Source organism: Crotalus tigris, unplaced genomic scaffold (assembly GCF_016545835.1).
Source record: "Crotalus tigris isolate CLP2741 ecotype Arizona unplaced genomic scaffold, ASM1654583v1 scf7180000024462.759394, whole genome shotgun sequence".
NCBI classification, from domain to species: domain Eukaryota; kingdom Metazoa; phylum Chordata; class Lepidosauria; order Squamata; family Viperidae; genus Crotalus; species Crotalus tigris.
Window position 1 is genome coordinate 258,395 of NW_024100633.1, and position 266,655 is coordinate 525,049.

The 266,655-nt window shown below is 39.7% G+C and overlaps 3 protein-coding genes and 1 long non-coding RNA gene across 11 annotated transcripts; 2 read left to right on the forward strand and 2 right to left on the reverse strand.

Annotated features, from left to right (window-relative positions):
• Positions 1-11,178: 11,178 nt before the first annotated feature.
• OS9 (OS9 endoplasmic reticulum lectin) lies at positions 11,179-50,515 on the forward strand. Of its 4 annotated transcripts, XM_039332755.1 has the most exons (16): positions 11,292-11,434; positions 11,527-11,636; positions 21,192-21,368; positions 22,625-22,688; positions 23,459-23,535; positions 24,669-24,767; positions 25,505-25,706; positions 26,397-26,507; positions 28,172-28,287; positions 31,567-31,609; positions 37,154-37,242; positions 37,765-38,007; positions 39,201-39,441; positions 43,410-43,577; positions 48,627-48,739; positions 49,303-50,515. In XM_039332755.1, the coding sequence occupies exons 2-16, from the start codon at positions 11,628-11,630 to the stop codon at positions 49,438-49,440; spliced, it is 1,890 nt and encodes a 629-aa protein (XP_039188689.1). In that variant the 5' UTR covers positions 11,292-11,434; positions 11,527-11,627; the 3' UTR covers positions 49,441-50,515. The 4 variants fall into 4 exon arrangements, with proteins under 4 accessions (XP_039188690.1, XP_039188691.1, XP_039188688.1 ...); XM_039332757.1 differs by lacking the exon at positions 11,527-11,636 and having other exon boundaries at positions 11,181-11,434; positions 39,201-39,234; XM_039332754.1 differs by lacking the exon at positions 11,527-11,636 and having other exon boundaries at positions 11,186-11,434.
• LOC120303321 lies at positions 38,021-56,941 on the reverse strand. Its single transcript, XR_005555404.1, has 3 exons — positions 53,558-56,941; positions 52,929-53,009; positions 38,021-38,750 (listed from the first exon to the last, which is right to left on the reverse strand). It is a non-coding gene; the product is annotated as an uncharacterized LOC120303321 (long non-coding RNA).
• Positions 56,942-57,815: 874 nt separating this feature from the next.
• LOC120303320 (glycoprotein-N-acetylgalactosamine 3-beta-galactosyltransferase 1-A-like) lies at positions 57,816-82,791 on the forward strand. Of its 3 annotated transcripts, none has more exons than XM_039332761.1 (4): positions 57,816-58,251; positions 75,826-76,081; positions 77,325-77,989; positions 81,549-82,791. In XM_039332761.1, the coding sequence occupies exons 2-4, from the start codon at positions 75,877-75,879 to the stop codon at positions 81,765-81,767; spliced, it is 1,089 nt and encodes a 362-aa protein (XP_039188695.1). In that variant the 5' UTR covers positions 57,816-58,251; positions 75,826-75,876; the 3' UTR covers positions 81,768-82,791. The 3 variants fall into 3 exon arrangements, with proteins under 3 accessions (XP_039188695.1, XP_039188692.1, XP_039188693.1); XM_039332758.1 differs by lacking the exon at positions 57,816-58,251 and adding an exon at positions 64,288-64,495; XM_039332759.1 differs by lacking the exon at positions 57,816-58,251 and adding an exon at positions 65,774-66,096.
• Positions 82,792-84,903: 2,112 nt separating this feature from the next.
• Positions 84,904-173,389, reverse strand: COL2A1 (collagen type II alpha 1 chain). Of its 3 annotated transcripts, XM_039332764.1 has the most exons (54): positions 172,463-173,389; positions 168,000-168,206; positions 165,529-165,545; positions 164,814-164,846; positions 164,657-164,689; positions 164,513-164,566; positions 163,035-163,136; positions 156,420-156,503; positions 153,558-153,602; positions 153,372-153,425; positions 147,238-147,291; positions 145,070-145,123; positions 144,181-144,234; positions 144,002-144,055; positions 142,453-142,497; positions 141,650-141,703; positions 138,505-138,549; positions 135,914-135,967; positions 131,477-131,575; positions 129,856-129,900; positions 129,558-129,656; positions 128,288-128,341; positions 124,925-125,032; positions 123,575-123,628; positions 122,229-122,327; positions 120,415-120,468; positions 119,275-119,373; positions 118,074-118,127; positions 117,038-117,091; positions 116,016-116,069; positions 115,342-115,395; positions 113,473-113,517; positions 113,123-113,221; positions 112,581-112,688; positions 112,063-112,116; positions 110,710-110,763; positions 109,366-109,419; positions 108,369-108,422; positions 108,143-108,250; positions 107,791-107,844; positions 105,192-105,245; positions 102,299-102,460; positions 102,066-102,173; positions 100,460-100,567; positions 99,359-99,412; positions 98,067-98,174; positions 97,890-97,943; positions 94,890-94,997; positions 93,675-93,728; positions 92,497-92,604; positions 90,255-90,543; positions 88,687-88,874; positions 88,165-88,407; positions 84,904-85,540 (listed from the first exon to the last, which is right to left on the reverse strand). In XM_039332764.1, exons 1-54 carry the CDS (start codon positions 172,554-172,556, stop codon positions 85,394-85,396), a joined length of 4,479 nt encoding a protein of 1,492 aa, XP_039188698.1. In that variant the 5' UTR covers positions 172,557-173,389; the 3' UTR covers positions 84,904-85,393. The 3 variants fall into 3 exon arrangements, with proteins under 3 accessions (XP_039188698.1, XP_039188696.1, XP_039188697.1); XM_039332762.1 differs by lacking the exon at positions 168,000-168,206 and having other exon boundaries at positions 172,463-172,556; XM_039332763.1 differs by lacking the exon at positions 172,463-173,389 and having other exon boundaries at positions 85,394-85,540; positions 168,000-168,316.
• Between the last annotated feature and the right edge of the window lie 93,266 nt (positions 173,390-266,655).

Sequence of the window (266,655 nt, forward strand, 5' to 3'; positions counted from 1 at the left end):
ATTATCCAGTCGTGTGGCAGAGAGTCAAATGCCTTTTTGTAGTCAATCCATGCCACATTCAGGTTGGTCTTCCTTCTCTTGCAGTTTTCCAAGATCATTTTGTCTATTAGGAGTTGATCTTTTGTTCCTCTGCTATTGGGGCGGTTTCCTTTCTGCTCAGGTGGAAAGAGATTGTTTTCAGCTAGATGCTGTTGTACTGCATCAGCTACCACACCAGTTAGTAACTTGAAAGTTGTTGGTAAGCAGGTAATTGGCCTATAGTTGCCTGGTGTTGCCCCTTTTGCTGGATTTTTCATTATTATGCTGGATTTTTATTATTGTTGTTGTTATTATTATTATTATCTTTCTAGTACCTTCTCCTCTTGGTACCTTATGATTATATTATCTTGTTGTTTGTATGTACATATTGCTTGTATTTTATATATGCACTGATTATATTGCCTTGTTTGTATGATTGCTACGAGCTTATGCATTGGAGACAAATTCCTTGTGTGTCCAATCACACTTGGCCATAAGATATTCTATTCTGTTCTGTTCTGTTATTACACTTACATCTTATACATCCCTTATGCTGGATTTTTCATTATTAGGTAGGTTTTCCCAGTTGTTAGCCATTTTTCAATTTCTCCTCCTTGTAGTATATTGTTGAATTGCTTGGCAACGAGTGGGTGTATAACAGTTAGATGTTTCAACCAAAACCCATGCAGTTCATCTTCACCTGGTGCTGACCAATTTTTGATTTTCCTTGCTCTTTTTTCTACCATTTTTGTTGTTATTACTAGTTTTTTCATTTCAACTTCTGTTTTATTTGCATCTACCTCTTTTAACCAAGTTGCAGCCTTGTTGTATTTCTTTGGGTTATCCCATATCTGCTTCCAGAACTGCACTGTTTCTTCCTTGTCAGGTACTGACTGATTCCTTGTAGTTTCTCCATTGATGGATTGGTAGAAACAATTCTGATTGGATTGAAATTGGAGGTTCTGCCTATAGTTTGTAATTCGAGCTTCACATCTACTGATTTTCCTGGCTATAGCTGTTATTTGTTGCTTTATTATTTCCAGTGCTTCCTTGATCTTCCTTGTTTCTAAGTGGTATTTCTTGATTAGGTATTCTTTGGTCTTCTTGTTCTTCAGCTTCTTTTCTTTCATCTGTTCTAGCTTGCTTGCATGTGATCTTAACTTGCTGATCTTATTTTCTAGTCTAACCTTCCATTTTTGTGGTGCACTGTTTGTTTGTTTTTCTTCTTCGTTGATTTTGCATCCCAGGTATTCAGTTAAAACTGCAGCTGTGCTGTACATTAGTTGGTTTGTTTCTTGCAGTGAATTGGTGCTTATACTTGATATTGCAGTATTTGCATCTTTTAATGCTTGTGCTAGCTGTGTCTTTGGAACAAGCTTCAATGCAGGCAGCCTTATTCTGTTGTTTTTGTGCTGTTCTAGATGCTCAGTTATTCTTTGTTTCAATTCTTATATTTCTTTAGTTAGATGGTTTTGTTCTTCCTGAGGTAGAGGTGCCTGGTTTCCAAATGAGAACAGTTGTATATCTCTGCTGGATTCCTTCACTGCCAACTCCTCCTGGTTTGCCTCTACATTCTGAATTACTTCTGGTAAGGCTTTGATTTCTTTGCCCTGGGTAAACCTTTGCAGTTCGTCCAATTCTGTTTCTGTGAATACTTTATTTCGTGTTATAAATCGGCGTTGATCTGCTAGTCTCTGTTCTGTTATTTCTGATTCTGGATGTTGTTCTTTCCAGAACTGGTGCATTCGTTTTAGATATCCTCTTCTTGTTGGACTTGATCTGTAGTAACAGATCATTATTTCTTTGTTTTCCATCACTGTGTATCTGCGACGGGTAAACACCTTTTCTTCCAGTAGTTCTGCAGCTGCTGGCCCTGGTTGCTCAGCCAACAGTCCTGAGTCCTATAACCCATTTTTCACCAGATATCCAGGAACTCCAATATCTAGTGCAGACCTTGTTAACCCGGGCGACGTCCGAGCCGGTATGGCATTCTGAAATTTATGTCTCACCATATTTTTTATGGGAGAGACACTCTTTGTCTGACTCCTCTGATGAGACCTGTCCAGTATGGTTGAACCCCTGGCATAGCTCTCATCTTCCTCAGAGTACACAAGCCCCACAACCACGTCAAGGCAGTGCCTCACTGGGGGTTATTGTTGTTGTTGTTGTTGTTGTTATTATTATTATTATTATTATAAAGCCTAAGTAGACCTGATTAGTAATTGGGTGAGATACTGTCAGGAAATCCATTGCTATAGATTCAGCTAGGAAATTAATGCCAAGGAAACTACATAGATGTGTATACTTAGGGAGACTATATCTTTACCCTGAAAGCCTGTAATATCTAGAACCCCCAGCCCCCCCCCAGGTTATTTCCAAGAAAAAAACAAACGTGATGAGAAAATCTCATCTTCAAATTCCTAATTCACATACACCCACACCTAAAACCTGTTTCAATATTGTGCAGAAAAAATCCTGGAAAAGATTCTAAATATTTATTGAATATTATATTGTCCATATACAATAAATCAGAAATTAAATTGATAGGACTTTGGTATTGATAGAGAAAGTACCAAGCTGCAAGAGGAAATAGCTAGCTTGATTGCAGAAGTAAATAATTAGAATAACAGGAAAGTAGCAACAACTCCAAGAACTCATAGCATAACCACCAGAAGGGGCTTCAGAGTGAAGAATGGAAACATTTTAGCGCAAAAATAGCTGCCAGAGGAAATGGTTAGCTTAGCCACAAGAGAGGGGCACATAAATACTGAAAAATAGGTGGCTTTTCTAAGAAATGGGTCACAGTAGTAAGCAAAGTGCATGCTTAAAATATTGACATGCCTTGCATATATAATCTGCTAATTATAACGCACATGTGATATGTGATGTAGTAGGTTTAGGGAGGGCCTCAGGAAACATATAGGAGGCGGTCAGAAAACAGTGTAACCTCATAGTAGTTTAACCAATGGGGAACGAGGAGGGATATCGTGGCTGGCTTAGGTAATGTATAATGATGTTGATTTGAGATGATGAACTTTGGAGACAACCAAGATATGATAGCTTCTCCTTGCTTATTGCAATAAACGAAACAAAAAGGTCTTCACCTTGTCTTGGCTGGTTATTGGTCAGGCAAATTTGCCACTAGTTGTGAAGGAAAGCAGCGGATAGCATATAACAGTATCATTAGACATCATAATATTATAATGGTGTTGAGTTGTAGGAAACAACTTTCTTAAAGGTGGTGGGCAAATTTGAAGAACAGTCTCATAAAATGTCTGCATTGTGGCCTCTTCCACTTGCCCCTTGTACTAAACTCTGGATGTGGTTAGCTGCAACACATCAATTTAGCTAAAGACAAATTGGTGAAATTAATCCCCTGGAATCTCTTTAATGAAAGCCTCTTTGGTGTAGTGGTTAGTTCCACCGTAGGCACAAAGGAATGACATCCATCAAATGCTAAAGTTTTTTGAATACATTAAAGATCAGAATCAGCATAAATGCATATTAAAATCACCTAGACCTTTTGATTATTGTTAAAGGCCAATGTGAAATAATTTAATCCATCTGAATATTAATTTATAGCAGTTAAATATTTAGCAAGCAATAGAAGCAAGTAAGTACATTAGAATAGTTCCTATATAATAATAGTAATAATAATAATAATAATAATAATAATAATGATGATGATGATGATGTTGGAAAGGACCTTGGAGATCATCGAGTCCAACCCCCTGCTCAGGCAGGAACCCTACACCATTTCAGACAAATGGCTGTCCAGTCTCTTCTTAAAAACTTCCAGCGTTGGAGCATTCACCGCTTCTGGAGGCAGGTTGTTCCATTGGTTAATTGTTCTAACTGTCAGGAAATTTCTCCTTAGTTCTAAGTTGCTTCTGTCCTTGATCAGTTTCTATCCGTTGCTTCTCGTCCTGTCTTCAGACGCCTTGGAGAATAGCTTGACTCCCTCTTCTTTGTGGCAGCCCCTGAGATATTGGAACACTGCTATCATGTCCCCCCTCGTCCTTCTCTTCATTAAACTAGACTTATATTTGTGGTTAGATTTCAAGGGGAAGATGGCCAGAGAAGCAAGGGCCAGCTGAAGCCATGGTTTAACATTTAGCAGCTACGTTTGGAAGGTACAATAATGACTACTAGGGCCTTTTTTGAACTTTGTGTAATGTATTAAGTTAAATTTATGAAACAGGTTGCTGAGATCTGTGTAAGAACAGTTAGCAGACCACGTGGCCTGCCAGCCAGATTTTCTGTCTACAGGCTACTCAGTATGCATTTAAGCAGGAGAATGCAGTCTTCCTAAGTAGAATGTATAAATAGGAGTAAAGCAAATGATTGTTAGTTTCTGTTTTGACCTTCAATAAAGAAGTAGTTTTTCACATGCTGCCTCTTCGATGTTGCAACGAACAAAAAACATAACATTGGCGATGAAGGTGGGATCGTGCTACCGCAAACCGAAGAGCTGAGTCACTACAGGGGTTTGGCCTAGCAGACGCTTGGTCGGAACAGCATTCCACCCCCCCTCACTCTATCCTGCCAGTACAGAAATGCTGGAGGAGAGTGCTTCCCAGGATCCGCCCTGGAAGTCCCACAGAAGCCTGCACAGTACGAGGCATTGAAAAGGCCGTGCAAAACTCAACATGGCAAAGATTGGAAAACTCTCCGAGTTCGACGTCGCTCATCCAGAGAGGTGGAGCGCCTACATCGCAAGGGTTGAGAACTACCTGTGAGTTAACCAAATTTGAGATGACGGATTGAAGGCTGCAATGCTGCTGTGTGTGTGCAGTCAAACAACCTTTGACATCGCAGAGAACTTGGTTGCACCAGCGCCACTCGAGTCCATTGTGTACGTGGAACTGAAGAAGATGCTCAAAGAACATTTTGAGCCCAAGCTTTCAGTCATTAAATGGCAGCACGCCTTCAAGCGACCAACGCCCTGGCAAGTCCGCTGCCAACTTCATAGCCACTCTTTGTCAAGCGGCCCAGCTTTGTGAATTCAAGGACCTTGAGGAAAGACTGCGGGACCATTTAGTCTGTGGTTTAAGGAGCCGGGAGCTGCAACAGAAGATCTTTGTGATGCGTTGCGTGAAATCACAGCTGAAGAAGCAGCAGGCAGAGCTGTTAAGGCCTTGTGGCTTTCCAAGAACCCTCCTTGCATGGAGGCCGTCCACCAAGAGGACGCCAAGAGGGTTGAAGACTCCAATTCAGACCACAAAGTCAATTGATTACAGCAACCTCCAGAAAGAAGGCCTCAATGCCCACTTGACAAGGCAGTTCCCTTCTCTCGATGTGTCAGGTGTGGAGACCGACACAGACAGGCAGACTGCCGGTTCCACACAGCAACCTGCCGGGCATGTGGCAAGCAAGGCCACATCGCTGCTGTTTGTTTGGATCACAGGAAAGAACATTCGTTAGAAGAGTTGTCTCAGAAAGGTACCGGGTCCCCGGAAAAAACAGGGTGGGCTATTGTGCTAGTAGAAGGAGCGTGTTTAGAACAGGCGTTCATCGCCCACTAAAGGAAAAGCTGCATCTCAAAGTCAAGATGCAAGGGATTCCTTCTGACATGGAGTTGGACACGGGTTCAGCTCTATTGATAATCTCCCAAAGGACACTTCAGCAGATTTGTAGTCAAAGTGGCAAGCAAGTTAAGCTCAGGCTGTTGAATCTTGTTCTAACCGATTTCCAAAACTCCCGGGAACGTGTCAAGGGAGAGGCCACACTCGGGGTGCAATTCAGGAACTTCAAGGGTCCCTTGGAAGTCATAGTAGTTGAGGGCAACCACGCTAGCCTTATCGAACTCAATTGGTTTGATGCTTTGGGAATTCGAGTGACTGGGTTAAATAGCATGCAGACATTGGGCCTCTCGGCAGTTTGCAAAGAGTTTGCGGATGTCTTTAGCCCAGAGTTAGGGGAGTACAAAGGCCCCCCAATTGCCCTCCAGCTTGATCCTTCAGTAGCACTGATAAGGATAAAACCTCATTGGGTGCCTTTTGCCCTGAAACAGAGAATCAATGCAGAGCTGGACAAGGCATTTTGGAGCCGGTGGATAGCAGTCCATGGGAAACTCCCATTGTTATGCCACTTAAGGCCAACGGGGAAGTCTGCATATGTGCCAACTATAAATGCACGCTAAACAAAACTCTCCAGCAGCACTTATATCTGGTGCCTGTAGTCAGCCACATTTTGGCATCTCTATAGGGAGATCGCATTTTCGTCAAATTAGATTTGGCCCAGGCCTATCAGCAGCTGCCGGTGGACGATGCCATGGCTGAGGCCCAGACTATAGTAACCCACATGGGAGCTTTCAAGGTGCGAAGATTACAGTTCGGGGTTAATGTAGCCCCGGGCATTTTTCAGAGCGTAATGGAGCGCACACTCCGCAACATTCCGGGTGTGTGCCCGTATTTCGATAATGTCCTCATAGCCGGGGAATCAGTCGAAAGCTTCACTGATAGGGCTGTATTACAGCATTTCCACGAAGCGGGGCTGAAGCTCAAACATGTTGAAAGAAGCTCTTTTTTTGTTATTTTTGACTTTTGTCGCAAGCCTTAGTTCATTTTGAGCCTTAGCTTTCTTCAATTCGTCTCTGCAGGTTTGGGCTATTTACTGATATTCTGCCTTAGTTATGTGTCCCTCTTTTCACTTTTTATACTTGTCTTTTTTGTCTTTCAATTTATCAGAGAGTTGTTTATGCAGCCATGCTGGTTTCTTCTGAGAGCTGTTGAAAGGCCTGAGAAGGACCAGACCAAAATCTGGCTTTCTGCTGTAGGAAGGTAATTGTGATGACCCAGGGCCCCGAACAGAGGCAAAGCAATTAGCTGATCCGAATAATTGTCTTCGTAAGCACTGCCAACGTTCACCCAACAGCCCCCACATATGCTGGCACCAGTTCAATAAAACAGTCAACGGAGTTAAACTGTAGTGGAAAAACCACGATACTTACATCAGAAGACACGACCACGAAGGGTTGGAGAAAACAGGTTTATTTGCACAAAGGTTCAGAGTATTCATATGACAAATTCTGAACCCTGGGTTATTTCCAGGGTGTCATTCTTATACAGCTTGCCGCCCACGCTTAACCTAATGGATGACTTCTTATCTACCTTTAACACACTAAAAGAGAGAAGTTCATGTCCTGAGACCACACACATAGGAAAAAGGGAAGTTTATACAATGTGCAGAAAACCATACTCCCCTACATGTATAACATCTTACACTGTTTGTGACTTTTGGTTGGCACTTCTTGTGAAAATGTGTCTTCATAGAATTGCACACAGGTCCTCACACTCAGCCAGTTTATACTATTAGTTAATGCTTTCAAAACATCACCTCTGTTAATTAAAATGTTGTTTATAGTATTTTTCCATCTCCCTTAATGGCATTTTCTACCTGCCACAAAACAGTTCTTTAAAGTAAAACAGATAACAAACAAAGTATGATCTTTTTAACGCCCAGCTTGCCTGTAACCTGCAAACTGCAAAACTGAAGACAGCAAGGAAAACTCAGCAGGAAACAAACTTGATCCAAAATACAAAGAGTCCAGGTACAAGAGCTCACATCCCAAGAGTTCACGTTTGTTCCGGGCAAATGCCCCACCCCACAGCGTCTCCTTAAATACCTACTCCCCAGGTGTGCCTTGTGAAGTGGGGCGTGGTGCTCTCCTCCCAAGCAAGTGAGCCTGCCTCCGTTGTTCCCTCCTCCTCTCTGCTCTCCTTGCTCTGGGATCTGGTGGGGAGGGGCCTTGCTCCTTGCCTGAGCTCTGCCTTCCCTGTTCCAAACTTGAAGGGCCCTGGCCTGCTTCAGCCTGCTCCTCCCCACAGTCCTCCGATGTCGTCCTCAGAGTCAGGCTCTGACGGAGGCATGACAGTAATCAACCCCCGCCCCACCATTCAGTGTTCAGCCATTCAATCTTCTCCCGATCATCTTCATCCAATCTTTCAGCCAGTTAAAAGATTGGAAATTACATTTAAAGAGATTTAAGACCAAGGTTGAAATTACCAAGATTGCAAAGTGCACCAGCCTATTCAAATGAAGAAAATCTCTTTAGGATATCAGAGACTTCCTCTCTCTGAGATTTTCCCATTTCCTAAACAAAGGGGTTCTTTGTTTTTGAGGCCATCATCCTGGTTCACAATGCCAAACTTATAAACTCAGCAGGATCTCTGACTCTTTTGGCTGACTGGCTGGCTAATTGCACTTTCCAAAGATTCCTAGACCTAGAGGGCAGGTTCTGCATGCTTCCAAGGAACAAAGAAAGGGCTTTTTTTTAATCAAAGAAACTATCCTGGGAAATTGATATGTGGCCATTTCCAAACAGCTGGTCTTGTACTTTGCTTGTACTGGACAGTTGATTGAAGCAAAAAAGTTTATTTCTGAAGGCACAACATTCAGAATGGATCTAATTTTCTTTCTAACAGTGTCTAAGGCAGGACTAGAACTCAGGTTCTCCCATTTTCTAATCTGATGCTTTAGCCACTTCACCAAACAGGCTTTCTTTTCTTTTCTTTTTCTTTCTCTCTCTCTTTTTTTAATTTAGCAAGCACTAGAAACTAGTAGGTAGATAAGAATAGTTCCTATTCTTTTATATCTGTGCAATAGTTCCTATTATTTTATTTCTGTGCAATAGTACAATTGTTCCATGCAATTGAATAATCGTATCTATACAGTTACTCTGTTCAGCACACCCTCCAGTGAGTTGGTCCTCCTTTTTATCCATAGATTTTCTTCCTGATTAACCACTTGGGATGGCCTAAAGACAGAATGCTTTATTCTTGCCTACAGTTCAGTCTGTAGAAATATCCAGGAAGATTGTCAAATATTATTTGATTGTGATTGCTATAAGAAAAATCAAGGCTTAATACTGTGAATGTACTCAGGCTTATTTATTGCTTTCTGAATGATTTACAACTCCTTTAGTCAATTTCTATGTTTTTCTTTCCTACTATATATCAATGAAGATTCTCAGTCATCCAGGTAGAGTTGTCTCTAGAAGCTGAACCATGGCAACTGGATTTTTCTTTTTTTTGTTTGAAACATTTCAAAGAAGCTACTTGGATAAACAGCGAAATACTGGTAGTCCTTGACTTACGACACATAATTGAGCCCATAATTTCAGTTGTTAAATGAGACATTTGTTAAGTGAGTTTTACCGCATTTTATGACCTTTCTAGCCACAACTGTTAAGTAAATCATTGCAATGTTGAGTTAGTTAGTAACATGGATGTTAAGTGAATCTGGCTTCCTCATTGACGTTGCTTGTTAGAAGGTCACAAAAGCTGTTCACATGACCCCAAGACACTGCAACCGTCATAAATATGAACCAGTTCCCAAGCATCTGGATTTTGATCATGTGACTATGGGGATACGGCAACAGTCATAAATGTGAAAAATGTCATAGGTCACTTTTTCAGTGCTGTTGTAACTTTGAACAGTCCCTAAACGAACTGTTGTAAGTCAAAGACCATCTGTATTTCAGAGGAGAGGAGAGGAGAGGAGAGGAGAGGAGAGGAGAGTCCAGTTGCCATGATTCAACTTCCAGTCTTCTTTTGTTTTTCTTTGCATTTACCATTATTGTTCCTTACAATAATTAAATCACGTGTAAATAAAATGCGTTACTTAAAAAAATCTCTCATTAACAACAAAAAAATGGGAATTGAATCTAGTGCTGTTGGAAATGTATCTTCTGATTACGGTACCAGCAAATAAGTGAAAACTGATGTAATGAAGATTGTTATTTTATACAAATAAACCTAGTTTGGATTCTGAATTGATCCCCATATGCAAATTTGTTAAGTTTCTTAGCTTGTAGACTATAAAATTCTGTTTAAATTTGAAGAGAGAATTTGGCTTATTCAGCACTTATTATTTAAGAAGTCCTGAATTCTGAATGCTAAAGAATCTAATTTCAATTTTGCTTGCCTCAAAAGTCATCCTGACTAGATTTAATATTACAGATAATATTACTAACAGTGTATCTGTCTAGTTCTACACCAAAAATTAATGTCAGCTAAGGATAAAAGTGTATGCATGCTTATTTGTGAGTAAACTTCATTAAACTCATTGGGGCATTCTTCTGCAAAAAACGTTTTAAGGGTGTATATTGAAGCAATATAGTGGGACTCTGAGCTGAGCAGTTATGCCAGACAATGAGATCTGACAAGTAACAGACTCCAAGCAGCCTTCCTCAATGCGGTGCCCACCAGTGACAGAATTCAGTAACAGTTCATGTGGTTACCAGAAATTAAACTTGGTGAAAAGATATGCTACTTTTTAAATTGTACTTCTGTTTTTGACTACTACAGCTCCCATTCATAAAGCATTCTGTATCTCTTTCATCTTTCTGTCATGAATGCCTCACAAAAAGAGATGGAAAAAATAATGGAACTGTTACATATAGAACACATTAATGGGTAAGCTCTCCTGAAGCATTTTCAAAGCAGAGCAATTGCAAAATGTCTTCTGAAGCATATTTAATTCCATGGAAACCTATAGAACTATTTGCATAGCCATACTCATATTTCTGTAGCTGGCAGGCATGCCCAATTTAACTATGATTGTTATTTGGTAAGTAGGGATGAATACTTGAGCAATAATTTAGAACAGCTGTTAAATAAAACAATTACAAAACCAGAATGTCGCACAATATGTCCTTTCAGTAAAATTACAACTAACAGCCAGCATACTAGCACATTAGCTTTTGTTCAAATTTAAATGACGTGGATTAATTACTGGTTGGTATTCTTGCCCTACACTACGCTATGCGACGGAATTTTCCGAATAATTTCAACGCATAAACTTATTCGTGGACGTGATTCTACATTCTTACATAAGAAGTCGCAAGGCGCGCAAGTAATACATTTCGGATTTTCAAATAAAATAGCACCACGCATTTGCTATCTTCCGAGACGGCAAGCGCTCGTCATCTTGATTGGTTGCTACGATGACTTTTCCTTGGCCAATTGTTACTCATCAGACGCTTTCAACTGCAGCATGTGCTTGCGCTCGCCATCGGGATTGGTCGGGGGATCGACCCAATCCAGTTTCTCCAGGTTTTCAAGAACGCCTCGACTCTCTCCGTCGTAGTCACTTCCCTTACAACGGCCAATAGGAAGCCTCAATGTGATAACTGACATCTCCTAGAACCGTAGGAATTGATGGATGGAGTCCAAGGAAAGGGCGGAATGAGCCACCGAGGCCGCCGTCACTCAGGGCAATAATAGGACGGAGCGGTGAGACGAAGATGGCGGCAGAGGTGCCTCGGTTGTCTGCCTCCTGCGGCCTTTTTGTGCTCTTTGCAGTGTTTTCGATGCTGGGGCAGGGCGAGTCGTTTGGCACCTTGAACCTGCACGAGCTCAGCGAGCTGAAATATGGCATTGAGATCGGCGCGGAGCCTGTGATGGCCGGGCAGGTAAAGCGATTTGGGGCCGAATTGGGGTGGGTAGAAAGCGGAAGCCCGGCGGAGTGTCCAGGAATCTAAAGAGAGTGCGATTTGTTAAGCAGACCCGAAGGAGCGCCTTGTGACGTGCGTGTTGTGGCTTCAGCCCCTTGTGTGCGCCGGATCCTCTCTCGTTCGCAGAAACCCACCATTGGCTGAAGAGAACATGCAATTTGTAAGCAGCTGGCTCGAAAGGACTCGACCCTTCACCTTTATTCAGCAGGCAAATTTGTGACGGTAGTTTTCCAAGATTACCCTAGAATGCAGGAAATGTGTGTATTTAGGAATGCAGAGGAGGAGAACTGCTCAGAACATTGCAATCCGTGCAACGAGAAAAATTGTGAACTTTTAGTTGGTGTTGCCTTTTTTTTAGCGATCTAAAGTTTCTTCTCTGAAATATGCTCTTGCCACTGCCACCACCACCAACCTGTTACCTTTTTATAAGTCTCTCTTCAAACCTTTTATTTCTACATGGTATTTAATTATCATTTTAATTCTTGATTTCAGTAGCATATGTGATTCAGAATGTGCTTTACATGCAGAAAGTCTCAAATTCAGACTTGTTTGGATTGATTGATTTTGTGCCATCAAGTCATTTTTTACTTTCAGCGACCATAGAGATTAGAGATAAAGATGAGCTCTTGTATGTCTCCCAATGGTGCAATCATTGCCCTGTAACTGAGTCCATCTGCATTGCTGCTTGTTGTCCTCTTCTTTTTCACCTTTCCCACCCTTACAGTTTTTTTCATAATTTATCCAAAGTAGGATAGTTTGAGTATCATTTGCCCCTCAAGTAAGATCCATTAGTTTGTTTTCTTAGCTGTTCACAGTATCAGGAGTCTTCTCTAACACCAAAGTTCCAAAAAGGGCAATATTCTTTCTATCTTCTTTAAAATCCAACTTTTACATTCATAGTGTACTACAGTCACAGATAAGGTAACTGGGGCTGAGATGAAGTGGGTTATTTCCGATTTTAGAAACACACAACACCTTGTAAGAATTGTTTATTTAGGGTAGAATATTCTCATTATGGAAATATGGAGTAATGCAATACTTAGTTTTAGATACAGCATTATATAAATCACGGGTGTCAAACTTGCTGTGTCACATGACGTGTCGCGACATAGTGCAACTTTTTTTGCATTGCTAGAGCTGGGGTGGGCATGGCTTTCGAATGATGCAACCAGCCTGCAGGCTTGCAGTTTGACACCCCTGATAAATGTTACTGGTTAAGATTTTTGTTTTCAGAAGTAGAATATTAAAAGTTATATCTGAGATACTGCTGTGCAAAGTTCACCTTTCATGGAAAAAAATAATTTAGTGTTCTAATCATATAGAACTACCGTGATGTAATGCAAAGTACAGAGTTTCCTAAAATATAGACAATGTGATGTATTGGTAAATAAGTGCTCCTGAAAACTGTTAAATTCTATGTCGAGTCACATAATAAAACCTGTTCCATCTGTAATATATGGTTAGTTATTTATAGAGACAGTCTATCTCATAATATGTTCCAGAAATGATAATGAGATGGCTGGTGTTCCTGCAATATATTTTCTCACAATAAGTAAAATTCTCACTGGGCCATTTATAGGATAGGGGAGATAGAAGTAATTCCTTTATACCAGGGTCTTCAAACTTGGCCCTTTTATTATTTGTGGATTACAACTCCTAGAATTCCTCAGCCAGCATGCCTGGCTGAGGAATTCTGGGAGTTGAAGTCCAGAAGTCATAAAAGGCCAAGTTTGAAGACCTCTGATTTATACAATATTCTTAACAGCCTCCCCTATTGAAGCAGTGGGTGAGAAGATTGATGGATCAAAATTACCCCAAATGGATGTTTATTTTCAGGTATTTGGTTCATTCTTAGATTAGAAACAAGCATTACGTTAAAACTATTTAAGAATTGGTTAAAATGCTTTTAGCAAATACTGTTTGGGCCTTTAATGGTGCAGTATGTATACAAAGAACATAAAGACTGGATATTCAATATCCTTGGACTTACAGTAGAAGCAGAAGCAGAATATATATATATTTTTTAAAAAAATCAGTGTATGTCCAAAGCATATCCATGTAAGTAGAACTGTCTAACTCAGATCATGATCTGTATTTTAAAGAGAGTTAAAACAATGCAGCGTATTATACGTTTTAGTGCTTAAAGCAATATCTAATGTATATAGTGAATAAGCAATTGAAGGAGTATAGCAAAGTATTGATGAGAAGTGCCTAACCTAAAGACAGGGTCATCTTATTTGGTAACTAAGAGAACAATTATTATTTTTAGTAACATTTAAAAATAGTTTCATCTGTGCTTAATATTAATAGTGAACAGCAAGCTGCTTGAGTTGTTTTCGGAATGATCTATAATTAGCTCAAATAGAGAACATTAGTAAAGTAATGCAGAACTTTTCAGAATTTTTAATAGAGGAAGTTTTGAAATGCAGTCCTGTTTTGATACAATAGTGCCTTCGCCCTTGGTGTAGGTTCATTTTTTGTTCTAGTACGTGAAGAGACTGCCAAAATCTTGTTAATATTTTGGTGGGGTTTTTTTTGACATTTTAAGCCATTTTTATACTTGCTGAGCATTGTCAGGTGCTAACAGTGGCCATCTCAGGCCCTTGTCAACTCCTTTGGTGCTCTCTCTGCTTCTTATAGTATGTAACTTTGCCCTTATGGGACATAGTGATTTACTTAGCAATGTGTCACAATGGGTTTATGTTTACTACTCTGGCAAAAGTTGCATCATCATACCTGAGGATTGCACCATCTATGCTGTACGCGACCCATGAGAAATTGAAGATTTATTACTAGAGGTAGCTTCAGCACTATTGCCATTTATTTCCTTTGTAGTTAGAAGAGGCTTGTCTTAAACCTGTTGAAGCCAAGTGGTTTCTATACTATACTATACTTCTCACTTGATTTGCTGCTTACTCTGGAAGAAGTCACATAACTTGTAATGGTTATATGGTCATTTCTTATTTTACATCCAGATTGGGCCACCTGACACTCTGAGCTACCCATGCAGATTAGCCCAGTTTCAAATGCCCTCAGCAAATACAGAGTTCTGCTAAGCAATACTGTTCTGTCTGGCTTAGCCTACTGCTTGGGAGAGAGGAAAGAAAATGACAAGGGAAAGGAATCCTTGTCCCCTGCTTGCTTCAACCCTTCTACCATATATCCCTAATGAAGTCACTTTGACACACACACACAAAGATTGGCCATCCTACTTTACTGCTACGTATTGGTAATTTGGCTGCCCGCAACCTAGACTACAGGTCCCATCACTCATGACTATTGACCATGCATGATGGGGGTGTTGCAAGTTATTTTCAGACCCATTTGGGAATACCCTGATTGGGGTAAGCTAAACTAAAGAACTTCAGATGACTGGAATTAGAGGGCCAATCTGGTTTTGGGATTTTGGGGTATGAAGGATATTTATAAGAAATCAAATGTCCAGTAGACTTTGAATGGAATGTGTGGATCTTTCTGCTATGCTGGCCCAGATGTTTTCCTGAATTGACTGCAACTTAGCTGTTGGCATCTTCTGTGAAGTACTTTAATTAAGAATCATTGAAGTATGCAACTTTACAATCCAGTTTTGTCAGTTAAGTGTATTGGTAAATGTCAGTCTACTGCTGTTTGAAGGCTAATGTTTCTTGGGAAACCAGTATCCAGAAACAGCGTCATGGAATTGGAAACTCCCATCCTCCCAAACTTAATTTAATTTGCATGCTGAACACTTTAAATCTTTTATAATCTTTATTCCCTCTCCCACTATTATGCCCATCAGAATTTGTTGCAGTGCTTTTTACCTGCTATTGTGGTCATTCTGAATTTGCCAAACCCCACTCTACTGAGATTTAGATTACATTCTTATGTAAATAAGCAATGAGTGTGGATCTTTTGTTTACAGCACAGGTGTTTTTCAGATATTTTCGTAATCTGGGAAAGGAGATATATGTCGGCTAAAGTAGTCCCCCAACACCATCGAAGATAACTTTGGAAGAATTTGGTGCTCTTCTCTGATACCTGGGACTTATTTTAATAAGCATCTGATTATTATGTGAATTGGATTTCCTAATACTGTGGCGATCCTAATATTTTATTCCTAATGGTATTGTGGATAGAGATGCTTGTGGTAACAGGTGCCATTATTTAATAGGCTGTGAAGTTTATTGCAGTTACTGATTATTAAACTAGCTGCATAAAGAGACAACCTTTGAAGGATTTTAAATTTTTGTCATTGTGATCCTGAATCATTTGGTAAAATACCTAACTAATAGAATTTATTTTATATAGTTATTTTCCATGAATATTTGGGCTGTGTGGTACTTTACTTTTAAGGGGAAAATATAATTTGGATTAAATGGGACACTTGTATAGGCATCACCTATTGGCAGTAACTTAAAGTTGTGGCATTCCGCCCCCCCCCCAGAATTATGTTTTACTGTATGTTTGGTTTTAAGGATTTGACAGCATGTATTATGTGAAACACCTCTCCCCTCCCTCTCTCTCTCCCTCTCTCTCTCTCTCTCTCTCTCTCTCTCTCTCTCTTCCCCCCCATCTGAAGCATATTGTTTTTCTTTGACTCTGAAGTTCTAAATTCTAATGTGTAGCAATTCTCAGTACTGTTTCAGAGAACATTCTGAAAGGAAAATGTTAATTAACTAAATCACAGACACTGTTGACTTGCTGGTAGGGCCTTCTGGGATGACTGGAATTGCTGTGTGTTTTCTATTCTAAGTGATGACCCTTGGGATACTGCATAAGTTGTGTTCTGAAAAGCAATGGTATGCTGGCAGCCATTCTAATTAGTGAGTGGTGGAGAGGTTCCTTCAAGATGTTAGATTGTGCCAACTTAATGCAGGTGTATGAATAGCAATTTGCCTTGTGAGATTTTTCTCTGCATTTAGGTATGCATTGGTTGTCTACTTTAGATTTTTTTTCTGATCAATCAGGCAGAAATATTTATAAATCTTTTTGAGAAATCAGCATGGGCTGTGATATATGAACACCTTTGGTGGCTCTGCCTTTTTGTTGAAAGCAGGGAGTCAAAGTTTTATTTTATAGGCAGTCTGTTTGAAGCAGACCTCAAACAGCTGCTTAATTTTGGCTGATGTAAGGCCTTTGGCTTAACGAGCAGGAGTTGTTAGAAGGGTTATCACGGTTTTTGTTTTGTTTTTTTTAGAAAAATGCTGCCCCCAAAGCAATTTGTCTGCCCTCAGCAGTATTCTCTTGCCATGTGCTGCTGCAGAGGGAGCAAAGTGGGGTGATATATAAGCAATCCCCGCACAAAATTGTTTAACAACCATTTGAAGTTAACAATGGCACTGAAAACTGGTCCTTGCACTTATAACTGTCACAACATCCCCAAGGTCATGTGATTAGAATGTGAATGCTTGACAACTGGCATACATTTACGATGGTTGCAGCATCCCAGGATCATGTGATCACCATTTGTGACCTTCTCAGGATGCTTCTGGCAAGCAGTCAATGGGGAATCTGGATTCACTTAATGTCTGTATGATTTATTTCATGACCACAACAAAAAAAGATTGTAAAATCAGGCATGATTCACCTAACAAACATGTTACTTAGCGATCGAAGTTCAGGTCTCAGTTGTAGTAAATCAAGGACTATCTGTAATTGCATTTTTTTTTTCTGTGACAAGAACTGAACCTAACATAATTGCTGCCATTTATAGGGAACAGAATTTATTTTTCAGTTCTTTGGTCTTTGTTAAGGATCCTAAAGTGAATGAGGTATCCTTTGGAAATTAAATTGCATTGTGTACTCCAAAATAGAAATGTAAAAGCCGTTCTGACTTAGTTTTGCTTCTAATATTTCATATAAGTGAAATTTTCTGCACAGATTACAAATGTAATGAATATAATTACAGTTAATATGCAAGAAAAATATAACATCTGATATTCTACATTGGGAAATTACATGCTAATATACCATTGAAGAGATTGTTAGAACCTCCATTTAGCCATAGATGATGAATGCAGTACAATGGATATCTATATTAATCTACTGAGGTTCAGTTGCTATTATTTCTAAGTAAGTAGATATAGAATTGTAGGCTAAGAGGAATATCAACCAGCTAAAATATGCTGGTGTTATATTAAGAATAAAATATTAGTCTTTTATTAATTGCTGTTAATTAACAGCAATTTATTAAGAACTGCAGTTCATTAATTAAAAACAGCAGTTTCTTAATTAAGAGGGGACGCAATGGCTCAGTGATTAAAGACGCTGAGTTTGGCAGCTGGAAAACTGACAGCCTTAGTTTGAGACCTGAGTGCTGTGCAATGGGATGAGCTTCCATTACTACCCCCAGCTCCTGCCCACCTAGCAAGTTGAAAGCATGCAGATGGGTGTAGATAAATAGGTACCACTTCAGTGGGAAGGTAACAGCGTTCCGTGCACCTCAGCCTATAGTCATGCTGGCTACATGACCACGGAAAATGTCTTTGGGCAGTGCTGGCTCTCTTGGCTAAGAAATCGAGATGAGCACCGTGCCTTGAAGTTGGACATGACCTTTACCTTTTAATTACTGAAGCTTGCTGAAGATCATTAAAGATGACTTCATTTGAAGCTTTAGGGATCTGACAGTTTAGAGTACTCAGTTTATATCTAACCCTCTTCTCTGCTCCTATTAGATCTTGTGTGTAGTCTATCTTTGTTGAGGTACGAATAACACAGAGAATATGGTAATAAGCATGAAACTTCTTGAGAAGCATATTAGACTGGGGTTGTTGTTTTTTTTTAAAAAAAGTGTTAAACCCATTAGGACAGTGGTTCTCAACCTTTTTAATGCAGCGACCCCCAACCGGTCGTAAGTCGAGGACTACTCAACCGGTCGTAAGTCAAGGACTACTCAACTGGTGCAGCACCGTTTGCAGAATGGGACTTTTGGCGGGCTCAGCAGGGCAGAGACAGCCTGGACAATTCCTATTGGCTTTTGAAAGCCAATAGAATAGACTCTATTCAAGAGAGTCTACTCTATTGGCTTTCAAAAGCCAATAGAATAAAAGGGAGTAGCACAGCTAAGGAAAAGGGGGGAAAAAATGGCGGACTGCATTGATTGGCGACCCCCGTGAAATGGTCGTTCGACCCCAAATGGGGTCCCGACCCACAGGTTGAGAACCACTGCATTAGGAGGAGTGCTCAGAGTCCAATCCTCCTTTCTTCCCTTCATTCTCCCAGTATTTTGGATATGAAAGAGTCGATTCCTTGCTTCCTTCTTGATCCAGTTTTGAGGAAATTGTGGACAGAACATTTGTTGAGGTATTAATAAAGCCTTACCTGACAACATTTAGGCTCAATATCATTTTTTTTTTTATTTTGCTTCAAGTAGGCCGTAGCACTGCACAGAGATGCCACGTATTAAGCTTGGCTCTGTTGATGCATATTTGATTATATAACCTGAAGTGTTATGAAAACGGATTAGGCAAAACAGAGTCCGGAGATATTCTCTCGTTACAAAATTTACTCAATAGTTCCCTTGCTATCCAATATCCTTTCATTTGAATAATAAGGCTCTAATAAATAAGTACACCTTCCAAGCCTAATTCCTACACCACCCTAAATATTTAAAATAATGAACAGGTTATCTTTTTTCCCCTTAAGTAATTCTTTAACTGGGTTTCAATTTATACATTATTTTTTCTGCCATCAAGTTCTTCTGAAAGGAGAACACAGTACATATAGAGTATAGTTTTTGCCTACATCTGTTTTTTCTTACAACAGTTCATTCAATGAGTGTTCAAAGTTACAACAGCACTGAAACAAATGACTTATGACCATTTTTCATACTTAACAACCGTTGCAGCATCCTCATTGACACACGATCAAAATTTGGACAGTTGGCAACAGACTCTCATTAATGACGATTGTATAGTGTCCTAGGATCATGTGATCACCTTCTACAACTTTCTGACAAGCAAAGTCAATGGGTAAACCAGATTCACTTAACAACCACGTCAGGAAAAGTCATAAACTGGGACAAAATTCACTTAACAAATTTCTCATTTAGCAACATAAATTCTGGGCTCAATTGTGGTTGTAAGTTGAGGACTACCTGTAGTTTGATCCTATCACTTGCAATTTTCTTTCCTTCAGCAGTAATTTGAGCTAACTGTGTCTTAGTATATTGCACGGTACTGTCATTCAATTCAGTTTATAAAAGCTGAGAGGTTCCAGAGTTGCAGTTAGAATCCCATAACTGAAATATTGGGTTAATCATCAAGCTAATATAAATCCAGATTTGAAAATTATGGTGATAATTGACTCTTGTGGTACTTATTCAGAAAGTACCTGAGAGCCTTTTCCCCACCCAATTTGTTTGATAAATTGGAATGCTGGAAACTGATTTACAGCATTGTGTAAGAACCTATGCAAAGAAGATAGCATAACACTTTTTAAAAATGTATTGTAGCTAAGCTCATAGGCCAAACGCCGGAGGCCTCAAGTCATCTCTCCCAAAAACCCATTTGAGATTTTTCACATTCTGCCTTCATCTCCATTGTTTAGGAGGAATGGCTTCATAGTTATCGCAGCTACCATCTGTCTTGCAGGGAGTTTCTCACCTGGCATCCACTCTGTATCCATAGTGGGTGTGAGAAGCAGGACTCTCACAGTTTTCTTAACTTTAAATATTAAATATGGAAACGTTCGATATTGAAAAAGATACATTACAGACCTATCCAAATCACGATGATACTACCGGCAGTTTGATATAAAAGAAAAATCCAGTTCTCCAGCCAGTTCATAAGTGGATACTGATCTATTTCATAATGAGAGTTCCACATTACTATTATTAACTATAAGCCCTACCACGGAAAATATGTTTTTGAGCAGCCAGTTTGAAATATTAATAAACAGAATTCCCTAATATATATACGGGTTATAGAAAATTAGATTTAGCACAACATAGAAAACCTAATCAAACCTAGCCCAATATTTTAGCTTAGCAATACATAAATATATTTCTGCAGGACTTCCTGAAGCAAAATGATCCCATTTGGGAGTTCCTGGATTGTGTCAACTTCTGAAGTTCCATATTTTCCAGATTTCCTTAGAGGTTATTGGGAAGATGGAAGTTTCTGTTCTTTATCTTTGCTTTTAGTAATGTAATCTAAATTGTTTTATTTTAACAATGGATGGTGCTAACTCTGTCCATTACCTGCTTGTCTGGATGTGGATTGCATGTTTGAGTCCTTAGCCTGCAATCTAACGGGCAAACTGCATTCACAGTGTGTGCATTCTTTAATTTTGTAAAATGAAAGCTGACAGAAAGAAATAGCTTGGTGCAGCTATTTAAGCTTAGTGGCCCATCCTGTGGAAGTTTTCTGGAGCCTTTACCACAGAATTTAGAAAGGATGAGGTCATTTTTTTTCAGAATTCTCACAGTGGGCTTTCTTTTGGCAAAGAAATACTTTCAGAACTTCTTAGAGCAAGCAGATGCGTGGAATGATCAGCTTTTAAGATTCTAGAAAAGAAATAAATACACTGACTAGAAAAATACCCAAGAGGGAACAGATTCACATTTAGCTTTTCATTGGTTTGTGGTATAACTTTTAAAGGGCCCAAGAAAGCCCAAATTACAAATTCCCCTCACCGTCCCATTCTTTCTGTGCCTTTGACCCTTGCTATCCTCACCCTCTTATTATCTGTAGCCAATTCTCAACTCTATCCATCTCTCTTTTTTATTTCTCTTTAGAGTAAGGCCACTGATGTAGTAACCATCTCTTCCAAATACAAGCAGAAGTATGAGTGTCGACTACCAGCTGCTGCAATGAAGATCCATCAAGACAAAGAGGAGGATCCACAGGGTTACACTGGACTTGGGATCTCAGAACTGCTGAAACCAATGGAAGCGGCTCCATGCCTTATTAAAGTAACTTTAGGATGGGTTTGAAACTAAGGGGACATTGGGAGACGTAGGCACAAACAAAAAACTTGGAAAACATTTACTGAATGGGCTTTCTTAAAGGATCTGCTTTCTCATATCTCTCCTGGAGATTAGTGATAATTTTGATCCCTAATAACACAGAAAACAAGGTCATCTTAGTAAAAGCTGTCGTTATTCTTAATCACATTATAATAAGGTGAAATCCATTTACAGCTTATTTCCTTAATCTCCCCCAAATCTTTGGGAATAAATCTTTGGTGTCCTTTTTTTTAATTAATGGAAAAATTGACTGCTCAAATGAAAAATTATTTGCCAAAGGCCACCCAGTGAATCTGTACAGGGACCATACATTTGTTTTCCAATGACCAAATCCAACAATAACTGACTTCACACATCATGGAAATTTATGCAGCCTATTTGTTGTTGAAATGTGACCCTTGCATCTTATTTAGTAAACTGTAGCTTAGTATGAAACTAGCTGCTTATTTTTTTTATGCCATATTGATAATACTTTCCCCCTTCACACAATTGTTTCTAAGGAAGAGATTTGCTTGTTATTAGACAGAATTGATGTTTTTGATATTTCCTTATCAATAACCGTAATGCCCTGAAAATAAAGCACTTAGAGAACGTTTGCTACCAAAAATTATATTTAAACAAACTGACTCTGAACCTTATCTGAACCTTCCTGACAGTGAGAACAATTAATCAGTGGAACAGCTTGCCTCCAGAAGCAGTAAATGCTCCAACACTGGAAGTTTTTAAGAAGAGACTGGACAGCCATTTGTCCGAAATGGTGTAGGGTTTCCTGCCCGAGCAGGGGGTTGGACTAGATGACCTCCAAGGTCCCTTCTAACTTTACTATTATTATTATTATCTATTTTAAAAAACTACTGAGGATTGAATATCCCAGTTGACTCTTAATGCCACACTCACTGCCATAGCTTCATTTCTCCTATTCCAAATGGAGCTTGAGTTTTTAGGTATCTAAAATCTTTCGGCTAGATTCGATGCATTATATGCTCACCCTATTTTTATTTTTTTAATGTGGCCCAAATTTTCTGACTGCAGAATTTGGGGATATTGCTAGTTTAGGACAGTTTTGGGGAATTACGGAAGTTGGATTGAAACTACCAAGAAGGCACCAGGTTTCTGGCCTTTGTTTTTAGGTGACTTCTGATTTCAGAGAGTTATTGTTTCAATCAGTTACTCTGATCTTTACTTTCTCCCTTTTCTCTTAGACGAAAGACTGGTGGACATATGAATTCTGCTATGGGAAACACATCCAGCAATACCACATAGAAGGTACTGACCTTCTCCTTTATGGCATGTGTGGTTGAAGTGTAAGGGAGTGGTTGAAAAATCTAAAATCCATAACCATTAGGCTTCATTATTAAAATCGTGTGTGTGGTTTCAAGGACTCTTCACAGACAAGATGTTTCTTGGAATCTTAATTGCAGAGGTATTTGATCAAACCCATGATTCCCTCAGCTTGCTTGAATGAAAATATATGCAAACAATTGTGCCTCCACATACTTTCTAGAATCTTAAAATCTCACTGTATAGTACACAACAAACTTCCATTTTTAGTAAAAACTCATGCTTTTTGGAAAATGAAATCTGTTGCAAGATCTCTATGTTTTGCCTAAGTCTGAAAACATGAATTCTGTAATCATGGATTTTAGGCTTCTGGAAATGGGGGAGACCGACAATTGATCAGGATCTTTTGGGAAGATGCTGGGTGCAGCCTAATAACATCTGTACAACTGATAAGGCATAATTTGAATGTTTGCCAATTTGCAGTCTTGATGGTGGTGGTGGAATTGCGCACAATCTGGCTTTCCTTTTTGCCTCAGGTTGCAGAAATGAAACTTCTAATTTTGTGTTATGTTTCTTAATCAAGAATCTCAGACTTATGCATAAACAAATAGTTAGTGTTTAAGGTACCACAACACTGTTTGTTTTGTTGCTGAAGGTTAACATGCCTATCATTGGACATGGGGTAGGGGAGTCTCTCTTGAGATTGTAGCTTTCAGTTTGCTTACTGACTCTGTATTTCCCCTTATATTTTCCAGAATCTGAAGTCAAAGGTGACATTCTTTATCTTGGGTATTATCAGTCTGCATTCGATTGGGACAATGAAACAGCAAAGGTGGGTGTTTCCCACACCTTTAGCTCCTCCATGGTCTTGATAAGATATTCCTGAGATTAACACTTAGAGCTTAGACACAAATTAAGCCTCCTGTCTCCCAACTTAAGTGTTAGAATAAAGTTAGAAACATTTTACTTCACTTTTTCTTAGTTGTCCCTTTCTCTCCCTATCTGCCAATGCTAAGTGCCTTGGTACCAAAGACTGATTTACTATAGAGAAGCACAGCATGGCTAGGAGCCATTAAAGGCTCTGAATTTCTATTATGTATGTCTCTGAATGAAACAGAGAGTTAAATTCAAGTATTCTAAGTGACCATTTCCAGCTTAGTGGAAATTTACTGGTTCTGTCAATTTATGTACTTGGTTATGCTCTGTGTACTTAAACTGTACACAGTTTGTTTTACGGTATCTAAAATAGTATTTTTATTTTAAATAGCTTATTTGAAATTTAAAATTGGTGAAATGTAAGGCTCTTTTATATTTTGATACTAAATTGTATTGTTTCTATTTTGTAAAATGCCTTAACGGTAGAGATCTTGGAAGGAGACCAAGAGATATTTAATACAAAATAAAGGAATGAAGTCTCCTGTTGTAGGGAGTGAATTGTGGAGTCCAGATATGTTCTTTGTTTAATTTTTTTTTCTTCTGTGGGACTACTGGCTAGAAGGGTTGTTGCGTTTCTTATTGGCCACTGCCTCATGATAGAAGGTTTGGGGCCAAAGGTTTCCTTCACTGAACAATCTGCAACAAAACGGGCTGGGGTCTCTTCAGGTCTTGATGTGTTATTCCAAGGATTGCTTCAGAATGCCTTCTAGCTTGTTGTATCATGAGGAATCCCCAGTAATCCTGTTCTTCCCTCTCTACCCTCTTCATACAGTTTATTAATAATTAGCCTTGCATATATCCAGGGGACCACAAGAAAAATCTCTGTGTTTTGCTAGAGATAAATTGCAGGAACCCTTGGGGATGTATCTTCTTTTTTTTCCTAAATAAGTCTGGTTCTAAATAGATTCATATTTTACAGCTATGTAGGGGAAGGGGGATGCCATTAGTTTGAAGCAAATAACTTCTAAGTTATGAACCCAGAAATGTGGCCTGAGAGTTCTCTGGTTTTGCTTCTCACCCCAACTGCAGGCATCAAAGCAACACAAGTTGAAGCGGTATCACAGTCAGATCTATGTCAATGGATCCAAGTGTAACCTGAATGGGAAGCCCAGGGAGACTGAAGTCAGGGTAAGAAGAAAGGGAACTCGATGCACGGAATTTGGCAGAAAGCTATTGCAGAAGAAGGCTATCAGAGCAATATTATGTAGGTGTATATCAGTGTCTCTAGGGCAGACTTGAGAAACTTCAGATACCCAGATGGTAGCATAAGATCGTTGCCTCCACATTTCTTGTAACGGAAGCACTAGAAGAAGACCCCTACTTGGATAAGTAGATGTTTGATTGCTTGCTTGACTGAATTACTTATTTTTGTCCTGTGGTGGCCTTACCTTTCTTCTTAGAGCCCTTCTTTCACTTGTAGTTCTGTATTTCAGAAAAAAAAAAGAATTTAATAGGCCATTAAACTAGTGGTTGATGTAGGCTGAAATTCTGCCTAGCGTAGAATCTCAATTTTACTGTTATGGAGAGATTTCCGTTCCTTGCTTGCTGTTTTCAAAATGAAATAATCCAACTATGCTTCCCTTTGCTTCCTTTTCCCTAATTCATGAAAGCAATCTTCGGATAGTTTTCATGCCGTAGCTCCAAGAAGATGCAAACTTTAAAGGTAGAATGGGTCCAAAATGGATTCCAGGGCATTCTCAATTAAAAGGGTTTCCGGGAGAAGGATGTGAAATGTTGATGCTTGAACTCTCACAGAAATGCTGCCTGGGAGAATCATATTGAATAGAGGATAGGAGACTACAGTGTTCCAGTGGTTGGAACTCTCATAAGTCAGTGTCATTGGTTTTTCCTTACCTTGATTCCAGTTTTTGTGTGAGGAAGGTTCGGGAGACTACATTGCCCGTGTTGATGAGCCTCAGTCCTGTTCCTATGTGCTGACAGTCCATACCACCCGCATCTGCCACCACCCGTTTCTGCGGCCGCCATCCACAGCCACCCCTCAGTCCATCCGGTGTCATCCAGCCCTCAGCCCTGCTGAATATGTGGAATATGTCAAGGCCCAAGTATGTAAGTATACCCTGTTACTAAAGAGGGAGAAGGCCCGTCCCCATCTCCCTTAGTGAGGGTGAAAACGTAAGACTCATATATTGTTTTCCTGAAATTGTTCTCAAATTCAGTGTCAAAAACTGACTGTAGAAGCTATATGCACAATCATATGCTGGCCTAGATCATCTTTTTTCTTATTTTTGATAGTTATAGTGAGGGAAAAAATTATTCAATCCCCTGCTGATTTTGTACGTTTGCCCACTGACAAGGAAATTATCAGTCTATAATTTTAATGGTAGGTTTATTTTAACAGTGACAGAATATCAACAACAAAATCCAGAAAAAAAGCATTTCAAAAAAAATTGATTTGCATTTTAATGAGTGAAATAAATATTTGACCCCTTCGCAAAACATGACTTTGTACTTGGTGGCAAAATCTTTGTTGGTCTGAGAATCGTGGTGTGGTGTGGTATGTCAGAGGTTGTCCATTTGAAAGGTTCCTCAGCCACTGCTGCTATTTCTCAGATTTCCTTTAATTCTGATTAGATTGTAAAAAGAAAGCTATACCCAACACGATATTTGCAACAAAGAATCCTTTAGAAAATTCCTTGAGAGAAAATCTTGATATTATTATGATGATCTGTCCATTGAGCAGACATCTTCATGGGAGATAGAGTTTTATAGAGCATCTAATGTCTTAAATTGCTGCAGCTGATACCAAGCGCAAAGTGGAGGAAATTTCCGAAGAGTTGAAGACTCTAGACACACAGCTGTGGAACGAGCAAGCTGCCAGCACTGCTACTCAGGATTCCAATGGAAATGGTAAGCCATTGTTACCTTTCCCTAACTTGGGCCCCCCATATTTCCCATCAACCCAAGCACAGTCAGTGTGATAGTATTGAGATTATCTGGAGGGGACTAGATTAGGGAATGCAACATCGGAGTCATAAAAGTATCATTGAATTAGTTAACGTAGATGGTTTTCAGTGCCAAATTTTATCCAGAAGGGCAACAATTTGAACATGTAGGTAGAAATAGAAAAGAGAATGGGCAAAAATGTCAACCTCCTAAACAAATGCATCATGGAGTGTTTTATTTTTGTTCTTAAGGGTTTCCCAAAGATAGCCTTAAAGGACAGTGATTTCCTTGGTCCTTAAGACTCTCTGGATATAGACGACAAAAACAGTCAGTAAAACAGATCAGTGTAAGGCAATAAAGTACTAAACTGTAAAAATAAATCAACTGTTTTTATAATCACTAAATCTCAAAAGCTTGGGAGAAATAGCCTGGATTTATCTTAATATTGAAATAAAGCTCAGGTGTTGACCTGATTACTGGAAGAAGTGAGCCCATAACCAGAGTACCTCTCACAGAGTCTTACTCTTTAATGGTTTTGTTAAAAGTAAGAATCTTCCAGGTATAACTTAGGGAGCTTTTGGATGTAGAATAGGAGCAGCACATCTCGGATTCAAATGGATAAATTAAAATTTCCTAACTCAGCAATGATCAGGACAGGGCAAGATCTCTGTTTACCCATTTAAATGGATATTTCATCATTGCTTTGATGGATATCTTGATTCTGATTTATGGAAGGAGGGGCAATGCTTAAGCAATGGAAGCTGAGCTTAAGTAGTTCCTTGCATTAAGAAAAATCAACATTTTTGTATTATGGGCCTTCTGTTTAAGGTCAGAATCTTTGTGTGTGATATTGCAAGAAGAAAGGAAAGGAAGGAAGGAAGGAAGGAAGGAAGGAAGGAAGGAAGGAAGGAAGGAAGGAAGGAAGAAAGAAAGAAAGAAAGAAAAAGAAAGAAAGAAAGAAAACCCAACTAAATGACTGAACTAGATATAAAAATTCAGTGTCAAAAAGTGACTATAGAAACCACATGTATGGACCTGTGCTTGCTTAGATTACCTGTCTTTCTCATTTTTTGATAGTTGCATAGGATGGGCACAGAACTACATCCTCTTCAGTTTGTGGAACTTCTTGTATAGCATCTTGGGTGGGGAAAGAGCTCTGATTAGTAAGAGTTATTGCAAAGAAGCTTAAAGTAACCGCACAACCATACTCCATTTGCTTACAGAAAAGTTTCTCATTTGAAAATAGAGTATGGTTGTGTGGTTACTTTAAGCTTCTTTGCAATAACTCTTACTAATCAGAGCTCTTTTCCCACCCAAGGACCCTGCCATCTTCATTTGCTCACAGAAAAGTTTCTCATTTGAAAATGAAGATGGCAGGGTCCTGGTTCTTTTTTTATAATTCTTTTTACTGGATTTCTCATCAGCTCTCACACCATGCCTCCGATTTGGAAACGATTGAGCAGTTTCCTTCTTTGACTAGAAACCTCTAAATAGGACACAAGGTTCTCCACATGCTGTCTGGCATCTTGGTTCACAAATGTCTGGCCCAAGGGTGTTCTAGAGAAGCTTTTGCTTGGCTTGGATGTTTCCCTCTCATTTCATGCCCTTGCCTTTGCTTCTTTGATCAGTGAGCCCAGCCCCTTCTCCTCCTCTTGAGAGTGAACCTGGGGACGAGTCTGAGTTCTGGGAGAGAATGGTGCTGCACAGAGAAGGGAAAGCAACCCAGACGCCAGACCAGGCAAAGGTAAACTTCCTATCACCCTAACTGCAGCTCAATGATTCTGAAGCCGATGATGTGAAAGATGGATTCCTATCTCAAAACTGGTCATGCTACCTTTGGGACTGTGAGATTTTCTTTCTTCTTTCTTCTTTTTCCTTTTTGCTGCCGCAAGATGGTCCTGTCTTTATTTTGCACATTTTTCTCATGGCATCTGATTTGGTCTATGGTCGATGTATCTATTTTAATTTAATTTTGCATGCATTGGTATCCTGCCTTTTTAATATATATTTTCTGAGGTATGAATGTACTTATACTTTATACTAAAACACTGTAAATATAGCGGAAGGAAGCTAAAATCAGTGTAAAATCTTCGTAAAGCATGACATTTAAACAGCATTAAACAACATTTCCTGACAGTTAGAACAATTAATCAGTTGCCTCCAGAAGTTGTGGGTGCTCCAGTGCTGGAGGTTTTTTAAGAAGAGGCGACCATTTGTCTGAAATGGTATAGGGTTTCCTACTTGAGCAGGGGGTGGACTAAAAGACTTCCAAGGTTCTTTCCAACTCATATTCTGTTAAAGCTACTGAAAGCAGCAGAGACTAAAAATATCAGAGCTAAAATTACTTAAAATGCCAACAGCAATAGAAGTGCAGGAAATTAATAGGAGAACTGAAAGATTGTTCATGCTGAAAAAAATAACAGAGCATACATCAGGCAAATGTCTCTAGGGAAATAGGTGGGCACAAATTTAATTGTAAGAAGCCTTCCTGACTAAAAGTCCTATAAAGTGCAATTAAAAATTAAACATTTAAAAAGCAATAGCGCTTAGATTTATATACTGCTTCATAGTGCTTTGCAGGCCTCTCTAAGCAATTTACATAGTCAGCCTATTGCCCCCAACAATCTGGGTCCTCATTTTACCTACCTTGGAAGGGTGGAAGGATGAGTCAACCTTGAGCTGGTGAGGATCTAACCCCTGGCAGACAGCAGAATTAGCATGCAGTACTGCATTCTTAACAACTGCACAACAGTGGCTCCTATTCCCTTGTCACATTTCAACAGAAGAGGGAATTCCGTAATCTAGGTGGTATAAAAACATCTTTTGTGTTAATTGATGGTTTTTATTTTAAAAAAGAGAAGGCAAAGAATACAGCCTTTGAAGATTTTAAAGCTAGATGTTTTCTATGGTTAAATATCATTCTGTATGATAATCCTATTGAGGAACAGCAACCTCAGCTAAAGAAAGATGCAGAAAAAGTAGAGGTTCCTAGTCCCAAAGGTGGTTTTTCAACAACTACTGAAGGGCAATGCCATCGACAAGCCACAAAACTACTGTCTTTACCCTGGGAGAGCCACACAATGCATATATGGACTCCCCAAAATCTACAAAGAAGGAACTCCACTCAGACTAATTGTCAGCAGCATCAACTCTGTCACCTACAACATTGCAAAATATCTAACCACCTTATTTGGCAATGCCACCCATCATCAACAATTCACAGGACTTTGCCAGCAAAGTTTGGAAACTAAAACTGGACCCAGATGAGACCATGTTTTCCTATGATGCGACTTCACTCTTCACCTGCATTCCAACAACTTCCATTAGTGAAGAAACAACTGCTGCAAGACAGCACTTTAGGTGACAGAACCAACCTCAGACCAGACCACATATATGCCATGCTGGACCTCTGCCTGACCACTACCTATTTTAAATACAATGAAGGTTTCTACAGACAAAACATGTCTATACCATGGGTTCACCTGTGTCCCTCATTGTGGCCAATTTTTACATGGAGAGTTGGAAACCAAAGCCCTAAACTCCTTCACAGAAATTCCACCCACTCGCTGGTATAGGTATGTGGGCGATACTTGGGCCAAGATCAAACACAGAATTGGAAGCATTCACGAAACATATCAACTCTGTGGACAGATACATCAAATTCATGCAGGAAGATGTTAAGAAAAATAGCCTTCCTGGACTGTGCAGTACACATTAAGGAAGATAGAAGCCTTAGCATTGACGTTTACAGAACCCCTCCCCCCACAGATCAATATTTACATTTTGATTGTCACCACCCACTGGAACACAAATTGGGAGTTATCAGAGCCCTACATCACCGAGCTAAAGGCCTGCCTACCAACAAAGAGGGGAAAGTAAAAGAACTAAAAACATATCAAGGAAGCCCTCAGAACGTGTGGTTATCCCAAGTGGGCCTTCATCAAATTCCCCAAAAGACCCAGCAGGAACTCCGCCATAACAGACAAAAAAAGAACAATAAACAAAGCAATGTTGTCATTCCATATATTGCAGGAATATTTGAAAAGCTCAGGAGGATCTTCAGCCAACACAACAAACGTGCACATTTCAAACCCAAGAATACATAAGGCAGAAGCTTGTCCACCCTAAGGATAAAACACCGAGACACAAATTGAGCAACGTGATATATGCAGTACAATGCAGTGAGATGCGCAGATCTGTACATTGGGGAAACAAAACAACCACTTCATAAACACATGGCACAACATAAACAAACAAACTCTTCAGGACAAGATTCAGCAGTCCATTTGTATTTAAAAGACAAAAGCCACTCTTTCAAAGACAGCAAAGTGCACATTTTGGACAGAGAGGACCACTAATTTGAAAGAGGGGTCAAAGAGGCCATCTGTGTCAAAATTGAGCAGCCCTCTCTCAACAGAGGGAGAAGGATACGACATCACCTATCTCCAGTCTACAACACAGTCCTTTCAGCAGTTCCAAGAAGGCTCCCCACCCATTTGCACTACTCAGGTGATTCCTGAGGACACAGATAAACCTCCAAGTGGCCTCAACGACTCTAAAAGAATGCAAATGACCAGCTGTCTGCAAGGAATTTAAATCCTTCCATTCCCCACCATCCAGTCAGAGCAGAAGAAACTTCTTGGATGAGAAGCAAAATGTCTTCAAAGAAAAACGAAGTCCAGTTCCCTCTTGAAAAAAGCACCTTTGGGACAACCATGACCTGGATGACTGACAATCTCCATAGACATAGAGGTCCCTAGACTAATAATAGCACAATTAGGAATGAGACATAGTGGTAGACACACAGAACAGCTTCAGCGTGTATGGGGGAAAAAAAACAGTATGTTGAATTGAGTACATCAGCCAGGATGAAAGAATTAAAACCCAGATCAGAAATTCATCAGGCAGAACAAATGGCAAAGCTCAAAGATGTGTCACTCGGAAATCCTAACTTATTTATTTCTGAGTGTTTTTAATGTGCAGTGCTTAAAACAAAACCATTTCTCTATTCTCCTTTTTATAGGCGGAAGAACCAGGGATGAAGACAGCAGACAGTCGCCTGGCAGGTAAGTGTAAAGTGGTTTGTGGATGGATCTGGATCAGGGGTCTTCAAACTTGGCCCTTTTATGACTTGTGGACTGCAACTCCCAGAATTCCTCAGCCTGGCATGCCTGGCTGAGGAATTCTGGGAGTTGAAGTCCACAAGACATAAAAGGGCCAAGTTTGAAGACCCCTGATCTAGAAAATATTCTATGAACGGATGCCATGGGAGTGAGTCAGCCAGGAGCATATTTGGGACTTCAGTGTACCCTCTCTATTTCTCAGCAAGGACTGACCTTCAGGCAAATATGAACGCTTTCCACTTAGCTTTCAGCATTGACAATACTCATATAGCACATTTATATATTTAATCACCTCTGTGGAGACTAACTGCTCATTCAGCAGCAACACTGACTCTTAATCTTTTTCTTTTTCCAGCTATTTTAATTGTTAAAATAATAAAATATAAAGGAAAAAGAAATCTACATTAGATAGAGCAGTGTTTCTCAACCTTGACAATTTTAAGGCATGTGGACTTCAACTCCCAGAATTCCACAGCCAGCATTGCTGGCTGTGGAATTCTGGGAGTTGAAGTCCATATGCCTTAAAATTGTCAAGGTTGAGAAACACTGAGATAGACAATGAAACAAATTAAAGAGAAGCAACTATTAAGCATAATTAAAAACATGATGGGAAAACTTTCACTTTCTGCTTCCTTTCCATTTGTTTCTGCAATTGCTAACCACAGCTTTGACATTTATACTTTTAATTGAACATAGAAGAGTGTTCTAATATCTAAGTTTTTTCGTTTGTTATTTTTTACTGGGCTGATAATTTACTTTCTAAAAGCCATGTTCCAAATGTCTAAATTTACCTTGCCATGTAATGTGTTAGTACACAATGGAACCATTCTTGCTTAAATTGGATTAGCCCAATATAATAGATGTATCCTGCCACTTTTGCCATGACTGTGTATTCTGTGTATTTTTGTCTTCCAATCTGATATTGATGGTAAAGTTTCTCTTTTCCAGTGTAATGTCAAATTTGTTCTTGCAGTTGTCAGATATAACTTAGTAGAGTGTGACTGTTCATTTATGTTTTCTGAGATTATGCCCAATAAGCATATTTGTGATTTCAGTTAACATTTTATTTTTAGGACTTGGTGAATATTTTGATTATTTCTTCCCAATATTTTGGGGTTTGTTTTTTTTTACATAGCCACCACATATGATAAAATGGTCTTATTGTCATACAATTTCCAGTATTTATTGTTATACAATTTGTCTCTCTTAGAAATTATTGGCAGAGCAATATGCCATATGTAAAAATATTCTCTTAATCTTTGGTAAAAGTAAAACAACTTGCAGTGGTAAAACTGGGACAGGCTAGAGCTTGGCTTGGGTATACTGTAAAGCAGTGTTTCCCAAACTTGACAATTTTAAGGCATGTGGACTTCAACTCCCAGAATTCCACAGCCAGCTGTAAAGCTATAACGTTTTGTGCCCATGTTCCATTTTCCTAGCTCAAGGAACAGAAGGGAAATGTTTTCTTCGCTTTTTAATTGTCTGCATTTTGCTGCTATGCTCAGTTGGAAGCTGTGATTAGACTTGAAAAGGACTTGTCTATTATATATTTTCTTTGATCTACCATGATATGTGAGCTCCACCTCTTACAGTTTAATGGAGCAAACCATGGTTCAGAAATGCTAGTTTAATGTTATGGATAAATGTTATTGTCAAGGCAAGAACATTCGAGCAAAGCAAGAACAATGCCTCGAAGTTCTTTGAAGAATTTCATATGTCGGAACCATAACAGTTATCTTTCTGCATTTCTGTTTGGTGTTAATGCTTTTGTTATTAAACCTAAGTTACTCAAAATGAAATGAAAGCTTCCAATCACTTCCTCATGTTGGCTGGAAAAAAAATAAAGAGAAAGGCAATATATGAACTCATGTCTGAAAAACATAGTATAGAAGTTTGGTTTTTTTAAAAAATATATTTTATTGGTTTTTAACAATAACAATTTCCAGTGCCTGGTGTACAGTGTGTTGCCTTGGTTTATATATTTGAGAAAGAAAAAAAGGCAATAATAATTAATTAACAGTCAATAATGATTAAATTTGATAATTCCATAATTAGTATATTAATTCATAATATATTTCTTTGATCTTCCCTTCTCCCATTTGTATTCTTCTTCAACAAACAAATATAATTCTTAATATTTTCAATATATAAATGATTAAATATAGACATTTTTTCATATTTATACAGATAGTGATAACATCTATGTATAACATTTTTATTGGCTTATATTATTATTATAACCATCATTTCATTAGTTCACCATGCATCCTATTTTCGTGATTTTTGTTTCAGCTTAATTTCCCCTTTTATTCAATCCATTCTTATCAGTCATGATTTTCTCTATGTTAGACATCCAAATATCCAAATTTTTCCATTGAGGTACACCATCCCATTTTTTTCATATTTCATGTATTATAAAAATACTATGTTTGTTATCTATTTTATAACATCTGGGTATAACATCCTTTCTGATCAGCTTATATTTCACTTACATTTATAAAAATTATATCATCCCAATATTTTTACATTTCATATATTGTAAAACATACTATATTACTTAAATCTCTTATTTCCCCTTGTTATAGGGCCCCTTTATGTTCAAAGTTCTCTATTCTTTTAACCATATTCAAACAAGTGTTTACTCATGTAATACTCCATCTGGTAGGGCGTGTTGAATCTGTCTCTAGCCTTCTTTTGCCGAAAAGCTTTCCAAGTTGATATATTCTGCTTACCCGGCAGTTCCTGTGTTTTTGCAAGTATTGTTGGGAATACAGAAGACAGAATTAGGTAGGATATATACTTTCTGTCTCCCAAACTCTAATGATTCTCTTGGGAATTCTATAGTCCACTCCATTTTTATTGTTATATCAAAGTCTTGTAGACTTTTTCTTGTTTGTGTTGGATTGTAATTCTTTCCATTTGTAGCTTCGTCTATATGATCATGTTCTTCTGATCTGTATTCTGTTATCTGATTTGTTTGTTCATTCGCCGTCATTTTCTGAATGTTTTTTGATTGTAGATTTAGATTGGAGATGTCTTTATTTATGTTGTCAAAGTTGTTCTGAATTTCCTCGTGGTTGAAATCCATTGTCATTTGTATCTGTCATAACTGCGTACATTTCCTCTTGGAAAGTATTTGTCTTGCCTTGAAATATTGCTTCTGAGGGTCTTTGATGTTCCAGGCTAAATCCTTCAGGAGTGAATATTGAGTGTGGTGTCCTGTCATTTTTTGATAAGTGTACGATATCCATGTTGTCTCCCTCCTTCAAATAGTCTTTCATCAATATTTTAATTCAAGGGTTTATTATCAATCAATCAAAATTGAAATTCAGTATGTTAAGCCATCTTAAGTCCTTCCTATAGATTCTCCTCTAAAAGATTAGCCAAGAGCCAAAGTTTTTCTTTTTCTCTAAACAATTCTTAAATTTAGTCAAAAGTCCAGGTATTTTTCTTTCAGACATTTTTTAATCTTATGGCTGGGCCAGCTCTTCTTTGTTCCCAGCTGTCTACAAGGTTATTTAAAATGTAAGGGAACAGATTATTCTTCATTTCTGGGTATCTTGCCAGTTTCTGATTCACTATTGTTGATGTTCTGTGCTCTGATTCTCCACTAAATGTGAATAGTTGTTCATTTTTTAGTTTTTTGCAGACAAAAAATTATTATTATATATTTTTTATAATTTCATTAAAACCGTTTTAGATGTAGTCTTAGCAGTTTTTTTTAGTTTCTAGATTTGTCCAGACTGTAGTATTTTAAATTTAATTTCAGTCTATTTCTTTCCCCCTTAGAATTAATTTGCTGCTTCCATCTATGAGGGAATGGGGATATAATCCCCTCCCTTCATTTTTGGAGGTTTTCTTTCTTTGGGGGGCTTTCCCAAGATTCAGTTAATAGACAGAAGAGAGAAGATCGATATTCTCATCAGTTCCAAGCATGCTGTTCACCAATGTTCTTGTTCGTGCTCTTGGACTTCGGCTGCAAATAGCTTGGGCTAGACCAATGGCTCCCAACCTTTTCTATACCCCGCACTCGTAGAACACTTCTGATATATTCTTGTACCCGTTACAACGAATTATGCATATACACTATAATTTTAAAAACCCAAATTTTCGCACCCCCTGGAATATCGTCTCGCACCCTGGTTGGGAACCCTGGGCTGGATGCTGATATGCTAGCCTTTCTCCTGTCGAGTCGGAGGGCTTCCCCCGATCGAACAAAATGACTGCCGTTGTTTCGTGATCCACACAGCGCCCCTCCTTCACGGTTACCTCTTCGGGGCAACTTCAGACCTATTTAGGGTCCCCCTGGCAGGACGAAACTGGCCGCAGGGAGCAGAGCTTTGCTATCCCCCAGCCATGCACTATGGTGCAAAACCAGAAGTCAGTATTGAACTTTGTTTTATTATAGGGCAGTGGTGGCGAACCTATGGCACGGGTGCCAGAGGCAGCACTCAGAGCCCTCTCTGTGGGCACGCACGCCATTGCCCCAGTCCTAGGTCTTCAGCTGGGTTTTATAAAACCTTTTTGCTTTAGGCCTCTGCCGCCATGTGCAAAAAAAAAAAGGTTCAATCAGTCAGTTTCAACTTCTCGCGGAAAAAAAATAGATCTTGCAAAGTTGGGATTGATTGAACTTTTTAGTCCCACCCAGTCTGCCGTTACCACCGCAGCCACGCCCACCCAATTGGCCATGCCCACCCAATTGGCCACACCCAGCCAATGGGCCACACCCACCTGGCACTCGACGATGCATAAGTGGGTTTTGGGTAGCAGTTTGGGCACTCAGTCTCTAAAAGATTCGCCATAACTGTTATAGGGATAGGAAACTATGAGGTAACTAGAGCAGAATTCCCTAACATTTTCGGCTTTGCAGACCCGGGGGGGGGGAATGGTACCGTGCAAGTGGGCAACAAGTGTGTGCGCATAGCTCCATTTATGGGAATGGCAGGCCCACATGTGCACCCGCTGCTTATGCAAGTGGGGATGCGCTCGCCAGTCTCTTCTGTGGCCCAGTTCCAAATGGCTCACAGCCCAGTTATGGTCTGCAGCCTGGGGATTGAGGACCTGTCAACTAGAATATGTAGAGCATATCAAACTTTCGGCCTAAGGGCTGGATGCATCACCAGGAAACCGCATCCACCCCATTGCCGCAATGGAGAAAAAGCTCTGATACGTTGCGCGACATCACGTGACATCGCGAGTTTGATATGTCTGATGTAGAGTGACAATTGCACCACATTTCCTTGTGCAAAGAAAGCCAGTGTAGGCACCTGTTTAGCAGATATAAACTATGGTGCAGTGAAGGAAGCCTAATGAAAAGGTGGGGCTTCCATCTCTCTGCAGACACAGAATTATACAAATAGATACAATCAAATTTGCATATAGTTGATGCAGGTTGCAGAACTGAACATTGCTAGGTGCTGTGTACCTGTTTCCTGCAGGTATCTGATCTCCAAATAAATTACATTTATTTTGTCTGTATTTTTCCAGATTTTAAGAAAAAGATACATTTCAAAGTTATTCGAAACCCCGGGGAGTTGGTGCAGTTTATTCAGGAGATGAAGGCGAATGCCCAGAAGGTAAGGCTTTTTAGTTGGATTTCCTAAACAGACTCAGTTTACTATATGACAAAAATCTCTTTTGCCCATGTACTACACTGAGCAATCTTCCCCATCTTGGTGCTCTGCTGATGGTTTGGATTTTAATTTCTATAAGTCTCAGACAGTAGGATACTGGCCATTCATAGATTCACATTCACACCAATGCACATAGAAAGAGGGAGGGGGAGTTTACAATATTTTGTAAAATGTTACCCTGTGGTAAGATGGGCAGCCAATTAATTTAATAAACAAACAAATGAATAAATAAATAAATAAATATTTTGTAATTGGCCTTGTTTCCCCAGAACAGCTGATTTGTATACCCAAGATCCTTTCTGAATGTGCCCACCAACCCACAATGCCTGGAAGCCCTTTTTCCACCTTTTATATGATCGTGGCTCTAAAAGCATTTTAACTTGAGCTGACAGTTAGACTGAGTGGGTTGACCAGATGCTGCCTCTTCCCCCATTGCAGTTTCTGAACTCCCCCATGTCCCTTTAGGGCAAAGAGAAGGCTGGTGAATCTGAAGACACGATGCAAGAAAGCTCACCCAAAATTAAGGCAGACCCAGAAGCAGGACACCCTGAAGATGGAGCTCAGGAGAATGAAGAAGATGAAGAAGATCTACTAGGGAAATTTGAGAAGGAATTGGAAGACATTCTGCTACCTAAGTCTGAAATGGCCAAGCTGAAGGAAGAAGTGAAAACTGAAATGGAGAAGGAGTTTGACAACATCATTGATGAGGTCAGGATCTTTTGGACTAGCTCCATTTTTCAGTCCAACCTTCTGATCTCTCCCTCCCAAAAGAGTGATGGGACCATTACTAATTCTTGCATTCTCATTTCCTTCCCTACCACATAAAAAGAAATCCTAGGTTGGGCAGGAGAGAGGGTTTCAAGGAGAAGATTGCAGAGGAAAGGCAAAAAAAGATTCTATAAAATATTGAATGAATTCAAGATTGTCCAGTAAAATGCACCCTTCACATAGTAGCAAGCTTCCCAGAGCCCTACATATCCTCTACATTGCCTGAGGGAAAAGAGTAGGTCCCATTCTTTCTGTATCTTTCTGTTTGCTTGCTTGTTTCCCTCTAATTCGGGGGGGGGGGAGTTCAGAGCCTTCTCAGTTGAGATTGGCTTATGACATGGTTTTCAACCCTGACTGTGGGGGATTTTAAATATTATGATGAGAACTGCACGCATAAAGCCTCATTGCATCTGTTATCTCTTCAATAGATTAAGGGTCTTCATGAGCTTACAGCAGGAAGGGTAGCAAGCATTGTACTTCTTGTATACATTGCACTTCTTGTACCTTTCCCTCCTTACCTCTAAATAGATGCTGGGTAACGGTATAATCCCATTCCACATTTTTTTCCCCTTCTCCCACACTCTTGCGATGTATTTTAAAAGGGGATGTGTATCATCACAGTCTCTAAAAATGTCCTTTAAATTGCTTCATGAATCCGTGGTTTGCGTTGAATTGCCAAAAACCTGTTGAAGAAACAAACAAGTATAGGTAGTCCTTACAACAGTTCATTTAGTGAAGTTACAACATCATTGAAAAAAGTGATTTCTGACTTGTGATCATTTTCCACACTTAATAACTGTTACGGCAACCCCATGGTCATATGATCAAAATTCGGATGCTGGGCTATTGATTTATCTTTATGACAGTTGCAGTGTCCCGGGGCTGGGTGATCACCTTTTGCAACCTTCTGACAAGCAAAGTTAATGGGGAAGCCAGATCCACTTCCCAGCTGTGTTAATTTAACAAGTGCAGTGATTCACTTAACTGTGGCAAGAAGGGTCTTTGCTAATGGGGCAAAACTCACTTAGCAACTGTCTTGCTTAGCAACATAAATTTTGGGCTCCATTATGCATCAGATTCTGTTCTGATACTTCTGAAGAACTCTGATCTAGTAATCCGTTATTGCTTACCAGGTTGAGGACGAACTGGGAACAAAAAGCCTGAAAGGTGAGTTTGACCGAAAACAAGCCTCCAAGTCTTTGGCTTCTACCCTCAATAAACTCATTGACAAGCTGGATCCTGGCCAAGCCCCACAAGAAGAAGAAAAGGTTCAAAAGCAGCAGCAGCAGCAGCAGCAGGAGGCGGAGGAGGAACGGGAGGAGGCAGTCGTGGAAAGCAATAGTGCTAAAGAAAACCCACCAAAGCCAACTCCTGGTATGATCCAGAAGCAACAAAATCAATGTTATCTTGAGTGTTGATAATTTGGATAATGTTTTTGAATCAACCAGCAGGGGGCAATATCTGCCCTAAACGGCACCAAGGGATGGCTTCCTTGGAGCTGATCAAAGATCAAGGTAAGGTAGCTAAAAATCCTCCTAATAGTTTCATTTGATTGGCAAGGGTATCCTGCTCGACCACCTCTGCTGGATTGGAGCTGGGTGGCACTGCTTTGCAGTAGTTCTCCTTCCTGGCGGATAGTTCCAGCTGGCGGTGGGGAGAAAGATCTGCCCAGAGACCTCTATATTGTGAAGTGCTTCTGGGCTCTCTTCACTTCTTTGTAGCACCTAACGAAACTGCTGGAGGTAGCTATACATTTGCACAGGTCTAGAATCATCAGTATGTTGATATATATCAGCTATACATCTCGGCTTGGGCCAGGCGAATAATGCGTTAGTGTTTCCATCCCAGGCTTTGGAGGCCATCAGGGTAAGATGGAGAAGAAGAGGCATCTCTTCAAGACAAAGGCTTTTATTTATAGGTCAAAGATTCCAGGGAAATATCATCTTTGACTCTCAATGGAATAATATTCACATTTCTAAAACAACTTTTTATTAAAAAATTTTTAATGCAGAATAAAAACTAGCAAGAACTAATTATTAAGAATGAAAAAAGAGGAAAAATTAAAGAAGTAAAGCACAAAGCAAAGGTGCAGAAATCAAAATGATAAAGAAATGACTTCTGATTTTCTTGTACAGCAGTTACAAATATAAAATAACCTTTTACTCGGTGCTTGCAGCATTGTGTACATTCTCTCTGCAGTCTATTGCTTTTATTCTAATCCATATATTATACCATCATTTTTTCTGTTTCCTGCAAAAAGCCAATAAGGGGTTTTCAATCATCATTAAATTTAGACAGTGTCATATCTCTAATTGAAGCAGTCAATTTGGCCATCTCCGCAAGTTCCAACATCTTCACTATCCATTCCTCCACTGTGGATGAAGTCAAATCTTTCCATCTTTGTGCATATAATAATCTTGCTGCAGACATCATATATAAAAACAAAGCTCCATATTTTTTTTCCGGCTGCTTATCCACTAATTCCAAATGTAAACTCTCTGGTTTCAACTGTAAACAAGTCTTTAAAATCTTTTGTGCTATTGTTGCTACAAAATTTTCAGACTTGTTACACATCCACCAAGCTTGATAAAATGTACCTTTTTGTTGGTGACATTTCCAGCCTAAGTTTGAAGAGACTGTATACATTGTATACATTCTACCCTGCTTTTCCAGTGTTATGTATCAATGATATATCATTTTATAAAATTCATTTTAAAACTATAACATAGGATAAATTTCTGTCCTTTCAACTAGGTATTTTCCCACTGATACCTGTGTCTGTTATAACCAAAGTGTTTAGCTCATTTTACCATAATTATTTCACCTTCTGTTTCATATTCAATTAAAATTTATACATTTTAGCAATAATATGAGTATCATTTTATACCCTTCCGTTTCAAATTCAGCTTTACATTGTTCAAAACCAACAGTTCTTTTATCTACTTTTAATCTTCCTAATAATTGTACATACCAAAATCATCGGCATGAATAACTCTCTACCACTAGTTCTTCTCTTATTTTTATACTACATTTTCCTTGGCAATATTCTAATATATCAAGTAAGACAATTTATGTTTAATAATCATTTCTCTTCTATAAAATGTTTCCTGTTGTGTCAGCCACAAAGGTATTTTGGGACATAGCTTAAGTTTATATCTGTTCAATATTCTCAATATGGCATGTCTAACAAAATGTTTTTTAAAATCTACATTAACCTTAGCTTTACTATACCATAAATATCCATGCCACCCAAATGTTAAGTCATGCCCTACTAACTCTAAAGGCCTCCTGTTTGTTAGTACACCCATTCTTTCATCCTGACTAAACAGCAGGCTGCCAAATAATAATTTCAAATCAGCTAAGCCCAATCCTCCTCTTTCTTTTGTTTCTTGAAACACTAAATAACAATATTGATCTACAATTTCTTGTCAAAATCAAATCTTGTCCTTCTTGGGGTATTAATTATATATGCAGTGTGTGTGTGTGTGTGTGTGTGTGTGTGTGTGTGTATACATTATAAATATTTATATTATATATAAATAGTATGCCCTCATTCAGAGGTGGTTCTTAGCTGCAGCTAGGCGTGCTTCTATAGTTACAATATTTGTGCCAGTTGTGACCATTTGGAAGATTTGCTCAAAATCAATCATTCTGTAGTCATCTCCTGTGTGGATTATTGTAATGCATTTAAATGGGGCTGCCTTCAGAAACCACACCAGGTACAAAATGCAGTGGCTTGCACAATGGTGAGTGTATCCCGATACCCCAATGTTTCAGGAATTGTGTTGGTTATCACTTGGCTTCCGGAGACGATCCACTTACTATTTTTAAGTCCCTACGTGGCTCCAGACCCAATTCTCTGAGGGAATATTTTTCCACAAATTCATCTGCCTGTCCAGTCAGATTGAATACAGGTCCATTCCCTCCATGTCCTCTCTGTAGGAGATGGTCATTTGATGGGGCCTTGGAAGCAAGTATTTGCCACCCCCATAGATCCTTCCCATGGAAGATCTGCTCCTTTCTTCCTGAATTTCAGGAGAGCAATTAAGATCTAGTTGTTTAATCTAGCACAGGAGAAGATCTATGGCTATATCATTTGCCCATTTTGTTTGTATTAAGATGGGTTTATTATTTCTTAAACATTAGTCCAGATTTGAGTAAGGGAGAGCATGATAGTTGTGGGAACCAAGATTCATATGGATGAGAGCGTGCAATGAAGTATTGTATCAACTCCCTCAGAAATTGCTTTCTTTAAAACACTGTTAATGGCTTGCTTCTTTTCCGTTCCAAGAGGTATAATTTTTTGCTTTAAAATTATTTTGACCTTTGTTCATGGTAAATGTTCTCTATATTTGTCTTTTTCAAAAACTGCTCTTGAGCTTGATTTTGGCTTGGCTATGCATAAATGCTTCTATTTTGGCTTTCTTTCTCCAGCATTTTGTTCCTTCTAATCAGGGACAAGGCAGCTCAATGAAATTTGGGTCACCCAGGTCAATGTTCCTATTTTCTTTTTCTTTTCTTTTTAATATTCTATAATGTAGACATCTAAAAACCTTGAGAGCAAGAATATATTTTTGGTTCTTAAGCTGGGTTTTGCAATTCAGCAATGCTGTTGACTTGGCATTTGTCCAGAATCCCTGGCTTCTCAACTCTGTTATTATGATCTGTATGACTTCTGAACTATCAGCGCAATGCAGCCTATCTGGTAGAGTCTGCAGTCTTTCTAGTGTTTTAAGAGCCAAGGCAGATTTTCATATTCTTGGGCAGGGAGTAGAACTAAGAGGTTTATGAGCTCTGAATAATATATTACTAGGGAATTGCATTCAGTTTTAATGGTCAGAAGTGGTATTGTCTTGGTCAGCTGGCCAGCCTCCTGGGACTTCTTGCCTTCCTTTTCCTCTGCTGTCTAAAAACCTTCTGCTTTTGCAAAAGTGTTGAAATGCTTTGAAGGCCTCAGTCTTCTGCTCAAACGCATTATGTAAACAACAACAACAACAATAATAATAATAATAACAATCTGCCTATCCCAGGTCCTGGGTAAGGACTTGATAGGTAGACAAAATGCCAAATCCAGTCTGAACATCTGGCTGACTGTGCGATGATCCATAATAATAATAATTTATTAAGGTGTAACTAAATTGGCACGTGGGAGCTTTGTACCATTCATTGCATTTGTATTTTGTAAGCTGCCCAGAGTCTACTGGAGCTACTGGGTGGCTAGAATATCATTATTTTATGGACAGACTGTACACAGCCTTGCTTAGTGGGCACCTGGCAGTTTTGCACTTCCCTGTCAGAAATGCTGGCAGACTGACATGCCTCTGTCCCCCTTTTTACCTCAGATGGCGACCCAGATGGGCGCGTGAATGTCAGGGTCACTAAAGTAAAGCCAGGTGGTACTCAGCAGAAGGAGCTGCGAGTCCAAGAGATGAGCAGGGACAACCCACAGCTGCGCCACATAGAGAGTGTGGTTAAGGACCTCTTGGAGAAGGAAGGCCTGAAGGCAGAAGGTAATGCAGTCATGCTCCCTGGGGTGGGGTGGAGGGTCATAATAGAAGTCCGTGTTTAGGCTGGGGGTGGAGGTTATCTGATTTGTCAGGGGCTTTTCTAGGACAGAGTGGTCAAGGGCACGAGGTTGCCAGGGGTTTGGAATTGCAAGCTGCGCAATTTCATGGACATCTGAATGCGAAGCTGGTTACTTCATTATGTTGATTGATTGATTTTCTAGGAAGGTTTTTCAGGCCAAAAATGCCCATGTTTTTTTCTGTAATGAGGCTAATTGGGAGAGACTTTTATTGACTGGTAGAACAAGCATTTTTAGCTCCTCTTATTATGTTTCTTCCCATGTACAAACAATCCCAAGTTCTATCCTTGCCTTTCAGATCCCATGATTGTAAGTACCAGTGCTAGAAAAGGCCTCTGCTTGGAAATTGACTGTAGAACAGAACTGCCAGTGAGAGCATCTCACTAAAAATATTAAAAGGACACAGATGATATTATCTGTACACACTCAGTACTTATGAACAGAACTGCCAGTGAGAGCATCTCATTAAAAATATTAAAAGGACGTAGATAGTATTATCTGTACACAATCAGTACCTATGAACACCCAAGATATGCAATTTATCATTTATGTCAGTCCTCTAAAGAGAAAAAAAGAACATGTGATGTATATTGAGTCCTGCTAATTACCAGGCAGGAAACAATGAAATGAATAGTGTAAGATTTCACCCTTTAAATGAAACTTTAAAATGAATCCAAAAGACATAAATCCTGTAGGCAGAAAGAGCCACATCTACCTTAGTTTACTCTTTTTAGAATATGGTTAATGACCAGGTACTATTTTCCAAAGCTGTATCATTAATGGTGGAGAGTTTTGTTTGATTAGCTCTTTGAGGTGCAGATAAACCTCTGTAAGTCTTAATAGAAAGGAGAAGATAAAATAAACCACCATTCCCAAAGCTCCAAGAATTTGCCATCTGTGACCTTTTTGGTATTGTTTTTTTTTAAATAAATTTGCCCATTTAAGTATTTTGTCTTAAACAGATGTATACTGAAAATAATTTTCTAAAGTCAAAATTCATCTTTTTTCTAAAATATAAACTTATCGAAGAGTAATTTCAGTGAACTATTTATCAAACAATGTATATACATAAACACACAAACATGTATATGTGTGTGTGTAGTGTATGTACATATACAGTGGGGCAAAAAAGTATATAGTCAGCCACCAATTGTGCAAGTTCTCCCACTTAAAAAGATGAGAGAGGCCTGTAATTGTCATCATAGGTAGACCTCAACTATGAGAGACAAAATGAGAAAACAAATCCAGACAATCACATTGTCTGATTTGGAAAGAATTTATTTGCAAATTATGGTGGAAAATAAGTATTTGGTCACCTACAAACAAGCAAGATTTCTGGCTCTCACAGACCTGTAACTTCTTCTTTAAGAGGCTCCTCTGTCCTCCACTCATTACCTGTATTAATGGCACCTGTTTGAACTTGTTATCAGTATAAAAGACACCTGTCCACAACCTCAAACAGTCACACTCCAAACTCCACTATGGTGAAGACCAAAGAGCTGTCAAAGGACACCAGAAACAAAATTGTAGACTTGCACCAGGCTGGGAAGACTGAATCTGCAATAGGCAAGCAGCTTGGTGTGAAGAAATCAACTGTGGGAGCAATAATTAGAAAATGGAAGACATACACGACCACTGATAATCTCCCTCAATCTGGGGCTCCACGCAAGATCTCAAAAAATCCCAGAACCAAACGGGGGGACCTAGTGAATGACCTGCAGAGAGCTGGGACCAACGTATCAAAGGCAACCATCAGTAACACACTACGCCACCAGGGACTCAGATCCTGCAGTGCCAGAGTGTCCCCCTGCTTAAGCCAGTACATGTCTGGGCCCATCTGAAGTTTGCTAGAGAGCATTTGGATGATCCAGAAGAGGATTGGGAGAATATCCTATGGTCAGATGAAACCAAAGTAGAACTGTTTGGTAGAAACACAACTCGTCGTGTTTGGAGGAGAGAGAATGCTGAGTTGCATTCAAAGAACACCATACCTCCTGTGAAGAATGGGGGTGGCAACATCATGCTTTGGGGCTGTTTCTCTGCAAAAGGACCAGGACGACTGATCCATGTACAGGAAAGAATGAATGGGGCCATGTATCGTGAGATTTTGAGTGCAAACCTCCTTCCATCAGCAAGGGCATTGAAGATGAAACATGGCTGGGTCTTTCAGCATGCCAATGATCCCAAACACACCGCCCGGGCAACGAAGGAGTGGCTTCGTAAGAAGCATTTCAAGGTCCTGGAGTGGCCTAGCCAGTCTCCAGATCTCAACCCCATAGAAAACCTTTGGAGGGAGTTGAAAGTCCGTGTTGCCCAGTGACAGCTCCAAAACATCACTGCTCTAGAGGAGATCTGCATGGAGGAATGGGCCAATATACCAGCAACAGTGTGTGCCAACCTTGTGAAGACTTACAGAAAACATTTGACCTCTGTCATTGCCAACAAAGGATACATAAAAAAGTATTGAGATGAACTTTTGATATTGATCAAATACTTATTTTCCACCATAATTTGCAAATAAATTCTTTCCAAATCAGACAATGTGATTGTCTGGATTTGTTTTCTCATTTTGTCTCTCATAGTTGAGGTCTACCTATGATGACAATTACAGGCCTCTCTCATCTTTTTAAGTGGGAGAACTTGCACAATTGGTGGCTGACTATATACTTTTTTGCCCCACTGTATATATATATATATATATATATATATATATATATATATATTTCTGACACATCACATACACACAAACGCAAGCTTAATTTCGTAAAGGAAATAAAAAGATCTTTGAAGAATAATGATGATGCCTTCTTCCAGTGGCAGGATTTCATAAGGCAGGTTTTGTCAAAAATAATTGAAAACAGGGAGGGAGTAGGGAGTGGAGAGCTTACATATATCCCCAGTCTTATATATTTATACTTTAGTAAACTAAATCATATAATATTGACTATATATTTTGCATGATGTATACCAAAGATTCCTAAACATTTTGCCATCACACCTCCCTTTATTATAATTTTAATGTACATACCTCCCCTAAAAATCCAAACAACCAAATGAACATAAATGAACAAAAAGAGTTGGGAAAGGTGGATTTATTGGAACAATATACAACTAAAAGGTTATTTACATCTGCTCTGGATTCTGTCTGCACCTCTCCAAGAGATGGGACACCTCACAAATTTGGGAAGCCCTGATATAGACTGAGATGGGTAACCTTTTGGTGCTGGAAATTTACTTACAGGGTGAGAGGGAGGGCTGCAGCAGAAGGACAAGAATGTAAAATGGGGACGAGCCTATGCCATGCATATGGGTAATTCAGGGTTAAAATAGTGAGAAATTAAGCACTGAGATTTAGCAGAGTTAGCTGGTTTTCAGAAACCACAAAGAAGGAACTCAGGAGCCTCAGGTTGCCAATAAAGTAGTTTTCTGGATCATGAAGTAATTGCTTTTCGTCCCCTGAAAATATTTGTCACAGTCTAGTGTTACAACAACTGTTTGCTTTGTGGAGTCTACTCATTAATAAATCAAATTATTTCTCTGTGGAGAAATAACAGGTTTTTCACAGTTTTCCAAGAGTCCGTTTGCCTAGGATGCATGCTTTTTTTTTTGTTACTTTAAATGCTTTGTTTTATTATTCTAAGCATTGACGCTTCCTACCAGTTTATTACCTGAGTCTGTAGCTTTAAAAAGTTTGGTTGCTTTATTGACCTAACAAAGAATATAGATTGAGCAAACGGCAGGATTTTATTTTTTGAATAACACGCTGAATGATTTTTGGATTAGCCTTCCTGTGACCCTGCCAATCCCTCCCTTCCTTCCAAACTCTTTATTATATGGCTCTTGAAGACCTGGCTAACCCAACCTCACTTTCCCTGAACTGTGTTTTTTTTCCCCCATAGGTGCTTGGTGCTCTAAGGTCAGAGTAAGCATAGGCATCCAGGATGTGCCCACTCATTTCTTCTTTCTAGCAAATAAGATTTCAGTGTGCTCAGTATTTGCTTGCCTCCAATCAGCTTGTTGGCAGTAGTACCATGTGACATTTCCTCTGCTGACAGATTATAGTGAGAGAAGCAGGGAAGAGTTACAGGTCAATGACAGTCACAAATTTAAGATGACATTGGGTTTGGGTCTGAGGCTGGAGCCAGGTTAGTCTTCTAGTACAGGGCTTTTCAACCTTTTCACCCATTGTACCACTTTTAGGATATGGCAGTATCCAAGTACCACCAGTCACCTAGCAAGGTGTCAAAAACTTGATGATCCAAAAAAAAAAGGAAAAAAGTGATGAAGTACAGGTAGTCCTCGACTTACAACAGTTCGCTTAGTGACTGTTGGAAGTTACAATGGCACTGTAACTTCCAACAGTCACTAAGTGCCTCCGAAGCCACAGCTGAGCAAGACACCTGCCTGCCCGGCTGGTTTGACAGCAGGGGTGGGGTGGGGGGTGTTTGGTTTTTATTCCCCCCCGTCTGCTGGGTGGTTGCAGCAGGTTTTGGTCACTTCACATGACCCTGGGACACTGTGACCGTCATAACTATGAATCGGTTGCCAAGCATCTGAATGTAAATCACAAGACCCTGATTGGCGCTTCTTCTGGGGTCAGCAGAAGCGCCAGGATCAGCGCTGAGTTCCAGCTGGAGCCTGGCACTGATCCTGGCGCTTGCGCTGAGCCCTGCAGCTACAGCCATCTCTCACTCAGGCTTGTGCGGTGCTGCCACCGGTTCAGCTCATTCCCCTCCCCCGCTACCACTTTTCTAAGATGGTCGCATACCACCTGCCAGGTGCCAATGTACCACAGGTGGTACCCGTACCACTGGTTGAAAAGCCCTGTTCTAGTAGCTTTATCTTTTGCATGATATTGCTTTTCTTATTTAGGAGCTGCCCTGTTTTTCCTAATAGTAAGAGGGCAATAAATTAAAGGCGATTATTGCAAGGCTCTTGGGGCTGTCATTAATGTTTGATTCCCTATGATTGACAGGTAAAATTGAAATCAAGATTGTGACAACTGGTGGTTTTGGAGATGACGATGACACCCATTGGCTCTCAGAAGAAGACACCAAGAACCTCAAAGACATTTTCTTCAATATTTTGGTAAGGGCTGACATCAGCGCTGATATAATGGGGGGAAATGTTACTTAGAGCATAAAAAGCTAGGAGGCTGGCTCTAGTGATTTCATTGGAAGAGCAGCATTTTGTGTGCGTTGTGGCAGTGAAGCACAACTCTGACCAGGAGTTTCTCAAGAAAGTCCTCCAAGTTTGAGGGGCAAGGGTAGGACAGCAAGCAAGAAAGGGAGAGATCTCATCATTTGAGAAGGATTCTTTTTGTGTAATGTTGCATTCCACTTCTTGCTTGTTGGCAGAGAGAGCCAGTTGGTGAATTCTGGAACACTCTCGAAGGTGGCAACGGTGAAAAACCAGATCAGATTTTAAAATGGAATTGGAGTGTTCCCGTGCATTTCAGTATGTTACTATAAATTAATCCCAGTGAAATACTGGCAGCATTTCTAAGCCCCTTTGAGGAAGAAAGGGAAAGAGCCCCATGCCTTTAGATTTTTCCTCTTAGAGCAGCAGAGAGCTTTGCCCAAAAGTTTGCCTTATACGGTGGGTCTGTCTGTCTGTCTGTCTGTTTGATTGCTTTGGTATTTGCTTCTTAGATCCAGGGCACAGAGGAAGCACATAAAGAGCAACGACGGCAACGCCAACTGGAAGACAACTACCGTTTTGTGTGGGGGCGCAACCAGGAAGAGCTCCCTAGTACTGGTGGGACTGAATCAGACGATTTAGACTTCTGATCTTTTGCCAATCTTCAGAACTCTGGCATTCGTGGAAGTTCCTTTGCAGGATTTGGCAGGCACCGTTTCCCTCATGTGCATCAGGAGGACCAATGTGTTTTGTTGCTAGAATCTCAGTTGAATGTGCACAAGACACTGGCAAGTCCAAGGTGAGCACCATTCAGAGCTGTGAATTGTCTCCTTTAGAGCTATTGCTTTTAGGGCAACCACTGCGACATTTCCTCCCGCACTTTAATGGCTTCTGTAGACTGCCTCAAATGGAGACAGTGGCATTTCTTCAGGTTCCAGGCTTCCTCCTTTTTCAAACTATTGGCCTCAGCATCGGTGCCCAAATCTTGGCTTCAAAATGATTAAAGACACGCACAAAAGAGAATGAAAGAGAGGAGCCCCATACAAAAAATTCCCACCGATTCACCTCAAGTATGAATCAAGTTGGAGAGCTAAAACTGGTGCCCTTCTGTTTCTAAAGCCTTCATAAATTGAAAGAATCTCATGTTTCTATGTCTCACCTGTGTGCCTTGAAACATTAGAGGAGAGGACACTCTTTCCTTGTGCTGTGTTGACCTCCTCCCAACAGTTTATTTTTCTTTAGGTCTGAATGTTTTGAGTTGTGAGCAAATCTGCTTCAGTGTACAGGTTGTCCCTTGACTTATCTTCATTCTGGAGCAGAAAGTTAGGACACATCCTGTGTGTACTGAATCAGCAAAGAAATGTGGTGGAGGGTTGGGAGAAAAGCTATTGTAGGCTGATCTTCCTATCCACATTGTTTCACATACTAAAGGGCCTTAGACATAGGAGTATGTGAACTGCACTAAAAATGCTTCCTTTGTAACAAAGATCCATTGAGATACGGGACTGGCTGTTCCTTCTGTGAAGTCTCAAGAAGTGAAGCCAGCTGAAATTTGTGATTTATTTCCAATGTGATTGAATAGTCTGGGCTGCTGCATGGATGACTGGAGGTGAGAAATTGTAGCCCAAGGGAAGCAGCAAGGCTGAAGAAATAGTGTCGCCTTCCTTGACACAACCAGGACAAATCACAGTTCATTTTTCTATCAATAAATCCAGATGAACCCAACTAGAGTTTGGTGTTTTGCTTATGTGACTCTGAATGGATAGTATTGGCTATAGAAGTGCTCTGAGCAGAGCATCAAGTCATCTTTCTATTAAAATAAATAGGGTGGCTTCTCTTTACTTCTTATAAAACAAAGCATCACATCGATACAAGCGTATGCTGTAGGGATTGGTGATCATTCTAATTTTTTTTGGGGGGGGGAGCTGGTACAATAAATGCTGCGTTATGGAATTTCAGTGAAGGTTATTTTTGTAGAAGATCTTGATAGGAAAGGAACTGATTCTTTTGCTATTCAGTAAGCAAAAAGAACCACTAATTGTGACACCAATGATTAAGGCAAAGGAATGGTCTTGTCTTAAGTTTAGCAGAATAGGCAATCTATTCCTTTATATGGTCTCCAAAAGCATCCAGGAACTTCCAAGGTATTTTTACTCAATGCCACCCAAGTTCTTTATGCCACCTGACTTGGGTTTTTTGCAAAGTTATTTTTAAGATAATTAAAAAAGTGGAAAACTAGCTTTCCACTGATTTTCAAGAAAGTCATCAAACCTTACCAACCCCCTAGACATTTGTAGAAATAAAAATGGCTACTTGACTGTAGCCTCATGCTCTGTTCTGCAAGCGTGTCTGTCTGCCCAGGGATCAAAACAAGTGGAAAGTGATAAACCAAGAAAGTGGGTTAGTGAGAGGAAAGACAGGGGGCAGCCACACTTGGTTTTTAAATTTTCATAACTCCAGAAATTGTAAGTAGCTGTACTTATGAGTGTTGGTGTTCCCATGGGGGCAGCAGCATTCCAATAGGGAACAATGACCTGAGATAAGTCAGTGAGGAGCCCGGGCAACAGAAAAGAGGTCAAGCAAAAAAATAGATATATAATTGGTTTAAACCCTGTGTCTATCCAGACATAAATCTGCCTGCACATATGTCTCTGCCAAATAAAATAATTCCAGAAGATTTATGCACATATATTTGTTAGCAGATGAGATTACCGGTTGGACTGTCTGAATAATTGCTAGATCTGGAGATTAGCCTACTGTACTAGGGGATGGGCATTGCAAAGTAGAACTGGAATTGTGTCAACAGCTCGCTCCAATGGTTCAGGGATAACGGAAGGAAGTGGGATTGTTTGAAGATGTAAAATATGTGATTACATAACTCAAGATAGCCAGGCATCAATGAATAGGCAAAAGTAGAAATAGCATTGAGAATGCTGTGGTTTTGCTCTAGAGCAGTGGTGGCGAACCTATGGCATGCGTGCCAGAGGCGGCACTCAGAGCCCTCTCTGTGGGCACGCGCACCATGTCCCGGAGATGGCAACCGTCCCTCTTCAACCAGCTGCCCACTAACTCGCCGAGATCCCACATGGCCAAATGCATCCCAGCATGGCTGGTTTCCCTCCCCCCTGTCCCATCCCTCCTGGCCTTGCATGCTCTCCTTTTCCTGGGCGCGACCCACTGCATCTATGCTTCTCTGAACTGCTGACAGCGGGCTGCGGAGGCCCAGAGTGCGTCAATCGGGGGGCCAGCAGGCTGTGGCTGCTGCCGGACACCGTTGGCTCCCATGCGTTCGCTGGCCTCTGTGCAGGGGCCGACGGTGTCAGGCAGCAGCCGCCCTGGTTCCTTCCCCGCCTTGCCCTGCGGCAATGGCAACCCTGCCCTGCCTCGCCTTGCCTTGCCTCACCCCGCAGGACAAGCCTCCTGCCCACCGTCCCACCTGCCAGAGACCCATTGGATCTCCCCCAACCCTGCCTGGCCCCCACAGGTGTAATGACCCAGGGCCCCAAGCGCAGGCAAAGCAATCAGCTGGCAAGAGCAATAGTCTTTTTAATCAGTGCCAATGTTCACCCAAAAGCCCCCACATATGCTGGCATGAGTTCAAACAAACAGCCAGGGAAGTTTACACTGTTCAAGGCAAGACAGATAACAAGAAAACGTAAAAAGTCCTTTTAACTCTCAGCTTGCCTGCAAACTGCAGACTGCAAGGAGAGATCAAGAATATCGTCTGTGGTCGTGCAGCAGGAAACAAACTGGTCCAGAATACAAAGTGTCCAGGTTACAAGAGCACAAATCACACTATCTCAAGATTCCATGTTTGTTCCCGGCAAATGCCCCACCCCACAGCGTCTCCTTAAATCCTAATCCCCAGGTGTGCCTTGTGGAGTGGGACAGGATGCTCTCCTCCCGAGCAAGTGAGCCTACCTCCATTGTTCTCTCCTCCTCTCTGCTCTCCTTGCTCTAGGATCAGGTGGGGGGGGGCCTTGCTCCTTGTCTGAACTCTGCCTTCCCTGTTCCAAACCTGAAGGGCCCTGGCCTGCCTCACCCTGCTCCTCCCTACAGTCCTCCGAAGCCACAGACACCCCACCCATATCTTCCTCGGAGTCTATATATTTCCTCTGAGAGGGGAGCTTCTACCTACCTGGTGATGTGTTCCCTCTTCAAGATCATTCTATGAACTGAATAGTCCTGGAGAATTCTCCTCCAGCCTTCAACTATATCCCTAGTAATAAAGATTGTTGAGAGGTTTGTCAAATTACAGCTTCAGAGGGCATCTGGAGACTTCATTTGGGTATTGTTCAAGACACTTAAAAAGTAGCACTAAGACACATTAATCACATTTCTGTTTGACCCTTGGTGGAGCTAGGATGGAAGTTACTTGCAATTTTCAGTGCTATCAGTTATCTTATGCTTCGGGGTGGGGGAGGATTGGGAGTAGAGGACATAGTGTTGAAGTAGATCTCATTTCTCTGTGGTCGGTTTTAACAAAAGGGGAGAACTGAGCCCAAAGCCCCAGATTTACAGGATGCCACAGACGTCAATACTTTCATCCCTACTGCTTAACATCTACATCAGGGATCCCCCAACCCCTGGTCCATGGCCCGGCACCGGGCCACAGTATGTCAGAAACTGGTCCACACAAACAAGCAAAGCCCCATCCACGGGATGCAGGCAGCACATGAAACCATGCCCCCTCCGGTCTGCGGAAAAATCTCTCTCCACGGAACCGGTCCCTGGTGCCCAAACGCTAGGAACCTATGAGCTACATACATCATTGGGTGAGATAATCTGTTGGTGTGGAATCAAATATCAACTTCTTCAAATGATGATGGTAGTCGTATATTTTGGCTCTGGTCAACAAGTGATGCTATCAAGTTCTTGTCCTAATGGTTGGAGACAGTTCAGGTCAAGGGTGGAGGAGAAAACAGATTTAAGTTAGCAAAACCAATTAGCTATGGACCTTCTGGCCCAGACACTTTCCCATTTTTAATGTATATGCACTTCTCCAATTTGGGAGTGTTTTTTGACTCTCAGCTTCTGCTCAAAGAGCAGGTGGCAGGTCAAGGAAGGCCTTCACATAGACTTTTCTTGTCTATGAAAATTGCCCTCATTCCTGGACCAGACGTCCCTTCTCATGGTCATACATGGCTTGATCATTTCACATCTGGACTACTATTATGCTGTACATGGCACTATCTCTGAAGATCACTAAGTAGCTTCAGCTAGTCCAGAACATGATGGCATGTCATGGCACACCCAAACAACGTGGCTCCTACACAAATTGTTATGGGTTACTGTGGGAGTCAGAGTGCACATCTAAATAGTCCTTGTAGTGAGATCAAGAACAAAACTTGGGAACTGGTGCTCCTGATGTAGCACCTTTATTCTTCTGTTTCACAAGGAGGTGTTTCACAAACATCCTTTGAAAGAACTAAGGCATCTCAGGTATAGCTCTTCCAGGGTGACTAATGGACAAGGATATTTGAGAATAAAGGTTACAATATGAGAGACTGAAACGGTGTTTCATACAATACAAATCACAAAGATCAAATCACAAATATCTTACAAAAAATACACTGAAAGTAGGGGAAAAAGAGGACAGTCCTATAAGCAGATGGCGTAATTGGCTTATCAGACACAGTTACCTTAAGCAATTTATAATCTCATGGTGATTTCACAAGTAGTTCTGCAAGAGGTATTCAAGGAGATTACAAAACCTTATGGTAATCTCATTTTCCTGCCCTGGAAAGATCCCCACTTCTAAACTGAACGGAAATTTCCATATATTCTCTCCCTAACTTCAGAACAGGGTGGTTCAAGGTGATATGTTGTATGGATGGTTTGGAAAAGGCTAGAGCCAATGCTACTTATTTTTCAGTAATGTCCCCACTCCTCAGAAAGGTATCATTCGTAGCTGGTCTAAATTATTTCATAAAAGGAAGGAAATACAGTAGATAATTTTGAGACCCAATGGTACTGGATGTGAATCATTCAAGACCTTGTTTGATCAGGGAACTCACTTTGGACCAGAATGACATCGCTTATCATCAAGTTGTTGTTTTATATATGTAGGGAGAGAATTTACTTTTGTAGTTAGTAAACTTTACACTGTAATCCAGAACAGAATGAAGAATAACACTGGTTCCTCTCCTCTTCTTGCCTTGAATCTAGCAGAATCTTGGACATATTGGAAGCCTAGTTAGTATTTTTGTAAAGGTTCTTGGTACATGCTTGCAGTATGTGGAGCTCTGTATTTCTCCACTGCAGCCTATGAATTCATAGCAACAAGACACATTGATTAATATGTGCCATCAAGCTGGTGTCAGCTCTTTAGTGGCCACATAAATTTTCTCCTTGGTGATTTATCCCTAATTTGGTCTTTCAGATCTACAGTGCAATCATCACTACTGTAACTGAGTCCACCCATTTAGCTATTGGTTGTTCTTTTTCCTTCAACCTTTGCCACATAAATCAGCTCAGCATAGCTTACGGCATTTTGGTTGCCAGACATATGAGGCTAGTAATTCTCCCATCATTAAATTGGCTGGAGTTTTCCGGCTTGGCCATTGAGGCTTGTTTTGACAGCTGCAATGGGACCACACCTTTCATTGCTATTTTAGAATTATGAGACGAGGATGTTAATCCGTACTGTATTCATACTTAACAGTATGCTTGATCCCATCCTGTCTTTGGCCAATGATAGGGCTAGACCAGGGGTAGGCAACCTCGGCTCTTTTATGACTCATGGACTTCAACTCCCAGAATTCCTGAGTCAGCATAGTTGAAGTCCATGAGTCATAAAAGAGCCAAGGTTGTGTACCCCTGGGCTAGACCAAATTTCATACAAATTGCTATCAAATTAAATGGCTAGAAACCTAGACTTTCCTATTTCAAAATGAGTTGCAGAGCAGACATTATTATTATTAATTAAATAGCACTTTTCTGCTTCTACTTTAAGATAACTTTTACTTTATTTTTTTTCCTTTTTTTTAACGAGTTAAAATAAGCCAGGGAGAATCTTGTTGGGCAAGGTAGAAGGAACAGGATGACATTTGACAAATGAGTGGTTTAAACATTTACAAATATATAAAAACGTTCAGGGAGCAGCCAGAATCGTTCAAGTAATTCGAGTTTACCCTCTTTGAAACAAAGGGTAGGATTTTCAAGGTTATCTGCCAAACGTATTATTTCATAGCCAAAGTGTAAAGTTGTATGAATGATGGCGGTTGAACTCAAGATGAATCAGTACAGAGTCAAGTTTTGTTTGCTTATAATACTCTGTATTGTATATGTTTCTTTAATGCCCTTTGCTATACCTCTCATTTAATATGCGTTAAAAATGCTATTTTTATTATTATGTAAATCAGTCCCTAGTAAGGGCTACCTGATCAGAGAATATCTGCCTTGTAAGGAGACAGGTCTCAAGAATATAAGCTCCTATATGTCCTTTTTTTCTTCTATGGGGTGGGGGGTCAATCTGTCAGAAATTAACTCACATATCAAAAGTATTAATCTCTTTCCTTTTCAGGAATGTGCCTTTAATTATTTTACATTATGAAGAGTTTTGTGCCTGAGCTCCTTTCTGGTTCTCTTATTTCTAAATCAATTATAAAGCAATTCCATTTGTACTTGAGGTTTTGTGCTAGTTCATATTTAAACAGTTTTTGATCAACTACATATAAGACCTATATAATTTTCTGGCCCTTCCTCTTGGTGCCTCTGCAAGAGACCAGGGATTCACTGTAACCTGCTGGCTTTATAAACTATTATTCAATTGTTGATGCTTTGGCAGTGAGTTTTCCACCAGAGTGACCGAAATGGATACTTTTGTCCTCATGAAAAAGGCTTAAATCAGCAGAGTTTGCTGACAAAAAGAGATAAGGAAATAGAGAAGTTGGTGAGAAACACACATGTGTTCACGTTGGAGACACACACACATACATGCATTGGCCTACTTACAAGTATTTATTTGCTTACAAGTGGGAATTAGGGTCCAATAGATACTGATGTAACATCCTTCTCCAGCTTACTACCCTCCAGATTTATGGGATCATAATATCCACGTTATTTGGACAGAGAAAGTAAGAAGAATAGTGTTTCCACACTTTGAGACCTACCTTCCTTCCTTCCTTCCTTCCTTCCTTCCTTCCTTCCTTCCTTCCTTCCTTCCTTCCTTCCTTCCTTCCTTTCCCCCCCCCCAAGAGGAAATGGGACACAGAATTAGATGAACTGTTTTTATCTTAGCTCTTATGATTTTAGTATATAGCAAAAAAAAACCTACATTATTGTGAAATAATGATTCCATGCCCAATGAATAAAGGAGGCTAACCAATAAAGAGAAAAGGTATATATCAGGTAAAATATTATAGGACCTGCCTGCCCTGCAGGACAGATAATAGGATTAAAAGGGTTACAGAATTTATAGTTCAAAGGCAGGCATAACACCATTCATTCATTTCCTTAGCTACATGTATATTACTATCTTACTGTATAAGGCAAAGATTGAATATATACATTATCCAAACAGTCATAAGGAAGCTGGCATGTTATTTTAAATATGCTGAATGGCCGTTTCCCCATTTTGAAGCTAAAATTTGGTATAGCTGTGACCTTGTATGTGACTTGCTAATCCAGAGATAATGTGGTGGCCTTCATTTGTTACAACTGGAAACATCATACCTACCTCACAAAGCAGAAAGTGGGAGGGGCCTGACCTGCTGATCAGGAGCATGATATTTAAAACAAACTCATATATGAATAGTGTGGTAGCACCATTTCATCAAACACTGTCCCTCCTAAGGAAGGGTGAAAGGCAAGGCTGACTTTGGGTGAGGGAATCTGCTTCCTGGCCTTTACCCCTCTCCTCCAGCAGAATGCCATTCTGGAAGTTATTCCCCAGGAAGAGAAGGGAACATTTCCATTTTAATTCCAATGGCCACGATACTGACGTGGTGGTCAGGGAAGAACTGGCTATTGACCCTTGGACTGGTAGGAAATGTTTTACATTGGTTATTATATGGTTTTCTTGCTGATACTAGTTTATATCGTAAAGCTGTTTTTATTTGCTAACACTGCACTTGATTATAAGCACCTATCAAATGAAAGGACTAGAACTATAATTGACACACCTTGTACAGGTATCTCAGATCTCCTTCAGTTAGCCTACCAGCTGGATCTCTCAAAGCTGTAATATGTGCCATGTTGTCTCTTTTGGAACTAAGCAAGTTTGTTAGCTAGAGCTGACAAAGTGGAGCAGATCTGGGCCGTCCACTCCTTACTATGCAAAACGGAGAAGAAAACTTTGCAGGAGAAGTCACTTACTTTAGCCACTAATGTGCTCCCGGGGAATACCCAGAAGCTCCTTGGAAAGCTGGTGCTGGATTTAGTATCTGGGGCTGCAGATTACAAGTGGGGTATCTTTGCCACTTTGTTTAGTAGTCTTGAGTCGAAATCCCAATTTAGAGGTAAGTAGATCATCTTCTTCCACCCTCTTCTCTTTCGGATTCAGCTGTGGCTGCCTGACCAAGGGACCATCTGAGATTCCTCTTTGGACCTGTGAAGGAGCATGAGCTTTCCTCCTTCCTTGGGGAAGTGCAAGAGAGGCAACGTTTTGATTCATCAATCCATTCTGCAGGGCCTGAGTGGACTTTGCTGCTCTTTCAAACTTCCTCATGGAGGAAAGTTCTTTCTCTTCTTCCTGCCCTTCTCACGTTGTGAAGAGGAAGAAGATACAGGGCAGGATGTGCAAGAGGATGTGCTTGTGCTGCCCTATTGCTGGGCAGGAATTGGCCAGGGTACAGTAGCCTTCCTTGTGGATGGCTTCAGCTTGAAGATGGAGTGAGGGTGGAAAGGAACGTTCCATTGCTGGGTAATGAGTAATGGGGGAAGGGAGTGGACTGTGATGCTTCTTTCCTTGGAAATAAAGGAGATGGAGTATGGATAGTTGCATTAAATGTTAAACTGGGATTGAGGAGACCAAGACAAAGGACTCTTGGCAAGGGATGGGCTGCACCTCACGAAAACAGGGAAAAATGTACTTGGAAAAAGACTGGCCCAACTCATCAGGAGGGCTTTAAACTAAAATCAAGGGGGAAAGGGGACTAATCTCTAGAATCTCTAGAACCCAAAACCAATCACAAATCCCAAGAAAACAAATCAAACGAAGTAGGCAGTGATGAGAAAAGAGAAAAACCTCAAACAACAATCAAGAGATGCAGGAAACATACCCACAGACAGGCATAAAAGTCTTAAATGCTAATATAGAAATGCTCAAAGCATGGGAAACAAACAGGGTGAACTAGAAGGAATAGTACATGAGGGAGGGTATGACATAGTTGGCATTATAGAAAACTGGTGGGATGAAATCCATGAATGGAATGGACTAATGGATGGATACAAATTGTTCAAAAGAAACAGGTCTACAAAAAGAGGAGAGGGAGTTGCACTATATGTAAGAGAACACTACATATCTACAGAAATGCACATGATCAAAGATAAAATCTCTCTAGAATGTATATGGGTTAATGTAAAAGAGAAAAAAAGTGACATTGCCATAGGTGTATATTACAGGCCACCCAACCAATCAAAAGAAACAAAGGAACTCTTTGCCAACCAGTTAACAAATGTATGTAGGAAGCATACCACAGTAGTAATGGGAAACTTCAACTATCCAGATATCAACTGGGAGACAAAACTTTGCAGTGAGCAGGAGATCAAACAGATTCCTAACCAACCTAGCCAACAATTTTGTCACCCAAAAGGTGAGGTGGGAATTAGACATTTAGATTTATAATGGGAGTTAAAATTAACTGTTAGACTATAACTTTAATGGAAATAGATTTGTGATAATGAAAGATATTTTGTTATTAAAGGAGGAGTTATTAGAAAGAGAATTAGAATATATTTGTCTATGAAGAAGGTAAATTTTGGAATAATATGTGTATTTTAGTTATGTTAATTATATTATAATGAAATGAGGGAAATCAAGGTTATCAGAAGTTTATACATTGGTTATAAAAGGCTAAATTTGAATATATAAATTGGAATTAAATAAAACCTCTAAACAGGACTTGGATATATATAAGTAAAATACTATTGATAAATGTACTGATTGATTGAGCCTAGTTAGAAACTTATTAACATGACTATAATATAATATTTGTGGGAAACAGTGAGGGAATGTTACTGATGTAACCTGAGATATATATGAATGATTTTGTTATTGAATGATTCCCCTAGCACAGGGGTAGGCAACCCAAAACACTCAAAGAGCCACTTGGACCCGTTTCCCACCAAAAACAAAACACTGGGAGCCGCAAAACCCTTTTGATATCTAAAATGAAGATAACACTGCATATATCCTTTTTTACCTTTATTATAGGTGTGTGTGTGTGTGTATGTGTGTGTGTGTGTGTGTATGTGTGTGTGTGTGTGTGTATATATATATATATATATATATAGAAAACCCGAACAACCAAAGACCCGAACAACCAAAGACCTACATATATATGTGTGTGTGTGTGTGTGTGTGTGTGTGTGTGTGTGTGTACACACACACACACACACACAGACACATACACATATACACATTAAAAATAAAAGTAAAAATATGACTCTTGGGAATATCCATACTATTAAAATAATGATCACCAAGCGAATGCTTTAAGAGAATAAAATTACATACACACACAGGTTAAAAAAGGATATATGCAGTGTTATCTTCATTTTAGATGTCAAAAGGGTCTCTCTCTCCCTCCCTCTCTATCTTCCCTTGGTCTGCCACTCCTCTTCCCCCCCCCTCTCTCTCTCCCTCTCTCTCTCTTTCTCTCTCTTTCTCCCCCTCCCCTCCTATCTGCTGCTCACCTGGCAAGCTTCAGGCTGTTGTCCAACAAGATCAGGGGTATGCAACCTCGTCTCTTTTATGACTCATGGACTTCAACTCCCAGAATTCCTGAGTCAGCCTAGCTGGGCTAGCTAGCTCTCTCCTGCCCTTCCTGCTTCCTGCTTCCTTCAGAGACGCAGCAAAGGGAGGAGCTCCGCCCAGAAAGCTTTTCAGCTCCTCGGGGAACACTGTGAGTGCACTCTCTTTTACACACACACAAAACACACACACACACACACAGAGAGAGAGAGAGAGGGGGAGAGAAGCAGGGAAGTGCAATTGCCTCCCTCTGTCTCTGTCTCTCTCTGCAAAGGCAGAGGAGGCTGGGAGCCACAGGGGAAGGCTCAAAGAGCCGCATGCGGCTCCGGAGCCGCAGGTTGCCGACCTGTGCCCTAGCACCATGTTACTTCCTAAGTATCTGGATGTTAAAATTTGAAAAATTAATAAAACCTGTTTTAAAAAAAAAGAAAGGGAAAAAAACAGACCCAGGAAACTACAGACCAATCAGTTTAACATCAATACCTGGGAAGATCCTAGAAAAGATAATCAAAAAACAGATCTGCAAACAACTAGAAGCAATCAAATTTATAACTAGTAGCCAGCATGGGTTTGTTAAAAACAGATCATGCCAAACCAATCTTATTTCATTCTTCGATAAAGTGACTAAACTAGTAGACCAGTGAAATGCTGTGGATGTAGTATACTTAGATTTCAGTAAGGCATTCGATAAAGTAGACCAAACCTACTCCTAGGTAAGCTAGAAAAAGGTGGAATAGACAACATCACCATCAGATGGATCTGTAGCTGGCTGGCAAACTGTACTCAACAAGCAGTCCTCAATGGCACCACATCCACAAGCAACGGGGTACCAAAGGTTCCGTCTTAGGCCCAGTACTCTTCAATATCTTCATAAATGACTTAGTTGAGGGAATTGAAGGGGAACTCATCAAATTTGCAGATGACACCAAACTGACAGGAATAGCCAACACCCCAGAAGACAAACTCAAGATCCAAAAAGGTCTTGATAAACTTGAACAATGGGCCCTATCCAACAAAATGAGTTTCAGTGTGGAGAAGAGCAGGAAAAACCAAAGGTACAAGTACAGATTGGGCAAAAACAGTAACTGTGAGAGGGACTTGGAGTCCTAGTGGACGATCACTTGGCTATGAGCCAGCAGTGTGCAGTAGTAACCAAAAAAGCTAATACAATCCTTGGTTGTATAAACAGAGGCATAGAATCAAGATCACACAAAGTATTAGTATCGCTTTATAAAATCCTAATAAGACCCCACTTGGAATACTGCAGCCAATTTTGGTCACCATGTCACAAAAAAGTTGTTGAGAGTCTGGAAAAAATTCAGAGAAGAGCAACTAAGATGATCAAATGCCAGGAGACTAAAACATAATGAAGAACGACTGTGGGACATGGGTTTGGCTAGTCTAAAGAAAAGAATAGGGGAGACATGATAGCAATATTCCAGTATTTGAGGGGCTGCCACAAAGAAGAGAGGGTCATGTTATTCACCAAAGCACCAGAGGGAAGGACGAGAAACAATGGTTGGAAACTGACCAAAGAGAGAAGCAACCTGGAATTAAGGAGAAACCTCTTGACAGTGAGGACAATTACCAGTGGAACAGCTTTCCTCCGGAAATTGTGAGTGCTTCATCACTGGAGGTTTTTAAGAAGAGACTGGACAGTCACTTGTCTGAGATGGTATAGTTCTCCTGCTTGAGCAGGAGGCTGGGCTAGAAGACCTCCAAGGTCCCTTCCAGCTCTATTCTATTTAATATATTTAGTTAAAGCACACCTTTAGCCATTGAAAGTCACTGGTGATTTTGAATCAGACATTCTCTCAGCCACTAATCTCACAGAGATGAAAAGAGATCTTTAGTTTGATCTTCATTGTAGGGCAGATGAATGATTTAGACTCACCTGGTCCTGAGATGAATCTATATTTTGAGCCTCCCAGGAGGAAAGGCAAATGTGGTAGTTGCTGCAATATAATCTGGATTTTGTAACCCAGAACAAGCATGTTGCTACAGAAAACAGCTGCAACTGACACCTAAATTTGCTACAGTGCTGCAGTCGGAGCCTAATTTAATTTCTGGACACCATAACAAAGACAATTATTGAATAGGTTTGGACCTATTCTCACTTGCTCCACAGGGTAAGGGTAGAACTAATGGGATGAAACTACAAAGATGTGTAGATGCAGATGAGACATTAGGAAGAAGCTTCCTTGAAAATAAGAGCTGTCAATTAGTGGAATAGATTAGTGTACGGGGTGATTTCTTCCCCTTCTTTGGAAGTTTTTAAACAGTCTAGATATTCCTCTATTGGGGATGGCCTAGTAAATTCTATAGTGTGCAGGGGGTTGGATTTGAAAACTTTATAGTTCCCTTCCAACTTTCTGATTCTATTGTCTCCCAGAAGGCATTACTGAAGGACCGGCTTAGTTCCTGGAAGGAGGATGGAAATATATTTTCTGGTTCCCACCCTCCTTACATTATGTAAATAAGTACAACTATAAAACCTTCCTTAATGCTTATTTACAGAGTAGGGTGGTGGATTTTTTGGTCAGGAATTGTTTTATATGCACTGTTTATTTTTCTTTCTGTTGACTTTCCTTTCTTCAAGTTCCGGTACTGTTCTGTTCCATGTCTCTTACAAGGAAGTGCTCATTTAATTTTTTATTTGGTTTACAGAATGAGTAATCTACCATTTCATCAGATATGATGCAAAGCACTTATGAAAATATTTTAAAAAAAATCAATATGAAGCTTAGATGGCAAGATTGCTAAAATTTAACCCCTTAACCAAATTTTGGAGAAAATGCTCAGAAGACAATGTCTTATATATGGGCCATTTAAGTCACTGTCTTTCCTGAATTGGTTGAGAATGTCGCAATTAAATCCATTTCCCCATAATCAACCAAAAGGACTATCATTAAGCTCTGAAATATCTGACTTGGTAACCTGGAACCCTAATATAATGAACTAATATGTGGGATTATATTTTAACCAATTCTTTCCCATGCATGAAGAGCATCATGTGATGCATTTGACTGATAGGGAGCTACTCTCAGCAAGTCTCTCTCAATTTTGGCTTGAAAGAAAGCCAGTTTATGGAACATTTTTCCATAAACACACTGCGTGTGCATATGTGAGCACACGCATGTACACACAGACACAGACACACAGATCCTTAATGTAAGTGAGCCTGCCAGGATAGCAATAAGCTATCCTGATCCTGGTTGTCATGTCTGGCTAACAGATTAGTCACAGGGCAGATATTCTGATGGCACCAAATAGTTGGTGAATAGCCCAGTGACAGGTATTTCTCAATTATTGACCTAAACTACAAGAATCTCCGAGAGGAATTTACCAGCCTGGATCAAGATTGGTCCAGACTGGTCTAGAGAAAGACAAAAAGAACAAAAAACTAAAACCAGATCCTACTGCAGGTAAAGCTTGGAGGATATTCCCTGAACGTGAAGAGCTGCCAAGGTCTTTTTAGGGGTTGAGGTAAAGAGCAAAGTACTATGAAATGCGGGTCAGGGATCCCTTTAGCTCCCTCGGTCCTTCCCGCCTCCCACGTCCAAGTACTGAAGTGGGCAGAAAAACATCCCGTCTCCCGCTCCAGAATCCTCTCCTCCACGTGCCTTCTCCACCCTAAGCCCCGCCGCCGCCTTTGTCACGGAACCAATCGTGGCAGGCCTCGCGGGATTGCAGCCAATTGGGGCAAGCGGGGGCCGGCCGTCGGCGTTGGAGCGGCTTGAATTTGGCGTCCAGGCTTGGCGGCTGGCTAAGCGGGGCCGGCTGCGCAGGTGAGTGCGTCGGGGCGACCGGAGGGACGACGGGCGGGGGGGGGGTCAGAGAAAAATCTCCCCTTCATAGGCCAGCGGGAAGTCGCGGTCGCCCCCCCCCTTTTTTTTTTCTTGAGGGTTTCGCAATGAGCGGCGGTGTCCTGAAGCAGCGCGGACCTTTTCTTGTGTCTGCTAATGTGCTTCACCCTCTATTTTTTGGCTCTGGTGCTTTGAAAAATAGGTTGACCCCCTCTTCTTTGTGGCCCCCCTCAAATATTGGAACACTACCATTATCTCACCCCTAGTCCTTTTTTAGTCTAGACTAGTCATACCCTATTCCTGCAACCTTCCTCCTATTCCTTCTTCATATATTTTGATCTCCAAGCCTTTAATCATCTTCATTGCTCTTCTCTGCACTTTTTCCAAAGTCTCAATATCTTTTTCATAATGTGGTGACCAAAACTGGATGCAGTATTCTAGGTGTGGTCTTATAAAATAGTACTAATACTTCACATGATCTTGACTCTATCCCTCTGTTTATGCAACCAAGGATTGCATTAGCTTTTTTGGCTGCTGCCGCACATTGCTGACTCCTATTTAAATGATTGTCCACTAGATAGAACATCAAGATCCCTTTCTCAGTTACTGCTTTTAAACATACATTTGGTTTTTCCTGCCTAAGGAAAAACCTTACTTTTCTCTACAATAAGTTTCATTTTGTTAGATAGGGCCAGTGTTCAAGTCTGTCAAGATCCATTTGTATCCTGAGCCTATCATCTGGGATAGTGGCTATCCCTGCCAGTTTAGTGTCATCTGCAAATTCCAGGCATGTCAAACTGCCAGCACACGAGTTGGATGTGTCACACCAAAACTGTGCCCATCCCGATACATTGCGCGATGTCACTTGACATCGCAAGTTTGACATGCCTGTTCTATTCCATTATCTACTGTGAATTGTTTATCAAGATATTGAAGAGTATCAGACCTAAGATGGCTGAGTACTCTTCAATATCTTAATAATAATCAGTATTAAGAATATTGATTAGAATATTTTATTTTAAATTTTTAAATAATTTTAATATGAATTTAATATTAAGAATATTAAATTCTTAATATTAATCAATATTAAGACTTTAATACTGGCTATCAGTTTATGGAGGTACAAATGAACTTGTGTACATTCCGAAGGGGTGCTAATTTGCTTGTCCTGCATAGGGGAAATCATGATAAGAGAGATAGCAAAATACTTAGAGCAAGTTTCTGAACAGACTCTATATGGAGCTTAGTTTATATGGCACTAAAAAAAGGGAGGAGAAAACATGCATGAATAAATTCAAATTTTGCCAAGTAAAACACATAGTAAACATATGTGTCTCTATTTAACCTACCTTTGTGGAGGTTTTTTTCTCCTACTACTGGAAAGACAGACAGTTTTAAAGTATATGTGGGGGATGAAGGATATATACCCCTGCTTCACATCCTCAGATGCATATCTAAAGAGTTCTCTTCCTTTCCCAATATCAGAACCCAGAATCAAGTTAAATACATTGAGATTCATGACTGCTCAAGTGAAGAGCTTCTTTATACATTGGAAAAGTATCATGGCTTCGAAAAAAGTCTAGGTAGGTTCATAAATAATAGGGCTATTCGTGACTACTAATCTTGATGGGAATCAACTCCATGAGAGATAACTTAGCTTAAATGCTAGTTGTGGTGAAACAATAATGGAAGATAGCCATCTCTCATATTTTGCTTGACAATGTCCATGATGCATCTGGTCGTTTACAGTGAAAGCTGGACAAAATTGGCTAATCCAGCAGGGTTATTCTGATGAGAACAGAATATTCATATCGGTATATCTTCATCTTAAAATAACCACGCATCCTTTTTAAAATTTCATTTCACTGTTTTGTGCATGAAGTAATTATAATTATTTTCCCCACAAGAAATAATTCATCACCCTACAGAGATTTAAGAATAAGGTTCTCTACAGAGATTTAAGAATAAGGTTCTCGGCTTCCGGTGGGAGGCGACGGCGATGGCGGCTAGCTTTTAGCCGTCCAGCTGGGGAAGTGTTAGAGCCGCGGAGCGCAGCGCGCATCAGCTGGCCCGCGGCTTGGAAATCCCTTCCCGGGCAAAGGGAAGGGATAGAGAACGCAAGAGTAGAGGTAGAACCCCTGAACCCCCTCTGGATTTATTTCTAGAGGGGGTGAAAGGAGTGTTCCCTCGGAGCTCTTGCTGATCTCCGCCTCCCAGCTGTTTTTGCTTCCTTGGAAGCAAAAGAAACCGCCGCTTCTATCTCCGTGTTTACAGCATTTTGGTGAGTAATTTTTAAACGGACGGAGCAGTTTAAAGGACTTTTTCTTATATTTTAGGTGTTTATTTTTTTATCTTTTGATTTTTACTATTTTTCCTCCTTTTCTTTGTTATACTAGTGAAAGGACTTAAGATGGTGTTTTGAAAGTGTCGGAGTTTTTTTTTCCTTTCTCTTTTGTTTTACTTTCCCTTTTTAAGGATTGTTTTTTGCTTTTGCTTTTGCTTTTGGCTTAGAAAATTTTTTTTTTGAATTGTTTGCTCTTTTATTACTTATTCTTGGGATTTATTCTGGATTTTTAATGATTATAGTTTGTCTCTTTTTAAAAATTCTTTTTTTTCTTTTTTTCCTCCTCCCTTTTTGGCTGGAGGGGAAAGGGAAGTGACAATTGTGCTTTTTAAAATGGCTTCAAAGAGGCAGCAGCCTTCCTCAGTACCCAAGGTTATTTCTTCTCCTATAACTTCCACTGCACAGCTACAACAACAATCTAAACATGCACCACCGGCTCAGCCACCACCCTCCCCTCCTCTACCTGGACTTTCAGTGCAAGAGGTTAGAGGCATAATGGGAGAGATTGTAGTTCAAATGAGAGAGGAAATGACTCAATTTGTTTCACAGATTAAATCAGAAATTAAATCTGATCTCAAAGAAGAGATAACGGGGATAAAGTCTAAATTGCAAGAAAATAATAATGAATTACGACAAGATATACTGGCAGCTGTTTCAGGTTTGGCTACTGTGGTGGTTAAGCTCGATGCAAGGCTTGAGGAAGTGGAAGACAAAGTTGACTCTTTAGATGACAAAATTCAAGACGTGGAAAGGAAGGTGGACTCCTCACAAGAAGATATTTTGATGTTTCAATACAGACAAATGGAGTATGCTCTGAGGATTAGAGGCCTCAAGGAAGATATGAATCAAGATTTGATGGAGGTGGTTCTTAGTGATCTGGCGCTGGCTTTGGATATGGATAAAGGAGAATTACAGAGAGAAGTAGAAAAAATTTATAGACTCAACTCCTGGATTGCTAAGCAGAAGAATTTGCCCAGAGATGTGGTGATTTACTTTACAAAGAAGTCCCTGCGGAATGAGATTATACAAGCTTTTTACAACAAAAGATTTCAGATTGCCGCCCAAGATGTCATCATTCTAAAGGAAATCCCATCTAAAATTTTAAGAAGTAGGAAAGACTTTGCTTTTTTAACCAATGAGCTTAAAGCTAGATCGATGCCATTCAGATGGGAAATTCCGATGGGTATCGTTTTGAGCCATGCTGGGACACGTTACAGATTGAACACAGTTGACAAAGCTAGAGATTTCTATACTTCGGTCCTGAGTGCAGGCTCAACTTCATCTGGTCGGAAATCTTTGAGTGCTAAGGAACCTGAGCAGCAATCTGAGGCATTAGATTTGGTTTCCGCAGGGATGATAGAAGTGGCAAAGCAACGCCAAACGGAGGCTAAAGAGCAGAGGATGACTCGTGCAGCTTATAAGCGTAAAGAGAAAGAGCAACGTAAAAAAGAGCCCAAAGAGAATTCTCCTGGAAGTGCATCACCGCCGGTGGGAGGAGCAAGACCCAAGAGTTATGCAACACACGCAGCTCTGTCAGAGTTTGATGGTGTCTTCTCCAGGCTGCGTGCCAAGGGAGATGGCAAAGTTTTTGACCTGGAATGTTAATGGATTGAATTCTCCTCAGAAACGGAAAAAAATCTTTTATTATTTGAAACAACATACCAATGATGTTATTTGTTTACAGGAAACTCATATTCTACTTAAAGATCAGAAATATTTAGTTAATGCTCGTTTGGGATCTCATTTTATATCTCCTGCACCTGGGAAGAAAGGGGGAGTTGTTATATATGTCAAACAAAACCTGCCAGCTTGTCTGGTAGAATCAGATCCCCAGGGGAGATATGTGATGATTGAACTTGGTATTTATGGTAAGAAAGTACTTATAGTTGGACTTTATGCTCCAAATCAACAACAGGAACAATTTTATAAACAGTTACACCAAAAAATAACTTTGCTTGATTATAGATCGGTGGTATTAATGGGTGATTGGAATGGTGTCTTAGATACACAAAGGGATAAGAAAGGTTCCTCTCCTTTTCTTAAACAAGCAAGGCTACCTAAAGCCTTTTTTGATATGAAAGAAGACTGGGAATTAAGGGACTATTGGCGGGAACGTAATCAAGAGGAGAGAGACTTTACTTTTTTTTCTGACAGACACCAATCTTTTTCAAGAATTGACTTTTTCTTGATTACCACGGATTTGTATAATAAAGTAAAGAATGTAAAGATTTTTCCTAGATCACTGACGGATCATAGTCCAGTTTGGATGGAGTTGATTCAAGAGAAAGAGGAAAGAAGATCCTGGAGAGTTAATGAAAATTTGTTTAGACAAGAGAAGAATGTTCAAAAACTAAAGGAGTGTTTAAAGGACTATTTTGCTTTGAATATGTATAAGGGGACTTCAATGTCAATGGTATGGGATGCAGGTAAAGCATTTATGCGCGGTGTTTTGATAAAAATGAATAATTTTTATAAGCGAAATCAGACTCAGAAACGTAGAGAACTTGAAGATGAAATTAAACTAAAAGAAAGGGCTTTGATTCTAAATCCTTCTGATGAAAGTACTAAAGAATCTGTAAAGTTATTAAGGTCACAATTTAATATGTTGATAGCAGATCAAGCTGCAACCAATTTATTATTTATGAAACAAAATACATTTTGTAATGCTAATAAGCCGGGGAGATGGTTGGCTTATCAATTAAGAAAGAAACAGAGACTGAGAATAATAGAGAAAATAAATTATAAGGGTAAACTAGTTTCTCAGAAGGAATTAATTAAAAAATCTTTTTTGGATTATTATCAAAACCTATACAAATCTACTAATGTACAACTGTTAGATATAAATAAATATTTAGCTGAGGCAAGTTTTCCTAAACTGACTGAGGATCAGAAATATGAAATTAATGGTTTAATTACTAAGGAGGAAATTGCCTCAGCAATTCAACAATTGAAATTAGGGAAAGCACCGGGTACGGATGGGTTAACAGCTGTTTATTATAAAGCTTTAATGGAGGAGATGATTCAACCATTAAATGATCTTTTTAATGGTATCTTACAGGGTTTAGAGATTCCTCCTTCATGGCGTAGTGCTTTTATATCATTGATTCCAAAGGAGGATCAAGATCTTACTTTACCAAAAAACTATAGGCCTATATCTCTTTTAAACGTGGATTATAAGATATTTGTAAAAATTTTGGTAAATAGGCTTATGAGGGTGGTGCATCATCTTGTGCATAAAGATCAATCAGGGTTTATAACAGGAAGGTATATGAAAAACAATGTTAGACAAATTATTAACTTATTAGAATACTTAGATAAGAACAACCAAGTTCCTGCAGGGCTCATATTTTTAGATGCTGAAAAAGCATTTGACCAACTGAATTGGCATTTTATGCTAAGAGTAATGGAAGAAATGAATTTTGGTGAAAACATATTACAAGCCCTTAAGGTAATATATCAAAAACAAACAGCACAACTTATTGTTAATGGAGGTTTGTCGGAGGTTTTCACAATAGAGAAAGGTACTAGACAGGGGTGTCCTTTATCGCCATTGTTGTTTGTTTTAACATTGGAAATATTATTGATTAAAATTCGAGAGTCTCAGGAAATTAAAGGAATATATGTTAATAAAAAAGAATATAAGTTGAGAGCTTTTGCGGATGACTTGGTTGTTACTTTGTCGCAACCTGATTATTCTGTAGTAAACTTATTACAGTTGATTCACCATTATGGTTTGGTCTCGGGTTTTAAGATTAATGTAAATAAGACTAAAATTTTACCTAAAAATTTGTCGAGTCAGGAGAAGCAGATTTTGGTTAACTCGACGGGTTTTGAGATTGTTAATAAGGTAAAATATTTGGGGGTGATGCTGTCTGTTTCTAATGCAAAACTATTTAAAAATAATTATGAAAGGTTGTGGGTCGGGGTACAGAAAGACTTGAAGAATTGGGAAAAGCTGCAATTATCCCTCATGGGAAGAATTGCAGTGATAAAAATGAATATTCTACCCAAGTTTCTTTTTTTGTTTCAAATGTTACCAATTTTGAAAAATGAGATTAATTTAAATGAGTGGCAGAAGGGTCTCAATAAATTTATTTGGGCAGGGAAAAAACCAAGGGTTAAGTTCAAAATTATGCAAGACTTCCGTGAGAGGGGCGGACTCAAGGTACCAAATTTGAAATTATATTATGATGCGGTGGTTTTAACATTAATTAGTGACTGGGTAAATTTGACAAATTCTGAGATACTTTATCTAGAGGGATGGGATTTACTTTATGGGTGGCATGCCTATTTAATATTTAATAAAAAAATAGATTGGGCTTTTAAATCTCATATTTTAAGAATTTCTTTACTTAGGATTTGGAGAAAATATTATAAAAGTGATTTTAAAGTACCATTATGGGCTATACCTTGGCATGCGATAGAAGGAATAAAAAGAGGGGTTAAAATGGATATGGTGTCTTACAGACAGTTACTTAAATGGGATGGACAAAACTGGCAATTAAAATCACGGGAAGAATTAGCACAAGAAAATTTTACTTATTCTTGGTTTCAATATAGGCAACTACTAGATAGATGGAAGATGGATTGTAAGGTGGGTTTCCTTAGAGAAGATGAAAATCTTATTAAGCAACTGAAGGATCAAAGACAAACCCACATTAAGAGAATTTATGGGGTTTTAGTTGAATTGGACTCAGAAACGGAACTAATTAAAGATTGTATGATTAGATGGGCGCAGAACTTTGGTGAGCCAGTTTCATTGGACACCTGGGAAATTATTTGGGTGAGAAATGTCAAATTTACTCAAGCACAGAATTTAAGGGAGAATTTTTATAAAATGTTTTATAGATGGCACCTTGATCCACAAAAAATGTCTTACATGTACCCTGACGTGCAACCTAAATGCTGGAGATGTGGTTATAAGGAGGCTTCCTATTATCATATTTGGTGGTCATGTAGAGAGATAAAAGCATTTTGGATCAAAATATGGTGGAATATCCAGAGAATTTTTAGAAGGAGGGTAAAATTTACTCCGCAATTATTTTTGTTAGGTATTGTTACAGATTGTGATACAAAGGAGGTTGTATTGATGTTAAATTTGATCACAGCCGCGAGGCTGTTAGTTGGACAATATTGGAAGAAGGAATCTTTGCCTACATTGCAGGAATGGTTTTTTAAAGTAGCTTATCTGGCGGAAATGGCAAAGATTTCGGCTTTCTTAAAGCAACAAACGCAAGAGAAGTTTTTTGCTATCTGGGACAAATGGATAAAATTTATACAATTTAGATTGGGTATACAAAAATATCATATAGCTTTTTCATAAGTTTTATTTTTATATATATTATAGATATCTTTTTTGTATATATAAATATAAAGTTTTTAATTTAATTTTTATTTTTTTTTATTGCTTAAGCCTATATTCTGCTCTGGGAAGCTCAGGGGGGGGGAAGGGAGGGTTTTTGGGAGGGGTGTGGGGTGGGGGTTTTTTTTTTATATGTATTGTTTAATTTTCTTTTTCTTCTGTATATGTTGTTTTTTGTTCTGTATTGTTCTTGTTTTTCTTGTAAAATTTATAAAACTTTTAATAAAAAAAAAAAAAAAAAAAAAGAATAAGGTTCTCTACAGAGATTTAAGAAAAAGGTACTTATATACCCAGAAGGATGTTTCTTGGGAACAAGTTATATTTACTAGGCAGACAAGAAGCAACAATGGTAGATATTAAAAAAAATTAAGAAAACCAAGATTATCAGCCAACTGTCCTGTCCTTCAGTGTCTGTTAGTGATCTTCCCCTATTGGCCCTTCTTTCCGAAGCTGCTTTTGGGGAGTTGTGTTTTAGCAGGATTAGTAGTGGAAAAATCTCCCAGCATTCAGGAAAAACAGACCAAAGTCATCATGCTGCCTGATTGTAAATGGTATGTGCTCCTTCCCCCCAGACAGAAATTGGCTGCACTGCTGGCAAAATCTAATTTCAGCGCTGATTTCACAGAGTATTCAGTACTACCTCTGAAACAACACAGTTGGGTGGGGTGATTGGGTTGTTGGTTTTTGTGTCTTCAAGTCAGTGTTCCTGGAGACTGGCTGACAAGTCCCTGGCCTCATTTTCAGAAGTTGCCCTTGCCTGCTTCCTAGGACTAAAAGAAAGCAAGTGGCCCAAAGTCACCCTTCTGGCTTCCATGCCTAACTAAGCAAGCTAGAACTCACAATCTCCCGGTTTTTAGCCTGGTGCCTTTAACCACTGTGCCAAAGTAGTTTAGGGGCCCCAAAACTGTATAAGCACATACAAGGAATATTGCTGGAGTGCTTCTGGGGAAAAGCAGAGTGGTGGCGGTGGTGGTAACCATAGCTACTTCCCAGCGTCTTCTATTTGGGACAGTCACATCTCATGGCTTGGACATCCTAGTTTTGACCCCAGACCTCCATGACTGGAATGGATTTCATTGGTGCTTGCTTTATTACTCTCTCTGTTCTGCTTTTTCCAGTTACCTAGTCAGTTGTTGGTCCACTTTTATTCTGTCTTCTCTTTCCAAAGGAGGCTATGATGCTATTTATTTATTGAATACTTTGCCTGTCAGGGAGAAATGTATATAGTGTATATAGTGCTCCCTATTTTTCCCCACACTAACAATCTTGTGAAATCACTGAGAAAGAATACAGCTGGCCCAAAGTCTCGCACTGGGATTTCCTAGTCCAGTTTTTTAACAATTAGATCACACAGTTAATCCACTGCCTGTTCCCAATTATGATCTAATCCTGATCTTCTAGCCTAGCCTAGATAATGCCCATTGTTCTTTATTTATGTATTCTTTCTTTCTTTTTTTTCTTTTTTTCTTTTTCACATGCCAATCTCATATATATGACTATGGCTGGCTTGCAAATAATTAAAAACAATATAAAAAACCCACAAAAACAATATAAAAGTAACAATTGAAAGAACAAGAAAAATCATAAAAGGAAAAAAATATAGAAAACATGTAAACATAATATTAAAGCCATCATAAAAATTAATGATTCACAGTTGAGGTAATCACATTTAACAGTAACACTCTGTGATGACTCTGTCACATTCCCTGGTTTCCTTGCCCATTGGCCAAGCCGTGTTTTCAGAATCTCTTGAAAGGCCAGAGGTTGGGGGGGGGGGTGTTCTTCATAGGACTCACTGAAGACTGGCCTCTTGTTCTATTGAACACAAAGGACTATTGTCTTGGAGAATCTCCCTCCATCCTTCACCCACTTCAAATAAAGGTTCCAATGGGATAGGGCTTGTGAAAGATTCCCTAACACCACAATAAGTAGAAGGATTAGCACCCCTTTTTAAAGAAGGTTTTGGTGAAACAGACCCACCTAATGAGGGCACAGCTCTCCAGGGTTCCAGGATCACCAGCTTTCTGGCAGTGAAAGCCAGCTCATTCTCTGCTGGAGATAGAGCATCAACAAGGGTTGAGAGAGACCTCAGTCATGGGGATGAGCAGGCAGGTTTTTTGGGGAAGGCAATCAACTGTTTGTTCATCCCCTGGACAATATTTGGGGAAATGGCCTTTGATCCCACTTCCTGCCCATATAGCTGGCTTCCTTTGATATTTGAGGTGCAGTACATGGGGGCTCCAGAGTGTCCCAAATCTCAGATCTAGCTTGTCAGAGCAAACAATGGGCTGGGCATTTCTGATCGTCTTCGAACAGAGATCAGCTCAAGGCTGCCACTTTCCAAAGCAGAGGAAGCAGCAGTTCCCTTCTTGCAAAACCAGGAAGGAGGTTGAGATAAAAGGAAGTGAAGCCCTCACCTCCTTTGGTATTTGGCCTTTGTCGTCTTCCTAGGGTTGAGGATGACTGGTTCAAAGTAACTACCTGGCCTAGTATCTAAAATGGGACTAGGCTCATGATCTCCCAGTTTCTAGCCAGTTTCTAGTATGATGGCTAGCACTAGCTAGGACTTGCCTTTAATTTGTCCCCACAGCCCTATTTGTGTCGATGCATTAAGAATTAGGCAGTTAATCCTGTAGATCTTCAGCACCAGAGGGATTAAAGAGCAAATGTTTTAATCTGATTAGAAAGAAATGGAATTGGATTCTAATTACTAGATCTGCCTTCCGCCCTGCTACCTGCAAAATAGCTTGATGCCATGAGATCTCTCACCCAACTTATTCTCTTGATTGCATGCTTGGCTGGTAAAGCAGCAAACAGCAATGTGTGTATTACATTTAGTGATAGATGTTGATACAGAAATAGATGATATAAGTATAAGAGAATTGGAAATGGAAATAGCAGTCACCGTCCCTTCACTGTGAGGTATTTCTATCTATCCAGATTTTTTTTAAAAAAACTTTCCTGTTTGCTAAGACAATTTAAAGGAAGTGATCCTGTTGGAAGCAAAAGATTGCAGGCAGCAGTGTGGTAGTGATTGCTGTGGACTTTCTATCCAGCAGATCAAAGCAGGAAAAATACCTCTTTTTCTTTGAAGGAGAAGACACAGTGATTCGTGTCTTCTGAGATGAGGACATTGCATTCTCAGATATAATATATGATTTTTGGTTGGCTAGCTGGAACTGCAATCTCAATACATCTGAAGAGCACCAGGTTGAGGAGAGTTGGGGTATTAGACAGCAGTCTTCTCTAGTCCGTAGAACTATATAGTCTGTGGCCCAGAATAGATAACTTTTGTTGTCATTTGTTTCTTTCTAAGAGTTTGCTACTAGGAAGAACCTGGGGATATCCCACAGCCTGTGGAGGTGTTAAAATTGAGCAGATGTGGTGGCCTAATCATAACTTTATGTTATGGAGTTTGGAACACCATATAACAGTCCATACGTCTCCAAATTAGATGTATGTGCACTTTCCACCCAGTTTGTGTAATGTCAGTAGTGATTGGAATAAAATGAATATAGGATTCCATAGCTGGCCCTGGGATGTAACAATAATGTTGGCAGTCAACAGAGGCTTCTTCCTCTTAATTCTGCTTTCTTCCCACTACAGGTTATGTGACGCATCCTCACTTGCGGTGTTCATCCCTGACAGCCGGATGGCATGGGTGTACTGGGCTCCAAGAATTCCTTTTTAGCTTTCCTCCTAGGCCTCATTTCTGGTTTTTTTAGCATCTTCTACCTTGTGCAAAACCTGACATGGGAAGGATCCCTGCGTCTTGGCATCCAGATGCAGCATGCCTCCAAGGATCTAGAAAGCATGATTGCTAAATCAGCTCTTGTCAGTTCTGCACACTTACACCAAACAGGTAAGAACAGAAGAGCATAGGTACAACAGAATCCTCCCCCCCCCCTCAATCCTGGTGTCCTCAGGACAGCTATAGCAGTCATAAGGGCTAGGAAATAAAGGCTGCATTCCAAATAGGAGGAGGAGATCCGGTTGGAAAAGGAAAGTGCATTAGGAAGGTATAGGTATAGATATGTACCTCCCCCCCCCAGATTGCTGTTAAGCTTTTGCCTAAATAAATAGTTAAAATACTTGTAAAACACCCAATGTGTTTTTGTAGGCTTGACTTATTGCAGTGTGCTGTCTTGTGCATTCATTGCAGAACAGTTTCGCTTCAGATTAGATAGTTGGGAAGCTTTTTTGCCCTGTCACACTTATCAAACTAAATATGGAGTATGAGTCCCCAGTTTAATCTTTTGTCCAACTTTAAGTGCTCCATACGGTCCAGTCAAAAGTGGTTGCAGTCAAGCAGATTGTGCTGGCTGATGATCTGGATTATGCTAATAATTCACGTCAGGGAACATCATGGAATGAGTTATATTCTGCTACTGAGATGTAGAGTGTGTTTCTCGGTCAGCTCGTCTTGGCTGCAAGGAACAATTTCACCTTGCAGCCCACGAATGAGATATCTGCAGTAAATGATATAATTGTGCATTACAGCATTGTCATTATGACATTTGGTCACAGAACCTGAGAATTCTGAAGTAGGATTTGTGGCCTGGGCTTTAGGAGCATCTGCTGATGTAACCATTGAACACCAGTGGTATAAGAACAAGTTACAGGCAGTCCATGGACTTACGACCACAACTGAGCCCAACATTTTTGTTGCTAAGTGAGACATTTGTTAAGTGAGTTTTACCCCCCTTTACCACCTTTCTTGCCACAGATGTTAAATGAATCATTAGAGTCTTTTAGCTAGGGATACGGTTGGTAAGTGAATCTGGCTTCTCCATTGACTTTGCTTGTCCGAAGGTCACAAAAGGTGATCACAGGACCCCCGGACACTGCAAGAGTCACAAATATGAGCCAGTCGCCAAGCGTCTAAACTTTGATCACGTGACCATGGGGGGGGGATGCTGCAGCGGACCCAAGTGTTAAAAAAAACGGGTCATAAGTCACTTTTTCCAGTGCTGGTGTACCTTTGAACGGTCACTAAATGAACTTTGTAAGTCGAGGGCTACCTGTATCTAGTATATATAAATCTTAGCTTCCTAAGATGACCTATTGTTGAAAAAATAGTAACTCTTAGGTTCCCTCTTCCTCAGGTGGGGATAGCAGTGTGGCAGATGAACTGTATGACAAGGTCCGGATTCTGTGCTGGGTGATGACAGGACCCCAAAACCTGGAGAAGAAAGCCCGCCATGTCAACGCCACTTGGGCCCGTCATTGCAACGTGGTCATTTTCATGAGTTCAGTGGAAGACAAAGACTTTCCCGCTGTAGGACTGGGTACCAAGGAAGGCAGGGACCAGCTCTACTGGAAAACCATCAAGGCTTTCCATTACGTGCACCAACATCACTTTGAGCAGGCCGACTGGTTCCTCAAAGCAGATGACGATACCTTTGTGGTGCTCGAAAACCTCCGATGGCTGCTCTCCAACTACTCCTCCGACAGGCCCATCTATTTTGGGAAGCGCTTCCGGCCCTTTGCCAAGCAAGGCTATATGAGTGGGGGCGGGGGCTACATCCTGAGCAAGGAGGCCCTGCGTCGCTTCATTGCTGGCTTTGCCACCAAAGTCTGCAGCCACACGTCTTCAGTGGAGGACGTGGCTCTGGGCCAGTGCATGGAGAAGATGGGCGTGGAGGCCGGCGACTCCCGGGATACGAGGCAGAGGGAGACTTTCCACCCTTTTGTGCCTGAGCAGCACTTGACGGGGAAGGTCTCAAAAAGCTCCTGGTACTGGGCTTATTGCTATTATCCTATTGTGGAGGTATGTGGCACACTAAGCTTTCTCCTGCAAGGGTGAAGCAGTTTCCTTTAGGGCAGTGGTTCTCAACCTTTTTAATGCCGCGACCCCCAACCTATCGTAAGTCGAGGACTACTCAACTGGTGCAGCACCGTTTGCAGAATGGGACTTTTGGCAGGCTCAGCAGGGCAGAGACAACCTGGACAATTCCTATTGGCTTTTGAAAGCCAATAGAATTAGACTCTATTCAAGAGAGTCTATTCTATTGGCTTTCAAAAGCCAATAGAATAAAAGGGAGTAGCACAGCTAAGGAAAAGGGGAAAAAAATGGCGGACTGCGTTGTTTGGCGACCCCCGTGAAATGGTCGTTCGACCCCAAATGGGGTCCCGACCCACAGGTTGAGAACCACTGCTTTAGGGTTTTCTGTCAAGAACTTTCTTCAGTGCTGCTCAGAATCGGAATGGGACAATTCGCCATGGCCAACTCGCCACGGGACAATTCAGCATGGACAACTCACCATGGGACAACTCGCCACAGGACAAAAGTTACACTAATATTGAAGAAATAATGGAGTAGAATCATTAAAGAAAGGATGCCAAAGGAGGGATAAAATGAAATGTGAACAACAAAAATTAAAATATTTTTGAGCTATTTTAAATAATTAAATTGAGTTGTGGAATTGTCCTGCAGCGAGTTGTTCTGTGGCGAGTTGGCCATGGTGAGTTGGCTGTGACAAGTTGTCGTAGACCTGCTCAGAGGTGCCTGAATCTGGTATCTCTTGGATGTGGATGGCTATTGCAGACCTTTTTGCCTTCCCTGGACCTGTAAGCTGCTGAGTGTAGCTGTACAATACAGAATAGGAACCATGGACATGGAACTGCTACAATTCCCATTTTTCTAACCATAGACTATGCTGCTGAGACCAATGGGGTTAAATATACAGCCACAATTTGAAGACCACAGGTTCTTCAGCAGCTTCACTGCTTACCTTTAAGTCAACCATTTAGATGTTTCTGGCATATTCATAAGGTTTTCTTGGCAACGATAAAAATGCCTCTCCAGCTGTTGACAAGTCTATTGTGGATGGGACATGTTTCTCTCTGTGTAGGGTGGCCAGATAAAAGAGAAGATTTGGCTTATTTACTTTTGTATTTGCCTAGAAAACAGATTTTCAGCAGGTAGCCTTACCCTACAAACCTGTTTCCCCACAAAGGTATAAGAGAAGGAGTAATGCTCTCTCTCGTTCTCTTTCTCTCTTTTTGCATTGAGCTGTTGTTTTTCAAGCCTAAAGTTTCACAATTATGTTGCCTCGGGCTTTGCAGGATTAATCACTTGATGCTATCCTGAGCCATGGGATGGGGATGGGGGAAACACTGGATGAGCAAAAGGATCCATTGGACCCATGTAAGTGGACAAATGTGAAACATGGACGGATAACCCCGTCTGACCAAAGAATAAACTGAAGTGAGGAATTTGAGGGCAAAGATGTCAGAAATATGTTTAACCTTAATAGGGGAATTGGGATTCAGTGACCCTAGAACAGTGCTTCTCAAATAGTGGGGCGCGCCCCCCAGGGGGGGCGCGAGGCTCCATAACGGGGGGCTCGTTTGACCTCAGCAAATACTGTCATATTGGATTTCTAGATCGGATCATCTGACTCACTCGCAAGCGGCAGCCCGACGCGGAGGACAACATGACCGCCAACGCACGTGACACATGCAAAGGACCCGATTGGATAGACATGATGCTCTATCCTGATTGGCCAAACCCACCCGTGTGACTTTTAGACCCGGAAATCGGTCCTCTGTACAGAAAATTTTTTTTTACAGTCGCGCGGGGGGCACGAAATGTTTTCTTCTTCCTAGGGGGGCATGATAGAAAATAATTGAGAAGCACTGCCCTAGAAGATGATTAAGTGATTAATTGTAGATTAGCTAATGCTTGCTGTTAGTTGAAATGGAAAGAAGCCAACTGTAATTGCTCTTTCAGAAAACTTTCAAATGCAGATTACTTTTGACTTCATGTATGCATGTATATTTGTGTGGATGAATGAGGGTCTTTTTAAATGCTTTTATAATATCAGAGCAAGGAACTTGTGGCTCTTCAATATCTCAAGGGCCACTGTGCCCAAATCAGCAAGTCTTTTCATGAAGGCTGCTCCCTGTGGTTTAGCAATATCTAGTAAAGTCATAAATTCCTTGTTCTTATCTGTGTTCTTCTTAACAGAATAGTTTCTTGTGACTTTTTTTTAACAAGCAGAATCAAGAGCCTGCCAAACCTCCCAACAAGAGCCCATCTTACTTGAGATTGCAGAAATCTCATCAGATCAAAGCTAGTTCTCCTGAGATCTTTCAAGAACTCGTGGGACATTGCTAAAATTATTCATGCAGGAATGTCAAAATAGTCCTGAAATGGATTGGCTATAGTTTCTCAGTGCCATTGTTTCTGGAACCATGTTTTGTTTTTCCATTTATTCCTGATCATTTGAGAAGCAACCCTATTCATATAAACAGGTCATCTAATGTACAGATTCTGGGAATAGAGATTTGGGGTGCTAGAGTGACTTCTACAATCCAATGCTTTGGGTCCCAAAGGTGCTTTTTCAAAAGGCAACTGGACTTTGTTTTTCCCTAAAGACATTTCGCTTCTCATCCAAGAAGATTCTTTAATTCAGAATTGAAGAAGCTTCTTTGGATGAGAAGCAAAACATCCTCGGGGAAAAACAAAGTCAGTTGCCTTTTGAAAAAAGCACTTTGGGGACAACCATGACCTGGATGATTGAGAATCTCCCTAGACCAATGCATTGGAGTTCTTAATTTCCAAAATTCCCAGTGAACAAGATCAATAGTGAAAGCTGGCCCAGGACTCAATCTTATACAAAGGAACTAAGGAATCTGGCATGTTGCAGCCAAGCATTCAGCTTTCCGTGCTACATGAAAGTATTGTCAGCAACTATGTACTCCTGTTTTTACTCTAGAATAGATTGTAGATATTATTATTGTTTTGTACCATTACTGGGACATCTGGGTGGTCACTGTCTATAAGAAAACACAAATCATAAATTACAGTCACAGTAATTCTTACACATTTATTAGACTTCATTGGTGGTGGACGCTTTCATACTGTAGGTTATGATGGTCCCATGGAAAAGTGGCTCTCCAAAAGTGGAGATGCAGCACTCACTTTGCTCTACCTAAATATTTAGGACTATGAATATTCCATAGATCTATCTAATGATTAGTTAGCTCAGAATCAAGTATGCTCAGAAATTAATCTCTCCGCATCCCCAGATTTTGAATTTTACAAAGAGGACACTTTGGAAGAGAAGATCATAAAAAAATAACTGTTTGGATTACTCCATCTGCTTTCTGTTAAATAAACCACAAATATTTAGAAGTTGTCAATTTAAATATCACCCAAAAGACAATTGTCAGCGCACCTGATCATAGGTAGGCTTGCAAGGGCTGCTACAAGTAGCAATTCAGTTACATCTGAAGGTTCCCATATTCCTCAGCTTACATGACAATATGTAGATCTGCAATCTACCCTCAGCAATTAACCTCAGTTTTCCTATATTCCTCAGGGACCTCAGTGCTGCTCTGACTTGGCTGTGTCTTTCCACTATGTGAACTCAGAGTTGATGTACACCCTGGAATACCTCACCTACCATCTGCATGCCTATGGTTACCGCTACCGTTACCAGCCACCTTTGCCTGAGAATGCTGCTCACCTTCAGCCCCATCCACCCTTGGGAGAAGACCCTAAGAGGAGCAGCAACACCACTGAGCAGGGCAAGATGTAAGGACTGAGTGCAAGTTCAGAGCAAACTCATCCAGCTGTAGATAGTGAGGCTTGTCAGTACCTCAATCCTGCAGGCCTGATTGGTTTTTAGTGTCTTTTAAAGTAAGTGCCTTTTTCCTGGAAAGAACTGAAATGAATACGCCCTGAGCTCAGATAACTTGCTCATCCCCAACCTCTGTAAATGCCCACTAGCCAAGTGAAAGGATGTTATTAGAGAAATTTTTGTTGTTGTTCCTGAAAGGGCGTGAGAAGAAGGCAGAATTTGGCCAAGTAGGATGCTGATTTTCTCCATTCCTTCTTTAAGTCTACCGAGTCACAAGAATGCAACATCAGAAGTTTCAGTCCACTGAAGGATCCAGCCTATAATTAAGACACTCTGCAGATGGGCTTCTTCATGGTCCAGGGTGTATTGCAATGACAAGGATTATTGTTTAAAGGAAGATAATTGAGATAAAATGAAGAAGGAATTGGCAAGTTACTTCTGAAAAATGCTGCCAAAAAGACTGCAGGAAGCATTTGCCTGGAGTCAAAATTGACTTGAAGGGACATTTTTTTCCTACATCACTGTTGACTGCCCAATAACTGACTGGCATGCAGGCAGCAGCCACCCCCACAGTTAGTATGTCTTCAGCCCCCTTATTTTCCTGCACTTGACAATTATTCCCATGCCTGCGTTGAAAATTAACTCCATCCTAACTCTATATGAATCCCTGTCCATGTGAAGATTCTGCAATATAGTCAGTCTCACACTATGAGAATCTGTTTATGCCAAAACAGATAGTTCGGGAGACAGGAGGGCTAACAGATGCCAGGCCTTGTGAGAGTATTATTCATCCCTGATATTGTGATCAGTCTGTAAAAATAATCAAATTCTTTTCAGTTTTCTAACTGGGAAACATTTAATCATCATCATCATCATCCTTGGTAAGGACTCGATAGGTAGACAATAATGCCAAATCCAGCCTGAAAATCTCGCTGACTGTGTAATGATTATTATTATTATTATTAATAATAATAATAAGAGTTGGAAGGGACTTTGGAGGCCGTCTAGCCCAACCCCCCACTCAGGCAGGAAACCCTATACCATTTCAGACAAATGGCTATCCAGTCTCTTCTTAAAAACTTACAGTGTTGGAGCATTCACAGCTTCTGGCGGCAAGTTGTTCCACCTATCAGTTGTTCTAACTTTTCTAGGTTGCTTCTCTCCTTGATTAGTTTCCATTCATTGCTTCTTGTCCTGCCTTCAGGTGCTTTGGAGAATAGCTTGACTCCCTCTTCTTTATGGCAGTCCCTGAGATATTGGAACACTGCTATCATGTCCCCCCTTGCCCTTCTCTTCATTAAACTAGACATACCCAATTCCAGCAGCCATTCCTTATATGTTTTAGCCTCCAGCCCCCTAATCATCTTTGTTGCTCTTCTCTGCACTCTTTCTAGAATCTCAGCATCTTTTTTTACATCGAGGTGTTCATCTGATGCTTCCAAGCATCCCTAATGGCAACTTCTGACCCATTATAGTTGCAGTTCTATTTTGATAAATTGATCTGTGTTGTGAAAAATGTATACATATTTTCAGAAGTTCAAAAAGAATGGAAAGTACATACACTTCCAACTATATCCAAAACAAGGATGTAACGAAAAAGAATCTTCTGCAAAAATGTAACAACTATTGCTGCTAATCGTACTTCCTTCTTGAAGGCAGAGATGACTAAAGCATTGATCAGTCCTTCCTGTAATATGCTGAAAAGACCCATATGGAGATATGGAGACTCAGAGATGGCCAGCATCTTAGTCTCTTCAAAAGGTAGGTTGAAGTCTGAAGTTAGACCAGGCAGCTGATAAAACCCCCACCCCCACAACCATACATTGCCAAAGCTGTGAGTTTTGAATTCATTGTGATAAATTGAGATGGTGGACCAGAGTGTTAATCTTCAATAACTGTGAAAGTTTCTCAGGGCTTAAGAGATGTTGATAGATTGTTCTTCTAATCCTTTTTAACCCTTTCTGGTGTTACGGGTAATGATATATTATTTTATTGTTTCGAATAAGACTGTGGGGTAGTTGTACAGAATCTGTTATTAATTACAGTTTGGAATTAAATATCTTTGGATATTGAAATAAATGGAGACGCTGATCAGTTGTAACTAAAATCCTGTTTGTTTCAGTGGTCAACACTAGATTTGAATCTAATTTTTTGAATGTATCTCCAGACTTTGTTGTCCAAGCTGGAGAATGCTATGTTGACTTTTAGGGGGAAGGTAAACATTCTCGGAGTCCTTTGCTATGCATTTCAATGCTAGAAAGTACTACCATCGCCTATTTTTTTTTTTTTTAGTCATATAACAGTGCTTTGTCTGCCATCACAGTCAGTGCTATATTTTATTCATTCAGAAATGGTGAGCATATGATTCATCTTTCTGAAGCTGAAACTCAAATCTTTTGGCCACCAAATGAGAAGAGAGGATTCATTGGAAAAGATCTTGATGTTGGGAAAGATTGAAGGCAAAAGGAGAAGGGGATGGCAGAGGCTGAGAGGGTTAAATAGTGTCATTAATGCAACGGGCATGAGTGTGGGCAGACTCAGGGAGACAGTGGAGGACAGGGGATCCGGGTGTGCTGTGGTCAATGGGGTCATGAAGAATTGGACATGACTTAGCAACTGAACAACAATGATTCATCATATTTTGATTTCCTCAACAGAGAATTAGGGTCCTTAATTTTACATTTTTTTTGGGTTAGGCCAATTGAGGACTATATAATTCAAGAGAGCTTAGTTTATGCTTACAGTCAGCCAGAGCTGTAGCATCGCTTTATAAATCAACATTAGCAATGCTTATAAGAAAATGCTGGTGGCCAGCTAAGACTTACCAAACAAGGGAGTTGAAGATAGGACAAAAAAATAGCACTGTCCCTTATCTGTGTGAGTGGAAAGGCAGTATTCTTTCTTCCAAAACACACATCACTTGGGGGGGGGGGTTGCCTTTGTTTTCTAGTGTGCAAGTTAGCATGAATACTGGAGAGGTTTAAACACTGACTCTGCAGTTGATTTGATTTTATAAAAGGAAAATAAAAAGTTGGGGCACCAATCAATAGAATTCATAACCATAGCCAAAATCAAAAATAATCAGACCAACTTGTTACTTTCCAACGAAGGTTTTTATATGAATTGATGTTAAAAAATACAGACTTGTTTTACAATAATAGCACCATCTTTAGTATCGTACACAGTAATCTTGCTTTGATACACACTCGGAATGGAGTGGGGAGAAGATTTGGCTACAACCAGGATTGGGGACATCAACAACCTGGAGGGGAGGACCCTTCATATATGCTTGTGAGCTTCCTATCACCACCTGACCCAAGAAAGGCCCTCTAGGAAGACAATAAATAAATAATACCATTATTAGTTGTTCCTTCCTTCCTTCCTTCCTTCCTTTCTTTTGCTGGCTTCGTGATCTACTCAAGCAAGTGGCCATAGAAACTGGTAAGAGAGTCCAAAATGTAAGCAAAAAGGTTTTTTGGGGGAAGAGAGGAGTTTGGTTCAGCCATTCAGTGCAGAAGTCCTAAAAGTGATTGGGAAGTACTTGGGTTGGTAAAAAAATATTGATTTCAGGGTTTGTTCTCCTTTTACAAAAAGCACACGGGGCCAATATCAACACCAAATTCCTGATCGGCACCACCAATGTCCATAGGTGCAATGTCAATGATGGGCAGGCGCGAAGTCTTCTGAGATCGATACTCAATGACGGTCTTCCCCCACTTTCCGGTATGTTTCTGGAATGGTGAAAACAGACACGCATGCAAGGATGCATTACTTCAAGAAATTTATACTCCGGTTTAAATGAGGTGCTTGGATAATCATACATCTGGAAGGCATGGCATGCTTAGGCTGGCTGTGTCTACTTTCAAATCAGTGGAATTTTATGGTAGCATCAATATTTCAAAAATCTGAGTGGGGAATTATGATGTCCTGTTTTGCTTGCAATGTAGTTCTGAAGGGTAACATCACACCACCTGCTCATGGATCTGGTATGGGATTCTAGCAGATTATGGGATTCTAGAAGATCAGGGCCTAATGTTCTCTTGAATAGTTATATTTTCAGACAGGGTGGGTTGATGGAACTATATCCTGCCTGCTCTGATGAATAAAATAATGTGGATTTCAAATACTAGAACAAATCTCTCTGGCTTTATATAGTTTTGACTTCTTTTTGATAGCGTGGGAAAGACAGAGTATATAATATGGTCAACAGAAGACTTCTCTACAGAACTGGATTCAGAACTGTCTCTCTTCTTCCTTTCAATCTGATATAGTCTACTATAATTTACCCAATACAGGTAGTCCTCAGCTTATGATCTTAATGGAGCCTGAAATTTCCATCGTAAGTAATGACAGTCATAAGTCAAGGCACTCTCATAACTGACCCAATTTTGCAATCTTTTTGTTGCAGTTGTTAAGTGAATAAACACTGCAGTCATTAAAGCAAGTCAAGGTATTCCTATGGGTGTTTTTTGCCAGAAACCTGCTGAAAAGGTCAGCTTCTGGCAAAAATCATTCATAAATTGTGTCACATGACCACAGAATGTTGCAACTGGCTGCAAAGGCAAGCCAGTTGCCAAGCAACAAACTGAACATGTGACTGTAGGGTGTGTGCAGCAATTGGAACCCTGGAACCAAGTTGTAAGTACTTTTTAGAGTGGTTTCTGTCAAAACACTAAGTGGCTGATCATTAAGGAAGGGCTACATGTACTACTTCAATTATTAACCCAGCAGTATAGCCCATAAGAGCAGTTTCATCCATTTGAGATGTTGGAAGTGTGAACTTACTGGCACTAATATCTCAGCCCCACCTGACCGCAAGCAGGAAATAGAGCATAGACCAGTGGTTCTCAACCTTTTTAATGCCGCAACCCCCAACTGGTCGTAAGTCGAGGACTACTCAAACGGTCGTAAGTCGAGGACTACTCAACTGGTGCAGCACTGTTTGCAGAATGGGACTTTTGGTGAGCTCAGCAGGGCAGAGACAGCCTGGACAATTCCTATTGGCTTTTGAAAGCCAATAGAATTAGACTCTATTCAAGAGAGTCTATTCTATTGGCTTTCAAAAGCCAATAGAATAAAAGGGAGTAGCACAGCTAAGGAAAAGGGGAAAAAAATGGCGGACTGCGTTGTTTGGCGACCCCCATGAAATAGTCGTTTGACCCCAAATGGGGTCCCAACCCACAGGTTGAGAACCACTGGCGTAGACCAAGAGTTAAGATTCACTCTCTGTCATTTCCATCTGTGTCACTCTTTAGCTAAGAAACTTCTAATCTGAGATCACACCTGACTTTTTCCCCTTTACACATATACAGAGCACACATGTTCTTTCAACTCCTCCTGGTGGGCTTGCTAGATGCGAGGCCTTTCCTAGCCCTGGGGTGAATTTCCTGTAATTAAAACCATCATCCTGTTTTAGCTATAAAGCTTGCATCGCTAAAAAAAAAAATCCTACTCAGGAATGCTTTCATTACTTACGAAGAATGATCCAGCTACAGAAAAATCTAACTGATTACTTGGCTGAAATGGAAATCTGCTAATTTCTTTGATCAGCAAGCTAAGCTTGGTACTATTACTATGATCTCTTGCCCTTGAACTGAACAATTGTGTAGTATTTGTACTTACTTTCTTGGTAGTAATTAGCCCACTTTTAAGTAAATAAAACAACTCATCATCAAGACCAGAGCTCAAAAATTATTTTGGAATCAGGTGTGAAATTATGATTAGAAATTTGCTCTATGCAGACAATACTGCTGCAATTTTTTCTCACTGTATGTTGTCCAGACCGAGGGGATTATGCCACTCAATTAGACAGAATCCTAATCTTTATAATAATAATAATAATAGTAGTAAAGTTGGAAGGGACCTTGGAGGTCATCTAGTCCAACCCCCTGCTCGGGCAGGAAACCCTACACCATTTCGGACAAGTGGCTGTCCAGTCTCTTCTTAAAAACTTCCAGTGTTGGAGCATTTACTGCTTCTGGAGGCAAGCTGTTCCACTGATTAATTGTTCTCACTGTCAGGAAGTTTCTCCTTAGTTCTAGGTTGCTTCTCTCCTTGATTAGTTTCCACCCGTTGCTTCTTGTCCTGCCTTCAGGTACTTTGGAAAATAGCTTAATTCCCTCTTCTTTATGGCAGCCCCTGAGATATTGGAATACTGCTATCATGTCCCCCCTTGTCCTTTATCTTCAATAAATCATTCAGAACAGCAGAGTTAGAAGGGATCTTGGTGGTCTTCTAGTCCAATCCTCTCCTCAGGCAGGAAGCCCTATACATTTCAGACATGGCTGCTTTCTTTCTACTTACAGTACATCTAGCAATATCCCTAAAAAATCATGATTGCTTTTTTTCTACTTACCGTACATCCATCCTGCAAGGCCGTGTAGGTAAACCTGCTACTGCCCTCAGCTCTCATCTCCACATCGTTGGATCCCTGTATCAGGAGAGCTTTCTTAAGGTTGCCAGATGCTGCATCCATGTAGGCAATACTGTTCTTGCAGTGGTAGGTAAGGTTTTGGGAGCCTTCAGAAGACAAGAGTCGCAGGAAAGTCATCTGGATGTTGGCCGTGTTAGGAGCCAGGTTGTCATCTCCGTAGCTAAGCTGGAAAAGGACAAGGCCAAAGCCATTAGGACATGGACATCTTAAAAGAGCCAAGGAAGAAGGAACAGGAAGCACACATAGTTGCCAAACCAACAAAGCATGGAAACAAGGCTGTGGGATTCAGCACTCTTCCTTCACACAGTGTTATAGAAAAAAATGCGGTTACTAAACCAAGTTAACACAGAAAAGCTGAGAAAGGAAACTGGGATGCTCATGGAAAATTGGCACTCTCTCCAAATGGGCCTAATGCAAGGGCAGTTATTGATTATTTCTACTTACATGAAAGCCTCCATTGATGCTTTCTCCAAACCAGATGTGCTTTTTCTCCTTGTTCTTGCTTGTCCACCAATTCTTTCTGGGAATGCTCCTTGGCTTCGGATAGACACAGGACTCCCCAGTCTCCATGTTGCAGAAAACCTTTATGGCATCCAAAGTGCAGCCCTGGTTGGGGTCAATCCAATAATCGCCTGTCAAAGGGAAACAAAGTTAGTTACAAGGATGTGTTTTGTCTCTCTCTCTCTCTGTTTTCATATGCATGCATATATATTCCATTTTTTCGTCACACTTGATCATTAAAAAAACTTCCTTCACTGGCCATTTTCCTATCCAAGGGTAGCCTCGGATGTCTAACTAATGCACCAGATGCCTCACTAATCACATGAGACTGGAGTTAGAATTTCCACAGTAGAATGAAATTGATTAGTAATCAGGACATGAATGTAAAAAGTGAAACAACAAAGGCTGAAATATCTACTCTGGATATAACAAAGAAGGGTAAATCTTAAAGATTCTTGAAAGGTTTAGCTTCATCCAATGATACTGATTTATTAACATATATCTAATGTTTACTGAGTACATATGGGGGAGCATCACCATTACAGTATTCAATGATTAACGATTCCATAGTACATGTCTTTGGAGATTCTCGGTCATCCAGGTCATAGTTGTCCTGAACACAGTTAACTACAAAGCCAAGGTGAACAGTCTTCAGACGGACAGTCCCACGTATGAGACTCTGATGAGAGATCCCACCAGCAGTTGCCAAAAAAAGGTCATTGATTTCTTGCAAGGCAACTTCCATAGTACATGTTAATAGTTTGGACTGTAATCTATCGTTTTTAGGTTGTGTTGTTTGATTCCCTCTAATAACAGATTGTGCATCTGAGCTTGGGGAAGGAGAGCTACTTTCTTAATCATTCTCTCTAGTACAGTGTGGCTTCCAGTGACATTTGGGTAAAGGAATATGCCCACATTTACACGCCACAGTATGTCTCATGTCTTCAGGGATTTGGCTCAACATGACTTACAGCATTTTATATAACGCTCCATAGTGCTTTACAGCCCTCTTTAAGCTGTTTATACTGTCAGCATATTGGCCCCAACAATCTGGGTCCCCATCAGAAGGATGGAACCTTGAGCCAGTCAGGATTGAACTCCAGGCTCTAATTAGCCTTCAATACTGCATCCTAACCACTGCGTCTTATCCCAGATTTCTGGGTGGCAGGAATTAAACATTGCTGAAGAAGCCATGTGGGTGGCAGGAATCAAAAATATCTAAGCCACTCTTGCTGTGAGGGATATCTATATATGCTTTGAATGCAAATCGTTTGGTTATTTCTGGGTGTAAGTTTTATATAATGAGCTGACAGCACTCCGGTCCACCCCAAATCAGGCAAGGGCACTTCGCCTAGAGCAGGGGTCTTCAAACTTGGCCCTTTTATGACTTGTGGACTTCAACTCCCAGAATTCCTCAGCCAGGCACGCGTGCCTGGCTGAGGAATTCTGGGAGTTGAAGTCCACAAGTCATAAAAGGGCCAAGTTTGAAGACCCCTGGCCTAGAGACTCACCGCTCTTCCAGTCAGGGTGGCATAGTTTCAGGTCACGACAGGTTCGAGCTGGGTTCTTCTTGCTGCCCTCAGGGTTTCGGATGCTTTCAATCTGGTTGTTGAGACTCTTCAGGGTGGAGTCGACCTCAACATCATGCTGCCGCAAGTTGCTGAAAGCCTGATCGGATCGCATGTAGCGCATTGGATCAGGGCCTTTCTCAGTCTGGCCAAGGCCAGCAAAGGCTGACATGTCAATCCCAGCTCCAGGTGGGCCGGGAGGACCAGGGGGTCCGGGGTTGCCAGGAGGACCCTGTCAGAGAAGAGGAAAGGAGACAGTTCTAACAGACGTGCCTTAGAACAGAAATATCTCAATCAATCAATCAATCGACCTTGGAGGTTTTCTATTCCAACCCCCTGCTCAAGCAGGAGACCCTATGCCACTGCAGACAGGTGGCTATCCAGTCTTCTCTTAAAAACCTCCATGAAGCACCCACAACTTCTGAAGGCAAGCTGTTCCACTGGTTAATTGTCCTCACTGTTAGGAAGTTTCTCCTAAATTCCAGGTTGCTTCTCTCCTTGATTAGTGTCCATCCATTGTTTCTTGTCCTGCCCTCAGGTCCTTTGGAAAATAGGTTGACCCCCTCTTCTTTGTGGCAGTTCCTTAAATACTGGAATACCTGCTGTCATATCAGCCCTAGACCTTGTCCTTACCCCTATCTAGTCCTTGCCCCATCTCCTACACTGGTAGAGCTTTTTACAGCTTCCTTAGGTTGGGGTTAGACTTCGGCATGACTGCATGTCAGAGAACGTATGTGTCTGTTATTCAGAGACAGTTGCATAACTGTTGCATTTACACTGTATTTGTATCTCCCCATTTTGTCAGCAAATCTCTCCTCTAGTTGCTGCATTTTTGTCATTTGAATGTGCCTTGCCTTCTGCCCACCTCCCAACAGGCGGTCAGATCAACCAATCAGCCTGCAGGATGCACAACTCCACACAACATATAGTTGAGATTAGGGAGATGTTTGTGTTGGCCCATCTGCAACCACCTGCAACCTACACTTACCCACCAACCCCTTCACAGAGTAGGTATGCATCAACATGTACCTGCAGTTGCAGATCAAGCTTGGGCCATTGCTGGGAGTAAAACTGACCTAGGATAGTCTAGCACAGTTTTTAGTGGCCTTGAGTCAGAAGAAGGAGTCAGTCTGCTTTTTGAAATATCACAGGAAACATCATATAGTATTTGCCTTGTTTTTTAGCTTGTTTTGCTAAATGCAACCAGTAAATAAACCACATGTTTTCAGGTAGTCAACTCACAATTTAAAGCTAAAGGAAGAGGGATTGTTAACTATTGGCTATAACTCTTGCTTAGCACGATGTGCAAGTGAGTACAATACATATGAATTTTTTTGTTATTTTCTGCTGATCTCGTTTGAATCTGTGCATCACTTAAGTCTTGCCCCAAGTTAGAGAAGTAAAAGATAAACACAGCTTAAAAAGGACAAGCAGGTATAAGCCAGAAATTGACAAGCCATGGTTATTTTTTTAAGACTTTTTTCTAGTTTTTTCAACAAATCACGATTAAAACAAAGCTCAGGGTGTATGTGCAAATGGCATATATATAGTTGCTAGTCTCTAATTAGAAATGCCTTTTGGAATCAGATAGCTTATAAATAAAATAGGTAACAAGCAAATAGATAGTAAACATTTCATCATATTGTGGAGTTCCATGTATTGTTTATTCATGGAATAATAAAATTCATTCAAAACACTTTGTGTTTCAATTCATTCTCCCAGGGAAAAAAAATGCCAACATCCTTTATGTAATATCGTGTACTTTTTTATTTCCATTGAAGGTAGTCCTTGACTTACAAACATTCATTTAGTGACAGTTTCAAATCACAATGGCACTGAAATAAGTGACTCGTGACCATTTTTCACACAACCATCCCCATGATCAAAAATTGTGATCAAAATTCAGACCCTTGGCAACTGACTCATATTTGTGACGGTTGCAGTGTCCCGGGGTCATGTGATCCCCTTTTGCGACCTTCTGACGATCAAAGTCATTGGGGAAGCCAGATTCACTGTTACTAACCTAACAACTGCAGTATTTCACTGAACAATTGTGGCAAGAAAGGTTGCGAAATGGGGAAAAATTCGCTTAACAACTGTCCCGCTAAGCGAGAGAAATTTTGGGGTCAATCATGGCCATAAGTTGAGGACTACCTGTATTTATAGCTTTTTTTGAGTTACTTACAGCTGCACCAGTTTCTCCACTACGACCACGAGGGCCAGGAGGGCCGATAGGCCCAGGCATCCCATTAGAGCCATCTTTGCCAGAGGGACCAACAGGACCTGGGGGACCCTAGGAGAAAGTCAGAAAAAAGTCAAATCAGCTCCCCACAAATGCTACCTGTCATAGTTCTGACAGATGAAACTCTTCAAAGAAGGCGGCATTGTTTACCTTAAAGAATCTTTATTTGAGAAGCATAGCATCGGCACTAACACAGTGGAAGCCAAAAACTGGATTCCCCTCCCCTGAGCACATAGTATCAAAGCACAATTCCCTCCTCTAATTTACGGTCATAAATCACATTCTCCAATTAGTTTGAAATGCAGACTTTCCCTCCAGATCTCCAACCCGCCATTTCTTATCTCTTATTTCATTAACCGTGGTTCACACACTAAGTCCAATATTATTATATCTATCTAAACTCTCATGCACATTCCTCCTCCCCCAGCATCATCTAACTCTAAAAGTAAAACATAAGAAGAAAACGGTTGCATCTCTAACTGTTGTCAAAGCAAAAACATCCGATATTAGCAGCATTGACACTACCTATATAAGAAAAGTATAAGGGAAAGAACTTTGGGGCTGCAACATAAATTTGTCCAATCAATCAATGAAGCACACGGATACTTCCAAGTTTCTGCTCCAACAAAATTGCAGTATGAGAGTTTCCCCAATCTGACATGCTCTACATATGGTGGGAACTTCCCAGCCCTTATGACATGAGCCAGAAGGGGGTTGGGAAACAAGATATATTCTTCCACTTTGTCTCAGTAGGGAACTGCTTCTCTCCTCTCCCTAAACCAGGGGTAGGCAACCTTGGCTCTTTTATGGCTCATAGACTTCAACTCCCAGAATTCCTGAGCCAGCCATGCTGGCTCAGGAATTCTGGGAGTTGAAGTCCACGAGTCATAAAAGAGCCAAGGTTGCCTAACCCTGCCCTAAACTAATCAACATCCAAAAATTCAGAGCCTATAATTCCATGTTTAGATCAAATTTTGTCACTTGGGAAAATAATGAAATTCTGCAAATCATAGCATCGTGCCCGATGAATCAAGCATTCATCATGCAGCAGACTGAATACCCATCAAATGATCAGTGGCACGAAATGAGCCTTTTTGAAGTGCCCTGTTGATTGTACTTACCCTGGGACCAGAAGGACCACCAGGACCAGGTGTACCTTGATCTCCAGAAGGACCCTAAGGAAGAAAGGAAAACAGCTGTATAGTTAAATCTGAAATTTGTGCATTATAGTTTCTCCGTAGAAGAGCCCAAATGGTCTCTACAACATGGAGCCTTCCTCTTTATGATCTTTGATTCATTGGCCTCTGTGCATGAACTAACATGCCACTGATCCTCTGCGCACTTGCATGTTGAAGAACAGTCTGAAATTTATTAGAAGGTACAAACTCATCCTATAGTATAGATATCTTGCAACTGTATCTTTTGGAGAAGGTCATTAGAAGGGGGAAAAATTGTCAAGTAATAACTATCTCCTGGACTGAAGATCCTTTGATCAGTTTTCAAAGATTCCTAGAGTTGTCTGGTTGGTAATTTAAATTCCCAAGCCTTTTAAAGCAGTGGTTCTCAACCTTTCTAATGCCGTGACCCCATAATACAGTTCCCCATGTTGTGGTGACCCCCAAGTGGGTGTGGCCACCAATAAGAGAGAGTAGGACAGCTAGGGAAAAGGGAAAAAATGGCGGACAGAGTGGTTTGGCGACCCCCGTGAAATGGTCGTTTGACCCCAAATGGGGTCCCGACCCACAGATTGAGAACCACTGTTTTAAAGGGTTATTTACTTTACAGAATTTCAGTTCACGAGTCTTGCTAAGAGTTATTATTTATGGAACCTTTGTCGAGAGAAGTGTATATAGTATTGTTTCAGACGAACTGATTCTTATCCTCGCTACAACAAAGGAACAGATCATCAATAGAATACAGCTGGAAGGGACCTTGGAGGCCTTTTAGTCCAACCCCCTGCTCAAGCAGGAAACCCTATACCATTTCAGACAGATGTCTGTCCAGTCTCTTCTTAAAAACCTCCAGTGATGAAGTACCAGAACGTTGGAAGGCAAGCTGTTCCACTGGTTAATTGTCCTCACTGTCAGGAAGTTTCTCCTTAATTCCAGGTTGCTTGTCTCCTTGATTAGTTTCCATCCATTCTTTCTTGTCTTGCCTTTTGGTGCTTTGCCTTCTGGTGCTCTCTTCCTCAAATACTGCAGTACTGCTATCATGTCACCCCTAGTCCTTCTTTTCTCTAGACTGGCCAATTCATACCCAGAGGAACATTCACAATCTGTGGCAAGCCTGGAATGGGGGCTGAATCCTATCAAGGATGTGCTGAAATCAAAACTTACAGGAGGCCCAGGGAGACCCTGCAGGCCAGTGAATCCTCGGTGACCCTTCAGACCTCGTTCTCCTGCCTCTCCAGATTCACCTTTGTCACCACGAGGGCCTTGTGGACCCTAGAAGTGTAAAACACAAGCCACCTTCAGAAGCAGAGAATCACAGGAAAGCTTGCTTGCTACAGAAAGCTTGCTTGCTACAGAATCATAAGGTGGAGGTGTTACTCCACAATGCTCTATATATTCGCACAACAGAAATAGTGAACTAAATTTACTTTCATTTTGACAGTAGCTCTACTCCAAGCTTGGCAAGCGAGCTTCATTGTTTTGGTTGTTACGTTCTGATGTCACAAAGCTCCTGTGTTCCTGGCAAAGTGTGTTATGACAACAACCCCTCCCCTAAGATTTCAATCATCTACCTTGATAGATACAGTACTAACTATAGCGATTAAACTAGAAAAAATTTGGTTACTTTGAGCCTAGTTTAAGGGTACTAAAACATGTTTACACCACTGGATTTAGTATTAATTTCCATGAATGCACCATTCAGATCTGGATTCTTTGGCCAGAAACAGAAAGGTTAGCTTGATACGTACAAATTAAGTAGAACAGAGGTCTCCAACATTGGCAACTTTAAGACTTGTGGACTTCAACTCCCAGAATTCCTCAGCCAGCTTGGTTGGCTGAGGAATTCTGGGAGTTGAAGTCCACAAGTCTTAAAGTTGCCAAGGTTGGAGACCCCTGAAGTAGAAGACTGTAGTGGTTTGGTCTTTCTTTAGTGGTAAATGCTTATAGCAGCAGCAAGCAGTTAAATGCTCCTGTGTCTCAATATGCCTACAGAGAATTTTAACAAAATAAATTAAAAATGGAAAGTAGTTTGTCACACGTAAACAAAAAAGCCTCCAGCATCATTTTTATCTACAAAAAAAAAAATGCCTCCGGGGCCAAAAGAGGGCCTTGCGAGCATACTTAGGGGAAAAATGATGGCTGTAGGCTATTGCTTTGAAATGGTACCCACTTTCTTAGGAAGAAATTGACAAGGAAAAAAAGAAAACTGGGGTGGTGGTAGAGAACAAGTAGAAAGCAACTTAGGGGCTAAAAAAGATGGCAAGGAACTACTGTTTCATTTGGCCATACACGCCCTGGCAGAATGTTATGATTAGGGAAACTATGGCATGCTCTCAACTTTTTTAGTGGATTTTAACCACAGACTGATAGTGCTAGAATACTGTCTGGCACACACTCATGGTGACCTGAAGTGATAAATGAGGAAGATGGCCATTCGCTCCCTCTTCTGGATGAAATAATTAGCAGACTTTTGATGTGTTTCATGGCCATCTGGTAAAAAGTTATTTCAATTTTAGAAACAAACAACTCATTTGTTTGTAACACATATTATTTCAAGAACTCAATTGTCATGGTTCCGAAAGATGAAACTCTTCAAAAGAACTTTGAGTCTTTAATTGAGACTCAATTAAAGAGTCTTTAATTGAGCAGCATAGGTTTGGCACGTACATAGCTGCTCGGTTAAAGACTCTTTAAAGTAAACAATGCCTCAAAGTTCTTTGAAGAGTTTCATTTTTCAGAACCATGACATTAAACCAAAATCTGACTTCCCCTCCCTTCAGCACATAGATCAAAGCACAATTCCCTCCTACAACTAACTGTCATAAATCACATTCTCCAATTAGTTTGAAATGCTGGTTTTCTGCCCAGTTCGTTATCCTGGCCATGCTATTATTATTATTATTATTATTATTATTATTATTATTATTATTATTATTAATCATCGAGTCCATAATAATAATAATAATAAATAATTATTATTATTTTTAACCAACAAAACAAAACAAAGCAAAACATAACACACATACACACACAGTATATACTCCTCCCCCCTTTTTTAACAACGATTACGTAATGGTAATCTTCTATTATTTACATTTCCCCCCTTATTCTTCTTTAGAATATTTGTCCTTATTGTCCCGTTGTTTCTTATTTACATTTTTCTTCCTTCATGTTCTACTTCTTATTAAGAATAATTCATATTATTATTATTATACATTATTATACACATATTTTCACTTTTGACCTTTCCATATTTATTTTCCACTATTATTTCTAGTCTCCAACCAGTCATACCACTTGTTCCATATTATATAGTACTCTGTGCCTTCCTTTTCTTTTATCTCTTTTGTTAATTTGTCCATCTCAGCACAGTCCAAGATTTTTCTTATCACTTCTTCCTCTGATGGTATATTCTCATTTTTCCAGCACTGTGCATATGCTATTCTTGCCATATCCCGGCCATGCTTTATCAGCTCTTATTTCAATCTTGTATGTCTAACTAATTCCCATCACATTCCTCCCCCTCCCCCAATATCATCTAACTCTAAGAGTACAGTATAAGAAAGAAAAAGGCTGCATCTTCATCTGTTGCCACAGCAAGAACATCCAATGTGAGCAGCGTTGACATCAACATTTGAGATACAGCTATGGGTTTGGTTTTTTTTTTTGAGATCCCATGCTGCTTCTCAATTTTATCTGGGAGAAGAAGGAATCCACTTCAGGGCTCTGAGACATCTTTAAATGATTGTTAGGATGACTGTCCTTCCATTTAGAGAGCAGAGGCAAAGACAGACTACCCCGTCTCAGTGAAATGTGCTAAATGCTCCTGCACAAGGAACATATGGTTATTATACCCAAGAGACATCTATTCAAATATCACATAAACATACACAAGTATATTTCTCAGCTGCTCTTGGCCTCGGTTCTTGTACTATTTTTGTTCAGATAGCAGGGTTCACATTTTTAAGAGCCAAACCTATTTTACCAATTGATTTTGCAAAACAAGAAAGTGCTCCCTGTGGCATTTAGTCATTATGCTATTGAAAACAAATTCTCAATGGTATCGCTGCAATTTTACTGATTGCTTTTGGCTCTGGGGGAAGTCTATAATGTTTACAAGAAGTCAGGAAAAGGTGAAGCCAGACAAAGGGAAAAAGTACTCACAGGTAAGCCCCTTGCTCCTGCAAGGCCAGTAGGGCCAATGGGACCTTGAGGACCCTGGAAAAAAACAAAACAATGATATGTTGACCTAGTCTTCTGCCAATGAGAAGATCAAAGACTGTAGTTTTCAGAATGGATTTGAAGAGGGGTTTCTTTCTAACTTCTTCCTTGTTACTTAACTGTTTCTCCTCTGTCTCCTTGTTTGCCAGTTGGACCAACAGGACCTGGAGCCCCGGGTGAGCCGGGAGCACCATGACTTCCAACAGCACCAGTCTCACCACGTTCACCCTGTTTGGAGAGGGAGAGGAAAGACACAAAGTTCAAATATTTAATGCCGCATGCATGAAGGATGGAGTAAGAGACAACTACACATGCCTTTTTCTAATTCAGGTCCGTGCTATTAGGAGACGCAGTATGCCTTAGTCAATGCTAGAGGTGAACAAGCCATTGGGGAAACATTTTGGAAGTTATGGTTAGTCCTGGTATGACAAGGACATAGTGATGAGACTCCAGAAAATCTTTGCAGAAGTTCCTCCTTCATGTTATTTATTTACATTTATTATTTAATTATCTAAGGCCAATTACTCATAAATGATTCTGGATAGTTTACATGAATTACAGTAAAAGCAAAAATGTCACATTAAACCACCACCTATTCTATCTATGCTGCCTCCCTGTCAGGCACAAAGGATTAAGACCATATGTTAAGTTGCAGTTCAGAAGATTTATTGCTCAAACCTATATACAAGAATCTAATTAACTAAAGTTCAAGATTAAATTGGCACCAGCTAAAGGTCAACAAAATTTAAGAGAGGTCGGACCTGGACTGTTTGTGGGGATGTAATGCCTCTAAGCTGATGACATGCTTAATTCCACCCTCCAGTCCTTCTCTTCATTCTAACAGGGGAAAACAGTTTGGGTTTTCTATCAGGAAAACTGTGCTGTCCCAGGGGACAGAATGGGACTTTTAAGAGTCGGAAGATGAGGGCTGAGAATGTGAATGGAGAACGCAAGCCATATAATAATAATAATAATAATAATAGTAAAGTTGGAAGGGACCTTGGAGGTCATCTAGTCCAACCCCCTGCTCGGGCAGGAAACCCTACACCATTTCGGACAAATGGCTGTCCAGTCTCTTCTTAAAAACTTCCAGTAGCATTTACTGCTTCTGGAGGCAGCTGTTCCACTGATTAATTGTTCTAACTGTCAGGAAGTTTCTCCTTAGTTCTAGGTTGCTTCTCTCCTTGATTAGTTTCCACCCATTGCTTCTTGTCCTGCCTTCAGGTGCTTTGGAGAATAGCTGCTTTCAGGTGCTTTGGAGAATATAGAGGGTGGCATCCTGTCTGAGATTGTATGGGCAGATTATTATCTCTTACAACTTCCTAGTCAAGTTAGTGATGAGACACTAACCAAATAAAAGGAATGAGTGAAAATAAATGCCTGGAACTAATCAACTCCTCCAATACATTTACCTTTGGTCCCGGGGAACCATCTCTGCCTGGAGGACCATCTGAACCAGGATTACCCTGAAAACAAGAAGGGGATAGTTATTTTTGAGAAAGGCAGGAATGTGCTTGTGCAGCATGGGCCTGGCAACTAATTAAGAGTTGTAGCAGCAGCTTCTACTAATACAAAACTGCATATGTTCTGTGATGAGCTGATCCTTGAATTGTCCCATACCACCTACTCATCTTAAACAGAAGGTGTCCTCTATCCCTTGGAAGTCAGACTTGAGCAAACTCTGGTTTGGTAAATGCTTGTCTGAAATATACTTGTTATACTATTAAAAAGGGCTTCATGCTGCAATTGCCAAGTTTTAGCCTAATCAGCAATAGCAAACAGGGCACAGAACCAGAATTACTTCCCATCTGCTACTGAACCAAACCCTCACAATCTTCTAGCTTTTTGCAACCCATTTCCAAAATTCATCCTTTTTTAATTTTTTGTATAAGCTCTATTTGTAGCTTCTATTGCCTTTGCCATCTTATTTATCTACTGATGGTGATGGGCGAAGGAATAAGTTGAAAAGCCCTGTCTATTAGTCTGAGTATCTGCTTCTTCAATGCTGTCATCCAAGCCCTCCCCTTTGCCAGTTGCCAGATCATGCCAACCTCAACATGAACTTCCTTGTCATGAACTTCCTTGTCCTCTATGGTTTGTAATATGGGGAAAAGGCATCTGCTCTTTTTCAGAGGGGAAATGTAGGCTTTTAATTAATGTTTGATTCTGCTTTAACCCTATTCACCAGGGAGAACTTTCAAAAAAGGTCAAGACTCAAGGAATAAATATGTTTGGAAACAGGACATAAACTCATCCAGAACTTGGGGACGACTACATCAGCTACTCCTTGAAACACAATTCTGAAATATTGGATGTGGTGTCATGCTGTGGTCACATTATGGGCCATCATCACGCCTGGTAATTAAATAACTCAGCATAATGGGGAAGGATAGATATTTATTTAAATATACATTCTCTTGAGAAGAAGTGTTCATCACAAATTCAGTATGAGAAACCAGACATGCAACTTTTGTATTCCTGATGAGAAACATGCCTAGGTTAATTAGACTCACCTCACGGCCAGGTTCACCAGAAGGACCAGTCAAACCGGGTGGACCAACTGGGCCAGGTGGGCCTCTATCTCCTGGACCTCCACTAGATCCTTGTTTACCAGGCTCACCCTGGGGAAGAAAGCCAATTTAAGAAGGCAGAAGACTATTTTGACAGCAATTTGGGCAAAGCAAAGTGAAAAACCTCAGCCGATTTTTCCTCCAGATCAAATATTTGAGCCAAAAATTGTTTGCACAGATTTACTCCATAATCACGATGATGAGAAACCTATTTAGTGCAAGGTCAGTTTGTGAGTTTTAAACGTGTATGAACTGAAAATACCCAGAAAAATCTGGCAGAATTGTGTGAGCAACTAATAATGCTTATTGTTTGAACTATCTCCAATATCCAGATAAAATTTCCCCACCATTTATTTCATGGAAAAATCATTCCCTTACAATGACAGTATTTTCTTTTCTTTTTTACACAGTGTTTGGGTTAGAATCGTTCACTCTAAGACAGCGGTTCTCAACCTATGGGTCGCGACCCCATTTGGGGTCGATCGACCATTTTACGGGGGTCGCGAAACAACGCGATCCGCCATTTCCCCCCCAGAGGGCGCCGCCGCGCATGGGGGCGCGTCCGTGTGATGGGGTCGCCGTCACACGAAGATTGAGAATCGCTGCTCTAAGAGAAGAGATTGAATAAGCAGAGACTTGTGTGGTTAAGCAAACCTAAAAAAGAAAAAAGAAAAGAAAACCTCCTCCTGATTCTGTTGAGAGGAACAAACCTACTAATGGAAAAAAAATCTGATTCCAATTTGCTTTAGGATAGTAATTTTCAGATACAGGATGAATTAGACTTTGCACTCTGCTATCTTGGATGCCCAGACGTGACAAAACATGGGCTTTGTTTTCATATTTGTTAATTAAGGGAGAAGATAAATTAAATTTGTTCAAGACAATTTTTCATTCATAGTAGAATTTCTCTTTGCTTATTCAACATTTTAAATTGCTTCAATCAAGAGGTTGAATATAGACAATACAATCGGTATAGTTCTCATGTTGTGGTGCCATGTTGAAAGAATACAAGCCAGCCATGGAAAATCAATAGAACACCTGACAAGTAAGAGCTTAACGCTATCATTACATTTGTGTTGGAAGCATCTACCAAAGTGCTTCTGGATTAACAGGATTAGCCAGTGACATCACCGTTGCCTTGAAGACAGCTGAGAGGGCTCCTTTCATGTCCCCAGTATCTTCCCACTGAAGTGGTACCTATTTATCTATTTGCATTTGCATGCTTTTGAACTGCTGGATGGCCAGGAGCTAGGGCAAATTGACGGGAACTCATTCCATCACGCGGCTTTCTCTCGGGTTTCAAACTGCTGAACTGCCAACCGCTCAATGGTCTTTTGACTCAGCGTCCAATGGCATAAACCACCTTTTAGCTTAACACTCAAAACACTAAAAAAACTAACATATCAGTTTTGTAAAAAAAAAAAAAAAGGCAAAACTTTAGACATCTTACAAATCCAGAAGTTGTAAAATGGGTTGTCCTTGAACTGAACGTACATTGTACCCTTTTCAACATATATTTTTCAAACTGGTTAACTCCCAAGATACTTACAGAAGGCCCAGGCAGACCAGGAAAGCCTCTTTCACCTCGCTGACCAGGAAGACCAACTATACCTCTCTGTCCCGCCAAACCCTGAGGTCCAGGTGGGCCATCTGCACCCTAGAAGAAGGAAAAGAAAGACAAAGGGGAATTAATTTGCATCAGAAGTAGCAACAGCTACTTCTGTTATACAAACTTATATAACTTTTGTATAACTTATACAAAAAGACAAGCTGAATACATACAGGAGGACCGTCTTCTCCAGATTCTCCCTTCTCTCCCGGAGCACCAGCAGGGCCTTGCAAACCTGGATCACCAGTGCGTCCAACTGGCCCTGCGTCACCACGGGCACCCTTGGGACCATCTTTTCCAGAAGCACCAGGTGGGCCTGGAGAACCAGGGTTACCCTAGAAAGAAAACATAAAGTCTTGATTTAAAAGAAATGAGCATGAGTTGGATTGGTTTGAGGAATCAAGGACACAAGTCAGGGAAAACACAAGTCTATCTCCTGTAGAAAAGAATGAGCAGAGGTTCGTTTATGGGACATTATAGTTTGAGGTGGCTTATAATGAGAGTTAGTATTTTCCAAAAGGAAGGAAGGAACAAATCTGTTAAAATTGTTTAGCATTTTTCTCCATTTGTCTAAAATCCATCAGAACCTAGAAATAATTCCAGATGGATTCCTGGAAATGTCACTTTCTTGCCAGAAGCTCATAGCTATGGCCAGAATCACAACCTAAACTTCCCCTTCTATAACATGAGCTTGCATACTTCTTCCATCCCGCTAATTCAGCAAAAATGTTACTTCAGTCACTAAGAGGGATTGATTTTTCCTCTCTGTGATTGGCTCATCTAAAATTCAGTGACCATTGATCTGAATTATATCCTATAGCTTTCACTGTTGCCCTAAAAACAGAACTCAGATGACTGGAAAGTCTGAGATCACAACTAGCAGACTGCACCTATTCTGTAACAGGGATCAGGAGAAACAATGACACTGGTGCTCTTTTTCAGTGCTGTAGCTCCCTCTACTGGCAAAAAGCCTACAGTGTTTCATTCTCTGAAGAAAAAAAGCCAACGAAGAAGAAACTCATCAGAGTCAATTGAAGCTTGACAACCAATAAATTTAAATATATGAAGATATAAATAAAAAGTAATGCCAGAGAGGGGTTTTTTGCACTTTGGAGAGCTAGGCAGTATGCAGCAGAGATTTAAAATATGTTTCTTCTTAAAATACATAAATGGGGAAATGACTCAAAGGTGGAGGGTATGGATGCCCTAAACCAGGGGTAGGCAACCTTGACTCTTTTATGATTTTTGGACTTCAGCTCCCAGACTTCCATGCTGGCTCAGGAATTCTGAGAGTTGAAGTCCACGAGTCATAAAAGAGTCAAGGTTGCCTACCCCTGCCCTAAACTTTGCCCCTTAAACCTTGCAATCTGCTCCAAATAACATAAAAGGTTCAAAACCTTCTACTCTCCCTATCTGGGGGGGCTTGTTAGCGAAGAGGGTAAGAATCTTGTTTTACTCTGAGCTGGCATGACAATAGAACTGAAGAGGTGTTGCTAAGTCAACTGATCACACTGGGTAGAAGTAGTCCTTGGCTTATGACCACAATTGATCACAACTGAGCCCGGAACTTTAGTCATAAGTCATAGTAATTAAGTGGCTCATCCTGTGACCTGACTTGATTTTACGACCATTTTTAGGATGGTTGCAAAGTGAGTCACCATGGTCATTAAGTGAACCAGGTGGCTGTTAAGCAATTCCAGCATTTCCAATGGGCATTTTTTTCTGTTTTCTCCTGGAAAATGGCAAATATGACCGCAGAATGCTGCAACCAGTTGTAAATGTAAGCCAGTTGTCAAGCATCCTAAATACACGTGGCTGCAGGGTGTGTGCGCTGCAGTCATAACTTTGAGGACGGGTCTTAAGTAGCTTTGAGGTCTGTTACAACTTTGAGTCGTTGTTAAGAGACTGGTCCTTAAGCAATAACTTCTGGTAGAAGAGACAATGTAATGCATACGGCAGAGTGTGGGCTTCTTCCAATTGAGGCTGAGCCTCTCCTATGCCATTTAGATGAGTTGCCTTGACTTGATTGGCATTAAATATTGATAATGGCAGGTTTTCATTGGCATAGTGGCTGATGACCCTTAGCCCTGAAAAAAATCGATGAGCATAGAGAAGTGCTTATTATTGCTCTTAGGAGTAGCAAAGTGCAGTGCTGAGTTTCAGAACTTTTGGCATTAGCTCTGCTGATGCCTCAAGTCGCTATGTTTGGAAATGTATATTATGTCCGCATGAAGACCCTACTAGAAACATTAATTTTCCAGGAGTAACAGCGAATAACCAGTCTTTTAGAAAAAGTAATTACTAGGGTTTTATTGTATCCACAACTAGCTGCTCCTTGATGCAATATTGGGCAAGGGCACAGTTGCTCCAGTTAAGGCCTTCTTGTGTTTTTTTTTTTTTTAAAAAAAAGGGTTGCTGCATCATCAGCACGAAGAACACAACAAGAGGTCTATTTATTAGGACTGAGATGGGCCTAAGCATGTGTGGGTGGAAGTTGGCCTTTCTCAAGGCTTGAATCAGTGAGAGAATATAAAAATGAAAAAGGAAGGGCTGTCAAACATACAAACCTAACTGTACCCTTTATGGACATGGAGGTTTTCCAGGTACAATCTTGCTGATTAATTTTATGCTGGTAAATATCCTGCCAGGTAACTTGAGAAGTTCCTTAATGACCAATTAGCAAACAGCCTGTTCCATAGGCAACCCTGTGGAATCAGTTCCTGATTACAGTTATCTCTTGTTTCTATGCGAGGGAACAGAAATTACAGAATTTCCCCTCTTTCAGTATTTTGTTTTGTGCTTTATTGTATTAATCTGAATCACCTTATGCAATCTGGCAAGCTTTTTTTTAAAAAAAAAATGGTATTCCAACTGTACCCTCCTAAGAAAGTCAAATTATGTTTTGTTTTGTTTCCTGTTGGAAACTTTGAATTACTATTTCAGTACCACAAAGTGGTTGAACCCGGGAAAGAGAGCTGGTGCTTTTATATCATTTTTATTCCTATACTGCTGATATTTCTAATTAAAAAGGGGGGGGGAACCAATGATAGACAATGAAGAACTCACATTGGGGCCCGGTGGTCCAACTCGTCCTGCTGCACCAGGGAATCCAGTGGCACCCTAGAAAAGAAGATCATAAGCAGAACACCTCAACAGTAGCATGTAACACACTGATGAGCAAGTGGTGATAAACCTTCTCTTTTGACTTTTTGCCCATGTCTTGAGAGCTAAAATAAGGTTTAAGTTCATTAATATGCCTCTGAAATGCAGCCGAAAGCATATCCTGTTGGACAGAGATGGGAAGATCTCCCCACAGCCATGGAGTTCATTGGGTGACTGAGCTAATCACATTATCTCAGTCTCTAACCCAGTGGTTCTCAACCTGTGGGTTGGGACCCCATTTGGGGTCGAACGACCATTTCACGGGGGTCGCCAAACAACGCAGTCCGCCATTTTTTCCCCCTTTTCCTTAGCTGTGCTACTCCCTTTTATTCTACTGGCTTTTGAAAGCCAGTAGAATAGACTCTCTTGAATAGAGTCTAATTCTATTGGCTTTCAAAAGCCAATAGGAATTGGCCAGGCTATCTCTGCCCTGCTGAGCCCGCCAAAAGTCCCATTCTGCAAACGGTGCTGCAACTGTTGAGTAGTCCTCGACTTATGACCGGATGAGTAGTCCTTGACTTGCGACCGGTTGGGGGTCGCGGCATTAAAAAGGTTGAGAACCACTGCTCTAACCTATTCCACATGGTTGTTGTTAATGAGGACAGAGTGAGGCGTCATGCCAAACAAGACTGTCTTAAGTCCTCGGAGGAATGGCAGGATGCAATACATTCATTTCTCTGTTTAAAAGAAAGAAAAAAACAACTCTGAAGATCAAATATAGGGTTGAGGTTCCAAGGAGGACCTGCATGGAATTGAGACTCTACTGTCATTTGCCATAAGGAAAAAGGGATGTGCTTCCTTCCAACTTTGGATGGAGGGGGCCAGCACTTTCAGGGGACATAAATGACAGATAGCTTGTTTGTATTAATTCCACTAACAGACTGCACTACCCAAGTCCATTTCCTAGTAGACTTAGGAATCCTAATCCCAAATCTTCAACCAATAATTTTATAATTCAGTAGTAGGTAGATTTTTTTTGTTCGCTGGAAAACACTTGGAAAGTCATAGGTAATCTCACACAAAGGTTGCTCTGCTAGGTGGGACTAGTCACGACATAAGTTTTAATGAGAAGGGAAACTATCAGAATCTACCTTCTGCTTTTCTCCTGAGGGATGTGGTATATATGGTCTTCTTTGTCCTGAAGGAATGGGAGGTGGGTGTATTCCAAAGAAGCACTAGGCTGTAGTTACCAGACATTTTTATTTACTAAAAATGCTAATGGGGATGCATATTTCCAAATACTCTTGGAAATAAATATTATGTTGACAGTTTGCTTTGCAGCATGACTGCTTCCCATCATTTTATTTTTAATTTTAAAAAAAGAACATTTGGAAGTCAGATGAAGCAGAGAAGCAATATACGTAGGCACTGTATTGTATGTAGGTATTAAATTGCCTATTTTTTGCTCTAATTTGCAGCCCATCAGAACATCCACATTCACTAAAAGCATCAAGCAAGACAATGAGTTCACAGAAGGGTACAGATTGAGTTGCAACCTTCTCTATTCTAAAAGATAAAGGTACAACTTGCTGATTCCCAAGAAAAAGTGATTAATAAAAGCACCTCCTATTGATTTGACTCAGTTGCATCTTCTAAGGTGAGCCTGGAGATCAGCAAGGACAGTAACTATGCAGTGACCTTATTCTCTTAAGAAAAATATAATGTGCTTTGAAGACATGTGCTATAAGACACGTGCTATGAAGTGCTGAGCATAATGTCACTAAAAGAAGCCTTTCTCAATACAACTGTCTCCAGGGGGAAAAAAAAATACTCCCATTCCAGCCATCAGGATTATGATGGAATTTATGATTCAACATGCCGGGAATGGCAGCATGGGGTGAGAGTGGGGTGGTTGATTTACCCTTACTTACAGTAACCTAAAATCCAAAGGCAGGATTAAAGCTCTCACTTGATGGCATATATTTTTTTAATCACAATACAAGTAGTTTGTGATTGTCTTCTTCTGGGATGGTTTTTAATAGGCCTTTAACCTCTTTTCAACTATTTAATCCAGTCCAACACTGCTTAGATTTTTTTTCAAATCAGTCCAGATTGACTAGTACCGCTGTCTAGCAGGCAACTGTAATATGACATTAGTAAAGTATCTTAATTTTTTTTTCTGTGCACAATAAGATAAAGTGTCTACAATAGGATGTGGAATCCTTTTTGTCTTGGAGGCGCATTTTCATTCATCTTCAGACATCTCTTTTGACATTTGTTAGAATAAAAGTGGAAAGGATGTCTCCTGACATTATTCTTCAGATACTAACAACAAAGCCAAGTGGAATAATCATTTCTGAATTCTCCAATACATACTGTTCGTCTACATAGCTGATAATTCCCCTTATCATTATCGTCATTATTTTAAAGAATGGCTTCACAGCACATCTCGTTCACGCTGGTAGTAGAGATGCATTAAAGGAAAGCTGTGAACGATGAACATTAACGCTACGCTTTGGCCTGCATGAAAAAAAAAAAAGCAATCGATTCACCAAATACTCACTGGGGGTCCTTGTGCACCACGACCTCCTTTTGGACCTGTTACACCAGTAGGACCCTGTTGAAAAGCAAAAATGAAAAACAGGAAATCAGGGTGGTTTTTTTTTCATGCACCTTTCATCGCTGGTCTATGTAGCACTGCTTCATTCAACAGACATTAGCCTTCCCCAGTTCTTCCACCCGCTCTGATAGACCTCCCAGCATTCAGAAGCTATGCCTGTGACACTGTGGGACATAGTATTAAATTCACTGACAATGTGCTAAACCTGTGGGTACTTTTGGGTTAGCAGCTGCTTCACAAACTATGTGTGTGTGTGTGTGTGCGCACTTCCAATTCGGGAAGTGGTTTCACTGACCTGTGGACCAGGAGCACCAGATGGCCCTTGTGGACCGGGGGATCCAGCGTCTCCTTTCTGGCCAGATTCACCTTGCTCACCTTTAGCACCAGGCTGGCCATCAGCCCCCTGCATTGGGGAGAAAAGTGGGGAGGGGAGGAAGAAAGCCACAATGATAGACATCAGGAGTGATTGGACGATTTAATAATAGAAGTGCGACAGCTTGGAACTGTCATGCTGTACTCACAGGGGGGCCAGCAAATCCTGCAGGGCCGGGAGGTCCAGTTTCTCCACGCTCGCCCTGAAACAGAAACAGCAGTCGGAAATGGAAAGGAGCCAAGGTCACACACTCAGACTGGGCCACACTGGCCAATTTCTGCAGCTGTAGGGGCAATTCTGTTTTCTAGATGTTACTCCAGGGACAGTGTTGAGTCTTCGGTTAATGGCAATGATGGCGCGAGACATTCTGTGGTTTCAGACATTCTGTGGTTATTGGTCTTCAGTAGCCCCCATTACAACTCTGAGCAGGACAAACCTCTCAGCCTCTCTTAAAGACGATCCCCGGGCCAAAAAGCAACATTTGGCGCGTTGCGCGCCTCGCGCATGCGCGCGAGTGCTGGCGCCAGCCAGTCTGGTCCTGGGCAGCTTGCAACTGCCCGGGACCATTGCAACGTCCCGAGCCTGCCTTTGCAGGCTCAGGACACAACAGACAGGATCTCTCCTGCTGTTCCATAGACAGTAAGATCTGTAATAAGGCTGGTATGTGACCCAACAGACATGCTTTCTAGTGCTCAGACATTATAAAGCAATTGTTTAGGAACAAGCTGTTTCCTAAGATATTCTTAGAGATCTTGCAAATTATCTTTTCAGAAGAGTCCACAGGGCAGTTCTGTAGCACTGTGTGTTCTTTTATAGATACTGCTGCTTTTCTGCATTAATACAATGGTGAGCAGCTTTCCACAATTTGCAGAAATTCATGAATTATCAGCTAGTCTCTAACGGGCTTTTCTAGATGCTAATCAAAACAGCAAGAGCCTTCCAAGTTGATTTCTACATAGTACAATGGGGAGAAAGGGGACCAATTTTCTCTTCACGCAGAAACATAAAAGTACACCTAACATTTGTTCCTACGCTGCTCGTAGGAGTTTCAATAGTTCCTATTAGGATTTGGGCCAGCCTGAATCTTGTCCCCCATTTATCCCAACAAACTTCATTGGAAGGTTTCAGAACGACTGCAAACTTACAGGAGCGCCACGAGTACCAGCAGCTCCAGCTGGACCAGGAAGACCAGATTCGCCCTGCAGGGACAGAAAGGAGATAAAACGTAAGACAATGGAGCGTTTGTTGCTGAAAGAGAATCTCTTCTGCTAGAGGTTGTAGCTCAGAACACAATATGGGATTAAAGTGCTAGTAAGGTGAATGGTCCTGGGTTTTATTAATATGACAAAAAGGCGCATACAGATAGTCCTCGACTTACAACAGTTTGTTTAGTGACCATTCGAAGTTACAACGGCACTGAAAAAAGTGACTTATGACCATTTTTCACAGTTATGACCGTTGCAGCATCCCACATAGTCATGTGATTTACATTTGGGTGCTTGACAGCTGGTTCATATTTATGACGGCTGCAGCGTCCTTGGGGCATGTGATCCCCTTTTGCCACCTTCTAACAAGCAAAGACAGTGGGGAAACCAGATTCACTTAACAACCATATTAGTAATTTAACCCTTCAGTGATTCACTTATCAAATGTGGCGAGAAAAGTTGTAAAATGGGGCAAAACTCACTTAACAAATTTCTGGCTTAACAACATAAATTTTGGGCTCACTTGTGATTCTAAGTTGAGGACCACCCGTATCGTATAATAACTCTTTCAACATTCTGATAATTGGTTTATTATTAGAGCAGCTAAACCATTGGGCATCATAAGGAAATAAGAACACAATCCTTGCTCATTTCATGACTGTATCGTAAACCGTGCAGGTGTAGTGGGGGAAACTGGCTGAGATTTGCGTACACTGTGGAGACTAGCCAGACTAACTACGTAATAAGGATAGAAGATAAATGGATTCCACTGAGCAGGACAACAAAAGAGCCAAAGTAAATAGATAATTATCAACATGTTCTTCCCACTGAACAGTTCTCATTGCTAGAATTCCTGATGCTCTGGTTCCTTCCTAAACCCCAGGAATCAATGAAATTCAGACACACAAGAATTCAATAAGCCCATCAATGTCAACATAACAGAGTTATCAGTACAGATCTAAACTTATGAAATCACATCAAATTGATACTTCATTCACCACGTTTTCCTCACCTCTCTGAATCTAGGTCGAAAAGCACAGCAAACATCGAGTTCCTGTTGTGCATACTGTTTTGCGTATACTTTTTGTCATAAAGAATAGCTTCCAGGTTTTCTCAAAGGCATAGAAATAGCTATTAAGGCACTCTAATGTGCAGTCCTGGCCCAAATTCTCAATGCCGTGTGAGAGAAAACATTACTGTCGAAGCACAACTATTCAGAGGACTTTCACAAGGCCTCTAGCTGCCTAGCTGCCACATGATCTAACAAGAGACAGGACCTCTTACCTTCTCTCCACTAGGGCCAGCAGGACCAGTAGGACCAATAGGGCCAGTCAATCCCTGACAATGGAGAAAATGAAGAGTTAGATGTGCTGATAGAGAGCCAGAGCCATCCATCTGGATCAACGGTATCCCAATCTTGAGTTTACATCCTCACCTATTAAACCAAAATAGGTCCAAACCGAACTAGTGACTCACTTCATCCAGTTGAGCCTCTTTTTCCTTGAATCTGGCCATTTTCAACTAAAAGCCATTCTACACATATAAATTGCACAAAACATACCGCTTGAATTAAGTTATATTGAATTTTCTATAGCACCGTCAGTCTTCTTCTGCCTGATCTAACGGCCCACTAGAAAAGGTAATCGTAAACGTTTTTCTTAGCTAATTATCCCCAGACTTTTTCTAATTTAATACCGTTAGCATATCCTCCCCAGTATTTGGGTTTGGATCTCGGTCTTAGTCCACCGTGTTCTGCCACCTAATATGCTTAAGGAATGAATGAAGGTGGTATAGCTGCAACTCCAAGCATGATAGTAAATACTGAACAAGATTTGGGAACTAAATCTTGTTCATAGCCAACTTCAGTTCTCCTTCAGGGCTTAGATGAGGAGGCGAGGATGTTGTCCCTGAAAACCCCCACCTCCTGATGCCATTCTTCCGTTAAAAAATCCAGAAGATGAGGTGCTACCATCGAAGCCTGTATCCTCCTGCACAGGGAAAGTATTGTCTCGGTTCAACACTGGGGTCCACTGCCTGTGTGCCTTCACTTGAACTGAACACACTGGATAATGGACCCCTTATGCCTTTGTTCCATAATACACTTGGGGGTTATAGTTTAGCAAGCTAAGCACTTATGACTTCATTCCAAAGCTTAACTGAGCCTTTATTTTTATTGATCCTTTACTGGGGATCTCTATTGGATAAAACAAGGTGCTATCATCACAGACTGTATTCTCTTAGACACAAAATAACTTCCAAACATAGGACAACTCCAGAGTAAATCATCTAAGGATGGCTAGATGATAAGGAGGGTTGCCTCTGCAAAGGGTGAGGAGACATGCTCAAAGTGTATCTCACACACAGAGAGACACAAATATACATGCACACGCACACATACATGCACACACACACACAAGTTTTAAAAGCATTAGAATATCTTGCAGTTTAATTTTTCTAAAGCTCTCTTTTAGATTAACAGGTATTGTCAAGGTTTCTGGAACTCGGCACTAATTAAAGTCTAGAATTATAGACCAATATGTTACATATTCCCCCTCCCCACTAGCCATCCATTTATTTCATCAAATAAAACTTTTGCTGCCTTAAGAGAAGTGAAATTGATTTCTACTATGGACATACTCGGCCGCCATCTTTGCCAGGAGCACCTTCTGGGCCTTTCTCACCAGCATCACCCTGTTGGTAAAATACCAAAGAAATAATGACAGTAAGTAGCCCAGATCAACTTGGAACTTTTGATCGCTTAGATTGCAATGTTCTGCTCTTGTCTATTATTTAATTTTATTAAACTTTTTAAAAAAATGACATTTATTTTTTTTTTAAAAAAATGTGTGGCACTATATATACAAATTAAACAGCAATATAACTATTTAATGCTATTGTAACTAAAAATCAATAATTAAAAAAGAAGCTTACACTTTTTTTCTAAACACAGAGAAATTTTAAAAACATTTTCCTAAACTATACAGAGAATAAAAAAAAAATAACTGAAGAGGGAAAACAAACATAGGAAACTGAGGGAAATTAAAACAAAACATTATAAACAACTAAACAAAATTCAACACTTTTTAAAAAGCCAGCCCATCCAACTCTTGAAAATATGGTGCTATGAAATTCTAGGGAAAATCGCTACTACTTACCCTGTCTCCCTTTGGTCCAGGAATACCTCCAGCTCCTCTCTCACCAGGCATTCCCTGCAGACCTGGGGGGCCTTGGGCACCAGAAGGCCCAGCAGGACCAGGTGCACCCTGGGCAAGAAAAACAAAATAGGGCACAGTATTAATTGCACTAGGTAATATTCAGAGGAGAGCCAGCTTGATGTAGGGTTAAAGCAACAAGCTAGAACCTGGGAGTTCTAGTCCCACCTTAGGCACAAAGCCAACTAGGTTATCTTGGGCCTGTCTCAGCTCTAGAAGGGAGGCAATGGCAAACTTGCCAAAAAAATTGCAGGGAACTGGGCTTCTCCAACCTGGTACTTGCCAGGTGTGCTGGATTTCAACTTCCAATCTATACTGGCCAAAGAATTGTGGGACTTGACTAAACACTTCTGGTGGGCAGCAAGCTGGGGAAAGCTCTTCTGGAAGAATCCAATGCAACTTTTTCTTCTTCTTGGCAGCCACTAGGTGGCAAAACGAATCAGCTTCATTACAGAGTAAGAAAATAAGGCAAAGAAGTGGCCTACCTTGGGTCCATCAGTACCAGGAGTACCAGGAAGCCCTCGACCACCAGCCAAGCCTTGCGCACCTGCAGGTCCACGTTCTCCTGGGAAGCCACGTTCACCCTAGAAAGGAGAGATTTTCCTTAGTGCCATTGAGATTCTATACCAGGGGTCTTCAAACTTGGTCCTTTTATGACTTGTGGACTTCAACTCTGCCTGGCTGAGGAATTCTGGGAATTGAAGTCCACAAGTCATAAAAGGACCAAGTTTGAAGACCCCTGTTCTATACAGATAAGTAGTGAGTCAAGTTGCTGTTTCAGTAGTTCCATTTATGAGCAAGTTCAGAGGCTCAAATTAAACTGTAGGTGACTTACTCTGGGACCAACAAGACCAGCAGCACCAGCCTCTCCAGGAATGCCCTGAAAGCAAAACAAGAGAGTTAGAAACAGAAGGCGAGGGAAAGAAGCTACTAAAAATTAACATGACACCCTATTAGTCATTAGCAAACATGGCAAACTAAAAAACAAAATCCATAGATCCAGGTGAAGAAAAACTCAACTCACGTGTTAAGTCTTAATTTGGATTGACATTTTTTTCAGCTTTTTCATTTTTAAATATCTAACACATATTGGCAAAAAAACCTCTACAACAGTGGTTCTCAACCTTTTTATACGGCGACCCCGGTCATAAGCAGGTGGTGCGCATGCGCGGCATCACCCCCTGCGTGGCATGCATGCACCGTGGCGCCCCCTGTGCGGCACGCATGTGCGGCAGCGCCCCCCTGCGCCGCCCCCTGCGCGGTGCGCATGCGCAGTGCCGCCCCCTGCGCGGCACGCATGCACGGTGCTGCCCCCACTGCCGCCCCCTGCACAGCGCGCATGCGCAGCATCGCCCCCTGCGCCGGCTGACAAAAAAAATGGCGGATCGCGTTGTTTGGCGACCCCCGTGAAATGGTCGTTCGACCCCAAATGGGGTCACGACCCACAGGTTGAGAACTGCTGCTCTACAAGGTAAAGTCATAATGAGAATTATATACAGGAGAAATGGGTTGTCTCTGATCATACATGGTTATGCTTGAAAAATTTGACCGGTATGATTATGCCTATTGTTATTAATAGTTAAGTGGTTCTATGAATACCAGAGAGACAAATATCAACATTTCAGAGTAACAGTGATATATATTGCTTCCTGCACTGTATGCCTACTAAATATCTCAACAGTGATTCATCTATTTAGCAATAGCAGGGTTTCTTGGCCACCTTGTTTGGCTGAAACACCTAATTTACTTTTGATACTGAAAACCTATTGGTGGAATGTAAGCAGTTTTTCAGGAGATGCTTTAGTCAACACTGTTGAATTCTTCTGCTGGCATATCGTTATGATGATGATCTTTATTATTCTACCTCCATCACCACACACAAGACTGGACACATTATATATCAAGTAATGGTACCCATAAATATTAATTTCTGATATAGCATCCATAAGCTTTCTTGGACTGCTGCCAAATAAAACCCACACTAGGTCTACATTCAAACTCAATGAACATCTCCAGAGGTCTTCAAACATAAGTTGAATGGTTATCTAGCAGAGATTTTCTAGTAGACCCTGCACTGAGCAGGTGATTGAACTAGATGATTTCTACAGTCCATTCCAACTTCAATGATATTATTCCTTAAGAAGTTTTAATCAAATATTGATTTCACCCCAAATATAACTATACTATACAGGCACTATATACAGTGCTTGTATAGTATAGTTATACAGCCTGGACCTATTCAGCATGCTAACACAGATGCCCATCGCAAACTAACCCAGCTTTCCTGAAGTATTTTTTTCCATGATGATTTCATTAGAAACTCAGCTTAGTGTCAGTGCAGAAGTCTGCAATTCTATAGTTTTGTTTAGCTATTACTGAATAATTTATAATCCACTGTGGTCAGGAGGGATCAGGTTAGCCCTCTCATTAGTTACTTTTTCAGAAAAATTCTTTTTCAGCAATGTGTTGCAACTATCTGTAACCGCTATCCTTTCGATGATTACAGACTATCTAAGAAGTGTGTTCTGAAAGATGTATACTATGTGTGTTATCCTGGAAATCTTTAAGCTCAGTGGCAATTCAAATTACTTCCACATCTAGAAGTTATTTTAAGTCTGTAGAAATGACACAGGAAAGACTGCATGTCGGACTGGTAAGTATTTATGTAGTATGTACTAAATAGTAATAAATATTTATTACTTACTTGGTCACCTGGTTTTCCACCTTCACCTGGAGGGCCTGGGGGGCCTGGAAGTCCCTGAAAACAATATATTATTTTAGTATTAGGAAGTCTCATTTCATTCTCTTCAAAAAGTAACAGCTAAGTGGGCCCAGTGCAAAAAAGAGAACTTTCAGATCCAAAGGAACAGTCTTTAACTTATCATCAAACATAAAGTAAGTCTAGTAATGGACCTGTGCAATAGGTCCTATCATCCTACCTGGATGATAGGACAACTACGGATACATTCTTGTTGTGGCTCTCAAACATCTGCAACAAAACTACATCTGCCTACCTGAGCAGATGCAACCCTGAAAACATGTTTACACCTTGAGGAACAGATAAAATTCAATACTATAGACCAGGGGTTCTCAACCTTGGCAACTTTAAGACTTGTGGACTTCAACACTCAGAATTCTTCAGCCAGCAAAGCTGGCTGAGGAATTCTGGGAGCTGAAGTCCACAAGTCTTAAAGTTGCCAAGGTTGAGAACCCCTGTGTATAGACAGATTTCATCTCCTTTCAGCAGGAACTGGGGAGTCTTTTCCTCCTGCCTGTGTCTATTTATACTCCCCTAAACAAACAGATTTACTTGCTAGGACTAGGCGGAAATGTCCTATAGCATGATAGTAAAGGGATGGAATAGAATTGCTGACTTACTTGGAATCCAGATGGTCCAGGAGCACCCTGTTCACCTCTCTCTCCAGCAGGCCCCTGAAAATAATATCACCATCATCATCATCAACAACAACATCAACAACAGCACTGTGAGCCTAACAAGATGTGGAGAAATAAAACTCATGTAAGCAAAAACCAGAGATTACTTAAAGATTACTTACAGTTATGTCTTATTAAATGGATTCATACTCTCTTGCGTTATTGGAAGTCCCTGAATTTCAATATAGTCACATTTTTTTATTACAATTAAAAAGGCCTACATAGTATTGTGTTGAGCCCTCAGCAGCACAATGCCAAGTTCTATTACTCGTCTTAATGGATTCTATGGTTCTGCTGTGATCATCACCATTTTCTCCCACAGCTTCATTTCCTGCTTTGCTGTAAAAATCACATTCTATCCATAATTTAGAGCTCTTCCCATACCTTTTAGCAATGTATGAAATGATAACATGAGACAAGATGGTGAAACCACAGAATTTGCAAACATGAGTAACAGAAATTGACATTCTACTGCTGAGGGCTCAACACTTAAAAGTGTTTGAACCATGGAGACTGGATTAAAATCCACTCTGCTTATTGGGAGAACATGAGCCAGTCTCAGCCTAATCTATCCCTCAAGATTTTTGCAAAGATAAAGTGGAGTATGAAAAAAAACAGATTTGTGACTCTTTGAGATGTTTACAGGAAAAAATAGCTATACATGTAATAAAGAAAGAAACATTAATATACAGAATACTCCACCTGCAAATCAAAGAGGATGAATGAGAAACTATTATTTAACTGCATCCAATGAAAGTCAGTGACCTTTGCTTAAATAATCTGTTGAGTTATCAGTTTCTGATCATAACAAGCCAAAAGAAAATCCTGCTAATCCTCATAAAGACTCAGTCTCTCTAAACTTAAGAAAAGATAGGATTTGGATTTTGCCTCCTTTCTGTAATGTTTATATCTAGGTAATCTGTAGATGACATATTCCAAAAAATAAAAAGAAAGCAAATACTCACAGCAGGTCCTGGTGGTCCACCTGCTCCTGTCTCGCCATCTTTGCCAGGAAGACCCTGAGAGAAACAGGTGCAAAAAAAAAAGCCTTCATTAACCATGTCAACTCTCCTTCCATTACCCTTAGCTAATAATCCTTGCTCTGGGAAGAGGAAGGGGGGGAAGGAGGAGGAGTTGGAGGGGGAGGAGGAGGAGGAAGAGGTAGAGGTGGTGGTGGAGGAGGAGGAGAACAGTTTTGGTGGGGTTTATACATATTTCTGGAATCTCTGTTTTCTTTCTTTTAATAATTCCCAAAGAGAAAAATGTTCAGCTAGACAAATATGTCAAGATTTGTCAAAATGGAATGAAAATTTGTAACTTTTGAAAAAAATCTAGGATCGCTGTTGCTTGCATCTCCTTGCTGAGGGTAGCAGGCACTCCAAAGTGTCCACTGGCAATTATAAAAGTGTAGCACAAATACACTTCATCACTGTACCTATTGGCATTAGCTGCTCTGTACATGAGTGAAATGCTCACGAAAGAAAGGAGACTTGGAGACATGCACCTGTATTTTGAGGCTTCTAAAGCATGTGCATAATTCTGGACAAACAAAATTGCTTTTCAAATAGTTCAAGGTTCTGCATCCCTTTCCAAATAACTCTACCAAACTAGTGTGTTTCATTGTTAGAAATTGGGTTGATGAGCTTCCTTGGGAATACATTTATAGGAAACTTACAGAACAAAGAACAGCAACACTGAGTTGTATAAGTAGTTTTAATGTGCTTCTGTACCAGCACTGATTTGTTTGCATAATTGGTCGTGAAAATCATTTCCCAAAGCCTCTTATCACTGCACCTCAACATTTAAGATCTCGGCTAACCTCTGCCTTCCACAAATGTGGTCTAAGAAGGCAAGAAGAGGATGGACTCTTCTCTGAGATATATGGAGAAACTTAGATATTTTTATTACAAAGTGGGGCTGTGTTATTTTACTTTTTAGAGAAAGTATGTAAACAAATGGAAAAAGACTTTTTAATTGTAGAGGGACAGAGAATAAACTCACTCGTAGTCCAGGAGCACCAGGTAGCCCCTTCTCACCAGCTTTACCAGCTTCACCCTAAATAGAAAGATAAACAAAATAATTTATAAGCACATTTTATTAAAGATAAAACATCCACCTGGAGAGTCTCTACTTCTCAAACTCTGTGTCCTCTGAGCTTACTCTTTCTCCACTGTTATAACAGGATATAGCATTTATAAGACCACAGAAACTATCTAAGAGAAGAGGAAAAGATATGAGATGAAAACAGGAGTCAAAATTTTATTTATAGGACTTAAGAATGGTTGGGAGAAAAAGGAAAAAAAATACAAAATCAGATAAACCATCTGATTGTGATTAAATAATGACTTCTTGTTTCTGGTGATGTTGAAGAGATATTTGGGCTGAATAGTATGTTTTTGGGAAATGTCTAAAATGATAACAGTTTTTGTTATCTAAATGAAGAGTGATTATTTTGGGCAATGTTTAATACTTCTTTATTTCTTTTTTGTAATGTTTAATTGTTAGGAGAGAAAGAAAACACAGAATAAATAGAAAAAAGGGCTATATTTTATGTTATTAGGTGTTTTTGTTAATTTATATTAGATCTTTGCTGATTAATAAGGAGAGCGAAAGATTTTGAGATGAGTTTATGGAGGTATAGAATGAAAAGTTATGTGGTTGTATTTTAACAGACAATGATGAGCTGTTAAACTACTTTTGGATTTTTTGCTAGAAACTAAGAAAAATGTAATTTTGATTTTGGGATTTGATGATTAAATTATACGAAACTATAGAAGTAATTAGGCTATTGTTAATTTTAGAGTAAGAGTTGGATGTACTTCTCATCTATTGCTGTACCAAAGAAAGTCAGAAGCCATTCTTTTTCTTTTTTCTTTCCCTTTCCCACACTTTTATCTTGCTTTTGGTCTGATTCTTTTCTTTCTACTTTCTATTTTTTTTCTTGTTTGTTTACTTATTTATTATTTTTATTTTATTTTCAAAATGTAATAAAATGGTATTTTTTTTAAAAAAAAAGACTACAGTAACTCCTCAAATTAGGGAAATAATATGGTAAATAAGGGTAAATGATGGCTAAATTGGAGAACAACAACAACAACTCCAGAGACCTTTCTGTTAGCCACCCAAATGTCATGCCTACTCCCTATTTCTCTTCAAAAGTGCCTGGGTCATGCTTCTAGGAGTCAAATATAGCTTCACTTACATTAGCACCTTTGGGGCCTGGGAAACCCATAACACCAGGCTGACCACGAGAACCTTGAGGACCAGGAGCGCCAGGCCGTCCATCTTCACCCGGAGCACCCTATAGAGAAGGAGAAACGTATAGGTATCCCCTGCAAAAACTGGTAAATGGCAAGCCACTATACACCTAGCTTGGTAGAAATGCTAACTTGGTCTGGAAAAGGGGCTGTTTGCTTTATAAACCTATTTTTAAAAGGTCAGTGCAAAACCAATATATATATATAATTATATTTATTCACCATTTGTACTGTCTGCTGTACAGTGATAGGATCAAGTCCCCAGTGAAAGTATTTAAAGAGTTATTGTGGTCTAGAGGTAAAAGTGTTGGATTAGAACTGGGAAGTCACAAGTTCTAGGCCACCATTAGCTATGGAATTACCCAGGACAACAGTACTTTTTTTCTTAGCCCAACCTATTCACAAATCTGCTATTGTGGGGATAAAACTAATAAGAGATTCCCTTAAAAATTGAGACCTGGAAGTAAGACAGAATACAAATCTCACTAATAAGAATATTAAAAATAATAACAATTGATTCATCAACAATATAAATACATATTTTCATATAAAGATATATTTCTGCTGCTACTTCTTTCTTCATCTAACACAATCATAAACAGGGTTCACATGCTATGCTAATACAGGTTGTTGGCTTAATATATTGTCTTAATCAGTGATGGAGTTCAAATATGTGAACAACTGGTTCTCTGTGTGAATGCTGTTTCCGGAAGTCCATTCTGGGCCTGGGCAAAAAATTAGCTACCGGTTCTGCCGAAGTGATGCGAACTGGCTGAATTCCACCACTGGTCTTAATCCCCTGCTGTGATTTATAAATCATGCTGTATAGCTTATTAAGTTGTGGAAATATGGCTGTATGTGGTTTACTCAATAAACTATGTGTAAGCAAATAGTGGCTTAGCACAGTATGTGAAGCAGGTCATAGTTTTAAATCCAACTTCAGTATTTTTTTTAATTCTCCACACAAACTAATGCAAAAGAAATGTTTGCAATTCTGCATTATTTTATTATCATAGTCTTCTATCTTAACCATGTTCTCAAACATTCTGTATGCCACAAGAGGAAAAGTACAGAATTTTACTTACAGATGGGCCAACTTTGCCTTGAGGACCAGCATCCCCAGGACGACCAGTGAGTCCCTAGTAACAAGAGGTTATAAAAAAGGGAAATTAAGATAGTTTTTTACTTCTTTAAATGTTGCCAATAAAATTAATTCTGTTAATTTATCCAGTACTTTCATTGTCTTAAGCCTTAAGGTACAGTAGCTGAAGCAATATGCCCAAGATACCTGGCTGAAAGATTGTTATTTTATTTATTTATTTTTATGCCACCCATCTCACTGTCCAAAACAAACTCTTGGCAGCTTTGTCTAGCAAAACTAGTGTAGCATTTTAAGAGACGGATCAAAATAAATTACAAATAGAAATGATCCAAAGAGATCCTTTTACTGCTGTAAATACAGATACAGCTGCAATTGCTACAGTCAAACTGCTGATAACTTTTTTCTGTCTGCAAAACAGCAAAACTCACTCATTCTAACTCACACCTGGCACTGAAAATGAGACAGATGCCAGTATTAAATCTACAAATTTAAACCTGGTCCTTCCTGCAGAACTTTTTTGAGTCAAGATTGTTCAAACAGGGACCTGTATAGACACAAAATTTAATCTGAAGCTCTGAGAATTATGAATGCCACAAAACTGGCTTAGCATATTTGATGGCAAAAATGGAAAATTAAGAGTTTTCTGTATCCACTTGATGCCATCTAGTGGTTACTTGTACCTACTACATTACTAGTAGGTATACGCTTCAAAATCTAAGGGACTGGTTTGGACAAAACTCAGCAGCACTTTTTCATGTGGCTGCTGATAAAAACAGGATCGCTAACATGATCGCCAACGCCCGATAACGGATATGGTAGTGATCATAATTGCAATGTCCATCAACTATAGCATGCAATTAAATAAAGCAAAGATGAGCTATACAGGTTGGCATAACATTAGTTCATTATGAAGTTCCCAACAGGCATTATACTCCAGTATATTTTTTAACCAGATACAAAATATAAAACAGCTCCACATTATTGCTTACAGATAATCCTCATTAAATGATTGCTATTGAGATTGGCAACTGAGTTGTTAAATGTCACTAAGTGAAACTAACTATGCTTATGTTCTTACTTCAGCTTTGCTTTACAGAACTGCAAAGGTCATAAATGTGAGGACTGGTTGCTCAGTGAGGCAGTTGCTAAACGAGGATTGTTTGAATAACCCCTTGCTTTTAGAAATAGAGATCCAAAGCAAAAAGGATCCAGTTCTTCAGATATACTTTAATCCATCCGTATAAACCCAACCTGAAGCCACAGCTGTGTGAATGCTTTTCATTTCTCTACACAAAAAAATGTCTTCTACTACCTGACACTACCTATGTATCGGGTATATTAATGCACATGCTTTATAAGCAGGCACGATTCACTTATATATAAATAGTAGCAATACTATGAAGACAGGTCTTCTCAGGTTAAGTGATATTCTTCCACAGTGATGTGGGATTTATTTATTTATTTATTTATTTATTTATTTATTTATTTATGAGACTTATATACCGCTTTAAGTGCAAGCACTCTCTAAGCGGTGTACACCAGTAAGCAATGTATATATATATTTACATTGCCCCCAACAATCTGGGTCCTCATTTTACCTACCCCGGAAGGATGGAAGGCTGAGTCAACCTTGAGCCGGTGAGATTTGAACCGCTGACCTGCTGAACACAGTCAGCTAAAGTGGCCTGCAGTACTGCACTCTAACTGCTGCGCCACCTCGGCTCCCTTGACTAGCTGTTTTTCACACTTCGGGGGCGTCTCCCTTACACGGCTCATTCAATTCCACATTGATCTTACCCGGGCACCAGGCAAGCCGGGTTCTCCAGGTCGTCCAGGATCTCCAGGGGCCCCTTTGGCTCCCCCAAGACCAATAGGGCCACGTTCTCCAGGAGCACCCTATTGAAGAAAGGTTTAAGCAAGAAATACATTCATCAAAGATTTTTCTGAAGAATACCAGGAAAATCTGTATTTGGACCAACGATCTACCATCAAATTATCTCTGGACACACCTGCACTATATATTTTGAAGAGGTTTAAAACTCATTTAATTATTCTGATATCCTAAAAAAAAAACACACACACAGAAGGGTTGAACAGAAAATAAGCTAAGTTTACCGCATAGCTACATCCTAATCTTAATTATTTACCTACATCTGTAGTAAAATAATTCCTTCCTCAAGCTAAGTTACAAAGAAGGACAGTAGTAATCACAAATGGATTTATTCAGTCATTCAATTTCTCTCCTACCTTTTTTTCCAGGAGTTCAACTTGGTGTACCCAGCACTATCTCCTCCAATTTTTCTTCCCCCAAAATAATAAAGAAGCGAGATAGGCTGAGCTAGCAGATAGCGACCAGCCCAAATTTACTCAACAAACTGCCATGAGGCTAAGCCTGGTCCAAGGTGTCTTCAATCCTACTTCAGTAGCTGAGCTGCCATACCACACTAGTTCTCCCCCATTGATTATGAAAGAACTTAGAACATTATGAAAGAACATAGGACTTTATGAAACAATATAGGACAGGGGTAGGCAACCTTCTGGGAGTTGAAGTGCACGAGTCACAAAAGAGCCAAGATTGCCTACCCCTGATATAGGACAATGAAAGAAGATACTTCTTTAGTTCAGTGTTTCCCAAACTTGACAATTTTAAGGCATGTGGACTTAAACTCCCAGAATTACACAGCCAGCAATGCTGGCTGTGGAATTCTGGGAGTTGAAGTCCACATGCCTTAAAATTGTCAAGTTTGGGAAACACTGCTTTAGTTTATACTAATTTGGGGAGTTTTTTCTTTCTAAATGCATACCTTCTGCACCCAAATCTAATTGGTAAATTGTGGATTTTAGAAGTAAAACTCCACAGGACTGCTCATCCCCTATCCTAAACACTATACATCTATGAAATGGATACGGTTGTGAACCTTTCCAAATAAAAATGTCAATTAATTGATTCTAAAGATATATTAGAGGATATCTACAACGGGCATACTATGTTTTCTGCGAAAGAATCCATGAGCTAGGACACTATTAAAGGAAACACAGAACACCATTTTCAATCAAAGAACAGAAAGAAAAAAATAGTACCGTCTTTCTAATTTTTTAAAAAAATGTTATTCCAATGCAAAGGCAGCAAGTTCAACACTCACTTTGGGACCAGCTAATCCATCCTGACCTGGAAAACCACGATTTCCAGGGGAACCCTGAAAGCAAAAAAAATAATAATTTCAAAGTCAAGGACGGCACCATCATTACCAAAGATTCAGCAGGAACTCTAGATCACTTATAGCTCTTAGAACAGGGACACAGCAGAAGCAAGAACCCTCACTAGGCTAGCACAGTTGATGAACGAATTAACAATATAATTACTATACACAAGAAATATCTGTGTGGATCTAAATAATATAACCTGTTCTAAGGGAAGAGCCTCAATGCTCTTAAGACCATTTTGCATAGTAGGGCACCTCGGTTTCTGCTATTCCCAGACGTACATGCCTGCAATGCCAGATTGGCATCTGCCTTTGGCATAAGAGCCAACTTATTTTCCAATGGAAAACTGAAAGTTTTAAATTGGAAAACTTAGTACTCTTCAGAATTTGAGTCAGGCCATTTCCCCATTGGAAGGACATTGGGCATTATGCTCTTTCCAATTTCTGAATTTTGGCTGTTTAAAGCAAAAGTTGAATTGACAACTATACTTCTCCCTCTCAATAGCCCAGGCAAAGCAAACAAGGATGGAAACAATGAAATTCTTCTCTCCCACCACCCTAGATGGTGTATGGGTTGGGAGGATTTGTACCTGAGTGGTAATATGGCCACTTAAGAGCAAGGTACATTAACTATATTCTATGAATGCAATAAATAACAGCAACAAAGAGTCCTATAGCTACTATGGCCATGAGCTCTGACCAAATACAATTTTCTCTTTATATCTTCTGTGCCACAACGGTCCAAACATTTTTGCACTTAAACACGAGTTCACTCTACAGGAGCTCTTGTGCTGCAATCTTTAAAAGATTAAGAGACTGCTGCTTTGGGGACTAGAACTCAATAGTTTCAAAAATTATGGGTCACTAACATGACTTTATCATGGATTATCTGGGTTGCCTTTAATTCCAACAGTTTTAGTCAAAATAGCCATTAACTGTAAGACACTACCTTAGGCAACTTCCAATCTAAGATTAATTAACCCTTTGCTTGGAATTTACACCACATGTTGGAGAGCCACTGCCTCAGATGGGAAGAGGAGTCAAGCAGGGAATTAGCTTAGACTCACTACATAGTCACAAGAGGGCCAGATCTAACTCCTCTGAATGCCTTTGAGCCTTATCTGGTCTTTTCCAGCACAAGCTACCAGTTTGGGGAGATTCCTGTGGAATAGGCATAGAACAATAAAGTAGCTAGTTTAAGCTCTACATATATGAGTCTGGTTGTTTGCGCCTGACATCACATGACTGAGCATCATTCCAGGACTACTCCCTGCAAATGGTATCACTTACCCTCTCTCCGGGTGGTCCAATTGGTCCTGCAGCTCCTGGCTCACCACGAGCTCCTCTCTTCCCTTCTTCGCCGGCTGGACCAGGTGCTCCTTGTGGTCCCCCAGGGCCCTGGGGATGAGAAAAAGTAAAGGCTTAGTTACATCTTTCATATTCCTTTATCTTTTATCCAATAATGTCAAAGTTCTATCAATGATCACTATAGTTTTTAGAAAAAAACATTTTGAAAATCACCCAGAATTTAGGTGGCCCAATCCCTTTAGCAGGACAATTATTCAGAGAGACAATCTCAGCTATTTTTCATTTTAATCTTCGCTGTTTCAAGGGTTATTTCTTTGTTGCCCAGTGGATTAATTTTTTTAAAAAAATATTGTTATGGATGGGCAGGACAAGACTTAGTCCTTGCTCTAACCCCTGGGCTAAAATCTTTGCTTGACTGAAAAACTTTAGTTGATATCCAGCACACCCAGATGGTAATGCTGCCTAAGATTACAGTAAATAAAGGATTGACAATAGTTGTAATTTTGTTTCAAAGCCCCAGTAATAGTTGATGGCCATCAGCAATCTTTTGATATTATGTTTGAAAGAGGAGTTATGAGATGGGTAGAAATTACTCGTCATTCTTATCCCCAAATATGAAAGCTAAGGGAGTAGCAGTGTGTGTGTGTGTGTGTGTGTGTGTGTGCATATAGTAGCATAAAGCCAGCCTACATTAGAATTAGAAATGGCAAGAGCTATTTTATTCTCACAAAACCCGTGGCTCTGAGTTTCTCTAGTTATCTGATGGGGACAAATATTTATAGGAGCATAAATGCTATGAACCCTCCAGCTTACACTCAGTCTATCTATTCATCTAAATCTGTGTTTCCCAAACTTGACAATTTTAAGGCATGAGGACTTCAACTCCCAGAATTCCACAGCCAGCAATGCTGGCTGTGGAATTCTGGGAGTTGAAGTCCACATGCCTTAAAATTGTCAAGTTTAGGAAACACTGATCTAAATAAAACGTGCATCATAGTTTTATGAAATTCCAGTGATTTCCAGGGTTTTCTATTCATTTATTTGTATCTTTTTAACAATCCACTTCCCTTTCCACAGCTTCTTCTTAGAAGGCCTCCGGGATTTTATTAAAATACAAAGGAGATGTGTTCATGACAGTGCACAGAAATACATGAGGCACTAGAGAAAAATGCTTGCAATTTTATTTTATCTTTGGGGAGGAATGAAAGGGATTCTTTTTTAGCAACTCATTAGGTGAAACCTTAAGAGGCAGGATAAGATCTGTGGGCCGGTTGAAAAGATAGGAAATAAGTAGTGGCAGACTATAATTTCTTTTAGCCCAGCTATTGGCTAAAGGACTCCCACTTTGCCGCTGTTTGTGTGGGAACTCTAGACTTGCAAAGATATACCTGTGATTGGGCCTAAAACAACTTAATTCTGAACATATTTTCAAATAATAATAATAAAGTTGGAAGGGACCTTGGAGATCATCGAGTCCAACCCCCTGCTCAGGCAGGAAACCCTACACCATTTCGGACAAATGGCTGTCCAGTCTCTTCTTAAAAACTTCCAGTGTTGGAGCATTCACAGTTTCTGGAGGCAGGTTGTTCCATTGGTTAATTGTTCTAACTGTCAGGAAGTTTCTCCTTAGTTCTAGGTTGCTTCTCTCCTTGATCAGTTTCCATCCATTGCTTCTTGTCCTACCTTCAGGCACCTTGGAGAATAGCTTGACATCCTGAATTAGTGGTGGGATTCAGCTAGTTTGCATCACTTCAGCAGAACCGGTAGTTAATTTTTTGTTGTCCAGGCCCAAAATGGACTTTTGGAAGCAGTATCCACAGAGAGAACTGATTGTTCACATATCTGAATCCCATCACTGTCCTGGATCCATCCCATGTTTAAACTGTACAGGTAATCTCTGTTTAGTGACCACAGCTAGGACTGGCAACCTGGCCATTAAGTGGAAAGGTTGCTAAGTGAAACTGCAACTCTGCTTATGATCTTATTTCAGCCTTTCTTTGCGTTGCACACCTACAAAGGTTATAAATGCAAGGACTGGTTGCAAAGTTACTTTTTCATCACTGTTGTAATTACAAAACAGGCAGTTGCTACATGAGGACTACCTGATTAAGATGATTGGGAATCAGAAAGACTATTCTCTGGAAAGATTCAGATACACAGAAAGGACACATGTCGAAACTGAGAAATGGGAAAAGGAGAAGGGGAAGCACACAAAACTTCCTTGTATGAGTCAGATGCATGGCTGATACTGCCTATCTTGCATGTTAGTGCTTTCCTAGAACAAGGTTCTTTTTCAGCTCTGCTACCAAAGAAACTTTTTATTATATGCCAGATTTTACAAGGCTTCCAAATGGTGACCTTTATAAGCAGCCTCAGACCCTTTTAATTGGAAATTAAACTGAGTATATAAAACAACTGAACCTGGGACGCGTATGTAGCACATCTCTCCTATCAAAGCTTTAGATTCCTGCTGGCATCCAGCTTGTGGTTTTAAAGGAACAAATTATTATTTTCATTCAGGTACTTATTCTATGACCCAGGCTGTGGAAATCTGGATGACCAGTAGATGAGAGCAAAGATCTCGCTACCTCTTTGCTCCCATGTAGTGGCCATTTAGATTTTTGTAACTCAGTTTGAGTATCCCAAAGTTATTTAGTAATGAAAAGGCATAAACTGATTCCAACCTACCTTTTAGGCGTAAGTTAGTGATGAGTGGAGAAAATGGGATTATAGTCACCTACTTGCTGCTGGCATCTGTCCCATTTTATGTTAAATGTAACATTTCTTTTGCCCAGAATGAAAAAATCTAACTATAAGTCTATAGATTAACAACTACAACTTTACAGATTTTGTAGAGGATTTCAGTTGTACATTTGATCCTAATTGAGCTTATTTGATTTTCTCTATACAGGGACTATGCAAACAAGCCATCCCTATATAAAAATCTAGCGAGCCCAGAGAAAATACAGATATTTATTTTGATGAGCATCAGGCTACTCATTCACCAAATCCCCATATAACACAGAAAAAAATGTGACGAAATTTATTGAACACTTTCTCAGCCTTTTTGATTTGAAAAAAAAAATGCAATTTCAGTTACAAGTGCATGATCATAAAAAAAAATAAACATTTTCCAAGTACTATTTGGAATCCGAATTTCCAATGATTTATTATATGCCTCCTCTGAACATATTAAAGGAGCCTTGTAAATGGTTGCCCTTCATATGGGCTGGGATTACAACTCCCTAGAGGGTTTCTGTAGAAACAGAACTTTGACAAAGAGTATATAAAAGAGCATAAATTCAAGTCTAGCGTAAAATGACATGCACATGATCAATTACTTACAGTTTCACCCTTGGGGCCTTGTTCACCTTTGAAGCCTGCAATTCCAGGCTCTCCCTACAGCGATAGAAAGAAAAATGTTAAAAGAATAAAACAACATCTGTATCACTTTAGGCTACCTACTGATCAAACCAGCAGAACTTTTAAAGCAATATCAGCTACAAGGGATGCTTTAACAGTAAAGAGGGTGCTCATTCCTTAGATGAAAAAGAATCATTTTGAAACCATGGTTTTGTAACAGCACCTGTTCAGTTCAGCCTGTTACTTATCCCACTATTAAATAGGCTTCATTTCCCTGTTTAGATATAATACATTCCAGTAATTATTTTTTATACTTTTTATGAATTTTCAAGGATATGCCTGCAATCTTTTACAGCTTCTTAAATCCATCATGATGTCGGTTATTGCATGGACATCATGATTCTTCAGTAAAGAGACTGATATAAGGTGCATGTCTAGAAGACCAATAATTTCACATTGGAGAATTCTTCAGGAACATGTGGGCTTCCATTCAGGTTTCCAAAGCTTATTGTTTTTTATTAGTTTATAAAAGCATATACCTGTATTTCTTATCCCTTCTAATTGACTAGTAATGCAATCTCAAGCAAGTTAACTCAGAAATAAGTCTTTGAGCTCAAGATGACTTTCTCCTTAGTATGTTTGTTTAGGATTGAATTTTCCAGCTGTCATCTTCCCAAAATGTAACTCACGTACAGTGAGAATTAATTACATTTTCTGTAGTCTCGTTGTGCTCTTTTAGCAATACTTCATATTGTCACACATGTTTTTAAGGGATCTCTCTCTCTCTCTCTCTCTTTTCTCCTTATTTTCTGAGATTTATAGAAAGTTAAGGAAAGCAAAAAAAAAAAAAATCAATCATTACTCCTTACCAGGTTTTAGAGAAACTTAAATATATTTCTCATCACTTTCAAATGCCTCCAAAACAATCAAGTAGGAAATAATTGCACCCCCTTCTCTTAAGTCCACATGTAGAACTTTATGGAAATAATGGACAAGTGGCAATCATTATAATAGTTACTGTAGGCAGGCAAGGTTTATGAAATAGTGATTATTGTTCTTTAACCATCCATGACAAATCCCAGTTAAGATCAGCATGACAAGAAGCCATCCAGAAACAGCCTCAGAATGAAGCACTAATGATATGAATCACCCAGAATGAAGGCACCCCAGATGCAAGAGGCAGGATCCTGAGCAATCAATCGGAGTACCAGGCATGTCACAGTTTCACACTATCCCTATATCAGTTTCTTACCGCCTGACCTTTGGGACCCAAAGGTCCTGTTGCACCTTGTGGCCCAGGTGGTCCACGTGGGCCAGGAAAACCAGGAGCACCAGCAATGCCAGGAGCACCCTGTTAATCGAACCAAGAAACCCAGAGTTAGGAATGAGAAATGCAGGTGGATTGAGACACAGCGGGCTATTCAGAAAGATCACAATTGATGTTCAGAATTTTGACAGGTAATTTAGACCAGAGATTATGTGAATGTTCCTCAAGTCTTCCACAGTCTCCAATTAGTTTTGCTTTTATATTCGTCTAATCTGCTACTTACTGCTGATCCTTTGGCACCAGGGATCCCATCATTTCCAGGGTTGCCCTAAAAGCAAGAAGAAATCTGTGAGCAAAATACCTTTTAAAAAATCATTGTCATTTCAGAGATTTTAAGAAAATAATTTGCTTAAATTGCAAGCAAAGCAATTGGTAAACTATTCCTTCTCTTTAGTCAAGTTATAAAAGGTTATTATAAAATATAAAATGTAGTAATTACACACATTAATTACTTCTAATATGTGACTTAATTGAAACCCACAAAATTATCTTATACATATCTTTTGATTAGAATATGTTACAGTAACAAACTATAAACAGGTGGCTTAAAGCACAACATCTATCACAACCATATTTTTTCCTTCCCAGGTTATTCACAGACAGGTGGCTAAATGAAGAACATTGTATCAAATGAGGGTTTTTTTCACCATAACTACTAGTCTGATAAAGTAACCCAAAACAGCAATGGATAGAAAAGTTCTGGTCTTGAAATATGTCAAAATAATTTGGAGTAAACAATATCAAATGGACAATTATTTAATCTGCAATTACAGCTTAATTTGTTATTATGGTTTTATAAAACAAATTAGAATTTGCTTCCTAAAACCTCAGTCCCTACAAAAATTCAAGGAGTTTCTAATATGAAAAAAGTGGATGTTAGTTCTTACCTTGAATTTTCCAAAACTCTTGCCAATGCTATAATTTGTATCTCATTAAGAGACAAACAAATGAGAGCTTCCCCTCCCATTTGTAGGCACATTTTATTTTCTTATAATTAAATCATCGTGGGCAAGTGAAGATGATAATGTGCAAACGTGTAGGTAACTGTGGTTTTTGTACAAACCTTTGTAGGTGACTGTTATAGAAATGGAATGGGTGAAATATATTGCATAGGCTCCACATATTACATTTGACTTTGATGGACCAGATAAAAAAAAACAAGGCACTATTCCAGCATTGAAATGTTGTGCACACTGTTAGTGGTTTATGAATTTAGAATTCAGTATTGTGAGCCAAATGGTAAGACATGTTTCTAGATACAATAAACCTGAGATTTAGCAGATTAATAGAAGCAAAATATTTATTAAAGTAGAACGTTTGTTAAATCCAAAAGAAATTTTAGATGTGTATATTGTATATATTTTATGTAAGCTTAAAATAGGAATAGGATTTTATGCATATGCGTTTTGCATATTTTACAAATTTTGCACAAATGTAAAATGGCAGATGAGACTTTACACATTCATAAAGCTACACAGTGCATGGACAGATTTTTTGTGTTGCATCCAAAGTTCACTAAACTAAAGTCCATCAAAACTAGGAGCATTTGCCAATTACAAACCAAGCTAATTTCACCTACAACTAAGTCTGAGTCTATATGTATGCTCATTCACATATTAATAGCAGCAAGAACAGCCATAGTTTCCAATCATCAAATGATGGCTGATCAAACAGAAAGCAGGAAAAAAAATTGTGTATTGTGGTCTCCTTCCTGCTTACACAGAAAATGGCCAAGGATTATAAGCAACCCATTGGTTGTAGATTGCCTATGAGTGAACTAAAACATCTTCATATCATCTAAAGATTCTGGATCCTGAATTTATTTTAAGATCCAGAATACTTACTGAAGGTCCTGCAGGTCCAGGAGAACCAGGGGATCCAGATTCACCTCGAGAGCCTTGGGCACCCTCAGGGCCACGAGCACCAGTAGGACCAGCTTCACCCTGAATAGATATAAAGAAAGGAACATGAATTACTAGAAAAAAGCCCCAGCAAAGATATCCATAAAGAAAAGGGTGGAAAAAGGGCAGACCATGGCATTCATATGACCCACCACCATTCCTATTTTGCCACTCAATGTGGCTGCAGAGACAAACATGTGAGATTCTTTTCACTGGGTGGCTGAGAGGAGTTTAAGGGGCAGAATGATTGCCTTAATGATTTATGGAGATTGTCAGTCTTGGTTGTCTCAATCCAAGATCATGGTTGTCTCAATCCAAGCTTCTTGGATGAGAAGCAAAATGTCTTCAAAGAAAAACAAAAGAAGTCCAGTTGCCTTTTGAAAAAGCACCTTTGGGGCTGCCTTAAGTCTTGCAAATGTTTAAGGCACTTCTTAAAGCTCCTAAAACAGTGGTTCTCAACCTGTGGGTCGGGACCCCATTTGGGGTCAAATGACCATTTCACGGGGGTCAGCAAACCATCCTGTCCGCCATTTTTTTCCCTTTTCCCTAGCTGTCCTACTCCCTCTTATTGGTGGCCACACCCACTTGGGGGTCACCACAACATGGGGAACTGTATTGTGGGGTCACGGCATTAGAAAGGTTGAGAATCACTGTCCTAAAAACTCTCTTCTATGGGCCATGGCTTCACCCACCACTGAAGTATAATCTTCCACGTGGCCTGCATAGTCCAATAGAGTTGATAGGCCCTAGAACTGATGGTAGTTGCACACTTCCTGCTGCTGGACAATCAAAGGCTTTCCTGGGTCATACTACTAATAAGCATTTAAATATCATCAGAAAAAAAACTACTAGATTCTTTGTGACCTGTAAGAATAGTCAAGCAGTATCTTATAAGAAGAGCTTGCAACTTGGGGCAAATAGTTTTCTTTTCCATTTCCCCCTATTTTCAGAAGTTACATAATTGTCCTATGTTGGTTACATTGTTCTTTCAAGGAGACCCCCCCCCTTAGATCTCACATTTTTTCTGTAAAGTGGTATAAAGCTAGGACACAAATTTGAATACGCTGATGACTTGGCCACAGCAGTACAAGAAAAACTCATGGAAGTGGCAGACAGCCTCCCGTCCAAAGATCTTAAAATCTTGGGAAAATTCTTCACTCACTGGAGGCTCACTCCTAGCACCAGCAAAACGGTAACTACATGCTTCCATCTTAACAAACTAGCATATGTAACCCCGAAGGTCTACTGAAACAACAACGTACTCCCCTATAATCCTCATCCTAGATACCTTGGAGTAACATTGGACCAGACTCTCTCTTATAAGATACATCTAGAGAATATGGTGGCAAAAAAATCATTACTGGAACAACACACTCCAGAAATTGTGTGGAACTAAATGAGGAGCTTCATCTGCTACCCTCAGGTCATCAGCACCAGGGTTGGTCTACTCCGCAGCAGAATACTGTGCCTCTGTGTGGTTTAACAGCTGCCATACTAGTAAGTTAGACAGCAGACTCAACGATACCATGAGGATTATAAGCGGATGTATTAAAACCATCCTGACTTGTTGGCTTCCTGTTCTGAGTCATATAGCACAGCCAGCTTTACGAAGGCAAGATGCACTAGTGAGAGAATACAGAAAAAGTATGAACAACTCACTCCGACCGGTGCAAGCCGACCTTCCACATTTATCAGCTGGAAGACTCAAATGCAGAAAGCCCCCACTGGCACTTACACAACATCTGCCCAACCACTTTAACATCGATTCCCAATGGAAAGCCAAATGGGTTGCTGAATGCCCAGACATAGGTAGCCCTATATATGACCCCACAAAAAAGGCGCCAGGCTTTGAATGATCACGTTAGCAATGGACATTCCTGAATAGGATTTGCACCTCACCCAGCATCTGCTAGGACCCTCTGTATAAACGGGGCACAATATTCTCCCCTCAGTGTGACTGTGGCAGTAAGCTGAGGGCATATGCCGGTCCAGTATCTGATTTTTTTAAAAAATATAAACAGTGCTGCACTTCAATGGTTAGATGGCCTAGATACAGATATTTGAGCCTAGATCTTTTTGACATTTATATTTTATTGTGCTTTACTAATCTAAGTGAAATGTTAATATATATTGCTAGTCCATGATATGCCATATGCTAAAAAATAAATTAGCTGTGATGTGAAATATTTCTTTATTTAAAATAAACCAAGCAATCATAACAGATTACTGTGGTTTCTGGATAAGGAGCTCTGATATTTTGACCAAGGAAAGGAATTCTAAAATATGCCTCAGATGATGGGGGGGGGGAAGGGGAAAAACTCTGATTTTTTTGTGAGTAATTTGAACAATTAAAATCCTACTCCTTATATTGCAAAACCTCAAATTAAAAGACTTGCCCAGGGTGTGTTTTTTGGGCTGGTCTATTTCTTTCCCACCCTCTTTTGGATCAGATCAATTAATAAAGAATTCTGGACAACCTAAAAGCTTGTATACTCTCTTGTTATTTCGTACCAAACCTTTAGGCTTTTCCATTCTTGCTCTTCCCCCAACTCCGGATGAAAACACCATTCCTAAAATGCAAAATGCTAATATTCCTCTCCCCTCCCTCACCCCATCTTATTATCTGTGACATTCCCTTCAGAAGGATTCTTTTCTTCATCTTTTATAACAAGGGCACTTTGTTCCTGAAGAAGACCCATTGTTAGTTCTTGTGGGATACTGCACAAGGGGCCTCATTTTCTACCATCTCTACCTCCCCTCACACATATACACATGGCCCCCTTCACTGTCTAGTAACCATAGAAACCAGTCCACTAGCAGATTAGCACACTAAAATCAGAAGCCATGTGGTTTTGGGAATTCCCAAGGGAAGGCCATTCTCTCTGGCTGTCTCTGTGTTTTCCCTCTCCCTAATGGGCCTTACAATAAGGAAATCTGTGAAGCTGAGCCAAGGCACATAATATTATGATACATCTGGAGGGTTGATCCTCTGATTGCCTTGTCCCTTTGGCAAAATTCTGAGCTCTGTTCAAGCCTAGGGCAAAAGGCAGTCTGAACCAAATACTCAGGAATTCTTGAAAAGAATATGAAATACACTGAGGAATGAAGATACTGTTGAAAAAAATGTGTATGCAAAACACATATAGAGCCAATAGTACACAGAAAACGGAGTGTTCTTCAGCTTTTACAAGAGTTGGTTCCATCTGAGCATAAAAGTGTCTAAGCATGCTAGCTAGTCCTAAATTCATAGCCAGCAATTTCTTCATCTGTTCTCAAACTGATGGTAAATGAATGTTTGAGTGGGATGACCTGTGGCAAGAGGAAAACCTAGCAGGAAATGGCTATGAGATTTTTTTTTCACTTGCATATTTTTCAGTCTTAATTATTATTCTACTTATTGACTTGATAATCATTGCAATATAAATATTTGAACAAGCCTTCCAGATAAGGAAGTGAATGGGAGAATTTCCTATGATTTAAAACAAATTATTTTGGCCTGGGCTCTTAAAACACATTATTAAACATATTCAATAATGGGCCTTAAGTCTGTTAAGGATATTCCCCCTACAAACAAAATCATCACTGCTAAAAAAAAAAAGAGTCTAAATTGGTTCATCTGTCATCAACTCAAAGGTCTTCACATTATCTTATACAGGATATTCAGAAGCTTTATATTAGCCACTATTTCAAGACATTTTCTAAAGGCCTTGAAAAATTCCCATACTTGTTTTCTCCTTGTACTGTTTTCATAGCTAGACTCATTGCTTTTCCATCTCACTGCACCAAATTATGCACCCACAGAAGCAGATAAAACAGAACAAGAGAGGGCAAGATAGAACCCTCAAATTCTTCAGTGTAATTCATATTCCTTTCAATTCTCAGGCCCCAAAAGAAGTAATCTCCAAAATCAAAGATGGGCCCTGAAAGATCCATTAATATAAATGCAGTATAGACTTCCCTCTTTTTTTAAAAAAAAATTCAGGGCTAAGTGAAATATTTGCTAAGTGAGTTTTATCCCGTTTTACAAACTTTCTTGCCACAGCTGTTAAGTGAATCACTGCAGTTGTTAAGTTAGTAACACAGTTAAGTGAATCTGGTTTTCCCATTAACTCTGCTTGTCAGAAGGTTATGAAAGGTGATCACATAACACCGAGACACTGCAACCGTCATAAACATGAGTCAGTTGCCAAGTGTTTGAATTCTGATCACACAACCATGAGGATGCTTCAGTGTGAAAAACAGTTATAAGTCACTTTTTTCAGTGCCATTGTAACTTTGAACGGTCAATAAATGAACTGTTATAAGTCGAGGATTACAAGTAGATGCAGTTTATGCTAGACAATTACAGAAACATTACTTTGGCTTTGAAGCATGACTTGCCTTTGCACCTGGAGCCCCTGGAAACCCTGGGCCACCAGAAGGGCCAACAGGTCCCTGAAAAAAAGAAACAAAAGAAGTGGCTTTAGTGAGCTTGAAAAAAAACAGAACTGAATTCTTTTAATCATTTAGAATTGTAGGCTCATTTAAATAGTTGTACATTTCAGTCCTAAAGTATAATAATTGAATTATTTAAATGTAGAGGTGGATAGTTGAGGCTGAACTGAGCTTCCCAATGTATCTGTGGCCTGAAACAAGTTTTTGGTCAAACTGAGTCAAGAAATAACGTTGCTGATGTTTTTTAGTTACTCTTAGACTTAATAAAAAGAGCACTCAACTTCACTTGCTCCAGTTCTCCACCTGTTCCAAATTAATTTTTTTGTATTTAGAAGTTTGGTCAGGAAAAAAAAGTGCTTATAATAATATAGAAAGGTTCACAAGGAAAACATGGATGTAATAGATGCTGTCTGGGGGGGGGGCACAATCCAGAGTTGGATAATATAGTTATCATAACCAAGTGAAATGACTTGGATATTATTGGAATTTGAATTTGGAATCTGTGTCAGATCCAGTCTAGTTTCAAAGTATAAAATCATTGTTACTCCTTGTTTCTAACAAGCTACTTTGAAGTCTTTCTTCTTTTCTTCTCCTGAATTATTCATTAGATAGTTGAATAAAAATTCAGGGAATATTTATAAAGTTGGTTCATTTGATTAGCAGTAAAAGAGGGAAAAAAGTCAAATCTGCTTCACTTCCCAGAAATTTTGCTGACAAGGAACATCTGATGAAGCTTATGGATTTATGTTTTTTACTTAAGAGATTAACTATGGGAGGAAGAAAGATTATGTTATATTTAGAGATGATGACAAGCTATTAAAATTGTTTTTTATTTGCTGGAATGAAAGGGAGGTTACTCTTTTTCAGTTCTTTCTTTTTCATACTATTTTCTTTTTGTACTTGTATGTGTGTATTAATTTTTATTTCTTTTATTTATAATTCTTAATAACATTATTTGGAAAAAGGGAAGAATGAAACCAACATGAATAACTGTTGCCAAATCTGAGTGACTTATGAACAGTCATAGAAGGCCACCAAGTAATTATAAAATAATATTCCTTCAGTACCAATTTACTGCAGTACAAACATTTCATAACTGTTCTTTATTGTATAATAATGCATCCTCCTTCCCAGTAAAAATAACTACTTTATAAAAGATGACTGTAAGTTAAACAGCTTTTATTACACAAGTCAAGCTGGAGTAAGAAATATAAATCTATTTAAATGCTCAAAATATTAAATAGTATTTAATCAAATATTTTGTTCCAAAAATCAGTTCCATCCCTGATTCTGAAGATGTGAATACAATGTTTTACATTTTGAAAAAAAGTCATTATTCATCCTTTCTTCTCTCTGTCCCTTCTACTATTAAGTCAAGCCGCTCTTCATTGTACAACGAATAGAGAATCATCTACCTCTGTTTTTACCCCTTCATTTACCACTCTGAAATGGTATCTTTCAAGGTATCTTTAATCTTTGTTAGAGCAATCTTGTTCTTTGCAGCTTGCCTTAATATTCTTTAATATTCCTTAGTCCTGTTGTGTCCGTTCAAAAGGAAAATGCCCAAATCGTTGTTACTTTGACCATAAGGCATCTTCCTCAGATATCTACAATAGTTCTCCATCTCCTCACATCCCAATTCTAGTTCTTATTAGCTGCAGTGTCCCCTGGTGTACGTGTGTGTGTGTGTGTGTGTGTGTGTGTGTGTGTGTGTATGTGTGTGTGTGACACAATAATAGGCACAATGTTGCATCATGCATATATAAAAGGGGCAGGCCTTGAATTGCAATGCCATATCTACTATTTTACAGATTTTGATATCCTTGTGGATACCTATTCTTGTTCAACCTTACCCTACTCTGACTCCCTACACCATTTTTGCAGGCTCTTCTCCTTCTCTAACTATATCATCAATCAGTGTGCAAGAGTCTCTTGTTCTGGGAGAGCAGCTTCTGTTTCCTTCTGCTTTCACAATTTGTGTGACAGATATATGCTTCAGAATTGGTTTCCCTGTTCCTTTAATAATCATTATGGTTTGTCACACAGTCAGCCAGATATTCAGATTGGATTTGGCATTTTTATCCACCTACTGAGTCCTTCCCAAGGACCTAGGATAGGCAGATGTTGATTTTGATGGTATTAAAGGTAATGTTGCAGGATGTAAGCTGTTCTGACTAAAGCTGCCTTTTGCAATTGACTGATGGTAATTTTGATGGTGTTCAAAGGGTGCTCTATGTGTTTTGGCATTATACCCAAGGCACCTATTATCATTATTGCTGTTATTATGAAAATGTTATTATTATTTTTGTCTTATAAATATCACCTTATTTTTTTCCTCTTTTTGCAAAGCTTTCATCTTGCAGTCTTTGATATAGAAGATAAGTTTTATTATATAATGTTGTTTACTATGTAATGACCAGTATAACTGAGGAGAGGAGTTTATTTTTTAAAAAAGTTATTTCATATTATAATAACAATATATCTAATCCCATGATCATTTTCCAGAAGGGGAAAAATGAAAATATTTAATTACTTACCGGTGGACCAGCTGGACCAGGGAGACCATCATTACCACGAGCACCCTGTGTGAACAAAATACTGACTCAGAAAAGTATACTTCATCGTATAGTAGTACTGTTATGTTTGGAGTTTTGCTGCCAAATGGATTTAAAATTCTGAGCAAACCTTTAGTTGTCTAATAAGAGTCCTCCTCCCTTGTTCTCCATCAGTACACTAACATCTACTCTGGACAGTCGGGGGCATGCAAGGAAGCCAAGGAGGATAAAAGGGAAGAGGAAAGCTATTACATGAGTAGAAATCTCCTCGCATACTGCTCTTACTCATGGGGCAAAATGGAGCATGTGAGAAGGTACATGCTCATGAGAATACAAGCAATGAAAAGACCTTGGAGGCTCACTCCTACAACTACCCAGTTTTTCGAGGCACGCAACAGCTGGAATAAAAAGGTCTAAATTAGTTTTCTTTAAACTTCAATTTAGATATGCTAACAGTTCTATATAACTCTCCTAACCCTTCTAGAAAAGACTCTGGTTTTTAATCATCTATGTCTTTGGTTCACAAGAGAAAAGGGAAGATCTACCAGCTTTGAAAAAAATCATGGGAAACAACAACATCCTTCAATTTAGGACAACTGAGTCATATCTATGGCTATTCTTTGAACAACAGGTTTTAGAAAAGATTGTACTTTACAGGTCTGTAGTTCTAATCTCACAGATCCTGAGCAGGGCCTCTTGTGAGGAGTCCTTCTCAGCAGCTAATGGGTTGACATTCCTGCCCTCCTGTAACTAAAAACTAATTGCTTGGCCTAGTTGCTCCTATCCCAGGCAATGGGCCAGGAAAACAAATGGAAAGTGAGGCCAAAGGGTCATGTGACTGTTGTCAGCAAAATCCAAACCCTTCAACGGGGTGCCATCAAAGGACTTAAAGCAAAACAAAAAACATGCCTCCTTCACATGCCTTCCTTTAATTATAGCTTAAAAAAAACTAAATTTGTGCAAACATAACTCCTTAAAGGATAAAGCATCAGGTAACTCAGAAGAGCTTTTGAGGGACCATTTTGTGGTTTCAATAAGCAAATCCAGAGGATCACTCAATTGCAAACAAAACATCTTATTGAATTATTTGCTTCAGCTAATTAAAACCTCTTTTAAACATCCCCAAGTTTATAATTTGAATACATAATTTGCTTTCTCTTTCAAAAGTTTATATTCACCTATGTTTGTTGTTGTTTGTTAAAAAAACTTGTTTTTTTTCCTGCGCTATAAATGCAAACTGTATTTGGTAAGCGATAAGAAATTTAACAAAACTACAGTGATGACAAAATAGTCACCAGGAAATTACCTTCCTGTTGCCAAGCTTCATGTAGCTGGCAAAACCAAGGAAACAAAAATGACATAGATTTCAGGAAAATATATTTAACACTATTTTGAGGTAAAAACAGGGTAGGTTTTCAAGAGTCACTTTCCACCCTCAAATATATTGTAGTCAGTCAGTAAAAACAAAATCTCTTCCCCCCCCCCCTCACATCTCTCAAATCTGGACTCACCTATTCTCAGATAAACCATGTATCTTGTCCCTCACTTTCCCACAATTTCTTACATCTCTTCAATATGATGGATTTAAATTTGGTAATAGGAAACAGTAAATCCTACTGTTTCCTACTACTGGAAATCTGGACTTACTACTGTTGAGTAACTTAATTACTTCAGCTCCTTAATTTCTTCAACATTTCAAATTCCTACAAATAAACAGTCTGGAATCTGGACCAGAAATAGCCCTTAGAGAAATTTTACCATGTGGCAACAAAAAGCCAAAACAGATTTCATGCAATGTTTAGTTAGTACAATGACATATGAAGAATCACATGTTTTGAGCTGTGACATGGACCAACGGGATAGATTATTTAACTTAGAGTTCTGTAAAAATATCTGTACCTGAAACTCAGCTTTGTTTTGCATTATACCTGCAGTACACTTCAAGAACAAAATAAGCAAATATATAGAATAGGTCTGTTCCAGTAGCTTTGCTACAGAGAAACCCTTCCTATTGTCCAATCAATGTGTTAATTCATGATTATATAACTGTTGTGTCCTGAGCCTGCAAAGGCAGTCAACAATAACTTTTGTGCCTTTGAGTCAGTGTTGACTCCTACTGACTGCCTGGACAAGTCCCAGCAGTTTTCTTGGAAAGGTCTTTTGCACTTGCCTCCTTCCTAGGCCTGAAAGAAAGTGGTTGGCCCATTCAGCTGGCTTCATGCCTAAGGCAGAACTAGAACTCATGGCCTCCCAGTTTGTAGCCTGATGCCTTAACCACTACACAAACTGGCTCTCTACTAATCCTATAAGCCTTGAGGTTAAACAATGCAGACACATTGTTTTATACCAAGTTAAAATGCTGTTGACTATATTCTCCTGCCTCCCCGGAAATTGCTTCTAGAAGCATTAACCTAGAACAGGGGTAGGCATGGCTGGCTCAGGAATTCTGGGAATTGAAGTCCACGAGTCATAAAAGAGCCAAGGTTGCCTACCCCTGACCTAAAAGCTATACTTCAAAAGGCAACCCTTGCTACCTGCTGCTTCCATAACCTTTCAGTGTATGATACTTAAGGAGAAGCAGGTGGGGGAAGAAAAAGGGAAGGAAGAGGTGGGAAGACCTATAATGCATTGGCTTTTCTTTTACTACAACATTCCTCAGTCTGATCAACTTCCGAAGTCTTTTCTAAACAGCACAATCATTTCTGAGAATTTGGTCCACACATATAGAAGGTGCCCAGGACAGGTTTAGCACAAAATTTAATTCTATATTTGAGGTCCAGACCACAAGATAATTAAAGCTGTTTTCTACAGAAATGTTTCCCTTTAATTAACACTGCTTTTGTACAGTTTCACTATTTGTGGCACAGTAAATGCTACCATTTACTGTATCCTAAAGGTACATTAAAAAGTATATGTGCTTTGCATGCACAGCCACGATAGTACTGCATTAATTTTGCTTCATTGTTTACACTGAATTGGCCACAGTGAATGAGATGGTGATTGCAAAGAGGGGAGGGATTTTCTGCTGAAGGCATGGATGCATGTATGCACTCTGTAGATGTAAAAAACACTCAAGAACATGTCAAGGTGGCAAGATTTGTAACATTTAAACTATGCTCATACTTACAGCAGCACCAGATGGGCCAGGACGTCCTCTTTCACCTGGCAGGCCACGGGGACCCTAAGAAATAAAATAGAGGCAAAAGTTTAAAAGGTATTACAATTCTACTGTCCTTCAAGAGAGCTATCTTCTGAAAACTAGTAGCCCATGTGTTTTATCTTATAGTTCACCAACCTGAACAGAATTCACACTGGCCATGGTAGATGTGCAGACACCCTCTAGTCTATACCATCACCAAATTGTGATAGTTTGCCAAAAAACAAACTATCCAACATATAGTGACAGAGTGCCAAAATAGAGCTTATAATGGAGATTTTGCTGATTTCCTGGCTGTGACAAATGAAGCAAAAAATTATATCTGTACTCTAGACATAAGTTTATAATATTTTAGATTTTGTATTTTGTATTTTGCATTATCTTTTGTTTTAATTGAAATGTGATGTGAATCTGCCATGGCGATAAAAAATAATAATCATTCACAGATGAAATGCCTGCTAGGATATACAAGCAAGGGATGTAGTGAGAGAGATCTGAATATTATTAAGACCCTATTATTTGTGTATATGCATTTACCATGATCGATACAGTGCATCCTATGTAAAAAGTAGGAGACCTCTTTACGTGAGAACTTTACACTGTGTCATCTAGATTCCATGGAACACAAAATGTAAATGCAGTCTATTTGCATTAAAGGAGGCAAAGAAGGGATATGTAGATGGACAAGGTATACTATAGATAATTATATATGGACAGTGACCAATGTTAGTGTTGTGATAATGATTAAAAATAACTGAGCAATACATCCTCACCATGGGACCAGGAGAACCATTCTCCCCAGAAGATCCAGATTCACCCTAGAGGGAAAAAAACCCAATGGTAACTAAACTATTATTAGAGATTTGTGTCATCAAATAGTCCAAGAATATGCAAAATAGATTGGGACATCTTGGTTAGCCTCAGATGCAAAATCATTATTGCCTTTCACATCAAGTGAACATCAGAGGGCAATTCACAAGCATGGAAAACACATCAATAGCTAAAGGAAGGCTGGGCATTTCAACACATCATCACTAGATGCCCTAGAGCTATTGGATTCTGTAAGAGGTTAGTCCAGCTCCTATCAAAAGCTTGGTATCAAGTTAGCCATGTTTTTATGATACTTAATCACTCTTCAAGCAGTACAGGTAGTTGTCTTTAGTGATCATAATTGGGGCCTACAACTCAGTCATTAAGCAAAGCAGTTGCTAAGTGAAACCACGATTGTGCTTATCTTATTTCAGCTTTCCTTTGCTTTACAGGCTTCTGAAGATTGTAAATGTGAATCTTGGCTTCAAGGTTACTTTTTCATCACAGTCAGAACTGTGAATGGAATCTAAACGAGGCAATTGCCAAACAAGGGCTACCTGAGGTCAATTCTCTCACTGCAAATGAACTCCAGTTTTCTAGACCTGGAAGTTACTGAGGTGGGAATGTGGTCTGGATTCCCTGAAGGGAGAGTTTACATTTCAGAAGAGCAAAGAGACAACACAGTTTGGTTGGTCAAGACAGCTCCTCCTTTTAAGTTCTCAGAGGATGTTTTTAATGAGGCAAATAATTTCCTTTATTTTGGCGAGATTTCTGTGGGTGAGGAACAATAAAGGAAACTGCTTAGAAGAAACTCAGCATGTTTTTCTTGGTTTTTGGAGCCTGAGAGTTATTTTGGATAAGTGGTGAAATGAGTATCAACTGTCAACTAGGAGGGCTAGAGATATCATAATGCAAGTGGCATCATAGAAGTTAGCAAAAGGAACAGCAATTGGTGGTCTTAAAATAATACACATGAGTATGCACTGTATTAATATGATCATAATTAATATAATCATGATTTAACTGTTTTCAAATAACAGTTTTTTGCTGTTTCTTTTGCATTTCTTTTAAAAATGTTTTTATACAAGTAGGGTTGATTAGCAGTCTTCAAAAGTACAATCCCATTGTTTAGTATCTGAATGTACTATCAGTAGAAATCAGCACCATTTTAACAGGGAGTGTTTCTCTCTTCTATCAACTACAATAACTGTTTCTGTTCCCTTCTGTAACTTCCTTGAAAAAAATATCTAGACTAGCAAAAAATATCTAGACTAGCAAAATTCATTTATATCAAATCAATTTCAATCTAGGAATGGTTAATTTTACTTCTCCAGCCTGCAACCATTGGATTTAATGTTATTGAAGCTTCCCTTTAAAAAGTAGGAATTGGTAATTATAATTTAATATTTCAGAGTGTGTGGGAGATGAATAAAATAAATGTAAATGTAACAATGTGCTAAAAATAGCAGGCTTTTCACCAATCACATCTTAAATAGGAGTTTCAGGTCGTACCTTAGCACCTAGAGCACCAGCTTCTCCTTTAGAGCCATCTAAACCAGGATATCCCTAGGAGGGAGGGAGGGAGGGAGGGAGGGAGAGAGAGAGAGAGAGAGAGAGAGAGAGAGAAGCATATGGATCAATTATGAATTAAATAAAAATTTAAAAATCTCATCTACAAAATACAAACTTACTCTGTGGCCTTTGACACCAGGAAGGCCTGGGGTCCCAGGGAAACCTCGAGCACCCTAAATTTAAATGAGAAATTAATTGGTTAAAAAAATAGACACGTTTTTTAAAACATAAATGCAACAATTCCTACAATACTGGTAACTTCATAACAGATAAAAACTACAATATCTGCAAAAGCTAAAGAAAAAACTAGGTTTTTGATAGTCATATTACATAGAATGTAGATCAGTTGGACCCACAGATGTTTGTTGTAATAGAAGAAAACAAAACAAAGCCTGTCAAGAAATAGCCTTTATAACCGTTCATTTCCTTCTCAATCTGATTATCTTCTTCATTAAAGGGAAGACAAGAATATTTTGCTTGCTCCCTGTTATTTACTTCCTCCTTTCAGTATCCTGATTTAATACCAGTCTTTTCCCTTTAGGATATACAGAATTACAATTCAGCAATAAAAGTACCCAAAAAGCAGGATATCCTTCCTGCCCACTTAGCATTATGAAGGTTGCATGTTTCAGCCTGTCACCAGGAAGAGAAAAGAAAGACACTTTGGCCCCAAACACTATAATTTTATACTGTGCCTCTTATAACCTGTAAGATAAAATTGGATGATTGTAGCAATCTGTACTGATATGGAGCAGTGGTGGCACAGTGGTTAGAATGCAGTACTGCAGGCTAATTCTGCTGATTGCCAGCTGCCAGCAGTTTGGCAGTTCAATCCTCTTTGGTTCAAGGTTGACTCAGCCTTCCATCCTTCCAAGGTCGGTAAAATGAGGACCCAGATTGTTTGGGGGCAATATGCTGATACTGCAAACCACTTAGAGAGGGCTATAAAGCACTATGAAGTGGTATACAAGTCTAAGTGCTATTGCTATATGGAGGGCATGGCCATACCTGAGATCCAGGTAATCCACGCTCTCCTGACTTGCCAGGTTTGCCTGCTTCACCCTGAAAAAACACAAAGTGGATGCAATTTTATTTAGGAAGGATCCCATTTACACAAAATATATCAACAAACAAGAGGATAAGACATCATCAAGACTGTGCTGGGTTGGGCCTGACCTATGATAAAGTCCAGCATTCTATCATCAAAACTCTGCAAACACAAAAGGACATCTTTATTTTTTAAAGTATGGGATGTGTTTTTTCTTGTACAAAGAGAAATACAGAAGAATCAGATCAGCTTTGGCTTTTCTGTCTCCTTCTCATGAGCCCCAAAATTAGATAAGGTACCATTTTTAAATGAAACAGATCTAAACTTAGACCATCATCAGTATAATGTTTTGGCTGGATATTTTCATTTTGTATACGCTTAACAGTTCATTCCTAAAAATGTATGTTCAGAAGCAGCTGAATGCCATGGAATTGTCTAGCTCAGGGTTAGGTGACTGGGATATTCTAAATGTCCATTCCATAGTATGAGTGTTCCTGTGTATGTACTGGGACACTACGCATCCTCTTCATGACCTGTTTCCTTGTTACCTTCTGGGAGGAGGCTTTGTGGTATCCGAAGCAGACAGATTCAGTTGTAGTTTCGTTCCATACAGTGTTAACCTTGTGAACTCTAAAGCTTCCTCTTTCCGTAATGTATTCAAGATGGTCAGTGATTAATATTTATATGTTATTTATATGTAAGGGTGAAGGTTTATACATACGTTGAATATAGCATATTTAAATGTGTGTTATGTATGTGTATACCTTTGAGAGCAAGCAACTAAATTTCATGTTTAATGTGTGCCAATGTGCCCATAGTAAAAAAATAATGACAATAAGGGTCATCTTATCTTATCTACTGTATGTATGACTGACAAACAGAATCTGGAACAAAATAGGGCTATGTGGGGTATTCCTGCCTGGGGGGGAGGGGCAGTCATGTCCCTTTCTACTTCATTCTTCTCTAGCTTTTAGCTTTCCCGTTTGTTTTTCTTCTCAACAGTTGATCAGGCACTAAGCATGCTCAGTTAATGAATGGCCGTGGGAACTGGATATGTTTAGTCTAACAAAGAGAAGGACTAGGGATGGCATGGTAGCAGTCTTCCAATATCTGAAAGGCTGTCACAGAGAAGAAGGGGTCAGCCTATTCTCCAAAGCACCTGAAGACAGGACAAAAGGTAACGGATAGAAAGAGATCCTGTGTAGAAAGGAGACATTTCCTGAGAGCGAGAACAATTAATCAGTGGAACGGCTTGCTTCCAGACGTTGTGGGTGCTCCAACACTGGAGGTTTTTAAGAAGAGTTTGTCAGCCATTTGTCTGGAATAATATAGCGTCTCCTGTCTGGGCAGGGGGTTGGATCAGAAGACCTTCAAGGTCTCCAAGATTCAGTCACAGCTTTGTTCCATACAGTATTAACCTTGTGAACCCTAAAGCTTCCTCCTTCTCTTATGTATTCAAGATGGACAGTGATTAATATTTATATGTTACTTATATGCAGTGCTTTTTTTCTAAAAAAAAAAAAAAAAAAGGTGCCGGAACTCACACACGTTATATAACCCGCCTTGCATACCCTATATAAGGTTCCATCCAAAAAAAGTGCCGGAACTCTGTTCTGGGCGTTTTATGAGGAAAAAAGCCCTGCTTATATGTAAGGGTGTAGGTTTATACATATGTAGTATATAGTATGTTTTAAATGTGTGTTATGTATGTGTACACTTTGAGAGCAAGCAACTAAATTTCATTTTTAATGTGTGCTGTTGTGCCCATAGGGGGAAAAAATGAAATAAAGGTTACCGTATCTAATGTAATCTTCCAACTCTGTTATTCTGCAATTCGGTTCTCAGTGAGTTGTGATGCAACAATTCATTCTTTCTTTTAAATGGTATACCTCTGTAAATCTTGGGTTCTGTCAACTCTACAAACACCTTCCTCTTCAGCATAGTTATATTAGAATTCACATCTCCCTTCTGAGAACAAATGACTTATTGGTGTAAGGTAATTAACATAAACATCAAAATATAATCTTTAAGTAAACATTTTAACATAACATTTCTAGCAAACTCCTTCACCTAAGCTGATTCACCTATGCCGACTCTATTTTTGGGATGTTAAGAAAATAATGCTCACATCCTCTCCTGGTTTTCCGGGCGGTCCAGGTGGCCCACGGGGACCCATTGCACCCTAGAAGATAAAGGAAACATATAACTGAGAAGAATGAAATATAAAATAAGGGGTTGTAATGACACTCTCTAGATTTGGTATGGCATTGAGCAACAAATGAGACATCCAAATTCCTTGAATATTAAACTCAACGTAAGGTGGGTTCAAATTCTGCCTCAGCTGAGGACTTCCCAAGTCCTGACTCAGGGATTTAAGCATTGATTTCCTGGAAAATATCTTTTCCAATACCAAGTGAAAATATGTCTACCGTGTGTATTAACAAGGAATCGCCTATGTTCTCCGGCAGTTTAGTTTATCACAGTACAACTGCTTAGTAAGAGGGATACCATAGAGGAATGTTTGTGTGGAAAAGTAAAAACATTATTTGCTGTAATACAGACCCTGGGGTTATTCACTGAAAGCAAACAGTGGGAGATTCATGATAGATAAAGTCAGATAAAGATTAATTTGTAGACAATGTGTAGTTCAATAATAGTAATGACCACAAATTTTAATTACTTTAAAAAGAAGAGTAGTCACATTTAGGGAAGACAAAGCAACATTTTAAATTAATGTATGGTAGATGTAAAGATGTGATGTTGTAAAGGTGCACCAACAATGGTCAGTTGTATTCCTGAAAGCCACTAATAAATGGTACAGTACTTCAGTTACACCACCAATACTCTCAAACAACATCTGGCTGTTCCAGGTCCTTGGGGAGGATTCAAGAGATAGATAAAAAAGTTAAATCCAGTCTAAACATCTGGCTAATTTTGCGATCAACCATAATAATAAATAAGGATCATTTTAGGAATTGGATCACAGCTTCATGCATTTCATAATCCTTCTTAGTTCTGCTTTAAATTGATATTTCTTTCAATTTATTACTGGGGGTGTTAATAAGCAAATTTAATCACATACTAAGATAACTAGTATAAACAGGTATAGTATAAAATATAAATGATTTACAGTATATATGAAATTTATACAAGCCCAAACATATCTCACAGCAGCCTTCAATAAAAACCCATTGGAGATTGTTCACACATAAAGCACCTCTAATTTTTTGCCAATGAAATAATAGTACAAAGATTAACAATTAAGAACCAGCAAATCAGATATCTTCCTCAAAAAACTATCTGAAGCAAACCAATAAAAGTTGAAACCATGTTTCTAAAATCAATAAAGCAAAGTTATGGGCCTCTGAAGCTTTTCCTGAGGTCTCAGAGCTCTTTCTGATTAAGTGAGTTTGCAGCAAAAATGGTACGCGAGACTTCCATTTCCAGCAGTAGATCCATTATTAAGGGTATTATCCTACCCTGAAATTATTTTCATGTGCATAACAAAACTATAATATTGCCCTCATATATTTGCAGGATTGTATATTTTCCGAAGAAATGAGAACTTATTTGTAATTTCCCAAACAATTCCATCTCAGTGGCTATTAATAGAGATGTCCATCAACATCCCACATGAGCCTTCAAAATCTTATTCATAGAGGCAACTGACAGTGACAATATCAAGTAGTTTCACAGTGTGCCAATGTATTCATACCAGACTCAAACCACAAGTCCTCATTTTCTATTCCTAGTTTCTTCTCTATTGATATCTTCCTCACCTTGATCCAAAGAAAAAAGACACCTTAACCACTTCCATCTGGATCAACAATTTCTGTCCTACCAGTAATCTGAGCCCAGATCAATCCATGCAGGAAATTCACTTTGTGTTCATAATATAAGGAATATATAAGCCCACTGATCTTTATACATAAACTTTCTGCTACTTCTTTGAATATATGTGACCATCGGCAGCAAACCATAGGTCTCAAGAATTGTCACCTATTGGATTTGTTCAGGCATTCTTTAAACAGAACACACATAATCACAAACTAGGAAACTGATTTTTAAAAAGCCAGGTGAGATAAGCTAATGACTAAACGATATTTCCACATTGTTGCTACTTCCCATCCCTGATCCCTCAAAGTGATCTGTACATGACTTGAAAATTGTCTTTGAATTCTGCCAACTTAGAAATGTTGAGAATATGGAAAGAAAATAGTTGCTCCTCCCCACACAGCTACAGGTTTAACAACAACAATGACAAAAAATAAAAATCCACTCATCCCCTCTTTAAAGGAAGGAAAGAAGAACCTATCAGACTGAAGGCCTTTGCAGGCAGTTGGAATGCTGCCTAAGAGAAAAGATCAAGTATTGTCACTTTCAACCCTATTCATTTTGGGCAAGCTGTGAGATCAATGAAATTGTTACGCCAACATTCTCTTCTCAGGATATTCTGTGCTAGCTGGAAGTCAAGAGCTCAGTGAAGGTACAGTAGTGGCAAGAGTTCACTCCAACGTGGGGATGGCCTGTCCTCAATACCAAGCATTTCCATCTGGAAACTGGCCTTTGAATGGTTCCTTTTATACAGTAGTTGAAACTAGCCATGAATTGGCTCACCTGCCAAAGACATGGGATTGCCTAGAAGTCAAGCTAATCTAGAAGGGATGCAAATACATTTGTGTGGAAATGCCCAAACCTTTCTGATAACCTGTATATCATACTGTCATGACCCTCTCCTCCTGCCCATAGTGCAATAGTTTAGTTGATAAAGCAGTAGATGCTTATTTTAATTACTGGGACAGTAAAAAAAGTATAATTGTTTAAAATATGCCACAGTAAATAATATCCAGGCATAAAAATATAATAAAGTATATGAAATAAAACTTCAAGCTCAAAAGAATCAAAAACTGCAAAGCATTCACAAAAGGATAATTTATATGACAGAGTAATAAACTGAATAAAAAAGACAAGAAATTATACAATAATTCTAAATATATAAAAGAGAATAAACTAATGAGATCTCTAGAGAGAGAAAAATATCCCATAGCAAATTAAACTCCTACAGTGTCAGCTTTCTATGTTAATTATGTGAGAGAGGGGAAATAAAATGGAATGTTGGTTACACAAAGGAATTTTGACTCAGCAAAATTCCTGAGAAAGGAAAAGGAAAAAAAATATTAAAATCACAGAATGAGAAAATTATGGTGATCAATAGTGTAAGTATTGAAAGAAAATTTCATCAGTGCAGTCCTATACAAAGTTATCTAAGAGACAAAAAATTTAATTTGCAAGGACAGATGTAAACAAAATCTACCAAGTCAACAAATGCCCGAAGACAAACGGTGATAGGACCAATAACAATAAGGGAAATTTGTGATGCTATAAAGAAGACAAATAAAGATATAACCAGATAGACCAGATGGATCATAGGCTTGTTATAATTATTTTGAGGATGAGTTTTTATTACCTTTGCAAAAAATGATGCCATTTTAGATACTAGAAAGAAACTGGATAGTTGGACAAGGACATATATACCGTAACAGTGATTCCTAAAGAAGGATAGGATTTGGCTTTGCCAAAAAAATTATAGGCCAATATCATTACTGAATAACGATTATGAGATATTCATAATTTTAGCTGAAAGACTGAAAATGTTCTACATTATCCATGAAGATCAATGTGGCAATTAGAAGATAACATTAAAAATGTTCTTAATGTATTAAGAGTACTTGAGCAACACAATGAAAAACAAACAGCCTTAATATTTTTTGATGCAGAGAAAACCTTTTATAATTTCAGCTGGAATTTTCTGTTTAAAATTTTGGAAGTTATGAATTTTAGAGAGAACTTTATTTCACAGGTGAAATAGCTGTATACTTCACAAAGCCACAAATAATTGTGAATGAGAAATTGACCAAGTCTGGTGATATACAAAAAGGCAGAGATGCCCAATTTGAATACAGATATAAGACAAGATGAGAGTGTTGCTGGAGTGAAAGTTAAAAAAAGATTATATAGTTTATAAACTAAAGGCATTCACCAATGATTTGTTTTTAATTTTGGAGAACCCTTTGGAAGGATAGATGTATAAATGAGAAAATTAAGAGAATTAGGTACATTGGTTGGATTAAAAATTAATAGAGAAAAAATAAAGATGTTGACAGAGAATATGAAATCCAAAAATAATTGTCTGTGAAAACAGGTTTTTGGATTGAGAAAAGTAAAATATTTGGGTATCACTATAACTAACATGATTTGTATGTTATTTCAAAATAACTCTATTAAAGCATGGAATGAAGTTAAGAAAGATTTATCAAGATGAGGGAAATGACAATTTTCATTGTTGGGAAGAATTTTTGTGGTAAAAATGAATGTGTTACCTGGAATGTTGTTCTTGTTTCAGACAATATCTGTTTTGAGACTTGATGCATCATTTAAACAGTGACAAAAAGACATATCCAGATTTATATGGTGCGGAAAAAAACAAGGGTTAAATAAGACATTCACCAAGATGGAAAGGAAAGAGAAAGACTGGGACCTGATTTAAACTGTATTTTGCTGCCTGTTGTTTGTTTTGAATGCAGGAATGGCTTTTGTTAAGAAATAAAAGATTTTTAAATGTGGCAGATCATTGTCTGAAGCTTGGGTGGCATGGTTAGTTATGATATGACAAAGTTAAAGTATATATAGAAGTTAAAAAATTATATTGGGAATGCCATATATGAATGTGAAAGTACAAAGTACAAACAGGTACAAACCTAGATTATGCCCAAAATACTGTTGTTGGCCTCATCTCAAGAAACATATTATAGAAAAGTGGGCAAAACCAATAATATATAAAGAGGGTCAGAGGGTTTAGTTTCAATGGTTCCTATATGCACAATTAAGAGAAAGATTTAATATAAAGTCACCAGGAATAGAATGTGATAAATCTGAAAATGAATTGTGTACTAATGATGAACATGCAGGTGCTAAAATGTATAAATGTTTGTTCAGATTTGAAAATAGAGGAAGAGAAAATTAAGGAATATACAATAGACTAAGAATGATGGTTATAATATTCAAATAGATCAATGGGGAGAATGTGGTTAAAAAGTCCCAAGGCTCATAATATCTGAAAGATTGGGTTAAGGTCCTGTAAATCTGTAATAAGCCTCTGCTCTTTTAATAGCATATCCACATCCCCAAACCTTCTGTAATGGAATTGTTGGCTTCATGGTGCTAAAGTGAGCAAAGTAACAAACTAGAGAGTGGGAATGGTTATCCCCAATTCTCTCTCTCCAAGACACATCCACCCTATGCTCCATTAGTATTCCCATTTCTCTCTTTTGACCCCAGGATTAAAATTAGTGCAACTGGAGAAGATTGCTCTGAGGGAAAGGATTGAGAAGAAGTGTACACAGGAGAAAAAAAATTGTTAAACACAGAACATTTCTTCCTGAAAGTGTACATTGCTCCTTGTGTTACCATTAAGGTAATAAACGGTTTTGCTGAGTTGTGTTTAAAAAGGGCAGACTTCTTAACTTTCCTTCACTTGATGAATCCAAGAGTGTTACAAGAGATGAAAAAGGGATTTATGTATACAGGTAGTCCTTGACTTACAATAATTCATTTAGTGACCGTTCAAAGTGGACTGAAAAAAGTGACTTAATAACCATTTTTCAACTTTGATTGTTGTAGCATCCCCAAGGTCATGTGATCAAAATGGCAACTGACTCATATTTATCTCTGCAGTGTCCCGGGTTCATGTGATCACTTCTAGTGAACGTTTCACAAGCAAAGTCAATGAGGAAGCCAGATTCATTTATCATGTTACTTAACCTAACAATTGCAGTGATTCACTTAACAACTGTGGCAAGAAAGATTGTAAAGTGGGGCAAAACTACAACTACAACTGTTTCGTTTAGCAACAGAAATTTTGGACTCAATTGTGATCTTAAGTCAAGGACCACCTGTACCATGCATCCATCATATTCAACCAGGGATCCCTTTTTGTATCTCCTCAACAAGATCCCCAATTTCTCAGTGTGCTATATGTAACACAGAAAAAGGCACGGTGCTTTTATCTTTCCTGATGCTCACACCTTCTAAGGATTCTTAGATTGGATATTTCAATCAGTTTTTCTATTGGCTGAAGGTTCAAGGGAAATCTCTGCAGGTAAACATGGCAATTAAAACATAGCAATTTTTCAGTCTTTTGTGCTGAAAATGTCATGCACGTTTTGTCTTTGGTTAAGACAACCCTGCTTCCTGGATACTCACCCCAGGACCAGGTTCTCCGGGTTCCCCAGGGCTGCCTTGAAATCCTTGAGGGCCCTGAAAAAATGGTGGCAGAAGCATTATCAATGATCATCTCAAGATAGAAGAAGAATCCTTCTATTTTTGTACTGTATTATTTTCTGGACATGCAAGATCATCTCTAAGGAAAGTGTCAGATTCTGTACTCACAGGTGATCCTGATGGTCCTGGAGGACCTCGCGGTCCCATTGGTCCCTATATAACAACAACAAAAAAGGAAAAACAATCATATCAATATTGTTGTTTTATAATTGAACCACAAGAGAACAGTTGAGCCTGATTGAGAACAGGGCTAAACCCATGGCTGTTGCTATAATGTTGGTTCATTTCATTCTCTCTTTCTCCCTCTGCATCACACAGAACTATTTTTATTTATGGAAGGCATGCTGAGGCAAAAAGAAACACACACACTTACACACACATTCTTACAGAGCTTCTCTTGGAAACAGTCCATGTTGACTATACTGAATTTCATTTACAGCTTGCCAAGTAATGCAGAATAGCAGAAATTTCCTGCTGGAAGTTTTGTGGATCCTGAAGAACAGTAGCTGTTTGCATAACTTCAGCCCTTGATCCAAGGGCAACACTGAGGGAGCTCCTGTAACAACCCTATCTATTACTTCCCTGCCTATAATCATCTGTTTCAAAGATTTGGGCACTTGCCCTCAAGAAGCTTTGGCAAAAAAAATAAAATACAAAGGCCTAAAGCTATTTTCTAAAACCATTTCTACATTACAGCAACCTGCTCAGGTTCTTGAGTAATCTCATAATGCAAACTAAGAAAATCTTTTTTAAAAAAAACGAGCAGGGCACTTTTATCTGAAAGTGTGGAGAGCTCCCAAGGCAGAAAATGGAAGGCCTGAAGAGATTTCTACAGGAAATGAGGGGAGATTCTCTCTTCTGTCTTTGCTTTTTAAACAATAGGTCCAATTGATCCTATGGCAATGGAATTCTTTCCAAGCAATATAGAATATCACTCTGACAAGAAACCATTTTTTTTGCTGGGATTGAGATATCAGGAAAATTGGTATTGTCATGGTTTTGATGGAGTCACTTCACAACTTTAAATTTTGCCCTGCTCCTGTGCTAGTTAACTGATTATTAAACTAGGAGTGTAACTCTCTTTAGTAATGTGGGGTTTTTCAAATATAGGATCCTTTTGATTTAAAGAAATGAATGGAAAGGGGGTATAATCTTAAATTATTTTCAATCAAGAGATTCATAACCGTTCTTGATTTATTAGGTTGCATCATGAAGGTTAATCAACCATTTCTTAATGGCTGATACAATCTAGATAAAGTATATGACACAGACGTTTGTCTGCCATTTCTGATTTTCAAAAGAAAAACAAGTAGTGTTGTAAAGCAAACTGACCGCCTTGAGAAGATCGAGAAATCATATATGCATAAATAATAACCTAATTCCTCAAATTAAGGCTATCTGCAGAATACCTTGTAAAATTTTAAGGTTAAAGCTCATATCACAATATGGCATATTTCTTTTTGACAGCATAAAATTAATTTAATACACTTGCTTGGAATCTTTACTAATGTCAAATTGAGTAAAAATTGCACAACCTTGCAAATTATATATTTATAATTTTTCTGAAAATATAGTTTTGTTTAAGACAAAATAAAAGGATAATAATAAGACTAAATAATAATAAAACAAGCACAAAGTACTCTTGATGTCTTTTTAAAAGAAGGAAATGAATATATCTATCTGCTTTGTAGATCTGCATAGACTGTATCATTGTGAAAATTAAAATTAAATAATTAATTAAATAATTTGGAATATAAAATGACCAACGCAGCTTTTGCTGATACTGTAATAGCCAACCAATTTTGCTGATCTATTTGAAGTTTCCCAAAATGCATAATTTCTAATAGAAAAATAGGCATTTAATATGCCAAGTTGCTCAAAGTATAACTACTCTACAGATTTTAATAGGCTGTTATATACTGTATTCCCTAGCCCAGGGGTAGGCAACCTCGGCTCTTTGATGACTCATGGATTTCAACTCCCAGAATTCCTCAGTCAGCATAGCTAACTCAGGAATTCTAGAAGTTGAAGTCTATGAGTCATCAAAGAGCCAAGGTTGCCTACCCCTGCCCTAGCCAATGCTTCACACTGTCAGAGAATGGCAAATTAAAATATTTGTTAAAGTTCCAACTTTTGTAGAGAACCATCACTCCATTATAATATTTACTTGCATGGATCTTAAAGATGAGAAGTGGAAAACCACTCCTGGCTCATGAAGAACCTATTTCTTTCAGGTGAATATCCACGCAGACTGGGTCTGTTTTTGGACCCTCAAAATCCTGTATCCACATAACTCCAAAACAGCCCTTGAGACTGTTCTTTAGCTGAGCAGGACTAAAATTCCCAGTTCTTCCCCCCCTTCCCCCATAAAATAAGAAATCTTTAACTCTTTAGGAACCTCAGAGTGAAAATAAATCTTTAGATAACATTACACCTAATCAATTTAAGAGAAAGTACCTCCCACCCCTTTCAGTATGATTGGCCAATGAAATCACAGGCTCAAGTGACACCACTAAGCCCAGTAAGAAGTGCATGATCTGTTTTCTGTAGAAAGTCTTCATTTTGAAAATCCATTTTTGAACATCAATTCTGAAATCAATGTAGATCACCTTATTAGAGTAGTGATTACTTCCCACTTAGAAAGTTTATTGTTTGTTCCACTTTTGCTTACAAGAAAGCCAATATTTCTCACCAAAATATACATTAAAATATTTTTGAATTGTTTTACATAAAATGTGCTCTTTGAATTCATATGCATTTGCATATGCAAAACTATTATGAACTCTAGGTCAAATTAGGCTGCTACAGCCTATCAGACCTACCTTGCCCATCATCATGACTTAACTTTTTCAGTCTCACTAAAATCAACGCTCGAGTCTAGATTCTTTGGAGGATATTAGGCCAAGACCCATAAGTCGATATAAAATCAGTAGAATATTCAAGTAATATAGAAATTTTCCTAATCCTCACCATAGGGCCTTGCATCACTCCCATCTGAGCACCACCACCACCTGCTTTCTCATCAAATCCACCAGCCATCTGAGCAGCAAAGTTCTGCAAAGACAAAAAGATCATAGTTTCAGTGAGATGTGGAACATGATGTGATTAGATGGAGAACACTTGTACCATATGAAATATAAGAAGGTCTTTTAAAAGCACAGACCTTTTTTTTTATATCTGATGGGCAATCTTTTCCAAATTACAGAAGGAAAAAAATGGGTAAGCTTGCTCTCTTTTTCCATGTTTACTCTCCCTGCAACTCATGCAGGTGTTTTATTGGAAGATATTTCTGGAAAAAAATTCAGGTTGAGGAGAAAAAGGGGGATTGTATTTGGTAATTGATTATTCTACTACAAAAGTGTTTGTTCAACATTATAGAATAGAATAGAGCTGGAAGGTCTTCTAGTCCAGCCTCCTGCTCAAGTAGGAGAATCTATACCATCTCAGACAAGTCACTGTCTAGCCTCTTTTTAAAAATCTCCAGTGATGGAGTGCCCATGATTTCTGGGGGAAAGCTAGTCCATTGGTTAATTGTCCTCACTGTCAGGAAGTTTCTCCTTAATTCCAGGTTGCTTCTCTTTGATCGGTGTCCAACCACTGATTCTTGTCCTGCCTTCTGGTGCTTTGGTGAATAACGTGACCCCCTCTTCTTTCTGGCATGTATGTGTTTCACTTTGAGAGCGGGCAACTAAATTTCATTTTTGATGTGTGCCATTGTGCCCACAGTATAAAAATGATAATAAAGGTTATCTTATCTTAAATATTGGAATACTGCTATCATGTCTCCCCTATTTCTTCTTTTCTTTAGATTAACCAAACCCAAGTCCTGCAGCTGTTCTTCCTATGTTTTACTCTCCAGGTTTTTGATCAAAAGCGGTGAATGTGCCAACACTGGAAGTTTTTAAGAAGAAACTGGACAGCCATTTGTCCGAAATGGTATAGGGTTTCCTGCCTGAGCAGGGGGTTGGAGTAGATGACCTCCAAAGTCCCTTCCAACATTATTATTATTATTATTATTATCGATCATCGCACAGTCAGCCAGATGTTCAGACTGGATTTGGCATTTTGTCTACCTATCGAGTCCTTACCCAGGACCTGGGATAGGCAGATGTGGATGTTTGATGGTATTACAGATATCGTCGCAGGATGGAAGCAGTTCCTAATAAGGCCGCCTTTTGCAATTGACTAATAGCGAATTTGTCAATGCCAATGGTGTTCAAGTGGTGCTCCAGTTGTTTTGGGATTGCACCCAAGGAGCCTATGACTATTGGTACTACCCTTGCTTGCTTTTGCCACAGTCTTTCTATTTCTATTTGTAGGTCTTTGTATTTTGTTATCTTCTCCAGTTCTTTCTCTTCTATTCTGCTGTCTCCAGGCACTGCCACGTCCACTATCCAGACTTTTTTGTCTTTCTTATCGACAATTGTTAAGTCTGGGGTGTTATGTTGCAGGTGCTTGTCTGTTTGAATTCTGAAGTCCCAGAGCAGTTTAATTTTATCATTTTCTATGACTTTCTCTATTTTATGATCCCACCAGTTTTTGCTTACAGGCAAATGATATTTTTTGCAGATCTTCCAATGCACCATTGTTGCTACTTTGTCATGCCGCTGCTTGTAATCAGTCTGTGCAATCTTCTTGCAACAGCTTACCAAGTGGTCCACTGTTTCTTCAGCTTCTTTGCATAGGCGGCACTTACTGTCTGTTGCTGTCTTCTCAATTTTGACTTTGTATGCATTTGTCCTTAAGGCTTGGTCTTGTGCAGCCAGAATTAGTCCCTCGGTCTCTTTCTTCAATTTTCCTGCTCTTAGCCATTGCCAGGTTTTATTATTATCTGCTTTCCCAGCTATTTTTTTAATGTATTGGCCATGTAGTGCTTTGTCTTCCCATGCCTCTATTCTGTTCTTCATTTGGTCTTTCTTGTAGGCCAGTTTGGTCTCTCCAGTAGTTAGTAAGCCTTCCTGATATACTAATTTCAGTGCATCTTCATCATTGTTCTTCAGATATTCTTCAAAAGCCATTTTTTCTTCTTCAACCATCTGATGTACTTGTAGCATTCCACGCCCACCTATTTGCCTTGGTAGATAAAGTCTATCAATGTCACTGCGTGGATGAAGGGCATGATTCATTGTCATTATTTTTCTGGTCTGCCTATCCATTGCTTTTAGTTCTGCTTGAGTCCAGTCCACTATTCCAGCTGTGTACCTAATGACTGGGATTGCCCAGGTGTTGATTGCCTTTATGGTATTTCCTCCATTGAGTTTGGATTTTAAGATCTTCTTCACTCTCTTGATGTATTCACCTCTAATCTTTTTCTTGACTTCAGTGTGCTTGATGTTGTCAGCTTGAAGGATACCCAAGTATTTGTAGTACTCTTCCTCATCCAGACTCTTAATGTTATTTTCGTGGGGCATCTTGATTCCTTCAGTTTTCACTATTTTTCCTTGTTTGATAGTAAGTGTGGCACATTTGTCCAAGCCAAACTCCATTACAATATCTTGGCTATATATACGGACAGTGTTGAGCAGCGATTCTATTTCAGATGATGTTTTTCCATACAGCTTCAGATCATCCATGTAAAGGAGGTGGGATAGTCTAGCAGATGTTTTTGATGTTTGATAGCCATGTCCTGAGTTATTCAGTATTGTTGACAGAGGAAACAGTGCAATAACAAATAGTAATGGTGATAATGAATCTCCTTGAAATATTCCTCTCTTGATATTAACCTCTCCCAGCCTCTCACCATTGATCTGCAACTGTGTCTTCCATTGTGCCATCGATCTTTGCACAAATTTTCTGATGTTTCTACTGACTCCTGTTATTTCTAGGCACTTGATTATCCAGTCATGTGGCAGAGAGTCAAATGCCTTTTTGTAGTCAATCCATGCCACATTCAGGTTGGTCTTCCTTCTCTTGCAGTTTTCCAAGATCATTTTGTCTATTAGGAGTTGATCTTTTGTTCCTCTGCTATTGGGGCGGTTTCCTTTCTGCTCAGGTGGAAAGAGATTGTTTTCAACTAGATGCTGTTGTACTGCATCAGCTACCACACCAGTTAGTAATTTGAAAGTTGTTGGTAAGCAGGTAATTGGCCTGTAGTTACCTGGTGTTGCCCCTTTTGCTGGATTTTTCATTATTAGGTAGGTTTTCCCAGTTGTTAGCCACTTTTCAATTTCTCCTCCTTGTAGTATATTGTTGAATTGCTTGGCAATGAGTGGGTGTATAACAGTTAGATGTTTCAACCAAAACCCATGCAGTTCATCTTCACCTGGTGCTGACCAATTTTTGATTTTCTTTGCTCTTTTTTCTACCATTTTTGTTGTTATTACTAGTTCTTTCATTTCAACTTCTGTTTTATTTGCATCCACCTCTTTTAACCAAGCCGCATCCTTGTTGTATTTCTTTGGGTTATCCCATATCTGCTTCCAGAACTGCACTGTTTCTTCCTTGTCAGGTACTGACTGATTCCTTGCAGTTTCTCCATTGATGGATTGGTAGAAACGTTTCTGATTGGATTGAAATTGGAGGTTCTGCCTATAGTTTGCAATTCGAGCTTCATATCTACTGATTTTCCTGGCTATAGCTGTTATTTGTTGCTTTATTATTTCCAGTGCTTCCTTGATCTTCCTTGTTTCTAAGTGGTATTTCTTGATTAGGTATTCTTTGGTCTTCTTGTTCTTCAGCTTCTTTTCTTTCATCTGTTCTAGCTTGCTTGCATGTGATCTTAACTTGCTGATCTTATTTTCTAGTCTAACCTTCCATTTTTCTGGTGCACTGTTTGTTTGTTTTTCTTTTTTGTTGATTTTGCATCCCAGGTATTCTGTTATAACTGCAGCTGTGCTGTACATTAGTTGGTTTGTTTCTTGCAGTGAATTGGTGCTTATACTTGATATTGCAGTATTTGCATCTTTTAATGCTTGTGCTAGCTGTTTCTTTGGAACAAGCTTCAATGCAGGTAGCCTTATTCTGTTGTTTTTGTGCTGTTCTAGATGCTCAGTTATTCTTTGTTTCAATTCTTTTATTTCTTTAGTTAGAGGGTTTTGTTCTTCCTGAGGAAGAGGTGCCTGGTTTCCAAATGAGAACAGTTGTATATCTCTACTGGATTCTTTCACTGCCAACTCCCCCTGGTTTGCCTCTACATTCTGAATTACTTCTTGTAAGGCTTTGATTTCTTTGCCCTGGGTAAACCTTTGCAGTTCGTCTAATTCTGTTTCTGTAAATACTTTATTTCGTGTTATAAATCGGCGTTGATCTGCTAGTCTCTGTTCTGTTATTTCTGATTCTGGATGTTGTTCTTTCCAGAATTGGTGCATTCGTTTTAGATATCCTCTTCTTGTTGGACTTGATCTGTAGTAACAGATCATTATTTCTTTGTTTTCCATCACTGTGTATCTGCGACGGGTAAACACCTTTTCTTCCAGTAGTTCTGCAGCTGCTGGCCCTGGTTGCTCAGCCAACAGTCCTGAGTCCTGTAACCCATTTTTCACCAGATATCCAGGAACTCCAATATCTAGTGCGGACCTTGTTAACCCGGGCGACGTCCGAGCCGGTATGGCATTCTGAAATTTACGTCTCACCATATTTTTTATGGGAGAGACACTCTTTGTCTGACTCCTCTGATGAGACCTGTCCAGTATGGTTGAACCTCTGGCATAGCTCTCATCTTCCTCAGAGTACACAAGCCCCACAACCACGTCAAGGTAGTGCCTCACTGGGGGTTATTATTATTATTATTATTATTATTATTATTATTATTATTATTATTATTATTATTATTATTATTATCTTAGTTGCTCTTCTCTGAATTTTTTCCAAACTCTCAACATCTTTTTTTTGATATGGTTACCAAAATTGGCTGCAGTATTCCAGGTGTAGTCTTACTAGGATTTTATAAAGCGGTTCTAATACTTCGCGTGATCTTGATTCTATGCCTCTGTTTATACAACCCAGGATTGTATTAGCTTTTTTGGCTGCTGTTGCACACTGCTGGTTCATGGTTAAGTGATCGTCCACTAGGACTCCAAGGTCCCTCTCACAGTTACTGTTTTTAAGCCAGGTCTTGTCCAATCTGTACTTGTACCTTTTATTTTTCTTACCTAAATGTAAAACTTTGCTTTTCTCCACACTGAAACTCATTTTGTTTCGATAGGGCCCATTGTTCAAGTTTGTCAAGATCTTTTTGGATCCTGAGTTTGTCTTCTGGTGTGTTGGCTACTCCTGCCAGTTTGGTATCATCTGCAAATTTGATGAGTTCCCCTTCAATTCCCTCATCTAAGTCATTGATGAAGATATTGAAGAGTACTAGGCCTAAGATGGAACCTTGTGGTACCCCACTGCTTACTTCTCTCCACGTGAATGTAGTGCCATTGAGGACTACTTGTTGAGTACGGTTTGCCAGCCAGCTACAGATCCATCTGGTGGTGATGATGTCTATTTCACCTTTTTCTAGCTTACTAAGGAGTAGGTTGTGGACTACTTGTTGAGTATGGTTTGCCAGCCAGCTACATATCCATCTGGTGGTGATGTTGTCTATTCCACCTTTATCTAGCTTACCACGGAGTAGATTGTGATCTACTTTATCAAATGCCTTACTGAAGTCTAAGTATACTACGTCCACAGTATTTCACTTGTCTATTAGTTTAGTCACTCTGTCGAAGAATGAAATAAGATTGGTTTGGCATGATTTGTTTTTAACATCAACATTTATTGAACATGAATTGAAACTCTATAATGACAGAGGTAAAAGTAATACTAGCCAACTTTTCAAGAGTTACTCGTAAATACAGGAGATTTTAACTACTCTTGAAATCATGGTGTTTGTCATGTTAAGTAAATCAATGAATCTCAAGTTATAGAACCTCGGTAATACAACTAAACATAGAGACAATTATGCCTACTGAAATCGATCCATTAGGGCATATCTGATTCACTGATGGGCTATTGGTCCAAACTACTGACAAAGGCATTTGGTCTTTAAAGCATGGGTTATCTTCTTTAAGGGAATTCTTCCCACTTCAGCCAGCCTGCTGAGGGAGCCCATCGAACACTCTAGTATTACAAAGGATTCTGGGTCATGGGGCACACTCTGAATTTACAAAGAACAATCGTCTGCCCCGTTGTGCCCCTCTGTTGACCCGGCAAAAATTAAGAATGCGTTCTTCCATAAAACTAATGCTTCTTTGTGGCGGCCTGCAGAAAAATAAACTTAGTAACGATGAATTAGCTATGCTGCGAAGAATTTTGTTCATATTATTATAGATTATGATGATGCTTCCCCCCCCCCTTCAAGCAGTGCAGGGAGCTTTTCAACACAAGGGAACGTTATTCTTTCATGCAGAGAGATTCACAGAGCAAAGTAACAGGAGTGGGTCAAAGGCCTTGTTAGTTGATTAAAAAATAATCACGAGTGTTACTTGCTGTTTTGGGTATTTGAAATGTAAGCAATACATTACACATGTTGTTCTGAATTCAGACTTACCCATTAGGAATTCCCGAGAGGCAACACAGTGAAAGAGGTATTTACATTTCTTGTGTAACATTCGTATGCAGAAGCTGTGAGATTAAAACTTTTCCTAAGTCAAGAATACTCACTCCACCAAGGCCAGGGGGTCCTGGAGGTCCTGGGGGCCCAGCGGGCCCTGGATTGCCAGGTGTACCAGGTTCACCATCTCTGCCACGTGGACCCAGAACACCCTATGGATGGGAGGGAGGGAGGGAGGGAGGGAGGGAGGAAGGAAGGAAGGAAGGAAGGAAGGAAGGAAGGAAGGAAGGAAGGATCTTCATGAATATCAAACTGTCCACTCTTAACATTTCACTTATACATCATTTTTAAAAACCACTACTTCTAATGCAGCTTATCTCATAATTGATACAGTATTTTATCTCAAAACGATGCAAAAAAGTTCCATTGCATTAAAGATTGTTTATTGTTTATAACTAAATTAATATTAGTGTGTCAATCCTATGCATATATTATTAGTAATTTTGCTTAGTAATTTGAACTAGCATAGGATAGGATACCATGCCATTCGATTGTGCCAATTCTTAATGAGATTTAGGAAACAGTTTGATCTTAGATAAAAATTTCTTTCATACTCTCTACAAAAAAAAAAGTAAAGTATACAGATGGCATCTGGCTTAAATTTAGCCAGTTAAGTTTCATAGATAAATAAAATTATGAGCACAAATGTTCCCATTTCATTACTCTACTATTAAATTCTACCCTATGCTATTTGGCTTAAAACTATTGAAATTGTGTATTGTTATCCAGCTAAATGCAAAAGCTACAAAAGAAAAATACTTCCAGAAGCTTGAGTCCTCACCTTACCTGTCAAAAGACATTTGGTGGCTATATAGGCATGTCTCTCTCACAAACATATGCTAATAGATTTTGTGGGGAAAAGAAAGCATCGCTAATGAAAGAAGGATATAAGTGGAAAATGGCACTGTCCAGATACTATGCTATCCATACAAGTCTACTAATTTGGAGGTCTTGTTCTATTGCAGAACAGTCACAGGTAATTATCTCAAGTGATAAATTTTGGAGACCAAGAAACATCTCAATACGATGCTCCTTGCAATCCCTAAGATAGCTTATCCTGTGCCACCAAAATGTTATTGCACTGTGAACACTGAAAGCAGAATTCAGTTCAACTTGGATGCTGAATGCAGTGATGTATGCATGGGAGAGGCTTAGCTACACACAGCCAAATGCCTTGGGCTGATTCAGTAAATTCAACAATTTTGCAGGTAAGGGAGGTGTCTAGAAATACATTCAGTCAGGTTATTAATCCCTCATCTTACACCCAATCATGACTTAAGTGATCTTGTGATGAGTATGACTTTAATATGAACTCTAAGATTTAATGTTGATGGACCTGCCTTGAGGGTTTGACGGATTACTTCTGCAAAAAAATATTAATTTGACATAGAGAATGATATTCTACAACTACGGCACTAGACACCTGGATGCAAACTCCACTTTGCTTAGAACTTATTTTGAGTTAAGTATAAATTGACTTGCAGCCTGTTTAGTTCATTAAACACCGCACAGGTATAATTGATCTTACCTTTTCTCCTTTTTCTCCACGTTCTCCCCTTGGTCCTTGTTCACCTGAAGGTCCCTGCAGAAGGTAATGAGAGTATTAATAACCCTTTTTAAAAAATCCTCTTTTTTCAATACATGTGAATAAGATAGCAGAAGACGCTACTACCTGTGGTCCAGGAGGGCCTCTTGGTCCTACAACCTAAACCAAAAGAGAGAGAAGAAAAAGAAGAAAATATACAGAAAATCAGTTCAGTCAAATATATATTTTGTACAATCAGGATTTAAGAAAAATTAGAAAGGGATGCATTAAATTTGAAACTTACATTCTTGATATCACCAGGTTCTCCTTTTTGACCCTGCCAGATCAAAAATGTGTAAAATTAGGGATGGGGTGAGGAATGGGAATCGAACCAAACATCCCAAGCCAGTCAATTAGTGCATCTTGAACTCTGAGTCAACATTTTTAACTTTAGAACACTACAGCAATAGATAGCCAGTGGGAACTGTAGGTTTCAAAGTGTTAGAGAGTATCTAACCTCCAATTTTGCAACTATGGTATGCATAATTTTAACTAAAACATGAACAGATTTTAAATAAAATCAGTAAAATATTCATCTGGCTGGAGCAAAGCAATTATTTCATCAATTTCAATAGGAGGCTGTCAGATTGCCATTCATATTCATAGCCAGATTCTGTCATAATTCATGATATCTACGTATCTATTGCATCGTTTGGTTCTGAAGAGCTGTTTTCTCCCTCAGGCTGAAGTCAAGCCCAAAGGAATGTGTAGCCACAACAGTGTTTTTTATAGCATCTCATTCTGCAGAAATTAGCTTTTGGGGGATCCAGTGATAAGTAATACTACACTTCTTTTTTAAGCAGATCAACAAAGGTTATGAATGACATATTTTAAATTAATAACACTGCCAATTGAATAGCAACCAATGATGCAAGTCCTTGTTGCACCTCTAACATAGTTGGCAAACCTTGGGGGTGCTAACAGACAATGGTGGTTATTAATAGTGTTCATTGTCTCACCTTGGGTCCAGGTTGCCCTGTTAAGAATGAAAGAGAGAGAGAAAGAGAGAAAAGAAGAAAACATCAGAAATATTTTGAAAATAGAACTATATATGAAAATTTGAATACACAAATGTCTTCAGTCTGTTCATTCATGAAGCATGTGACAACAGGGAGAGGAACATAGGGTAACCTGTAACTAAACCAAGGAAACAGACAGGAGAGCTTTGTTATTTTAGTGCTTGCCCTGTTTTAAATCACGGCTCTGTGGGAGATAACAACGTCCCAGGAATACAAGGGGCAGAGGATTTTTTTTACACTGGGAATGTAAGGCCTGATGCAAAGTAACAAAACAAGCAAGCATAGAGAGAATAATAGTGTTCTGAATAATTCATTGCAAGCCATGCTAAAGCAGGCTAGCTAACTTTAATTCCATTTTAGCCACAGGGATTGCAGCAGTTCAGTTTTATCAAAGCAATGTTGTCTGTTTTAAGACTGTATTCATTTAGAACTTTCTTCCAGGTAAATTTGCATAGAATGGAAGGAGAGAACTGAGAATCCCACTGATTGGAGGAAGTTGGGATTTCCCAAATGGGACTACTTGTTTAAAAGCAGCTTCCCAATGAAATAAAAAAAATTAGTGAAACTCATTGCCATTAAACATAGTTAGATCAATTAAATAAGCAAACAATAGCTTTGGGGGAGAAGTATACACACAAAAAAACAGATGCATGAGGCAAAACATAAGAGGTTAAAAGCCACAATCAGCTTAATTGCAAAAAACAATGCACAGAAAAACCACTGTTAACTTTTGCAGGTCTCAACCCTTTACAGTCTTCTGGCAGTCTCCCTGTTATTTTGCTTCTGGAGGCTTCCCTTTTAATTAGCGGAGCCTCAGACAGCCAGAAGAGGGGAAAGGGTTAAAAAAGGCCACTTCTAGTTACAACAATTCCTCATGTACTGTTAAGGGGGGGGAGACTACTTTTGAAACTGAAAAATGGTGGATGTTTTCCTGACATTGCTGTGGAAAAGAGGACCCCAAGGCAGTACAAGGTGAGGCAGGGAAGCATTATAAATCATCTCCCAAACTTGAGGTATGAAAGTTAAGTCATTCTTGTTAAGTTCACACAAGGGGAAAGGTTGACCTCTTGTTGCTGAGGCCTCTTCCCCCACTCCCTCAGTTGATGAACCAGAAATTCCTTAAGGGACTTTAAGGCTCCAGAGAGATTTAACACATGGGAGGAGCCAGAGCTGTCTACTAGGCAGGTGTGAATGCAAAAAGTAAAAAATGGCAGCTGTGATCATTCAATCAAAACTATCTTGACTTTTTTTTAGGGTACCCTCATAGATTTCTTGAGGCTGAACCATACACATTTTCTGCTGTGATCCTGATCATAAATACATTTCTCCAAAAGGAGAATTGCTATCTATTTCTATCTCTTGGTTGATGTGCTCAGTAACTCCAAAATTACTCCAGGATTTTACATCCTTCCAAACAACGCTAGCCTTCAGTAGGAGTGCTGATGGAAGAGGGGAAGCTGGAAGGCACTTCTGTTCGTCATACTTGACCCTTACATTTTTTTGACACAACTTTGATTGGCATACAAAATGAAAAGCTGTTATAGCATAAGGCAACGGGTACTGTTTAGAAAATATGTGCCAATTACACATGGGCATTAATAGGATGTAAAAGATTAGCTGCTTACACTCCTTTCGTTTTATTGAACATGGATACACTAATAAAATATTGTTTTTTAATAAAACTATATAAATATGCATTCAGTATCAGCATCACTTTTTTTAATGGTAACCACAAGCTGCAATTTCTGCACATCATTAAATTTAGATATTAGGAATGAGATTCCCCATGCTTCAAAAATCCCATGGTAAAGGTTTTGCCATCTGATAATGCCTGATACTAATACCTGATTAGTCTTTGCCATTTTCATAGGACTGTAAAAAAAGAATCTCCCATTGTCTAGGTCACCCTATAAATTCTGACACAGAAATCACAGTTCAGCATTGTGTGGTGGAAGATATATTTAGCATTATGAAGCTTCTTCCCACTTCCTCAATGTTTTACGTGCCCAGCAAGCAACAGTAAATGCAATTGGGCATAGAAAAAGTTGGTGCAGAAATTGTTAAAAACCTTCTATTTACTGGGGAAACTTTTGAAATTTCTAGAAATGTGTCTCACTCTAAAATGCCTATGCTTTTAATGGACTTGTTGGCTGCCTTAGGCAAGTTAATAGTTGATCAACAATTCTTCCCATCTCCTTCTGTCATACATTCACAGTTCAATTAATTCATCTCTTCTATGTCATAAACACAGTTTGAGGAATTGTGAGAAGTAGCCTTTTGCAGCAATTGCCTTTCATGGATGCAAAAACATCTGAGAGTTACATCCATGGCTCTTATTAATCTTTCTTCTTTTAGCACTATTATCTCTCAGGTAATTTATTTATATGAAATAGAAATAAATAAATTACAACCACTGGCGGTGGACTGATCAGTTGGACATGTAGGGCAACATTCTCCGAAGGCTATCTCAGGGCTGGGACAATCTCTCATTTCTTCGCAGAAAATATCGTCGCAGAGGACAGTGCCAGTGTCACAAACACAGATCTGGCAGGGTTCGGGTTTCCACACATCTTTATCACTATATCTCTGCCCATTCTGTACACAGCTGCCTGCCTCCTCTGTGCCAGAAGGAAAGGGAAAGGAGAAAGCAGGTTAAAGAGACAAATGCAGCAGAAATCAAGAGCGAAAGAAATAGCAGCATTTGTCCCAGTGATCCAACATTGCCCTTCATTATTCCCAACCTGCCCCATTCAAGAACATCTCATCAACTTCTCACAGGTTACAACAAGGGCATTTTGCTATTCCCAAATAGAGGAAAAAGGCCTTTGGTTAGCCGCTCCCAATCCCATCCCCACCTCCACATAAATAGAACCCATAAATTTATCTCAGGGTTCCTCACAACAATGATAACAAAACTGGCTTGGGAGTCTAAGTAAACTCCAAAAATCACGTCCAGTGGAGGGATTATCATAGAATTGTAGACCTGGAAGGATCATGAGGATCATCTGTCCAATCTTCAGCGATGTGCAGGGTAACCAATTTAAACCATCCATGGTAGGTAGCTCTCCAGCCTTTAAAAAAACCCCAGAGATGGAGAATCCAGAACCCCCAGGTTTTACTGTCAGGAAATATTTAAAATAAATCTAGGTAGCAGCAGTTTATGGCCATTATCTTTTATTCTAATTTCTATAGCTGTGGAAAACAGTCTTGAACACTTTCCTTTAACTTCCCTTTATGTACCTGAACACAGCTATCGTGTGTCTTCTCAGTCTTTGTTTCTCCAGGCTGAACATCCCAAGTTCCTTTGGTATATCCTCTTAGGAAATGTCTTACAAATACTTGTATCATCATTTCTGTCATTTGAATCCCCTTCTGGAAATGTAGCACCTAGAATCCTAGATAGTACCCCAGCTGTGATCTTAGCAGTGCTGAATAAATACAGTATCTTTTAGGGTTCCTTCCTACCAGATGTGTGGGCTCAAGACACTTAGCACATTACATTTTTCATTTATCTTCACCATAGTTATGTAAGTTGTGCTAGGATGCTATAGCTACCCATGAGGCAAGACAATGCTTACTTGTGAAGTAATGGCTTGAGTAATAGCTACCTGAAAGGTAAAAGCCAGGATAATAATTACTTGCAAAGTAATAACTAGGATAGTAGGTACTTGTGAGATAAAGGCTAGGGCATTAGTTATTTCTGCTGTAGGATAATGCCTACTTGTATGCAATAGTATGTATTACCCAGTGATAGTTATAGGGTAATTAGAGTAATAGATCCCTGTAAGATATTGCTAGAGTTTTAGTTACTTCCAGGGTAACAGCTAAAATAGCAATTACTTGCCCAAGATTGTTCCTGCATTGTCTTTATTACTTCCTGCTACATCAAACATATTTTGCTTGCTATATATTACCTCTTGGGTACAGTGATACCAACTTCATAAAAAATACCTGGCAATCCTAAGACTTGACCAGGTGTGTAAGTTATCTTTAAATCTTAGCTCAACTGTAGTAGTTTCCCCCCCCCTCCCACACACACACTCCCTCTACCAAGAATGCTGATCTGGAGTTCCCTCAGTCCTCACTCAGCAGACTTTTCCATTTGGCAAACTATCATTTATGACCAAGCATAGTCTCACATTCCATGGTGGTTTGATGAGCCACTTGGCTGAAATGATAGCATTTTTGTTGGAAGAGATTTAGGGCTTAGAACGCTAACATCAGGCCACATAACTACCTCACTTTGCAATCCCTAACACTAATTCTTGGCTACAAAGGGGAAGGGAGGATATTAGAGACCACCCAATTTGTTCCAATCCGTTTCAACCTGCAGCTAAGAACCACTAGTGACCTGAATTAATTGATAACTCTAAGGAGGAGTATAAAACCTATTTCCCTAGTTAAAAATCCAGTGGGCTTTCTTTTAGGCAACAGATCAGTTGTCAGATCAGTGACAGAGAGTTCAAACCAGAAGGCAGAGGAACATCAGATTAACTCCACTTTTTATTCTCTCCCCCCCCCACCCTCTCTTATTTTAGTGAAATAGAAATTGTGCTTCATAGGGAAAGGATCAGAAAAAAAGTACATTAAATATGTGCCTCATTTGCACTTGCATCTCTTCCCCCCTCCCCTCCCCTTTAACTTCTTAGCAAAGGCCTGACAGCAGCAGCAATATGACAGGGGGGCTATTGTGCACAAGTCAGCAGAGCCAGTTGGAGCCCAAGGGACCCTCCACTCATGAATGGACCTTTTCTCAAATGCACACAGAGTGCAATTCACATTGCTCCAGTAGGGACTACTTTAAATAAACATGGGCAGCCTTTCAGCATCTGGAAGCTATTGCTGCTCAAGGCAAATAAACCTGCATAGAGCAAGGATTCAGCTTACTCCTTAACCTGGGAGAACACTTTAAAAAAAATCTGTGTAAAAAAAAAAATGAGACTTTCCAAATAAGCACCAGGATTAAAGTAACTAAAAACTTTCCCCTTCAGGACAATATGAAAATATGCTTTAAAAAAATAATAATTAAATGGTATTTTCTGATGAACGCTTTGCTTCTCCAGCATGTTTCTGGATCTCCAAGCCATAGTGCTTTAATCCTTTCAATGATGTGACAAAAGATGCAAAACTTAGAAAGTTACCACTTTGCAGACCAGCTGATTAACAGGAGAAAGAGCACCTGATTACAATTGGGAATTACAAATCATCTCCCAAGATTCTGAGTTTTTCCAGGCTACTTTCAGCATGCAATTGCCTTGCTTGGTTCACTGAAAGCTTTTGCCTCTAAATAAAGTGTGTTATTCAGAAAAAGTGCCACTCCTGACTCCTGATTTTTTTTGCCACCACAGATTGCCACAGCTCTCCTATACTGTTTTTCACTTGTAGCCCTCCCATATTTTCCTAACAGATTGTTTTTGTTGTTAGAAGCAGAGGATAGAATAGCAATACGTTTTGATCAGTAGGGCTAAGCACCTATGTCAATTCCCTTTTTTGAACCACCCTGAGGCAAGGCTCTTTCTCTTACCAACTCAGAAGACTCTCAACTGCAGAGATTATAGCATATTAATAAAAAAAGAATTTGACTCCTTTTCTCTGGAATTTTGCACTGGGAAAAAGCAAGGCCTGAGATCAGGAGCAAAAAAGAAAATTCCACCTCACCTCACTTTCATGATATAATCCCCACAACTGATTTATAATCTGGAGAATTATGGAGGAAAGGATGGAATTGAAACAGAAAAAAAACCTGCCCAAAATACAGGTTTCTACCTATTCAACTTTCCCTCTTCCACTTTTGAATAATACTGCAAACAACAAAGGTTCTCTCAGTGAGCAGCAGAAAAGGGAGAACCTGCCTCTAATTTTGTAATGATTAGAAGGGAAAGTTGATAAAAGCTTTGGGGAGAAGAAGGGGGGGGGATTAGGATGGTTATACACAATTCCCTAATATACAGGAAGGATTCCCACGCCCCTGGTTGGTTGGTGTCTGTGTGTGTGTGTGTGTGTGTGTGTGTGTGTGTGTGTGTGTGTGTGTGTATGGGGTGAAGAGTGAGTAGAACAAATGGACTGATGTGCCTCTGGAATGTTTTGTACCCCTCAGGTGGCCTCTTTTGAGTTGGGGAAATTTTTCTTTCTGCTCCCTCAGCTACCCAAAAAAAAAAAAAAAAAATCTGTTAGCTATCAAATTCCCCAGGAACTCCATCTGCACCTTACTCCACATCCCTAACTGAACTAGGGGAGGGACACTGGATTTTATGCATAAAGATCTTTCTTTGTGATTTCCCCCCCCCCCAATCTTCCTGCTATGTTCTCTTTTGTCTGAATCCCTCCTATGAGCCCCTGTACAAATCATTCAGTTAACTCTTTCATTCCACCAAGAGGTTGGAGGGGTCATTTATCCTGTTGAGAATATGACTTTTTTACCATACTGTTTTCTTTTCTGGAAATCTTTGGATTGAAGGCATATAACAATTTAATCACATAATAATAATAACCTTATCCTCAGCTCACCCCACTGCTGGAAGGCCCAGAGAAGAAATGGTACAGCGCTTGAATTAGATTGTGCTTAGTGTAGCTCTTGTTTTTGAGTAATCAAGCATTACAAAGAACAGATTGGGATTTCAGACTAATTATGAGGATGCAACAGCATCTCTCTGCAGCAGGAAAGAATTGAGGAGCCGAAAGAAGAGAAACCAAGTGCAAGAAGGGGATGGAGGGAGACTAACTCAAGGGAGGAAGTTTAATTGTACAAACCCACAAGTGATTTTTTTTTTTAAAAAAGTTTGCTTGTTCTCCCTAATTTATTGTTCCCCCCCCCCACCACTTGCTTTTCACCTGCTTTCTGGAGAAGAAAAAAAGGAAGAAAGGTATAACTTACGTATATCCTCATTCTGACAATTGACAACTGCTAATAAAATTACTTGAGTAGTTGCCAGGAGCACTAGAGTCCTTGAATCCACAAAGCTGAACATGTCTAAATGTTAGACATGCAGGACCTTTGTGTGGATGAGAAAGAAGGAGGAGGAGGAGGAGATGATGATGATGGTGGTGATGGTAGTTTCCCCAGTGGCTACCAAGCCTTCATGCAGCTGATCCTCCCTTGTCTTTAATAAACAGCAAGAGAATCCAAAGTAGCAAAGGCCCAGCAGAAACTCGGCTAATGCCGAGGGCTCTGGGCTGAAGCACCGCGGCTGATGCTCCCCTCTGCCTTCTAGCAGCCCGTGTATATGCCCAGGTCTCAGTCCTCCCCTGCCCCCCAGCTGAGCTGTAACCTGAGCTTTCAGCCTTGTCCCCAAGTTAGAGACCCCTCCTCCTGATCGATCTTCTCAAGTGCAACTCCTGCAGCCAAAACGGGTGGCAACCAGACGAGAGGGAGGGGTCATGTTGCCCTCTTCCCTCTCCAGCCCCGCTCTGTACCTACACACTCATACCACCACCCCCTCCCGCTTCGGCGGCTGGCAGACCTCATATGAATCTCCATCATCAGCCCCGTCCATCTCTCGCCCTCCAAGAAGCAGCTTCGCAGAAGAGCGCGCGGAGCCCCCGACCTGGGAATCTGGCTGGAGCGCAGCGGCTGTTAGAAGGCAAAGAACTTCGGAGTCGGCGTGACTTCCCTTCCTCCAGAGTCTCCCACTTTCTCGCATCCGATTTTTCTACAGATCGGGAATTGAGCTCGACTTACTTTCCTTTATCCAGATTCTTAAAGCTTGCCTATACAATACACGCGCAGCCTCAGTCAGGTCTGGACGGAGAGCGCTTTGCCCTCCCACCTGTTGCCTTCTTTTCCCAAGACCCGTCCATCACATCCCTTTTTCTTCCCCCTCTCAAAATGCTTCAACATCACTTCTTCCCTTGCATACTAAATATTTCCCGTTTAAATCCTCCATTCACGAATAGCTTCGCAGCTTGGCCCAAGAAATCTCCACGTTTTTTCCCCCCGTTTCCCCCCCCCCCTACGGTCACCCTCTCCGCCGCTTTAACGCGAATGAAAGGGGGAGAGTTGCAATAGAGCATTTATGATCCAGATCAACTCTGAATTAACGCTGAGAAAATGGCTTGGGAAGGTGGTCTGAGTTTTGACTACCTCACAGCCATGGATAAGGTGGTTGAGTGGCGTTTCCTGAACTGAGTGGGCGCAAACGACCAAATAGGTAGAACCCTCCCCCCCCGCCCCTCCCCCCCAATTTCATTCAATTTCTCCCTTCCTGATCCCTTTTCCCTTTCGGAGGGGGTATGAGAAATGTACTGGCTAATGAGCGCGATCCCCCACCCTCCTGTCCCCGCCGCAAACAACGGTACTCGCTATTCCAACCCTTCCCGTCCTCTTCCCATTAACTGCATCGCCATTTTCCGGGAGAGAAAAGATGGCCAAAGGTAAATGTCACCGCAAGTGCCCAAGATCTCTCTTGAGAGAAAAAGTTGGCTGCGAAGGCCGGGCGTGAGCCTCCTCAACAATAAGTCCCACTAAATGTAGGAAGGTTTATAAGTTTCGGCGGCAGCCCAGAAGCCCCTTTGGTGGACAGCCGCCTTCCCCAGCAATAAGTGTCTCTCTCATGTCCCGGCTGAAGAGACCCAGGTTTCGGACATATACCCAGACTGATCTCCAGCGGATGTACGGTAGTAAAAAGAGTGCAGGCGCCCGGTGGGCAGAGGGCAGAGCTGCTGGCTCCGGCGGGACAGACTGTGTCCATCTGCGCGCGCAGCTGAACTGGCTTGGCTCTGGGTCTCCGGTGCACGTGGCTGAAACTTGGCGCCCAGAGAGAGGGTGAATGGCGGAGAGTTTGAACGATGTTTTGTTAGGAGCGTTTTGCTTGGCAGATGATTGGCGGGGGGGGGGGGAGTTTCCAACTGGGGGAAATTTCCGAACAGGGAGGGAAATGGGAAATAAGCAAGACTAGACAAACCCAACAGAGAACATAGTGCAGCTTTGCCAGCTATCCGGACGGCCCGCTAGGTGGCGGCAAGGTTTTTGTGTTTTGGGCTTTTTCGGAATAATCATTCCGAAGTTGTAGTCCAGAATAACAGAGTTGGAAGGGATCTTAGAGGTCTTCTAGTCCAGGGCTTTTCAACCTTTTCACCCATTGTACCACTTTTCATATCCGAGTACCACCACTCGCCCAGCAAGGTATCAAAAACTTAACCAAAAAAAAAAGAGAGGAAAAAAATGAGAAAGTACAGGTAGTCCTCGACTTACAACAATTCACTTAGTGATTGTTTGAAGTTACAAGTGAATTAGGACCATTTTTCACACTTATGACTGTTGCAGCATCCCCAGGGTCTTGTGATTTACATTCAGATGCTTGGCAACTAATTCATACTTATGACGTTCACAGTGTCCCAGGGTCATGTGATCAATGGCCAGGAGGTTGCAGGGAGGTTGTAGGGTTCCTCTGGGGGGGGAATCCGTGGGTCTCTGGTGGAGGGGGATGCGACTGGGGCAGGTGCCTTCCTTCCCTTCCTTCTCTCCCATTGTCCCTTCCTTTCCTTCACCTTCCTTTGTCCCTTCCTCCTTCCCTCCCTCTCCCCCATTGTCCCTTCTTTCCTTCCTTTCCTTCACCTCCCTCTTTGTCCCTTCCTCCTTCCCTCCATCTCTCCCTGTCAAGCCCCCGCGAGCTCGACGTGAACGGGCAGGGGAAGGGATCGAGGATGACATGCAGGGTGGCAAAGGAGACCAGTGGCCAGCGCCTTCTACCTGGCAACATGGATGTCGGCTCCGTGGGCGTCCCGACCAACAGCTGAGTGGCTCCTACTCTTAGCCGCTGAACAGCTGATGGGCGGGAGGCCGAGGCAGGGAGTCAAGGGCCAATGGAGCAGCCTGAGGCTGAAAGGCTGTGTCTCTCGGCCACCAAACAGCTGATGAATGCGAGGCCTGGAGCACAGCCGAAAGACGCTCACGGGACTGGAAGGCTGCAGTGCTGCAGCTCCCATTGTTCTTTCCTCCCTTCCTCTTTCCTTCGTCCTGTGCTATGCTGCCCAGACCCAGCCTGGTTTTGGCAGGCAGCAACACATCACGGCCCTGCCTGTGCACACACAGAGGCAGAAGAGAGCGCACAGGCAGGGCGGGGATGTCGCCGGTTCACCTCCCGTTTTCAGGCACATAAGTTACGAACCGGCTACTTCTCCCAGTCATTTTTCCCCTACCGGGGCCCAGCATTTGAGCCAGGTTCCCCAATCTTCTCCGTATACATTGTTCTTCCCATAGCTCTCCCCAGCACTGTCAAGAGATGCCCGTTTCTGGCCGCATTGGTACCGTTCTTAAGTTACATTTGCACCCGCCCGAAGGAAGAGAGCGACACTTTTCTCCCTCCTCCAAAGGAAGGGAGACAAACCTGCATCACCACCAAGTCACCCTTCCTTCGGGCGAAGTAATCTCCGGTCCCCACCTTTGAGACTCTTTCAGCCTGAAGCAGAGAGTTGGAGAGCTGCATCACTCTCGCCGTTTGGACCCTCTACTTTTATGCTCCGGGAGCAGCTTGCCTTTCAAACCTCTGATAACTAACGGAAGAGGAATCCTGCTGCAAAGGCGCATCTCCTGAAAAGATGAGGGGGGTGGGAGAAAGGCAATCAGTCAGCCAAGAGCCCGGCTGTTTCAGACTTTAAGCCTGTGATACAGGCAATAGAGGGCCAAGTAAAGAAGGCAATCCAAGAAAAGGAAAAAAAAACTGCTTTCCTTTCCAGCAAAAATTACTTTTCCAAAACTGCCTTAAATGAAGAAGTGACTTCCCCCCCCCTCTATAATTGACTTTCTCCTGGCTTCTCCAATCTTTCCTAGCAGGAAGAGATCAGCCCCGACTGGCTTTTATTCCCCAAAGGCTAAAGTTGATCACTCGCTTGTCTGATCCAAGGGGCGCACGGGCACCCCGAGACCCGCTCCAGGCCCCCACTAAGCCACGATTCCCGGTTTGTAGAAAAGTTGAGGGGGGGGGGAAGAAAGGTGATCAGTCAGCCAAGAGCCTGGCTGTTTCAGACTTTAAGTCTGCGATACAGGCAACGGCGTGTGCTTCTCCCAGCCCAGAAGGGGAAACTGACTGGCGGGCGGGCAGGCCGGCCATCGTGGAAATGGGGAAGGGTTAAACGCTGTGAAACAGTGGGGGGAGGGAATCAGGTGGGCACATTTCTCCCTCCACACCCTCATTCTGTTGGCTTCATCTGGCGTGTGTCAGCAAAACAAACGTGGGGCCTTGATTCCCACCTGCTGCTGCAGGATGAGTCCTCCGGGAGGCAACATGAGGGCCGTGAGGGGTATCGCAAGCTCGTGAGGGGGAAGGAAAAGAAGATGGAAGAGAGTGAGGCCACAACAGAGAGAGAGATAAGGGGGAAAAGAAGGAGGGGTGGTTATGATGTTAGTGCTCAGGGCTGCGACACAAGCGATCTCAAACCCTGCGGTCTCAAACCCCTTCCTGCAGAGGGAGTGGATGGCTCTGTCTCCTATCAGGCTAACGCTTGTTGTGAAGTAAGAAGAGAGGGGAAGTATGATATGGATCCCACTGACCTGCGTTCACGAGAAGAAGTCAATCCAGTTGCTGCACAATGAGTCCCTGGGGAGGGCGGGGACTTGCTCTGCACCTGCGCTCTTCGCGTGCCCTCCTGCAGGGCACATTCGGTAGGGATCATGCAGGCTGCCGCCAAGCAGCATGTTTTCCACAAACAAGTGAGCTGGGAAGGAGCAGAGCGGAGGGAGGGAGGAAGGTGACCCCGCAGGGGGGAGGAAGGTGATGCCACGTACCACCAGCCAGTTGGTCGCGTACCACCAGTGGTATGCATACCACCGGTTGAAAAGCCCTGTTCTAGTCCAAACCCCCTGAAAGAAATAGTGTTATTCAGAAATTTCTAATGAGTCCAAAGGTTGATAGGAGAGGCCAGGCCACCTGAAAGTTATAAAATAATAAAGGTTATCTTATCTCATCTAAAAGATGGCAAGTACAAATAAGAAAGGCAGAAATTTCTAGCTAACTGAAACCGCAAGTAAAGGAAATGTAAAACCTGAATATAAATATTGAATACCGGCACGAGACCGATAGTCGACAAGTACCATAAGGGAAATTGCAGTACCTAATACAATGGAAGGGATACCCGTTGTCTGAAGCCACCTGGGTGAAATCGAGTGAAGTGAAAGCTGACAGATTGGTCAAAAGGTTTCATGTGAAATAACCCCTCCCCCTCCTAAAGGATTTATTAACCCATCTGGCTAAGGGGAGTGTCTTCACTAAATTAGACCTGAGAGAGGCATACTACCAGGTGAGAATAAAAGAGGGAGACGAGTGGAAAACTGCCTTCAACTGTCCCATGGGGAGCTATCAGTTTAAAGTCATGCCATGTGGACTACAGGGGATCCCAGCGGTATTTATGCAGATGAACTGGACTGATCCATTTTGAGGGGGGACAAAGCATACATTCTCGGTCATGGGAGTTTGGCTCCGGGCACCAGTTCGATGGAGCAGTCATTGGGTCTGTGAGGGGGTAGGGCATCACATTCTTTTTCACTAAATGCCTCCGCCAGGTCCCAGTATTCCTTGGGGATGACCCTCTAAGTTGGATGCAATGACATCGACCATGGCCACTGGTTCCGGGTAGAGATAGGCCCAGCGATTCAAGTGAGAACGCACTTGGTTGAGAAAAAAAACCAGCTTCTCTGGGTCCCCATCAAAGGTGGTGGTGCACCTGAAAAGTGGTGCAATTACAGGCTGTTGCTGTTGGCCCCACTGTGGCCACTGGTGCAACGGTTGCTGGGCACCCCATGGCTCTTGAATATTCTTGCTTTGACGGTTTAGAGGTCAGTCTCCTAGTTATGTGACTAAACCTTTTTTCAAACCAGATGCAAAACAGTTGTATATACTCTCCAACACATCCTTTTTTAATAGAACAGCAGTTAGATGAACAACGTTCAATCCTTTGCCCTCACCAGATGCTTTTTGGCCAACAACTGAAAACTACTATGCCCCTATATTTCTTTGTAAAGAAGCAGCTGCCTTTGGAACTGATCATATGCGAATGGGAAAGTGGAGATCATGTTTTTCTTCCTTGCCATTTCCTCCCCAAGCAGAAGCCAGGCTCCAGAGTGCATAACTGACACAAAATTGTGTGACTTATGAATTAAAGCTCCAGAGCAGAATTCTATTAATTCAAAGGCGTTCCTGAACATTAAACCAGTTAAATTTGCAAAATATCAATACATGGATCTTTGTAGCTTGGAGGTAGTTATTTTATTTATTTTGTATCCTACCTTTTATTATTTTTACATAAAATAATTCAAGATGGTGAACATAACCAACACCCCTTCTTCCTCCTATTTTCCCCATAACAACAATCCTGTGAAGTATGTTGGGCTGAGAGAGAGTGACTGCCCTAAAGTCATCCAGCTGGACAAAGTGTTTGTAGAGACAAAGAACAAAATGAAAGGGCCTGAGAAATAAGTTGCAAATGCAAACCTATCAGAGCAGACAAAACATTTAAAGAAGTTACATTAATTTCTTCATTTACACAAAGTAGTCTGAATGCATACCAAATTTGATTAATAAATATTTTTTTAAAAAAATTATATAATGTTATAATGTAACAATTGTCTTATATTTATTATTTTATTGGAACATTGCACAATGACATTTTCCACAAGATGGGCATTCATATAAATTTGATTTAACAAATAATATTCTTTTTCATAATTATCATTAGAGTTTACAAATACAAAGATAGAAGACTAATACAAGAAATATAAGAAAAGCGTAAAAAATAAAAGAGAAAAGGAGAAGTACAAATAAATACAAAAATTAAAAGAAATAAACATATATAAAAGATGACTCCAGACAAGTATAAACTTCAATAACTTAACACCTTCTCTAATATTTCCATACCAAAAACTTTCAATCATCTCTTATGATGGTTGCCACAAGACAAAAAAGACGACCGTGTAATTTTGATGCTCGTTAATGGATCAGGGATTTCTTTGAAAAAGGCTCCCAACTTTTCAATGCTCATGAAAAGCCACAGTGTGCTTGCAGCAAATATGGCCACAGCGTGGTATGAACCTTCCCCAAAAAATAACTCATAGTTTTGGTTGTAAAAAGAGCCAGTGAGCTTTGCCCTTGTTTGGCCATGAATGCTAAAATTATGCCCCATCAATTAACCAATGGCAGAGATGCCTCATCTTTTAATTTAGAACTGGATGAATTCTGCTCACCCCACTGGATTTAAACGGAAGCTATTCCACTGAGGCTTGGAAGTAATTCAGTGCTCACTGAATGCAACAGTAGATTTTGATAATACATGTGTGTGTGTCGTTTGTGAATCCTATTTTTATCTTTTTTTTCCCCCAACCTGTCATTAAGACAAGCCCACTTTAAATGCCCTCTGTGTTTTCTTGCAGTGAAGTGACAGATACATGATGGCGTTGCACAAAGCATTCCAGTTTTTACTGATTCCTACCTTCACCATCTAAACAAGGCAATGATGGAATGGAACAGAGGCACAAGCAGGGTGATCAATTTTGGATTACACAAGTCCAGATATCCATTAGAAGTCAGGTCAGAAAATGAACCCTTCACTATCAGATAGTAATAGCCCTTTAACCCAACCTTTCTTAACCTGGTAACATTTAGACTGGCTGGAGACAAATTACTTATTATAATAGAGATAGTTTTCTAAACTCTTGATAGGCTTTTTTACTGGTTTCAGTTCGTTGCCACAGAAAGTAAATAGAGGAAAGCAAAAAGGAAAGAGTTTTATTTTGTAATTCCTTCATTCCCCAAATTTGCCCTGAGAAAACAATTCAGATTGTTGGTGTCCAAATGGGTATTATGATATAAGTTAAACAAGTGGAGTGAAATAACAAAAATAGCCTAAATTGAGAAGCTTCTCATTCGCAGTCTATGAAGTGGTTGACATTGGTTGTGTAATTTTTTACAAGTAACAATCTGCCAGTGCTGATAGCATACTTCACATCTGAGCCACATGATTCCGCATCATGTTTATTGCCATTTTACTATGTTCTGCTTTGGTTTTTAGCAAAGCTGCTTTGATTTCAGAATACTGCTTTTCTACAGCATGAATATAAAAAAAGATATACATGTGCAATTTTGTATAGAATGTATGAAATGCTAGTACATTTTAAATCAGACGTTACTGACAATCTAAACCGGAAAGAATTCAAATAGGGTGCAAATATCAAACTAATTTGCAAATCTATTCATTGTGATATATCAAGACCTGTTTTTAGGAGCTTCCGGTCTGAGGCGACGGCGATGGCGGCTAGTTTTTAGCCGTCCAGCTGGGGAAGTGTCAGAGCCGCGGAGCGCAGCGTGCATCAACTGGCCCGCGGCTCGGAAATCCCTTCCCGGGCAAAGGGAAGGGACAGAGAGTGCAGGGATAGAGGTAGAACCCCTGAACCCCCTCTGGATTTGTTTCTAGAGGGGGTGAAAGGAGTGTTCCCTCGGAGCTCCTGCTGATCTCCGCCTCCCAGCTGTTTTTGCTTCCTAGGAAGCAAAAGAAACCGCCGCTTCTATCTCCGTGTTTATAGCATTCTGGTGAGTAATTTTTAAACGGACGGAGCAGTTTAAAGGATTTTTTGTTATAATTTAGGTGTTTAATTTTTTTATTTTTTGATTTCTACTATTATTCCTCCCTTTTTTTTTTGTTATATTAGTGAAAGGATTTAAGATGGCGCTTTGAAAGTGTCGGAGTTTTTTTTTCCTTTCTCTTTTGTTTTACTTTCCCTTTTTAAGGATTGGTTTTTGCCTTTACTTTTGCTTTTGGCTTAGAATTTTTTCTTTTGAATTGTTTGCTCTTTTATTTTTTATTTTTTGGATTTACTCTGGACTTTCAAGGACTATAGTTTGTCTCTTTTTAAAAAATTTTTTCTTTTTTTCCCTCCTCCCTTCCTGGCTGGAGGGGAAAGGGAAGTGACAATTGTGCTTTTTAAAATGGCTTCAAAGAGGCAGCAGCCTTCCTCAATATCTAAGGTTATTTCTTCTCCTATAACTTCCACTGCACAGCTACAACAACAATCTAAACATGTACCACCGGCTCAGCCACCACCCTCCCCTCCTCTATCTGGACTTTCAGCACAAGAGGTTAGAGGCATAATGGGAGAGATTGTAGTTCAAATGAGAGAGGAAATGAATCAATTTGTCTCACAGATTAAATCAGAAATTAAATCTGATCTCAAAGAAGAGATAACGGGGATAAAGACTAAATTGCAAGAAAACAATAATGAATTGCGACAAGATATACTGGCAGCTGTTTCAGGTTTGGCTACTGTGGTGGTTAAGCTCGATGCAAGGCTTGAGGAAGTGGAAGACAAAGTTGACTCTTTGGATGACAAAATTCAAGATGTGGAAAGGAAGGTAGACTCCTCACAAGAAGATATTTTGATGTTTCAGTACAGACAAATGGAGTATGCCCTGAGGATCAGAGGCCTCAAGGAAGATGTGAATCAAGATCTGGTGGAGGTGGTCCTTACTGATCTGGCGCTGGCCTTGGATATGGATAAAGGAGAATTACAGAGAGAAGTGGAAAAAATTTATAGGCTCAACTCTTGGATTGCTAAGCAGAAGAACTTGCCTAGAGATGTGGTGATTTATTTTACAAAGAAGTCCCTGCGGAATGAGATTATACAAGCTTTTTACAATAAAAGATTTCAGATTGCTGCCCAAGATGTCATCATTTTAAAGGAAATCCCATCCAAAATTTTAAGAAGCAGGAAAGACTTTGCTTTTTTAACCAATGAGCTTAAAGCTAGATCGATGCCATTTAGATGGGAAATTCCGATGGGTATTGTTTTGAGCCATGCTGGGACACGCTACAGATTGAACACAGTTGACAAAGCTAGAGACTTTTATACTTCGGTCCTGGGTGCAGGCTCAACCTCATCTGGTCGGAAATCTTTGAGTGGCAAGGAAGTTGAGCAGCAATCTGAGGCATTAGATTTGGTTTCCGCTGGGATGATAGAAGCTGTAAAGCAACGCCAGACGGAGGTTAAAGAGCAGAGGATGACCCGTGCAGCCTATAAGCGTAAAGAGAAGGAGCAACGTAAAAAAGAGCCTAAAGAGAGTTCTCCTGGAAGTGCATCACCGCCGGTGGGAGGAGCAAGACCCAAGAGTTATGCAACACACGCAGCTCTTTCAGAGTTTGATGGTGTCTTCTCCAGGCTGCGTGCCAAGGGAGATGGCAAAGTTTTTGACCTGGAATGTTAATGGATTGAATTCTCCTCAGAAACGCAAAAAAATCTTTTATTATTTGAAGCAACATACTAATGATGTTATTTGCTTACAGGAAACTCATATTTTACTTAAAGATCAGAAATATTTAGTTAATGCTCGTTTGGGATCTCATTTTATATCTTCTGCTCCTGGGAAGAAAGGGGGAGTTGTTATATATGTTAAACAAAACCTACCAGCTTGTCTGGTAGAATCAGATCCCCAGGGGAGATATGTGATGATTGAACTTGGTATTTATGGTAAGAAAATACTTATAGTTGGACTTTACGCTCCAAATCAACAACAGGAACAATTTTATAAGCAGTTACATCAAAAAATAACATTGTTTGATTATAGATCAGTGGTATTAATGGGTGATTGGAATGGTGTCTTAGATACACAAAGGGACAAGAAAGGTTCCTCTCCTTTTCTCAAACAAGCAAGGCTACCTAAAGCCTTTTTTGATATGAAAGAAGACTGGGAATTAAGGGATTATTGGCGGGAACGTAACCAAGAGGAGAGAGACTTTACTTTTTTTTCTGATAGACACCAATCTTTTTCAAGAATTGACTTTTTCTTGATTACCACGGACTTGTATAATAAAGTAAAGAATGTAAAGATTTTTCCTAGATCACTGACGGATCATAGTCCAGTTTGGATGGAGCTGATTCAAGAGAAAGAGGAAAGAAGATCCTGGAGAGTTAATGAAAATTTGTTTAGACAAGAGAAGAATGTTCAAAAATTAAAGGAGTCTTTAAAGGACTATTTTGCTTTGAATATGTACAAGGGGACTTCAATGTCAATGGTATGGGATGCAGGTAAAGCATTTATGCGCGGTGTTTTGATAAAAATGAATAATTTTTATAAGCGAAATCAGATTCAGAAACGTAGAGAACTTGAGGATGAAATTAAATTAAAAGAAAGGGCTTTGATTCTAAATCCTTCTGATGAAAGTACTAAAGAATCTGTAAAGTTATTAAGGTCACAATTTAATATGTTGATAGCAGATCAAGCTGCAACCAACTTATTATTTATGAAACAAAATACATTTTGTAATGCTAATAAGCCGGGGAGATGGTTGGCTTATCAATTAAGAAAGAAACAGAGACAGAGAATAATAGAGAAAATAAATTACAAGGGTAAACTAGTTTCTCAGAAGGAATTAATTAAAAAATCTTTTTTGGATTATTATCAAAACTTATATAAATCTACTAATGTACAATTGTTAGATATAAATAAATATTTAGCTGAGGCAAGTTTTCCTAAATTGACTGAGGATCAGAAATATGAAATTAATGGCTTAATTACTAAGGAGGAAATTGCCTCAGCAATTCAACAATTGAAATTAGGGAAAGCACCGGGTACGGATGGGTTAACAGCTGTTTATTATAAAGCTTTAATGGAGGAGATGATCCAACCATTAAATGATCTTTTTAATGGTATCTTACAGGGTTTAGAGATTCCTCCTTCATGGCGTAGTGCCTTTATATCATTGATTCCAAAGGAGGATCAAGATCTTACTTTACCAAAAAATTATAGGCCTATATCTCTTTTAAACGTGGATTATAAGATATTTGTAAAAATTTTGGTAAATAGGCTTATGAGGGTGGTGCATCATCTTGTGCATAAAGATCAATCAGGGTTTATAACAGGAAGGTATATGAAAAACAATGTTAGACAAATTATTAATCTATTAGAATACTTAGATAAGAACAACCAAGTTCCTGCAGGGCTCATATTTTTAGATGCTGAAAAAGCATTTGACCAATTGAATTGGCATTTTATGCTAAGAGTAATGGAAGAAATGAATTTTGGTGAAAACATATTACAAGCCCTTAAGGTAATATATCAAAAACAAACAGCACAACTTATTGTTAATGGAGGTCTTTCGGAGGTTTTCACAATAGAGAAAGGTACTAGACAGGGGTGTCCTTTATCGCCATTGTTGTTTGTTTTAACATTGGAAATATTATTGATCAAAATTCGAGAGTCTCAGGAAATTAAAGGAATATATGTTAATAAAAAAGAATATAAGTTAAGAGCTTTTGCGGATGACTTGGTTGTTACTTTGTCGCAACCTGATTATTCTGTAGTAAACTTATTACAGTTGATTCATCATTATGGCTTGGTCTCGGGTTTCAAGATTAATGTAAATAAGACCAAAATTTTACCTAAAAATATGTCTAGTCAGGAGAAGCAGATTTTGACTAACCTGACGGGTTTTGAGATTGTTAATAAGGTAAAATATTTGGGGGTGATGTTGTCTGTTTCTAATGTAAAATTATTTAAAAATAATTATGAAAGGTTGTGGGTCAGGGTACAGAAGGACTTGAAGAACTGGGAAAAGTTGCAATTATCCCTCATGGGAAGAATTGCAGTGATAAAAATGAATATTTTACCCAAGTTTCTTTTTCTGTTTCAAATGTTACCAATTTTGAAAAATGAGATTAATTTAAATGAGTGGCAGAAGGGTCTTAATAAATTTATCTGGGCAGGGAAAAAGCCAAGGGTTAAGTTTAAAATTATGCAAGACTTCCGTGAGAGGGGTGGACTTAAGGTACCAAATTTGAAATTATATTATGATGCGGTGGTTTTAACACTAATCAGTGATTGGGTAAATTTGACAAACTCTGAGATACTTTATCTAGAGGGATGGGACTTACTTTATGGGTGGCATGCCTATTTAATATTCAATAAAAAAATGGATTGGGCTTTTAAATCTCATATCTTAAGAATCTCTTTACTTAGGATTTGGAGAAAATATTATAAAAGTGATTTCAAAGTACCATTATGGGCTATACCTTGGCATGCGATAGAAGCAATAAAAAGAGGGGTTAAAATGGATATGGTGTCTTACAGACAGTTACTTAAATGGGATGGACAAAACTGGCAATTAAAATCACGGGAAGAGTTAGCACAAGAAAACTTTATTTATTCTTGGTTCCAATATAGGCAATTATTAGACAGATGGAAGATGGATTGTAAGGTGGGTTTTCTTAGAGAAGATGAAAATCTTATTAAGCAAGTGAAGGATTCAAGACAAACCCACATTAAGAGAATTTATGCGGTTTTAGTTGAATTGGATTCAGAAACGGAACTAATTAAAGATTGTATGATAAGATGGGCGCAGAATTTTGGTGAGCCAGTCTCATTGGACACCTGGGAAAAAATTTGGGTGAGAAATGTCAAATTTACACAAGCACAGAACTTAAGGGAGAATTTTTATAAAATGTTTTATAGATGGCACCTTGATCCACAAAAAATGTCTTATATGTACCCTGACGTGCAACCCAAATGTTGGAGATGTGGTTATAAGGAGGCTTCCTATTATCATATTTGGTGGTCATGCAGAGAGATAAAAGCATTTTGGATCAAAGTATGGTGGAATATCCAGAGAATTTTTAGAAGGAGGGTAAAATTTACTCCGCAATTATTTTTGTTAGGTATTGTTACAGATTGTGATACAAAGGAGGTTGTATTGATGTTAAATTTGATTACAGCCGCTAGGCTGTTAGTAGGACAATATTGGAAGAAGGAATCCTTGCCTACATTGCAGGAATGGTTTCTTAAAGTAGCTTATCTGGCGGAAATGGCAAAGATCTCGGCTTTCTTAAAGCAACAAACGCAAGAGAAGTTTTTTGCTGTTTGGGATAAATGGATAAAATTTATACAATTTAGATTGGGTATACAAAAATATTATATAGTTTTTTCATAAGTTTTATTTTTATATATATTATAGATAATCTTTTTATATATATAAATATAAAGTTCTTAATTTAATTTTTATTTTTACTTTTTAAGCCTATATTCTGCTCTGGGAAGCTCAGGGGGGGGGAAGGGAGGGGGGGTTTTGGGGAGGGGGGTTTTTTTTTTTTTATGTATTGTTTAGTTTTATTTTTTTGTATATGTTGTCTCTTGTTTTGTATTCTTTTTTCTTTTTTGTAAAATTTATAAAACTTTTAATAAAAAAAAAAAAAAAAAGACCTGTTTTTAAAGATTTAAAGAGCCTTTAACTCGTATTTATCATTTTTGCATTCTTCAACTCTTGTTTTCTAAATGTGTACTTTGTGCCCATTTCCTATCTTATCTGTAAAGTCAGATTCACAGCCTGTGGATTAAGAACCTTGAAGCGGATTCATGCTTGAGCTCAAATTGGCAGCCCAAGCTGGGAACCCCTGTGATTGACTGATAAACACACAGAGTAATCCTTGATTTACAACAGTTCATTTAGTGACTGTTCAAAGTTACAACGGTTCTGAACAATGTGACATGACCATTTTTCATGCTTACAACCATTGCAGCATCCCCATGTTCATGTGATCAAAATTCTGACACTTGGCAACTGACTCATATTTATGACCCTTGCAGTGTCCCAGGGTCCTGTGGTCCCCTTTTGTGACCTTCTGACAAGCAAAGTCAGAAGTCTGACAAGTGAAGCCAGATTCACGTAACAACCATGATAGTAATTTAACAACTGCAGTGATTCATTTAACAACTGTGGCAAGAAAGCTCATAAAATGGGACAAAATTCACTTAACAAATGTTTCACTTAGCAACAAAAAAGTTGGGCTCACTTGTGATTGTAAATTGAGGACGGCCTGTACTTTATCTAAATGTTGTTGATGGGGCTTCTACTTGATGGCTTCATGCTACTCTAAAGGCACTAAAGCAAACCAGGCCATTTCCTTATTATTATTATTTGTCAGCTCAGGCTGTTAATTTCTGCCTTCCTGAAGGCCAACATATTATAGCTTCAATGCAGGAATTTTTGGCCCAGGTTCACAGGGTTGATTTATGCCAGAAGAAATATCTATTCACCACTAATAATTAAAATCCCAGAGTTAGGAAAAGATGTTGAAGAATATCACAACTGACACAGAAGCCCAGGTGCACACCTGTTGGATTTTTCAGAGCCTTCCCTCCCCCCCAATGACAGGAGACTGCAAGATTCAACCTGCTTGATTTAAGGTATGATTGTCAACCAAGTAAATACATCGTAGTTGATGCCTCCTCTATCACTTAGCTCATCAATTGACTAAATGTCAGTATTAGCAAACTCTTTGCAATCCAGTTTTGAGATATAGAAGACAACATCATGGGAAAATGGGAATGATATTTAATTTTGAATAGAGTTTTATTTTCTTTTTCTCTGTGGAACATCTTCCAGTTATTTAATGACCATTCATGCAATAGAGAAGTACAGTGAAAAACAAAAATCAGAAAAATCTTAGTGTCTAAACAGCTGTATTCTGTTTAAAATGATTACCATTGATACATTGTTTTACTGGTTTCTGCAGTATGAAATATTTTTAAGTACTGGTTTAGTTTTTAGACTTTTATTTATTGTCTTAAAATTATTATTAAACTGTTCGTATCCAGCTACTGGCCTACTTAGAATCGTTAAGGAAAGTGGGCTGAATAATTCTAATTTCAAAGAATTGATGTGCTATCGATAAGGGCCAGGTATGGTAAACTTTTGTGTGCATGCAAGTATGGGCATGCATATATTTAACCATCCCTTTAGTGGAATATGTATCTCAGTGCATACTTGACACTTCATGGTGTAATAGACATGTGTATATTTTCATATGTGTACCAGGATATTGACAGTTTCTAAGTAACTAGTTTATTGAATAAGAACAGCAATCCTTTCCTTTGTTCAAATATTACAATAGGGATCATTGTCTAATTAGTTTGCTAGCAATGTTACAATGCTTGAATGCTCCCAGAAAAAGTATTCCCTCATCGTGGCCCTTGGCAGAGAAGGGAATATGTAGTAAATGGGATGAACATTGTCAACTGGATAGTTAAATAGGGCAGTATAGTTCTGAATGCCAGTCTTTTTAGCAGAAAAAAGAAGGCATTATCCTAACTGGACATTGATGGAGCTGGAATGTTGGACTTCATAAACAAATGAAGTTATGTGAGAACATAAGGTAACAAATAAATAAATAGATTGTGTGTATGCATGGGTGTGCACGATATCCTTATGTTGTAATATTCATTTTTAAATAATTAAAAAGTCTTTCCATTATAAAAAAAGGAATAATGTTAGATAACAACAGATCTTTAATGGTTTTCCCCATTAAATCCATATATTTGACTCTGATATATTTAAATGGCCTTCAAGCATCTGTCTTGCTTCCTCCTAAAATTTAATGCTATTGCTGTTGTTCTCTGTTGCTTGACAGAGGGAGACAAACCTTTCTTCAGAATCTTACAGTTTGAAAATTCCAAAACTATTCTCTCTGTGTCTATTGTCTGTATCTCTGTCTTTCTGTCTTTGTCTCTTTTTGTTTGTGTGTCTTGTGTTCATTCATTCCTTCATTCCCTTGCTTATTTGGAAATGGGGAGGTAATGGGGAAAAATGGGCTTGCTTCCCAAAACTAATAGTTGATGGCATTATATGAAATCTTCTCAGATCATCAAATGCCTCCTCAGCCTTGACATCAAAGGCTTGTGCAGGTCCTGCAGATAATTGAAATTGATGTGAAATTGTCACATCTAAAGTACAATAACTTTCAAAGGAGTAGCCATTTTTTGCCATAATAATAAGAGCAGAAAAGGGCCTTGAGGCTTAGTTCATTAAATCTAATAATTTATTCTTCCAGTATTGTGCGAAGATTATTCTCGCTGCTGTAGTGATGTGTAGAATTAAATATAAACTCTGCTTATTAATCTTTTCAGGCATTATACCTAGTATAAAAAGTTCAGGTTTAAAAACAACATATTCACCTAATATTTTTTCTAACCACGTATGTATCTTTCTCCAGTAAGCCTTAGCTTTGCCACATGTCCACCAGATGTGGTAGTACGTGCCTACATTGTGTTTACATTTGCAGCATCTATCTGACATATTTTTGAACATTTTTGCTAGTCTTGCTGGTGGCAAGTGCCATCTATAAAACATTTTCTACAAGTTTTCTTTATATGAGGTTGACATTGTTAGTTTATAGTTTCTTTCCCATAGCATTTGCCACTTTTCTAGTTCTATATTATAGCCAAAGTTTTTCGCCCATCTTATCATTGTTTCTTTAACTTGTTCGCTTTCCATTTCCAAGATTAACAAAAAAATATACATTTTCTTAATTAATTTCTCATCTGAGGTTAACAAAATCTTATCGAACACAGTTTGGTCTTTATAAAATCCGTACATTTTCACATCTTTTTCATATCTACTTTGTATCTGTAAGTGTGCCCACCATGACAGATTGATCCCCTGATTTTCCAGTTCTTGCTTAGATTTTAAATTCCCATCAATATTTAGAATATCTCTATATGTCCATATTTTTTCAAAATCTACCAAGTTTGGGTGTACAAATGCCTCCATCATTGATAACCACCCTGGAATTTTTAGGTATATTTTAGCTTTAATTTTTTCCCATACTGTTAACAAGGCATTTCTTATAAAGTGATTTTGAAAATATTTATGAGCTCTATTTTTCCCATACCATAAAAAAGCGTGCCTCCCCAAGTCATAATTTATGACTTCATTTTTTTCTCATACTGTAGTACAGTGGTTCTCAACCTGTGGGTCAGGACCCCATTTGGGGTCGAACGACCATTTCACGGGGGTCGCCAAACAACGCAGTCCGTCATTTTTTTCCCCCTTTTCCTTAGCTGTGCTACTCCCTTTTATTCTATTGGCTTTTGAAAGCCAATAGAATAGACTCTCTTGAATAGAGTCTAATTCTATTGGCTTTCAAAAGCCAATAGGAATTGTCCAGGCTGTCTCTGCCCTGCTGAGCCCGCCAAAAGTCCCATTCTGCAAACGGTGCTGCACCAGTTGAGTAGTCCTCGACTTACGACCGGTTGAGTAGCCCTCGACTTACGACCAGTTGGGGGTCGCGGCATTAAAAAGGTTGAGAAACACTGCTGTAGTAGATGCATTGCTATGATATCCTTCAAATGAAGCAGAGCCCTCTAGTGGCTAAAATCTACATACATTAAAATCTTTGTAGGAGATAAATGGAGCACTGCAAATCTGAAGACAGAGATGGGTGCTCGTATAACTCATGTCTACAGCCCCTTAAACGCTACGTGTACAACAATAATGAGGACAAATGTGATATATGTGTGTGTATATATATATATATATATATATATATATATATATATATATATAATTTATTTTGCGGTCACGGACCAAAATGCAAGTGCAACAAAAGAAAACACAAGAAAAATATAATCACAAACAATTAACACAAGAAGCCTTGGCTAAAGGGAATTACAACGTTCTCCTCTAATAGTTACAGCTCTTAAAAGAAATTTAGAAACTTGAGAAGTAATATAGGAGGAGCCATCCCCTAGACAATATAAAACCAAATTACTAACATTAGAACCAGAGGGATCAATTCCAAGGAAAGGCAATAATTTAATTCTGGCTGTATTATACATAGGGCAGTATAATAAGACATGCTCCACAGTTTCAACTTCAGCCCTATCACAGGGGCATAGTCGCTCACTAAACGGGAACCTCTTGAATCGCCCATCGAGTAGTGCTGAGGGCAAGACATTGAAACGGGCTAGGGAAAAGACTCTTCTATACTTGGGGATGGTTAGAGTATAGAAATAAGAGGCCATCCTCAATCCATAATTATTAGAATGGCTAAGGATCAAAGGGGAGCAGGTTTTGTTGGCTCTGGCTCTTAAGTATTGCAAATCTATGTCCACAAGCCATTGGATTACCCTAAACTGGGCGTCCTTAAGACCATAATCTCCCAGAGCATCCCCCGTAAAACCTAGCAAGTGGAGTTTCTTCGTCAGCTCCTTCTCCCAACGAGAAGTATGAGAGTCAGCAAATACCAGGGAGAGGTAGCTACCAGGGGCTGACAAAAAGAGCACCCGAAACCACCATTTGAAGGTGTTAATCCATGCCATGCATTCGATTGAACGAATGCCAGTTCCAGGTACATTGAAGCAAATCCAACATAGGGAGGAAGACCCAGAAGTTTCCTAAGAAAAACAGCCTTTCAATACAATCCTTGAAGCCTCGTATCCATATGGGAATTCCATAAAGAGTTTGGGCCAGGGTTTTGGCTTGATATATACACAGAGTAGAAGGAATAAACTGGCCTCCTTGGGTAAAACAAAATCTTATAATCTGCTGATGGCTACAGGAGGCTGAATTCAGCACGTGGGTTCGATGATTAGTCCAAGCACCAGTATTCTGAAATTGAATACCTAAATACTTAAAACGGAAAACCTGCCTAACAACATTACCATTGATAGCCCAGTTGAATAATTTCCGGGCTCTAGAGAATACCAATACTTTGGATTTGTTGTAATTAATAGACAAATAGTTCTCAGCACAGTAGGACTCAAATGCAGAAAGTAATCTTTTTAAACCGAGCCTTGATTGTGATAGAAGGACCGCATTGTCAGCATAAAGAAGAAACGGAATCTTCGTATTTAACAACTTTGGGGCATGGGACTCAATGCGTTCAATATAAGAGGCCAGGTCAGATAAGAATAGATTAAACAGAAGAGGGGCCAGGACACAACCCTGCCTAACTCCGCTCTCAATTGGGATAGGATTTGAAAGTTCTCCCTGCAAACCGCACCTAACCTGGTTAGAAGTCTGATTATACAAAGATCTGATTAAGAACAAAAGACGTCTATCAATAGAACTTTTGTGCAGTTTTGACCACAAGAGTTCCTTAGGGACTGAGTCAAATCAATAAAAGCAGTAAAGAGTTTGCCACCTGGTGTAATAGCGTATTTATCAACTAGGTGTGCAAGGACAAAACAGTGGTCCAATGTGGCACAGCCAGCTTTAAACCCAATCTGCTCTGCACCAATAATGTTAGACTCCTCAACCCAAGTGAGGAGTCTACGCTGAAGGTATTTAGCATACAATTTCCCAATGATGGAAAGCAGGCTTATAGGGCGATAATCGACAGGGTTGTTCCTGTTTCCTCGTTTAAAAACTGGAATAATAATTGCTAGACTCCAAGAGATAGGAATCCTACCAGAGGAATTAATATGGGTGAAGAGTGTTACCAAAAGAGGAATCCACCACTCGGGATTAGAGTTTAGCAAAATGTGGGGTATAGCATCGGGGCCAAGGGCTTTGCCTGACTTAAGTTCTGAGATAAGCTCAGCGATTTTAGCATGAGTCACTGGTTGCCATATAGGAATTGCAAGAGGCAGTTGTGATCCAAGCTCGGTCGAAATTATTGAAGCCTGAAAGATTGACAAAAAATGATTTTCCCAATCTCTGTTAGAAATACAGCAGAGAGGGAGTTCTTGGTAATCAGAGAGAGAGCTGGCAAAAATTTGCCAGAATAGTCGGGTGTTCTTCTGCTGGATAGAGAAGAGAAGTAAATCCCACTTCTCTCTCTTTTAGCCCTCTTTTTCTTAACAATTAGCCCTTTATACTCCCGCTTCAGGTGGTAATAGTCCTCTGGTGGGCGTTTGTCCCCACGGTTACTGTAAAGCAAATAAACCCAGTTAATCTGGTTCCTAAGCATCAGACATTCTTTATCAAACCAGGAATTGCTTCTTAAGTGATATGGATCCCTTGGCCTACAATCGGCTCCTAGCTCCCTTTGAACACTATTAATTAGTGATTCAAAGGCCAAGATTGTCTCTGAGCCACTACTTGTTAGAACCTGATTATAAAGGCTAAGACATTCTGGAGATGATAAAAAGGAGTGGAACTTTCGTTCGGTATTAGAAGACCATATGATCCTCTTTATATAGAAGGCTGCATGGGGATCCAAAATCGGGGGCCTTTAGTTAAGTGTATATTTGAGGAAAGCCCAATAATTGTAACCAGGGGGTAATGAACGCTCTCCGTGCAGCAGTCCACATAAAAGCATGGACTGCCTTTCTTAGTAACTGAGAAACCAGCACAAAATCAATAATGCTACTCCCACGTGAGGAACTAAAAGTAAACTCCCCGACTAGATCGCCTGGGGTACTCCCGTTAAGGATTATCTTGTCATGTTGGGATGCTAAAAGTGCTAACTGAATACCAGCAAAATTTGTTAGTTCATCCTTAGAATGTCTAGCTGAAATCTGATGGCCTATTACCTGAAGGATTTCTTGGAAGTAAAGTGCCTCAATCAATGGAGGAACTTGGACTCCAGTTGGGCATTAAAGTCGCCCCCTATAAGGGTGTATAAGGGTGTATAGCCCTGGAAATTTTGTTTCAATACAAGTAATATAGTTCTCCAGTTCATCCCATTGAGCCTTAATGTCGGCCTGCCTCACCGTTGGAGGAAGGTAGACGTTAAACATGTGATATTTTCTCGGTGATGGTTGAATAATATGGAGGATGCTTTACGGCATCAGAAGGGAAAATGTAATCTATAATCAACTTATGGCCATTCATTTAACAACCTTTCAAAGTTATGACAGTGCTAAACAAAACGACTTACAATCAGTTCCTTGCAGTTATAACCATTGCAGTGTTCGTACCATCAAAATTTGGGTATTTGGCAACTGGCATGTATTTATGATCATTGTACCATGATTGCTATTTACAACCCTCCGAGGGGGGCTTCCAACAAAGTCAATGTGGAAAGCCAGAGTCCTTTAACCACCATCTGATTCACCTAATGATCACAGTGATTTGTTTAATGTGCATGGCAAAAAAAAAGATAATAAAATCAGATGCAACTCACATAACAGCTGCATTTAGTAATGGAAATTCCAGTCTCTGAACTACCTGACCTATAGTACTGCTTTCTAGAGTTCTCCAATCACTGTTATGCCAAAACAACAGTAATGAGGACAAGCTTTATATTACTTCAACAACGGGTTGGTGATGCTCTAAAGATGCTGTAACTCAGATCTTGGCATTTTATGAGTCACATCCAGCATTTTGGCTGTTCCTGTTTGGCTTGCATGAGGTAAATAGGAAATTAGAAATCAAATTCAAATAAGTTTAAGTTTATGCCATACCCACGATACAACTGCATTGCTTTTATTTTGAAAGTGATTGCTACTTTTTCCAATTTATATATATGAGTGCATGCATGCATGCGTGTCTACACACCTTCAAAGCCCTGTTGGTTTAGCCCTCTACAGCAGTTCCTGTTTCTCATGTGGCCACTTGAGAAAATTAATTGCCCATCCCTGCTGTAAGTCACTAATGAGGAAAAATACCTATGCATTATTTTTTAATCATCCAGGATGCTGACCAAGGTAAGAAGGATTATAACACAACACATCTAGAGGACAGCAAGTTGGAGAGGATTGTTCTATGACAGTGAAAAATAGTGAAATGATTTCTACAGAAAGAAGCCTATCAATTTACATTTTTATCCTCAAGTGTCATTTGTAAATGGTTCCATCTATCTAAATGAGGCCATCTGGATGATGTCTATTCATTCAGCAGTTTCTAAACTATTAAAATTTGTCTTGTGTGGCATAGGAGATCACAACCTCAGGCACAACCATTTTTGTGTAAAATCCAACCTCTCCACTTTCTTCTTCCTTTTCCAAATAGGAGGTCTTGCTGTTTTTGACCCTTATATCTTATGGTAACAACAACTTGTTTCTTGGGCTTATTTTATTAACCTTTCTGAAAACATTCAATCTTTTTGCTTCTGAAATGATGAAAAAAGAAGGGGAAGTGAATATTTAAAAGGTCTTTGTGGCCCTGGGTTTGTTTGTGTTTAAAGAGAGGGATTATATCCAAGTCTGTGATAAAAGCAACCTGCAAAGAAATATCAGCCATTTGTCTGAAATGGTATAGGGTTTCCTGCCTGAGCAGGGAGTTGGACTAGATGGCCTCCAAGTTCCCTTCCAACATTATTATTATTATTATTATTATTTTTGAATTTTTTTCAAAAATTTTACAAATAAACATCCACCCCCCCCTCCCAAACCACCCCACCCTCCCCCCCCCCGACTTCCCAGAACTGAATATAGGATTATTTAACAAATTTTAAAAAATAACGTATACAATTTATAAGATAATTAATAATAATAATAAAAATCATAATAATATATATATAATAATAATATACGTAAAAAAAAAGGAAGAAGAAAAAAGGGAAAAAGAAAAGAGAGAGAGAAAGAAAAAAGAAAGAGGTAGGCGAAAAATAAAACATATATAGAAAAGTATATAAATAATAATACAGAAGAAAAAAGAAAGAAAGAAAAAAAAACAATCATTACAAGTTATAAAAAGGCTAAATAATATTTTTCCATATCTAAATTATGTTGTATAAAATTTATCCATTTTTCCCATACCGCAAAAAATTTCTCTTGAGATTGCTCCTTTAAAAAAGCCGAAATCTTTGCCATTTCTGCCAAATACGAAACTTTATAAAACCACTCTTGTAAAGTAGGCAAGGATTCCTTCTTCCAATATTGTCCTATTAACAGCCTAGCGGCTGTAATCAAATTTAGCATCAATATAACCTCCCTAGCATCACAATCAGTAACAATACCTAATAAAAATAATTGCGGAGTAAATTTTACCCTCCTTCTAAAAATTCTCTGAATATTCCACCATATCTTAATCCAAAAAGCTTTTATATGCTTACACGTCCACCAGATATGATAATAAGTAGCATCCAAGTGTCCACATCTCCAGCATTTCGGCTGTAAATTAGAGTACATAATGGACATTTTCTTTGGATCAAGGTGCCATCTATAAAACATCTTATAAAAATTCTCTCTTAAATTTTGCGCTTGTGTGAATTTAACATTTCTTGTCCAAATAAGTTCCCAAGTATCCATTGAAATCGATTCACCAATATTCTGTGCCCATTTAATCATACAATCTTTAACTAATTCAGATTCTGAATCCAATTCCACTAAAACCCCATAAACTCTCTTAATATGGGTTGGCCTTTGATCTCTTACTTGTTTTAGGAGAGTTTCATCTTCTCTAAGCCAGCCCATTTTACAATCCATCTTCCATCTGTCCACTATTTGTCTATATTGGAACCATGAATAAGTTAGATTTTCATGTATTAGTTCTTCCAAAGATTTTAACTGCCAGTCTTGGCCATCCCATCTAAGTAACTGTGCATAAGAAACCATATCCATATTAACCCCTTTCCTTATACCTTCTATGGCATGCCGAGGTATAGCCCATAATGGTATTTTAAAATCAAATTTATAATACTTCCTCCACACTCTAAGCAAAGAGATTCTTATAATATGAGACTTAAAAACCCAATCCACTTTTTTATTAAATATTAAATAGGCATGCCATCCAAAAAGTAAATCCCAACCTTCCAAATGAAGTATTTCTATATTTGTTAAATTCACCCAATCGCTGATCAATGTTAGTACTACAGCATCATAATACAATTTCATATTTGGTACCTTGAGTCCACCTCTCTCACGAAAATCTTGCATTATTTTAAGTTTCACCCTTGGTTTTTTCCCTGCCCAAACAAATTTATTAATACCTTTTTGCCATTCATCTAAATTACGATCACTCTTTAAAATAGGTAACATTTGAAACAGAAAAATAAACTTTGGCAGGACATTCATTTTAATAACTGCAATTCTACCCATAAGGGATAACTGTAAATTGTTCCAATTTTTTAAATCCTTCTGTATCTCCGTCCACAACTTTTCATAATTATTTTTATACAGTTTTGCATTGGAAGCAGATAATGTAACCCCCAAATATTTTACCTTATCAACAATTTCAAAGTCTGTTAACTTAACTAAAACCTGTTTATCACCATTAGTCATATTTTTAGCTAATATTTTGGTCTTATTATTATTAATTTTAAAACCAGAAACACGTCCATATTGTTGGATCAATTGTAATAATTTTACCACCGAACAAATAGGTTGAGACAAAGTAACAACCAAGTCATCTGCAAAGGCTCTTAATTTATATTCTTTTTTATTAATTTCTATTCCTTTTATTTCTTGAGACTCCCGAATTTTAATCAACAATATTTCCAATGTTAAAACAAACAATAACGGGGATAACGGGCATCCCTGTCTTGTACCTTTTTCTATTACAAAAGCCTCTGACAAACCCCCATTTACAATAAGTTGAGCAGTCTGTTTTTGATATATATTAGATAGTACTTGTAATATATTTTGTCCAAAATTCATCTCCTTAATTAAACATAACATAAACTGCCAGTTCACTTGGTCAAAGGCTTTTTCAGCATCCAAAAATATCAAGCCTGCAGAGACTTGGTTATTCTTTTCTAAATACTCTAATAAGTTAATAATTTGTCTAACATTATTTTTCATATACCTTCCAGTTATAAAACCCGATTGATCCTTATGTATAATCTGCTGCAAAATCCCCATAAACCTATTAGCTAAAATTTTTGCAAAAATTTTATAATCCACATTTAAAAGAGATATAGGCCTATAATTTTTAGGCAATGTAAGATCTTGATTGTCTTTTGGAATCAGTGATATAAATGCATTACGCCAAGATGGAGGGATCTCTAACCCCTGTAATAAGTTATTAAACAATTCACACAACGGTTGAGTCATCTCTTCTACTAGAGTTTTATAATAAATAGATGTCAACCCATCCGTACCCGGCGCTTTGCCCAATTTCAATTGTTTAATAGCTGTAACAATTTCTTCCTTAGTAATTAAACCATTAATCTCTTTTTCCTGATCTTCTGTTAATTTAGGAAAATTAACTTTACCTAAATAATTGTTTATATCTGTAGTTTGAATATTAGTACTCTTGTATAATTTTTGGTAGTATTCTAAAAAAGATTTCTTAATCAATTCTTTCTGATAAACCAATTTACCATTATAATTTATTTTATCTATATTCCTCTGTTTCTGTTTCTTTCTTAACTGATAAGCCAACCATCTCCCTGGTTTATTAGCATTACAAAATGTATTTTGTTTCATAAATAGTAAATTGGTTGCAGCTTGATCAGCCATCAACATGTTAAATTGTGTTTTTAACAGTTTTATAGCTCCTTTCACCTTTTCATCTAAAGGATTTGAAATTAGGAGTTTCTCTTTTAATTTAATCTCCTCTTCTAAATCTTTACGTTTCTGAATCTGTTTCTGTCTATGCAAGTTATTCATTTTTATCAAAATACCACGCATAAAAGCTTTACTTGCATCCCACACCATTGACATTGATGTTCCCTTATTCATATTTAAAGCAAAATATTCCTTTAAACATTCCTTTAGTTTATGGACATTTTTTTCTTGTTTAAATAAATTCTCATTCACCCTCCAGGATCTCCTGTCTTCTTTCTCGGCAAACAGTTCCATCCAAACTGGACTATGATCAGACAATGTCCTAGGAAAAATTTTTACATTCTTCACCCTGTTGTATAAATCTGTTGTAATAAAAAAAAAATCAATTCTTGAGAAAGATTGGTGTCTATCTGAGAAGAAGGTAAAGTCCCTTTCTTCCTGGTTACGTTCACGCCAATAGTCTCTCAATTCCCAATCTTCTTTCATGTCAAAGAAGGCTTTAGGTAGCTTAGCCTGTTTAAAAAAAGTAGAAGAGCCTTTTTTATCCTTTTGTATATCTAAGACACCATTCCAGTCTCCCATTAAAATCACAGATCTATAGTCCAACAAGGTTATTTTCTGATGTAGCAACCTGTAGAATTGCTCCTGTTGCTGGTTTGGTGCATACAGCCCCACGATAAGAATTTTCTTGCCATATAAACCAAGTTCAAGCATAACATATCTTCCATGAGGATCTGATTCTAACAGGATAGCAGATAAATTCTTCTTAACATAGATTACCACACCCCCTTTTTTCCCAGGGGCGGGAGATACAAAATGAGATCCCAAACGAGGATTGTTTAAATATTTTTGGTCTTTAGATGTAATATGAGTTTCTTGCAAACAGATAATATCATTGTTGTGTTGCTTTAAATAATGGTAGATTTTTTTTCTCTTTTGAGGAATATTTAATCCATTAACATTCCAGGTCAGGAGCTTTGCCATCTCCCTTGGCCTTGAGCCTGGAGAAGATCCCCTCAAATTCTGCTACTGAAGAGTATGTTGCAGAGCTTTTGGGTCTTGCTCCTCCCACCGGCATTGAGACAATTTGCTGAGTAGATTCTTTAATTTCTTTTTCTTTTTTCTGTTGTTCTTTTTCTTTGCGTTTATGTGCTGCACGGGTCATTCTCTGTTCTTTAACCTCTGCTTGGGACATCCATACCACCTGTCCAGCAGTCATCACACCTGTACCTTCAGGTTTCTGTTCCATCTCTTTATCACTCAAGACTTTGTGCATCATGGGCAGAGGTGAGCCTGCACCCAGGACCGTTTTGTAAAAATCCTTAGCTTTAGCAACTGTATTAAGTCTGTAACGTGTCCCCGCATGGCTCAGGACAATACCCATCGGAATCTCCCATCTAAATGGCATCAGTCTTGCTTTAAGTTCATTTGCTAAAAAAGCAAAATCTTTTCTGCTTCTTAAAATTTTAGGTGGAATTTCCTTTAATATAATAATATCTTGGGCAGCAATCTGGAATCTTTTGTTGTAGAAAATTTGCAAAATCTGGTTTCGCAAAGACTTCTTAGCAAAATATATCACCACATCTCTAGGCAGATTCTTCTGTTTTGCAATCCAAGAATTAACTCTATAAATTCTTTCCACTTCCCCACGTAACTCATCTTTATCTATGTTCAAAATAACAGCCAAGTCATTAATCACCATTTCCATCAAGTCTTGGGTTTTATCTTCTTTCAGGCCTCTTATTCTCAAAGCATATTCCATCTGTCTATACTGGAACATAAGAATATCATCTTGTGAAGCTTCCACTTTTTTCTCCATATCTTGGAATTTATAATCCAAAAGTTCTACTGTTTCTTCAATTTCCTCCACTCTAGAGTCCAGCTTCACGACCACTGAGGCCACTCCAGATAAAGCTAAAAGTATATCATCCCTCAAAATAGTATTATTCTGTTCTAAAAGTTCCTTCATCTCTTGCTTCATTTCTTCCTTACTTTCAGATTTATTCTGTTCCAACAATTGCTTCATTTCCTCCCTAAACTGTGACACAGCATTTACCATTATTTCTTTAATGTCTTGTGCTGATGTACCAGATGGGGGAGGTGAAGGTGGAGTAGTTTTAGGTTGCTGCACTGAGGGTATTATTTTAAGTTGTTGTTGCCCAGTAGAAGTAGCAGGAGAAGAGATTACCTTAGGAGCTGTAGTGGCTGGTTGTCGTTTTGAAGCCATTTTAATTTATCTTCCTTTCTTCATAAAAATACCAGTAAAAAATAAAAAATCCAAAAGATTAAAAATAAAATAAAATAGAATAAAATAGAATCAATTTAGAAAACTCCCAGAAGATAAAAAAAAACTTAAAAAAGAAAACAGTATTAAGCAATAATTCAGCCAGTCCGTCTTTCAAAAGAAAAACTTTCAAAACGCCATTTTACTTTCACTCTCACTTTTCCGCCCGCGAGAAAAAAAAAGAAAGCTCAAAAAATAAAAAAAAATCAGCACATACTAAATAAACTAAGTAAACTAAAAAAAAAATAAAATAAAGCTAAACTATAAATAAAGTCCTTTAAACAGTTCTGTCCGGTTTAAAATTACTCACGGTTACTTTAAATACGGAGATGGTCGCGGCGTTTCGCTTTGTTTCCGAAGAAACAAAGACAGCTGAGAGGCGGAGAAGGCAATGAACTCCGAGGGAGAACTCTTTCTACCCCCCTAAAATAAAAATCCAGGGAAGATTAAGAGGTTCTACCTCTATTCATGCGATCTCTACCCCTTCCCTTCGCCCGGGAAGAGGATTGCGAGCCGCGGGCCAGCTGATGAATGCTGTGCTCCGCGGATTTAACACCATCTCAGGAGGACGGCTACAAAGTAGCCGCCATCTCCACCGCCTTAACCACCGGAAGTCCAACATTATTATTATTATTATTATCGATCATCGCACAGTCAGCCAGATGTTCAGACTGGATTTGGCATTTTGTCTACCTATCGAGTCCTTACCCAGGACCTGGGATAGGCAGATGTGGATGTTTGATGGTATTACAGATATCGTCGCAGGATGGAAGCAGTTCCTAATAAGGCCGCCTTTTGCAATTGACTAATAGCGAATTTGTCAATGCCAATGGTGTTCAAGTGGTGCTCCAGTTGTTTTGGGATTGCACCCAAGGAGCCTATGGCTATTGGTACTACCCTTGCTTGCTTTTGCCACAGTCTTTCTATTTCTATTTGTAGGTCTTTGTATTTTGTTATCTTCTCCAGTTCTTTCTCTTCTATTCTGCTATCTCCAGGCACTGCCACGTCCACTATCCAGACTTTTTTGTCTTTCTTATCGACAATTGTTAAGTCTGGGGTGTTATGTTGCAGGTGCTTGTCTGTTTGAATTCTGAAGTCCCAGAGCAGTTTAATTTTATCATTTTCTATGACTTTCTCTATTTTATGATCCCACCAGTTTTTGCTTACAGGCAAATGATATTTTTTGCAGATCTTCCAATGCACCATTGTTGCTACTTTGTCATGCCGCTGCTTGTAATCAGTTTGTGCAATTATTATTATTATTATTATGGATCATCGCACAGTCAGATTGGATTTGGCATTTGTCTACCTATCGAGTCCTTACCCAGGACCTGGGATAGGCAGATGTGGATGTTTGATGGTATTACAGATATCGTCGCAGGATGGAAGCAGTTCCTAGTAAGGCCGCCTTTTGCAATTGACTAATAGCGAATTTGTCAATGCCAATGGTGTTCAAGTGGTGCTCCAGTTGTTTTGGGATTGCACCCAAGGAGCCTATTACTATTGGTACTACCCTTGCTTGCTTTTGCCACAGTCTTTCTATTTCTATTTGTAGGTCTTTGTATTTTGTTATCTTCTCCAGTTCTTTCTCGTCTATTCTGCTGTCTCCAGGCACTGCCACGTCCACTATCCAGACTTTTTTGTCTTTCTTATTGACAGTTGTTAAGTCTGGGGTATTATGTTGCAGGTGCTTGTCTGTTTGAATTCTGAAGTCGCAGAGCAGTTTGCTACAAGTACATCAGATGGTTGAAGAAGAAAAAGTGGCTTTGGAAGATATTATTATTATTATCTTCATCATCATCATTATCATTTCAGTAAAGAAGGAGAAGAAAAGATAAAGAAGCTTAGTTATATAGAGAAGTCGCTGTTGTCGCTGCTTTAGTACCAGGCAAACATCTGGATAACTAATCCAGATTGGGGAGGTACAATCTACGCCGCTGTTTATTTAAGAAGAATTAGTAAAAGAAAGCATTGCAAGCTGGATTTGGAATTTGATACTATGATAACAGGAGAAATGACATCAAGCAGGGTTTATCACAATAGCATCATCTACTTCAATACAATGCCCCTCCCTTTTATGTGGAAAAAAAAGAGGAGGGAATAATTGATTTGGTAATTCCTGGTCCACTGTTGGCTCCGAGGGGTCATTGGTGCTCTCTGAACTTGTTTATTTTCTTGCAGACATTTCATGACCCAATCATCAGTGCTAGTCCACTAGCACTGATGATGTTACCTAGTTTGGATAAATGAAACCTCTGCAAGATAACAACCAAGCTCAGAGACCACCAAGGACCCTTCATTTCATTCCTGAGTTACCAATACTCTCCTTTATTGTTACTGTTGGCCCTCTTGGGTAACTGAGATTTCAGGATTGCAAAGTCTTCTAAGCGATAGATAACCATCATGAGATGGTGGTTGAGTCAGTTGGCAGCTTATGTCATAAATGGCATATCAGTCCCGGTAGTAAGAAAAAGCATCACAAAGCATTAAAAAAAAAGTTTTTCTGTCTAAATTAACTGCCTATAAAAGAGAGTGATAAATTCCAAGATATTGTATCTACCTTCAGATGAGCATTTTTTTCTTCTTCTTCCATTCAGTCATGTCTGATTCTCAGAGATTGCCAGGACAAGTCTCTGCATTTTTCTTGGCAAAATTTTTCAGAAGTGGTTTGGCATTGCATCCTACCTAGGGAAGTGATACGGTGACTGGCCTAAAGTCACCCAGCTGGCTTCACACCCAAGGTGGCAGTAGATTCATGGCCTCCCAGTTTCTAGCCTGAGGCCTTAACCACCACACCAAACTGTCTCTCCAAGCGAACATTAAGAAAAAAGCATATCGGTTTACTTTTGTATCCTCAAGTGAAATCTCTAAAATTCTTGCTTCTTGCTTGGCTGTGTAGGGTTCAAAAAAAGGTATCAGATGATCACCTGCCAATATGCTCCTCCCTTCCTTGAATCATCTCCCAGAGTAATTGTCCTAACATTTATGAATCAGTACATACAGAAACATTATTTACAGCCCTCTTTTTCTGTCAGGTATATTAAATTTTAAAATGATCAGGGGATTGAATCAGAGTTGATTCCTGGAACCTGCCTGGACCAGCCCTTGCAGTTTTCTTGGCAAGGTTTTTCAGAAATGGTTTTGCCTTGTCTCCTTCTTAAGGCTGAAAGGGAGGGACTGGCTCAAAGACAAGTGGGACTAAAATTCTCCCCTGATTTCTAGCCTTGTGCCTTAACTACTATGGTTCAAACTAGCTCTTATAATTATAAGGTACTAATTATAAGATTTCACTGCACTTAGTATCTTGCCAGCAAGGCAATACATAAACATTTAGTAAATAAATCAATAATTTCCCACAGAAATAATCATCAATATAATTTTAAATTATTTTCTGTCCTTTCTTTCTACCAGCATATTTTGGTGCATCAAATACTCATTTTAGAACTTATTTTAAATTATTCCTCCATACAAATAATAACTCTACTTTCCCTGAACTTTTCACAACTTACAGTTTCCCCTGGTAGCTGCATCCAATTGTATGATGCACATTTCAAGGTAGAGGAAGATGTCCCTGTACAAATGTGCTGGTCCCAAATATTTTGCTTCTTCAGGCAAAATCCAATACAGCTATGCCCCTTTCAGTTTAGCTGGGTTACTTAAATATCAGATTGGAATAACCTTTCCTTTCCTTGACCCTAGCTGAGAACACCAGAGAATACATACTTTCTAATATATGCAGTTTTGTTCTCCGTTTTGTCAGAGCTCTCTGTTAGAGAGTCACTTCATTCTGCCTAATAAAAGGACCTACCCTGATAGTTGACATGAAGTCATTCCAACTTAACAGTACCCTTTCAGGTAATTTAGCACTGGAGTCTCCCTTTTTGATAGTCACAGAAGCTGCTTGAAATGGGTCCTCATCATGTTTCCCCCCGCAAGAGATTTTAGTAGCTGGGGGGGGGGGAGAGAATCCTTCATTTTTTAGACATTACAAAGCATCATGTAGAGAGAATCAGTTGCCATAAAGTAAAGTGATAATATATGGTAGCTGATGCTTCTTTGTGGGTGTTATGTGTCTGTATACACAAATGCTGCAGAACAGACAAGACAGACAGATATATTGTAGGTGTGTTTGTACGTGTGTGTGTGCATGCCATTCATGAGTCCAGAAATGGATACCCAGGGCTGAAGACTATCTATGGAAACTTTTCAGAATGAAGTTTGACCACTCTTTCTGTTATGTCCTGGGCCTGCTGAGTGACTCAGCAGGTGCAGGAAGCTGCAGAGAGGTCCGGGCAGACCATGTGGATGCCCGGGATCAGACAGGCTGTCTCCAGCCTATTGCTCATGTGCAAGGCGGGAGAATCCGTTGCATTGATTGGTTGATGCTGTCCCTGCAAAAGCGTATAAAAGGAATCGATGCCATTTTGTAATGTTCTGTTGGAGATTTAATAAAGAAGGACTGTGTTACTCCTGCCTCGCCTCAATGTCTTTACAACGAACAAAACAGAACATTGGCAACAAAGGTGGGATGTGCTGCAAGGGCTACAACAAAAGAAGATAGGCTGACTCACCACAGAAGGCCTGAAGGGCTGGGAAGTTCGGCGTCTGAAGAGTGCGACTCTGCCTGCCAGTACAAGAACGCTGGAGGAGAGCTCGGCAAAAGGGACCCCTTCTCAAGCCATTGCAGCATGAGGCCTTGATGAGGCTACCGGAAAGTAACGATGTCCAAGCTAGGCCGTCTGTCAGAATTCGACACAGCTCATCCGGAACATTGGAGTTCTTATGTGGCCTGGGTAAAGAACTACTTTTGGGTAAACCAAGTTTGGGAGGATGGTCTTAAAGCTGCTACACTACTGTGTGTCTGGGGGCAAGAGACTTTCGATATTGCTAAGAATCTGGTCACCCTAGCATCACTTGAATCCATCGCTTATGCTGAGCTGAAGAGGATGTTGCAAGAACATTTTGAACCAAAGCTTTCGGTGATTGCATGGCGACACGCATTCAAGCAGAGGGACCAGCATCCAGGAGAATCTGCTGCGGATTTTATTGCTGCGTTGCAACAAGCAGATAGGCCATGTGAATTCAAGGATCAAGAAAGACTTTGTGATCATTTAGTCCGTGGATTGAGAAGTCGTGAGCTGCAGAAGATCTTCGCAAAGGAAGACGTTTCTTTCCAGGATGCTTTGAGAGAGATTACGGCCGACGAAGCAGCGGGTGGAGCTGTGAGGGCCTTGAGGCTCTCCAAGAACCCTACAACATCGAGCTCAGTCCATCAAGAGATCGCTCAAGAAGTATTCGAACAGGACTCAGAGAACGTGGTTGACTGATTACAGCAGCCAGCAGAGAGAAGGCCCCAAGAATGAAACAAGGCAACTCTATTCCCTCGGTGTTTCAGATGTGGAGGACGCCACAAGCGCTCTGATTGCCACTTGCATTCTGCTGTTTGCCGGGCATGTGGCTGTCTGCTTGGGTCGCAAGGAAGATCGTCCTGCAAGAGAATTGCCTCGGAAAGGTACCAGGGTCCCCAACCAGAATAGGGTGGGTTTTTGCACTTCCCGTAGAAGCATTTTTAAAACTGGGGCCCACAGGCCGCTAAGGAAGAAGCTTCACACTGCCTGTGTGCATAGCCTGTGATGCATCCCCTTATAGGATTGGGGCTGTGTTAAGTCACTTAAAGGCTGATGGGACACAAGTCCCTGTAGCTTACTATTCTAGGACTCTATCATCTGCTGAGTGTAATTACACACAGATAGATAGAGAAGCCTTGGCCATAGTGGCTGGCATAAAAAAGTTCCATGACTTTTTATATAGTCGCCATTTCACAGTCTTTACAGACCATAAGCCACTGCTGGGATTGTTTACAATCAACAAGCAAACCCCACACATAATTTCTCCTAGAATGCTGAGATGGTCAATTTTCCTTTCTGCATATGACTACACACTGGTTCACAAACCAGGCAAAGAAATGGGCCATACTGATGGCCTCAGCAGACTACCTCTACAACTAGTAGAGTCAGATCCTGCTCCAGCTAACCACATACTTTCCATTCAGGATTTGCCTGAGTCTCCCCTCAATGCTAGGGATGTGGCTGCAGAAACAGCCACTGATCATACGTTAACATGCGTGTTGACATGGGTGCTGTCAGGATGGCCTGACACGTGTCCAGGCACAGAGTTCCAGAGTTTCTGGAAGAGGAAGCACGAGCTATCCATCTTCAAGGGATGTGTCCTATGGGGTAGCAGGGTAGTGATCCCAGCCTCATTGAGGACTAGAGTCTTGCAGTCTCTGCCTGAGGGACATCCGGGAATAGTCCAGATGAAGGCGCTTGCACGCAGCCATCTTTGGTGGCCTGGGCTTCATAAGGAGATCGAGGCCTAGGTCCACGGGTGCAGTGTTTGCCAACAGTCTAGGCCTGAAATGCCTCAGGCTCCTGTACATAAGTGAGAGGAGACACGTGCCCCTTGGTCGAGGGTCCATATCAACTACGCTGGTCCCTTTCAGGGGCAATTCTTCCTTTTCCTCGTGGACAGGCTTTCCAAGTGGCTAGAGGTTGTTCCAGTCTTCTCCATAACTGCTGCCAGGACCATCCAGGTGTTGAGAGGGATCTTTGCCTCTCATGGGCTTCCAGATGTCCTTGTCTCCAACAACGGACCCCAATTCACTTCTTCTGAGTTTCAGGCTTTTCTACAGGCCAACATGATCCATCATGCCACATCAGCACCGTTTCATCCAGTTTCCAAAGCCCAAGCCGAGCATATGGTATGCACAACCAAGGATGCTTTAAAGAGGATCACTCACAGAAGCTGGCATTACAGGTTAGCTGACTTTCTTCTTTGCCACCACACCACACCTTGCACAGCCACAGGAAAGAGCCCAACTGAACTCCGCTGGGGTCGCCGACTCATTACAAAACTGGACAGGTTGCACGCAGACCGGGTGGCTTCACAGATGTCACAGCCGCAGGCACCTAGGAGACTACAGGTGGGCGATCAGGTCTGGGCAAGGAATTATGGACCTGGACATCTCTGGGTGATAGCAGTGGTCTGCAAAGTAACTGGGCCATTGTCATACGAAGTGGTTTTGGATGATGGTCGTGTGCTACATCGACACATCGACCAACTGCATTGGAGGTTTCCAAGCCACCCTTCCGCTCCTGACTCTGCTCTCGGGGAGAGGACGACCACAATTACGATCGTGGACCACAGTCTCTTTGCAAAAGCAGAACGTCACATGCACCAGTAGGGGGTTTTGCCAATGAGGCGGCTCCTGACTCTGGCACCGGCACCAGGTCCATGGGACATTGCTCGCAACCAGCTGTTCAGGCCATTCCATCTTCTGGTCTTGGGCTCACGGGACAGTGCTCGCAAGAGGGGTCTATTGTAGACTTGGGGAATTCCACCCCACCAAGGAACTCTGGTCTGGGTTTACAGGATCCAGCCAGTCAGCATGATGCAGGGTCACCTGAATATAGGGGGCATCAAAGTCCTGGTCTGCCGAGCCTGGCAGGCGAGCTGGAAGACCAGGCAAGCACACCTGTTCTAAGAAGATCAGAGCAGGCCAGGGGTCCACCCAAACACTTAAAGGACTATGTGAGGTTCCTGTCAAGTTATGGGAAAGCCTAGTATTTCTCTAGAAATCAGAACGCGCTCAAATGGACAGTGTTAGATTTATAGTAATGTAAAATATTAAGTATTATTTTGTTGTGAACAAAGGAAAAGAAAAGGTGTTAGATTTGTAGTAATCTAAAATAGTAAGTGTCTGCTTATGTTTTATCCAAGGAGGGAGGGGTGTTAGGTCCTGGGCCTGCTGAGTGACTCAGCAGGTGCAGGAAGCTGCAGAGAGGCCTGGGCAGACCACGTGGATGCCCAGAATCAGACGGGTTGTCTCCAGCCTATTGCACATGTGCAAGGCGGGAGAATCCATTGCATTGATTGGTTGATGCTGTCCCTGCAAAAGGGTATAAAAGGAATCAACACCATTTTGTAATGTTCTTTTGGAGATTTAATAAAGAAGGACTGTGTTACTCCTGCCTTGCCTCAATGTCTTTACAATGAACAAAACAGAACACTTTCCTTTCATCCTCAGTCCAATCCAGGCCTGAGAGATGATAGTAGGCCTCTATTGATTTCACCTTCATATATAAGCAGACGTCTAGCTAACTAACTGCTTTGAGTGTTCTGGCAAGGTGCCACAATTTCTCTATCCTACTTCTGAATGATAAAATTGCTTTGGAGGAGTGTGTAAAGCAGGCTCAAGGCTCAAACAAGGAGAAAATACAGATAAGTTGCTTACTGGATCCCAATAAAATAAGTCTTGGAATTCTTATCTTAGTTATTCAAAGGAAGAGAAGATCAAGCTGATATTTGGAATGAACAGAAGATGTTTACTGTATCTGTGTTACTATTTAAAAATAAAGTTGCCAGCTTTTCAGCTGGCCTCCTGTAATTGTCCCTTTAAGAAAGATAAAATATGCAAAAATTAGAAATCATTCACATGGTGGACCATGACAAGTTGTCAGATTGGACCAAATCGCTTCCCATTGTGTTCCTATTTCTTTGCCTGGAATAGCAGTTTCATTGTGACCAAAATATGCAACTACCTTGAGACACTTCCTGCTCTGCTAACCCTCATTACTCTCACGGGGACCTTTTTGAAGAGGTCTCAAAGGAAGATATTGTGAGATAGTCATAATCAGTCGGATGAGATATTGCAGTGGTGGCAAACCTATGGCACGGGTGCCAGAGGCAGCACTCAGAGCCCTCTCTGTGGGCACGCTTGCCGTCGCCCCAGTCTTAGGCCTTCAACTGGGTTTTATAAAACCTTTTCGCTTTAGGCCTCCGCCACCGTGTGCAAAAAAAAAAAAAAAAAGGTTCAATCAGTCAATTTCAACTTCTTGCGGAAAAAAAAAGATCTTGCAAAGTTGGAATTGATTGATTGAACTTTTTAATCCCACCCAGTCTGCCGTTACCACTGCAGCCATGCCCACCCAATGGGCCACACCCACCCAGCATTCGACGATGCATAAGTGGGTTTTGGGTTGCAGTTTGGGCACTCAGTCTCTAAAAGGTTCGCCATCACTGAGATATTGGGTCTAAGAAAAAAGCACATTGGCGAGCAATCATAGCAGATGATCCCTCTCTTAGCTTCACATGATAAGTTTTTGTGGGACATTCCTACTCCTGATGCAATGACATTGCAGTGTAAAAGAACCAACCAGGAGCTGGCTGTGGGAGTTACAGGTAGTCCTCGACTTATAACAGTTCACTTAGTGACTGTTTGAAGTTACAGCATTACTGAAAAAAAGTGACTTATGATTGTACATCACACTTACAACCATTGCAGCATCTCCATGGTCAGGTGATTTATATTCGGGTGTTTGACAACTGACTCACATTTATGATGGCTGCAGTGTCCTGGGGTCATGTGATCAACTTTTACGACCTTTTGACTAGCAAAGTCCATGGGGAAGCCAGATTCACTTAACAACCGGATTACTAACTTAATAGCTGCAGTGATTCACTTAACAACTGTAGCAAGAAAGGTAGTAAAATGGGGCAAAACTCACTTAACAAATGTTGTGATCAGTTGTGATCCTACATTGAGTACATATAATGTCTCTCCTTTATTCAAGATTCTGCTGCTTAATTTTGTTGAATAGACAGATCCTGCCTAAAACTCCTGCAGTGAGTTTTAATTGCCTAGTCACTGAGATCTCGCATGGGTGCTCCATGTTACGCGAAGGGAACAGCAAGGGAAAACAGTTGCCAAGCGCTGCCAGAAAAGATTCGTTCCAAACTCTGGTTTCCCAAACTCACATTTCTCAAAAATGTGAGAAAGAAAAACATTCCGGTCTATCTATAATTGGACGGCATTTTCCCCATATATTGAATTACTTTTCCTTAAATCTTAATTTGTTTGATGTGCAGACTGTTAATATTTAAAAGATATAAATACTACACTGTACTAGGCTGTATCTGAAACCTCCTCTTCTACTTTCTTCCTCATGTTGCTGGATCACTTGTGCTATTCGAACCCACTTACACTTGCAGAAGACTGGGATAAATATTGAGTGCTGTATGGATGAATGATGGAAAACCTAACACTGATGTTCCAAGAAGCATATAGCTCTCTATCCACAATTCTGCTGCCACCAATGAAGCAAAGTATTTGTCATGCTTCCTTTCTTCTATACAGATAGTCCTCGACTTACAACAATTTGTTTAGCAACTTGTCAAAATTACAATGGCACTTTTTTTCCCCTCTCACACTTAACAATAGGTCACAGCATCTCAACAGTCTTGTGGCCAGAATTTCGGTGCTCTACAACCGGCATGTATTTATGCCAGTTGCTGTATCTCAGGGTCATGTGATAACTGAGGAGTCCTTGATGCTCTCTGAGCTTGGTTGTTTTCTTGCAGATGTTTCATTAACCAAACTAGGTAACATCATCAGTTCTAGACATCATGTGATAACTAATTGTGACCTTCCCCGTCAGCTTTCAACAAGCAAAGTCAATGGGAAAGCCGGATTTGGAATGGGACAACTGGATGATACACAAAACAGCTGCAGTGATTCACTTAATAGCCATGGCAAAAAAGTTTATAAAAACGAGAGTGACTCTCTTAACAACAATCTTGCTTAGCAATGGAAATTCTGGTCCCATGTGGTTGTAACTCTTTTTATTAGAAATATTAGAGTTCTACTGGAGAGTCAGGCTTACGAGTGCCTATTCTTCTTTGCCTGTTTTTCACAGATCTTTGTTTAAAGCCACCATAATGTCTTGCCCTTCTCCTTCCCCCCACCACTCAGGAAAAATATCTACAAATATATCTTTATTTGATTGAGAGGTGGACCAACCAAGGTGGTTCAGGTGGCAATTAAACTTTTCCTCAAATGCAAAATCTGTCTCCTCTCCCCTGCTGTCTTTTTGAGAAACGCAAGTCAAAAATGACATTGCAAACTAACCTCAGACTTTCCCAAAAATATTTCCTCTGGCCTAATGGGCAGGTATGAAAAATGTCTGGCAGAAAGGTTGGTTGTCAGAGAAAGCAAGGATTTAAGGAAAGCATCTCAAAAGACCAGAGCATTCCACAGCTCTGCAAATAATTTTTTTGAGCCACTCGTTTCTCCCCAAAAAAATCTCCTTCCAATACGTTTTCAGCAGTAGCATGGAATGTGCTTCGGAATTAACAATGTGTTCTCACTCCTGAGCAAGAAGCATGAAATGAGGCAATGAAAATGAGAAATATCCTTTGGCATTTCTCCTCAAACATACCTCTTTCTCTGGGTCTTATTGCTGAAAACCAAAAATTAAATTTCCTGGTAGCCTGTTGCTCCATTATTACAACCCAAAACTGATGTATTTATTTAGGTTGAGCCATTCTTCATAAATACATCAGTTTATTGACACCATCATGCATGTCAAACAGTTTGCAAATGCTCCGAAAATATTTAATTAAAACATTAATATGTTATGTTACATATTGAGCTATTGAAATAAAAAAAAGTGATACCTGTTTAGAAAGTCTTCGGAGCTATGTTAACTTGCAAAATGGATGGACTGATTTACAATAGGTGGGCAACTTCATATGGTAGCCTTCTCCAATCTGGTGACATTTAAATATGTTCAGCTAAAGGGGGCATTGACTATTGTTCAGTAAAATAAGAGGGACCAGATAGTTCTGTGTGATGATAGTCACCATATGTATTGGGAAATAAATGCATAGAAAGGCTTAAGCTACATATATTATATCAACTATAATTCTGAAGATGAATGTTAAAAATTAAACAAAATGCCTATAAAAATGCAGGATGATAGAATACAACTCCCTAGACCAGTGTTTCCCAACTTGGTCAACTTTAAGATGTGTGGACTTCAACTCAGTGAAATGGAGATAATGTGTGCATTTCAATTCCTCATTGTCATTAGCCTCACACTAGTTTAAGGGTGGGGAAACTGGCTCAAAATGTGAAAAAGAGATGTTTGTAAATGGATTTACCACTTCTATTAAATTTGTCAAGAAGTAGCATTGGAAAGCAGCTCATGTTTAATATACCCTTTCCAGAAGTCCAAAGGACCAAATAGATGGGAAGGTTCCATCTTCCACTTACCAGTAGAATTTGTAATAATTGGGATTCATTTGGGAATTTTAGTTCCACTATGCTCCGTCTACCACTTCACTGCAGGCACTGGATTCTTTCTGAAGATCTTAATGCCTGCATTAGTTTTATGACCTAAGATATTCCTAAATCATAAGTGGAAGTTAAGTCCTGATACTGCTGAACCTATCTCAGGTCAGCCAGCATGGCCAATAAGTGATGTAGATTGAAAGTTGTAGTTAAATATTCTTTCAAAATCCAAAGTTTAACAATGTTACTCTAAATTGAAGAGAAGAAAGTTGAAGTGAATAACAAGATGATCAAAGGCCTGGAGACTAAAACATACAGTATAAAGAACAGCTGCAGGACTTGAGTTTGGCTAGTCTAAAGAAAAGAAGAAATAGGGGAGATATGATAGCAGTATTCCAGTATTTGAGGGGCTGCCGCAAAGAAGAGGGGGTCAAATTATTCTCCAAAGCACCAGAGGGCAGGAAAAGAAACAATGATTGGAAATTGATCAAAAAGAGAAGCAACCTGGAATTAAAGAGAAACTTCCTAACAATGAGGACAATTAACCAGTAGAACAGCTTGCCTCCAGAAATTGTGGGTGCTCCATTACTGGATATTTTTAAGAAGAGGCTAAACAGTCACTTGTCTGAGATGGTATAGTTCTGCTTGAGCAGGGGGCTGGATTAGGAATCCTCCAAGGTCCCTTCTAGCTCTATTCTATTTTATTTTAAATGAGTGTAATCCAGACTGTTTCAGGGCAATAGAGATTGGGCAAATGAAATCTAACGTAGAATCACTTTCAACATAAAACTCACACAAGCTGCTATTTGCCTGATAGAAAAAGTGCTGTAGTTACATGGCACTTTTATCCATGTTAACATAACTATATTTTTTTTCAACCAATTTTTCTGAAATAATAAACTTGCCTCAGAGGTTAGATTTGCTTGGCTAATCTGTAGTTCAGTGTGCCATGCAAACAGGCAATATGTTTTTCATAAAAATCAAGTAGTAGCTTGAAAGGCAACATTGTCATAGAACCAGGGGTAGGATGGGAATGGGGTTTGTTCTGCTTGCCAGGGTCTGTGATCAAGGCACAAAGATTTATTTTTATTTGTGTGCCTGTTTGATAGGTATAGTGATTAAGGTACCAGTCTAGAAAGTGGGAGATTGAGTTCTAATTCTGCCTTAGCCTTGAAAGCCAGCTGTGGCTTTCAAAACCCTGTGAAGTAGGTTAGCTGAGAGAGGGTGACTGATCCAAAGTCACCCTCTCTCAGCTAACCTACTTCACAGAGTTTTTGTTGTGGGGAAAAATAGGAGGAAGATGGAATATTAAATAAAATGTTTGCTGCTTTGAGTTATTTTTCAAAATAATAAAGGAGGGATATAAATAAATAAATAAATTTATCCAGTCATTGTAGACCATAAATACTGGTTTTGACACACACCCTTTTTATTGTCATTTCCCCTGCAGCCTAGAGTGACATCTTATGGAACGCAACCTCCATATTATAAAATCAAAAATGCCATAAGAGAAAAACATAACAAGTGTGGAAGCAAAAGGGGAAGGATAACTGAGGGCATACAAAATAAAGAAAAAGAATCTCGTATTTGGTTAAAAAAAACCCTCTAAATGGCTACACAAAGCCTGTGGAATACAGCGTCAGACTCTTTGTAAAACCACCAAAGCGGTGAATCTGAAGGCCTTTAATAAACCTTGGAATACTTCATCAAGATATTGTAGTTCTTTTGTCAGTTGCATTAATGGATGACTAATAAAAAGAAACTACAAATCTCACGTCATTAGCAAGAGATGAAATTCTCTCTCTCTCTCTCCCTCCCTCCCCCCCCCCATCTCCCAGTGAGAAAGCATCAAAATCCTGTATAGGGACAATCACTGTTCTCATTTTCTTCTCCCATTTAAGTTTACTAGGAGGGATCACTGTTGAGGCTGCAATGTATCAGTGGTTTACTTGTCCATGCAGCTTCTCAAGTTTCTCCTTGAAGGTAGTTAAGGTTTAGGGTTTAACCCCAGAGCAACTGAACAGTCATCACCTGCTTATTTTATCTTGAACAAGGGCCCTCTGGAGGTTAAGGCACAGGATTCTGTATTACAGACTACATGAATGAAAAATCCAGGAGAGATTGTAATATACAGTAAAACTAATAGAACAGGTTAGCAATTGCTGTTATTGTAGTTGTTATTATGTCTTTACCCTAGTGCAGACTTTAAGGGATTACTACTGTATACAAGATGGTAAAACCATTCTGGAAATCTTAACCAACATTAATGTCCAAGTTCATTCTGCTTCTCTCTGCCTGGTACTTGAGATTTCGCCTGGCATTATCAGTGCACCGTTAAACATAATTATCACAATAATAATCATCTGAAATGTTTTTAACACCACAACTACCACCCTGGTAATCAATGATACTGAATGCAACCTTCTGTCCAAAAGGTTCTTTTCTAAAAGGCAACTGGACTTTCTTGAGTTTTTTTTTTCCCCTTGAAAACGTTTTGTTTCTCATCCAAGAAGCATCTTCAGTTCTCTGAAGAATTGAACTCTGAAACTGAAAAAAAACAAGCCCAATAGTCTTTTATAAAAACATCTTTGGGACAACCGTGACCTAGATGATTGTGAATCTCCATACACACAACCTTCCATACTTTTTGTACAGTTGCAGAAAACTACAGAAGAGGCTTGGCTGAAGAATCATTTAGGCCAGGTCCCTCTCTGTCCTACAGAACAAAGTTGAAGATAATGTATGTGACTGCAGTGAACTAGAGTAGACCTTCCACAAGCTGAGCTCATGAAATGGTTTTGCAGGCTCTGCAAACTGCATTAAAATGACATTTTCATGGCACGGCAGTGATGTGATATTTTGTTCATCTAGGAAAGAATGGTTCGGTTCACTGTTTGCAGCGTCATTTTCCAGCTTTAGATGTGTCATTTCTCCCTATACATCCATCGTTTGGAGGCGAGCCAGGGATTTTGCTTTCTGAAATGGCTCTTTATTCTCAAACCTGCCTGGTTCTGAAAGATCCTTCAGAAAAAGGTTGCATTCTTCTCAGAGCAACAAATGAAATATTTCCCAGTTCCTTAGGCGGTGTTTGTGTATGCGTCCATATGTGCATCTACAGGGTGAGTTTGAGTGTGTAGGGGTGTCTTTTCCAGAGTTTCTGTGATTCTCCTACCTTCCCTGCACACTGTTCGTGGTTTCTTTATTCCTTGCACTATTTCTGAAATTATACAAATATAAGAAACTGTTAGGCATAAATAAATTAAAACGAATCAAAGTCAAAATGTGTGCCAAAGGAAAGAAGCACATTTGTATTTCAAGAAAATTCACAAATGTGAGAAAATTGCCATTACAGGTAGTCCTCGGCTTATGATTACAACTGAGCCCAAAATCTGTTGCTAAGTGAAACATTTGTTAAGTAAATTTTGCCCCATTTTATGACATTTCTTGTCACATTTGTTAACTGAATCACTGTAGTTGTTAAGTTAGCAACGCGATTGTTAAGGAATCTGGCTTCCCCATTGAGTTTGCTTGTCAGCAGGTTGCAAAAGGTGATCACATGACCCTGGGACACTGCAACCATCATAAATGTGAACCAGTTGTCAAGCACCCAAATGTAAATCACGTGACCATGGGGACACTGAAAAATGGTCATGTCACTTTTTTAGTGCTATTGTAACTTGGAAAGGTCACTAAATGAACTGTTGTAAGTCAAGGACTAACTGTATTTAAAGCACATAAATCTGATTTTTCCCCCTAAGATCACAAAAAAACCCAAAACCCTATTCAATACAAGGCAAGTGCAATAGCAAATATGTGATCTGGCTTCAAGTGATTGGGGATGCAGATAGAAGATAGCCAAGGAGAAATCTATCAATCTGTGCCTCATTTGACCAGATCTACTGCTTTGAGACCTCTGGAGCTCTCTAAGTCACTTACTATTTTGAGATTCTCTGATTTTTACTGACAGATTTCAGTAGGTTGCTGACCAATACAAAGTTTTCCCAAGGGCTCATCCATACATCCTGTTTGTTACAGGGCAATGACCCTACTGTTAGGGAGGACATGAAGATGAGCCATTGTCCTCTGTGTGCTTCTACTTCAAAGCCTTCCTGAAACTTAGGCACTGCAGCACCTAAGGAACAGGAGGGTGGGCCGCTTCACTCTGGCACTGCCACCTTCACTTCTTCTGCTAGGACCTCCAAGATGAAGCCATGGATACTTTCACTGTGGGGCTGCTCCATCCTTCTTCCCCTCAATGAGAAAAGTGAGGAAGAAAAGATAGAACAGGTCCTTACTCTTCCATACTTCTCTTTCCATGGGTGACATGGAGGCATGTTGGTGGGAAGGGAGAAGAAGTGACAGAGAACAGCTCCTTTGGTGCCAGTCCTCTGATCCCATAGGTCTTCTGCTGCCAGCCAATGATCCCCCAAGGGCCCTATCTTTCTCCTCTGTACCCCAATTCCAAGGCAGACAGAACCTTATTCTGCTTTGTTGCTGACACAATGGGAAGTTGGGAGTGTAGCCAGATCTCCTTTAGGCTAGCAATGTTTTCTGCCAGTTCCTGATCTGAGTCATAGAAATTTAGCATTGCCCTATGGAAAAGCTCTTAGGCTCTTACCAACACAATCCTAGGATTGCTGATACAGGGAGTAAATCTTGTTATATTCAACAGGTTGCACTCTGTGTAAAGGTATTGCAACCTGCAAAGTCAAACACTACGTGACATAACATGTCAAACACTACGTGACATAACATCGATTTATCTTCTTTTTTCCTTAGAAAACAAATAAGCATCTTCCTTCTCTCACACTTACAGTGAAAAGCTAAATTGTTTGGAGGCTATTAATCATTTAAATTAAAGATTAGCAGGACAATCATAGAAATGGCAAGTGATTAGAGAAGATTAAACTCTCTCAGTATTGGAACTCAAATTATGCTCTTGAACTGGCAAGGCATTTAGTAGAATAAAAAAGGGGAGATTTTTTCCCAAACATCATACAACTTTGTGTCATATAACATTATGATGACCACTAATTTAGATGACTTTAAGGATACTAAATAAAGCCAAAGAAGATAATTCTATTAACCTCTGCTAGTAATTAAGACTGTAGTAAAGCCTCCAACTTTAGAAGCAGTATATCTCAAAATCAGCTATCAGGGGAGCAGTTTTTCAGCCAGGCTTGTAGTTTTGCTCACTGTGCACGTATCTATTGAAACTAATTTTTTCCTTAATAAAAGTAACTAACCGTTATAAGCATAGCAGGACATTATATATCACATTAAACAGACATTCCAGAAATTGGTTGGCTGCTTTGGAAAATAGGATTCTGAGTTCAGTGGCCTGATTTATTTTTTTTAAATATTAACTGGACACAGAGTCTCAAAATATTTTCTTGGATGCTTCACCAAATATTTTATTCAAATAATATTGGCAGCATACAGTTGTTTCTTGTAAAAGCAGACTGGAAAGGAGGCGATTTTAACTGGATGGCTTTTTTAATGTTAAAAGTGTACTTTAATGCAATGCTTCCTTTCAACAAATTTCTCCAGACCAAAATAGAGAAACGTTAGAGAGACGATTACCTCCCTCCTTTTTTAGAAAAAAAAAAAACCCTCCCTATAGAGCTAGAGTGTATGTATCTGTAGGTGGGATACAAAATAAGTGGGATATGGAAAATCAACTTTGCGGAAAGGTACCTGTGAACAAAGAGGCCCATTGAAACTGGAGGCTGAATTTAGAGAGAAAAGGGCTAAACAGCTGGCATTCCTCTTCTCCCTTCCTGCCTGCCCAGTTCTAACTAGAGGCAACAGAATGAATACTGAAAATAACATGAGTTCCACCTAGCAGGAACAGAGCAACACTTTTGAATAGCAGATCTCTCCCATCTATGTCACTGGAGCCATCTCTGATTTCCCAGTTTGGATAGGGCCTCATTATAGCCCAGCAGTTAAGTCAATGGCTACATATAACTGCTAGACGTGTCACCCGCCGCTCACTATGATAGCGAAGGAATTGCTCTCACAAATGTGGTTGTCCATTCATCAGGGCCACCCTGGCACTATGGTGGCTCAGTGCCAAAATGTGCTAATCTCCTTAATAGATGCATCAGTACATCTTACCTTTGCCTTTTCTTTCTGCTAGTGTTATCAGCCTTTCCCCGTCATCACCATCATAAGCACAAATCAGGACATTAACAAGTCAACAAATAATAAATGTATCTTTGTCCTCTCATTCATGCAATTTTTTTTCCAGAAATTCATAGCCCTCCTCCTCCTCATCCACTCCTCCCTTTCCTCTTTTGAAGTTCAAGGGCTTGAAGTTTTTAAACAATTGATCACTGACATTTGCTAAACCTTATTAAGTAAAACCACTGGCAATTGACCCAAAAACTAAGGAGGGTCTTGGGAAATGCTTCTCTCTTACTTCCTCATTGTTATATAAAGCTATTATTTGCGGGGGGGGGGGTGCAATGGAGTGTGATGCTTGGCCAGAGGGGGGGGGGGAGAAAAAAATGGAGTAGAAGAAGTCTCTAATATTATGCGCAGGTTAGAAGTAGTCCTCTATTTACAACTGGTCATTTAGCAGAGGTTCGAAGTTATGACAGACCCCTTCCCCAAAAGGTATTTGCAACCTCTAGTTCCAAAGTTCCACTGGCTGCTCCTTCCCTGTGGTCACATGATCCCATTTCGGACACTCAACCACCAGCCCACCTTTACACCTATATGTAGCATCACGCAATCACATGACTGCAATTTGCAACAATTTTTGCTGAAAACTGGTGTCTGCTTCTGGTTTCTGGCAAAAATGGCCCATCGTGAACAATGGGCTCGCTGAACAACCACGATGCTCCCTTAACGACCATTGCAAACAAAGATTGTAAAATTGGGTTGGGGCTCAGTTATGGTGGTAAGTTGAGGCTAATTAGACGGTTGCAAACACCATTTTGATTTTTTTAACCCCCTCCTTCCTGGAGAGATCTATACCACCAACTATATGTTCAAGTTTGATTTCAAAAGATGAGGGGAGGATAGAAAGAGACCTGGTCTTGAGACAGCAAACATTGGAAGAGAAATGGCTATGGCAGAACTGGCTAATGACCATGGAATGGATACATCTGTGACTATACCATTAAACCGATCCCCTATCCCAGTTGCCCTGAAAAGAGGCCATAAAGCAGTACAGATTTTAAACAGGATTTTTTTTCCCAGAATGCAAAATTATTAAATTTTAGGCTGACTGTTATATAAGTCCAGGTTTGCATGATCAGAGAGGAATATAGAATCGAATATTCATTCTAATGACTATCTTGGTCCACCTGTCATCAGTTCTTCTTGCTATATGACCAGCCTATTTCCATTTCAATTCTTTTACTCTCTTGATGATACCGTATATTTTTGTTTTGCTCTCTAATCCGTGTGCAAGTCTTTCTATCTTGTCTTGAAATGCCGAGCATGTATCTTTCCATGGCTCTTTGCGCCTCTCTTAGCTTTTGTATCGATTGTGAGGTCCATGTTTCACTGGCATATGTTAGAGCAGGTAACACACATTGATTGAAAATTTTTATCTTCAAGCATAGGGGGATTTTGTTCTTGAAAATTATGCTTAGCTTGTCGAATGCCTGCCAACCACATTTAACATGCCGTTCAATTTCCTTTATTGTATCACCTTCCATTAAGAACCATTGGCCAAGGTTTATGTAATGGTCTACTACGTCTAGTTCTTCTCTAGATATAAATTATTTTCTTTCTTTGGTGAATTTATTAAATATAACCTGGCTCTTTTTCAGGTTTATTTTTAAGCCAAATGTTTCTCCTGCTTTGTGCAGCTCTTGTATGTGTCTTTGTAGCTCTTCTTCTGGGTCTTGTGAGAAGAGTTCAACATCATTTGCAAATCTTAAGTGATTTAAATAGGCGCCATTGATTTTTATTCCATCTTTTGCCCAGTTGATAGGAGGTTTTTTTATATCCTTTCCTTTCTTAAAAAGACAGAGGTAAGACTCCAACCAACAGCAGGAAGTTAATATGGTTTGATCTGAATCTAAATGGTCAAGTAAATATCCATATAGAGATATGCAGTGTGGTTTCTTGTGTATTTAATTAATTGTCTATTAGTTGATTCCAGGTGATTATATGAATAAATGCTTGCTTTTTCAACCTGTTTCCAGCAATAACCAGTAGCAATGCTAAGGATGCCTGAGTAATCTCTTGAATCCTATACATCCATCTTATCTGTTATCTTTCCCCTTTTCTTCTTCCCTCAATCTGCTGTCTATCACTCAATGAAATTCTCACTGCAGCCAATTACAGTTTGATCTGAGGTTGCAGGCAACTAAAATCGTCTCCTTTTATAATGTTTTTTTCTGCACACCAGTATAAATACCACTTCAACAGACAGTCCTTCATGGTTCGTTTTTTTATCAGTCTTTAATGCCAACAGGAGCAGGTCCAGTTTTTTCCATCCAAATCTGAAAAAGTAACTATGACAGATTGAAAATACGAAGGCTTGGTCTTTACACCTGGCCATTTAAGATAAAAGGGCCCATTTTCTGATAGGACTTGAAGAAGGAAACCTATAGCTGCCATGACCACTTTCCTCCGATCCCTACTACGCAAAAGAATTGCAACATCCCTCTCTTATCCCATGATATGTTGATCTAAGGCAGGGGTAGGCAACCTTGGCTCTTTTATGACTCGTGGACTTCAGCTCCCAGGATGGCTGGCTCAGGAATTCTGGAAGTTGAAGTCCACGAGTCATAAAAGAGCCAAGGTTGCCTACCCCTGATCTATGGGAATAGCAACTCAACTGATTAACTTTTAACTTAAATGCTGCTTTGTTGCAGAGGAGCTTCTACAAAAACAGATTTGAACTCTTTCCCTTGAACTGCTGAGCAGGCAGACAGGAAGCTTCCTGTTGGTGGGAACTCATTCCTTCTTCTTTGGGGGCTATAATGAGACCTTTGGGTGTTGTCATTGCTTCCCTCTGATGCAACTGAATAGAAAAGGATAGGTCCCTCAGTTCACAATATGTACATTTTTGCCATTTTTCTTTAGTGCAACAGTTTTGCCATTTTTCTTTGGTGCAACAGTGGGCTCACTGAGGTGAAAAGGAGAACATGCAGTAGGGTCATAAGATACTGCCCTTATTTAGCTCTGATCCTTGATATTTCAGTGCACAGTGAAGATAGCATGTTCATTAGATATATCAAGATCTGGGATATTGCTTCAAAGTAGTGCAGTAGTGGGGAATACCAGCATCTCCGTTGCAATGGCAACCTACTGGATCATAATGCCACAAAATTAGGTTTCAGTTTAATTGATACACAAAGATGAAATTGCCTTTGGGTCACCTGCGGATTCTTTCTGATGAAAACAGAATTTTGCCATGACAATGCAATATGTAACATCCACAAGAGGCTGTATTGCTATGGGATACTGTGGGGATTACCTTTCAGAACGGTTGTTTGATTTGTGTAGGCTTCTACAAAGGAGGCATCCAGCACAGGAATGGCTGTGTAAAGGATAACATTCATGTCATACAGCGGTGATATCAAAATGGTCTTATGCTTCTATGCTCTAGCAAAAGAACAACTTTGTTGCATAAGGAATGTGTGGTCCATGCCATCCAATAATCTTTCCTATCGTTACCCAGCATTTTTTAGTTACTAGGTAACAACAGCTATCTTTTCTTACCAGTACACTGTGACAGTTCCCAGATACCAAGAATGAATAGCAATCCCCCAAATTATATGCCATGATTACTGCAACTTCAGGTTACAGGAAGCACATAAATGTTATACAATAAACAGCCTACCATCACTAAAGAGCCAAAGAAGCCACACAAAGCTTTACAACCAGACTGTCCTAGTGAGATCTGCTGTGATCTCAAAAAGAAGAAGAAAGAATAGAGACAGACTTGTACTTGCCTAATTCAAACACTTAAAAATATACTTTATGCTTGCACAAAAGCCTGTCCACCAATTTAAAGTAAAGTAATTAAAGACACGATGAAATACATGTATGTGTACACGAAAAACTGAACTACAGATACACAGAACAGTAATAATGAAACCAGAGGTAATAAAAGTTGCCTATAGTTATTGTTGGTAACTTTATACTTTTGTTCCCTAGGAGTTATTTGACCTAAAAGTTCACCATGGATTTTTGGAGCACTGGTTTCCTTACTAATTTTGATGCTTAATCTCTAGATGGGAGATCCATATGCTCTTCTCTCTGCTCTCCTCCCCAAATTAGTTCCTTGATAGATTCCCCTGGTCCTATTTGACTTCCTGTCTGCTTATTCTGGTTGCAAGTTTCCAATGTCTCTCCTTTTTCAAGGAGCACTTTCTGTTTAGAACATTCATTCAAGACTTCCATGGCTTTCAGTGAAAGCTATCTCTTCTTATCTAAAGTTGGGGCAAATTCCAAGGACATATTTGGCTTATCTTAAGGCTCCTCTGCTAGCCTCATTACAGCTATCACAGGACTTATTGCCATTATGGGGTTTCTATAATCATCTTTTGGAAAAATTATACCAAGATCTAGCTGTCTCTAGCTGTCTACAATGCTAGGAAGGATGGAAGAAAAAGGGGAAAAAAAGGATGACCAATAGCCATGGGGAGGACTCAATTCTAACATCAATTACAACAGCAATAGGCGGAATTGTTGGAAGACCTGAAAGACCAGTTTTGGGGATAGAACATCCTGGAAAAAGTCTCTGTAAGAAAGTAGACTCCAACGCAATAGCACAAATCAAACGTTCTTTCATAGTTTATAATTGTTTGGTTTGGTACAGCAACCAAACAGAACAAGTATTGACTCCAATGGATAGTTAAGACTCCAGAAAGAATAATTGCAACTAGCCTGTCTTCCATAGAAGACCTGTATATTGTGCTGGTCATATCCTGGACATGAACTGTTTCATCTCCTCCCCTCGGGATGGTGCTACAGGACATTGCAGGCCAAAACAACTAGACACAGGGACATTTTTTCCCCTCAGGCTATCTCTCTGCTGAATATCTAATTCTCACAAAGCTGTTTAATGACTATGTGTATTTATCCAAGCAGTGTAGCTGTAGCATTATTATATATCTTTTTATTATCCTTTTTACTCCTCACTCCTATTGATATTATTATCATTATTCCGTTGCTTTGAATGTACATTGAGAGCTTCTACACTGGAGACAAATTCCTTGTGTGTCTAATCAAACCTGGCCAAATTAAATATTTCATTCCATTATAGATATTTGCTTTGTATATAGAGTGATGTTGCATATATTAACAGAGAGCGATTACATCAAAACAGTGAGGTACAGAATATCACAATTTTTAAAAAAGCAGCATTCGCATTCAAAATAAAAAAATATAACACAGTGGAGCAAATCATAATAAAACCAACTCACATTCAATGAATCAGAATGCCCAAGCAAATAAAAATAATTTTATATAGGATTGGAAACTTCAGTGAGTGGCATCATTTACTGAATTTGACTGCAATTAAAAATATTAAATAAACATAGGCCGGGTTAATAACTGAATGGGAGACCAGCAGGAAATCCCAGGAAATATTTTGAATAACTCCTGCAATAAAGAAATGGGAAAATATTTCCATGTTATTGTGAAAAACACACACATACAGGTGTGTCCTCCTAGCCCCCAGGAGTTACAGAAGTTAATTTATTATTATTATATATGTAGAAATATGAAATCACAGCTGCCAGTTCTTCTCATTATTTCTGGTGCTGAAATGATCACATTCGATGTCAGGAAAATTCCTCAGAAGAATCTTCTACAAATGAGATGCCTGAACCTGTCTGGTTAACAGTTGAAGCAGGCATAAAGGAAGCTGCTCTCCCACTGTCATTGCTTTCTTTGTGGCTGGAATAACAACTTACTTGAAAATGCTTACCTCTGAGTAATGAGATTGCTTTTCCAAACCAAGTTTCCTGCAGACATGTTGGACTGCATTGACTGCAAACCAGTATGGTCTAGTTGTTAAAGGCACCAGGCTAGAAAGCAAAAGACTGGGAGTTCAAGGTCCCATTTTAGGCATGAAACGAACTGGGTGACTGTGGGCCGGTCCCTCTCTCTCAGCCCAACTTACCTCACAGTTTTTTTGTTGTGGGGAAAATAGGAGGAGGAAAGCATATTCAGTATGTTCACCACCTTGAATTATTTATAACCATGGTGGCGAACCTATGGCACGCGTGCCACAGGTGGCACATAGAGCCCTCTCTGTGGGCACACATGCCGTTGCCCCAGTCCTAGGCCTTCAGCTTGGTTTTATAAAACCTTTTCGCTTTAGGCCTCTGCCGCCGTGTGCAAAAAAAAAAAGGTTCAATCAATCAATCAATGTCAACTTCTTGCAGGAAAAAAAAGATCTCGCAAAGTTGGAATTGATTGATTGAACTTTTTAGTCCCACCTAGTCTGCCGTTACCACCATAGCCATGCCCACCCAATGGGCCACGCCCACCCAGCACCCGACGATACATAAGTGGGTTTTGGGTTGCAGTCTGGGCACTCAGTTTCTAAAAGGTTCGCCACCACTGATTTATAAGAATAATAAAGGAAGTATGTAAATAAATAATAAATAAATAAAATCATGGCACAAATCATGGCTGATGGTAAAGGATGATGAGAATTGTACTCTGATCTGTCTGAGGGGTGCCAGGTTGATGAAGGCAGCTATGTACCTACAGAGCTCCCTCTCATTTCTGGAGGATCCCAAGCTGCTATATCTGAATGTCAGGTGACTTCATCTGTCTCTGGAGTCATGGTGGTGCAGTGCTTAGAAGGTAGTACTGCAGGTTACTTCTGCTGAGAGCTAGCTGCCTGCAGTTTGGCAATTTGAGACTCACTGGCTCAAGGTTGACTCAGCCTTCCATCCTTCTGAGGTTGGTAAAATGAAGACCCAGATTGTTGGGGCCAATATGCTGACTCTGTAAACCGCTTAGAGAGGGCTGTATAGCACTGTGAAGTGGTATATAGGTGCTATTGCTATTTCTTAATATTTTAATTTTAGCTGAGTAGAACAAGGCATTAATGATGACCTGGGTTCAATAGCTACAGACTAAGCTGTCTGCCAGACAAGACAGCATGTCATCCAAAAAGGCATGCTGGCTGACATCATCAAATGTACCTTAGCCTTTGAAACCTAAAACAAAAAAGGCATGGTGTCGGACTTTTTAAATGACTTCATTTTCACTGAAGATAATACATTCTGCATCTAGTTTAAACTTACTGACATACTTACTTCATGCTCCATTATAAATCTACCATATTGTACACAAAGCCAGATTATTTTTAAAGAGATATGCTTATTGCTTGCAGAACAACTAAAGACATAACTTCTCTTGTACAAAAAGTTATTTGTATATTATGGTTATCCAGCATATGTATTTTTCAGAAATAGGAATTGACCAGACCTTCTTATGTTATATTTGAAAGCAGCTGCCAGTAACAATGTAATTTTTTTTCCATTTTTTATTCTGTCTAATACATCTAAGAAAATTAAAGAGTTTTCAATTCTTTGTTTAGTCATAACTTTTATTTCATCAATAACTTTCTCTCATAAACTAGATGCTCTGTTACATGTCCAACAGAGCTGAAAAATATATTTCAATAGTTCATTCAACAAATTATTGCATATGTGACATATATTATATTCTCATTAAGTTAAATGCCTAATCCTAAAATTGTTTTGTTTCAGATTTCTACCATAAATCATTAAAAATATGCAAGAATTTAAGTATGTATTAAAATATGAATATTTTAAATGTTAACCATTTGTCAAATCTTCCAAAATGAAAGGAATAATCAGAGCTAATGTCAGGCTAAAAAGACCAGGACAAGATATGCACAGGACTAACAGCATTATTCTGGCATTAGATAAAAGTCAATGGAATTCAGGAAGAGACTTAGTCCATTTGTGGCTGCATAGAAACTCTAGGCTGATTCCTCTTTTGACTCCACCTCTGTGTTCTGCCATTCCTTCTCCAACAGCTAATTATGTTTCTTGAGAGTAAAATTTTAAATGAAAGATCATTAGTGTCCTTTTACTGAAAGGTATACTGTACAACAATTTTCTACTCAGGGCTTTTTTTGTCATAGAACACCCAGAACGGAGTTACGACATCTTTTTTGGATGGAACCTTGTAGGGTAGGGTTGTATGACGTGTGTGAGTTCCGGCACCTTTTTTTTTTTAACAAAAAAAGCACTGTTCCTACTGATTCCTTGTTTAGTTAGTTCTACTTATTGGGATTATGTATTTCACTAGAAAATCATGAAGATCAGGATGAAGCAGCAAGACTGAATCTTGAGTCTGATAGAACTATGGAACTGAGTTATAGGAAAGTTGATTCCAGCTGAATGTTAGGAAATAAATATCCTAAAAGTACGGGCAGTTTGATAGGAGAACCAGTTATCTGGGGACTTCCCTTCACTGGATCTGTTCAAATAAAAACTACAAGCATATCTGTTCAGTATACTTTAATTGGATTCCAGCTCTGACCAGAAGGATTTGGTTTGAGATTGTAAATAGCTTCTACCAAAAATATGATTCTATACAAATGGGAAAATTTTAAAAATGGGTCTCTTAGTGAAAATTAGAGATGAAATTTAAGGTACATTTTGTTTCCTTAAATCCTCTAATTTGGTGGGAGATAAAAAATCTCATTCCTTGCCTACCCAAATACCTAGTATTTCATCTTCTCTATAGCATCAGCACTGTGAATTGGCCTTCTCTCATTAGCTTTTTCTCCCTAGAGCAGATTTCCCCAAACTTTCAGCTTTGCAGACCGGCAGGGGCACTTGTGCAAATGGAGTGCGTGCACGCACACTTTCCTGCTGCTTGTACAAGTGGGGATGGGCATGTGTGAATGCTCATCTGCTATTTCCGAGGCCCAGTTTCAAATGGTTCAAGGCCCAGTAATGGGCTTCAGCCCAGGGGTTGAGGACCCCTACCACAGAGACCAGCTATCCTGAGCAAACCCTTCTCCATTCATCCTCTCTAGCATGCCACCAATGTATCCTCCTCCTAAGCTCCCTCAAGAAGAAGAAAGGAGAACAGATATGTAAACAATCACTCATGCACTATTAGATTTTATCTTAGGATGTTCCTACGGCAATTAGAGAAGATTAGGTTGGACTAATTAGTGATCCTCCTGTATAACTCCCAGATTTTACACCTCTGGCCATACTAGTTACTATGCCAGGAGTTGTAGTTCAATAATCCCATAGATTGCCCACCATGATTTGGATAAATGAACAGAAAAGAAATATAGTCCTGAGTCATATACTTTGTAGAGCTTAAATGCATGCAGAGTTCAACTATCCTCATCTTAATATGTGCAACACAGTGCTGGAAAAGGTGCATATTTATTTGTGAATATATATACTGAATATTGACAAACAAGAAATGAAAAGAAAAACTGAAGGAGAAGGATGGAGGCTGTTTAATGAATATAAATGGGTTTAGCTTTCTTCCAAAAATATTTCAATCAAATTTTCTTCCTCATTCCAAACAATATATACAAAAACAAAGGAAGAATTGCTTGATTATTCAAATGCACTGACTTGGAAAGTTATTTGGCAAAGGAAGAAAGCTAGAGTAAGACTGAAGAAAATAGAGGTTTTGACCTATTAGATGGGATATCATACTATTAAACAGATGTTTGAATATGGTTAAGAAAATAGATAACTGTTAGAAATAAAAGTATTATTATAATCAGAATAATAGGATTTGTAACTAGAATATTATACTTTGTTATGAGATGGGAAATATGAAAATTCTAAAAGGGTTTGAATAAGGGAGGCTTTTGGTTACCCAAATATAATTTATTATGAGAAAATTTTAAGCGATAGAGATATTTTGAACATTGATAGAAAAATTATTTTTTTTAAAAAAAACTGGGAAAAACGGGATATTGATTGAACAAATAGATTTTGAATGCAAATGCAATTGAGATATGTTCTGGCTAGAAAGGATATTATAAACTGACACTATCGATATGTATAATACCAGAAAAATGTGATGAAGATGTCTATATTTAATTGTATATGTATTAACAGTAACAAGAATTGTATTTGCCCAGTATGGAAAAATGCATACCATTGGAAGAAGAGAGGATCAAGGAAGCACTGGATGGTGTAATATTGGAACTAGACTGAGAAAGTTAATACGTACTACTGAATTACCAATGGACCCAGACAACACGTTGTTTATTAAGTACTCATGACTGTAAAATTAGAAAATTAATAAAATATGTATATATAAAGAAGGGCCCCTGAAATGGATCTTCATAGCTCCTGAGTTTGAGTTGGCCAGGGCTGATTTCTTGATCAAACCTTCTTTCTGCACTTCAAGTGTCCTCTCTGCCCAATTTCTATTGGTATTGGAATAGAGTTTGTTTAATAGATCACTTTGTGTTTGCGGAAGCATTTGCAAAATGAAATATAGGAAAATCCTCCTTCTTATTTTATTTAACCGAGGAAATAAAAAACAAACATTGAAAAGCCATGTGTTCTGGTAAATAATGATGAACTGAAGAAGCCATTTTTCAAACAGGAAATAACATGATCTCTTCATTATTTTAATTAAGGATGGTTCTTTTTTTTTTAAGTTGGCTTGATGAAACCACCTCTGCAGTGAAAGATCTGGCTGGTGCTTTCAGATCTATCAGAATTGAAATCTGCTTCATCTTTGCATCTGTTTTGGTTGGACTGGCAGCTGTCCTAAAATTTTTCTTCTCATAAACAAAGTCTTCAAGCCACTATTTCTCTCTATTCTGAGTAGGGGATCAGCAAAAGTATAATTATAAGCCCAAACTCTAGCAAATCTAAAGACCATTCAGTCCAAAAGATTCCAGTATTCCAGTATTAAGTATTAAGTATTTTGAAGTATATTACATGTTTCTGTCCAAAAGATTCCAGAGAGGAAAAATAACAGAGCAAAGACCATCATTACTATAGCAATGAAGCATCACCCAAAGAGACAAGTCAGGATTTAGGGCACAAGAGAAACCTGTCAAGCCCACAGCCTTTAATTTGGTATTATATATGTTGACCATGGCGAGAAATGGAAAGACATATTAATTCTCACAATGGAAGAATAGATAGAAAAAGTAATGGAAAGATGGTAAAACTAACTGGTTTAATTAAAGAAAAGAATTTATTCCATTTTGTTTCCACTTGGAAATTACCTCTGGACTTTATCCTCCAAACAAGACAAATATAAAATGTTGGTTTTGATAATTAGATTAACATTGTTATAGAAATGGCTAGTACTAAATACTGTGTGTACTAAATACTGTATGTGCTCAGTACCGTATGTACTAGTACTAAATACTGAATGTGCTCAGCATCATATGTACGAGTATTAAATACTGTATGTGCTCAGTACCGTATATACTAGTACTAAATATTGTATGTGCTCAGTACCGTATGTACGAGTAATAAATATTATATGTGCTCAGTACCATATGTACAAGTACTAAATACTGTATGTGCTCAGTACTATATGTACTAGTACTAAATACTGTATGTGCTCAGTACTGTATATACTAGTACTAAATACTGTATGTGCTCAGTACCATATGTACTAGTGCTAAATACTGTATGTGCTAAGTACTGTATGTACTAGTACTAAACACTGTAGGTAAAACAAGTTCTGGTTGTAACTGTATTTTGTATTCGAGTAGAGCAAAGAAAGTTGGAAGTCACTGTTTTCTTTCCCTTGCATCCCCTTCCCCTTCTTTACTTTTCCATATATCTCATTATCTTTGTTTCTTTTTTATTTTATATTATAATACCCTTTAACAGTAAAAAATAAACTACAGATACTACTTTCAGCCCTCAGCAACTTTTAGATAGTTTTGTATTAAAACCTACAGCTACCTCACCCTTAACTTGGCTGCTCTTCATTAAGGCATGTTGGGGTACTCTTAAGAAGATACCCTGCCAGACCATATGACCCAATGTTTTCCACTCTGATTTCTGCAGAAATCCAGATAGTGGCTATGATATGGGTGTGAAAAATGTATGTGTATGTGTGTATAATTTTATTAAGTATTTTGAGGTATATTACATGTTTCTGGTAAAAAGCAACACATCAAAGGGATAAAGTCACATTGTTATTCATCTAGGACTTCATGTGAGATCTTATTCTTATTGTAGATATATGTGAGGCAAATTAGATTAAAAATGAGCAATTGGCTCAAGCTCATTTGGTGAGTTACATGGTAGAGAGGAGCTTGGTCATTGACCCTAGATAATGTTCCAGTGATATACAATCCTGTAACATGCCAAGGGATGCACTTTTGTAATCAAAACATTTGATGAGGAAAAATGGCTTTGCTTGGCAAATTTCTGGGAAAAAGAAGAGGAAGATAACTGATAGTGGAATCACAAGATCACAGATATATGGCATCAAAGACATTATAGGACTTTCCTCAGAAGGATATTGCTGGAGGAAGGTCAAAACATCAAACATTTGTTCTTGTAATAACTGAGAGTCAAGCCCTTTTCAATGGCAACTAGCTTCAAAAATGATGAAAACATGTAATTATTTAATTACTTTATATTTAAACGTTTCATCTTTCAGACTAAAATTTAAGAGAATTTTTTAAAAAATTCTGGGGAAAGGTCTAGTTCTGGAAAATGTGGAAGTAAAGAGAAGAAGAAATCAGCAGAAAGTAGATGGACTCATCCAGTGTTGATAAGTGCATTATTCAAAGACCTAGTCCTAGAACATCATTAGGGATAGATTGTCATGGAAAACATTCAGATGATAGGGTAAAACATTTTTTGGAAGAAACAGAGATACCTAAAACGCCGGAGAAATGTAAAAAGCTATTAGAAGGGGAAATAACAATGATGGAATTAATAGAAGCAATCAACAGACAAAAAAAATGGTAAAACACCAGGACCAGATGGACTACCAGCAGAGCTATATAAGACATTGCAGGAAGTACTAGGTAATGTAATGTTGGAACTTTATAATGAACTTCTTTCTGAAGCTAAGATACCAGATTCGTGGTCCGAAGCTCTTATTACTCTCATACCAAAGGAAGAAACGGAAACACAGAAAATAAAGAACTACAGGCTGATTTCCCTGCTGAATGTGGACTACAAATATTTGCATCAATAATGGCAGAAAGACTTAAAAAGTTTTTAAATGAATTTATACAATCGGATCAAAATGGCTTCTTACCAAAAGACAGATTAGAGACAATATGCGAATTATATTGAACACACTAGAATATTATGAAACACACCTCGAGAACAGATGGCATTGGTGTTCCTGAACGCACAGAAGGCATTCGACAATGTGAACTGGCAATTCATGATAAGCCAATTACAGACTATGGATTGTGGGGAGAAATTTATAAATGTAATCAGAACAATTTATAAAAAGCAATCAGCCAAAGTAATGATAAATGGAGATATGACTGAGAAGATCAATATTATGAAAGGAACAAGACAGGGCTGTCCCCTATCTTCACTGTTGTTTGTTCTGACATTAGAGGTATTAAATAGATATATAAGACAGAATAATGACATAAAAGGGATGAAAATTAAGAGGGAAAAATATAAGCTACAAGCATTCGCAGATGATTTAGTATTTATTTTGGAGAAACCATTAGAGACAGGACCTGTATTAATAGAACAAATAGAAAAATATGGTGAGGTAGCTGGGTTGAAAATTAATAAAGATAAAACCAAAATGTTAGTGAAAAATATTACTAAAAAACAAAAAAAAGAACTGGTGAGAAAATTAGATATACAGATTATAAAGAAGGTAAAATATTTAGGGATCCACCTGACAGCAAAATGCACAACAATTAAAGAGGATAATTATCATAAATTGAAAAGACAAATTGAAGTAGATTTGGATAAATGGAAAAATGTACAATTATCATTAATGGGAAGGATTGCGATAATCAAAATGAATATATTACCATGATTATTGTTTTTGTTTTCAACAATACCAATAAGACTAGATAACAAATATTTTGAGGGGCTTAATAAAATAATTTTGAAATATATTTGGCAGGGAAAAAAGGCAAGGATTAATCTAAAAATGTTACAAGACACAAGATTGAGAGGTGGGTTTGGTCTACCTAATTGGGAATTGTACTATCAGGCTGCAGCATTATCATAGATGAGAGAATGGATCTTATTGAGGAATACAAGATTATTGACATTAGAGGGACATGATTTACAGTTGGGATGGCATGCTTTTATATGGTATGGAAAAAACAGAATACATAGCTATTTCCAGAGATACTATATAAGGAATTCTGTATTTGTGGTCTGGGAGAATGTAAAGAGAAAGCATTATTTGAAGATTGCAAATTGGCTCTCAACTATGGAGGCACTAATACATCCCAATATATTTAACATGGGAAACATTATAAGATATAAAGATTTACTAACAGATATGGGGGAGTTGAAAACCAAACAACAATTAGAGGAACAAGGAATAAAGATGGATTGGTTCATGAGAACGCAAATACAATCTAGATATGAAAAAGATGTTAAAATAGATGGTGTTAATTTGGGGACAACAGAGTTAGATGAAATACTCACAGGAATGGAAGAAAAATGGATTAAAAATGTACAGTTATCTACTACATATGGAGTTAGAGAAGGAACAAGTAAAAGAGACGATGATAAAATGGACAAGGAATTTTGGATACACAATTGAATTAGATAGATGGCAGCAACTATGGGAAAGAAACTATAAATTGACAATGGCGACTGCGTATAAAGAAAATATGTATAAAATGTTTTACAGATGGCACATGTTTCCAGAAAGATTAGCTAAGATGTTTAAGGACAGGTCTATGAAATTTTGGAAATGTCATCATATACCAGGTTCCTTCTACCATATGTGGTGGACGTGTGTAGAAGCTAAAACTTATTGGAATATAATTAGAACATGGATAGAAAAGATGATACAACAACGTATAGAACTAAGACCAGAAATATTCCTGTTGGGTATTCTACCAGAGAAATACAATAAAGAGAAAATATATTTAATTATTCATATAATCATGGCAGCCAGGATTGTGTTTGCACAAAATTGGAAAGCACTGAAAGCCCCCCCCCCCCAGAGGGAGAGGTGATTGGGAAAATATTGGAATGTGTAGAAATGATTAGACTAACAATGACAATTAAAGATAAGACAGAGTCAGACTACTATGAAATCTGGGGAACTTTTTATGATTGGCTGGAAAGAGAATATGGTTAAAAGATAGTTAACATCAATTTAGATGGAAGAAGGAGCAGATAAGGAGGGAGACCCAGGCGACACATTATTGAATAACTGGAGGTTGTATAAATATTTATAGAAGTATATACCGAGAAGGTTAGATAAATAGAAGTATTAATGTAAGAGAAAATTAATCTTATTGTATATAATACAGGAAATTTGGAGAAAGGAGTTGCTCGGACATTACCCCTGAATTGTATCTGAAGAGGGATGAGAGGGAAGAAAGGAGAGGAGAGAGAAAAGAGTAAAGGAGGGGAGAAGGAAGTAGGAAGGTTGGATGAGAAGAGAAGTGGTGAGAAGTGGTGAAGGAAAGAGAAGAGGAGAGGAAGAAGAGAGAAGTAGGGAAGAGAAGAAAGGGAGAAAGAAGGTAGAGAAGAAGGAATGTGGATACAGTGAAAGGGGAAATGGGCGAGCAACGCCAAAAGTCATGTGTATGTATTTATTTCATTTTATCAAAAGTATCTTATATATGAATGTAAAAAGAATGTATGTTAATATCTGATAAATATCACGGTATATGTATGGGGGAGAGTTTGGAAAAATAAAAAATTATTTTAAAACAGTGGTTCTCAACCTTTCTAATGCCGCGACCCCGTAATACAGTTCCCCATATTGTGGTGACCCCCAACCACTTATACATCACCGGGTGCCAGGGGCCTGGCCAAAGAAAAGGGGGGGGGGGGAAATGGCAGACAGCCTTGTTTGGCAACCCCCGTGAAATGGTCGTTTGACCCCAAATGGGGTCCCGACCCACAGGTTGAGAACCACTGTTTTAAAAAAAAGAAAACATCTATATGATTGCTAAGAATTGACATCGACTTGATGGCACTTAATCAACTTAGCAATCAACCTAGAAACCACCAGCAGCTCTTGATTCATTCTCATTTATCCTGACACCATGGCAGCATGCTAAGAAAAATTCATGGATATCATCCATGCTTGGAGGCAAATATCTGTTTGATTTTAGGCAAATGTAGGGATACTGTGTCCCACTTGATATTGTGAGATATGATATACAACAGCCTGAATCAGAATGATTAATATAAAAGTAGGCTAGGAGTTTCAGTTCCACAGTGTCATCAGAATCGGTTTTCCCATTACTGGTCTATGGATAAAATATGAATGGGTCAGATATCATAACAAAGTACAAACAGACAAACTACAACATAATTCAATTTATGTGGGATTAATTGCACCAAAATGTCCATGGGCATCTGCCCATAGACATCTCCCACAAGGTCCTTGAGATAACAAACGGACCGCTCTAGACACAGGATGCATTCGTCAACCATTTGGACAGACTCTGATAAGAACACCTGCAGTAGCCTTGCATCTGGAAAGTGTCTGTTATTTGATACATTGTAACCACCCCTATATACGTCTTTTGCTTACGCTGTGTGAGGTAAAAACCTTAGTAACAATAAAATAGGGTGCAAGAGTCAGCTCTGGGCTCCCATCCCTGTGTGCGTGTCTCATTCTCCATGGGAGACCACCACATCTGGTGACCCCGACGTGATCCACTGAACGATACGTCCCTGCCGACCCTTTACTTATCGCCTGGAATAGGCTTGGTGCACCCGACGAAGTTGCTGGCAACTGATTCCTCTTCGTAAGTATGGGGGGTGGAATGTCTCACGCTCAAAAGCAGCATGTGGAAGAGCTGAGGCTACTTGGCAGGAAAAAATATCTTACTGATCAGGAACAGAAATTAACCCGTCACCTTTCTAAATCTGAGGCTGTTAAATTGCTTGCTTACGTATGGGCTAACTGCTCATCCTATCCGGAGTCTGGATCTTTAAAAGTAGATACATGGAGGAAAATTGGCACCGTTCTCCATCAGTCTCCAAGAGCCCCAGCAGAGATTTTGTGCCTTTGGAAAATTGCCTATACCCTGATTCAAACCCATGCTGACTCGCCTCATCAGCCTTTATTAGACCCTCCACCGTATAAAAATCTATCTGTTATGTTGGCCACTCCCTTACCCCCTGGAGCTGGTTTTAACCCTCCTTCTGCCCCTGCAAATTTTATGGATCCTGATAAACAACAAACAGCCTCTCCTGTTCCTGCCACGTTGCCGCCTCTCTCCCGGCCCGGAATCATCCGTGGTGCTTTTCAAAAGGCTTTAAACAATGGTGATTTAAGCATTTCTGAACTATCCGAGACAGAGTTGTTCCCTGTTACTTACCAACAGACTGCAGCAGGGATAGTAGTTGATTGGGAAGCACTTCCCTTGGCTATGATCCGAGAATTGAAAAAGGCTACAAAAGATTATGGCATAACCAGTCCCTATACTAAAGGACTAATACATTCAATTGCTAGTGCATATCGAATGTTGCCTCAAGATTGGAAAGATCTGTTCCGCATGCTTCTTAACAGAACACAATACGTAGTCTTTGAATCTGAATATAAAAGAGAGGCACAGAACAGAGCTAATCACCCAGGTTCACAATGGACAGCAGAACAACTCTTCGGAGAAGGCAATTTTGCTACCCTTAATGCTCAAGCTCAAACTTTTACTCCCTTTGCATTTCCTATCATTAATGCTTGTGTTCTTTCTGCCATGGCTCATGTTGATGAGTCTGGCACCCCGATTCAATCTTTTTCTGCCATTTGCCAAACTGCAACTGAATCCTATGCAGACTTTGTGAATCGCCTGCAAGTTGCCATTGAGCGTCAAATTTCAAACAGAGATGCAGCAAATGAAATCCTCATAAAATTGGCTTATGAACATGCAAATGCAGACTGCCAGTCCATTCTTAAACCAATTGTTTCCACTCCCACGGCCACCTTAGCAGATTTTCTTAAAGCCTGTCGCATTGTGGGAACCAATGCTTTTCAAATGGACACTCTTGCAGCTGCAGTCCAAAAGGGGAATCAACCCCAAGGCACTTGCTTTAATTGTAAAAAACCTGGTCATTTTAAAAAACAATGCAGAGCCCCAGGAGGCGGTGCAGCTCGACCCGCTGCCATCCCCGGAGCCAAGCCCAAAACTGTGTGCCCAAAATGTAAAAAGGGTTTTCATTGGGCCAATCAGTGCCGTTCCTCTTAGTCTAATCGGGGAAACTAACAAAGGGGTCTGTAGTTAACCCCTCTCCAAAGGCTGCATCCTTTTCAGAACTTACTCCAGCTTCGCAATGTTTTTCTGGCATTGATTTAAAATTGGCTTCTGATCTTTCTGTTACTTTTCCTAACCTACTCATGGTTGCTGAAACCCTTTATTCTGGACCCTTGCCTCCGGAAACGGAGGCAATAATCCTTCCCACACCTGTTGCTCGGGAACAAGGAGTGTTTGTGCTTCCAGGTTTGATAGATCCCATGTATAGAGACACCCTAAAAGTCCAATTTTATACCAATCTCCCTGTCACAATGAACCGGGGGGATATGGTGGCACGCTTGGTCTACGTCCAGCACCACCTATTCCAGAGGCTGCATATGCACCTCACTCTGGGAATTCTTCCTTTGATTTATTGGCACTAACAAAGCAAATTACTCCCCAAAAACTGGTGATGCCTTTTTTAATCAATGGCATTCTCTTCTCTGGTCTTGTAGACTCTGGTGCGGATGTCTCAGTCATAAGAACAGCTGAATGGCCCTCTAACTGGCCCCTTGAATCCTCACCGGCAGTCAGGGGAGTGGGAGGACTTCAACAAGCAAGCTCCAGTAAAAATTGGCTTACTGCACAACGAATCACAAAAGGCATTTCTGCTAAATTTAAACCTGTCGTCCTACCTCTTCACACAAATTTATGGGGCAGAGACTTACTCTCTCAATTTAATGCGAAGTTAACTCTGGAAGACTAATAATGCCTCCTTCACCCATGAAGCTTACGCTCCTTTCTGATACCCCCGTGTGGGTGGACCAATGGCCACTCACTTTAGAAAAACAGGAAGCGTTGCAGAAATTGGTATATCAGCAAATACAATCTGGCCATTTGGAACCAACTACCAGTCCTTATAACACCCCAGTATTTGTAGTCAAGAAAAAATCAGGCAACTGGAGAATTATTCATGATTTATGCCTCATTAACATAATAATTAAACCCATGGGTCCGCTACAGTGCAGAATGCCCAACCCAAATATGATCCCCAAAGACTATGATTTGGCAATTATTGATTTAAAAGACTGTTTTTTTTACCATTCCTTTACACCCTGATGACAAACAACTTTTTTCCTTTTCTTTGCCTCAAACTAACATGTCCTGACCTACTCCTCGCTATCAATGGACTGTTCTTCCCCAAGGCATGCTTAACAGCCCCACCATATGTCAAGCTTTTGTGGACGCTGCATTGTTGCCTTTTCACAAATCCTATCCTAATTTTTTGCTTTATCACTATATGGATGACATTCTCCTAGCTGCCCCGGGTCCTCCTGGCACAGTACAAACTGTCCTTCCCCAACTCATTCAGCTTTTAGCTTCTTATGGCTTTATTGTTGCTCCAGAAAAAGTTCAGACCCAATCTCCCTTTTTATATCTGGGACATAAAGTCCTAGCCTCTCATTCTGTTCCAGTACTCCCTGCCATCCAACTTCCTTCTCCTCTCACTTTAGTTGCTTTACAACAAATCTCGGGCACCATAAATTTTGTGCGTCCATTTCTTGCACTCACCACTGCCCAATTGGCACCCTTGTTTTTGGCTTTGCGAGGCCACACTTCCCCCTCCTCTGTTGTTGTTCTACTCAAAAACATGTTTTTGCCTTAATTAATAGTGCCCTCTCCACCCGATGGGTGGACCGAGCCATTCCCAATGAGCCTTTGTCTTTGGTCATATTTAATACTCCCTCTATTCCTACAGCTGCCCTTCTCCAACATCAAAAGGGGAGCGTCTCCATTGTTGAATGGATTCACCTCCCCAATACCCCTCGCAAATCTATCAATCCACTGCCATATATGTTTGCTCTTTTAATTACAAAGGGCCGTTTTCGAGCAAAATGTTTAATTGGATTTGATATTGTTTTTTTATATGTCCCCATGTTTCTTACTATATGGGAACCTTTATTTGCCTCTTCAGATGTATTGGAACTTTCTCTTGCTGACTGGGCAGGATCTGTTTCCTGTCATATTCCCTCTGACCCTCGCTTCCAACTCCTTAATAATGTTTCAATTTCTCTGCATTCTCCCATTTCCTCCTCTCCCATTCCTAACGCTGTCACCCTGTATGTTGATGGCAGCAAGACTTATGGTTCATGTGTATGGAAGGAGGGTGAACAATGGCACACAAAAATTACTCCTCCTCAAACTTCTGCTCAGCGTGCTGAACTTGCCACTACAATTCTGGCCTTACAAACTTTTTCTTCTGAACCTTTTAATCTTATTTTAGATAGTCTTTATGTATATAAAGTTCTCACCTCTTTATCTGACTCATATGTGTCACCCTCATTGGATGACTCTCTCCTCAGTCTATTTCTCACACTTCAATCCCTTCTTCATTCCCGCTCTACTTGTTTTTTTCCTGCTCATATTAGAAGTCACCAACCTTTCCCTGGTATTATCTCCGAAGGCAATGCCAAGGCGGATGCTGCCGCTTCGGCCGCCTCCACTCACCAGGACGTTTCTGTCCTTGGTTTATCTCCCATAACCCCATGGGACAGCCATTCATATTTTCATCAAAATAAGAAGGCTTTAATGAAACAATTTTCTTTAACGGCTACGGAGGCTGCAGCTATCATACAACAATGTCCCACCTGCAGCCTCCAAGCACACTCTGTTCCTCAAGGGGTCAACCCAAGAGGGACGCAGAGCTGTCAACTTTGGCAAATGGATGTTACACAATATTTGCCATTTGCCCCCTGGAAATATTTGCATGTTTCCATTGACACCTATTCAGGTTTTATTATGGCCACCCCTCAAAGGGGTGAGTCTGCTAAACATGTTATTAATCATTGTATTCGTACTTTTTCTACCCTGGGCAATCCAACAGAAATTAAGACTGATAACTCTCCTGCTTATACCAGCACCTCCTTTGCGCAGTTTTGCTCTCGCTGGTCTATTGTTCATAAATTTGGCATTCCATATAACTCCACTGGTCAAGCGATCGTGGAACGAGCCAATCAGACCGTAAAAAAGGCTCTAGACATGCATGCAAAAAAGAAAGGGGAAAATACCCCCGGCTTGCCTGGGATACAAAACACTCTTAATCTTGTACTTTTTAGCTTAAACTTTTTGAATGTTTCTGGCACCCCTGGCTCAACTGCCGCAAGCAGGCATTTTTCTGCTTCTCCCACAGATTCTTCACGCCCCCAGGTATACTATCGACGTTTGCCTGATCCCACTTGGAAAGGGCCTGCCTCCCTCATTACCTGGGGTCGAGGCTATGCTGCAATAGACGACCATGGCGAGATCGTTTGGACTCCAGCTCATTGTGTTCGTCCTTATATGGCTCAACGTACACCACCTCAGCCAGTCATATGAGGATCAGGGACTGTGGGCTTTTAATGCTTTTGTATGGGATGCCAGGCGCACTGCTCTTACACTTAACGTCACGAACTGTTGGATTTGCATGCAAATTCCTGGTGATAGTCGTGGTGGCCTTATTTTCCATGCCATTCCGTTCAATGAAACAGGATGGAAGCAGCTGTGGAACATAACTACAGAGACATTGAATATGACATATGCTGTGGGCGCTCGTATAATGGAACCTGCCAGATTTTGTTTTTATAGCACAGGACTATTCCGTACTGCCATTTATTTGGGAACTTATAGTAATTGTCAACAAGTTATTATATGGAATTTAGCAAAGAAATGCATATCCATCAAAAGCAACCTTACTAAGATAAATGACACTTATCAAAGCAATCAATGGACAAACATCAGTACCTACATGGCTTGCCTTGACATGGAATCCAGAATAACATTTGCTAATGAGTCTCACCAGGATTATTATGAGTTACCCGATATGTGGCTATTATGTAGCCGAAGAGCCTATCACCAGGTGCCTAAGGATTGGAAAGGCACCTGTACACTGGGCCTTTTGACTCCTGCTGTATATGCCTTGCCTCATCTCCCTGATGGACGCCTGTGGAACAAACGTGATACTGGTTCCTCGGATCCAGCCCTAACATTGGGTGGTAGTTTAGAGACTCAAATCAGCAGAGGGATTCTACCCAATCTAGGAGTTGCCATGAACTATAGGGACCTTCATTTGCTTAATAATTGGACTATTCATATGTTTAATGAAACAATCAACAGCATTAAAATGATTAATCAAGAAATGGGGGAAATAACGGAAGTAGTTTTGCAAAATCGGTATGCTTTAGATATTATTTTAGCAGCAAAAGGCGGTGTGTGTGCTTTAATTCATTCTCATTGTTGTATGTATATACATGATTTTCAACCTAATATTTCTGCTACAGCCAGGAAAATGGAATCTTTGCTCCAAAATAATCCCTTACGCAGTGATGGATCAGGCACCGTGGATATTTGGGGTGCCCTTTGGTCCTGGCTACCAGATGGATCCTGGCTACGATCTTTGATTTCTATTATAGTAACCATTTTGATATTATTTGTATTGCTATGTTGTTGCATTCAATGTATTCCCTCCCTCCTGCAAATGTGCAAAAATGTTACGCCCTCCACTAGGAAGGACGCCTTAATCAGTGAATCAAGATCCCTTCTGGAACTGGGAGTGAGTAACATTGAAAAAACAGAAAAGGAGGAGATGTGGGATTAATTGCACAAAAATGTCCATGGGCATCTGCCCATAGACATCTCCCACAAGGTCCTTGAGATAACAAACGGACCGCTCTAGACACAGGATGCATTCATCAACCATTTGGACAGACTCTGATAAGAACACCTGCAGTAGCCTTGCATCTGGAAAGTATCTGTTATTTGATACATTGTAACCCCTATATACGTCTTTTGCTTACGCTGTGTGATGTAAAAACCTTAATAACAATAAAATAGGGTGCAAGAGTCAGCTCTGGGCTCCCATCCCGAGATACCTGTGTGCGTGTCTCATTCTCCATGGGAGACCACCACAAATTTACACATAACCATGGCCATTATTAGGTCTGTAAGACACTCAAGTATGTATCCAGCAGCATTTTTAAAATTCTTTATCATAGGGTATTACCATAAGGAGCTTCAGAGCCAATCAGGAAGTGGCCAGCATTGCTGGGACTCTTAATCATGCCAGATTCCATTAGCAAGAAGAAGCCAGGACCTGTGCTATGTAAAATGCCTAGCAATGCTATTAACTAAGGTACATCAGCTAATGTTTACAGGCATGATTCACCTTCGATGTTTCATTTTTTTTAGGAATGAATCTTAAGTAATTAAGTAATATCTTAAATGTATACCAACAAAGCTATGGACATTATTCCCTGAAAGAATAACATCTAGTTATATATTCATGCTCAGAACACAACTCCTACCCTAAGACAAGATATTTATTTTACTTTTAAAAAATAGAAAATCTCATTAAGACTCTGGCTTGAAGGGTCAGAGTTCCCGGAAATCCCACTGCTTATGTTTGCACAACACAAACAACTCAACCGTTCCTTTTTCCCTGCCAATAAACTCATCTTTGTGAGCCAACAGGATGACTGAATCTGTGCAACAAGGATGAAGGATGAATCTGCTATTGGTAGTCACTTTTTAGGTCCTACTGATTTTCCTTTAATCTTCCTTCATATTTTTCCCTCCAGAGGGAGAGAATTGCACAGGGCAGAAGCAAAACTGGAGTTCATATCATTAAAGATAGACTCCAGGTATTTAACTGCCCCTTATTGTCCCTTTTTCCCCAATGCCATGTGATCTGGAGGAGGTGAAAGTTAACCAAAGAGACAGTGATGTGATTTCTTAGAAAGGGTCTATTTCAGGAGAGCCTTTCTAGGATATTGTCTCTGTCTCAGGAAAATTTGATTGGCTTGAAGCAAGACCTATTTACAGCCAATTTTAAAAGCTTCAGAAATGGTTAAGTATATCATTTCTATAAATTAGACAATTTGCACAATATGCTTTTCTCTTTTTTCCTTGTCATGTAAAAGGTCTGTTAAAATAGTAAATATGAGGATTAGTCATAAAATACTTTTTCATCACCATTATAAGCGTAAGTGATTGCTAAACAAGGCAGCTGCTAAACAAGGACTGCCTGTAAATGTATAGCACATATTTTGGTAACAGAAGTGTAGTTTAGAAAGATGGATCCTCAACTTTCTAGCTTCAGAACTGTGATAATTTTGCAGAAATGATGTAAGAGGTTTGCTGACTGCATGATGTCCAAATTCAAAAAGCTGTTTTCTAGGGAGCTTATAACTGAAGGAAGAGCTGGAATGAGACTGCAGCCATCCCTAGATTTTTATGCCTCCAACTGCTGTTGACTTAAAAAATTCGGAAAAGTATAATAAACCAAAGAAGTAAATAGAACCCAGAATTCTTAAAAGCTTACTTTTTGCAAGGAAAAAGTCTTTGCCTCATACTCACAAGAGACTCCTTTCAATATCTCTATTGGAATATATAGCTAAGCTAACAAATTCACAGCCACACCAGTCCTTGAAGGACACAAAGATTGCATTCTTTCCAGTAGCAGAGCTCAAGCAGCTTGTGAATCATAGTTTAAGAAGCCAAGCACGCTGTGAATTGTTAACATTCACTGGGATAGAGGATGGGGCAAACAATTTGTCCCACCACATAAGTGATGGAACCATTGACATTGTCTCCCATATTTTGATTCTTGAATTAAATTAAACAGTGAGAACAATTAACCAGTGGAACAGCTTGCCTTCAGAAGTCATGGGTGCTTCATCACTGGAGGTTTTAAAGAAAAGACTGTACAGCCATTTGTCTGAAATGGTATAGGGTACCCTGCTTGAGCAGGGGGTTGGACTAGAAGATCTCCAATGTCCCTTCCAGCTCTATTCTGATTGATTAATCTCATGTAAGGCACTCTGGGTTCCAATCAACAATTCAAACTGATGCTATTTTCAGTCAAAATAATCAGTGCTGTTGGAAAAAATATACTTGAGATTTAAAAAAAACATATAATATGTTTATGCTCAACATGGGATGATTTTCTAAATCTACCAGGAGACGACATAAGAGTTTATGGAGGTACTTTGATAGGCATACACAATTTGCTCCATTAAAGAAGCCACGTCTGAGTGGATGTGTCCATTTTTTACAACGAGTGATTGTTCAGAGTAACAATTTTGTTGTGTTTTAATCAACTAACCCAAGTTTCTAACTAAATTCTTAAGGGCATCAATATTAGGATTACCTTTTCTAGGCTGCAAACATCCAAATATCCATAAGACGGCAATAAAGTCTTTTCTTATTTTTTCTACTTTTGGGAAGAAGGAATATTATCCATGAATCCTACTGTGAAGGGAGATTTGGGCCATTCTTTTTAATTTGAGACATTTTTATCCAATCTTTATTGATTTTAGTGTTTTAAATATTTTTAATATTTATGTATTCTTGGTTTTATTGTGTTGTAAGCTGCCCAAAGTCATTTCGATAGTGAGATGTGTGGTATATAAATTTAATAAATAATAATTCTCTCACAGCCCAGTCTATAGGTTTGCTGTGAGTAAAGAGTCAATGAGGGAGATATATGTACAGTCTCTTGAATTTCTGAATGAAAACTGGGGTATAAAACTCATAAATAAATGTGCCCAAATCAGTTGAGTTGGAATTTCCCAGTCTCCATGCTAGGCCCTATTTTCTTTAAAAAAATTAAAGTTTTATTTTTTAATGTAAGACTGGTATGCTGCAAAGTGCCAATCTTTATTTTCAAAAATGATTTCCCACATCAAGCTCATAGCAATTCTTAATGTTTTGTTTCAAATTCTGCTTCTGCTTCCATTTCAAGGAAGGGAGGGAGGGAGGGACAAGCTGGTCTAGTAGGGAGATGAATAATTATGTCTGCAAGCAGCTTCATATTTCCATTCCCGCAGAAATGTGTTTGCGATTGACAGCATCCATCAGGGCAGTCATGTTATGAACAGTCAATCTTTGAAGGAATGCACACAAAAATACTGAGGTGCACTATAATGATGCTTCCCTCCATGGAATGATTACTAAGAACTCTAGAGGACAAGTATATATACCATACAGAGGCTGCAAGATAAAAGGTAACTCAAGCATTCATTTTCAGAAACAAAGCTTAGTTTGTTGTAGTATGTGATCAACAGTTAGTGTGATGGTGTGAAAAGAAGTCCTGGAAAGGGCTCAGGAACTCTCCTGACTCCTCACAATGCCACTGGATCCATTTCATTCATTCTACATAAGGATAGGGCTCAGATGTAATGGCTGAAGCTGCTTCAGCTTGTATTTTGGGAGAGAAACAAGAGGACTGGTGTGCAGTTGGGGTATCTTGACTGGGTCCCTCAAACATGGCACTTGCTCTTTAAGCCTGCAAAGTATTTGAGGAAACAGCAAAACCGACTGGTTTCCTTAAAAAAATGGATTCTTGTGATAAAATAACCAGCTAAAACTATAGTCCTAGAGGAGAGGAACTTGAAATATTACCTTGAAGCTGGATTCCTTCAAAAGCACAGCTTCTGAAGGAAGCTCCTTAGACTTGTTTTTGTCAGCCTTGAGTACTTTAAGATGTGTAAACTTCAACTGCCAGAATTTTCCAGACAACACTGAAGTCCACATAACTTAAAGCAAGCTGACTGCAGAATTCTGGGAGTTGAAGTCCATATCTATTAAAGTTGCCAAGGTTGAGAAACAACTGCTCTAGGCTGTGCATAAAAAGTGTTTGACTGTAGTATTTTCACATGTCACAATTCCCCAGATACAAAAAAAAGTTTGCACATATGGGAAACTTACACTTTTTTGCTCCATAACTATTACTATTTATTTCCCTAGAAAATGCCCTCTACACCAGTGGTTCTCAACCTGTGGTCCATGGATCCCTAGGGATCTATGATGTCATCATAGGGGGGTCTGTGAAGGCTTGAAGAAATATTATGATTTAAATCTTGAGCTAAGTCTTGGGGGTCCGCGGCCATAGTCTGTGGCCACAAAAAATATTTAAAGGGGGTCCGTGGTAAAGAAAAGATTGCGAACCACACCATAATTCTCCAAGCAGTGGGAATATCAGAGACACAAGCATTTTATTTAAGTGTTTTATTAAGCTGCTTCTGAGTTCCTTTCAGTCCAGAAAAAGCCCCAAGAAATTTACAACTGAAAAATTTGAAATATTACACCTAGCACAGTGGTTCTCAACCTGTGGGTCAGGACCCCATTTGGGGTCGAATGACCATTTCACGGGGGTCGCCAAACAACGCAGTCCACCATTTTTTTCCCCCTTTTCCTTAGCTGTGCTACTCCCTTTTATTCTATTGGCTTTTGAAAGCCAATAGAATAGACTCTCTTGAATAAAGTCTAATTCTATAGGCTTTCAAAAGCCAATAGGAATTGTCTAGGCTGTCTCTGCCCTGCTGAGCCCACCAAAAGTCCCATTCTGCAAACGGTGCTGCACCAGTTGAGTAGTCCTCGACTTACGACTGGTTGAGTAGTCCTCGACTTACAACCGGTTGGGGGTCGCGGCATTAAAAAGGTTGAGAACCACTGACCTAGCAAAAGAAAAGAAAAGGAGGAAAATGGCAACAATCCAGAGAAATCCTGGCTCAATGTTTTTCTTTAAAAAAATGTATGTGTGATTATTAAATAGCTATCAGAGCCAACTAAAGAGCTGTGAAGACCTAGCTCTTCACCCAGGTCTTCAGTGAGGGAAGAGACATCTCATTTCATTGCGCTCACCAGCTTTTATCTAATTTTTATGATGTATTGCTTTCATTGTAATTTGTTTGATTATTGTGAATTGCCTGGGATTTCATAACCTGAGAGGCCATGAAGAAAGCTCTGTCATAAAGCTACCAAAGCTGGGCTGTGAAAATCCAGGTGATCACTCCGTGGGGACAACATATGATTGTCTATTTTTTTGCAGCTGAGATCTGATAGTGCTGCTCTATTATTCCCACTAACACAGCTTCCCTTGGTGGTGAAGGAATTGAAGGTTTAGGAAGCTGATCTTAAACAGTGAGCAAATGTAATAGCATGTGAGAAAGACCTTGAGAGATGGATGAAGAAATGCTGCCTAGCCTAGGGAATGGTCAAATAAGAGAGGGCATAGCCTGCAACTGCATAATAGGTGGACAACGAGGCTCAGAAGGGACCCTCTTTAACTTCTCAGTCTATAAAGAGAGGGCAGGAGATATTTACTCTCAGACTTGCAAGATTATGTTAATAATAAAATAGAATTAACTCATCTGGATTTTTACAGGTCATATACGGTTTGTGTATTTATACTACGAATACTTCAGTCTTGGATACCCAAAACATTGTTAACTGTAGGTTTTGCAACTTTTTATAATAATGGCCCAAGACTGGTAATATCTGCCTTCCTGACATAGAAAACAAAGCTGCAGAGGTGAGGAGGAACGTGATTTCCATTTAATGTATTTTATTTCATTCCATTCATGCTTTTGGCTTTATTTAGCATCAGGAGAAGAATTTGGGACTTGCTCTGGCTAATGCTACACTGCTGTTAACTCCCTTTAAATCTGTTTGGGCTGGTGTTGCAACAGAACCGTATTGTATGCAATACTATCAAAGGAAAATCCAGGAGACAAGGAAGCCTATGTCTGCAAGGAAATATAAACAGAAAGCATTTTGCTCAGATTTCTGCTGAGGAACGAGTCAAAGCCACCTTGGAGCTAAAATAAATGAATGGGGCAAGAAACAGAGCACCCATTCACGTCTATACATTGATGTCTGCATACAGAGGAGTAATGTTATACGTGAGAGGCAAAATCGACCAAATTCTTGGCTTAGGAGCTGCTGCCATTAAACTATCTGTCATAACACATCTGTAGATTGATTCATAAATACAAACTTAGCTTAATCTGCCTTGATGCTCCCTTAACCAATCAGATAGACAAGACCACACCTGAAGGGCCTGAAGCGTTGTTCTATTTATTAGAGATGTTTTTAAATACTCAGAAATGGGAACCTCCAACAACTTTAGTTATGTAGATATCTGCTTCGTATAGATTTGCCATATCTGGATTGCAAAAATTAGTGGGACTACTAAGAAGTGGCAAAGAAAAATTATTGCTGTCCCATTCTGGAGACAGAGCAACCAGGCAGGGTGAATAATGCTAGAGTTAGAATTTTCCATATCTCTTTACTGCTATCCAAAGGCCATTAAGATTTTTGCAGCCCAAATATGGCAAGTACAACACTAAATTAATGGAAAATACTAGCTTTTTGGCAAGGTGAGGAATATTGTATTTGTCTCTGTGTTATGGTTGCAATCTCTAACAAACTGCTGTTTCCATTTTATAACCCTCTTTGCTTTCAGGAATTTTGTTAAAATTAATTATTGCTTGTTTTCCTCCTTTTAATCTACTTTTTAGCACTATATCCTCCCAAAGCAACTTAATAAGAAAATGAGAGAGAGAGAAAAACCAACCAAATTCTTGATAATCAAAAATAATAGCCAAACCTACCAATTTCAGGATTTTATAGTTTGCAGATATGTCAAGTTCAGTTTCTTGAATATGAATGTTTGTTAACAAAAATTACAATACCAAGTCTATGTATTTGGATTCACATTTCTTCAAGCCAATGAATTTTTGCTTGCAGTTCTAACATACTCAGCTTCTGCAAATATGTTTCTTTTGTATAGTGTGTCTTATTCATTTGTTCATGAATATATATGCACTCTTTATAAATTTTTCCATATCACTCTTTATAAATTTTTCCATATTTTCTCTTAAACGGCCAGAAAACTAAATTTCCGATTAAAAATAAATTTCATTTTGATGAACTGGTTCAGAAACAAGGAGTTAGATAAATTTATGCTTGTGTGAATTAAATTATGCTTATTGTTTGCATCAGAATTAATGTTACGAAGACATGGAATTAGTCTTCAACATATCCCACAAATTCTCAAGGAAAACTGAACTATAATAAGTGGTGCCTAGCACCCTTTCTTAATGGATTTTTCTCTTTATAGGGAGTACATAACTAAACCATTGAATATACTTCTCAATAGCCACTTATAGAACCATAATGTTCAACTACAGGCGGTTAAAGAATGTCTAACTTAAGGACAAGCCCTAGATACCATTACTAAAAATGGTAGATAGAATTCTTCCTCAAACCAACCAAGTGATGAAGTTGCATGTTTTCAACAGTTTTCAGAGGGTCCTGAAAGCACTGCATGGCTTCAAAGCTTTGTTGGCTCCAGGAAGGACAATGTTGTCTGCCATTTTCAGTGCAGACAATCCTCAACATACAGCGATTCATTTGGCAATTAATCAAAGTTTCAGCAATACCGAAAAAAGTGACTTACGACCAGTTCTTGCATTCACGACTGTTGCAGCATCCTTATGGTCACATGGCAACCAGGGCATATTCATGATGGTTGTGGTGTCCTCCTGGGTCATGTGTGATTGCCATTTATGACCTTGCCAGACAGCTTCCAGCAAGTAAACTCAATGGGGGAAACTGGATTTGCTTAACAACCCCATGATTCACTTAACAACCATGGCATGAGGATTGTAAAATTGGGCACAACATACTTAACAACTGCCTCGCTTAGCAACAAAAATTCTGGTCCCAGTTATGGTTGTAAGATGAGGACGGCCTATAATAGGAGCCTCTTTGTAAGTACAAGTTCTGACTTAAAGATAAATTCCAGTTAAAGAGAAAGTTAGAGAAAGGAATTTGTCCTTAACGCTGGGAATGCATGTAATCAAACACCTAATGTGGCTAGATTCCATTGTCATTTATGTCTATGACTTATATACATAAAGAAAATGAAACAGAAGCAAAGACGTCCAAAGCCTCATTGCATCAATAAATGACACAAAGCTGCCATCTTTTCTTTCCCACAGAGAATATGTTATCATTCCTTCTCATTTTCTCTGAAAGAGCAATAAAAAGATAGAGTATTCTCTGGGGATTCCTGCATTCTGGCCCTCTGACATCACATTTAAATATTATCTCAGTTGTTTAATATCTGTAACTAACTAGATGTTATCTAGGAATCTCACGATGACAAAAACAGAATAACAGAACTTAGGGCAGAAAATTCTTTGTAGAGGAAAATGTTGTTAGAAAGAAATGAAAGAGAAATGACAAGGAAAATCAGCAACCCAATTCTTCCAGTTTAAATATCTTTCTTTACTATTCTAATTTCACAGAAAGACCCCAAAGTATTATTTATAGCTATCTTTCCAATATAATTAAAACTCATGGGGAAAAAAGGAGTCTTTTTTGAAAATAAGAAAATCAGAATAAACGGACTACAGTATTTAATTTGTTTTAAAAGTAAGCATTAATTTAAGGCTGTAGTCTTATAATATAATCTCTGGAGTAGTGCCCTAGAGACCGGAAGATTTTTGAATCTCTGCCTCCAAGAAAGTAAGAGTCTCCAAGACTTTTCCTCAATTGTGAAGGAACAGACTTGCTAAATCAGGTGGAAAAGCCAAATATCAAATACTATGAAAATGCATATTCCAGGTTTATTCCCTGTTGTAAATTGATAAAGTCCAAACTTTTTCATGACTTAATTATTCCCCACCCCCAATTCTTTACAATACCTAATTGATGAAAATTTCTAGACAATTGAAGCATGTTCACATTCTTTTGTACTACTGTGATACGTTTTGGGGGCTTTCTCAATGGCTCAGCATGGCTATCATTATTTTCTATGTTTAGAACAAACAAAAATAATCCAGAATGGAGTCAGACAACATATCTCCTTCATCTTTGCATCAGGAAGGAAGGAAGGAAGGAAGGAAGGAAGGAAGGAAGGAAGGAAGGAAGGAAGGAAGGAAGGAAGGAAGGAAGGAAGGAAGGACAGTGAGAGAAGGAAGGAAGATTTCTGATGCTCCCTGTTAGAAACTTAATGGGGAAGCCTGCAAAAAGTTGGAAGTTACTTCCATTCAGACTGTTTTTTTGCCCAACCATGGTCACTCTGCTTCTATGCTGAGGTAAGGAAATATCTTTGAAACAAAGACTTAATGGGGCACAGGCTGTCTAGCATTTGCTCAAGCGGTTCACAAACTTTCTGATGATGCAAGGTCACTATAGAAATTTGATCTAGGCCAAGGGTCGAATCAGCTAGTCCTTTTTTTGTGAATACCATCTCCAACATTCCTCATCATTTGGGGTCACTAGTGCCACTGGGAATTGTAGTTCAGCAATATATGGAGGGCCTTAGGTTCTGCGCTTACAGCTAATATGAGTATCAATATCATAAACCAAATCTTGGTATCATGGAGAAAGGTTGCAAGACCAGAACATATCCATTAAGATGAAACAGACAACTAATACTACTTAATACAACTAAAAACTGCTGCACTTGGTGGCTAAACTTTAGAATAACACCATCCACAAATGGTCCCTATCAATGCCAACCAAGAAATAACTCATTGTAATTGCCCAGTAACTAGGCTACCCACATTTTCAATATGTCAATCTCCACTGAGGAACTGATATTTATAGTGGGGCCCCTGGGCATAACTGAATTAAGAAAATACCAACACATCTGGCTCAAGCCTGGATTCCTATGTCCCTTCTCCTCACTCCGCAGAGAAACAGGCAGCAATATAGTATGTGAATAAGAGGACCCAAAATTTCTCCAACCACCTCCATTGATTGCCAGTTGTTATTGATGCTCAGTTTTAAGAACAAAAACGTATGAGTTCCAAGGTTGAAGGTAAACACGTAAGAATCGTAACTGGGAGTCTATGAAAGGTTTCATATAATGTCTCTCTATGCTGCTCAAAGGAGGATACACATTTCAAACAGAGGCCAACAAACTAAGCTTAATATTACCAGGCCATAAATAGAGAAGCAAGAGAGAAAACTGCTGGGTGTATACCAAAAGGTAGGAAGCTCAAACAGAATAATATTTAAAGAGGCAGCCACACCTCATTCATTATGGAACAATGTCAGAAGGGTTGGCACTTCACTCAGGCATGCAAATAACTGGTTTGTGTGGTGATGGGAATCCAGCTTTCTCTGGCAGTCCAACAAGACATCCATTGCTACCAGCTTATGCCCTGGTTGATGGACAGCTGACCCTCATTGCTATCACCTGAGAGGAAGAAAGTTACTCTGGGCTATAAATTAAAATACAAGTTTTATGTTCATAAAGAAATTTCTGCCATGGGTTGGGCATCAGAGAATAGCAACATTTCTTTTTTTGGTGTCAGTACAGGGAAAATGCAGAACCAGGTGGCAGAGAACTATATTCTCTCTAAGTTACCTAGAGCAGGGCTTTTCAACCGGTGGTACGTGTACCACCGGTGGTACATTGGCATCTGGCAGGTGGTACATGGCCCTGCCGAGGGTAGACAAGAGTAGCGGGGGAGTGAATGAGCTAAAGCGGTGCAGCACAGGACTTGCTGTGAGAGAGTCCTCAGGAGCTGCAGGGCTGTTGGGCCGAGACAAAGGCCCCAGGCTCAGCACTTCCAGCTTACCCAGAAGAGAAAGGAGGAGGAGGAGGGGCGGAGACAGGAGAGGCTATAAAAGGAGGCAGTTTTGGCCAGAGGGAGAGAGAGAAAAAGACTCCAAAGAAAGAGACATAAGAGAAAAGGCTTTTGTCAGAGAAGCAGTGAAGAGAGGGGGGGAACACTTTCTGAGAGAATGTGCGAGAGAGATGGAGGAAAGCTTTCTGGGAGATTTTGTGAGAGAGAGATGGAGGAAAGGCTTTCTGGGAGAAGTATATGAAAGAGACAGAGAAAAGGCTTTCTGGGAGAATGTGTGAGAGAGATGGAGGAAAGGCTTTCTGGGAGAAGTGTGTGAGAGAGATGTTGAGTCCGTGGCGGGAAAACAGACACGAGAAGCAGCTGGAGTTCTCAGTTTCTTTTATTCAGCGTTCAGCTTACAGGAAGATGGCTTCAGCCTCGCCAACGCCTCGCAGCCTCTCTATATAGGCAAACTCCCCCCTCCCCCCCCCCCCCCCTCCCTCCCGGTAAAATGGGTTACTTTTCCCGCGCCAGCACCCGCGCATGCTGCACGGCAGCTGGCGACAGACGTCTGGTCCAGGGTAGCTTTTGCACCTGCCCGGGGACTGCCTGCAAACGCCAGAGCCGTTCTGCAAAGCTCGGGGACTAAACACCCCTGTCCTCCAGGGCTCAAACTACTACCAAAAATACAACATTTATTTTATATGGACATTTGCTCCCCAGTGCATCCCACTGATATGGCTTTGACTTGCCAGCAATGTTATGTAATATTCTAGTAATGAGGAGATTTCTTTGCTCTCTGTGACACTTTTAGTCTTGGGTTACTGGCATAAGTACCCTGATGGAAGGGAGGGGGAGGCCTGTTTCTCTATTGTTGCACGGGTGTACTTCCAAGGGACTGTTGGCCCCGATGCCTGCGCCTGCTGCTTGCCCACCGGGCTCGTCAGGCCAGGGCTTCTGTTGCTTTGTGACCTGGTTGTCCTACCTCGCTGTAGACCCTCAGGCCCCTTGAAGTGATAGCCACTGCTGGGCGTCTCTGTAGAACCTCCTAGGTCAGTCCAAGACCTGTCAGGAGGCTGTCCCATCCCTGAACCCCATTCTGTGCTCGGGCTCGTGTGGGTTTCTGTACTTTCCCACAACTCAGGTGTTCCCTGATTTGTGCTAGGGGTGTTGTAGTCGGGACTTGGTTCCTCGACTAGCTCTGTGTATGTTTGACCCCCTGTAGGATTTGGGGTAAGGTCAGGCCAACCTTGGGAACTGTGTGCCAGCTCTCTTGCGGGGAATGGTTTGTTGGGATGCCCCCGGGTATCCTCCGTTGCTGGAGTGCTGTGTGATGTATGTGGAAAGTGAGTATGCCCCCGGGGTGACTCCATGGCTGGAGTAGGCGTGAGTGCCTGTTGTGTGGGTAAGCTCCATGACTTCCTTTTCGGAGCAATTGCGGAATCTTGGGATGGGCCGTTTGTGGCTCCCTCAGGGGAGATGGGCAGTAGCTCTTGCCCTTCCCTTTGCTCCAAAGGGTCCCCCTCCCCCCCTGGAAAAGACCCAGGAGTCTCATCAGAAAAGTCTCGCCTAGAGCGAAGGTGGTCGATGTGCCGCCGCAGGACACGACCGTTGTCCAGGGCAACCTCGTAGGAGAGAGGACCTGTGATCCTGGACACAGAAGCGGGGACCCATGTATGACCAGGCCCGTAATTGCGAGCCCAAACCGGGGCACCCACAAGTAGTTGTCTAGGTGCCCTAGGATGTGAGGTAGATGAAGGCAGTCTGTACGGATGCAACCGGTCAAGTCTAGTAGTAAGTTGGCGCCCCCAACGAAGTTCAGCTGGACTTCTCCCTGTAGAAGTGGACGATGGGTGCGATAAAGAAAGAGAAAAGTCAGCCAACCTGTGATGCCAGTCCCCGTATGATCCTTAAGGCGTTCCTTGCGATGCGCACCATGCGTCAGCTATAACGTGGGGAGGGGAAAATGCTTGCAGACAGGCATGACGAATCAGGTTGACCTGTAAGAAAGCTGGACTTCTTGAGATGTGTGAATTGAGGGCCGTTGTCGGACACAATGACATCTGGCAGCCCGTGTGCAGCAAAAATCCCCCTCATTACCTGAATAGTCTTTGCAGTGGTGGTGGATGAGACAGGCACAACCTCAAGCCATTTTGAATGGCTGTCAACAAGGACCAAGAAGAACTGGCCCTGAAAGGGACCAGCGTAGTCAATGTGCACCCTAGACCATGGGGACTGTGTTTCCTCCCATCTATGCACAGGAGCTTGGGGCATCTCTGGGCGAGATCGTTGGCACAGGTGGAATGCGTGTACCTTAGCTTCAATATCTTTATCTAAACCAGGCCACCACAAGTGGCTGCGTGGAAAGAGCCTATCATACGAAACATGCCAGGATGACCTCGTGGAGGGATTCTAAGACCCTAGTCCTCATTAGGTGGGAATGGACAACTCGTTTCACAAAGCAGACCAACCCTGAGAAAGGGACGTCGGTCCGTTTGGGACCAGAAACTCTGAAACTCAGGACTAGGGCAGGGCTCAGGCCACCCGGACAGGACCCAGGAGCGGACACGTGAAAGTGTGTGATCTGTACCTGTTTCAGCGGTAACATCCCTGGCACTAAGAGGGAGCTCGGGCAAGGCTTGGATTGATAGAATGTTGACAGCTGGCGCGGGGTCAGCTTCTACTACTGGCAGAGGCAACCTAATGAGGCCATCAGCATGGCCCATTTCTTTCCCAGGCTTGTGGAGTAATGAAAAATCATATGCAGACAAGAAAATAGACCACCTAAGCATTCTAGGGGAAATGATGGGGGGAGTCTGCTTACGTGTGGTAAACAGTCCCAGCAGAGGCTTATGGTCAGTGAAGACCGTGAAATGCCTGCCATCTAGAAAATCGTGTGGAATCTTTAATTCCCGCAAACAACAGCCAGGCCTCCCCTGTCATCTGAGCGTAAGATTCGCGCTCAGGCAGAAGAAGACAGTGTTCTGGTAGTAGTAGCAATAGGAACTGAGTCCATCAGACCTGAGGTGACTCAGGACAGCTCCAACCCCGGAGGGGGACGCATCACAAGCGATGCACACAGGAAGAGACTCATTGAAATGTGCAAGAACACTGTTAGAAGTGAGCAAGGCCTTGACTTCTTTAAAGCAAGCCTCATGTGCTTGTGACCACAGCCACACAGCTTGTTTGTCTAGTAGCCTGTGAAGAGGCTCAGCTACACTAGCTTTATGTGGAAGAAACGAATTGTAGAAATTCAGGAGGCCTAGGAAGGCCTGAAGTTCGGCCTTAGACTTTGGCCTGGGTGCTTCTAAAATAGCAGTTAGTTTGGATTCAGCAGGATGAATCCCAGCAGCATCAATTTTGAATCCCAGAAATGCAGTAGAAGGCACCCCAATCTGGCATTTGTCTTTTCTGAGCTTGAGGCCTGATTTCCTGAATCTTAACAGGACAGCCCTAAGCCTTTCAGCTAGAATGTGTGTGGAGTCTCCTGCAATCAAGACATAGTCAAAGTAGGGGCAGACCCCTGGTATACCTCGTAGTGTGTTTTCCATTACGCTTTGGAAAATCCCAGGAGCGACATTTACTCCAAACTGTAGCCTTTTTACTTTAAAGGCTCCCCTGTGGGTCACAATGGTCTGAGCTATGGCAGCATCATCATCAACAGGCAGCTGTTGATATGATTGAGCTAGGTCAAGCTTTGCAAAAACACGCCCCCCCTTGAGAGAGGCCAGGATGTGACTGACCACAGGAACAGGATAGGCATGTTGCTGCAATGCCTTATTGAGTGTGCATTTGTAATCAGCACAAATGCGAATGTCCCCATTTGCCTTTAGAGGCGTGACACTGGGGGTCTCCCATGGGCTGGAATCAACAGGTTCTAGGATTCCTTGTTGGATTAGTTTGTCTAATTCAGTGTCAATCTTACTTTTTAAAGCAAAAGGGACCCTTCTTGCTTTAATCCTAATGGGAGTGACAGTGGGGTCTAGCTTTAAGGACACAGGTGGTCCTTTGAATGGGCCCAGCTGGGGGCTGAAAACATCTGCAAATTCTTTGCAGACTTCCTGTAGGTCGAGTGTTTGTAAACTGTTGAGTCCTGTGACGTGTATCCCCAGGGCCTCAAACCAATCGAGTCCTATGAGACTCGTTCGTTCACCCCTACTACTAATAAGTCTAGTGGACCTTCAAAACTCTTGTATTGCACGTTAAGGGTGGCCTCCCCCTTAACACACACTCTTGAGTTCTGAAAATCTGTGAATACAATATCAGAAGGCCTTAACTTGGCCTTAGTCCCACTACTGGAACAAATCTTCCTAAATGTATGCAATGAAATAATGGAAAGGGCAGACCCTGTGTCTAGTTCCATAGATAATGGAACCCCTTGTAGATTCACGTTGAGTGACAGCTTTTTCTTCATGGGCTTGTGTGTGCCTGTTCTACAGATGCTTCTTCGCGAAGCGCAAAAACAACCCTATTCTGGCTGGATAATCTGGTACCCTTCAGGGTTTTTCTTTTCTTTTCCTTCTTGGGGTTTTGCCTTTCGGTCTCGGCCCCAGACAACACAGCTGCAATGTGCCCTGTTGTACGCCCATGGGCTGACGGCAGGTAGCGGAGCGTGAAATTTGGCAGTCGGTTCTCCTGTGGCGACCTCCACAGCCGATGCACTTGAGCGGAGCTGAAGAGCTTTCCTTCTGATTTTCTCCCTTCGCGGGTTGTAGACGGTCGACTTCTTCGTCCGGATCCTCCTCGGAGTTTCGTCGGACGTCTTCTTGGTGCACGGACGCACCCTCTGCACTGCTTCTGATCGGCCGCATGTTCTTGACGGCGCCGCCTTCTGCTTCTTCCGCGGTGGCTTCCCTTAAAGCGTCTTGGAAGGATAATTCTTCCTTAGCGAAAAGTCTCTGTTGTAGCTCTCGATGCCTCAACCCGCACACGAATCGGTCCCTCAGTCGTTCCTCGATGTCCTTGAACTCGCAGGGCTTGGCGGCCTTCCGTAACGCGGCGATGTACTCCTTGGCTGACTCCCCGGACCGTTGATCCCTCTGCTCGAAGGGTTTGTGGCGCCATGAGTAACGGACAACGTGGGAGTGGAAGTGCCTTCAGCAGCTTCTTCAGGTCTGCGTTTAGCTTACAGACTCTACGGGAAACAGGTGCTGCTGCAAGGTTTCTGCGATTTCGAATGGCGTCTTGGCCGAAAACGCAAAGCAGGGTGGCGGCCTTCAAGCTATCTATTTTCCCTCACTTGGTTTGCCTTGAAGTAGTTCTCCATTCTGGATACGTAGGACTCCCACCGCTCTGGATGTGAGACGTCGAATTCCGAAAGCCTTCCGATTTTCGCCATCTTCGGATCTTCAGGAGACGGGTCTATCAGCCAGCCGACCCCCGAATGCGCACCGGATTGGCGGGCAGCTGCCGAGTCGACGCCGTTCCTCTTCCGCTGCTCAGGACTCCTTGGGTAAGCTTACACTTCTTCCTTTCCAGGTAGTGCAAGGCATCCCATCCTCGTCGCCAGTGTTGAGTCCGTGGCGGGAAAACAGACACGAGAAGCAGCTGGAGTTCTCAGTTTCATTTATTCAGCGTTCAGCTACAGGAAGATGGCTTCAGCCTCGCCCAAACGCCTCGCAGCCTCTTATATAGGCAACTCCCGGGTAAATGGGTTACTTTTCCCGCGCCAGCACCCGCGCATGCGCACGGCGCTGGCGACAGCCTGTCTGGTCCCGGGCAGCTTTGCACCTGCCCGGGACTGCCTGCAAACGCCCGAGCCGTTTGCAAAGGCTCGGGACATAACAAGAGAGATGGAGGAAACGCTTTGTGGGAGAATGTGTGAGAGAGAGTGAGGAGCTTTTGCAAGCGAAGGGTGAAAGAAAAAAGGAAAAAAGTGAGGGGGAGAAGGGAAAAAGAAAAGGCATTGACTTCCGACTTTCTTGCAGTAGAAGGAAGCATTAACATTGAACCTCAGCTTTTTATTTTTCCATAATAGTATAAACTAGCCATTTCTATAATAACAAATTACTCTAACAGTAAAACCCAAAATCTCCCTTTTAAATCAAGTTTTTGACACCTGGTGGTACTCAAATATTATCATGTCCTAAAAATGGTACAATTTCTGAAAAGGTTGAAAAGCCCTGGTCTAGAGTAATAGAGATATCTAATCATTTCACCCAATCATAGTTTGGAAATGACTGTTTTATAAGGAAGAATTTCAGCTTTTATTGTCAACTGATGACAGAAACATGAGAAGCCTTTGTAGCCAGCCTAAGGACTGATAACTATAATAATATGTCGAACATGTTTTGCACAAATTGACAACTTGGAGAAGGGATATGGGCAGGGCCTCCTGTGAACTACAGGAATGATAACAAGATAAATTAGGGACACATCATATTTAAGGTCCCAAGAGCCTCTTTATTTTTGCGTGTCTGCATTCTAAAAATGTGAAATTGGACAAAGAAGTAATTAAAGACAGACAAAAACCAAATTTGCTTAAGTTTAATTTAAATTTAATGAAACAACTAAAACCAAATTAAGCAAGTATATTTACTATGACAAATGTATACCTCCTGTGTAGTTTATTATTCTCTTCTATCACATGAAAATGACAATTGGGTTCTAACTACTGGAACATCTACAGAGATTGTACATGAAGCCAGGGGGAAGTAGAGGAATACAACACATGCATTTTGATTAAACATATTTAAAATATGCTTGTCTGTTGATAGATCTGTTTATATTCTATTCAGTTTGACAGGCCCTTTGTGTGTGTATGTGTGTACATGTGTGCACATTTAAACAAGAAAATGATGTCAATTGAGAAGTTTATTTTGCCTTTTAAATTAGAAATATTTTAAATCACAATGGCTATGTTGCTTTGGTAATTACGTATTTAAACAGCACTATAAAACTAAAACATTAATTGTCTTGTTTGATAGTTGCTTTCAAGGCAGATTTTTAATATGTCGACTGCTGAGCTTGCTCAAGTCTGTGGTGCACTCTAAACGTTTTTCAAAGTACCATTCTCAAAAGATACATATTTTCAATGGAAAATATCCAAATAAGTGGTAGCTGGAATGTTCCTAATTTCCCTACCACCCCTTGGTTGGGGGGGGGGTGTCTCTTGAAGGGCCTGATGACCTCACACAAAGCAGCCTTCTACCTTTGCACAGCAGGAAAATGAATGCTGAAAAATGCAAGTTGCAAGCTGGGAGCCAGGTCATGTTCACACAGGGTCCTGTGGCTTCAGTGGTGACTGAGCTTACTGGAAATAAGTAAATGAGTTTGGATGATACAAGATCCCAGTCAGCATGAGAGAAGGTGACTGTTACTGAGGAATAAGGAAAGAAGGCAGGATGTGTGCTTGGGCACACTAAACATCTGGACCAAGTTTCAATCTTGCAGTTAGCACAGCATCTTGTTAGGCAGACCATGTGATTGAATTATAAATAAATAAATTCAGCAGCTGATCTGATTTACTTCTGACTCAGCTTTGATGAAAAGAGGAAAAACAATCTTCCCATTTGAAACAAACATTGTATGGGAAATGACAAGCTGGTCACATCCAAAATGCTGTGATTTCTTGACTTTTGTTTTATGATTGCAACTTTTGTGACACCATTTTAAAGCAAAGTCATTTGGATTATTTTCTGCTTATAAATTCCAATGCAGGGTGGAAACATTTGATTCTAATTGTTTTTTATGGTTTTCCTCTTAGGTTTTTTTTTTTTTTTTACATTTCATAACTTTTTAATCTCAGCTGAAGCTTTTTTTTTCCTAAGCAGCTGGTTACCAAAACACTTGATTTAGCAAAATCTTAAAGCCTCTCAAAATCAGTAGGACTGCCTAGAAATTTTTGAAGAAACTGAATTTGAAAGCCCAATTCATAAACGTGGTACCGCATGCCACTAATTCTTAATGCTATGTCTCTGGGAATTCTTTAGGTACTCTTATTTTAAAGTCTTTTTTTTTCTCCCTCAGCAACCACTAAAGCAGGAATATATCATTTCTTTTATTGTAAACAAGGCTCAAATATCAAAAATTAACTCGAGGTAACATTTTAATATATTTGGATTGCGCATTGCTTCAGATCTGAAGGCAAAAAAGTGCAAGGTAGCAAACAGCATCACATTCATACAATATTTTTTGTCTAGAATCATCAGTAGACTTCTTCATGAACTACTTATGGGAGCTAGAGATCTGTAAAGGCAGTGATCCCTCGCTTGGCTGAGGGGGAGAGAGGAACTGGGCCGTGTAAGTGCACGCAGACAGCTCTTACACAAGCAGCAGGCCAGTGTGTACGCGTGCAAGTGTCTGCCAGCCTGCCATTCGCGCAGGTTGACCTGCACACATGCTCTGACCAGCCACTCGGCCCAATTCTGAATAGGCCACGGCCTAGTAGTGGGCCACAGCCTGGGGGTTGAGAACCCCTGTATTAAGGGACATTAGGGTTTGTAGTTTAGCACAGTCTGGAAGACTATAGGTTTACACTCCAGTGTTAATAAAACCATCCACTTGTGAGCCTATAGAAAAACAAGCTTGAATGTTTAGCCCAGTTGCTATTTGAAAACACCAAATAGCAAATCGCAAATTTCAGCAGTGCATTCTGGGCTGACCTGGAGCTGGAGGCGGCAAGTTGGTTCTCAAAAGGCCCTTAGAAAACTGACTCAAATTCCCATCACAATGTTATAAGCGCTGTTTTTGGAGCAGGTGTTGAAAGGAAGGCAGAAGTCTGATTTGTAGAAAGAATGGCTTTTGTCTTTCCCTTACATGGAATTGGAACAATGGTCCATGAAAAACCTGAGGCATTTTGTCTCAGGAGCCGGACGACCCCTTGAGCCTTATAAGGACAAGGCTTAGTGTGTGTAAGCCAGCATTCTTGGCATTCTCCAGGCTGCATAGGCAAATTCCTTCCCAGGGGGACAGAAAGCCCGGCTCGTGCTGTTCTCGTCTGAGTATCCCTTGACAAAGACGGTGGTGTGGGGCTGCTAAGAAGCAGACCTCTCCTTAGACAAAGAGCTCACTGTCCTTTCAGGTTTGGAAAGCCATGGCTGAGCAAGTGCCTGTCCCACAGTTCAGGGAAGGAGAAAGACACAGTCCAGTTCAAAGATGAGATATCATTTAAAGCACATAAAAGTTCCAACAGTAAGATCAGAATATTGCTAACAAAAAATACACGTGCCCAGTTCACACTTAAAATCACACTGGCAAAAAAAAAGGCCCAATAAACCCCAAATTTTCTTCTCAGGAGGAGAAGCTTTCTTCCCCACTCAGAGACAGACATCCAAAATATTTTATTCTTTTTCAGTCCAGAGGATGGCACTCCAATATTCTCAATAACTGAATGTCCTTTTTTTTTTAAAAAAAAAACTTGAGTCAAGTAGTTGTTAGGCTAGAACTCTCTCTCTCTCTCTCTCTCTCTCTCTCTCTCTCTCTCTCTCTCTCTCTCTCTCTCTCTCTCTCTCTCTCTGTGTGTGTGTGTGTGTGTGTGTGTGTGTGTGTATGTGTATGTGTGTGTCTATGTATGTATGTAAAATACAGTAAAATAGAAAAGCTGAGCAGAATTAACTGAGTATATACCATGTACATTCTAATCCAGCCTTTCTCAACATGGGTCGCTCCATACACTTTGGTCTAATGTGTGCATATTCAATTATCAATTTTTTTTTTTTTGACACAAAAGGCCCCAAACAATTTGGATCCAAGATATTGGGACTGACAACTCTGTCACTAAGCTATCTCTTCATAAAATGAAATATCACATGATTGGGCTCAACTTCTAACAACAGGTCTGGTTGCAGTGAAATCACCACAGGTCATGAAGTAACATCACATGACTGCAATTTGTGATTTCCTACTGGTTTCCCCATTGACTTTGCTTTGTTAGAAGCTGGCTGTAAAGGTCACAAATGGAGATCACATGACTGTGGGATACTGCAACTGTCATACGTGTGTGTTGATTGCTAAGCACCCAATGTGACTGCAGGTGACTGCCGTGATGGCTGCAACCTTAAGGATCAGTTCTAAATCCCCCTTTTCAGCATCGTTGTAACTGAATAGTCACTGAACAAGCGATCAGTAAGCAAAGATCACCTATATTCGTATAACAGATCTTTAAGTATATGTAGATGATCCATATGTGATCCATTTGTCTCATTAGTTCTAAAGGGGAGCTGTGGAAAAGGGATTCACTTCTCTTACATGTTGGTTGATAAGCAAGCCAAATGAAGCTTTAAGCGATCCACATCATGACCACTGCAGGAACTCTGAAATACAGGTAGTCCTCAACTTACAACTACAATTGAGCCCAAAATGTCTGTTGCTAAGTGAGTCAGCTATTGTTTTGCCCCTTTTTACAATATTTCTTGCCACAGTTGTTAAGTGAATCACTGCAATTGTTAAGTTAGTAACCCAATTGTTATGTGAATCTGACTTCCCCATTGACTGCTTGTCAGAAAGTCACAAGAGGTGACCCCCTCCCCCCCCCGGACATTGCAGCAGTCATAAATATGAGTCAGTTGGCAAATGTCTGAATTTTGATCACATGACCACGAGGATACTGCAACAGTCATAAATGTGAAAAATGGTCACATCACTTTTTAAAGTGTCATCGTACCTTCAAATGATCACTAAATGAACTGTTGTAAGTTGAGCACTACCTTTAAACTTAGGATAAAGAGCTCCTGTCTTCTGTAAGAAAACTTGGAAGAAGGAGCAAGGTATAAATGAAATATTGTCAGTTCAGCTCCAGCAACGTTTACAGAAGATCCTTGTTCGTGTGTGTGGAGAGATTAAAGATGGTAATGACTTGGAAATGTTGGGAAAAGCGTTGCTCATGTCTGCAAAGGGAAAGCTGTGAGGAGAGTCAACATGAACATGACCTGAAAATCCCTCAGCCAGTGGGCAATATTTGAATAAAAGAGAAAGAAAAAAAAAAGGGGGGGGGAGAAGTCATCATTTCAGATGTTTTCACTTCCAGCTTGAGACTCCATGAAACACAATTACATTAGTCTGTAGATGGCCCATATTTTTTTAACTCCACAAACTTCTCCAGTATGCTTCTTATCTAGGGGCCTCATCTTGGCATCTTTCAGATTCTTTCATCTCCTGCTAACGTTATAATTTGACTGACTGTCAAATTATTATGACTGACTTTAGTATATTGCTAAGTACAGGTGGTCCTCGACTTACAACAGTCCATTTAGTGACCATTCGAAGTTACAACAGCACTGAAAAAAGTGATTTTTCACACTGACCACCATTGCAGCATCCTCATGGTCATGTGATCAAACTTCAGATGCTTGGCAACTGACTTGTATTTATGATGGTTGCCAGTGTCTCAGAATCATGTGATCATTTTTTGCAACCTTCTGACAAGCAAAGTCAATGGGGAAGCCAGATTCACTTAACAACCGTGTTGCTAACTTAATAACTGTAATGATTCACTTAACAGCTGTGGCAAGAAAGGTCATAAAATGGGGCAAAACTCAGCAAACGTCTCACTTAGCAACAGAAATTTTGGGCTCAGTTGTGGTTGTAAGTCGAAGACTACCTATAAACTCCAAAAGGCACAGAGACTAATTTTAAAGGAAATTTAATGAAATTAATGGATTAGTTTAGTGGTCATTAATACAAAGATAGTTTGTGAGAGACCAGGGCTCACATTTAATATTTTTGGGGAAATTAAGCTCCATATTGAATAGAGTAATATGTGACTTTATTATTACAAATTTCCTAGTGGTCTTCCACCCAAACACAAACCAGGGTCTGTCCTGCTTAGCTTTCTAAGATTATCCAAGGTCTGCTACATATTGTCACTCAACTTGGCAGATTTAAGTGAATTATGTTCAGATATCTAACAGTCAAGTAAACTTCACCAAAACAATTTTCTTACAAGTATTCTGAGTTTTATATCATGAGCTCTGTACCAGCTTTATAAAATGTTAGTCTATTCTAACCGTGGAATCGGCAACCATTTCTTATTTCATAGAGAAGCCAATTACACTGAGCATTTTGGAGGGCGGAGTCATGAATGGGATAAAACAGGAATTGCAGCACACAAATTGAGTGTAGAAAAGATGAGTATAGAGTTATTGCTGCAATCATTGAATATCAGATTGGAGCAGCTTTATTATATGCTTTTTAGTAACTATACTTTGCTGCCAGCTGTTTCACAAAATTCTACCTCCAGAATCAAGAAAGTTTCAAATACTAGCCAGAGAACTAATAGGTGTGAACTGATATTTTTAATAAGACAGCTGTACATATTTATATATGAACACTATGAAATGTAAATGATGAACACATTTTTCTTTGAATATGGGGGGCTACTGCCCCCTATCTACAACAGCAGATATATCTTTTTGTAAACTAATAATCAGGAAATGACTGCATTATGGTTGAAATGCTGAAAGCTGATGACACAGCATTCTGTGACACAGCATCACTAAAGTTGGATGATGTTTTTTTCGCTGAACAGAACTGAGAGATAAATCTAATTGGCAACATAAAGGGTAATGGGATACATTCTCAATCAGAAAATGCCCAGAAGGGTATTTGCTGATATCTACTTTCAATTTTTACTATAGGCATAGTTTATAATCAAGGCTTTGTTTAACAAGCGTTGCAGAAGATGGTTACTTAGTTCCTTTATGGTACAGTTTTAACCTGCCATTCTATGGCAAGAAACTAGTTGTCACTGCAAGGCTCTTATAGCTCCTAGTGTCAAGACTCAAGTCTATAAGGTAGTCCTCGAGTTATTACAATTAAGAACAGAATATCTGTTGCTAAGCAAGATGATCCAGTCACACCCTTTTCTTGCCAGTTGTTTGATGCTGTCATTTAGCAGATCCAGCTTTTCCCATTGACTTTGTCAAAAGCTAGATGGGAAATGGTAATCGCATGATCTTGGGACACTGCAACCATTGTAAATATGTGCCAGTTGCCAAGTGCCTGAATTTTGATCACAACTGTGAGGATGCTACAAGTGCAAAGACCAGTCATAAGTGTGAGGGCCAGTCATGTCATTTTTTTCAGTGCCATGTTGTAACTTCAAACAGTAACTAAACAAATGATTCTAGGTCAAGGATTACGTGAACATCAAATATTCCCACTTCTTAATCTCCCAAAAAATATTTGGAGCCAAGAAGGAATTATATTCAGTGAATCATATGAAACAGATTTCAGTTACTAAGGTCTTATTCTGCAAAAAGATACTCCCTTCTGATCAGTGAAGCATATATGTTAGGGCTATGAGTATATTCTATTAAATACACTATATCCTCTGAAATAAGAATACAAGCTACATTACATTGCAGGTAATAAAAGAACAGACTTTGATTCTTTACATTTTTAAATGGCTGGATTTATTTAAGAATAACACATTACAAAATAAAATTAGATTATGAAGAAAAAACATAAAAAAGGGGACCGGAGACTGGTATAAAAAAATACGAGACATCAAAAAAGGTACAAACTTGTCTAAGAAGGCTAATGGAAATTTGTACAAAACTATTGTTTCCACATATAGAATATATAAAATGTTCCCTGTTTGATGGCAGAAATACAAGAGGACATTTACTTTAGAATTATTTTTTTAAAAAGATACATCAAGAGGTATGTGTGACATGCGAACTTAAGTCCCAGCCTAAATCCTTTCTGTGTGCTGCATTCCATTTCTGTTGGTTGATGGCAGAAACAGAGACCAATCCAGCTGCTATATAAAATTTCCATTTAAATATGGATTCCACTGAAACAAATGCAAGATTGGCTATACCGAAATTGTTGGTGGTGGACTGAAGATAATCTTCAGTATGATCTGAAAAGGCAATATTCTCTCATATTGGACAAAAGATAATGGTTCCATCAATGTTAAA

Bases quoted from the DNA above. Each gene is read 5' to 3' on its own strand.
- LOC120303320 (XM_039332761.1), top strand. From the start codon at position 75,877: ATGGGTGTACTGGGCTCCAAGAATTCCTTTTTAGCTTTCCTCCTAGGC. The intron at 76,082-77,324 runs GTAAGAACAGAA...CCTCTTCCTCAG, and splicing joins TGCACACTTACACCAAACAG to GTGGGGATAGCAGTGTGGCA. The intron at 77,990-81,548 runs GTATGTGGCACA...TATATTCCTCAG, and splicing joins GCTATTATCCTATTGTGGAG to GGACCTCAGTGCTGCTCTGA.
- OS9 (XM_039332754.1), top strand. From the start codon at position 11,267: ATGGCGGCAGAGGTGCCTCGGTTGTCTGCCTCCTGCGGCCTTTTTGTG. The intron at 22,689-23,458 runs GTACTGACCTTC...TATATTTTCCAG, and splicing joins CCAGCAATACCACATAGAAG to AATCTGAAGTCAAAGGTGAC. The intron at 24,768-25,504 runs GTAAGAAGAAAG...CCTTGATTCCAG, and splicing joins CCAGGGAGACTGAAGTCAGG to TTTTTGTGTGAGGAAGGTTC.
- COL2A1 (XM_039332764.1), bottom strand. From the start codon at position 172,556: ATGTTCAGCTTTGTGGATTCAAGGACTCTAGTGCTCCTGGCAACTACT. The intron at 141,704-142,452 runs GTGAGGATGTAT...TTTATTTCTTAG, and splicing joins ATGGTTCTCCTGGTCCCATG to GGTCCCCGTGGCCTGCCAGG. The intron at 110,764-112,062 runs GTATGTCCATAG...CTCCATTGTCAG, and splicing joins CTGGCAAAGATGGCGGCCGA to GGATTGACTGGCCCTATTGG.